Source organism: Zalophus californianus, chromosome 1 (genome assembly GCF_009762305.2).
Source record: "Zalophus californianus isolate mZalCal1 chromosome 1, mZalCal1.pri.v2, whole genome shotgun sequence".
In the NCBI taxonomy this organism is placed as follows: Eukaryota; Metazoa; Chordata; class Mammalia; order Carnivora; family Otariidae; genus Zalophus; species Zalophus californianus.
In genome coordinates this window covers 147,448,445-147,736,802 of record NC_045595.1, presented here as the reverse complement: position 1 = coordinate 147,736,802, position 288,358 = coordinate 147,448,445, and the positions used below count along the sequence as shown (strand labels likewise).

At 45.6% G+C, this 288,358-nt stretch overlaps 3 protein-coding genes across 25 annotated transcripts in view; 2 read left to right on the top strand and 1 right to left on the bottom strand.

Moving 5' to 3' along the window:
* Positions 1-129,245, top strand: part of KALRN (kalirin RhoGEF kinase) — a 646,977-nt gene extending 517,732 nt beyond the window's left edge. For 4 of the 22 annotated variants that reach the window (XM_035724481.1, XM_035724478.1, XM_035724466.1 and 1 more), the window contains exons 35-60: positions 51,718-52,001; positions 53,723-53,827; positions 57,165-57,260; positions 66,984-67,114; positions 71,141-71,207; positions 72,033-72,136; positions 72,320-72,389; positions 72,667-72,753; positions 73,499-73,591; positions 74,360-74,410; positions 75,281-75,358; positions 78,876-79,061; positions 79,430-79,601; positions 83,303-83,541; positions 85,220-85,476; positions 89,040-89,163; positions 90,322-90,381; positions 104,310-104,337; positions 104,806-104,977; positions 107,469-107,590; positions 108,245-108,376; positions 109,918-110,082; positions 112,009-112,087; positions 118,316-118,516; positions 121,407-121,545; positions 122,356-129,245. In XM_035724481.1, coding sequence (XP_035580374.1) covers positions 51,718-52,001; positions 53,723-53,827; positions 57,165-57,260; positions 66,984-67,114; positions 71,141-71,207; positions 72,033-72,136; positions 72,320-72,389; positions 72,667-72,753; positions 73,499-73,591; positions 74,360-74,410; positions 75,281-75,358; positions 78,876-79,061; positions 79,430-79,601; positions 83,303-83,541; positions 85,220-85,476; positions 89,040-89,163; positions 90,322-90,381; positions 104,310-104,337; positions 104,806-104,977; positions 107,469-107,590; positions 108,245-108,376; positions 109,918-110,082; positions 112,009-112,087; positions 118,316-118,516; positions 121,407-121,545; positions 122,356-122,901 — 3,788 coding nt within the window. In that variant the 3' untranslated portion in view covers positions 122,902-129,245. Of the gene's footprint in view, positions 1-11,107; positions 11,360-51,717; positions 52,002-53,722; positions 53,828-57,164; positions 57,261-66,983; positions 67,115-71,140; positions 71,208-72,032; positions 72,137-72,319; positions 72,390-72,666; positions 72,754-73,498; positions 73,592-74,359; positions 74,411-75,280; positions 75,359-78,875; positions 79,062-79,429; positions 79,602-83,302; positions 83,542-85,219; positions 85,481-85,783; positions 86,332-86,439; positions 86,946-89,039; positions 89,164-90,321; positions 90,382-104,309; positions 104,338-104,805; positions 104,978-107,468; positions 107,591-108,244; positions 108,377-109,917; positions 110,083-112,008; positions 112,088-118,315; positions 118,517-121,406; positions 121,546-122,355 lie in introns of those variants that run through there. The other 18 variants (XM_035724476.1, XM_035724470.1, XM_035724477.1 and 15 more) reach the window with 16 other exon arrangements.
* A 1,410-nt stretch (positions 129,246-130,655) lies between these two features.
* UMPS (uridine monophosphate synthetase) lies at positions 130,656-160,725 on the top strand. Of its 2 annotated transcripts, XR_003518563.2 has the most exons (7): positions 130,656-130,865; positions 140,651-140,804; positions 142,600-143,271; positions 144,686-144,861; positions 146,627-146,741; positions 147,831-148,023; positions 160,349-160,485. XR_003518563.2 is itself a non-coding variant. In XM_027586913.2 (6 exons), exons 1-6 carry the CDS (start codon positions 130,710-130,712, stop codon positions 160,516-160,518), a joined length of 1,443 nt encoding a protein of 480 aa, XP_027442714.1. In that variant the 5' UTR covers positions 130,657-130,709; the 3' UTR covers positions 160,519-160,725. The 2 variants fall into 2 exon arrangements, 1 of the variants encoding a protein (XP_027442714.1); XM_027586913.2 differs by lacking the exon at positions 147,831-148,023 and having other exon boundaries at positions 130,657-130,865; positions 160,349-160,725.
* Positions 160,726-172,514: 11,789 nt separating this feature from the next.
* ITGB5 (integrin subunit beta 5) lies at positions 172,515-285,040 on the bottom strand. Its single transcript, XM_027583424.2, is given in 17 exon segments — positions 172,515-172,790; positions 173,430-173,596; positions 174,879-174,998; positions 178,252-178,355; positions 182,652-182,874; positions 202,345-202,567; positions 202,570-202,710; positions 202,712-202,777; positions 211,289-211,423; positions 220,117-220,206; positions 222,014-222,109; positions 223,585-223,746; positions 244,537-244,705; positions 254,361-254,610; positions 263,587-263,791; positions 273,353-273,438; positions 284,973-285,040. Coding segments are annotated over 15 exon segments (2,079 nt in total). The 5' UTR covers positions 263,624-263,791; positions 273,353-273,438; positions 284,973-285,040; the 3' UTR covers positions 172,515-172,694.
* Between the last annotated feature and the right edge of the window lie 3,318 nt (positions 285,041-288,358).

Below are 288,358 nucleotides of genomic sequence, written 5' to 3'. Positions count from 1 at the left end.
TCTTCATTTTAAGGTCTAATTTGTTAGGTTGAACCACAGGAAATTGGCATTTTGTTAGTCAAAAATGGTTGAATATCAGTAATGTGAGATGGTTCAATTAATGTCTTACAATCATCCATCTTTTTCTTAGAAGTGTCCTTACACATCCTTGAGGAAACGAGTGAGGGTTTAATTCTCAGGGAGCCAGGTGGTCTAGGAAGAGGACTGGTGGGGAATGAGTGCAAAGCCACTCTTTATCTTAGTTTCCACACCTGTGCAAAGGGAAGCTGATAAAGACGCCTAGATCTCAGAGTTGCCGGAAGGGTCATGGGGGCAGTGTTAAATAAAAATGCTTTTGTTTTTTTAGATTTTTTTTTTAAGCAATCTCTGCACCCAACATGGGGCTCAAACCTACAACTCTGAGATCAAGAGTCACGTGCTCTACCGACTGAGCCAGCCAGGTGCCCCAGTGAAAATGCTTTTAAACTTAAAGTTAGTCATGTTGTCGTGTACACAGGCTGTTTAGAATGAAACAAGAGGCCTGGCTACCACAAGGCTTTGCCACGGATCCTAGCAGCAGGCCATGAGATGAACAATGACAGATGCGGAGGGACCGCAGGTCCTGACGTGAAGACCTGGGTCTGAATCCGGCTTGTATCCGTGGGCAAGATCCTCAAAGTCTATAAAAAGGGGCAACAGTATTTACTTCCCTTGTGTTAGACTTCCCAGCCTAGGACCAGAGGTCAGTTAATGTTAGTCTCCCTACCTGTCCTTTGTTCCAGTCCTGATAGCTCCATAGAGTTGAGTTTAGGGTGTTTCCAGCCTGAATCCTTTCCAGGGCTGTTCACAGAGTCAAGGTTCAGTTGCTAGTTTCATGCATAGGTTCTTTTTTTTTTTTTTTAAGATTGTATTTATTTTTTTGAGAGAAAAAGAGTGAGCGAGAGAGAGAGAGAGAAAGAGAGAACAAGTCGATGGGCCTGGGGCGGGGGGGAGAGGCAGAGGGAAAAGCAGACTCCTGGCTGAGCAGGGAGCCCTACATGGGGCTCGATTCCAAGACCCTGGGACCACAGCCTGAGCCGAAGGCAGACGCTTAACCAACTGAGCCACCCAGGCGCCCCCCATGCATAAGTTCTGCAAAGGCCCTAGTATTGTCTCTAGTCTGCAGCCCGCTTCCCTCAGTTTCTATTCCTGGCTTATCCTGGGCCCTTCCCCCAGGCTACTAACAGCAGGTCTGTCTGGATCTGTGATTTCACACCCCCCCCCCAAATAATGGTTTACTCCTCTCTTCTAACTTTCTTTTACCTTCTACCCAGAGGGTTGAGATCCTATCTGATATATTTGAACTGAAAATTCAAAGTTATTCCCTGGCTTGCCCCTCTCAGTGATCTGTTCCCTTTCAGTGATGAACTGTGGTCATTGAAGGAAGCGTTCAGGTCACACTCTTGAGATGGGCTGACCTGTGTGATGGAGGGTGGTTTGAGATGTCAAGGGTTGGGGTTGATGTGGGGATATCATGCCTCAATGGGCTGGGCCAGAAATGGTTCAGTGGTTATTGACCAACAGTCTGGGAGCCCTCACAGGATGGAGTTTCAGGAATATTCCAGGACAACCCCCCATCTCAGGGTCCTTAACCGAATCACATTTGCAGAGTGTCTGCTACCGTGTAAGGTAACATTTCCAGGTGCCCAGGATTAGGATGTGGACAGGTTTGGCGGGGCCATACTCTTCCTAGCACATCCTCCCACTCTCCCGACCAGCCTGCCTGACGGAGCTACTCCCGGGTCAAGCCACGCACATGTTCCCCAGCACCCACACCTTTGGTTCCTGCTGCCTGGGACCCTCCGGACCCTGCAGGTCCTCAGATACCTGGACGGCTGGCTGCCACACGTCCTGCGCATCTCCACTGAGATGTCACCTGGTTAATTCCCACCCTCTCCCATCGCACTGTGTACCCTTTCCCTCTTGTACTCTCCTCAGTGCATTTATCACCACACAGCAACATTTTTTAACATTTATTGTCTGTTCCTCCCACTGCCCCACCCCCTCGGTTCCCCCTACAAGTGCTGGGGTGTTGTTTATTTTGTTCACTACTCTATCCCCAGCATCTAGAACAGTGGCTGGAATATAAGAAGTTCTCAGTATTTATAGGAAGGGAGGAAGGAAGGAAGGAAAGGAAGGAAGGAAGGAAGGAAGGAAGGAAGGAAGGAAGGAAGGAAGGAAGGAAGGAAGGAAGGAAAGGAAGGAAGGAAGGAAGGAAGGAAGGAAAGAAGGAAAGGAAGGAAGGAAGGAAGGAAGGAAAGAAGGAAGGAAGGAAGGAAGGAAGGATGGAAGGAAAGGTGGGAGGGAGACCATGCATCAAGGACTTCTGAGGAGTTTGTGTGTGAAGCACCAGGTTCACTTTGTTCTCCATCTCCTAAAAACTGTAGTGGAAGCTGACTTAAGCTTTAGCAGGAGCTTGAGGTTGGGAACAGGGAATAGTGTTCTGATGTCAGGAGTTTTAACTGAGGAAATCTTTGCATTTCTGTTTCCCGGGAAGTCTTTTCTGGGGACACATGGACTAAGTACCTCACATTTATTTGGGATGGGCAGTGTCTTCCACATCCCTCTTGTTACTGAAATCTTCAATAAACTGACCTGAATTACGTCAAGGCAAAATCCACTTTGCACTTGATATATGGGAAACGTCTGCCTGGCCTGGGGCCCTGTGAGTCTACCAGCTGCTGCAGCTGCCCCTCCCACACGGGAGAGCAGGAGGGAAGGTGGCACTGAGGGTCGGACTCCAAGTGCCATCCCTTGTGGTGGCCGCTTAGTGACGGTAAGCCGCCCTGAATTGGAACTCAAAGCGATAGACTGGCACTTGCTACTGCCCTACTTCAGGAACACTTTGACCTACTTAGAAGTGAGCATTTCTGGAAGTAGATAAAACCTGGAAGGGTTTGTTTTTAGCAACTCCACAGCATCAGTCATCTTTACTTTGATAAAGAGCCTGTCTCTCCGCCCGAGCTCAGGCGGCTGCTCAGCACAAATCTCCAGGAACACGTCCTGGCTGCCCGCAGCTCTACCTCTGTCCCTAGGGGACAGGAATGTTGGCTGTTCTGGGTCCTCAGTGAAATCCCACTGATTTCCTCCGTATGACCTAGACCTCCCCCTCCCTACCTGGGCCTGGTTCAGACCAGAGTGATCAGTGAGACTTTCTTCCTGAAAACCAAGAGGAGGGTTGAGAGGATATGCTGGGGCTTCCTGTTCTTGAGTGTGAGTCAGAGGCAGGCAGACAGGTGTCAGGTGGGCAAGCACGGAGGAACCCTAAATTTACATATCCAGGATGAGCTTAGGGATGCTTTCGTCATTGGAGTCTGTGGCCCCCAGAGGGCCAGCAATGGTGCAGTGGTGAGACCACACTAAAAGAGAAGAGATTACTGTGCAAATGCTGGCAGTCATGCCTTTTTCTGTAGACATTACTATTAAAATGGCACACACTGCCTGGGAATATTTACCCATGCGGACATTATATAGTTCTGTAAGAGCTATTTGGAGTTCAAATCAAATAGAGAAGTAATGCACACTTTGCACCTCCAATCTCTAATCTGAAGAGTTTCCGGTTACTGGTGATGATTATCTCAATTCCTGTTTTTCACATAAAGACAAAACCTCGACCTGTGCCCAGTCATGGTCTGCCTCCAGTTCCCCGTTTCTGCCAACAACAACAAAAAAAAATTGAACCAACTGTTTCTCCCAGAACTCACCTATTTCTTCTTTGTCTTTGCTCAGGGTACATATATTATCCAATTTCTCTTTCCCATATAAATTTCCCAAATCCCCGTATACAGTTGAGCTAAGTGACTTGCAGATAGTAGTTGTTCAAAAACCAACCATTTGCTGAATAAACAATCGGTAACCATCTTAGAGTTTTAAGCCACAGTCATAAATGGAAATCAGGATGGGATAATTGGGGAAAAATTATGAACCACCCTGGCATCCACAATCAGGCAGTGCAGAGGTCAGAAGTCCACACCGGGAAGATGAGGATTAAGGGACCTGCAATTAGCCCCTGGAGAGAATAACAGGCAGCGGAAGAATGAATGAAGGGGCTAGTTGTCAGAGCTTGAGGAATTCAAAACATCCAAGTGCCGGTGTCTCTAAACTCTGCATCAACCATGCAGGAAGTAATCCCAGGGTGTAGGTGACCATGAGCCCCAAGGTCACTGGTTCTTAGCCCTGACTTGACGCTGAAATCTCCCGTAGATCTGAATCTGGATCAGAATCTGGAAGTGGGCGCTAGAAGTGAGAGTCCCTGCTAGAGTAGGAAAAGGCAGGCACAGGACTGGACTGGCCAGGGGGCAGGAGGAAAGCAGGGCCTGTCTCCACATTCACCGGGGGCCCATGTCTGCAGCCCAGACGGAGCCTAGACAGGCATGGTCTGTAGAAGGTGTGCGCTCTACTTGACCTGAGGTGGGACAACGTCTCTGGGCTGAGCTCACACTAAAGTGAGGTGATTTTGAAAAACTCTGTGCCTGTAAATCTGAAGAGAAGAAGCCTAAAGGACAAAATTGGACATCTGTCTGTCGGTGGAGAGGGCATATGCCTGAGGTCACCATCCAGTGTTACTGAAGCCTGTGGCTGATATGGAGGAGAGGGCAGTCCCTTTAGTTCCTGGTCCCAGGCCCCGCATTATGGTATACCAGGCCCAGGAGGTCTGCAGGCTGAGACCAGTGGGAATTCTTTGGGGTTCACTGTGGTGCGGAATGCAGATGAGACATAAAGTGGACACACAAGTGGATAGAAAGCCTAATTTGTGCAAAATGGACTTTGGAGGAGGCCTCACTAAGACAAAGTCTGCCAAATAAGAATGAGGCTCAGCCATCTGTTTGGAAACTAAGAACACTCTAAAGGTATATGCTATAGCTCAGGAGTTCTTAGCCTGAACTTTGGGAATGGATGGGTAGGTGTTTGAAACCCTGAAATTAGACATTCAGTTGCCTTATGCAAAAAGGAGTTTATCTGGGTGTGTGTAGTCCAGGGTGCAGTAAGCCTTTGGGGAAAAAAAGCGTATCTAGTTATTCAGATAATATCATCAGACCTCTCCCCCAACTTGTCTGTTTTTCTGTCTCTCTTTGTCTCTCATCTCTGTCTCTGGCTCTGGCTCTCTTATCTCTTTCCTCCAAGTTGACTTTATTCTCAGGCAGCTTCTTCCTATGTGCTTATGGCCAGATGGTCTCCAGCTGCTTCAGGCTGACTTAGAAATTCCACCAACATAGAAATCTTGTGGGAAGAGATTGCTGCCATCCCAGGACTTCTTGCTAAGCTCTCATGGTTTATGCTCCTTGGCTAAAATTGGGTCATGTGTGAAATTTGAATCAGTCCCTGTGACTGACTGACTGGCTGGCTGAGCCCAGGTCATGGACCCATCCTTGGAGTGGAGGGTGGACAGGGAAGGATGTCAGGAATACCCAAAAACATGGTCTGAGAATGGAGGAGAGCTGCTTCCTCAAAGAAAAACCAAGATACTATTACAGAAAGAAGGGGCATAGATTGCAAACACATGGGGAAAATTCTCTACATTAATGGTTGTCAAAGTGTGGCCCCTGTACCAACATCAGCATTCCCAGGTAACCGGTAACCTATAGGAATGCAAATCCTCAGGCCCCACCCCAGTCCTACTGAATCAGAAACTCTGGATGGAAATAGAGCCCAGTAATCTGTGCTTTAATTCACCCTCCAGGTAATTCTGATACACACTCAAGTCTGCAAACCATGACATTACACTACTGGTTCCCAAATTATGCTACATGGTACAAATACCTGGGGAATTTTTAAAACTACTGAAGTCGAGATGCACCCAGAGTGAATTAATCTGAATCTCCAGGGGATTGGAGGAGGAAGACCTAGGCATCAATTCTTAAACTTAGTTCCACTCTGGAATCACCTGTGGAGCCTTAGGAACAACAACAACAGCAACAAATCTAATGCCTAGAATTATTTTATCTTAATTCCAGTAAAATTAACATAGTGTTATATTAGTTTCAGGTGTACAGTATAGCCGTTCAACAATTCTGTGCATTCCTTAGTGTGCATCATGAGTGTGCTCTCTAATCCCCATCACCTATTTCACCCATGCCCCCATCTCCCCTCTGGTAGAATGAAATCATATGATACTTGTCTTTCTCTGAATGACTTATTTCACTTAACATTATACCATCTAGGTCAGTCCAGGTTGTTGCAAATGGCATAATATCGTTCTTTTTATGGCTGGGTAATATTCCGTTGTCTCTTTCTCTCTCTCTCTCTCTCTCTCTCTATATATATATATGTATATATATATATGCCACATCTTTATCCATTCATCTCTTGATGGACACTTGGGCTGCTTCCATAATTTGGCCATTGGAAATAATGCTGCAGTAAACTTCGGGATGCATATATCTTCTTGAATTAGTGTTTTTGTATTCTTTGGGTAGATACCCATTAGTGGAATTACTGGTTCATATCATAATTCTATTTCTAATTTTTTGAGGAAACTCCATATGGTTTTCCATAGTGGCTGCACCAGTTTGTATTTCCACCAACAGTACACAAGGGTTCCTTTTTCTCCACATCCTTGCCAACACCTGTTGTTTCTTGTGTTTTTTATTCTAGCCATTCTCACAAGTGTGAGGTGATATCTCATTGTAGTTTCGATTTGCATTTCCCTGATAATGAGTGATGTTGAGCATCTTTTCACATGTCTGTTGGCCATCTGTATGTCTTCTTTGGAGAAATGTCTGTTCATGTCTTCTGCCCATTTTTTAATTGGATTATTTGTGGGGTTTTTTGGTGTCCCCTTAATCCTCAAGAACATAAGTTCTTTATGTATTTTGGATACTGACCCCTTATCAGCTATATCATTTGCAAATATCTTCTCCCATTTAGTAGGTTGTCTTTGTTTTTTGACTATTTCCTTTGCTGTGCAGAAGCTTTTTATTTTGATGTATTCCCAATATATATTTGCTTTGATTTCCTTTGTCTTAGGAGACATATCTAGAAAAATATAGCTACAGCCAATGTCAAAGAAATTACTGCCTGTGTTCTCATCTAGGATTTGCTTGGTTTCAGGTCTTACATTTAGGTCTTTGAGTTTATTTTCATGTATGGTGTAAAACAAGTGGTTCAGTTTTATTCTTTTGCATGTAGCTGTCCAATTTTCCCAGCATCATTGTTGAAGAGACCTTTTCCCATTGCATATTCTTGCCTATTTTGTTGAAGATTTATTGACCATATAATCATGGGTTTATTTCTGGGCTTCTGTTCTGTTCCATTGATCTATGTGTCTATATTTGTGCCAGTACCATATTGTTTTGATCACTACAGCTGTGTAGTATATCTTGAAATCTGGGTTTATGATACCTCCAGCTTTGTTCTTCTTTTTCAAGGTTGCTTTGGCCATTCATGGTCTTTTGTAGTTCCATACAAATTTTAGGATTATTAGTTCTAGTTCTGTGGAAAATGCTGCTGGTATTTTGACAGGGGTTACATTAAATCTGTGGGTTGCTTTGGATAGTATGGACATTTTAAAAATATTTGTTCTCACAGCCTTCGGCTCAGGTCATGATCCTGGAGTCCCGGGATCGAGTCCCACATCGGGCTCCCTGCTCAGCAGGGAGTTTGCTTCTCCCTCTGACCCTCTTCCCTCTCGTGCTCTCTATCTCTCATTCTCTCTCAAATAAATAAATAAAATCTTTTAAAAAAAATATTTGTTCTCCCAATCCATGAGCATGGAATATCTTTCCATTTGTTTGTGTTATCTTCAGTTTCTTTTATCAGTGTTTTATAGTTTTCAGAGTACAGATCTTTTACCTCGTTGGCTAAGTTTATTCCTTGATATTTTATTATTTTTGGAACGATTGTTAATGGGACTATTTTCTTAATTCTCTTTCAGCTACTTCATTATTAGTAGAAATGCAACAGATTTCTGTATATTGGTTTTGTATGCTGAAACCTTACGAAATTTCATTTATCAGTTCTAATCGTTTCTTGGTGGGGTCTTTAGGGTTTTCTACATATAGTATCATGTCATCCACAAATAGTGAAAGTTTTCCTTCTTCTTTACCAATTTGGATGCCTTTTATTTCTTTTTGTTGTCTGATTGCTATGGCCAGGACTTTCCAGTACTATGTTGAATAAAAATGATGAGAGTGGACATCCGTGTCTTGTTCCTGATCTTAGGGGGAAAGCTCTCAGATTTTCTACCACTGAATATGATATTAGCTGTGAGTTTTTCATACATGAATGCCTAGATTTTTTTAAAGCTTCTCTTATGATTCTATAAGCACCAGTGTTCAATAACCATTGCCCTACCCTACCCTTTAGATTGTCCTGAGGATATTACCATAAAACACCTAGATACAGGTTAGAAGAATCAGGCATCTATTTTCTTAAATCCCTCAACTCAAAACCTGGTCACATATCTGATGTTGATTCCCTTTTCTTTCACATTCATGATGCGTCTGTCTTAGCAGCTAGCTCCCCAAGGGCTGGGGGATTGTTTTTTTTTTTTTTTTTTACCAATGTAGACCTAGTACCTAGAACAGAACCTGGCACATAGTAGGCATTCAATAAGTATTTGCTGAATATAGAATAAGTCTGCAACTGGTCAATGTCCCAGTGGTGTTCAAGACTTCCTTGTTGGATTGTAGACGTCACTGGTCTCATTCTGGAAGGCACATGAGGATGGCAATGGGACTCTGAGTTATTGGTGCCCAACCCTGAGTGCATCTCCAGGATGGCCAAAATGTGTTGACCCTCTCAACTTAAGATGGGTAGGTGGTCCTAATGGTTTTATGCCTTTGAGAGGAGGATGGATTCTCAAGTTATAAGGACCTGTGGACACATGCCTGATGGATTCTTTTCAGAGAGACTAAGACTACTTTAGGGTCTACTCATACCCTGATTTCTGAAGTAAGGGCTAGGTCTTCCACAAACATCTAACTCAAGCTAGTTTCTGCAAGCTGATGTCATCAGCCTCTTGCAAAGGATTATGACAGAAAAGTGATCAGTGTTACCTGAACACAAAGGCCCAGACGGAAGACTTAAGTGAAAAAGTAAGTGGTTACCAAGCAATTTTGAAACATCTTTCAACTTCTGTCAGAATGACCCAAAACTATCCAGAGTGGTGGACTAGGTGGCTAGACCAAATATAGACTCCTGTATCATAGCCCCCATGCAGGGGATCGCAAGCAAATAAAGCTCACTTTTAGAAGGGCTGAGGTCCTAGCCAATTTTCTGCTCTGGGCTGGCAAGGACAACAAAATGGCTTTTGTCTTTGGTGATATGGAAGAGAGAACTAGACAACAGTATGTATAGGTTGCCACAGGTCAGAACTGGAACCCAGGATAACTATAATCCTGAATTCATTCAGGCCTACAGGATGAGACTGACCATAGTCAGGATGATCAGTAAATCAGAAATCTGGAGTGCAGGCTGCATGAGCAATTTGAACTTTTATTTCTCTATTTTGTGTGTGGAGCACCAGGGGCACATTTCCTACTCAACAATGAGATTCTCATATAATCCTTGCCAGGAGAGGCTATCAGGGAAATGGCAGTGGCAGGACTAGAAGTGGGATTTTGATTCTGGGTTCTACTGTTCCTCTGGGGGGGAGGTTTTTAGAATTTCTCTTTAGACTTAAACCATCAAAGCCTCATCATGGTTCATTCATTCAGTTTCCTCAGTTACAAAAGAGGAGCCTACCTTTTAAGGGTTTTGTGTGCGTGTCTGTGTGTGTGTGTGTGTGTGTATGCATAAATGAGTCAATGTATAGAAAGCAATTAGGAAACTGCTTGGCACAAATAAATGCTCAATACATGTTAGCTAGTGTTATTCATTAAGTTGTGCTGCTGTTATCTCCTGAGTATCTACTGTGTTCCAACCATGTGGCAGATGCTGCAACACCTAGATCTAAACATGGTTCAAATTGAGAAAGGAAGCCCCAAAGCGTGGTAACTCCTAAAAGGCTTGGCCCCTAGCTGTCTTTATTGTAGGTGGGAATTGGTTATCTGAGTGATCAACTTCTGTTTTTTTTTTTTAATCCTCTCACAAACTTCCCTTTTTTCTGATCAATGGGCCTTCTCTACTTTATGTGTGTGGTATGGTTCCAGAAACCCTTTTTTTCCCAAATTGGAGCACAAAAAAATGGGAGAGATGACCTGTGAGTGATAAACACAGTGGTTCATAGGAAGGTCCAGTGGATGTGATGCAGGTGGGCTTCATGGTGCGAGTGAGGGATGTGAGTGTGTCCTTGAAATATGAAAAATATTTTTAAAAGAAAAGCTTAGGGATATAAGGAAAGGAATGATAGACCCACGGAGTGTGGTTGGGGAGATGGTAAATGAAGTCTTCCTCCACCATAAGTAAGATGTTTGGAGTTTCTCTGTAGGCATTCACCCAACTGGAACTACTAAATGTCTCTCTAACAGGTACTTACATGCATATGTCTTTAAACTTCTATTAGCAATCCTGTTTTAACAATCCAATTGTTAACATAACAATCCTTTCTCCTTCTTTTATTTATTTACTTTTTCAATGAGGAATTTGACGATCAAAAAAGTGAAGTGACTTGCCTGAGGTCAGTTAGTAGGCAGCAAAACAGCTTTGAATTTTGGTCTTATGATTTCAAATCCAGAGTGCTTTTGCACACCATCATTATAGGCCAGGAGCCTATAAAAAAACTCAGGCGCTATTATCATTATTAGCATTAAGTAGTAAAAGGAGGGAAAGAAAAGAGTTAAGTGAAGGTGTTTTCAATGCAGAGGAAGCGGTCCATGTTCCAAGACTGGGGGGTGGGGGGGGCATCTGTTACAGAGAAAAAGCATTATTGAGTCTTGAACCTTCTAAATCTGCTCCTCTCCCACCTCTTTGGCCTCCTCTGGTGGTGTGTTTGCTAAGCCAACGCTGAGGAGGGGAAGCTGCACACAAGGACAAGCACCTGTTGTGTGCCGGAGGCTGTGCGTACCCCAGACCCGGCCCCCGGCGCTCCCCCTGCGTCCACATCCCGGCCGCTGGCGGGGACTCCGGCCCACAGCTGGACTTTGGAACTCCGCCCCCTGAGGCCCTCCCTCCCCGCCGGCACCCCGCCCCTCTTCCCCAAAGTGGCTCGGGCTCCCAGAAAGAGCGGCGGCCGCGCGGCGGGGACTGGACGGCGGGCCGGCCGGGAGGAGGGAGGGGACTGGCTCGCGGCCGCGGCGCTGAAGTTTCCTGCCCGCCGCGCTCCCACCGGCTGCTGGCGGCCCGGGCCATGCCGGAGCTCCGGGGCCAGGCGGCAGCATGAAGGGCGGCGACCGGGCTTACACCCGAGGTCCCTCTTTGGGGTGGCTCTTCGCGAAGTGCTGCTGTTGCCTCCCGTGCAGAGGTGAGTGGCTGTGCGCGTTCGCGACTTCTTCTAGCAACGCCTGGGCCGGCGGGGTACGAGGGAGGGGTGGGGGCGGTTGGGGGATGGGGTGGGAGAGCGGCCGAGGGGGGTCGCTGGGCCCCGCGTTCGCGTCAGTGTCCCTAGCAGAAAGCGGGCTCGCTCGCGGGGAGCTTCTGACTTGGATGCTGAGCTGCAGTTTGGCATCTCAGTTACATACTTGTCAGCGACTTTGGATGTCAGGACGCCAGCCTGCGGAGGGGGATGGGGGGATGTGCAGGGGGGCCGCCGCCCCCCTCCCCGCAGCTTTGTGTCCCTGTAGTGGCCGACTCGCACTACCCTGCTCTCATTTACATATGGATCTCAGCTGAGGGATTAAGGAGTGACTCTTAGCTATAGGAATGTGTTTGACACATGTCTCTACACTAGGAACTATTTTTGCCAAGTGACAATTTTCTTCGGGGACTGGAGCGGGTTTTTCTCTGCCTGGGCTTTTTGCAGACTAGCTGGGTTTGCAGCTCTGGGCGGGAGCTTGGCTCATTAATTAACCAAGAACTCTTTATGTACCCAATTAGGGCTGTATTTAATTATTCTCCTAATTTTAATGTTATTGAGATTGCAGGAAGCAACTAATTTCCCCAAAATCAGCCTGCAAAACAAGATGGTGAGAACGGCCACAGAGAGAAGGTTATTAATTGTGGAGCCTCTCCTGAAAAAGAAATGGGGCCCTTCCTAGGCAGAGTGCCCATATGTTCCTAAAGCGTTCCTATGGCTTTAACATTTCAGCTTGGAGGGTGGGGGAGGAGAGGTTCTGTTTCTGTGTGGTTAGAAGTGAGAACGTAGCCTCTCACTTGACATTCACCCTTTTTAAATCTTACCTCTTGGACCACCCCCTTGACAATGCCCCAGTCTCCGTCCTCTTCCTCATCTACCAAGGTTCCGATGGAGCTTCCTCTCCGAGTTCCCGACAAATAACCTCACCCAAGTACCCCTCATCATCATCATCTACACCACACGCAGAGCAGAGCCCTGACGCATTCTTCATCCTGAGCTGATAGAAGGCTACAACAACTAATGAAACTTGAAGGACCTTTTCTCAAGTCATTGCAGTTCATAATGCCAGCGTTAGTCTTTCGATCTCTGTGTTTAATTAGAACAGCCTGCAACTTCGTGGTAGCCGGCTCCAAAAGCCAGAATTCAGATGGAGAAGGAATCGTAGAGGGCCAGGGACCCTCACCAGAATTCAGCCTAGTTCAGTAACATTGAAAACCAAAGGCTGGGAATTGGAAGGAAGGGGACATAAAAGGGAGAGGAAGCAGGAAATGGCCAAAGGGAATCTGAGTGGGTGGGATTACTCCGAGGGCTGAAGGGTTTCCGAGCACGATTTCTTGGGAGCCCATTTCCTGTCAAAAGGCAGAATTCGGGGACTTGGGCAGAGCTTTTTCTAAAGCCCCTGCAGCGGCCTGCTTGAATCCAGATGTGTGGCAGCCCCAATTTGCCTGCAGAGGAATTCTCCTGGGGTCTCTCAACCCTTGGCTTTGTGTATGGCCCCGGCTGCCCCTCCCGCTCCGGGGGCCCAGGAGGTGGGGGGTGAGGGGGAGCTGCCTCCAGCCTGCAGGACTAGGAAAGTGGTGGCTGCAGGCTCTGTGGCTTGCAGAGGGGTTGTGGGAGGAAAGGGGGTGTTGCAGAAGCTGGAGCCAGAGCAGGAGACCAATGACCCTCAGCTGAAGATTGAGGGAAGCAAAAGACCCAAGCAATGAAAGCTACTTTAAAGGGGAAGGAGAGGTGGGTGCCTAGTCACCTTCTCCTGCTTTCCTCCATACTCTTTCCCAGATGTGAGATGTGAAGATGGCAACCTGGGGCTCAAATCTGAGGAAGATGGTGGGCAGTGAGTTAGCCACCCTTTAAAGAACTCTTGGCCTCAGCTGGGCAGGGCGATCACGATCGTGTATGAGGTATGGGGCACCACCCCGAGGCTCTCTAGGTCTGCTCTAACAGAAAAGAGAGATCCAAGTCTCCACCCAGACTGGAGGCATCTATTCTTTTCGGAAGCAGATTGCAAAGATAAGGTCTTGCACTGAGTTTGAGCACCTTGCCCAGAGCCCCAGAAACGTGCCTCTTGCCACCCGGAGAAGGGCTCAGGAAGTCTGAGAGGCTGGCTGGCATGGAGGGCAGCACCGCCTGGGACTGCCGGCCTCTTTTCAGTTGAACCAGTTACTCTGGTTGTACAGACCTAATATAGTTGAGAGGCAGCTGGCTATTTGGCCCCTCTCTCTCTCTCCTCCTGAGAGAACGTGGCTCTCCTACTGCTCCAGGAGCTGCACTCTGAAGCTAGTGGGTCAGAACCCACCACTATGGTTCCCAAGTCAAGGGAACCTTTCCCAACTGGCTTCCGGTCACTCAGAATTCCAAGGACAGAGGAAAATCTAAGAAAAGTCCTTCTGGAGTCTGAGGAAAACAGGACGTGGAATGTTCTGGCTCTTTCTGACCAACCCAAAGCTAAGTGAGGCATCCTGGACTTTCTCTGGTGAATCCTAAGTGGTTGTGATTGTTAGCACGAGGTTAAGAGTCAAGGTTTTAGTGATGTACCTGCGTGGTCTTTAAATATCATATTTGAGGAAAACGTGGGTGAGATTAGCTGAGCCTGTCTTTTGATTTGGAGAAGTGAGGAAAGCAACTATCTTATCGTCTCTCGGTTTTTGGTTCTATTGAGTATGAGGACGTTCAAGGGGTTTGGTGCAAGGTGATCTTTCTTCCCTCCCCCGAAATTGGGGTTGAAGGGCAGGAAAAGTGAAAACCAGGGGTAGATGGAAATACAGACGAGGTGAAAAGGAAGAAAGACAGCAAATACATTTATAACTGCCTTTTTGGAAGTGAGAAAGGGCCAAACGTGAGCTAATAGCATGTGTGCGGCTGAAGGCTGATTAATCATTGATGTCACACTTTGTGGGAAGTTTCAGGATTGCTCTGGCTACTTAGACTTTCCTTTAAGGCTGAAGAAGTGGGTCAGCTCTGGATTCTTCAGTTATCTTAAATTTTTAAAAAGCACCTTGTTTCAGAGACCAAAAGGAATTGAAATCACCAGGAGGTTGCTAAGTTATGTATTACAGACTGGAATTCGTGACTTCTAAGATCATGGAGCCCAGACATTTTTCTGACCTTGCTAGGTAGAAGCCAGTGTTAGAGCTTTTAATTTTCTAGGACTCACTTGTAATTAACTCCGGGTATGTGGACCAAAATCCCTTCTTGGAAACCCTTCCTGATCACTGTCCTCCTCTGCTTCTCCACAGTGTGCACAGGGTTTACTTATATTTGTTTATTACTGTATCACTGTCCCTGCATCTCAAGCCTATATGCCCTGTGTGTCCCCATTTGCACTGCAAGTGCCCGATTCAGGCGTCTGAGTCTCTCAGAGGTAAAGAGAGGAAGGAGCGGTGACTTAACCGGACTGAATCAGCGGAGAGGGGAGGTGCTGGGATCACATTCCCATGGCTTTGTCACCACAAGGGCAGTTGGGTTCCAGCCTGACTCTGACTTCCTGGGGCCTGGGTAAGGGCCATGGGGCTTCATAGGGCATCCCAAGTCATCTTCATTCTGCAAGCTCTCTTTTCCCCCTACCTTATCCCAGAATCACTACGCAGGGACCTCATGACTTGATGTGAATGTCTCTTCTTTGGCCTATAAATGAATACAGCTTATTTTATAAACTGAATTTAATGTGTGAAAGCATGACATCAAGTTCCTTTAGAAAGGTGCTGGTAAGTAACCTCACAGAGAAGCCCTTGTGACATTTACGATTAGTGACTTAATTCACCACTCAAGGCACAAAATCCTTGGGACCTTAATGCACATACTCTTTTATTTCTTCATATTCCGGGACCTGCCTGTATCAGAAGGAAAATGGAATCACCCATTTAGCATGTATGTTTTTCCAGTGTATCTCTTGGTTTTTCTGCCTTCTGGGGAGATACCCTAACATGGGGAGAATTACCACATACACTTGACTGTCCCCAACCCAAATCCTGTTTCCTTTCCCCTATCTGATTCTCTGACTAGGGAGTAGCAAGAAGGATATCAGTTATTACCTGGATAACAGTACTGACTGCCAGTTGTATGTCCCTTGTAGAAGTAGGAGTGTATGGGTTTGGTGGGATGAGGTGGAAATTGGAAACGGAAGCCGAATATCCCTCCTCTGGTACGGCTGTCGGTCCCACAATCACCAATAATGCTGTAGGCATCATGCCCATGGTTCCACGTGCTACAGGTTCTTAAGTCCTAACGTGGGATGAAAAGGTAAAAATTCAGACTCCGTATTTTTATGCAAAATGATTTTAAGTTAAAAAATAAAAGTGAACATTGGGGATTCACTTCCAAGCCCCTTATTATAGTCATACCTTACACTGGAGAGGTGTTATTGATATTCTCCTTCTTCGTGACAGTTCCCCCTGAGAATCTTGATGCTGGTCTCTTCTGCCCTGAAGATATTCCTCATCCTTCGAAGTGCTGCTCCTCTTTAAGTGAGGGAGTGGCCGCATGGCCTGCCCTCTCGTTCAGACCAAACCCAGACTTTCCTGAAGGAGGGCCCTAGAAAAAGCATGCATCTGAAACCCAAGAGAGGGCTTCTTGAACAGAAGGGGCTAAATCATGGAAAGTTAGAGATCATTTAACAGATCTTCTTCTATAGAGGAGGAAACTGAGATAGAGCCACTTAGTAGCAGGTCAGAACTAGAGCCCTTTTCCTGTGCTCTTTTCTCAATGCCATTATTGTCTTCATGAACATGTGGTTTCTCCTACTATGGGCACAGACGAGGTCGATCCAACTGAGAAGGGTAGAGGCGATCCCCAGACTTGAATTTAGGTGTTTGACTGTCGATTATCTGTAGCTTGTGGGGAGGGGGGGCGGTTGGGGGGGGGAGACTGCATTGCCTGGAGCCATTTGGAACTGGACCTACCTGGTCTGCTTTGAAGTGCTCTTCTGTCCCAAGACCTTGGAAGGTGAAGACTATCACATCTCTGTCTGTCCCAGAGCAGCTTGTGCACGTGTTCTTAATAAATGTCTGTTCACATTTTCCCCTCGGGCTCAAGTGAACTCAGAAGGTCCCTCCCCCCCCCCCCCCCCCCCCGCACTTTTCTTTTTTTCTTATCCCTTTTCTTGAAATGTACCCTTTCAGGTGGAAATGAACCAATGAAATGCATTCCTATCATTTTATCTTTGAACGTGGTCACTGGCTTTTACATAACACACAGTGTTTTAATTCGTTTGACAAATGTTTATGTGCTGACTGCCTGCCAGCCCCGCATTAGGTCCTGGGGGATGGGAATTGTAATGGTGCTGCTCCCGCTTGGCTGTTGTGAAGATTAGTTAAGATGATATATGTAAAGGGCTTAGCAGAGCACCAGGCATATAAGGTCCTTTAAAAAAAAAAAAGGTAGCTACTAATGGTAATAGTAACTGTAATACTAGATACAGACTCTGTCCTCAGGGAACTCCCACCTAAATATCTGGGGGTCCTCTGGGTGGTAATACTGTAAATCTACATTCCTACACAATTTAATGGTCTTGGTTCAAACCATTGTCAACTGCGCCTCAATTCTGTGGCATCGTCACTGGGTGGGGGGGGGGAGAAAGTTTGTGATCTAGAAGTATGATAGGGATTTCCTTCTTTTTATTAAACCAATTTTAAAAAGAAACACATAACACTCCTAGTATTACAATCTGTGTGTGTTGCATGAAAGGGCGTTCCAAAAAAGATACTGGCAAGAATCCTAAGCATCCCTGAGTTATTCTTCTCTGGGGGAAAACACAAGGTACAAGAATTGAAGCATAACTGCACCAGTATTAAGGTTCAGATCCTGAGAACCTACCTTTTATAAAAACACACCAGTTCTTCTTGGCTGCCCTTTGATTTTGGCTAACGATCTAATGATACACATTTTTCTATTCACTTCAGCCAACATTTATTGCATATTCATCATATGCAAAGCTTTGCTGGTCTTCTTTAGGCTGTTTTTGTCTAGATAAAAATCACCACCTGCTGCCCACAGCAGCCTCCAAGGTTCTGAGGTTTGGCCAGTATCTTGGTATTCCTTGTAGATAGGGAACATGGGCAGCTTGGCTCCCCATCGGGTGTGTTCAGTGACTAATGGAGGATATCTTTCCTGATTGACCAGCAACCTTCTGTGTTAAAGCTCCTGGAAGGAGGGGAGCCCTGGTCACACCTGGGAGATAGCAAGAAGGCTGCCAGGTTGGCTTCAGCCAGGCAAAAGAGCAAAGATCAGAGTTAGAGAACAGGTTGTTCCACATTTTTTCTCCATTTCCTGGTGACCACAGTGAGGGAACTGTCATGTTGAAAGGAAGGGAAACCCCTTCTACTGCTAGATTGAAACAGTACCTCATAAAACATTTCTGTTGCCAGGTATCTGCTTTCCTTGGGGGCAGGATCGTGTGTGTGTGTGTTCCCTTACAGCACCTGGGTGTAACAGGCTCTTGGGACATTTCCAATTTCTGCCCTCCCACTGTTAGAACCTCCATATTGCTCCCATGGAGAAAGGGATAATTTTGCATCTTTTCAAAGGGGACCCAAGCCTCACTGTTAAAAAGAATTGCAGGGGCTCCTGGGTGCCTCAGTCAGTCAAGCATTCGACTTTTGATTTCGGCTCAGGTCATGATCTCAGGGTGGTAAGATTGAGCCCCATGTGGAGCCTAGTGTGGAGCATCCGTGCTCAGTGGGAGGTCTGCTTGAGATTCTCTCCCTCTGCCCCTCCGTGCCCCCACCTCCCCTTGCACGTGCTCGCGTTCTCTCTCTCTCTCTCTCTAAATAACTAAATCTTAAAAAAAATAAAAAAGAATTGCAAACACTCCCAATACCGCACAAATTCTGGATCTCAGTCTCACGCCTGTGCAGTGCCTCTTTCTCTTCTCTCTCTACTTAGAGCAGAAATTCTTGAAGGTTGGTCACTGGGGAACATGCTAGAAATGCAGATTCTTGGCCCCATTGACTCAGACCCAGCAGTCTGTTTTAACAAGCCCTCCAGGTGGCTTGGTTTCTTTGTTTGCTCTTTTTCTTTCCTCTCTTCAACTTTCCCTGACCTACCTACCCGCCCCTTCCCCCAGCTCCAGCAAAAGCTTTCTATAACAGAAGACATCCTGCTTCCCTGGGGATTCTTGCTTTGAGAAGTGGGAGATCCCTGCATGACTCACTTTCACTTGTCAGACGGGTAGGAGTTAGGAATCCCCTACATTTTCCATGAGCTTTACAGCCCCCCAGGGTCCAATAAGGGAAGTTGTGGCATCCTTCTTCCTGTTTAAGACTCCTTTGCTTTTATTTTGTTTTCCTCATTACTCTTAAAGGTAACTTGCTCACTACAGAAAAAAATCAAAAGTTAGGCAAACAAAAAGACTGTGAAAGTATAACTTTTATAGCATAACCCTAACCACCTCGAAACAACTACTTAACTACTTCATATGTCCTTTTCTATATGTTTACCCCCTTAATAAATGGGCTCATATTTTACATTTTGCTTTATAATCTGATTTCACTTATTCTTTTGAACATCTTCCCAGGTAGAGGCATTTCCAGAGTGTGTGTGTGTGTGTGTTTTAGATTTTTTATTTAATGGCTTATTTTAGCAGGGGGGGGGGGCAGCGGGGGAGGGAGAGGGGCAGTCAGACTCCATGCTCAGTGCATAACCTGACTCGGAACTCCATCTCAGGACCTTGAGATCATGACCTAAGTCAAAACCAAGAGTCGGAAGCTCAATCAACTGAGCCACCCAGGTGCCCCTCCAGTATATTTTTAATGGCTGCAAAGTGTTTCACTGGAGACAAGACTTGAACTCGACAAGTGTTAGTATTGATTTAATATAATGGTTTAGAATTTAGTGAAAAGGCATGAGGACGAGCCTTGGGTGAAGAAATAGATCTTTCTAGAACCAGATTCTACAGAGGACTGATCTTTGTCCTGGGGCTTACCTATGTCCACTCCCCACATCCCCCTTTCCTTCCCTCGGGATGTATGGTTTACCCCACCAGAGACGTGTGATTTATTCCTCAGGAGATCAGTATGCACTGTGGCGAGGGCATATTTTTTCCCACTCACCTTTCTCTTCTTATGTGGTGTTAGGAATCTTTTCATTCCTCGACTTCTGACGGATCATGCAGTTGCTTTCACTGAGCAGACCTAGGGATTTTTCTTTTATTTATTTATTTGAGACATACCTTTGAAAATAGTGTATTTAAAAATTATTGTAACTGGGAAAGAGAGCCTTGATTATTTTTTTCCCTAGAAAAATCATATATAAATGTTGGGAAAGCATTTAGAAATACAAATAAATGAAAATAAAATTTCATTACCTAGAGATAACCATAGTGACATTTTGAATAATCTTTTTAACCTTTTTTCCCATGTATGTATTTTTTTGTTCAGAAATATGACATAATAGTGTTATAAACTTTCTTCATATTACGTATTGAACAACTTCTATGACGTTTTTCTGTATGCCTTCAGTGAAATGCTGGAGCCAGCTCTGCTCAGGTTGGGATTATTAAATATTCAAGGTTTTGAGAGTGGATTGATAAACCATTGGTAGCTTGAGATCAGCCAGATACCACAAATCAAGGTTTTTTTGTTTTATTCAAAGAGCTGGTTTATCAAGCATACCACCAGATGCACAATTTTACCATGCATAAATAGGGGTTTTTTTTTTTCAATTTTCAATCTCTCTATTTTTGGTTGCTTCTAATTTTGGCTATTATAAGCAATACTTACAATATTGCTTATAGTCTTAGAGTTAAGTCTTGGCATGCCCATCGTTACTTCCTTAGGATAAATCCCTAGAAATGGAGTTCCTGAATCAAAGAATATCCAGAATTTCACAACTTACTTGTTGCCACTTAAACCCCCTGCTTCACACCCTTTGAAAGGAAGAGTGTACTGTTCTTTGTTTTAAGAGGATTTATGAGAAACATTCTCTGAGACCAAGGAATTTCATGTCTCTCCTGTTGTTTGCTTCTGTTTACATTTTCTGAATTAACTTAATTCTTTTTATATAAGGAAACACCCTGGCCGAGAGCCTTTGATTCATAGGCTACATACTGATATGCAAGTTGTAACAAATATATATTTGTGTTTATGCTGGATTGAGAGGCCATATATCATAATGATTAAGAGCTTGGACTCTGGAGCCAAAATGAGTTTGAATCCCAGCCCTGCTACTTTATCTGTGTGATCTTGTACAAGTTATGTAAACTCTGGTTCATTTTCCTCATCTGGAAAATGGAGATGATCAAGGAATCTAGTCTTGGGATTTCTACGAGGCTTAGATGGGTTGATACTAGATTGATTACTAGATCAGGTAAACCGCTTAGAACTGGCACATGGTAAGTTCTAGGTAACTGTTAGATTATTGTTAGCATTAGCAAGTATATAGTCTCCATGGAACTGTGCCAACTATCACAAATGATTTCATTAGCTCCTTCATCATATGGGAAACTGAGCTGAGCATTTCTTGTATCAACCTCCAAATACTTGAATACCATGTGTGGCAGGTATTGGACTAGCAACAGTAGAGAATTTAAAATATTTTCACCCCCTTGAAGATCTTGCCATCCAACTTGGGAGCTGCTCCATAAATATGAAACAGTAAATAATAACCAAAAAAAAAAAAAAAATGGGAGGGGGGAATAATTGCTGAAGACAATAAGAGGAAAGATACTCCAAGATCTTACCTGACTGCTGTCTAAAATAATTATGCAAAATCTGATGGGAGCACAGTGGCCTGGGGTGGTCTGGGAGGACTTCTCAGGAGATAGAAGGTTCTCTCTGGGCCCTAAAAGGTAAGAAGGGGTTTTCAAAGGACTGAGTATATAGTGAGAGCAAAGCAGCATGGATGGGCAGGGTACCACAGAGGAAAACAGGTCAGACCTGCCTTCTAGAACTGTGCTGTCCAATTCAGTAGCCATTAGCCATATGTGGCTATTAAGGACTTGACATGAGACTAGTCCAAGTTGAGATATACCATAGGTACGAATTACATACCACATTTTAAAGGTTTAGTACAAAGAAACATTGTATGGGAATCTCAATAATTTAGATATTAAAATTAATTGCACCTGTTTATTTTTACTTTTCAACATAACTAGAAAATTTTAAATTATATAAGTTATATAAAATTATTTTATATTATATAAAAAATAAAATTATATATGTGGCTCACATTTATGTTTTGAACTATATCTCTATTTGGATGGAGCTGTCTGAGAGCTTATATAGTCCATGATACAATGATGTGCCAGAGTCGAAAGTTTCCATCCCATCCCAGGGCCAATCCGAGGCTCTCCTCCCTGCCGTCTCCATAATTCCAGGAGGATGCAGTCCCTCTGATGCCAAAAGAAGCCCACGGGCCTTCCCAACTGAAATTTTCAAGGGAGGCAGTTACATATTTTCCATTTCTGAGCAACATAGTTTGTGAGGAAACAGACAGGGCTTAAATTGCAAGTTCTCCCCCAGAGCTCAGACACGCCAGCTTTTAGGGAAGATCCTGAATGTGGGAAGATCCTGAAAACAGTACTGAACAGGAAGAGTGACATTGTGCTCCCATCTCCCAACCCCCTAATCCCTCCACCAACTGACTTTCGGTCCATCGTGCTCCTTTATGTGACACAAAGAGCGTTGCTGGCCGGCAGGTCCCCAGAGTCTGAGGGGGAAGATGGGTCATGTGGCGGGCCAGGGCGGGACGGAGATGCAGAGATGTGACTAGGTGGGTGCGTGGAGCCCCAGGCTGAACTCATTTGTCCTTTAACTGGATGATGTGTGAGTGTTCGACTGTATCATTCTGAGCAGCATCTGTGATCCTAATTTTTGTCCTCATGGGGCATCACCAGGTCCCTGGCTGAGCACAGTGCTATCCATCATTTCCCTCTTTGTCTAGAGACAGCCGTATACATAGCTTGTCTTGATTATATATCATAGAACACTAGAATTTTACAGCATCTCAGATCATAAAGATCTCAGTTTTAGCCACAAGAAGAGCACTTTGGGAAAGAGAAGCGACTTACCTCAGGTGTCAACTGGTAATTCATTAAATGATACCATTCTGCCTAGAGCATACTGCTTGTATTTTTGTAGAAGAGATGGCGAAATGTAGAATAGTCCTGCCCTTTAGTTTGGGGTGGGGGATGCAGAGGGTAGAAGCACTAGATCAAGTCTGAGAGGAGACCCAGCTCTTTGGAAGGAATCTAAGGATGAGGAACCCAGTGAATCAGAAATCACTCTTAGGTTCCTGGAACTGTGTCCTAGACACCTGCTCTAGATTTGTTCCTGTAGAAATCTGCCCCACAGTGTCCGCTTACATCTGGTGTTTCTAAATGTCTGGAGGGATTCTGGGGGAACTTTACTGCTCTGAAATCGCAGCTGGATTCCCAGAACCTAGAACTGAGGGCTGGGTCCCGCTGGCTCTAATGAAATCAGGATCTGCGCCATTGGCTTGAAGTCTCGAACAAGACTAGCCAATGCAGGGGACCTTCTTGAGACATCTCAAGGGGCCTTCCTGTGACCTTCCAAGCAAAATGGAAGGTCAGGTTGATCTGAAGCCAGGCCTGGATAGCCAGTGTGCTAGAACCCCAGCTCCAGAAGCTCTGTAATTTGGTTCTTCTAATCAGGTTCCCATGAAGCCTTCCTGGAGAACCCAGGATGTCTGTGGCTGCCCCAGTATTCCAGGGGCATTAGCCAAGGTCTCCTGGACTGGTCATTTCTGACTTCTCCAGGACTAGGGAATAGTCAGAAATCATAGCCAGTGAACATAGTGGGCCTGGCCCTGCCCTCATGAACTACAGTGTAGAGGGGGCAAGAGATGGCACATACCTTGTTCCAAGTGTGCTCCGAGCATGTATGAGAATATCTCTTGGTGGGAGTGGAATTTAGATTGGGGCAATAGGAACCCTGTCTGAGAAACTAACAAAGGTGCCGAAAGTCTTGTTACTACCATGCTTCTGGTCCCCAAATGGGTATTATTTGCATTCTGGACTAAGTTTAAAGAGTCTTTTCCAAAAAGTTTTGCTAAATATTATGGGGGAACACAAGGGAAGCAGAATAAAAGAAGCATAAAGCCAGACAATTTTCTAGAGTTCATGTTTTTGGTACCTTGGGTGAAGCTGGCTTGCTTCAAGGGCTCATGTGCCATTCTTTGGTCCCCAAGCACCAGAGGAACCTGTACTGTGTCCATAGGGGATCTTTGCTGAGGCCCTCCCTTCCTAATTCATGACCTGGGGAGCTGTCATCTTGTGACTGGAACCTCCCTTCCTACGTATTTTGACCCTGGAATCCAGGGAAAGGGGCCAAATTCCCGTTCACCATTTAGCACCTCGGGCTTTCCCACCTGGCTTAGTTTCTGCTCAGAGGCATTGTCATCCCCCATGGCTGCCTCCTGCAGGGATACGCCACTGATCACGCATACTGGCAGGTCTCCACTGAGGCGGAGTGACCCTCTCTTGGCAATGTTGGAGACTCTACAACATGTAGGACACTGTACTCAGGGGACTCTGAGATCTTTTCCAATTCCCATTTCACAAAGGGATTTAAAAAATATCTGTTTATTTGGATTCTGTATGAAAGCAAGGGGAAGACCTCAATAACCTTTCAAGGGTTTTTTTTCAGCCTTTCTAATTTTTAGATCCCTTTCTTTGTGTGTGCTCTATGGTCAGGAAATTCTGCCCCCTTCCCAATTTACCTTACATCCTAACCACGAAGTCGTGCCTCCATTTTAGAGTGGCAACAGCCAACTCCACCAGAGTGTCTACGGATCTCTTCAAACAGCCAGTTTCCCAGCCCATTCCCAGTGAGGTGGTCAGATCTAAATTTAACCATGACCTTCTGCCAGCATACACAAGCTAGAGCTGCAAGAGCAAAATCAGAGCTGGACTGTTCTCTCTCTCTCTCTCTCTCTCTCTCTCTCTCTCTCTCTCTCTCTCTCTCTGTGTGTGTGTGTGTGTGTGTGTGTGTGTGTGTGTAGGAATTAAAATAGAAGGTGAACAGAGCTTCCCAAAAGGCCAGGTCAGCCCTGGGGGAAGAGAAGATGTTCAGGGCAGGGAGATGTATAGTCATCCCAGGTGACAGAGTTTATGCTAGCTTGGTCGGGTCCCTTGGAGAAGGTCAGCCAAATCCTCCACCCTCTCGGTTTCCTCCCACTATAAAGTATCTGTGACGTAACTCACCTGGATTTGTAATTATCGTGGCTTCCTGTCAAGCATTCTACCACAATTATGTGCTCACTCTTGTCTCTTCTTCCACAGTTACTGATCCCAGCTTCACGAGATATGATCTGCACATTGTTGTATAGATTTCAGTTCTTGTTTACTTGTCTGGCTTGCATCTTTTTCTGTATCAGTGGATACATACCTCAAACACAGGACAGGGGCAGTGTCTGTAATTCTGGTGGTGGAATGGCTTTGTACATTTTTTTATGCCAAAAATGTGTAAGTGCAAAGCAAAATTTAGCTCATTATAGTTTAGTCACACCTCTAATTTGTATTTATAGTCATGATTAGCATCCTGTACCATAAAACTCATACACATATATGTGATATCCTCTATATATATCTATCTATACATAGATAGATAGATAGATATCATTTTTAAAGATTTTATTTGAGAGAGAGCAAGGGTGAGAGAGCACAAGTGGTGGGGAGCAGCAGAGGGAGAGGGAGAAGCAGGTTTCCTGCTGAGCAGGGAGCCCAATGCCAGCGCCCATCCCAGGACCCTGAGATCATGACCTGAGCCAAAGGCAGTCGCTTAACTGACTGAGCCACCCAGGTGCCCCTAAATGGCATTTTAAAATGGCATCAGCTTAGGACTTAAATAGGACAATCTTTTCTTTTTTTAAGTAGTCTCCACACCCAATGTTGGGCTTGAACTCGTGACCCTGAGATCAAGAGTCACTTGCTCTACCGACTGAACCAGGCCAGGAACCCCTTAAATAGGATAATTTTTATTGTTCTATTTGATCTCTGACAACCTTTTGGAAGTAATGGAGAGGCAGGTTTGGAGAGGCTGCCGTGAATGTATGTCTTTCCATAATGCCTTGGCTTGTAGCTGCAAGAAGAACCAAATTACAGAGCTTCTGAACCTGGGGTTCTAGCAATCTTCGAATGTGCCCATCACAATAGGGACTTGCCTATGGAGGGATCATAGGCCAGTTGGTGCTCCTGTGCTCATCTGTCATTTTTTCTTTTTTTTTTAAGATTTTATTTATATATTTGAGAGAGAGAGAGAGAGAGAGAGAGAGAGAGAGAGAGAAACAGCATGAGAGGGGAGAGGGTCAGAGGGAGAAGCAGACTCCCCCCTGAGCCGGGAACCTGATGTGGGACTCGATCCCAGGACTCCGGGATCATGACCTGAGCCGAAGGCAGTCGCTTAACCAACTGAGCCACCCAGGCGCCCCTCATCTGTCATTTTCTGTGAGTAAACTAGAAGAGTTGTGCAGGCAATTCACTCTTTAGCTCTGGTCTCCAAGGGAAGGGCACACGGATTAGGGAGGGTGAGACCGGTTCCATCTCAGCATTAGCACTTACTAAGCGAGTTGCATTAGTCTAGTTACTGAACTTTTTTATGCCAGTTTGTTCATCTGCATCCTTGGGAAAGTACAGGTATCTGTCCCTAGGGTATTTGTGAGGATTCATGTACAAAAGTTGTGGATTGTGTGTGTGACACTTAGTATAGTTCCTGGCTTCCTGGCACATAGAATGTACTCCGTAAATGCTAGTTTATGGACAATAATATTCTTTCTCATTATCAGATATTTCTCTGACTTATAGGGCAGTATTTTCGGTGAGCCATTAAATGGGATTGGGGATTAGTGAGTATTTTTCAAAACTCTCTGGGAAAACAGACTTGTAACTTAGACTTGTAATTATTGGCCTTTTGCTCAATTTTTGATCACTAGGAGTGTCCCTGTTTCAAACAAGTTGCTGATCTGCTGGGTCCTAGGGCTGATTCAGGGTGAGAGTTTTTATTAAGAAAGAGATAAAAGGTCTCCTCCCTACACCTGGAGGCCAGTGTGTTGGGTTCTTAAGCAATTCTTCAGCAGGTCACTACCAAAGATCTTTATATTTAGTTAGTAGTTTAATGTATGCCATTATCCTGTATTCATGTCCAAAGTTGATCATCTTAGATGTGTTTCTTTAATTATTATAGTTATCAGCTGTATTTGGGTAAATATCTGGTCTGCCATTTATGGGTCAGAAATTTCTATTCTTTCTTCAGCAGCCAGTCAGAACTCCTTGTATTCAGTCACCTCATTTATCACTTTTAGACAAAAACAAAAAACAAAAAATAAAGAAACTTGACGTTTTGGTTAAATGTGTTACTAACTGGGTTTAGATTATTTTTTGCTACAGTGAAATTCACTTATAGATCTTCAGGTTTGCTGGGAAGAAGGAAGTCAAAAGTCCCCTAAATTGACTGCGTTTAGGCCTGTCTGTGCTGAGTGGGGTCATGTCCCCATCCTTAAATTGGTCCCCATGACCACTAAAATAAAAATACTAAAGTGATTTTTGGCCCTGCCTATGGGGTTGGGGCTGGAGGTGGAGATTGAGGGGGAACAGGATTTCTACTCACAAAGCTGGGCAATCTGGGGTGCTCCTCTGAAGGAGAAAGAGAAGTGGGTACTGGGGAGGCAGCCAGCATGTGACCTCTGTGTTGACCTGTGGGCCCCTTCGTCTAATGAGAAACCTCGGTGAGATGCAGCACAGCAGCAGCCCTCTGCCTCTCGTGTTGTATGTGCCCAGAGGACAGCATGACCCACCCCTCTGGAGGAGTGAGGAGGTTGTGTGCGGGCCTTGTGAAGAAATAACACAGGAACTGGGTCTTGAAGGGGCGGGGCATGGGGGATATTCTCCATCTAAGAAGTTAGGCAACGGAAACAGCACAAGGAAGGACATAACGTCCTGGGTACGAGTAGAGTGTTCTGGAAACAAGGAGCACCCAGCCATCTACTGTGTGTGCCTCTGGTATCTCCTTTGGCCTCCAGCTTCGGGGGGTCAGCCTGCACATCTCACAGATGAAAAGACTGAGGCTCAGAGAGATTCACCTGTTTTCCCAAGAGCATGTGGGTAACAAGTTGAATCCTGCTTTCCTCTCCATGTTCTGCTCTTTCTCCCACTTACCCCCTGCCCAACCCGATTCTGATCCTTGTATCAAGTTCCATTTTTTTTAATTACCAGATAGAATCTGGTACAGTTCCATATTCTGTCCCTGAAACTATGGGATGGGTTAGTGGTTCCAGAAGCAGCCTTTTCTTGCCAGGTATTACTTTTATTTGCATATATAAACCCTGTGCCGCCAAAGGTCTTAACCTAAGCACTGCCTGGCATACACACATACACGTTTATACCCTAAATAGCAGAGGCCTAGAAATGTTTGTCTACTTTTGCCAACATCTGACTGTGATTATCTTTAACCACAGTCACACTGTTTGTCTCTTAAAATAGCACTGACTCTCCCGAGGAGGCTGTTTGTGGTTATCACGGCCCTCCTGGAGCTCTGGTCCACCTGCCTTCTCCTGGTAGCCTTGGCAGCCCATGGTTTACTGGCATTAATTCCGCTCTTCCCTTATGTTGACCCTCCTGAGTTCTTCCTTAGGATTCACAGACCTCTCCTGGTGGTCCCAGAACCCACCTGTTGACTCGGGTAACTGACGGTTTAGCTCTCCCTGCAACGTCCCTCTGCCTTTTTTCCTCCTACTCCTGGTTTTGCGCTCAGGCCGTGTCCAAATGCAGGGGTTGACTTCCCCAGAGGAGAGCAGGCTAAAGGCCAAGCAGTGTCTGACCTGTGGGACCTGGCCAATTTTTGCAAAGGGAGTATCCCTTCCCCCTGCCCTGAAGCATGGGTATTAAACATGCATGTCCTTGCTTTGGGTTCTGCCTCACAGAAGCTCAGCATTCCCCTCCTCGTCCCAGGTTCCTTTGCTTTAAAAAGTTGTCTGATTTTGATTTTGACCATGATGAGAGTAGCGGGAGTGAAGAAGGTGTCTTTGCTTCACAGTTTCTGACGCTGCACCTCCCTGCCCCACCCTCTGCCACCTCTTAGGATAATACATCATACCGAGCTAGCTAGGGAGAACCACCACCAGATAGAGCCTAGTGGTCTTATTTGAGAAGGTCCTTCTCAGAACCATTACTAGGATCAAGGGAATGAACGTCAACTTATACACATGATCTGGGTTGTGTGCTCTGGACTTGGATCCTATCACTAAGAGATCTTTTTTCTGAAACAACTGGGGTGAGGTGGGGGGTAAACACAAAAGCCAACAGAGTAAGAACTCTGAAAAAAAATAGATCATCTGGACTGCTTTCCCATTTTTCAGGCTCTCTGTATGATTTGAACACTGTGTTCTCCAGCATGGGGGCATGGAGGTCATTCGTTGAGCTCTGGCAAGAGCTTCTCCCGGTGCCACCGTGGGGCTACATTGCTCTTCCTGAACCACAAAGGTTCTTTCTGCCTAACCTTGTAAAAGTAGAATTGAAAGTTGAGGTGCCTAATTATGAAAAATAGGTTTGGGAGATGAAGGTTACAGATGAGCTCATGAAAGCCCTATAAATATTTTTATGATCCTTAAATTATCCCACTAAATAGGGAGAATGAGTACCATGTAATTTCCATTCTGTTGGGGTAGAAATGTTTCAAATCTAACCTGAAATTTGGACTAGATATTTTCCAGTTCGTTTTTGTGTGTAGATAATGGGTACATGAAGACACGTTCACCCCCACCCGCACTGAGGTCTTTCATCCAGATGGGGCTCAAAACTTTGTAAGAGTATATAGACTTTGGAGTCCAGCAGACCTTCCTGAATACTGGCTCTGTCATTTACCAGCTCTGTAACCTGCCATAGGGACTGAACTTCTCTATGCCACATTCTCATTATCAGCAAAATGAGCATAATAGCACCTGTGTGCATGGAGTGTGCAAATGTTACTGACAATAGCATTGAGATGCTTAGCATTTCTGTCATGCTGTAAATTCTCATAAAGAATAGCATATAAAATGTAGGGGTGCCTGGGTGGCTCAGTCGGTTAAGCGTCTTCCTCCGGCTCAGGTCATGGTCTCGAGGTCCTGGGATCAAGCCCCGAATTGGACTCCCTGCTCAGCGGGGAGTCTGCTTCTCCCTCTGCCTCTCCCCTCCCCCCACCCCCACTTGTGTTCTCTCTCTCACACTGTCTCTAAATAAAATCTTTATGCCTGGGTGGCTCAGTCGTTAAGCGTCTGCCTCCGGCTCAGGTCATGATCCCGGCGTCCTGGGATCGAGCCCTGCATCAGGCTCCCTGTTCCACGGGAAGCCTGCTTCTCCCTCTCCACTCCCCCTGCTTGTGTTCTCTCTCTCGCTGTGTCTCTCTCTGTCAAATAAATGAATAAATCTTTTAAAAAAATAAAAGTAAAAAAAATAAAAAAATTTTTAAAAAAGAATAGCATATAAAATGTAAATATAGACAATGGTGATTGCAATTGTTGTACATGTACAAGTGGTTAAAATGGTCACTTTTGTGTTATATATGTTTTATCACAATAAAAAGAATTTTAAAATTATACCCCCCAAAAGGCTAAGTATACGTGTGAAAGAGAGCAATTTATTAATTTATTAGAAACTGGAAGGAAGTTTACCAAAGCATGTTCTATGGAAGGATTCTGAAACTTTCAACTTTGATTTTTCCAAATCCCTACAGTAACATGATTTCCTTCTGCAACTGGAAAATATTGAGTTACAATGAAAGTCTAAATGGACAAAAGCATCGCTCAGTACAACCATGCCAGGCCACCCACACTGTCAAGCAGGTCCCAGGACTCTCTGTTCTCCACCTGCCCCGTCGTCCTCAGGCTTGATGGGGGCAGGATCACAAGGGCAGCCTCTCCCTGTCCCGGGCCCCCACTGACCTCTGCCCCAGCCAGCTGTCTATCCCTGGCCACTGTCCCTGGAGGAATGGGGTGGGACAGTGCAGGTGGCTCCTTGGGGCCCACCGCTCTGAGCTGCACTTGACTGCAGGAGCCACAACCATCTGGACTCCCGATTACCGAGTTTCAGTACCTTAGGCTTTCTGGCATCTCGTATTTCATAAAGATGCATGTGCACCCAGAGGTGTCTCTCAGCCCCCGTGCTTCACCCGTGGCATCGTGATATGTCAGAACACCCAAGAGCAGAGCAGCAGTTTGCCCTGCCTCTGTTACCCCCCTCCATTACACGTGACTGACATTCCCTTCCTCCAAACACACATACTAGAATGGTATTCTTGACACAGCTTCTAATCTCTCCCAAACTTTGACTTAACATAACTATGCATTCATTCAGCAAATATTTAATGAGCCTGAATATACTGAAACTTAAAACACACAGAGCAATAAAATTACATTTATTGAAATTTTTGCAGGAGGGGAATTATGCTTTGGAGTAATTACCATGTTGTCCTCAGATGGGACATCTTAGGTCCTTAAACTTGGGTCTTCAGTGATGTTTTCTCTTGGATGGGGGCCTGCAATGGTGACGTGTGGCCCAGAGGACCACAGGAACTGCCCCAAGAACCAGAGCCTGAGATCTGCTTCTTACATGTCTGGCAAGCCTAGTGCTCCCACAGCACAGTGCATCATTCATACCTTGGCTGTGATATGTATGACAAGGCTGCTTCTTCATCCTTTCTCATGGTCGTGTCTCCTTAAAAATGCCGTAATTCTGATTTATAAAATATGGGAAGTTTATAAGGCCAATATAAGACAGTTTCTTTGAAGTTTCTACTTTTTAAAAAAAGATTTATATATTTATTTGAGAGAGAGAGAGAGAGAGAGAGAGAGTGGGGAGGGGCAGAGAAAGTCTTAAGCAGACTCTGCACTGGCGTGGAGCCTGACATGGGGCTTAATCTCACAATCCCGAGATTATGACCTGAGTCAAAACCAAGAGTGGGAGGCTTAACTGACTGCACCACCCAGGCGCCCCTGAAGTTTCTACTTTCAAGTAGACGTTAAAGTAAGGTAAATTGTGTTCCTGAATAAATTATACGTAAAAATAAATTACAGGTAGATTTCAGGCAAATGTAATAGACACTATATAGGCAGTTAAGACAAATAATGGACTGGAGGAAAATACTTGCAACCCACATAACAAGACAAAAGATTAGTACTCAGAATACATAAAGAGTTTTTTATAAATCAATAAGAGAAAAACCAACAACCCAATAGGAAAAGTTAGAGAAACAAGCAGGACTTTAAAAAGCAATAAACTTTTGAAAAGATAATATCAGTATTAATTGGAGAAATACAAATAAAAATAGGATTATTTTTACCCTTCAGATTAGCAAAATTATAGATAAGGGGGTAGAGAAATAAACAGTTGTATACTGGTGAGAATATAAATTGATACAGTCTTTCTGGAGGGCCATGTGACAGAATCTATACAATTGAAAATATATTGTATCTTTGACCTCCTTCTAAGAGTATACCCTTAAAGAAGTTCTCCGTTTGTCCCAGGATGTTCAGATGGTAATTTTTGTAATAGCTAGCAAGACGATGGACAGCATCATTATTTCCAATAGGGGAATGGTACAGTTTTACTGTGAAACACTATGCGGCCATCTAAAACAAACAAACAAAATACAGACAGGAAAGTCTTACACTTGTTAAATGAAAAAATGTATAGAAACTTTCAACTATAAGCATGAACTGCTTTGTGTAAGAACTCTGCACATGTGTGCATGTGTGCGTGAGTGTGTGTGTGTGTATGAATGCATGGAAAATGGTCTGGAAGTCGTACATCAGCCATGGTAACTTCTAGATAGCAGAGGGGGATTAAAGTATGGGGGAATGGCTGGGAAGAAATTGGAGAGAGATGGAGGGCTTTTTACCCTACAATTTTCTAAGGTATTGTTTGAAATTTCATGAACATATATTTATATATGGTGTACTTTTTAAAGTAATATGTATTTATAACAGCTTAATTTGGAAAGCATAGAGATAATATATCACCGGTAATTCTAGACAGCTTGGCTTTAGTTACTTATCTCTCAGTCTTTTCTATATGCATAAGGTGTGTGTGTGTGTGTGTGTGTGTTTGGTTCAGTTTTATACTCAACATTGTATCCTGCTTCTTTCACTTAATGTTGTCTAAGCATTTCCCCACAGTTTTACAAATTCCCTCTTTGCTGCTACCTTTGAATGTTTATTATAAATTCACACCCTTCAAGCTTCTAGAAAAATGGCCACGAGGAACAGGTACCTGGAGACTGAGTGCTCACCCTGTCTGCCCACGAGGGGTGGTCAGTGGAGGGCAGCTAGGTCAGGCATGAGGATGACCTGCTGGAAATCTGAGGAAACCATACAGCATCTCCTCACCCCTTTCACCTTCTCTGGTTATCAGTAGACCTTCTGTTTTTCTTTCTCCCCAGCTCAGGTTCTAACTCTGACTCCTGGGAGCTGCTTTCTCTGCTACAGGCCTACCTGAGAATTGGGGCCAACGTGCAGGATTTGAATGTCATCCCTCCCCTCAAGTAATGGCATCTGAAAATCAGCTTAGGATGTAGGCGTCTGTCTCTTTCTCTGAGTTTTAAAGGTGAAAGAAAAAGACTGGTGCAGATAATCTAGATTTGTTCCTCCATTTGGTTAATTGGTAAACTGAAACCCAGCAAGACCTGTGATTTGCCTAAAACTATGCAGCAAGTTAGCAGTAAGGCTAGAATCTTCCCCTGGGGTTCTTGGTGTGGCCCAGTGCTCTTTTTACTCTACAATGAAAGGCACCTGAGCAGCATGCAGGCTGCCTGGAGCCCTGAGACTTAGCCAGAGGTGCTGTGGGCTGAGAAGGGGTCACTTGGGCTTAAGTTTTAGTTCATTCATTCCACAAATATCCTGCTCTACACACTCACACGGAGATGAGGTACATGTTCCAAAGTGGTATAGATGTAGTTATCACATAGTGGTAGGATTACTGAACCTTTGTTTTCTTCTATTTTTTCCTATAATAGCTATGTATTACATTTGAAACACAGAGCCATTAAAAGCTTGAAAGTTTGACTTTTTTTAAAGTCCTCCTGTTCATTTAAGTATTTTTAATTTTCAAAGTCATAAAGTACTTCCTAACTTTAGAGTAAGAAATGGGTGGGAAATTTTGTGAACCAGATACATCCTCTCTTCTCATGTGAGTCCGATAGTTCTAGGGTCTTGGACCTGAGTTCATGAACGCCCTTGTGTGTTTGCCCTTGCTGGGATCTGCTTCTGCATCTGTGACTGATAAGGAGTAGCAGGTTGTGGAAGGGAGTCAGGAGGAAGTGCATTCTCCCTTTGCTGCTGTCTGGTGAAGGAGCATGAGAGACTCGGGAGGAGGGGACTTAAAGCACTGCAGTCTGATGGCTCGGGAAAGGGCTGGCCATCTCTCAGGCCCCACAGGCATGACTGCATTACAGCACAAGGTTGCTTATTGTCATTCAGCTGTCCTTACTGTCATCTCTGTTTACTGTCAGGTAGTGACCTTTCACTGTTACTCTAAGCACGCATCATTATCTGACAGGTGGGTTCATGGATGAGGAAACCCCGGTTCAGAAGGGCCAGGAGGCGGAGCTGGAACTCAAATCCCGGGGTGACCTCCCTCTGCCCCTTGCCTCCTGTAGTTATGCACTCACACACAAGCCGGCACCTTGGCTTCCTTTTTATTCATTTCATATTGAGAACATATTTATTGAGCATCTTCTATGACATCTTTTTCCAACAAATGTTTATTGAGTGTTTTAGTGCTCATGTCAGCCACTCTTGTAGGTGCTAGAAACACAATAGTGAACAAAAGCTGACAAAAACCCCCTGCCCTCAGGGAGCTGATATTCTAGCGAGGAAAATAGAGACAAAATGATAAAAGTAAATTCTATAGTAGGTATTTTTAAAAGTAGTGTGTTAACAGAAAAATGTGCAGTTCAACAATGCCAACAGGTGGGGAGATGCTTGCTGCTGAAAACACAGCCCGCTGTTCACTTTGCCACCACTCAGGGCTGCAGAGGAAACCGAGCTTGCTGGAAGGCAGGGAGAGGAAAGGAAAAGGAACCGTGGGCCAAGGCATTTATGAGGCTAGCCAGGCAAATCAGGCTCAGGATTGGCTAGTTTGAATCATTTCAATAGGTTCTGGAGTGCAGGGGCTCTCCCTAGCTGTCTGGTTCCTGGCCCTGGGGCTCTCAGGGTGGGTGGATAGTGCCCCAAAACACGGAGCCCAGTGAAGAAGATGGTTGGGGGTGTGGGCTCTGGATTGGTAGGTTTGCGTATGAAAGGCACCGTCCCAGTTGAGTTGTTTGCTGTCTCTAGGAATTAGGTAGCCCTAGGAAGAAGGGCTGTCCCTCCTAGGTTAGCAAGGCTCCAGATAGCAAAGCATCAGAATATAGAAAATAAAAAGACATGGTTGAGGGGCGCCTGGGTGGCTCAGTCAGTTAAGCATCTGCCTTCGGCTCAGGTCATGATCCCAGGGTCCTGGGATCAAGTCCTGCATCAGGTTTTCGTTGCTCACTAGGGAGCCTGCTTCTCCCCCTTTTTGTGCTCTCTCTCTCTGACAAATAAATAAAATCTTAAAAAAAAAAGACGTGGTTAATACAGCAGGCTAAATGACAGTAAATACTACAGGGAAAATGAAAGGGGAAGGGAATAGGGACTGCCAGCACAGTGGAGTGGGGTGTTGCCGTTTTTAAATAGAGTAGTTGGGGGAGACTGTACTGGGAAGGTAGCATTTCAATGAAGACCTGAAGGCAGAGAAGAAAAGAGCCATATAGAATCTGGGGGAAGAACTTTCTAGGCAGGGAGGTTAGTAAGATCAGAGGTGGGAGCATATCTCATTGATAATGCCACCTGAAGCTTGGCATGTTAGACCATAGCAGGAGGAATATAGTTGAGAGCTCAGGTGACACATAGGGATTGGAAACACAAGCTAATAGTAGGAAGGGATGAGGTGGCCTTATGTGTGTGTGAGCTGTATATGGAGTATTTTGTCCAGACACCAATCTGAATATCCTGATATTTCCCATTCATCCATATTTGGTAAGATGTTTCTCCCCAAATCCTTAAAGAAGAAGAGGTGATTTTTTTTTTAAGATTTTATTTATTTATTTGAGAGAGAGAGGTAGAGAGAGCACGAGCAGGGGGGAGGGGCAGAGAGAAAAGCAGACTCTCCACTGGGCAGGGAGCCCAACATGGGGCTCCATCCCAGGACCCTGAGATCATGACCTGAGCTGAAGGCAGACGCTTAACCGACTGAGCCACCCAGGTACCGCAAAGAAAAGGTGATTCTTGTTGGAAAGGTGAATCCAGTTCAGGACAAATTTATCTGTTTGCACAACATGGACCAATCAGGTCATGTTGACCAATTTGTCAATTAAAGTAAAATCATCCCTCACCCCAGCCTCTTTGAAAACCCTCCAATGGTTTCCCATTGCATTTAGGATGAGGTTCCAACTTGCTGTCATGGCCTGCAGGGCTCTGGGTCCAGCTGCCACCTGCCTTCCCCACCTTTGTTTCCTCTCCCACTACCCCTGACCTGTGCCCCAGCCACAAGAACTCTCCTCAGGTACCTTGGACATACCCAACTTTTCTTTCTGCCTTAGGATATCTGCCCAGACTGTACTCTTGGCAGAAGGCTTTAGCCCCATCTTTACATGGCTAGTTCCTTCTTATCATTCGGATCTCAACTTACTCTCAGAGAGACTGTCACCGGCTGCTCACTCTGAAGACAGAATCCAGGCCCTCTACAACTCATTAGCTAGTTTAATTCTCTAAATACTGTTCAGCAGAATTGGAAATTTTATAAAAACTCCTGTGTTAGTTTATTATCTGACCCCACTCCCACCCCAACTAGAACATCAACTTGGCTTTGTCTCCTTCACTGCTATAGCCCCGCATTGGGAGGGGTACTTGGCACAGAGAGAGCACTCAGGAAGCATCTGCTGAATAAATGACTAATAATACAATATCTTCAAGTATAAATGCTGTGTGAATTGAGCCAACAGGACCTAGCTGTTAAGTAATAAAAGAGTCATCATAATGGGGCCGGGTCTAGGCAGTCTTCTAGGAAAGAGGCACTCTTATGGAAATAGTCTAATTGTGTGTCTTTCCTGCAAAGGATGTCTCCATGGGTATCTGTGGTGCCAGGTGATACCCCATCACAAGCATCGCTGATCGGGAAGCTGGGGGTTCCAGCTCTAGAAAAGAGGAGATGGTCTTGTCACCCCTGAGCAGGCATGGCAAAGTAGCAGCCCTTGGGCCTTTGGTCCCAATGTGTAGTATTTGGCAGCAGAGTGTTTGGATTCTTTTTAAAAATATGAACATTAATGTCTTTAGCTGACTTACACTGTCCATTTTGCCATATGTGCCTCTTCTGACTATCCATGTCCACAGCCTTCTCATGTTGACCTTACCTTGAAGACATCAGAGCTTTGACCCCTGCCCTAGGTGAATAAGTACCCTGTTCCCTACAAGTCCATTGAGTACTCTGGATGTTTTTCTTGATTGAAGGGAAGTTAAAATACTGCTGGTAAATCTCAGGAACTAGCTCATGTCTAGAGGACAAGGTGTCAGCTTGTCTTACCTGCACCAAAGGCAGAGTGCTGGCTAAAGGGAATTTCCGGTCCCAATTATGCAAATGAGATACATGGTGTAATTAGGAAGTGACCTTTCTAGGGTCCCATAGTATCATCCGGACTCAACCTCTCTGTCCTGCTCATCATGCACCCAAGGTTTATTATTTGCTACAGCAGTTAAGTAGCCCAGTTCAGTGTCTTCTAGAGTAGAGGCCAGCATTGGAGCTTCTAAGGTTCTCCCTGATCTACTCTCTTAACACCTACTTCTCATTTCTCCCATCTTTAACACTCTCAAGCTTGACTCGAGGGATAGGAAATGCCTTGCCATCTACCAGGATCTTGGAATCATGCCTCCATTCTTCAACCTCTGGCTGTTTTAGCTGGTCATTCCCCAAATTCAAGATGCTGTAGCATCCTGCACTGTCATGATGATCTCTCTGTATTTATTGGCAAAATATTGTAGGAATTAACATAGCTGACCAGCATTTCATGGCTCCCCTAAACCCACAGCACCATTTTCAGTGACAATTTCAAGATCTGTAGAAGGGACTCATAGGTCGAGTACAAACCTGACCCCGGATTAGCTTTCAGAGTCCCCATTTAGGACTATGATTTTCATGTGGAAACTTAAGGTTTACTGATAATTGTATGCCCACAAGGCCAAAGTCAACTTTAAACAGCAAGCAAAGCACAACTTGTACAGTTTTTACAATCTAGTTCTAGCCTTTTGCGTGGCCACCATTTTCATTATACATTGTTAAATCTGTTTTCAGTGGAGTAGAAAATTATTGTCCTCTCATAGTCGTGACCAGGAGATTATTTCATGAATGGAATTGAGTATTGTATGTAGGGATGTGTTCAAATATCACATAGAGTTGGGTATTGTATGCAGGAATTGTGTTCAAACATCACTTGCAGTTGATTTGTATCAGAATTTTAAAAACATCAGCACTGAGCAAATATGCAATTTAACTTGATGGATTAGAAAATTGTGCAAGGGACAGACACCTCCTTAACCGAGGGATCAAACTTAACATCACTAGAATTGGATCAAATCAATAGTACGTGTCTCCTTACATGGTACATAATTTTCGGGGCATTCCTGCCAAAAACACACACTAAATATAATCATAAGGCAACATCCAGCAAACCCAGACTGAGGGATGTTTTACAAAATAACTACCTTATGCTCATAAAGATAGCCAAGTCATGAAAGACATGACCTTTTTCTATAAAGGACATCATTTGAACAATTGGCAATATTTGAAGAGAGTAGCAATGTTAAATTCCTGAATTTGCTCATTGTACTGTGGTTATGTAAGAGAACATCCATGTTTTTAGGAAACATACACTGAAGTATTTGGGAATCAAGAAGAATCTTCTTTGTAACTTATTCTCAGAAGGCTCAGAAAAGGGGAGAGCAAGTGAGAGAAAGAGAGAAGAAAAAGCAAGTGGTAAACTGTTAGCATTTGGGAAATCTGGGTGAAGGGTGTATAGAAATTCTTTGTACTACTCTTGCAACTTTCTTCTAAACGCAAAATTATGTTAAAGTAAAAAGTTTGAAAGAAATGAAGCCATGGGCTCATACCTGTGAATCTCATCCCCAGGTAGGCCAGGCAGTGGCTTTTCCTGGCCACCTGCACCCTGAGCATGGAGTCTGTGCTCTGGGTGTGAGAAGGCAGGCCCCAGGAAGCAGGGCGTAAGGGCTTTGCTACATGAAGCACAGGGCAGAGCAATGTAGAATGAGACGTTACTCTTGGTTGGGCAGCTTAGACCTAATTCAGCTTGTTTGTTGCTTTTTTGCAAGCCAAGTAGCAAGGACCCAGAGGAAGGCTCACTTGGCACAGGTGCTTGGGAGAAACAGGACCGTGTTAAGCCTGCAGGGTCTCAAACTATGTTAAGTCCAGGATCCTCTGTACCTTAATACTTTCTTTCCCCCACCCCTCCCCATCCCTGTCAAACACACACAATGTAGTTTTCCCCGAAAAGGACACTGAAAACACAGTCGCTGACCACCAGCCACTTGTTTCTTCCTCCAGGTATGCAGTTTCGTCTTCTTCCCTCAGGTTCCCTAGGAGAGTTTCCATTGCAACATTTTCAGTTAAGTAGCGCTTAATTACAGTCTTAACCTTTCCAGAGTCACCCCGCTTAACTCTTTCCCTCCGCCTCTATAATTAAGCCTGGCATGGGTTCCTTCAGTTTCGGTTACTATTGAAGGGCATTGTAAGTTGAATCCAGGACAGGTTTCCCCACCTGACTCCTGGGGAAACTCTGAGGTGATAGCACCTAACTTGAAAATACCTAGACTGTAACTTATCTCCTCCTTTGGTGTTCATAAGAGGTTTTGAGTTTGACTGGGATCCCATCCTCAAGAGTGTGATTCACCTTTTGTATTCTAGACTGAGGTAGAATAATCGCCAAGATCGATGCTGACCACGCTGCTTTCTACAACACATTAATAGACTTCTGTAAATGATCTGTGTCTCCCCTGGGAGAGTCATCCTTTGCATGATGGGTTAATTAGCATAATAAATCTTGCAGTAAAGAAACAGTTAACTTTGTTTAACCCATCTGAATTGCCTGAACAACACAGAACATCTTACAGAACAGGGAAGCACCAGCCTATGTTGGTAGTCTCCTTGCTAAGTTAAAGAGACCAGCACCTCACCAGCATTGGCTTTTTCTTAGAGGTCTCTGGGCCTAATGATACTCAGGCTCCAATGATTTATCTTTCTTTGTCCTTAGCTGTTCATCACTGGCCATTGAATGGCCTCCTCTTTACCCAAAGAGTTGGTGCTGGGGATGCAAAGGTGGAGGACATCTCTGTCCTCAAGGACTTTCCTTAGAGTTAGGGAGGTCAGGGCATGTAAACGAGCATTGTCAGTGCCAAATGAGTGGTACAAGAGGTACTCTCCCAAAAAAAAGGAGAACATGCTGGGCTTAGTCATCCAAGAAGTGCTAGGTAGGCTTTAGACAAGCAGAGAGGCTGCAGAGTGATATGAGCAATGAGGAATGCAACGTGGCTTGTGCAGCAAACTGACTAAGTGAACAATTAGACTGAAGCAGGGGCGGGGTAGTGGTTCATATAAAATAGTCATCTTCAAACATGAGCATACATCGAAATTACTTGGAGGGCTTGTTAAAACACAGAGTGCTGGGCCACCCCCATGGTTTCTGATTCAGTAGCTCCAGAATGGGACCCAGGAATTTGCATTTCTAAACAAGTTCCCAGATGATGCTTCCACTGTTGGTCTGAGGACCACAGTTTGGGAAACTCAGATTATCAAAGAATAGAAGCTCATAGAGCTGGAAAGGTGAGCAGGCCTGACCATGGAGTAGTTTAAATAGCAGGCTGAGAAGTTAGATTTTATTGATCAAGTGGCTTATACAGACCAATGTAATTGTTCTGATAGCAGAGAGACGTCAAACTGATACGACAAAGAGATTAGATGCAGAGAAATCAGTTGGAGGCTGTTACATAGTTAGAGCCAGTAGTTTTAAAAGATCTGATTTAAGGCATGACAATAGGAATAGAAAGAAAAATATCCATACAGAAGTCTTTGTGAATGAAGAATCTGCTTGCAGGAGATTAAATCTGAAAAGACAGCCTTAGTCATCCTCTGAGAGAATCTTCAATTACATTTGGTAATTTGTTATCATGTTAGTTTGAGCTTTGGGAGTATTACTAGGGTTGAACTTGTTTATGTTCTCACAATCTGAAAAGTGCAAAATGTTACTATTTTAACATTAGTAACATTTTAAGTGACTAGGTTATGGAGCTCATTTAATCTGTTTAGGAGGGCTGAAAAGGAGGCGGTAAAGAGATGGCTACCCCAGGCTTGGGACTGGGCAGGTGCCCTGGGTCATGATTTGATGACCTCCTTGTGCTCATGATATCTTTATAGATGAACACCGATCTTAGATGACCTCAGTTCCTGCTGATCTGCTGATTGTTGTTGCAGACATAACATAAGTAGAACATAAGCAGAAACCACTTCTCAAAAGTCTGTGTTTAGGTTTTATATTAACATGGCAATATCCTTTTTTCAGTCTGGATTTGTCCATTTTCACCATGCTCTCTTGTTGGTTATGTTTTGAGCAGTTCAGGAGCCCTTTAGGAGAATTTTCTACACTACACTGTAGAAGAAATGTGCATTCCCTCTCCAGAGCTGTGGACAAGTCTGGGAGAATGAAAAGGGTATATAAATGGAAATAATGTCTAGAATGTTTACTCTTGGAAGAGCAGCAGATATTCTTCCACTGACTTTTGGCGATCTGATATGTCAACTTTCAGAATCCACCCGTGAAATATAGAAAGAATTTTTAGCCCTTGGCTTCCAAAGGCCACCAAAAGGGTAGTGAATCGAGTGAGTCAATGTGGCAACATGTCACAGCAATGGCCTTGCGTGTTTAGAACATGCCTATCTGGGATGGGAGGAAGGCACTGACTCATTGCCCTTCCAGGGCTTTCCTCCCTCTGTCTCCAGCTCAGACAGAATATTACCCAGGGAAAAGTAAGGCCAAGGAGACTATGAAGACAAACAGTTGGAAACAGTCATTTTACCCTCTGTTTCCAAAGGTGTCCTGGTGGGACTGGAAGGCGAGGCACTGAAGGAGCCTGCAGTAGTTGAGTGAGATCTGAACTGAATTAGAATAGAATTCGAAAGAGTTTACCTAGATTGAAGCCTGAGGTACTGGCTTTCCCCGCCCCGCCCCGCCCCCCCGTGGAGATTGTTTAGTCTGTTGGAGAAGACCCTGATATTAAGAGCTGGTGTCCCCATGAGCTCTGAAGATGAAACGAATTCCTGCCCTATGTGGATGCCACTGGATTTGGAATCCCCGTGGCTCAGATTTCTGTACAGTCTACCAGGTAGGGTCAGCATTCTAGGGAAGAGAAGGGGACAAGGGAGTAGAAATGACCTGTCATCTGTCTACTGAGCTCAATACAATGTGCTGTTGAGGCTCAGGGTGATCCTTCATTTTGTACTCTTTGTTTCATGGGGAAAAGCAGACACAAAAGTTCCAAATCCGTAGGGATTTAGATGTAAAAAAAAATTACAAAGACCACATGAAAGTCTGAGTAAAGTGGTGAGATAAAGAACGGTGGGTTGGCAAAGGACTCATCGGAGAAGACGTTCCTGAACTAAGTATAAAAGCAGTATAGGGAGCAGGAGGCAGGGGTGTGGACTATGCATTTGAGACTTGAGTGTTGTCCAAGAGATGGGAGAAGGACTATCCTGAGCCAAGTGGTGTTTGCCAAGTTTAGTCTAAAGTTGTAGTAGGGGCAAATTGCAAGGGCAACAAGTTTTCTAGTGTTCAGAAACAATGTTTCTGGACCCCGCTGCTTCTCCCCCTTTCCCTTGTCCTATTGCTGTCACTGTAGCAGCTTTCTTCCTCCACTGGCACCAGGTGGTCTAGATACCAGAATGGCCAACCAAATGGTTTGGTGGGAAGCCAGCCATTCCAGGAACTGGTGATGCACAGCCTTAGGACCTCAGCTAAACATGCAACCAGGAGATTGGCTTTCATCAACATTCCACTAAAAGACCTGTCAGAGTCATTATCTTATGCCATGAGAGATATATTGATGCTTACTGTAGGTTTTGTGCTGTCCCTACTTACAAACAATTGGATTTATGTATTTATTACACAAAGAATTTGTATCCTTGACCTTCCCATCATCCCCTTCTCTAGATGTGAGAAAATGTGTATATGATACTTCTATAATGTTTATATTAAGTAAATTATTTATAGAAAGCTGAAGAAAACAGGAGTATTTGGCTTTCTAATCTCTGCAGACAGATGTATTGAAATGCATTTGCCTTATATAGCTCAAGCCATGGAAGGCAATAAGGATGAGTTTATGATTATTCCAGTGTCATTGAAACTAAAGCCAGACAAAAAAACAGGAGGTTAAAGGACTCTTCTGTAAATATCTAGTGGCTTTTAGGAGTCTTTGTGTGATTTCAGCCATTGGAGTCAAAGCTTCCAATAGAGTGTTATAAATACCGGGAGGACATTTATAGACCCATCTAGATAAAACAGGTATGCTTAATATAGAGCAACTAGACTCTGTATCTTTTAGCAATTACATAAATTACAATATGTAAAAGACAGCCTTTGGGATATGATTGAATACCACCATTGAACTCCAGAAGAATGGACTGAAAATGAGTTTTTTGTTCTTGAGTTTTGTCCCTCAAGCCAGTATAGAAAATGGTGGGCCAGCTTAGTGAGTTATGCATTGAGGGTACTCACAATCCACTGAAAGCTTGGATGACCTTACCCATGCATATGCTCTCTGTGGCCCCAGCCTCGCCCTTTCAAGGACACCGCTCCTAGTCTTTGGGGATGGTAACCCCTCAAAACTAATAGAACTCTCTTCTTGTTTTGTTTAAGAGGTATAATCCTTTATTTTCAGCTTACTTTGAGGTCAGTGTGAAGAAGGCTGATGAATCAGTATTTTGTGACTAGAGAAATAGTGGATGGCCATACAGTGGAAGCAGCCAAAGACATTTGATATTTCCTACATATGCATTCTGTGACGACTTGTGCAAAAATGCATTCTGCTTTCAGAATAGTTTTGCAAATTTTACACCAGACTGCAAAGGGTAAAAGCTTTTTTTTCTTTTTTAGGTGTAACATAAAAGTGGAATAAATATGAGTTGAAACTTTTTAAAAAGGAAATTGAATTTATAAATGGGCTATATTAGATATGGCAGATGTCTAGTATATTCAGTTACTACCCATTTGTATACAATTATCTTCTATTTTGGTAGCTAATGAAGGTCTGTCCAAGTAAAGAAGGACAGTTTGACCTAGACAATGGACTTGTTGGGACTGTGCAGTGAGCATACTCTCATGGGCTTTGTTCCACTTTGACTCTTCACATCAAGCAGACAGCTCTCATCTCCTGTACTACTTAGAAACATGCTACTGTGATGAAAATACCTGAAATTATGGAGCCCTTGCCCCAAGGCTGAAACTGATAACACTGACATGTTTATTCTAACCCCATGATGGTATTTGAGACCCTAATCTCAACAGTTGTTCAGTTGCCTGGTCATAAAATCCATCTGAAGCTCCCATTCTGAGAGACACCCTATAGATAAGGAGGCATGTGTCATTTCCAGGGAATAGCCTGTGCTGCTTAAACTTCCAAATAGCGGGAGAAGTAGACAACCATGGCCAAGTAACCCAAGGATATGGTCACCTTATTCTCGGACAAGATTTCAGGCACTGGTCATAAGAGTGGCTCCCTGAAATTAGAGGGGAAAATGACCCAGAATGGCAGCTGGTAGCATTAAGTGTTTCTTTGCTTTTAGGAGGGCATGAATCTTTGAAGCTAAAAATGGCCTTAAATCATTTAGTCTAGGCTTTAGAAGAACATAAGATAGAATGAAGGAACAGAGTTTATACAGAATAAACTCAAAGCCATGGAATTAAGGGAGCTTTTTCTGGATTTATTGATTTTTATTTAACTCACATCTTGTTTCTGTGGGTTTATAAGTGTTCTAAGTACTTTAAAAATATTAACTCCTTAATCCTAATAGCAATCCTATTGGGTAGACACTAATATTATCTTCAGTTACTGATGAGGAAACTGAGATACAGAGAGGTTAAGTAAATGGACCAGAGTCACACAGCTGGCCAGAGGTGGAGCCAGGCTTTGAGCGTATCCTGTCTCATCCATCTGAGCACTGCCCAGCTTGTTAGTGGCAAAGCAGGGCCAGAAGCCAGCTCACCTCTTTGTTGCAATCCACTGACTAGGCACCAGTGGGTTGTTCTGAGGTCATTTAAGCAAGGCAGGCAGATTAGGCCAGGAGGGTTTCTCTTCTAATCAACTGCAACAAAGTATCATGAAGAGATGAGTGTTGAGGTCAAGAATTCTCTAGTCATTGACTAAGCCTTGGAACGTGTTGTGTGACCAAGCAGCGTGTCTTTGCAGGTATTAAAAGGGAAATCAGGTGGGTTAGAGAGGTGGCTTGGGAACTGAAGAAAGTAGGGATAAAAAACAGTGTGTGAGTCTGCTGATGGATAAGTATTGGTTGTCTGTTGGTTTATTTATTTACATTTTCTTGATTTCATTAGTATCTTGTTTTTACTCCCGTGACCAATCAGGTAAGCTGTGCCACTCAGAGCCCGTGAAGTTGGACCTTCAACCTCAGAGATTCCCCTGACAAATTTCCTATTTTCCCAGTTTGTGGCTGAGATACCAATTATAGGATGCGTTTCCTACTGATCTAGAGGCACTGGTTTTTACCTTTTTGTTTCTTCTTCTTGAGACATTCTGCTTTAATCTCAATTTATTTCCTTAAAGTATGTGCTTTGGTTAGGAAGGAGATGTTTACTTTTTCCAGGGGAAAAGTATATGCTAATGTACATAATCAAGCATCAAGGAGAATGCAGGAAGATAGGAACTTTTTTCTTTTTTTTTTTTTAATCAAGATATAATTGACATAACATTATATTAGTTTCAGGTGTACAACATAATGATTCAGTATTTGTATGTATTGTGAAATGATCACCACATAAGTCGGCTTAGCATCCATCACCACACATAGTTAAAAGTTTTTCATTCCTGTGATAAGAACTTTTAAGATTTACTCTTAGCAACTTTCAGATATATAATACAGCATGATTCACAGTAGTCACCACACGGTACTTTACATCACCATGACTTATTTATTTTATAACTGGAAATTTGTATCTTTGGACTTCTTTCACCCATTTCGCCCACCCTTCTCCCCCAGCTCTAGCAACCACCAATCTGTTCCCTGTATCTGTGAGTTTGTTTTTTCTCCCTTAGATTCCACATATAAGTGAGATCATACAGTCTTTATCTTTCTCTGTCTGACTTATTTCATTTAGCATAATGCCCTCAAGGTCCATCCAGGTTGTCACAAATAGCAGGATTACCTTTTTTGTGGCTGAATAATATTCCAGTGTACACATGTACCACATTTCCATATCCATTTATCAAGTCACCTCTGTCTTGGTCATTATAAATAATGCTGCAATTAATACAGGGGTCCATATATCTTTTCAAGTGTTTTCATTTTTTTTTTAAGATTTTATTTATTTATTTGACAGAGAGAGAGAGAGAGAGCATGTGCATGCACACAAGCAGGGGGAACAGCAGAGAGAGAGGGAGAAGCAGGCTCCCCACTGCACAGGGAGCCCGATGCGGGACTTGATCCCAGGACACTGGGATCACGACCTGAGCCAAAGACAGATACTTAACTGACTGAGCCACCCAGGCACCCCGTCAAGTGTTTTCATTTCTTTCAGATGAATACCCAGAAGTGAAATTGCTAAATCATAGGATGGTTCTGTTTTTAATTTTTTGAGGAACTTCCATCCTGTTTTCCATAGTAGCTGCACCAGTTTGCATCCCCACCAACCCAGGTGCACAAGGGTTTCCTTTTCTCCACATCCTCACCAACACTTATTATCTCTTATCTTTTTGAGACTAGCCATTGTAACAGATGCGAGATGATATCTCATAGTGGTTTTAATTTGCATTTCCCTGATGATTCGTGATGTTGAGCATCTTTTCATGTACCTGTTGACCAATCTGTCTGGAAAAAGGTCTATTCAGATCCTCTGCCCATTTATTTAATCAGGTTGTTTGTCTGCTATTGAGTTGTATGAGTTCTTTATATATGTTGGATATTAATCCCCTATCCGATACATGATTTGCAAATTTTCTCCCATTTGGTAGATTGCTTTTTCATTTCATTGATCATTACACAAGATGAAAGAAGTTGTGTACACAGTTGCTGGGAGTAAATCAGAGTGCAATCTGGCAGTAACTAGTGAAGGTGGCAAGGTGTCTTCTGTAAAGCCCAGCAGGTCTACCTTGAGATATGTGCTCTGGATGCTTCTTTAAGAGTTTAGAGCAGTGTGTGTTCTCCTCGGTGTGTGATCTGCACGTTGTAAAGATTTGTCAGCCATTTATTTCCAGTTCACAGGGAGATATAAGTACAAAAAGTGAGAATAAGTATTTAGAAGCTTTTATAGCAATTTGATACTTCCACCACATCTAAGCGTGTGACTTTGTATTTTATAAAAGTATTGATCTGAAACAGATTGGAAATAAGAAAAACGGGTCTTTGACTCCCTGACCACAGATAGTTTGGGAAACACTGCCCTAGAGGAATTCTCACAAATAAACAGAGACCTGTACAGGACTGCTTCAAATAAGTGTGTGTGTGTGTGTGTGTGTGTGTGTGTGTGTGTGTGTGTGTGTGTGTAACAACCTAAATATCCATCCTTAGGAAAATGTGTTACAAACATTATGATATGTCCTATGAAAGAATATTATTCAACAATTAAAATGAACTAGATCTATATGACTGAACATGGATAAATCTCAGATAATTTTGAATTAATGAGCATGTTGCAAAATGATACCTATATTATGATAATTATGTAAAATTTTAAAAACACAAAATAATACTATATTTCCATACAAAGTAAATGGCTAACAACATGGATGGGAAAGATGCACACCAGCTTCAAAAGAGAATTTAACTCTGGGAAGGGAAAATGGTGGATAGGATTGTGAATGGGTGAAAAAAAATTTAAAGGGGCGCCTGGGTGGCTCAGTTGGTTAAGCGACTGCCTTCGGCTCAGGTCATGATCCTGGAGTCCCGGGATCGAGTCCCACATCGGGCTCCCTGCTCAGCAGGGAGTCTGCTTCTCCCTTTGACCCTCTTCTCTCTCGTGCTCTCTCTCTCTCTCATTCTCTCTCTCTCAAATAAATAAATAAAATCTTAAAAAAAAAGAAAAAAAATGTAAAGCTTCAACTGTATATATAATCTTTTATATTTTTTTAAAAGCTGAAGCAAATATTGGCAAAAAAAAGTTTACATTTATCATATCTAGAGTGGTGGGTACCTGGTTTGTTAGATTTTTTCTACATTTTTCTCTATCTTAAAAGTATCTCCTAGTAAAACCAGCCTCAGAATATAATTTTTTTCTGATCCAGAAAGCAAGTTGAACATACTGGAACATCTGGGGAGCTTGATTACCTACAATGCCCAGGGACACATTTGTCTTCCCAGTGACTTAAAACCAGATATTAGCTGTATGTGCAGCTTCTGTGCCTCAGGACTATAGAGGAAACGTTAGTTCAGAGCCCTGGGGCAGATGTAGAGATGCCTGGATTCTGGTCCTGGCTTTGTGACTAACTCATTTGTAACAATGGATTTCTCATATTTAAACCTTCATTGCCTTGTCCTTAAAATTAGACTGAGACTGTTTTCAACATTGAAATTTTATAACTGATATACATTATATATAAACATATATTTGAAATGTTAAATAGACTGGCAGTTTGATGCTCCTTTTACAATAATCATAGAGGCTAAAGCAATACATGGAATAAATGCAGATGTAGGAATAAGATTAATATATGTGCAGTGGATGGGGCACCTGAGTGGCTCAGTCAGTTAAGCATCTGCCTTCGGCCCAAGTAGTGATCTCAGGGTCCTGAGATCGATCCCTACGTCAGGCTCCCTGGTCAGCAGGGAGTCTGCTTCTCCCTCTCCCTTTGCCCCTGCCCTTCCCCCCACCCATTTATTCTCTCTCTCTCTAAAATAAATAAAAATTTTAAGAGTAAGGAGTAAGATCTGAGTTTAATTCTTGCCTCCCTGCCATTCACCAACTATGATCCTTGGTTTCCTGAAATACTGATCTTCTATTTCCTATGACAAGAATCATAATAAATAGCTTCTGCCTCAGCTTGGAAAGGTTTGAGAGCAGTCTTATTGTTGCAGTTGTTACAAATCAGTTACTTAACTTTTATGCCTGGAAAGGTACTATAATAAAATCTCAAACAGCTAATTGCAGTCATCCTCCAAAAATGGGATGAGCATAGCATGCCAAGTATTCTTTAAAGCAGTAATAAACTACAAATTTTCTAAACTAAATGGTGCCACATTCTCTAAAAGCATGCATTCAAAGTAATTTAGTAAATTTCTCATCTCAAGAATAAAGATTGTAACTATGTGAGGTAATGAATGTTAACTAAACTTATTGCAGTGATCATTTCACAATATATACAAATATCAAATCATTATGTTGTACACCTTGAACTAATACAATGTTATATGTCAATTATATCAAAACCGGAAAATAAAAACACAAATAAAAAACAACAAAGTGATTTAGAAATGGTTTTGTCTGAATTTGGGACCCTAATTAGATGAATTATAGATTGTTTCCAACACTTGAATTCTCTTTTATGTGGGCTGCGATTGAATGGCCCTAATTGTTTACACAGAATAAACTTGAAACAACAAAAGTGAGAACATGCTTGATTTTTAATTTGTACTTTGTAATTTGCACTCTTGGCATTCATTTATACAGAATGCCCCAAAGCAGAACCATATGACAACAGGGAAGGACAGTCAAGATTTGCATTTGTGAATCTCGAAATCAGGCTATGTTTTGTGATGGAACAGAGAATTTGGACCAGGGCACAGTTAATGTGGTTGGGCCTCTAGTTCTGCTGACACAGTGTGTGCTGATTAAGTTTTGAAGGCTTGGTTTTATAGAGCCATGTGGTATCCCAGGGGTCTGGTGAATGAAAAGCTTTTGCAGCTTATCAGCAGAAAGATAAGAGAAAAGCCCTGGTTCTACTACCAGTGTGGGGAGATGTTGATCACCCAGGCTTCTGAGAACAGGAGTTTGACCCACACCAAACACTTCAGAAATAATGTCAACATACCCAGGACCACAGCCAGCAAGGAATTCCCTGAGATAAGATTATAGTGTTGTCCTTAAAGGGATGCTAACCAAGTCAGTGGATCCCCAAATATTCCCTGAGCAGAGCAACCCTGTAAATTATCCTTTTTACCAGGGGACTTTAGGACCTCAGTGTTTGGGCTTCTAGATGCAAACATGGAGGTCTTGTTTTCCAAGGTACACACAAAACTCTAGCAGCGTCAAAGTCAGTCCCCACAGGGTCAAGAGCCTGAGCTTGGGGCCCTCAAGATCTGCCAGTTGTAGAAGCTGGAGACAGCTCTTTGTTGGCAAAAGTGTTCATTCACCTGCCTTTGGGATTTTGTTTTTTCTCTACTGGCTATGTCTAGGCCAGAGGGCCTCTAAATCCAGGTTTGTCCTCGAGGCCAGGCCTAGGATACAGTCATTATAGGAAAAGGTGATTCAGTCTTTGAGAGGAATAGTTATGAAAAACCACTTCAGTAATTTATTTCAATACCTAGTCATGTGTTTGGTTTAAATATCAGTATGCAAACTGGCACAGGGGCAGTGGACCCATGAGGGGTCAAGGAATTCTCCTAAGACCATTTTGGTAATGAGAAGTAGCAGATACAGAGAGGTAACTCACCTTTGATTTATCATCCAGACGCTTCTTGCTTTGGAATGCCTCACATTCGTTCCTCTGTACCCCAGTGTGCCACCCTAGTGTGGCCTTCTGGTTCTGACCCCTCCTTCCCAGGGCTATGCTGTATATAGTGACCAGATTAATTAACAACAACAACAACAACAAAAAACCCCCTTTTATTGTGTCATTTCCCAGGATAGTCTCACAATAAAGGTCAGACACTTATAGTTTATTATTAAATGTCCTCACTAATCTTTCTATCCAGTTTCTCTTTCTCCATCAAAACTTTACTTCATGCAGAGGATCTCCTTATGGGCTGTGTTAACTTATTTTTCAATATTCATGCTTTGGGTCCTGCTGTCTCTCCTTGTGTAGTTCCCTCTCCCCTTCTCTTCTACTCAGACACATCTCTTCCATTAAACTCTTTCAGACCAATCCCGCCTACACTGATCTGACCTTCCTCTGAACTCTGCTGGCTTATCACCTAGAGTCCATACCAGCCCTGTGGCAGTTAATCACATTCTCTGTGAATTTGGCATTGTTTTGCATGCTCTGTCTTGATCTTTCACTCTTCTCTTTCTTTGCGTCTGTGTGTGTTTGGATGTGTTTGTGTAGCTAGATAAGGGGTCTTTGAAAATAAAACCTAGGTCTTAAATGTCTTTAAAATATACAACCTGGGGTGGGAGGGATGGGGTGGCTGGGTGATAGACATTGGGGCGGGTATGTGCTATGGTGAGCGCTGTGAATTGTGCAAGACTGTTGAATCACAGATCTGTACTTCTGAAACAAATAATGCAACATATGTTAAGAAAAAAGAAAAAGAAGAAGATAGCAGGAGGGGAAGAATGAAAGGGAGTAAGTCGGAGGGGGAGACGAACCATGAGAGACGATGGACTCTGAGAAACAAACTGAGGGTTCTAGAGGGGAGGGGGGTGGGGGGATGGGTTAGCCTGATGATGGGTATTAAAGAGGGCACGTTCTGCGTGGAGCACTGGGTATTATGCACAAACAATGAATTATGGAACACTACATCAAAAACTAATGATGTAGTGTATGGTGATTAACATAACAATAAAAAAATAAAAATAAATAAAATAAAATATACAACCTAATAGATGCCCCATGACATTGTTACTGGTTGGTAATTCTTGCTTAGGATCTTGATTTTTTTCCATGAAGGTAGGAGTCTTTGTCTTCTGTTCACTCCGATATCCACGGCTCCCAGAGCAGTGCCTTGCACATTAAAAATTGAGTGAGGGTCAGCTGTTAACCTCTAGAGAGGGCTGCCTTGACCAGGGTCTGCAGCAGGCCTTGACATTCTGCCTTGTGTTCCAGCTTCCTGAGGATAGAACTGTCTTACTCCCAGCCGCACTCCCCGCCCCCCGCCGCCCCTTAACTGCCTCTGACATTGGCTGTGTCGGTCTGTTCTTTCTCCTCAGATGCATACTCTCATTCCTCAAGTGAAAACGGAGGCAAGTCTGAGTCAGTGGCCAACCTGCAGTCTCAGCCCTCCCTGAACTCCATCCACAGCTCCCCTGGGCCCAAGCGTTCCACCAACACCCTTAAGAAGTGGCTGACCAGTCCCGTGCGCCGGCTCAACAGTGGAAAAGCAGATGGAAACATCAAGAAGCAGAAGAAAGTACGAGATGGCCGGAAGAGCTTCGACCTGGGATCTCCCAAGCCTGGGGATGAGACGACCCCTCAGGGAGACAGTGCCGATGAGGTAATTACATGTGGCCCTGGAGCCTCCATCAGGAGGGGGCTTCTGACCTACATCCTTCCTGGAGTTTTGTGAGGCCTCTTTCCCTGGGTTCTGTAAACCTGCCAGTCTCTAGTCCCCAGTAGCTTGTGTTCTTGAGCCCAAGTGATCTGAGTTTTTGTACTAACAAGACCCTACCAGTCTGATGTGTGATCAATTCGGAGACTGACTAGCACCTAGAATTTCCAGCAGATAGACAACATTTTGCCAGATTTGGAGATAGGGGCCTGGGCCTGAGGGGAACCATTTGGTCACCTAATCCCCTGCTTCTACTAAGGATTACATCAAAACCTGCTAGTCGAGAATAAGAATAAAAGAAGGTAGACCGTTTCCCTTGGAAGGAGAAGCCCATGTTGGGAGACTAGCTGTTTTCAAGTATCTAGACCAGTGCCACATATAAATGGAGTAGACAACTCCAGGTTGCTCCAGAGGGGAGAATTATGACTAACAGGTGAAGGTTTACAGAAGGCAAGATTGCAGCTCAAAGAGGAGCTTTAATGGAGGTCAGCTAGTGATGAGTGAGCTGCCATGAAAGCGAATAGACACGCGTGCTAAAAGGGGCCGGGACGCCATATGAACTCACATAGCAGTCGGAGAGATCCCTGTATTAGCTGAGAGGTCAGACTGGGTGACCTCTGAAGTCCCTTTGAAAGCTGAGATTCTGTAATCAAAATACAGTGGGTGTGTTTTAGTTGGGGGAATGAGAGCTGTTTTTTTTCTGGCCAATTAACCTGCTCTATTTGCTGATGTGGCTAAGTGATTCTTCCTGCTATGTAACCAGACTCTGTAATTTTATGCTATCTGCCATTTCTCCCTCTGAGAATGACAGTAGAGCCTGGTGATACTCAGATTGTGGCTTAATAGTCCTTCAAAAGCTTAAAAAGTTAGGTTTTCTCAGGTGCCTGGGTGGCTCAGATGGTTAAGCGTCTGCTTTCGGTTCTGGTCATGATCCCCGGGTCCTGGGATCGAGTCCCGCATTGGGCTCCCTGCTCGGCGGGGAGCCTGCTTCTCTCTGCCTCTGCCTCTCTCTCTCTCTCTCTCCCTGTTGTCATGAATAAATAAATAAAATCTTTAAAAAAAAAGAATTTCATGGACACAGCAGCTTATCCATGGAAGTAAAACTGAAGGCATGTAATAAATAAAGAACCATTTTTTTTAAAGATTTTATTTATTTATTTGAGAGAGAGAGAATGAGAGATAGAGAGCACGAGAGGGAAGAGGGTCAGAGGGAGAAGCAGACTCCCTGCCGAGCAGGGAGCCCGATGCGGGACTCGATCCCGGGACTCCAGGACCATGACCTGAGCCGAAGGCAGTCGCTTAACCAACTGAGCCACCCAGGCGCCCAATAAAGAACCATTTTTAAAAAAAGTTAGGTTTTCTCTGACCACTCTCAGCTTTTTCTTTTCCTGACTGATTAACGAGGTAAATGTTTCTCGTGTGTGTGTGTGTGTGTGTGTGTGTGTGTGTGTGTGTGTGTTCCCCATTTGAACCTCACTGTCATTTGAGATAAAAAGGTGCACCCATTCCACAGAGGAGGACGGTGAGGCTGAAAAAATAAGGATATGGTGAGGAAGGAGGGTATCTAACATGTTGCTTTTTAAAAAAAATTCTAAGTCCTGACCCATTGGTATCTTTAACTGTATGAAATATAGGACTGAAGGACTAATGCTGCTCATTTGTTCTAGAAGAACAAGAAAGGTTGGGGCGAGGATGAGCCAGATGAAGAGTCACACACCCCCCTCCCTCCTCCTATGAAGATCTTTGACAATGACCCTACACAGGACGAGATGGTAGGACTTCTTTACTTTCTCACTTGAAAGAACAATGTATAACACATGTGATTTTGTCTTGTGTGTGTGATGAGGGTGGTAATACTGTCTCTCCCTTGTTATCTCCCCGAATCCGTAGTGATGCAGATTCCATCTAGATTTGGTAGGTGTCCCCTCCCCCCGCCCTGGAGGTCTGACTTCAATCTGGGCAGTGTAGGGACGCCTGCAGAAGTCCCAGAGTGGGAATCTGTCTGGTGTCTTGTCCTGTTGATGAAGGATAATGACTCTGTCTTTGGAAGCTGCAGATCCTAAAAGGAACTATTTGTCTCAAAAGGAGTCTGAGGCCGTTCCAGGCTGAGATCACTTTGTTGTACCTGACTTCTGAACTGTGTTTTAGCTGATTGTTTTCCCTATACTGAACTCTAAAATCCAAGTAACAGTAGCTTCCGGTCAAGCCCAAATTCTGCAATCACCACAGGAGGGATGGAGACACTGCTAAGGGGGAGTTGCTGACAAAGGTGGGAAGACCTAAGTGCAGGTTGCCGCGTGCTTGGTCTTGCAAAAATCCCTGCCTCGTGAGCACTCAGAGGCTCACCGGGGCCTAAAGCATAGATGTGTACGTGGCCTTGAATCGCCAAGCGATCACCCTGTTTGCTCTAGAGGTCAGCTTGGATGTGTGGCCTGGTACCGGCCGAGGCTCAGGGCTGCTTGAACTGCACGCTCTGTCGCTCATTTTCCTAGCAAACCCTGCTTTCACCTCTGTGTTTTTCCTGCCTTCTCTTCGTGTCGCTGTCCCCTTGGACTCTGCAGGTTTTAACTGTCCTTTACATTTTCTTTTCAGAGTGGTTTGTAGTGGTGGTGGTGGCTTAGCCGTCCCTCCGGGGTCTCCCTGTGTTCCATGCTGCACCGCCTTGCCGTGGCACGGCCCCCTCTGAGGCCGTGGGGCCAGCAGAGGCGGGGAACACATCTTCATACCACCCCCCGGGGATACAGTTCAGAAAGTCCTGCTTGCAGATGCTTCAGCATGTCTGGTGACATCCCCGTCCTTGTGTGCATTCCCTCTGCTTTGTATTTGGATCATGAGCCCACAGACATTAGTTGGGGTCTCCCAGGGTGCCACGCGAGAGGGAGAGACTCTAGAGACAGGATGATGATGAAGATGCCCCCTCTGTGACGGTGATGGTGGTGGCCCTGACTCTTAACTGTTGGAAGGGCAAGTAGCAGGAAGCACGGTACAATGTCCATCCTGGGTTCCCAGGAGCAGAAGTGCCCGCACTCCACACTGAGGTCAGCACCGGAGCCAGTCTGCGGGGTTCCCAGAGGCCTAGCCTTGTAAAATGTTCTACGAACAGTGACAGCATGTGTGGGGCGGAGGACGCTCCGGTCACAGTATCGGCCCTCCCACGCGGCCCTCCGCACGGAGGTGCCAGCCGGCATCCGAAAAGTAAAGGTCATGAACCTTCCCCCTCGAATTCCCTCAAACACAGCTTGTTTTGGGGAAGAGGATGTTATGCTGTTTCTGGATAATTTGTAACTGAAAAGGCGGACTCACCCCAGACATTTGTGTGGCTTTTTGTTAGCCAGAAAGGGGACAGATGGCAACGGTCCCTTTTTAGACACATTCACCCTCCTCAGCCCTGCCTGTTTGATTTCTGTGCATTTGTTTTTCTGAAATATTTGGGGAGCCTCAGAACTTCTAGCAATTGGAGTTGAACTTATTAAAATAAGTTTTTACAACAGTCTATAAGGAAGTTTTTAGTCTACCTACTGTAATGTTATACAACCTCCTTAATTCTTCATGTTCCCTTCTACTGTTTGTTCATATGCATGTATGTTTTATTTTTATAATTGTAATATGCACTTGATATGCTCAATGTTTTATTTAATTTTTTTTAAATCTTATTAATTTTATCTTCATAACTACAATTTTAATAGCTGGGGAGTATTTCCCTTATTTGATGTATCATAATTTGCTTGACCAGTCTGTTTTGGGATATCCTGGGTTGTTTCCAGTTTTTGCTACTCTAGATAACACGGCTGCAGATCGCTTTGTACATACAGCATTTGTTCTTTGGACTTCTGTCCTTGGGATAAGTTCCCAGGGGTGGGATTACTAAATCAAAAAGTTGATAGCTTGGATTTCCAAACAGACTTAAGCTCCTTTCCTACATTCCCCAGAAGAGAAAAAAGAGTGTTGTTATATCTCTCTTAATTATCATTTGACTTTGTTTTACCCCATCTCAGAAGCAAAGACCTAAAGTAACTCTTAAATTAGAAAAGTAGCTTCTTTTTGAAACTCTTCCCCCTAACATAAGGGACAAACTTGAAGACAGAGCATGGCCAGGACATTCAGCTTTTTATCCCTGCGGTGATTAGTGTCAAAGACCAAAAGAGCATGTGCCCTGGGCCCTGGGAGCACAGTTGCCCTCTGCTTGGCTATGCCAGGAGGGAAAGCTCATATGTGCATGCAGTGAACCATTTCTCTCCCAATTTCTTCTCAAGTAGGAGAAGGAAGATAAAAACCACCATCCCTCCATGAGTAGGATTCCCCAAACCATCGACCAAACAGCCACATGAACTAGTCAGTCCTTCTTGCTGATACAAGTGGATGGGGTCCTTGGCTTGAGCCTCCTTTCACTGTGAATAGGATAGTCTCTGGTGACTCCAACATGAAATACACAACTCCTTGCTAAAACCATTTATTACATCCAGGTGTTTCAGTTCAGGGGCTTTAGGACAAACAGCTATGTTTGTGGAGGTGTGTGTGTATGTGTGGTATGTGTGTGTGTGTGTGTGTGTGTGTGTGTGTACACACATGTGAGTGGGCAGGGGGTTTCTAGCTTCCTGGTCTTTAAGTGCTCTGCCCTAGAATTTTTGCTTGATACACATTGAAGACCTATATTTAAAATCTGTATTTAAGTAAAGCGAAGACAATTTCTCTCCTTTGGACACATTTGAGGCTAGGTTTATGGATTCCTTTCATACCCTGGAACAGCAATGAGCAGCCCTGTCGTGGCCAGAGTTCTGTCTGTCCCTCTCCCCTGTTGCTGACAGTGGGTGCAGCCCTTACCTATTGGCCTCCTGGGAACGCAGCAAACCCTGCCCTCAGCTCCTCCGGAGGCCTGCCTAAGGAGAGCCTAGTCCCATCCCTGCTTTGCAGCTGGCCAGAATTCCTGACAAGGGGTCAGGCAGGCCTGTCCCACACCCCGTCCTATCTCCCTCTGTGATCTCTTGCCTCTAAACATAAAGCTTTGCTTCCCTTGCCTGTCTTGAGCTGTGGACTTGCTGTTTTGCTTCCTAACTGCTATTCCTCATTCCTTGCTAATCTGCTTTTCCTTTGCTGCTCAATGTCTTGCAGTCCTCCTCTTTGCTAGCAGCCCGGCAGGCTTCCACTGAAGTACCTTCTGCTGCAGACCTTGTCAGTGCAATAGAACAATTGGTCAAAAGCAAGCTGGTAAGTGGGGGTCCTGGAGGCAGTTCTGTGTGTGTCTCACCTCCATGTGGCTCCCGGGGCCTGGCGTCTGTCTGCCATGGCCTCCTTTGCCTCTGTCCTCATTCCTCCTATAGGATTGTTTCTAGCTAAAGATGGTTTCCAAAACACCTTGTGCTCCAAAGTCTTTTTAGCTTTTTTTTTTTTTTTTTTGGAATGGGCATAGGCAATTAATAGGCCCTTTTGGGATTGTGGCATTGATGAAAGGAAAAAAGTATCCAAGACAAAATAGCCTCCCTGTGAGCCCGGTCCGCTGACGCACAGGAATGCGGCATTTGGACAGTGACTGGTGTGTGTCTGCTTAGCCCTGAAGCTAACTTGGCTTCTGAGACACAGAACATGGATTGGGTCTTTGAAAGCACCAGGTAATTTTATTCGGGGGCCCTCAACAATTTTCTAGCTTGCAGAGTCTTGTAAAAGTCGACTGCTGATTATAAAGGGGAATGGGCAAAAGTGTGTAGATACCTCACCACTAGAGATTAGGGGAGCTGAGACATATCCCCATCATGGGGGAAAAGTGAACTTACGCCCCTGAAAACTGGCCTAGCTTGTGACTGTGTCAGGGACCGATCAGATCACTGCAGAGAAGGGTTATGCTCTGGCTCCTTTAGGGTTGGGGCACCATGCTGCTGAAAGAGCTCATTTTTGGATAATGCTATTCCTCTGCCCCATGTTTTTACACTGATGCATATCTCTATAGGATGGCAATTTGAAGCATTCTCCTTGCCCTTCACCCTCATCCGTGTCACTTGTTTGGTTTTTCCTGCAACTGTCATTAGGATAACTGTCTATGCTTCTGCCAGACCTCTCTTGGGCAGTTCTGCTAATCAGCACCATTTAAACCCTCCTCCCCTTGGCCCAGGAATTAGAGGAAAATGCTGGATGCCGTGCAGGGAACACTGCCCGATCATAATTCTGATTACAGTAACTCCCATCTTCAAATCTCCCAGCTTAGAGAGTACTGATGAAATTTAACACATGATTTTATTCTTCTCCAAGTTTTCCTTCCTAAGTTAGAGAGAATATTTTGCCTGATGTTTTTAGTAACCACGTCTAAAGGTTGTCCGTTTTCCTGCCACCCTCCCTGTCTTGCTGGTGGGAGTCAAGTGCTCTCATGGGCACTCCACTGGCTTTTCAAAGCTTTCCTCTCCAACCACTCCTCACTTGCTCTCCTTTCCTCTCCACACTGACCCCCACACTCTCCTCATTCTCCAAATACTGTCTAACAGTGTTTTTCCTTAAAAATCATCCTTTTTTTTTTTCTTTACATTTTCCCTTTCACCACCTGAGCCTGAGCCCTGACCTCTTGCCTGGACTATTGCAGTAGTTCCTCTGCCCCAATCAGCCTCCCTCCCAGGCCTCGGTCTCCTGGCGGGTCTTCCACGAGCACTGCTATTGCCTCCCTCCTCAGTGAAGGCTCACTGCCTCCCTCCTGCCTCTGCGGTCATCTCTAGTGTGGGGGTGCCTTCAGGTACCCAAGACACTTTACTGAGGTGCAGGAAGACGATTTTAGAATCTCTTCATCTCATCATTTAAAAATGATTTGGGGCATATTTTGTTATGTACATACTGATAATATAGTAGCATGGAAATACAAGTTATAAATAAGTTACATGTTTTGGCAATGTATGACCAAAATTATGTTTACTGATCGAGGAATATGATCAAAGTTTGGAAATGACTGGATAAAATATTCCATGGATAAAATCCACACTTATCCAGTATTCTAGTGCTTTGTAGCCAGCCTACGACCACTTATTTATTCCGGCTGATGAACTCTGCTCCAACCAAATTGTTTTCCTCGTGCACTTGGATTTCCTCCCTCTGAGTTTCTGTTCCACCCTACTTCTCTCGAACATTCCCCCTCTTATTTTTGCTTATCTAAAGCATAGGTCCTCCAGGGCCCCACTGGAATCTCCTCTGCCCAGAAGAGCTGCCCTGACTCACCCAGGCCAGATTTCCTCTGCAGTCCCATGCCAGTTACTGTGTGAGCCACACACTGTGGGGGCAGCTCTTAGATAGTTCTGTTGGGTTATTTGATAAAGTATCTTAATCTTTTCATTATCTTAATCTGTGCAGCTTCCCTACCCAGCAAGACCATTGATCGTTTGGGACATGGTTTTCCCTCCTCCATTAGTACACAGGAGGCTTTTACACTCATACATCAGTAGACACTTGTTTCCAAAAGGCTGTATTTTTTTATATTTTGGATTACCTTTATCCTGCTATTACTGCTCACCTGAGCACTGCTGGGAGTCCCCACAGCCCTCTAGTTGTGTGATCAGCGGGTCTGGTGTTAAACAGGTAAGGGCAGATATTGAGAAGTCCCCTGAGAGCAAGTTTCCCAGAGGAGAGGAAGTGGAGGGTGTTGGTGGAGCAGATCAGCCCTGTAACAGGCCCTCAACAAACCTCTATCAGATGAGTGGTTGCTCTGTGGTACGTTCCCACAATAAGAACTTTTAACTTCTTCTTCCACCAATAACTACTTCTTGAGGACCTGCAGCGAACCCAGAATTATAGAGATTCCTTTGGCCAAACAAGTAAAACCAAGCCCATGTCACGGAGAGGAATGAGGGAGCAGCAGTTTGGTTTCTCAGAATCTTCTCACCAAAATTTGATCCTTTGTGCTTCCCTCTGCTTTCTCTTTCCTCCCATCCCAGTACATACCCACTGTGGGAGAGCAGTGAAGCAACAGTAGGTGGTTGTTTCCCCCAGGCATATTTGAGAACCCCGAGTTGCATTTGTACCTCTGAGGCTTGTATTCCTATTCCTCATTAGCTCTTTAGCTGAGAAGAGGGTAAAGCCTAGCACCTATGAAAGTTCCAGAGTTTTTATTTGACTGTAAGTACAACAGTGTGACAGCTGCCAAAATAGCCAGTGTGTGTTCATAGGCTAGGTTAGTGAAAGTACAGTGTACAATCAAGGAGAGTAACAGCCCCATTGTCCTCAAAGTTCTACAGCCCGTACGTGCCATGAGTAGCATGAGTCATGTATCAGGTTCCAAACACAGCATTCTCGAGTGTTCTTGAACTCAGTGGAAAGGGCCCAGAGGAGGTAAACCGTACCATGTGGCTCATATCATTTGAAGGAAAGTTGAAGGTACTGGGTTAAATAGGGGGAGAAGTTAGCAGAGAGAAGGCTCGTAAGAGCTGTCTTGAATTCATTGAGGACTGCTGTGGGAAAGAAGGGTTGGTCTCACTCTTTGTTGCTCTGGAGGGTGGAACGTCGACCTGTGGGTGGAAGTTATCTCAGTTCAGTATGAGATGAGGTAATAAGTTCCTTTCCAATTGACAGAGTCTGGAAATTTTACAGGAGCATCTAGCATACTTGGACTTTTATATCTAGGGCTTGGATTCTTTCTACTTTCTTTTTTGGTTGTTCCAGAGATAGCACCAAATTCTGCTCCACCCAAAAGCCTGGAGATCCCTGTGTCTCGGAGTCCCAGAGCAGCCCTTGGTGCATTATGGTCACGTGGTTGTGACGGCACCAAGGCTTCTGCCCCAGAGTTGCTGGTAGGAAATAAGGGTAGGTGTTCTCCAGCTCACCTACAATACAGACAAAAACCCCTGAAGCTCCCCTAGAACTCCTTTGACAAGTCCCTCTGGACATTAGTAGACACTTCTGAGTTCTCATCTGCCAGCCTTGGTCTTGAATCACTGCTTTTATTTACCAAGAGAAGATACCCACCCACCTCGCCCTGAATAGATCTCACACGTTTTTTCCACATTTCATATTAAGATACTGTCTCTAGGGCGCCTGGGTGGCTCAGTCGGTTAAGCGGCTGCCTTCAGCTCAGGTCATGATCCCAGGGTCCTGGGATCGAGCCCCGCATCGGGCTCCCTGCTCGGCAGGAAGCCTGCTTCTCCCTCTGCCCCTCCCCCTGCTTGTGTTCCCTCTCTCGCTATGTCTCTCTCTGTCAAATAAATAAATAAAAATCTTTAAAAAATAAAAAAAATAAAATAAAAAAAAGATACTGTCTCTAACTCCAAGCCAGGAATAAGGACTCTCCCTGCTTTCCCTGTGTGATTTTTCTTTTTATTTTTTTAAGTAAACTCTACCCGCAACGTGGGGCTCAAACTAACAACCCCAAGATCAAAAGTCACATGCTTTACCGACCGAGCCAGCCAGGTGCCCCTCCCTGTGCAATTTTTAATAAAGCTTTTCCTAGACATGAGGATGGGCGGTAGCAGTAGTGGATATGTAGGGAATCAGAGACCTGGGTTGTAGTCCTACCTTGGCTACTTATTGTGTAGCCGTGGGCACCTTACTTAGTCTACTTGTAGACTAAAAGAGAGCTTTTATCTCCTTTATCGGCAGTGACGATTCTGTCCACCTGAATCTTATCTCAAAAGAGATACCATGATGATTGAGTAGGTGTGAATGTGCTTTGTGAAATGATAAGCAAGCATCCTACAAATGTTAGCTCTTAGCCACTTCATCTGTGATCTGTGTTGTGAATGTCAGGGGAAGGGAACAGTGTCATCCCTTTCTTCCATAAACACGTCCTGGGCCATGGGGACACAGTATTTGTCACCAGTAGACTAGTGGTTGAGTGAACAGGGCAGGGTGATAGCTTAACAATCTATGTGATTTGGTTTTATTCCTCAAGTTTGAGGAACAAGAGCTTCCTGGCCATGTGAAAAATCTCGCATGTCTCTCAACAGCCACAGGATTTCACAGCCTGCCTGAGATGAAAGATCAAGCGTCTAGAAAGAATGCCTCCTGTCTGAGCCCTTGTCCTCAGGTGGCATGTCACAGTAGTTCACTGGGCTTGGGATGGTACCAATGGCCCCTTGACTGATAATCTTCTACCTTTGGGGTAGGGGCTGGCTGGGATTGAGCTCTTGTTCAGTCGACCTGGTGGCCTGGCATCCTAGAATGTGTCCACCTGCTTCAGCAAGACATCCTGCCCTCTGGTTCTCCTGCTTTGACAGCATTCACCTCTCTAGTCCAGCCCTGTGGGGCCACAAAACACGACTAGGCGAGGCTGCCTCTGTGTATATGTATGCTTTGCTCTCCTCTAGGTGAATTGGCCTGCTTCGTCAGTGGCAAGGTAGAGTTAGCCAAAGTTAAGAGCCCAGAGGAAACAAGGGTAGGAAATAATGGCCACATCACACCCATGGCGGAAATGTATGTTTTGAGGCACTGGGTGCCTCTGGCCTCCCTCTCTGGAAAAGGTTTCTGAGCTTGTTGAAATAGAAAAGTTTCGATTTCCACCAAAACATTTTTAACACAAAGTCACAAACCTGAAATGTCATTTGCCTAAACATGACATTTTCTACTATTCAGTTATCTTCTTCCCCATCTCCACCCTTAATGTGCCTGGAAATGATTCTTATCTAGTACTTTTTGTCCAGAGAATATTATATAAATTTTTAGAACAGGGTGGGGCAGCTAAGAGGTTGGTGTGGTGCCTGGTGCTGGACCAGCACCCTTATCTGTTGTTTTTTCAGATGACCTTTGACCTCTCCCCCAAGAGTCCCATTCAGTAAATTCTTATTTAGTACATTCAGTAAATTCTTAGAGTCCTACTATGTGCCAGCTCTGAGATCGAGCACAGAACCTTCCTTAATGGAGCTCACACCCTAGGGTTAGTGTTCAAAATGCTCTCCTGCCTGGACTGTTGCAACATTTCCTCCCTGACTGCAGTCTGACATCTCTCTACATGACTATCAGATGGATTTTCTTTTCTTTTCTTTCTTCTTTTTAAAAAACTTTTTAATAGTTCTTTTTTTTTTTAACCAATAAAAGCAGTATTTGCTCATTCAAGAAAAACTGGAATAAGGACAAGGGTATAAACACAAATTATATCACTGATAATATCATCATCTAGACATATTCCATGCTGAAATATTGATATATTTTCTCCTAGACCCTTTTAAAAATAATGTAGTTAATTAGAGTGTATAGAAAAGTCCTTTTTTCCTTTACTGTCATATCGGAGACATTTTCCCAAGTCATGAAAAGCCCTTAGGAACATTAAGACTGATCTTCCTAAAACTTAAATCCAGTCATGTTACTTCCCTGCTTCAAACCCTTTCATCAATGGTTTTAGAAAGTCAAGTCTCTACTTCTTAATGTGGCACACGAGGCTCCCTACGATGTGTCCCTGCATACTTCTCCAGGGTGGTCTGTCTCTCTCCTCCCCTCTTCCCTCCCAAGCGCTCACGCACCCCAAGTCACACAATACATAGTCACTGGCCGCCACCCCCCACCCCTCGCCCCTTTTACACCCTATATTCTACCTGTGTGGGCTACTTTCAGCTTCCCAGGCTGCCCTGGGTAGGTTCAAGGCTTGATCCTTTGCTCAGAGTGCTGCTCCTGCCTGGAATGCTCTCCCATCAGGGGACCCGGTGAAATCTCTATTTCTCAATACTCAGTTCAAGCATTGCCTCTTCCTTTCCCTCCCCTCTCCACCCCCTCCTCCCCCAGAGAGCAGCCTGCTCCTTTTTTCATCCTCCTTGGTGCCTCTTCCGTCTAGAACAGCACCCATGATAGCTTAGATTATGGTGGGAGTGGGGGGCAGGTAGGAAGCCAAATCATGTTCATCTTCATTTCTGCAGTGCTTGGCAAGTATTCAGCAGGTAGTAGATGCTCAATGAATGCTCGCTTGAGTACAAACAGATGGTCAGTCGCAGCACTGTAATGACTGGTGTGCAGGGGTGTGTAAAGGGTGCTTATAGGAGTCCCGAGGAGGGGCATTTTATGGGTGTGTGATCCACAATCCAGCAGATAGGAAATGTGTTCATTTTTAATGTGGGGACAGCCTTCCTCTATACTTAGTCTACTGCTTTGAATCCTATCTGCATTTCTGTTCCTTGGCCTTGGACCAACGCGAGGAACTTCTGTGGCCCTCTCCTCGTGCACCTTCTCCTTTGCCTGCTGAGACCATTGTGGCCTGAGCCCCGGGCAAGGCAGAAGTCCTCCCACTACCCATCTACCCAGCCGCCGCTGCCTGCCTCCCACCAGGAGCAGCACGGACAGTGGCAGGTCGCCCCTAGTTGCCCGTGGCTGGGACTCAGGATCGCCACTCCAGCTCCGGTAGCCAGGTCCTCAGAGGGAATGGCATTTGAGTTATAAGCATTGATAGCCAACGCCATTATGAGGCAGATTACCCAGACTATAGCTTAGCCAGACCCTTTATTTCTCTATTCTTCCTCTCTCACTGCCTCTGCCCTGCTCACCCCCTCCCTTGCAGAGAATCATTCCCCAAAGATAATTTGGGCTGCTTTGCTCATAGGCAGGAAGATATGGAACATATTTCCCTGTGTGGCACTTCGGACTCCTCAGATGTCCTTCATTCTAGAGGGTTGAAAGTGGACATGCCAAGCTGGATGTTCCACAGGAGAGCCTTGTAGGCAGAGATGTAAGCCTCTTTGCCTGGGCCTTGCAGTCAGCATCCTGCCAGCCAACAGGCTGCAGAACAAAGGCTGTAATAGGACAATGGGACAAGGAAGAGGGGAAGTAAAAGGCATGTAATCAGATCAGTCACCAGCTGGGTCCATCTGCCTGGGAGCCTGTCTCTGGGGATGGCACCAGGGAACAGGTCACATGTCTTGAAAAGCCTGCCTGTCCACTGGCTTGTCAGACCCCAGCACCAGACACTCTCATTTCCTTAATAACTGGTTACAGATCCTGAATCTATAAATTTAGCTAAACTCTCCTTGACCTTTCCGTATTTTTAGCCTATGCTGCTTCTCAGGATAACAACTTCCACGGTTACTTGTCCTGTAAAATAACTTCAGGACAAGTTAAAAGAAATTCTCTCTCTCGAACTTGAAAGCACTATCTTCTTAATTCTAGTTTCTGCTGTTGGTAACAAATTCATGCTTGGCCTTGGTACATTTTGTTGATTTGGGGTAGAGTAGGGGAAAGAAGGTTGACATCTCTTCTCAGTTTTACATTTTTCAGGTTTAAGTCTTTTTTTTTTAAGATTTATTCATTTATTTTATTTATTTATTTAAAGATATATTTATTTTTTTGAGAGAGAGAGAGAGAGCACAAGCAGGGGGAGTGGCAGAGGGAGAGGGAGAAGCAGGCTTCCCGCTAAACATGGAGCCCAATGTGGGACTTGATCCCAGGACCCTGGGATCATGACCTGAGCCAAAGGCAGATGCTTAACCAACTGAGCCACCCAGGCACCCCATATTCATTTATTTTAGAGAGAGAATGGGGGAGGGACAGAGAGAGAGAGAGAAATCTCAAGCAGACTCCCTGCTGAGCATGGACCACCCCCCCCCAACGTGGGGTGTGATCTCACAACCCCAAGATCATGACCTGAGCCAAAACCAAGAGTCAGACACTTAACTGACTGAGACACCCAGGTGTCCCTCAGGTTTAATTCTTAATATCCACCATCTGTTCTCATATAATGAATGACCCGACACCTCATTTACTTTTTGTTTCATTCCCCTGGACTTTTCCTTTTATTTGTCCTATCTGGAAGTACAGCAGCTACGAGAATTTAGACAGATACTCCAAGTGCAGGCTGTTTACCACCATGCTGAAGCCTTTTGTTTCTCCCACCCTTTTGGAGACTTTTTTGATCTTTGTGACTTTGGCTTTAAGGCTGATGTTTTCAAAGACTTCCAAAGTGAAGCCTTTCCTTTGAGCCACAGAGACTGTTGTAAATAGGCCTCTTGTGTGGGTAGTTTGGATTAGACTCCCATACTTGTTTTAGAGTCGCTCACCTTGACCTTGATCTCCAGGCTTACTGTTTATCCACATTGCTTCTGCCATGTTCCATAATGAAATGCTAAGTGTCGCTGTGTGATCTTTCTTTGAGGACATCTGTAAAAATGCTAAGATTTTTTAATATCCTTTTTTTAATATCCTTCTTGTTAACAGCTTCAAGGGGGGAGAGCTCATCATTGTAGAATATTTTTAATTTTTCAAGGGATTATACAACTATTGTCTCAGTATATTCCTTAGAAATCTGTAGAAAGGAGAGCTCTGATTTGAAAATTGAAAAAAACTGAAGCATGCATGAAATAATTGCAGCTGTCTCACTTAAGATCATCCAGTGATAACAGATTTGGGGTTAGAATCCTTTGCCTTTAACTCTTTCTAGAGTACTGTATTAATACCTTTACCTTGTTTCTCAATGCTGCAGCACCTTAACTAAAAGAAATTAAAGGGATTCATAAATGAAAGAAAACCCTTGGTAAATAACCTTAGCAAAGATATTTTTAGGAAAGGCTAAATCTATTGACCTCCTCCTGTCTGCATTTCATTGGCCTCTTGGGGAAAAAATGTGTAGCTGATTTAACAAACGAGTTTACCCAACTAGCTCTCCTGTCGCTGCCCTTCCCTTATCAATTGGCATTTGATGGTCCCACAACTGATTTTCTTTTCTAACTGCTTCATTAGCATAGAATTGCAATGATTAGCTTTACCTCTGTGGCTCTTACCCAGATACAAGTCACTTTGACAGTTTTCATGATGTCGGGAAATTGGCAGCACATGACGGCAAGTTCATCCTGATTGCCTGAGAAGGCAGCAGCTCTGGGCAGTCTGCTGCAGGGAGAGGGGAGTACCTGGCCTCCTGGCACTTCACTGACGTTCGGTGAGAACTGCCTTGGCTACTGGTCTACCAAGTTGGCTGCTGCTAGGCTGAAGGGGACACAAGGGCCTCCAGATGACTTTTCAATATACACTTCCCTAAGACTGTTTTTCTTCTCTTTTCAGAGTCTAGAAGGAGGCTCATACCGGGGAAGCTTGAAAGACCCTGTAGGCTGCCTGAATGAGGGGATGACCCCACCCACACCTCCTAGAAACCTGGAAGAAGAACAGAAAGCCAAGGCCCTGAGAGGCCGGATGTAAGTGATTTCTCCAGATTCTACCCTAGTGCACATGTGTACAATGGGTTATGGTCGGAGGAAGTTTGGGGAGGATTACAGAGGGGTTCCCCACACTGTGTTTCCATTGATATCATTCATTCTAAGTAAAGGTGACCTAGATCTGTACAGTGTACATTGATAAACAAGGCACTGCAATGGCACGGACTTTAAGAATTTTAGGCTGAAGTATTCTCTTGGGAGATAGCAGCTATTATTGACAAAGTCTGGTTATAACCAAAGTCTGCTAGAAATTTAAAACATGTTGGGGCGCCTGAGTGGCTCAGTTGGTTAAGCGTCTGCCTTCAGCTCAAGTCATGATCCCAGGGTCCTGAGATCGAGCCCCACATCGGGCTCCCTGCTTAGCAGGGAAGCCTGCTTCTCCATCTCCCACTCCCTCTGCATTCTCTCTCTCTCTCTCTCATTCTCTCTCAAATAAATAAATCTCTTAAAAAAGAAACAACACATGCTGATAAAAGGAAAACAACAAAGTGCAGGAACTATGGGACTACTATTATGGTCCCATATTAGAGAATCCATGATAGAAAGTCTGGTAGGGTTTCACCTGAGGAAACATTTCTCAAAATGTAGGGAAGTCATATGTAGGAAAGGCATCTGTTGTGTCAGTTGGCAGAGCCTAGCTCCACTCCTTTTCTAATTGTTTAATTGTGCATCCATTTGTGGACTTAGCTCCAAGAGTACTTCTTCAATTTTTTTTAATAGTTGGGGGTAAGTAAAATTCACATTGCAGCCCATTTCACAAAAACCCATATTTTATGCAAGTTTTGAGTTATCCACCCTGATGTCAAGTCTGTCTTCTGTTATTTGAGATGATCAAGAAGATATCAGATACCATTAATGCAAAACCACAATTCCTCCAAAACTTTAATTTTCCTGTTTTGGGTTTGACTCCATGTTGGAAGCAGAGCTTGATGAGTCTTGGACGTGGCCTGGTGTGTGAGAGATTGTAAAGCCCAGAGAACTGGTCCCTTTGCTAATTAGCCTATCATTCTCCCTCAGACTTGTCGTTCCTTTAGCCTGGTCACAGATATGAGGATTAGCAAAAATCAGTGAGGCCAGGCCCTTCTGTTGTCTGGAAACAGGCAAAGTGAACATTTATGACTTTCTTTCTCAGGAAACAAAAGTAGAAACCTCATAGCCAGGGCCTGGCCTCAGAGCAGGGCTCTCACCTCATAGTGGAGCTGGGCAAGTGTCTCTTCAGTTCCAAACTTACCCCTCAACTTTATGGGTACTCAGGGGAACCCCAAGAATGGAATAGAGGTAGAAAAATACCATCCCTAAATGGACATTTTCTAGGACTTGTACGAAGCTGCTTCTCTTCAGCTTCTCAGGGTTGTTTTTACATAGATGAGGCAGCATTGGAGCTGATGTTCCAGTCCTTTGTCAAGCCAAGCAAAACTCAGATCAGGGAGGAGACTTTTGGGGTAGCAGGTGGTCCTTGGCCAAGCCTGTCACTCCTCTTGTCACTTCGGTTTAACAGGTCCATAAGCAGTCATGTAAGCTATTGCCCTGCTTCCAGATGTGCTATTGTCTGATTTTGCTCCAACAGACAAAAGTTTGTTGCCTCTTTTGCTCTCTTTACCCATTTATTCTCCTCCTTCTTACTCTTTTGCCTGACTCCACAGCTCTCCACATCCTGAGCTATCCTGAAAATCCAGCTGTTACCAATGTCTCATTGCTCTTGCTGTAACTTATGGCCGTGATGAAAGAGAGGATATATATACATGTCTAATTGTGAACTCTGTGTGAGGCGAGAGGCCAGGGAGTTGGGGGGGGGGGAGGGACAGAGAATGGAGACTCAGTCCAGACATCAAAGGGTTAAATGAGAGCTCCCTGGAGAAAAGGTGAAAACAAAGTTATTTGTCCAGGACAAGAAAAAAGCTGAGAGTGGGCTTGATTGTCTTCAAGTTTTAGCGCCTCATTGATTGAACAATAGGTGTTGAACACCTATTCTGCACCAAGGTATGGGATATATCAGTGAGTAAAACAAACAATAACAACAAAAGAAAAGTCCTTGCTCTCATGGCAAGTGTACACTGTAAAGGGAGAAATTATACAGTAAACAAAATAAAAATAAATTAGTAAATATGTTAGAAGCTAGAAAAAGAAAAAATAGGAAGGGAGATTTGAAGTATAGTTGAGGCTGTGTTGCAGTTTTAAATGGTTCTGACATTTGCACAAAGACTAGAAGCAGGTAAGGAATAAGCGATTAGCCACAGCCATTAGCCATGGAGGAAAAGGGTTCTTGGTTGAGGGAACAGCCAATACAAAGCTTCTAAGAGATTTCCTGTGCAAGACCAGCCATTCCCCACCATCGTGAAACAGAAGTTAGAAATAGGTCTGACCTGTAGCCGGAAGAGGTTTAGTTGGACCAAAGAATAACATTTACCTTGTAAATAACCTTTACTAATAAGAACTGAACATTTGTTAAAATGCTTTATTATCAGTTCAATTTATTTGGCAATTAATCATGTACTGTCTTGTGCTGCCTGTAACTTAAATCTTTTATGGACGTTTTCAGAATGTCTATTAATGTGCCATGATCTCCCTAAGTATTTCATCGGGCCTTCAAGGGAAATGATGCCAGGCCCACTAGCAGCACCTTGTCTAATCAGTCCCCTTCCCTAGAGGCTGGAAAGCCCAGGACAGCCCTCAGTCTGTCAGCAGATAGCATAGGATAAAAATATCGCCTGGAGACAGGGAGCTGGACTTCATCTCCAGAGGGCCCTCCCAGCCCCAAATTCCCACTCCCACTTTCCTGTGGGTTTCTGCCACTTTCTTCCAAGTAGTAACGTGGGTCATGCTAAAGATATATTTAAATGCTTTTATTTGGCCTTGCCAGTTCCTTCCTGTGGCCTATAACACATGATTGTGGATTGTGTATATTGGAGAGAGGAAACTGGTTGGAAGTACTGGACATGCTGATAAAGAAGCGTGTGTTCCTTTTTGCTTTCTCCCCATCACCCTGAGGCCCAGGTCCGGGGATTTGTTGGCTTCTCGTGCCATATAGATCAAGAATTTCAGATGAATTGCTTCCTGGATTCAGAACAGTTACAACCCTTATGCTGGGGTCGCCTTTGGACATCCCAGAACTCTATCCCTTCTGCCACTTGGGCCAGAAATGCAATTGTGTGGCTCCAGGCAAAAAAGCTGGTAGGAGTCAGACTCCAGTAAGCCACACGGCACCTAGCCTGCTCCCGTGCACAGACCTGAGTGTTTTATGTCCAGCTCTTTACTCTCTGGACAGAAAGAAAGAGAAGTGCTTGGTTTTGAGGTCTCAGGGACCCCAGTGAACCAGTCTGAGTAGTTTGCCAGGCAGCGGGCAATAGTGAAAGAGCAGTCTTTGGACTCTGGTACAATAGGTTCAGATCCCAACTCTGCTATGGACTTTGTCATCATGGGCACACGACCTCAGTATCTTCCTCTATATAAAACAGGGCTTACACTACCTCCCTTGATATAAGCATGAGAAATTCCAGATGAAGCACTGGCACAAAGCAAATGCTCCGAGAGGAGGAAATCATTAACAAGAAAGAAACTTAAGAAAGCAAGGGTTCTTGTAGTGGTTACACCCCACGTCTGTGGGGGAGAGGGGAGGCTGCTGCATTGAAAGTTGTGACTATGGGGTATCTGCAGTCAACCTTTCTGGCCCTGACTGGGGCTTTTATAGGCCGGTTACCAGGGACACCTATCGGAATAATTGTAGCTTCTGTATCTCAAAAGCCTCACTTGATTTTGGTGTCTCTGAGGCCTCAAAGGTTGGTTATCAAGCAAATGTCTTTCTCCTCTTGGTAATCACAAAATGGAGTTAGAAATGGAGGAGGAAAAGTCTCATGGTGAGCCCTTGGCCTCAAAGCTTTCATAACTCAGTTTTGCCAAAGTGTCTTGTCATAAAAGTGCCAAAGTAACTTTCCTGTCAACTTAAGTGTGAAGATTTCTTGCTTTACATTGAAGAGGAACCCTCATTGTTCTTAATCTCCTGCTCAGGTTTGTCCTGAATGAGCTGGTACAGACAGAAAAAGACTATGTCAAGGATCTGGGGATTGTGGTGGAGGTGAGTATGTGTGGCTCAAGGTGGGTCTGCGATCACCTAACCAGAAGCATGTTGGACCCTATCTGGGCCGAGGTGTTTTTAACTTGTGAGTTATGTGCAAATACTTCTGTTTATTTGCAGAAATGAAACTAAAAATGACAATAGATCAAATGAAATATGTAGGGTTTTTTTTCTTTTCTCCCTGAAATATCATGAGAGATTCAGAGGGAGATGGGGTCCCAAATGTTGCAGCATCTGGGGGAGCCTCTCGGTTAAAGCTGAGTCCCTTCACCTTATTTTAGGTGACCAGTTACTCTCTCAAGAACTCTTCCTTGGCGTTTAACCATATGGACATATATTCTTCAGAGCTATGAGACACCATGGGCACAAGCAGGGCACTCCTAGTGAAACCTTGGGGCTTAGAGTCTCCTTAGATTTTAAGAAGAATGTTATGGCTACCAAGAGGACAGACAAAGAAAAATCCACCCATAAGACAAAACTGACAAGTCCACAGTTAAGAGTCAACTTGGTAGTAAATAAAACAGCGCTCTTCTTAGGGATTTACTTTAGGGGCATTTAGATACTTGGATGAAAAAGACTTTCTCTGAAGGGGGCTGGAGACAAAGAAAGGGACCTAGAACGTCATCAGAGTTGTGTCTGTCACTCTGCATGGGGTAGAGTCCTGGCTGGACACCAAGAAACCGCAGAAGAGCTTGCCCTCAGACTCCTGCAGAGAGTGGGCATTTACACGGGGGGGGGGGGGGGGGGGGGAGCTGCAGTACATGGGGCTTGGCAATAAAGCTTTCTCCTGAAAATGCCCCGCTGACCCCTGCCTCTGCTCTACAGGGCTTCATGAAGAGAATAGAAGAAAAGGGTGTCCCTGAGGACATGCGAGGGAAGGATAAAATCGTGTTTGGAAATATTCACCAGATTTACGACTGGCATAAGGAGTAAGTGCCACGTTGTCTTGAGGACAGGGCATCCTGGGAATCCAGGACCCTTCCGTCCTCCCCCTGCAGCTGACCTTAGGGGTAGGGTTGGGGGAAAGTCTGGTGTCATTTATCTCCTCACAGAGAAATAATACTGTTCTGAAGGAGGTGGCTTCCTTCCCTTATCCCCCTCCCTCCTTTTAGTTTTTTCCTGGCTGAACTGGAAAAATGTATCCAGGAGCAAGACAGACTGGCCCAGCTCTTTATTAAACACGTGAGTGCTTCCCTTGCAGCCTCGGCACCGCCCCCATGCCTTCCAAAATTCCTCCTCTCTCCCGCTCTTCACCACTTGCCTTCCTTCTCCCCCCTCTCTGAGGTCTTGCTTTTGTGTGTGTGTGGTAAGATGGGCTGTTGCCTACTGCGTGTACTCTTGTATCCGTGATATTTAACTGCCGGTGTCCCCAGAGCGCAGGGCGTGGGGCCATGGTGCTCTGAGGCGGAGCCCGGGGGTGGGGGGCGACCGCCTGAGCGCCCCTCGTCTGCCTCTGCAGGAGCGGAAGCTGCACATCTACGTGTGGTACTGCCAGAACAAGCCGCGCTCCGAGTACATCGTCGCCGAGTACGACGCGTACTTCGAAGTAAGCTGCTCGGGCTTCGCTGAGACGGGGTCGGGGAAGAAACTCGGGCCGAGGCAGCCGCAGTCGGAAAGGCCAGCCATCGTCCAGCCACAGCTCCCGCCACCCCCACCCCCACCCCCAGCGCTGGGACCCCTTCCGGGGAGCCACTGGCTTGGCTCAGTTCCCGTGGCGGGAGCTGAGGCGGCCCGGTGTCCCGTGTGTGGAAGGACGGTGACACGCTTCAGGAGCTCGGTGCCCCCGGTCCGGGACCCCAGCGCAGACCGTGCCCACGGCCGCCCCTCCTCCGTCACGTCAGGCTCTCCGCTCCCGTTCAGGAGGTTCTGGCAAGCACCTGCGGGTGTTTGTTGTGCCGCCGCCCGGAAGTGCTGCTGAGGGGGGAGGGGAGAGAGGCAAGGCTGCGCCTCGGGAAGAGCCCTCAGCTGACTGCTCGCAGATCCTAGGAGAAGCCCTCCTGACATGACCCTGGAGCAGCAGAGAGAACGGAATACCCGTTCCAGCGTGTCCCCCAGGGCCGGAGTGTGGAGGACACGGGGTGGGAAGGTGCCCGACCTGCAGAAGGTGGCCGTTGTGTGTTGTTCCTAACACGTTAGCAGCTGTGTGGGCAACTCTCCCTCTCCCCTGGTTTGAGGGTTCTAAAACTTCATTAGCAAACGGGAAGGCCTGTCCGTCTCACCTTGCCCCCTAATCCCCAGGACCCCAGCCCTTTGGCTCCTTTTTCTTCTAACATAACTCCCTTGTGTTCCAGGAGGTGAAACAGGAGATAAATCAAAGGCTGACGCTTAGCGACTTCCTTATCAAGCCCATTCAGAGAATCACAAAATATCAGTTGCTCCTCAAGGTAAAAGGGCTGTGAGTCTGAGTCAGGGCCGGAGAAGGGTCTTCTCGGGCTCTGAGTTGGGGAGCAGGTCAGCGTGAGGCTCTGTCTCCACCACACCTTTCCTGTGAACTAGGGGGGCGTCTATGGGCTGTCATCTTGCCTGTCTGTTACTTGTGTCAGCTCTGCCCCCAAATAAATTGCACGCATGTCATTCCTGCCTTTAAGGTTGGAGGTCCGTTCATTTTCTTTCAGTGCACTTTCTTCCTTTGTCACCACCACTGACTTGGGACCTTTACAAAATAAAAAATACTAACAAAATCGGAGTGACCACGAGGAGAAAGAAAAGCCAAGGCAAGGCCTTGGAAAGCTTAGATGAGTAATACCTAAAATTTGATATTTTACTTTTTAAAAATGGTTTAATTTGGTTTGTCTTACAGAATTTGAGGTAAATGGAAGAGAGAGATTGAGCTTTCCTTTCTCCCAGCCTTTCTGGACATAACCCCCCCTCTCTTCATGCTCACAGTCTCCTTCTCACTTCTTCCCTCCCTCCCCGCCTTGCTTTTCCCAGAGCTTTTAATCTTTGAGTATTGGGGGGTTTTTCTCCCATGTTGTTTCCAATATGACTCATAAGTTCCTATGTCAGCTTCTACAACACACTGCCGTGTCTGTTGGGGAGGAAAGTTGTCTGGGTGTCATCGTAGGTTTTATGATGCTGGATTTTTAATAGTGCTCTGTTTTCCTAACTGATGTCACCATCCTACACCCTTCTCTGCTCCCCCCACTTGCTAGGACTTCCTGAGATACAGTGAGAAGGCTGGTTTGGAGTGTTCCGATATCGAGGTGAGTTCTTCTGCTTGCAACACTGGCTGTTCTCGGCGACAGCATTAGATGTGTGTCTCTAAGGGAGAAGAACTGGCTCTTGAGGACCAAGGGTCCAGGCAGAGTCCTCTCAGTGAGAGCCCCTTGCAAGCAGCTGCTCGACAGGATGGGGAATGGCAAGTAGTAATGAACACTGAGTGTTTTTCTAGAACCCGAGAATTCTGTCCTGGGACAAGACCAGAGTTTCGCCCCACTCGTGTTCTCCATGTGGCTCCAGTGATGTGGTGGGAAGGGGGGGGGCGGGTATTTGAGTCCTCTAACATCCTTCAGAGATTCAGTGTTTCAGTGTGCAGTTTCATCCATGAATCCAGGTACTATTTGAGTTCAACACATAAAATGCCCTGTCTTCACTCCCTCCCTTACCCCCGAGGATTACTCCCTAAGTGAAGTCCTTTGGGACAATGTCACCATGGGGATTATTATAAGCCAGAGAGGTGACAGACCATTCTGGCAGGTTATTTTAGGTTAAAAGCTTTAGTGTTTCACAAGCCAGGCTAAGCTGTTGCTTAGGCAGCCAAGAAGCAACAGAGAGAAGAAAGAAAATATGAGAAGGAAAGAGAATTGCTAAATAAGAGTGGGAAGGAGGAAAAGGCTGGCTGGGTAGCCTCCCCACATGTGGTCACTGGTTCATATGGAGCCCTGCACTGATGACCAACACCCCAGCAGAAGATCCCATACTGCTCTAGGAGTGGGCTCCATACTGCTCTACCAGTGTCCTTTCCTAGAATCAGGGAGCCCCTAGGAGGTCCCTGTCTTCCAGCACAGAATTGCCCTAAGCTTCCTGCCCGAGTGCTCATCCCGCTCCTGAGCTGCTATTGTTCTCTCCCGCAGAAAGCCGTGGAGTTAATGTGCCTTGTTCCAAAACGCTGCAATGACATGATGAATCTGGGACGCCTGCAGGGCTTTGAGGTGAGCCCTTAAGGAATGTTTCCAAGCCCTCTGTCTCTTCTGGACAGCAGGAGCCGGGGCGGTGAGGCAGCTTCCCTTTGAAGCCCTGTGCCCACCTCCTCTGCCGTCTCCACTCACCGTCTGTGCCTTCATGCCAGGCCCCTCTGGCTCATGGGCCCAGAAGACATACCTATTTAGGATGTCCAGTAATAGCACAGTCAGAGGAAGCTACAGAGCAGTCCACCAAACTGGAGTCACAATCCCAAGGGGGTTGGAAAGACCCAAAATTCCTTATAACTGTGGACCTGGCAGTGACCTCATTGCTTTGCTTTCTCGCTTGAGACGTGAGTGCGGGGAATGTGAGGGAGAGTGGGACTAGGGGATGGAAGCAGCACCAGAGGGAAAATGGAACACTTTTTTTTGAGAGAGTGGTTCTAGGTCTACATAATGGCTAGCTTTTTAGTTAAATGAACGTTTAAAGCTTTTAAAATATGTGCATATTTCTGTTCTTTGAAAAAGAGAATCAAGTCTTAGGAGAAACAGCTAGATGTCCCCAGAATTTTGGCTTCAGTGAATAACTAGGTTGCTAGGGCTGCCATAACAAGTCCCACAGACTGGGTGGCTTAAACAACAGAATTTATCATCTCACTTTTCCAGAGGCTAGGAGTCCGAGATCAAGGTATAGGCAGTGATGGCTTCTCCTGAGGGCTGTGAGGGACAGATCTGTTCAGGCCTCTCCCCTTGGCCTGTAAATGGCCATCGTCATGTTCACATGGCATTCTTCCTGTGTCTTCACACTGTCTTCCCTCTGTACATTTTTCTGTGTCCAAATTTCCCCTTTTTATGAGGACACCGGTCATGTTCGAGTAGGGCTCACCCTAATGACCTCACTTTAACTTGATTCTTTCTGTAAAGATCCTATCTCCCAATATGGTCACATTCTGAGACACCCGGGGTCAGGACTTCCACATATGAAGGGGGTGGAGGTGGAGCAATTCAACTCATAACAGTGAACCTTTGAAGAAAAAATGGACTTTCCTCCCATAACCTTGATAAGTGGCTGCCCTTAGTTTATATCCAGACATCATATGCTAAGTACATATAATCTGCTTTGGATATTAATGTGATAAAATTGGAACTGACACAATTATTGACTGGCATTTAATAATTGTTGAACCCCTTAGAGAAAGATGTGGATCTTCTCATCCTGTTTCCTGGTAATTCTGCAACCTAAGATTTTATTATTTCTTTCTAGAGAAAAGGGGTTCCTGGAAGTTGAGCTAATAAAGAAATAATAGCATTCCCCTCCCCCTGGCTAAATTAGGATAGAACAGAAAGAATAGAATAGAAATAAGGCAGAGTGGTCTATAAGTAAATTTAGGGGATGCTACATTCAGGTTTGGGTTACTGAGTTGGATTCGTGATGTTCTTGAGCCCAATTCTCTTGTCCTCCTTGCTCTCCCAGCCCTTCCTGGTGTCCCTGTCTGCCACTGCTTTGTTCCTCTGACCAGGAACTATGTGGAGGTTTTTCTTTACTGTTTATTTTTCATAGATTCCCAGTTCTCTGTGGTAGACTGAGGCATTAGAGAAAGCAGGGGTTTGCAGCAGAAATATACCCTGAGTTCTTTTTTCTTTTAAAGATTTTATTTATTTATTTGCCAGAGAGACAGCGAGAGAGGGAACACAAGCAGGGGGAGTGGGAGAGGGAGAAACAGGCTTCCCGCGGAGCAGGGAGCCCGACGCGGGGCTGGATCCCAGGACCCTGGGATCATGACCTGAGCTGAAGGCAGACGCTTAACGACTGAGCCATCCAGGTGCCCCTATACTCAGAGTTCTTACAGCTTTTCACTAGTCATACTAGATGAAGTTTTATACTTTTTCCCTTGGGGCTATGCTAGGTCTGAAGCTATTCTGAACAAACCAAGTAATTCCTTTTGCTCTTAAGCCTTGATGTCCACAAGTTTCTGAGGAGGAGTCTGGCTTTACTTTCTCTGGGTCTTTGGAGGCACTGACCAGTGACAGGAAATCAGCATCTGACTGTGCTAACTCATGTTAGACTCCACAGGAACTGTGTTGTGCATGCACACGTGTGTACACAGAAGGCCAGACACAGACTGCAAAATTATCTTCTCTTTTCAATCAAGCACCACCGTCTCCTTTTTCCATCAAGTCTCAGAGAATCTGCTTTGCATTCCTTCAGCTAGTTAAGAAGGACCGTGAACATCCTCTGTCCCTTCTGAAGTCCAGGGTTTTGGGCCTGGAAGAAGTTTGCCTCCTCACTTAGATTCTCTCTCTTTTAAATCCTTTAGCTTTCCCTTCAGTATTGGCAGGGCTATAATTCATGGGTCAGGCTCTTATGTAATGTTAATAGAGCTTTTAGAGTTTTCCTGGCTAGCTGGTCACTGGCTTAATATTAACTTTGGACCAGGGTAGAGATAAGCCTGTTTGGCTGCTGACCTTGACAGTAAGGAGCCATGATCCAAGCAGGTGTTTCTCAGGAATAGAAAAGAAAAATGACCCCTGTGCTGGGTACTGTTTGGAATAAGGCATCATGTGCAGAGAATGGCCCACATTTTTACTAAAGGGCAAAAGTTGTCACCTGAGAGAGTATGGTTCAGAGGAGGCCCTCTAGCTGCTATCAGATATCAGGTGTCAGCGTGTTCTTGCTGCAGAACAGTAGGGAAAGCAAGGCTCTCTGATCGCGTCTGTGAAGACCTGCTGGATTGGACCTAATTCCCTTTGAAGATGTGAAGATGTCTCTGAAAATCAAACCAAATAGGCTCCCCCTATGTAGGCTGGCAAGTGGCCTGCTAGCTCAAAGCATTTTAAGAAGGATCACAAGACCCAGAAAAATATCTACCAGCTTGTAAAACATGAACACCTGTATATGTTACTCCAGCTGTACCTGTTGATCGGTAGCAGGAGACTAAGACTTCAGAATTAGACTAATTCTAACTAAGACTCCATCGTCAAATAATAGAAGGAGATGAGAGGAGCCCAACTCATTAGATTACTTGTGGTCCTGCCTACTTCACTTCCCTTGGCTACAGGTTGGTTCTAGGTTCATGACCATAAGAGTACCCGAGGTCCTTGGCCCGTGCTGCAAGGGAGCCAAGCAGACATTTCTCAGAGCTTTGAGGACAGAAAGGCTACAGGTGTCACCCATTTTCTGTTTTCCTTTTAATAAAAAGTAAGAAGAGCCAGGATAATTCCTGAACATCTTTCTAGCTAATGATTTTATCTTCCTCCCTTCTGGCATTTTCTTAGGGCTGCTGCTTTCCTAGTGGTTTCCTAGCCTTCTTTCCCTCCCCCCACCACCAGGGCTCGGTCTGCCCCCCCCCCCCCGCCGCCACCCCAGGGCTCTGTGTCTGCCCCACCTGAATGGATGGGTCCTAATTCAGTCTCTTACTAGTGTCCTTAGGCTTTTAGTGTCAGGTGTGCTGTCTGTGTCCTCAGGGGGGCCAGTCTTGTAGGCCCAGAGGGCTGTGGCCCCCTCCCCGTTTTTCACTTCCTTCACCCCAGCACTTGCTTCCATCAGGGCACCCTGACTGCTCAGGGGAAGCTGCTGCAACAGGACACGTTCTATGTGATTGAGCTGGACGCCGGCATGCAGTCCCGGACCAAGGAGAGGCGTGTGTTCCTCTTTGAGCAAATCGTCATCTTCAGTGAACTGCTAAGGAAGGGATCACTCACCCCGGGCTACATGTTCAAAAGAAGCATCAAGGTAAGGCTCCCAGTGGGGATGACAGAGGGCAGGGAAGAGCCAGTCCTGGGAGCTGCTTCCCAAAGACAGAGACTTGGCATGAGTATGGATTCAGAACGTGGACAGTCTTTCAGCCAAAGAAGCTGTGGGTGTAAAAGTTAAATATTTTGAGAGAAAGAGACAGGCTGAGAGCAGGTCCTGCAGATCCTGCAGGTTCTCCAGGATCATGTCATTCACTCAGAGTCAGAAACCAAAGTATTTAGCTATTAGACCCAGGACAAAATTTTGGGAATATCTCCTGAAATAAAAACTTGGAGGAATTGTAATATGTTGTTGATTTTTTTTTTAAGCCACTTAAATATGAAAAGATTCAACTTGGTTTCTTCCAGATGAATTACTTGGTCCTGGAGGAGAATGTGGACAATGACCCCTGTAAGTTTGCGCTCATGAATAGAGAGACTTCTGAGAGGGTCATTCTGCAAGCCGCCAATGCGGACATCCAGCAGGCCTGGGTGCAGGACATCAATCAAGTCTTAGAAACACAGCGAGACTTCTTAAATGGTAGGTACTGGGCCTGGCTTCTAACAGGGCCATTTTCAGGGAACCCCACACCTCTGAGTTTCCTTGGGTCTGGGCTTAACGGTGACTTCATGAGCCCGGATGACATTTTATAAGGATGATAAATTTGTCGTTTTCAGAAACACTTTGTTTAGAATTTTCCTGAACCTGGGTATGTCAGTGGAACAGATGGAACATGATAAAGAAGCCCCATCTTTCCAAAAGAAGAGCTATTCTCTTAGAGCCTAGCCATGGGGTCTATGCCTTGTGGTCCACCCAGGCTAAGCTGGTAATGATTGTGGCAGAAGTCTGAGTTGGGCACATCCTCCTTGTCTCAGGGGCTATCAGTGTCCTATGTTTAACCATTTGATGGCTAATGGCTGGTGCTTTCACACGTTCTCTGGTGTTACCTAGTGATCACTGGGAGTTTGAAAGATCAGTGGGAGAGCCTACAGAGGTCCTCTTGCTAGCCAGCTTGAACCCTTTCAAAGGAGAGGTGATCCCTAAACTCTAAATTTCAGTAATATCTTGAAACTTCCCACAACTCATGATTACAGAGAGTGTAGCTCTCTATGGACCCTGCAGGAGTCCCCTAACTGGTGGTGGGAACCGAAGTGAAATGGCGCTGCTACCTTGTTTAAGTTTCTTTATTTCTTTTCGCTGCTGGGGTTGTCTCCACGTTGAGCTTAGCTTATGACAGGAAGTGTACAGTTTTAAACCGGTGCTCATCTTTCAAGGTGATGCACTCAGAAGTCTCTCTGAGCAGAAACAGAGCTGGAAGTTGAAGGCACAATGTCACCAGAAATGAAGTTACCCCAGAGACTCAGCAAGCACATATGCCTGTATGTACACACACATACATGCACACACAGATTCAGAAAGCACATATACCCATACGTACACATACACAGACTCACCAAGCACATATGCTTGTATGTACACACACGTGCATGAATGCACACAGGTCCACTGTCGAATGTGTCACCTCTTGCCAGTACTGGAATCTGGACTCTTTCAAATGGCGCAAACAGCCCTTGTTGGGTGTCCAGCGTTGACCTGAATGCTGTGGGGAAAGATTAAAGGTAGCATACGAGTTGAGGACCGTGGGCAAGTCATGATGTTTCTCTGGGCCTCTCTTGGCTCATTTTGTGAAAAGGAGGGACAGTCTGCTCTGCCCACATCAGCACGTGCTCTGGTGTGCCAGCCAGCAGTACGGGAAGCAGGAAAACATGGCACAGCTCCCTACAATCTCAGTCTAACTGCATGTAAGGGATTTAACACATTGTATTTATTTTAAAACATATAAAAAGAAATTATACAGCAAGATAAACATGAAACTTCAAAACAATTTCACACTGTAAGTGTGAGAGTATTCTGGGGTCATGCCCCTAGGCCCCCCAACTGTAGAACAGTTTGATTAAAAAAATTTTGTGATCTCTAGGGCTCTAAACAGTCTAAAATTAAACACCAGCCCAGCCCTGGGGGATAGCAGCAGAGGTTGTATATAGTTTACAGTTTCTGAATGTAGAACTTTGAATTAACACCTATGTTGATAAAATAATTTTATGTAAAAGGTACATATATATAAAATACATGTATAAATTGCATTCTAGTAGTTAAGAATTTCTGATAGATTCTAAGCTGAAATGAGGTTTTTAAGTTTATCAATTCAGTACAAAAGACAAATAAGAAAAAAATGAAACCAGCAATAATTGAAGTAACAACAATGGCTCGTACCATTGAGTCCTTTCTCTGAGACAGGCACAATGCTAAGCATGTATTCACATGTATTATCACATTTCATTCTCATGTCAACATGGAAAGGTGAGTCTTATCACCCTGTATTTTTTTCAGGTGAGGGAAAGGAGTCAGGGAGGTTAATAAGCTTGTCCAAGGTCACAAAAACAGTAGGTAATAGAACAAGGACTTGTTCTATTACAGTAGGTAATAGAACAAGGACAATAGAACAAGAACCCAGAACTCTATAACTTAAAATTAGGCTTTTAACCACAAATTACAGTACAGGGCACATGTTTATCTATGGGCTCCCTAGCAAACAAAGCAAAGAAAGAAACAGGATCAGGCATAAGATGCTATATAGCAGGCAGAAACAAACCGTCCCAGGAGATGCATAGCTTCCCTGATCCTAAGACCTGAGTAATGCAGACTGAGACTGGTGGAAGAACAAAGGCTGTCTGTGTAGCTCATTTAAAAAGCCATATTATTTTGAAACACTTCAGCACAGTTATTACATATATAATCAGGTAATACCCCAATTCCATGTGATGGATACTGATTCATATAGTCATGTTGATAAAGGCCTGCTTCAAAACTCTCTGCCATCTACTTAAAACTTGGAACTGCATTTCTTTGGGTGTAGTCCATGATCCAGATTTTTACATGGTTCCAAGAGACCTTTCTCTTAATTATAGTGAGTTATGGAGCTATTACTGAACTAGATTATCAATACTTAAATATTTAATGCCTACAGAATACCATCCAGGGAGAAAGGCTGAGCTCTGGCAGGAGCCTGATACTTTGACACACTCAAGGGATAAGGTTGTGATGATAGAGCAGGGCCAGCCTTTTGCTTACAGAGATAGGTGCAGGCATCGCAGGGCCTCCTGAGACCTCAAAGATGAAGAATGGTGGCCCTGCGTTGAGTCCTACCAAAGTACATGCTTATCACTATAGAAATATCCCTATAATTGAAAGACCCCGGCTGTTAACCCACTTAAATATTTGTTACAGAGAATCCTGATAAAAATGACAAAAATGGGCCAGCCCTTGAAGTCATTATGACAGAGTTTGACCTGTATGGCTTTTGCCTGGCTATCCCTCTTTAGTAGTCAGGCCTTGGAACTTTCTTATCTGAAACTCTGTAAAATAAAGCTCATATGTTTCCTCTGTCTCCTGAGTTCCACTGACTACCATTCTGCCAGTCTCCAAATTGGAGTGACCCTCAGCCCTGTCTCCTCCTTGCATCAAGGCTGTGACAGAGTCTAATCTCCCTCCAGAACACATGTCACCTCATAGCCATTCTACATTCTCACCGGCTCTACTCTGCATGGATCTCTTGCTGGTCACTGTCTCATGGTTTCTGAATCAGCCTCTCCAATCCCTACTCCCAACTGCCACAAAGTTAATGTTCTTCAGGTGTGGCTCTGGTGAGAGAATTTAAAATGTTCAAGTTCATTTAATCCAATCACTTTTCATGATCTTCAGAATGACACCCAGACTCATTAGCCTGGCTTTGTAGATCTTTCAGCCATGCACCCATAACCTCCCTTACCTGTCTCATCTCCTCTTCCTCCATGGAGATGCCTGGCCTTCTGCTGCAGGTCATCTGACTCCATCCTGTTCCCCAGACACACCTCACACTTGCCTACATCCTGCAGAGTCTGAAGCATATCACCACCCAGTCCCCATAGGCCCATACACCCATGTGCACACACACAAAGCCTTCTCTCCCTGCTTTTGCACAACACTGTGCACTCACATAGGGCATCACTTTGTGTTTGCATTTTCCTCATTAAGGTAGCTTTCTTAGTTCTCACAGGAGACTATAAATTCCTTAAAAACAAGGGTAATGTCTTCCTCATGTAACACCTCAATGCCTGGCACAAAGCCTGTGTGTAATAAGCTTCCAAATCCTTATGGGATTCCCGGAGCTCAGAGAGTAACCATCCACTCTTACCCTACAGCCCTACAGTCGCCCATTGAGTATCAGCGGAAAGAACGGAGCACGGCCGTGATGAGGTCCCAGCCATCCAGGGTTCCCCAAGCCAGCCCCAGACCCTACTCCTCTGCCCCGACGGGCTCTGAGAAGCCCCCAAAGGGCTCCAGCTATAACCCACCTCTGCCACCCCTGAAGATATCTACCTCCAATGGCAGTCCAGGGTTTGACTACCACCAACCTGGGGAAAAGTTTGAGGCCAGCAAGGTGAGTGACAGCACCTTACCCCCACCCTCAACACCCTGAGGGTGCAGCCTCTGGGCTCACTTGAGGAAGTAGCTTCTTTTTATGCCTCTCATTTGACCAGAAGCAACCCACTAAATACAGCCGAGTCTCAATTATTTCTCTTTCTTCCCCTGCAAATTGAGTGAGTTAGACCAGGTCCCTCTGCTCAGACACTATGTGTCAAAGGACTGTTGTCATCTGCAGAAACTCTGCAAATACAAGGAAATATTGTAGTGGCAACTATGACCTATACCAAATAGAGTAGTTGTAGTTTGAATTACTAAAAGTCCCAACTCTAGTGTTTGACATCTTAAAGAGGTCACCCTTTCTAATGACGAGCTGCTGAAGTGAGCTCATAGTCCTTCGCCATCCACTGGCTGCTGATACAGCAAGGGGAAATTGCTCATTGTGAGTGTGAATGGGAGTAGCAATCTTGGATGAGAAATTTATCACAGATAATCCACAATTCAAACAGCACCATGAGAGCAGCATAGAATTAACTGTAGACCCAGTCTACACAGCTGTTTTGACCCTACCAAGCGGTTGGTGTGAGAATAAATGGGAAAAGTGCTAGATTAGGAATTCAGGCAATCTGGTTCCCATTCCAAATTCTGCAACCCACTTGTTCTAGAACCTTAGCAAGTTCATTAATCTCATTAGGCCCAGGTTGCCTCTAGAACTTAATGGGTCTGTGAATAGATTTTTTTTTTTACTTACATTTTTACTTACATGTTCTGATTTTGTAGTTTTATTTGTTTTATCCAAATTATTAGATGATATTGATTTTTAATGAACTATTAATAAAAACTAAAATAAGTTTTTTAAAAATCAACTGTTAATGTCTAAGTTCAATTCTGTATTAGAGTAACTGTACTGACCTATTTCATCACATTACCTAAAAATGATTTTCTACATTAAAAACCCCTTGTGAGTTAGTTGAAATCATATTGGCCTTTTGTCAAACTTATTGAAGAATTTCTGGCTCTGATCATGGTGTATGAGGTAGCCAGGCCTCACTAGGAGATACAGGTCTAGAAGCAGCTTTCCTGGTGTAGTCATATGAAAAGGCCCCAGAGGCAGGACCTCTTGTATTAATGAATACAGGCAGGACCAGAGAAGTTTTGTTCCCACTGGAGTTGGGTCAGGGTAGGTCATGGTCTTGCCATTGAATTGGGCAAATGTCTCATTGTTACTCCTGCTTCAAAGACGATCAGAATGTAGCATAAGACCAACGCTTTTACAAAAGGAAGAAAAAATGTTTCGAAGTGTCTGTCTGCTTTCCCTAGGGGGTTGTGACCCTGACCTGACCTTTGCCCCAACGTCACTCTGCCCAGGTGCTGATGTATCTCTGTGCCTGTGCCACCTTCTATACGTTAGAGTATGCTGGTGGGAAGGTTGCATGCTAGGGAGGCTTCCAGGTGGAAGGTATTTATGTTCCCTAGGCTAGACAGTTCTCTACCTGTTCACCCTTGATTATAATATTATATGCAACATCATTATAAAAAACAGATTTTCAAAGCATGTTTATAGATATCATTTTATTGCTCAAGATGATGTTCTGCCTGCTCTTTACCCTGCTAGTAGAGGGTTGGCCTTTAACCACGCAGAGGGATGTGAACGGCCTCCTTGTGTCCGTGTCCCTTTTGCCCTTGTCTCCTAGCAGGGCGACCTGGGAGGCTGCAATGGGACCTCATCCATGGCCGTGATCAAAGATTACTATGCACTGAAGGAGAACGAAATCTGTGTGAGCCAAGGTGAGGTGGTCCAGGTCCTCGCCGTCAACCAGCAGAACATGTGCCTGGTGTACCAGCCTGCCAGCGACCGCTCCCCGGCGGCCGAGGGCTGGGTCCCGGGCAGTGTCCTGGCGCCCCTGCCCAAAGCCACGGCGGCCGCAGAAAATAGTGACGGAAGCATCAAGTAAGTGCCTCGTTGGCTTCCCCGGGAGAGGAGTGTGTGGATTAAAAAATCAAAACCAAACAAAGAACACAAAAAATGCAAACACACGCTAGGGAATTCCTGCTGCTTATTCTCGACAGTGCCACCGGAACCAATGTTCGAGCGCTGGAGCCACACGCAGCATGGGGCAGCCAGGCTGGATTGTTCCAGGCTTTTGTTGTTGTTGACAGTAGTGGCTGTGGGTTTTTGTTTTTTGTTTTTTGTTTTTTTTCCCCTTTTCGTTTATAATTTTCTGTTCGTTTTTTTTTTCCTCCCCTCCCCCATTAAGAAAAGAACCCTACTGAAACCCTAGATGACAAAGGCATGCCTTCCGTTGCTCCATTTGACCCACCACAGGATTCACTGGACTGGACTTTATTTATATTGTATTAAGTTACTGATATATATATATATTTTTTTTTTTTTGATTGACACCAAAAAATTACCTTAGCACGAATGCCAGACCTATAGAGGTCAGAGGCCTGCTGCTTCTCCCAGGAGAGAGGGAACTTTTTGGTTGTCTGTGGCAATTCCTCTGTACAGATTGTAACTTTTTTTTTTTTTAATTTCTCCCCTCCCCTGTCACTTTAATATATGTTCATGGTAATTTGTAAGATATTTCTTTTCCTTATTTTGGTTGCGAAGACCCTTCCGAACACATTCCTGTATAAAGTATTTTGCACTATTTAAAGAACCCCATATGGATGAAGTCAGGTTGTGCAATATAAATGGAGAGTCACAATGTTCATCATTGTACCTGTAATGTAACTAATAATTTTAAATGTACTATTTTAAATATGTAAAATAAATTTTCACCATGAGCATGTTTTAATGAGGCTAAAGACTAGTTGACCCTTTTTCCCCTATTTCACTATTCTGGGAGTTTTAAATGTGCAAACTATTCTTCTTCTTCTTTTTTTTTTTTTTTCCTTTTCTGTATTTTAGGAATCGGTTGAATGCACTGGGGCAGTGTTTTCCTACACAAAAAGTGCTTTAGTCACTAAAGCTCCAGTACTAGCCTTCCCTTCAGCAGCCCCTATAATATGTCTGTCTCTAACCCCTGAGATGTGGAACGGTGCAGACTGGATGCTGTCCAGCTGGGCGCCCTTGGGGTGCTGACGTAAAGTAACGACTGATGTACGAGGCAATGTTTGGCTTGCACCCCCCGTTTTCCATGCTGTGTGACCATCCATGGCAGAGGTGGAAGAAACTCCCCATGAGATAGCTGAACAGGGGCACCAACAGAACAGCGCTTCTTTGGCCCTTTCTCTAGCTCAGGGGATTGAGGGGACTGACCTCACCCTGGCCTTTCTAGGTAACCACAGGCCCAGCTGGAAATCAGTGGTGGCCTCTAAGGCACAATAGGTCCAAGTCATTTTATTCTAAAGACATTTGTTTTTGGTACCTTTTACAAAGCTTTGGAAATAAAGGCCCTCAAAGCATTGAAGTTCTTATTAGTCAGTTAACTTACAGAGCGAACTTGTCATGATTTGTGACCTAATTATCCAGGCACTCAGGACTTCTTCCTCACTTTTGCGTCTTTTGATCACTTTTTCATACCTTCCGTGGAGGGAAGGTAGGAGGGATGTCAGGCTGGGCAAAAGAGAAGAGATCCAAATATGAATGGATCATTCTGGTTCCTTGTCAACCCCTCTTGCACAAGGGTTGGTAGGTGTGGAGCAGAGGCATGGACTTGAAGTGCTTGTCAGTATTTATCAGTGAAGGACACTTACCACATCCTCCTCAGGGCCTACTATGACTACAAGAGTCAAAGTTGGTTGTGATGCCTCCAGCATAAATGTCACTGAAGCCCTGTCTCCACATCAGTTCCCGGGCCTGGGGCCAAGAGATGGAAGCTCCCCAAACCATGATGACAACTTCTTCTGGGAAGAAGAATATGAAATTGAGCCTGTCCTGCCACTGATACTACTCTGAGTCTTCCTTCTGAACATTATTTGTAACATTTCTAGTTTCTCACCAAGCATACTGAATGACCCCCAGAGGGTTGTAATAAACGTAGGAACACAGCCCACACTCACACACACGCTCACTATGCTATCCACCCTAGGAGTCTTTGTAGCATGGACTTCCCCGACTCAAGGTGTTCTCAGACTGAGTCAGGGATATGGATTCTGGGGGTAAAGATAGGAGGTGAATGTCTGAAGTTAACAGTGATACTATCTAAAGTTAGTTTCCACAACTGGTTCTCACACAGGTACAACTGAAGGAAGTTGCTGGTATGCTAGGGAGCCTACCTGTTCAGGAGGTACAAGAGAAGGTCTGGCCAAGAGATTCTGGCTTTCTGATGGAGCCCACTTCCCCCCGAAATCTGAGAACATGACTATTATTGCTCTTTCCTACTCAGAAGGGTGACCAATGAACATGTGTATTAGTGATAAATATTTTGGAAACACCTTCAAGACATCCTAAAACCCCTGACATATTAGAACATTCTCCTTCCTCCTAAATCTTATGTCTCTCTTTCTCTCTCTCTCTCCCTCTCCTCTTTCCCTTAATGAAGGCTCTTTTCATCAAGCTCTGTCTGCAAAGGCCTAAATTTGACAAGGAGACACTGAAGGGAGGCCAACCTCACCTATTCCAGACAATGATAGAACTTCATCCAAATTCTGTGACCACACCTGAAACTGATGATGCCTGCCCAGGGTCACTAATGCTGTTTGTGACTTGGCTTTTGGTGTCTTTGTTTTTGAGTCCTGACATGTGGAACTCAAGAGTTCTGCTCTGAGCTTGTCTTTACAGGTCTGTGAAGTAGCTTCCAACCCCCTTGTGGAAAGGAAGGAGTAAGGATATTGCTGCCCCCACCACCCTGAGAGCATGTAATGGGTCTTCTCCCAACAGGAAAACTCTAGGACCTCTTAGTGCTCGACAGAGCTCTTTATTCACAAACACTGAGTGACATGGAGGACATAGACCGAGAAACCCTTCATCCTAAAATAAGCAGATAAATGAGTGGTGTTCAACTGTGCATGAAGTCAAATGCCCTAGAAAAAAGTCCTATCTGTACTACAGTGTTTGGGAGTAGCCACAGCCCGAATGTAAATAATGAGATGAAAACCTCAAAATCATCCTTTTGGGTCTTTCTATCTGGTCCTGGGAAAATACCGGTAGCTTATGCATTATAAAATCTACTTATCTTTTTTGTTTTACCCACCCCCTCCCCACCTCATTCTTCCACCATCCACCATACTGCTCAGGAAGGGAATTCCTCAGTCCTCTAAGGCTTCATCAGTATGATATAAAAACTTGGTAGAGTTTAATAACCCAGTACTCATTATTTTCCTCAAGTGCTACAGCCAACTTGCACATCTCTCAGGAGGGGTCAAAGCACATCCTCACTCACTCCCTATTGGAGGCGAGATCGGCCACCAGCCACCACAGGAGCTGGCGTGCAGGTTTGGGGCCTCTGAAGCTGGGGCTTGACTGGAGCACCTCACCTACTGACTCACCCAAGGGTGGCGGGCCCACCCACCGCCTCACTCTGCCCTGATCTGCCATTTTGATTGGTGCATTTTTTGGTACAACAGGAAGTCATGTTCATGGCATACTCTACGAATGAGAAAGCGGGCGGAAGTGGAGAACACGGGTAAAAATGAAGCCACAGGGCCTCGTAAACCCAAGGATATTCTGGGCAACAAAGTCTCTGTTAAAGTGAGTAAGGTCTTCCAGAGCTGTGTCCCACCTCTCATCTACTCCCACCCTGCAGCATCTCACGAGTCAATTTGGGTGGATGGGGATTTTTTTTTTCCCAGTGTGGGGACCAGAGGGGAAGTAGTCTAGCAGGATTTTGCATGCAAGATCAATTTATTTTTTATTTTTTATTTCTCCTGGCAACTTCGATTCAAATAAGTAAGTATCTTTTTTTCTTTTATACCTTTCTCTTTATACTGTGCACATGTTTTATAACAAAATTATCTGTAGCATTATTCTCATAAAAATGCAAGATGCTTGATTCATACTGAAGTTCTCAAAGCTGCCCATTCAGTATCCTAGGTTTGAAAATACATGCAGGGTAAGGAGGTTAAAGGTGCTTGCCAAACCTCCAACCCTGTGAAGTCCGAGGTTTGGAATTTAAGGGCCACTATGGCCTTACTAAAGTTTCATTTCTTTTCCCCAGAATTCGGACGACATCATTTTCAGGCCTACACATGGGCAGGGAAGGGGAGGCACATTGGCAAGGCCAAGTTACTGTTTTGTAATAATCCAGCTCTTATTATGAATCCACTGATTCTAAGCTTTGGCAGACCCATGTTGCCCCCCCCCCCCCACCCCGCATCTTGAAACGATGTGATCTGTTTTGTTTACATTGGGCCCTCTGAAAAGATCTGACTCTGGACAATGGGAATTAGACTTCTGATGCTGAACATCGTTATAATGTCTAATTATCCACCTGGCACTTTTCCCCCTTCCTGAGCAAAATAAGAACAACCGAAACCCATGCTAACATCCTTCTTGGGGAAAAGAAATTGTATTCCCTTCTTCACTTTCCTCGGGGAAGTCCCAGCCTCACAGAAGACAAGAGTTTAAATTCTACAGCACTCATGCTTCATGTGGTTGCTTCTTCCACTGCTGTTTCCAATGAGATGTGTGGCAGCACGCAATCCCAGCTACTCGCCCCCGCCCCATCCCGAAAAGAGCATGCTGCCACCCTGGGTGATCAGCACCCCCACCTTAGAAGCACTTGGTTTTTTTTCTCTGCCCAATTTCCCATTGCTCATGCCTTTCTGAAGTTCTCCTCCCTCTCCAGCAAAAGCTGCCTGTGTTCTAACTGTGTTCTCTTTCTTCCCCCTCCTCATGCTGCCCTTCAAGGAGACGAACAGTTCCGAGGAGTCAGAGTGTGATGATCTTGACCCTAATACTAGCATGGAGGTAGAAGCAGCTATTGTTGTCCTATTTGCTATAATGATTGTCTTTTTAAATGTGTTCTATAACAGTGACCTTGCTAAAGTGACTGGTCAGTCAAGGATAAATGGTGATGTGAGAGCATCTCTGGGTGTCCCCTCCCAACTTAAAGACAAAAAGAACATTGATTCAGCTCAATTTTTATAGAAAACTTGACCTAGATATTTTAAAAAAAAAACAACTTTTTTTTTCCCCATGGAAAATGGCGTTACGAAGAGTGGCCGATTACTAGCTGAAAAGACAAGAACCCTTTTAGTTTTAGTTTCTCCCTCTTTTGTTTCTCCTTCCTCCCTCTTCCCTCTTTTTCTTTCCCCTTTATTCTCTTCATCTGGTTCTTCTACTAGAACCTATTCCTCCCTTGAGGCTTCGGCAAAGTCATGGACTTGGTGTGGGCTGGTGGGTGACCTGTTCCCCAGTCACTGTGTATGGCTGGCTTAGAGCAAATGAGTGATGGTAACAACTCCAGGACCCACCTCTGCCTGGCCCCAGGGTTCCTGGGCAGTGGCTGTCCCGTCCGGGAGTAAAAGCAGCCCTGGGAATGGCCTCCCTCTGTAACCTTAGCAGCAATCTCTCTAGAGATGGGGAGACTAAAACATTGTCAGTGGCCTTTCTTCCACTGTAAGGCTCCAGGGGTATGGGAGTAGAACCAACACCTCCACCAAGAACACTGAATCAACTTCCAACCCCCTCTTGGCTAGAAACTATCTTGGGTTAGAGAAATAGGACTCCAGCATGGCTTGCCATGGAATGACAACGCTCATAAATTTATAAGCCCTAGACAATTAGAGCACATGTAGGCCTGGCTTTCCCTGCCATTTTGTCTTTCAGAGTAAATGGAAATGTTTTTCTCCAAATCTGTGTTCCCATTACCAGTAATGGATAAAAGTTTAGAGATTTCCCCTAAGTACAAAATAAAGAGTATTTTTAAAAAATCTTTTCCTTTTTATAGACCTAAGCTCTCCACTTAACTAGATGGACTTTTATTATTCTTATTCTAATTTGACCTAATCCCAAAGAAATCCACCACCATATAAAGTCAACGACCAGAAAACCCAAGACCATTCTGCCCAAGAAGGAGTAAGTCAGCTGTGGAAGATGCCAGTTGTGTTGAATCAGGTCAGAGACAGTGGTTCAAAGTAGGCGTTCTGCCAGGATACCATGGTTGCCTGTGAGTGTGGGTATTGCCCCAGAGCTAAATCCAGCAGGTGTGGGTCAATGCAGTGCTCCAGCGTGGGAGGAAGTGGGTATGGCACTCGTAGCCTAAATGTATCTTAGAGAATGAGGAAGCCAGGGGAAATTTCTGGCTCTGCTTTCCCTGTGTTTCATAGGATAGGCACTAGCTCCCAGGGAGCCCACACCTATCAGCTTGTAGACCCACGCTGACCCCTGTATTTCCAGGTCTAAGTTTTGCTGGCCCGTAACAGAGATGTCATCTGCAAGTAGAGGAAGTCCAGGCAGAGGGAGGGACAAGCCAGGTATTTGTGATCTAGAAAGCAACTTGGGATCTTTTTCAGCTCAGGTGGAATGGGAAGAGAAAAGTGGCTTTCCCACCCTGCTCTTTAATGCAAGAAGTGGGCACAGAGCCATGTGGGGCCAAATGAGCAACGCAAACAGAGAAAGTTAACTGATGTAATCAGATGCTCCATTCTATGTTTAGATAAGCAAAAGGACATAAACACACCACACACACACGCACGCGCGCGCACGTGTTAGCCCTGCTTTGTGAATTGAACACATTTCTAAGGTTCTTATTCATCCAAGGCTTGCAGCCCTTCACATAGACTGAATGAGATGGGTCCCAGGGAGGCGCTTTGGGATATATAAGCAAAAGCATTAGGATGTTAATGCTGAATGGAGGAAAGCCATGAATTATGTTGATGCATGTCTGGAAAGTTTTCAAACACAATACTTGAGGCAGTCATTTCAGTTAACTGGCACTGTTGAGGGGGCATGTGGTTAGAAGCCAGCCAAATATTCTGGTAAGTCCAAGGTTTCTGTAGGAGGTGTGCATGCAGCCCTGGAATATTCCATATGGCTCCTTTTAGGTGCCAGTGAGCTCTTGGGCAGTGGCTGTGTTAAAGTTAACTCAGCACATAAGCAGGTGCTGAGGGAACACAGGCATCTTGGCACTGCTAGCTTAGAATTTTCAGACACAAATAACAAATGAGACATAGAAAGTCAACCTGTTCAACATGAGTTGAGAATTTTCCCACAGGATAGGTAAACAGAACTTCATTGCGATGTTCATTGCAGAGGAGGAAAATGGCCCGGGGTGCATGGTAAAGAGAGAGATTCCTTAAAGACCCAGCTTGAGAAGCAGGTGGCCTCCTGAAGGCCTCTGGCTGCTCATTGGTCATTTGGGGCATCATTACCAGGTCCAGCCTGGCCCCCAACCTCACTCTTATCTTCTGAACCTGAGCACTGTGATGTGTGTTGTCTGGTTGTTGACAGTGTGTCCCTGTGCCCTGGTGAGCTGTGCTGCCGCCCTCGTGGCTTGTGCCATGAACCCCTGTGCTCGGCCCCAGCCACCTTGCCGGCCCCCACACCCAGTGCACTCACTGTTCCAGGCCAGGTCTCTGGGTGTGAAGTCCGGCCCTCTCCACTGTCGACCCTTGACCTGCTGCCCGCGTGTTGATTCCCATCCCAGCTGTATTTAGGCTCTTTCTCCTGCCTCCACACGTCCATCACTGCCAAATTCGCTACTTTTCTTTTTCTCAATTGGTGGATTGAAGGGTCCCTTTAAGGAGCAGCTTCCTTGCATCTTTGCTTACAGACCAGCTGCTTGCTACCATCAGGGGTGGTGTACGTCCCACCATACCGTTTCATGGAGGTTTATAGACACCTCCTTGAAAGCTAATTAAGAGGAAAATGAAGCACCCTGAATCCTAGGAATCTGATTTCCAAAGCTTTCCAAGGACGCCCAGCTATGTAGAAGGAGGCAATTCTGCTCTAATGTGTCCACCCTTTGCCTTCCCCTATGGAGAAACGCTTGTGAAGAGTCGCAGGCACAGCCCCCACGCCCCACTCCCGGCACACAAGCCCTACCACCAGCCGCTGCAAGGTTGGCTCCCAGTCTACAGATCCTCTCCTGGTCTGGCTCCCCCTTGCTTCCTACTGATCTGTGACCACACCTCAGAGAGAACTATTCTAGAAATGGCAAAGGTCTGTCCATAGTTCACCTTACTTTATCTTGCACTGATCACACGTTGGAGGCGGGTGGAGAAGAGGATATTGTATATAAGAGAAACATTTCTACATGGAAGAAGAATCCAATCAGGCTGAAAATCAAACTCTAGGCCTTTTGGGGAACCAGTTAATGCATTTTTTCCAGGACAGCTTAGACTGCTGAGTGCCTTTCCTTGATGAGGACTGCAGGTGAGATGGGCGGCTGAGCACCACACACCCACCTGCTAGCTTCCCAGGTCAGCCCCTGCTCCTGTGTCTGTGCGGACACCCAGGCGGGAGCCAGGGCTCAAGGGTTCAGGCTTGCCATCCACCCTCTGAGCCAGTGCCCACCTCTAAGAAGTCCGGATCCTCCCTGAGCTATCCTGGATTTCTCACAGGACCCAGCTAGGCAGGTTCCCACACCCCTACCATCTTGGAAAGTTGTCTGAGGACTGTGTTGAGACTCGGGGTTTTGCACCTGCCCTCCAGCCCCAGAACTGCCGCATGCCAACATCATGTGCTGGAGGAGGAAGGCCTCAACCAGCCTCCCAGACTTGGGCCTTCATCTTCTGGGATAAGGTTTCTCAGTCCAGCTTTTATGTCAAGCCCAATTAAATAAATGCATCTTAATTTTAAAACAAAGCCCAATGCCACTTTTAGCAGAGAACATCAATCCATCAAAGCAAGAAGTTGTCACAATTCCAAAAAGGCTCCATCTCTACCCCATTTAACAAAGAGCCGGCCTCATCCACGACGCAGACTAAATGCAGACCTTACCCTCGGTCATTATGTCAGCTGGGAGTCAGTTAGCTCAGGTGGTTCCTTTCTGCCTAAGAACAGGGTTGGGGTCTTGTGGGAGAGCGTTCTGAGAGATGAGGGAGAGAAAGCACTTCACTTGGAAAGGCAAAGCTACATCAGAAGGAAATTTCCAGTCAGGATAAGAATCCTAGACTTTCAGAGTTGACAGAAACTTAGAAACCTTCAGTTAACTCCATCCCCTTCATTTATTTACTTTTTATTGTGGTAAAACATACATAACATAAAATTTACTATTTTAACCATCTTTAAGTGGCATTAAATACCTTCCGCCCCCGTGGCTTGTGCCATGAACCCCTGTGCTTGGGGTTCCCAATTTGTGCAGCTGTGACTGCTATTCATTTCCAGAACTTTCTCTTCATCCCGAATTGAAACTGTACCCATTGAACAATAACTCCCCATTCGTCTCCATCACCCCAGCCCCTTCAAAGACTTAGAGGAGGAAACTGAGGCAGAGAAGTTGCATCTTTCAGTTTGAAAATGAGAAGATGCCCTGAAGGCAGATTGTGTCTTTCCCTGGCCATCGCTCCCCCACCTCCACCAACCTGCTCCCCTCGTGGGCGGGGAGGCAGGGTGCTGCTCCCTCACCTCCAGGTTGTTTTTAATCTAAAACACATCCTGGAAGATAAGAAGACCTGCCTTCCAGTGCCAATTTTTCTGTGTAGATTTATTGTTCAACTTTCCAGCTCAACAAAGAGGAATATCATATCTGCCCATCCCAGCTTTCCAGGGCTAAAGTATGACTTAAATAAAAATGACATAAAGATAGGGCACCTGGCTGACTCAGTCGGTAGAGCATCTGACTCTTGATGTTGGGGTCGTGAGTTCAAGCCCCACATTGGGGGTAGAGATTACTTTTCTAAAAATCACACAAAGGCACATGGAAAGTACCCCATGGAAAGAACACTGGAACGGGAGTCAGAACACCTGAGTTACAGTCTAGGTACTGTCAACTGTGGGCCTCAGGCCACTTAGCCTTGCCGAGGCTTGGGTTTCTCTGAGAGGTCACACAGCTCAAGGGTACGGGTGTTTATGTATGCGGTGTGGAATCCTTTGAGCACCACATGGATCCAAGGTGTGATATCAGTGGGCTTTGAGACCCTTTGCTCTCCTGAACTTCTAACTGAAAACACTGAGACCCTCCAACAGAAGAAGTCGGAGATTCTATGCCTTGACCCAGAAATTTGCTTCGAAGGAGATGTGCCAGGAATGGCCTGGGTACATTTACTCCTGAGATCGGACTGGAATGTCCACTCCCGGCGCTGGAAGGGTTTGAGTGGCCAGAGCTGACCCTTCTTTCCTTCCCCATACCCACAGTTGTCCAGCCCCAGCTTCTGCATCTTGAAAGAGCTAGCCTGCTGCTCCCACCTCAGCTGCTTTGGCTCCCTGTCCCAGATTCAGAGCTTCAAAATAACCTGGTCAGACAGACTGAAGGAAACTTCTTACACCCCTAGTCAGGTGACTGACCTCCTGGCATCGCCAGTGTGTTTCCACTGATGCCTGTTCCTGCATTATATAAAAAGAAATTTTTTTATGAAAAGAGCTCTTTGGAGAAAAGAAAGTGAAGCATCATATTCCTGTCTTTTTATTTTTACAAAATATTTTCTTTGTAATATATCTGATGGGTTTGGCCTGGAGACTCACTCTTGTTGCCTGGCTTTGTTCTGACTCAACATGCAGATTGATTTATATTCTGCCACTAAGGGAAGGGCACTTAGCTCGCCAGAGCTGGCATCTCTCTCTCCTGGGAGAATTACAAGAAAATCTTCCACTGCATATTCACATCTGTTATGTTTTCTATTCCTTCCAGCAAACCTGTGAAGATGGGGTTTTCTTACTCTCCTAGAGGAAACAGGATCAGAGAGGTCACAGTCACACAACCAACAAAAAGAGCAGGTCTGGGGCACCTGGGTGGCTCAGTCCGTAGAGCATGCAACTCTTGATCTCAGGCTCATGAGTTCAAGCCCCGCGTTGGATGTAGAGATTACTTTAAAAAGGGAGAGAGCCGGTCTTGATTGTGGTGCTTTGAGAGGCCAAACTTGGCATGTGATGTGGAGGAGGTCTGCTCAGTGAGGCTCAGGTACTTTTTTAAGAAGTTTCAGGCCCTCCCTTGTTGCACATCTGCTTATCGGAGGAGAATTACTTCCTCAACAACTTTTTAAATCCCTTAACAGTGGGAGTGATGACTTGGCCTCACCCACACCCTTCCCCAGTGACTCAGGAGTCCAGCCACAGAAACCAAGAAAGGAGATCCGATCATATGGGAGAAATGTCTGAATCGATTTCTCAGGCCAATACAGTCACTTAACACCCCTCCTCCCCAGTCATGTGTGTCCTGTGGCACTCTCACCCTAGTCTGGAGGCCTTGCCCATCTCATTTATGTTGTCCATGAATGAGATTATGAGGTGCCATTGACCCAGGAGAAGTTGCTCTAAGAGCAGCTGTTAGAGAAGCAAAGACCACCACCTCCCTCCCCAACCCTGTGCTGTCAAGATTCACCTGCAAGCTTACTCAACATGATATCCTAGTCAATTCATCAAAAGTGAATAACACAAAGCATTGCAGTGAGTACAATGGAGGGCCAACATATTACATTAGATCAGGTCCCATGCTTAAGAAGCATGCAGTCACATAGGGATAGGCAGGTTTGATTAAATGTTCATATCACACAGCAAACTTTACAATGTGCTCTATTAACAGGCACGGGGCCATGCATTTATTCATTCAGTATTTACACACCCACTCAGGCACTGGGCTAATAATAATAGCAGCTACTACTTATCAGTCTTCTCTATGTACCTGGCTCTACTGAGTCCTTTCCTCCCAACAGTGTCAATACATAGGTATTCTTATCATTATTCCTGTTTTACAGATGAGAAAACTGGAGCTCAGAGAGAGAGGTTAAGTAACTTTCCCAAGGTTGTGTATTCTCTCTCACAGCCTGTGTCTCGTAGGAAGTATGATCATTGGCTTCATGTGATGGCAGTGTATGGGTTGGGTGGACTACTAAACAGTCTTGCAGAGGGTAAAGGGGAAGAGAGCAAGAGCAAGGTGCCTGAGGTATGAAAGTGCCTGGCACATTTTGAGAAGAGTATATGGTCTGGGTAGCTGGGGTTTAGGTATGTGAGAGGAGTCAGAGACAAAGCCTAGCAGATGACTTGGGACCAAATGATGAGGGCCTCGAAAAACTTACTAGGAAGTCTGGACTTGACCCAGTGGACAACGAGAGCAAAAGTAGGTTTTTAAGCAGAGTCCATGTGTTTCATTAGGGAGAAAGAGAATCTTAAGCAGGGTCCATGCCCAGCGGGGAGCCCGATGCGGGTCTCTATCTCACAACCCTGAGATCATGACCTGAGCCTAAACCAAGACACGGATGCTTAACCGACTGAGCCACCCAGGTGCCCCTCATTCTGCATTTTAGGAAGATAGCTGGCACCTGAGCAACAGTGGGTCAGGCGGGTCAATTGGAGGGCTGCTGCAGTAGACCTAGAGGTAGGTGAACAAGAGTAAAAAAGTAAAAAAGTTTTGGGGGTAGGAATATGAGGAGGGTCGAATCATTAAGGGATGAGACCTCAAAGCATTCATCCATAAAGCCTTTATCCAAGGTCAAGATCTTGACTTCCACGTTGGACATGTGATGTATAAAAAGGAAGTCGTAACAGCACCCCTCACCCCAGTCCCTTCTGAACAGAACTCCAGGCTGCTGGGAGCGCAGGAGACCCATGCATGCACAGTAATAAACCACCTTCTGCTTTGACTATTTTGTGGGATGAGTGGTGGATTTTTTTTCATTATTATGTTAAAAGTAATATTTTTATCCTTTTTATTTTCAAGGATACACTAAATGGTCTCTAACCAAAATACTGAGGAGGGGTGGGAAGAGGAGTCAGACTAGAAATCCCCATAGAACAGCTAATGTGTTTGACACATGAACATTCAGAGACCTGTACCCAACAGCCAGCGCTTAAACATTCTTCTCAAGAACACACACAACTTTTTACAAAACTGGACCATGTGCTAATAACACAAGTCTCATCAAAAATCAAGGAATGAGTATCCTATAGATCAAGGTCTCCAACCACCATGCAATTGAGTTAGAAACCAGAAACAAAAATAATTTTTAAAATGTATACATTAGGAAATTTTAAAATATTTCTATCACAACCAGGTCAAAGGGGGAAAAAAAGGCAAAGTTGAAGAAAAAAGACTTAGAACTAGACAGTCATGAAAATACTCTGGAAAGTAAGGAGCTACTTCAAAGACAATCCCATTGTTGTTTGGGATTGTGTTGCATTCACCTACTTTGTGTCTTGCAGCTTGCTTTATGTCCATTTAGAGATAAGCAGAGGTAGGGATATTTTCTAAAGATTTAGAAAATCGTGTCTTGTTTGGCCAGATTAAAAACAGGAAGGCTTAAACCTCCAAACCAGAAACCATACCTAAATTTTAGAAATTGGTTTTCTTATATCTGTTCATTTTATTGCCAAATTTCCTCACCTAAAATCATCTAAAATCCCTTCCCTTCCTCTTCTGAACAGAGATTCCCATTAAAAAAACACAAAGGCAATAAAAAAACAAGGCCAATTATACAAATTCTGGGTTTGTTCAGGCTAGTTCTGAGATGAGTTTAGAACATTTGGTTTGAGTTTCTTTTGGCCATTTTGATTCAGCATTCTAGACCTGTAGTTTTGAACTGTGTTTTGTGACTGGTAATGAGGGATTGGGAAAAAAATGGGATGGGGTATTTCTTTCTGGAGTCAGTTGACACCTGGTTTTCTAGACAAGGATTTTGCCATCACTCTCAGGACATGGGGCCAGAATTTTGGACATTGGCAAGAAAAAGAGACTCAAGATTTCTTCAAAGCTCAGCTTGTTATTAAATGCTGGTTGATTTTACCTCTAACTTTTTCCCATTACCTCATTGCCCTCCCATTTTGAAGAAAACAATTGGAATTCTCTCCAAAAGGAAGAAACTAAGTAGCTGGTGGACCACGTTGTGGTGGTTCTCTCTCTCTCAAGGAGGAAGCGTGACCACCTGCCGCCCTCTGCTGTTCAAATAAAAGCAGAGTCCCAAGCCCTGTCTCTACCAGCCTCTCCCGCTTGGGTTTGCGTCTCCCAGAGAGAGAACATGAGCATTTTATACAACAGTGTCATTTTGCCTCCATTACCACATCCATTTCGATTCCAGTTCCCTCCTCTTTCCCATCTACCACTCTCCATGGACTCTCAAACTGTTTCTAAGGAAGGAAAACATTAGGTTTCAAGAAATATGTGTAGCTTATGATTACCCCTTCCAGCCCCGGGCTGATATCTCAGGTCTCGGCACACACCAACAATGATCATTAATTAGACAAGATGGTCAGGAGGCCTAGATTCTAGTCTACCAATTGGGTGAGTTAATTTAATTCAACAAATACTTGGACTCTGCTCTGCGCAAGATGCTATGGTAGGCAGCATGACTTAATGGTGCATAAAACATGTAAAAGGGTTCCTATCTTCAAAGGATTCGTGAGTCTGGTAGGGCAATAGCATGTAGGGAAGATGACATAATAGAAGCACGAGCAGAACCATAGGTACCAACCTCCGGAAGAGCAGGGAGGAGGAAGAGATCACTGTCAGCTAACTCTTAGGCATGGACTGACTGATGAGATTCCAGAGCAAGTCACAATCCAATTGATGGAAATAGGAAAACACTGCAAGTTCATGGCAAGACATTTTCTCAACTCCCACCAAATTAGGATCCCACCCCTTGACTGACTGAATGATTGATGGATGGATGGATTTGACAAATACCTGTGGAGCCCTTATGTGCCAGGTATTGTGTTAGGCTCCAAGGCAATAACAGTGAACAAGGTTCTTGCCCGCGTGGACCTTGTAGTCCACAGGGAGCCATGGACAAATACCTAGGCTGTCCCACTGCAGTGTGAGGAGGCTGTCGTGACCCTCCTCCAGTCCATATTCCAACTTGCTTCGAAGTAGAAAGAGGAAAAATGAGGGAGGACTCTTCCAAGGGTGTAATCCAGAGTCAAAGTTAGAAGAGCATTAGAATGAATTTCAGCCAGGCTCTTGGTCCTTGCTAGAGGAGTTTAAAGGGGAGGACTAGGTAGAAATGGGATGGAGAGCAAGGTTAGGGAGCAAAAGTAGACAGGTAGGCTTTCCACAGGAAGGACAAAGTGTCACAACAATTTTTCCAAGACCTTGCCTGTGCACGGAATGCTATGGTGGAAGGAGCACGTGTGACCTCACAGGGACTTCCCTGTCTCATCTGGAAATACGAACAATAGCACCTGCCTGGCACACCCTCCCAGAGTTTGGGATGAGCAAATGAAGGAGTTTGTGAGTGGTCTATGCCAACTACATGATGTGACACAAACCACTGATGTTATTATCATTATCGGCAATGCTTGGGTAGGCCAGGAGGCAGAGGAATGAAGACTGATGCCTTCCACCAGCCCCTTCCAGATAGAGAACCTGCAAGTAAGCCTTGTTGGCAACCTTTCTCTCCAACTTCCTGCTAAGTCTACCTCCAAATTAGGAAGGTTTGCTTTTTAAACAATGTATGTATTTAATAAGAACAGTGGAAATTAAGGAGCTACTTTCTTGCCTTATTCCTCTTTTCCAACTACGTTTGGAGTGATGGGAAAGAGGAATAAGGCAAAAAATTCCCTACACAGCCATTTGGGGTGCTGTTTTATAGAAGTACTATTGCAGTGCAGAGTTATGAAACCCCACTTAAAATGTTATAATGGAAAAAGGGCCATTTCTCTCCTCCCTGTCACTCCTGGCATGTGATCACTGTCTTACTCCCTTGTGGATTCCTATCAGGATGGGAAATACAGGCTACTGGACATAGCTGGCAGGATTCCCAAATCATTTCTACCCTAAAGTCCTGATGGGGGAGGTAGGGCAAGAGAAAAGGCAGTGCTCCGTGTCTGTTTCAGGCTGGTAGTTAACACCAGCCAGGCACCATCCTGGCCGCTGTGCAGAGATCCCTGAATTCTGTCTTCCCCACCAGACTTTTGGCCGAAGAGCATGTCTGCCTTGCTCGCTGCAGGTTACAACCAAGGAGCAGCTCAGTACATCTTTATCGGAACAAATGAGCCCTTGCATCAAACAAGCTTTCCGGTGCACACCGTTATCCCCAATTTACAGCTACAAATGAGGCCTAAGCTGTTTAAGAATGTCCAAGGCAAGAGAGTGTGTCTGCTTGGGGTCTGGACACTATATGCTTTGTCTGCTCCTGAAGTTTATATTCCCTCGTGAGTGGAACGCCGCTGAGAACCTCCTCTCTCAGAGGCAATGGATTTTATTTTTTTTTCATCGTTTTCCCAAAAGTTTGCTTTCCATCTGTGTTTGAAAACTTGGCTCTGATAAATATTATTAGTAATACACCCTGAAATAATTATTTTATAGATCGTACGGACCTAGTTCCAGATTCTATTTATGAGCCATCCCCAATTCTTAGAAGAACTGGAATGAGGACAAAGGTCAAATATTCATTCAACCAACATGTATTAAATGCCCATTTCACAGCAGAAGCCAGGCTAGGGGCCTAAGATACAAGAAAAATAACATGCTCCAGTCCTTGAGGAACCTACAGTCTAGTAGCTCTAACTGTGCCCTCTTTTCCTTTGAAAAAGATTATAAAAGTGAAACATAAGGACTGCAGAATATTTGGAAAGCCCAGGTAAGAAGAGAAAGAAAAAAATCACCGGAAATTTAGGCATTTTATAAATCCTGAGGGTAGAGCCTCCATCCTAGCGTCTCTAAATCCGTAAAAGCTTGCACCAGCCTGGAGGAGGAGACCATGTTTTTTGAATGGGGGAAAAGCCACCCTTGATCTTGCCACTCTGTGATAAGCCCTGATAACATTTAGAAAATATTCTTCATCTCCTTTTCTTAGACTGTGAAATGACTGGTGCCAATGTCATTCTCTCTGCCTTGGCTAAGCCGGGGGGGGGGGGGAACTTTGTGGCCTCCTCAACATCACAAGTGATGGGGTGCTGCCCACCATGTTCCCGGGCTGTCCCCCTGCCATAGCCCCATGTCTCCTCACGAAGAGGGGGTCTCTTAGGTGTGGGAAAGGCAGCTTCTACCAAATGCCCCCACATCTCCCTGCCCCACCCCAGAAAAACCTCAGGGGCAGGGAGTTGGTTTACCTGAGACCAGTTCCCTTGGATAGAGGGGGCTTTCAGCGGCTTTCCTCAAACCAGGGTGCATGTTGATTCCCCTGAGGCAGCTTTCAAAAATCCTGATATCTGGCCCCACTTCACACCAACTAAAAGAATCTCTAGGCCTGAGGTCCAGGCATTGGTCTTTTCGTGTTTTTAAAGTTGCCCGGGTTAAGGATTGAGAACCACTGATTTAAAGGAAGGCCGGGCAGCGGTGTATGTGGCCTTTGAGATTAGCAGAGGACACTGCCAAGGTCAGTCTCAAGACTTGACAGCCCCAGGACTTGTCATTGCAAGGGTTTTCCACAGCTCACTTTATGAAAAAGCTGGGTGCTATATGTGGGCAATTGGTTTGCAAAGGAGAATCCAAAGGGAGAAAATAGCATCTTTGTTCCAAAGGGCTCACATGGATCCTGATTAAGGGAAGAACAGACAGAAACCGTGTTCACATACAACAGAAGTAAGTACAGGAAGATGAGTATGAAGGCACCAATGGGCCATTTGTGAGGCACGTGAGCTGTCTGGCTTCATTTACGAAGGAGAGAAGAATTTTACAACATAAACTCTTAGAGAAAAGGCACTGTAACAATAGGCTGCTTAGCAGAAGGCAGATGACAAGAATTAGATCATCTTTCTTTACTTAAGTAGTCATTGAATACTTTTCAAGCATTGTGTCAAGCACTTGACATATATTACTCATTTGATCTTTGCGATAACATTTCGCAATAGGTATTAGTTATCCCCATTTTATAGGGAAGGAAACTGATGTAATAAATCTTAAGTTGTTATCACACGAAACAAAGGAGGTGAGCCCCAGCCTTTCTGACTCTGAAACCCATGTTTTGTTCACCCCACCAAGCTTTATAACCTGCACTCCCGTGATGAGAGGTAAAACAAAAGATGAGAGAAAAATCGAGAAGGGGTGACTTTTCAGCATGGCTGGTCGGCCAGAAGTCCATCATCTGTGAAGATCCATGGGGTCACGAGGCAGCCTTTACAATGTGTGTCAAGAGCCCCCACAGTGTCTCTGCCAGCCAGCCATGCAAACCTCAGGTCACTTTGTTGGCCTAAGTCCGTGTTTTCACCTAGGCAGCACGAAGGGCTAGAACCCCTAGGTCAGTGCTTTTCAAGTAGCCCTATGCTGGGGACAGGATGGATGTGTATGACCTTCCCTTTCCCCTGCAACCACACAAGCTCTGCATGTAGCTGCTTGAAGAGAACGTTCCCCTGTTTGGTGGGGGAGGGCTACATCTGGAAGGAAACCACTGGGTTAATGGTTAGTGGTGAATGTCAATGACCATTGCAGTTTGATCCAGGTCAGGTGCTCTGCTTTTGAAAATCCGTGACACCGGGAAGACCCGGTGCCAACACATTGCTCGAGCGCAGATTGAAGCGGGACGGGGAGCAGGGCTTTTATGCATTTGACAGGGAGGAAGAGCCACCGAGGAAGTGAAACGCGGGAGAGAAAGGCCAGCCGCAGCCAGCAGAGCTCACAGTCATGATACACCTGCCTGGGACCCTGGGCCGCCCAGAGGAGCGTGAAGAACCAGAGTAGAGAGGGAAGCACAGCAGGTGCTCGGAGTTGTTACTGAGATGCTGACACGGTCGCAAGCAAGAGAGCCTGGCCTCCAGGCTTCGTCTCCTGAAACCGTACTTCCTTTTTACTCAAGAGGGTAGAAGTCTCCTGTTGTTTTTCAGTAGTTTAGGATTTAAGCAGTTTTCTGTTTCTTTGTGTTTTTCAGATCTTAAATCCAAATTTCATCCAAGAAGGTGAGTTAAAAAGTAGAATTGAGAACGTGGGGTTTGGCTAAATAAATTGTGGCAAACCCAGCAATGAGGAAGAGGCTGTAAATAATGGTAGTGTGGTTCTGTGACAAGGAAAGGTGTTCACGATAAACTGCTGGGGTGGGAAAGACCACAACTTGCAATATGTGTAATTTGTGTAAGAAAAAGGGTGTTGATGAAAGCCCAAAGGACATAGACCAAAATGTTCTCAGTAGTTACCTCTGTATCAGGACATCATGGAGCCTTTTCTTCTTCTTACTTATCTGTGTTTCCTGATTTTCTGAAACAAACATTTATTATTTTTAAAATACTTCTTGGGACACGGATGACTCAACAGTATTAAGCTGAAGGTTATTTGAATCATTACCCATGGGGGGCAGGAGAAGGTGGTGTTGGGAAATGGCTATTTATTCTGTTTGTTCTAAATGATGATTTATGTCAATCTGACCACAGTGGCCCCAGAATTCCTTGTGCCCTTAGTGGATGTGACCTGCTTGCTTGGGGACACAGTGACACTGCAGTGCAAAGTCTGTGGGCGGCCCAAGCCCACCATCACCTGGAAGGGGCCAGACCAGAACGTCCTTGACACGGACAACAGCTCGGCCACATCCACCGTCTCCTCCTGGTAAGCTGAGCACCCCACATGGACACCGCCGGCACCTTAGTGCAGCCTCCGTGCTGGGCCTTAGGTTCTATGGGGGGTCAGCTGCCCTGGGGCCTATTCTAACACAAATACTTGGCCTTGATGAGGAGAGAAATAGAGTCAACCACCGCGGGCAGCTCAGGAAAGCGTGTTCTTGTGCCAGTGCTCTCACACAGCCCCGCCGCTCGCTGCTACCTGCCACCAAGCCTGCCAGACGGCGCAAGGGCCCCCGCATGCTCACATGCTGCTCGGCATCACAGAGACGTACCTGAACCTACAAGGACAGTTGGCAAGACTGCATTCTGCATCCACACTCGACAAATAAAAATATAAACCTCTAGGGGCGCCTGGGTGGCTAAGCTGGTTAAGTGTCTGCCTTCAGCTCGGGTCGTGATTCCAGGGTCTTGGGTTTGAGCCCCTCATTGGGCTCCCTGCTCAGTGGGAAGCCTGCTTCTCCCTCTCCCACTCCCCCTGCTTGTGTTCCCTCTCCCGTGGTCTCTCTCTCTGTCAAACAAATAAAATCTTTGGGGGGAAAAAAAAAACGTAAACCTCTATATCTTAGGTCAAGCATGAACCATGCTTTCAAAGAGCTTTGACAGTCACTGATGTACATCCACCCAATAGGCTGATCTTTCCCGAAGGCTCCCCAAGGGAATCTCTATGTCAATAGTAGTGGCAAAGGCTCCAGACCTGTGGGAGGAATGTGGGTCTCACATCCCAACATCCTGGGGTTTCTTTGTGCCCGTCAGGATCCTGTGAAACAGTGATCTATTGAATTCCTCCATTAACCTAAGAACAATTTTCTTAGAAGAAAAGGAAAAGACTCACTCCAAAATATGCAAATGTTAAATAGAAAATCCAGCCATACACATGCTTCCATAAAGAAAGGGTGTTTAAAAAAAAAATACCCTTGGTTGCCAGCCTCCCAATCATTCTGTTAGTATTTATTGTGTACTAACTACTGTTTATTTTTTTTAAAGATTTTATTTATTTATTTGACAGAGACACAGTGAGAGAGGGAACACAAGCAGGGGGAGTGGGAGAGGGAGAAGCAGGCTCCCCACGGAGCAGGGAGCCTGATGCAGGGCTCGATGCGGGGCTCGATGCGGGGCTCGATGCGGGGCTCGATCCCAGGACCCTGAGATCATGACCCGAGCTGAAGGCAGATGCTTAACGACTGAGCCACCCAGGCGCCCCCTAACTACTGTTTATAGCGGACAAGCAGTAAGGAGCCCTAAGTACTTAAGCATTTATCAAAGAATCATCTAGAATCAAACTCCCATCCATTAACTTAATTTTTGTGCATATGAAATGATATTCCCAGCAAAGATGGCCAGGAGTGGCCAGGTCCTAAGATCAGTGGGCCCATGAAACTTAGTGTGAGAGCCAGTGCTTGGTGAGGGTCCCAAAGAGCCACAGGCTGTATATGTCTCCACAGCGGGGAGGAGTGGGGTTGATGGTGACTGCTGCATTTCACCCTTTCTGAGCAGCGCTTCCCTTGTGACATCCTGGCCCCCAGACAGGGCCTACTAGGGAAGTTAGCATTTAGTGGTGGAATTTGCCTTTTACTTAATTCACTTACTTGTTCTGAGGGTCCCCTAGTAGAATTTGAAATACTTAAACATTTTCATTCTCAGTTGTTCCATTTTCTTGTTTTTTATTAAATCTTTTTAAAAAATATTTATTTCCTTGAGAGAGAGAGAGAGAGAGAGAGAGAGAGAGCAGGAGTGGGGGGGGAGGGGCAGAGGGAGAGGGAGAAGCAGGCTCCCTGAGGAGCAGCGAGGCTCGATCTCAGGGCCCTGGGATCACAACCTGAGCCAAAGAGAAGGCAGACATTTAACTGACTGAGTCACCCAGGTGCCCCTTCTTCTTCTTTTTTTTTTTTTTAAGATTTATTCACCTATTAGAGAGAAAGAGTGAGCGTGGAGGGGAGAGCAGAGGGAAAGAGAGAGAGCATCCCAAGGAGACTCCATGCGGAGCATGAAGTCCCACATGGGGCTCAATCCCAGGATCCCAAGATCACTACCTGAGCTGAAACCAAGAGTCAGACGCTTAACTGACTGTGCCACCCAGTTGCCCCTCCAATTTCTTGTACCATTTGTTATTGTTCTATGAGACTGAGAATATTTTAGGACAAAGTTGCTAGTGGTAATAATACCAGTAATATTGCATAGGGCTTTATATATTTCAAACCATGTTCTAATTCTTATCTTGTTTTACTCCTTTTCTATCCCTATACCCTATATACAACAAACATGAGACATAGGAGAGGCAAGAATTTCCCCCATAAAGAAATGGGACTATAGAAAGACAAGGTGATCACCCAAGGTGTACAGGAAAGTCCCAGAGCTAGGACGAGACCGTGGGCCTGAGGATTCAGCTCAGCACACCATGTGCCCATCCTATGGGATTTTACCCATCAGTCAATTGTGTCATTACTAGAGTCTGAGGAGCATCCTTTTGGTGTTTCTAGTGATTCGGGGGAAATCACCCTGAAGATTTGCAATCTGATGCCCCAAGACAGTGGGATTTATACCTGCATAGCAACAAATGACCACGGCACTGCATCTACATCTGCTACAGTTAAAGTGCAAGGTACAGGCTCTTTGTTCATCAAACACCTTTTATAGTTTAAAAATATTTTTTATTACGGTAAAATATATGTAACATAAAATTGAACATCTTAACCAATGTTAATGTACATTCTGTAGTGTTGAGTACATTCATACCGCTGTGCAAGCAATCTCCAGAACTCTTTTCATCTTTCAAAACTAAATCCTATATCCATTAAACAACAGCTCCCCATCCCCCCTCCCCACTGCCCCTGGCAGCCACCGTTCTACTTCCTATCTCTATGAATTTATGTTCATCAAATATTTTAAGTAGACATTACAAGGATTCCCTGAGACCTGGGGAAGAAAATGTCCATTGTGAAATCCCAAAGTCCAGCAAAGGGGAGAGGAGTCCTCGCTAAGAGCACTCTGTGGCCCACCATAACTTATCTGCATAGTTTCCGGGTCTAGCTTTATCTCCGGCGTGCAGTCTTTAGCCCAAAGAAGAACTTCTAACCCCAAAGAGTATCTGTCAGGCCTCTCCAGGGCCTGGAGAAAGGTGTACCACTTGGTGGAAAGGGCCGTAGGAAAAATGTGAGACATGGGGAAGGTCATGTTTCCTAGGAAACATTCAACGTTGGTACAAAATGCCAAATTCTGCAGAAATAGCGCTTGACCATAACTTCTGTCTGCGAAGGTGTTCCAGCGGCCCCTAACCGCCCCATCGCCCAGGAGAGAAGCTGCACCTCCGTGATCCTCCGCTGGCTGCCTCCCTCCAGCACGGGAAACTGCACAATTTCCGGTTACACCGTGGAGTACAGAGAAGAAGGTGCGCTGGCTCCCCCTACTACCCCCTCCTATGTGGTTTCTTTCTTCCCTTCCTCAAAAGGGGAGGTCCTTCAGAGTCATAAACTACCTGCATGCCTTTCATCAGCTGTTCCTTCTTGTGTCTTCCAACTCAGCATAAAGACCTCAGTGCTGGACTACAGCCGCCTTCTGATCTCAACTTCTAGCAGTGGTTTTCGCCAAACTGATAATGACTCCTGGCAGATTTCAAAGTGCCTTCGTGTGCACTTCTGCCCTTAATAAGCCCTATTCCCCAGACAGGGGCAATCAGGCCCATTTTACAGATGAGGAGGCTAAGGCCTAAAGAAAGTTAAGGAACACGAGGCAGGCATTAGTAAGAAGCATGGCTGGCATTAAACCCAGGTGTCAAGTTTGCGAATTGGTGATCTTTCTCCCAGAGTGATAACTAGGGTAGCAGAAGCAGAGCTTTACCCCCACCCCCAGATAAAAGTTAGAGATCACATATATAAATAGAGATTGCATACACATTTTGTGTGACCTCTCAATTTTACATACATACATGTGTATAATGATTTTAAAAAGCTGTTCATTGTTTAAATTTGTTACGTTTACATGCTGAGGGTGCATACATAGTTCAGCAGTCAGAAACACCTGGACCTGTCACCTATTATCAAGACGAATTAGTTACATAAGAAGCTGTCAGCTAGCTCTAGTTGTTAATAACACATCTCTGAACCGCATTATGAATTACACAGCTGAATTTCCAGCCACTGTTCGTGCCCAGAACCAAAATCATTTGTTGCACTCTCCATTGCTCATAGTATCTCAAGTCTTCTTTCTTCTGCCGAGGAGGCCCTGTGCAGTTACAAAGCTGTTTACTTCTGCGTCTTTGTGAAGCTGTTCGCTCTTGCGCGTCCCCGCTCAGCACACAGGTGTCCGAGCTGAGCCGGGGGACGCGTCTCTCAAAGCTAGTGGTTTCCTCCGCACTGTGCAGTTCTTAGCTCATCATGTTCAGGCAGTTCTCATGAGAAAAATCGTTTCATCTTTCTGAGCTTCGGTTCCTCCCATTCCCAACCTCGCAGGGTTTCTGGGGATTTCAGTGTGGAAGTGAAATGGGAGAATCACGTGGACGCCTGGCACAGCACTTCACGTGCATGGAGTGCTCAGTGCTTGTTCACTTCTAGTTTGTTTCCACTTCCCAATGCATATATTCTCGCATCTTGTGATTTATGATATATTTTTGTGCCTTGTTAACGAGTTGCCACACGTTCCTCTGTAAATTCTGTATGAGCTCTGCCTTCTCACCCTCACACATGCCCGTCTGGAAATGAGCGGCATCCCTAGGCCAGCTGCTTTCCCGCCCCTCATGATCCATTCAGTCATTTAGGAAATGGAGCCCAAACCTGCTGCAGTTGGCCCACAGGCTTGCTGAGCCCAATCAGCAACCACAAAGGTTCCTAGAATGGAAATGTGTCAACTTCCCTTTCTTTGTTTGCTGAAGGTCTTTGAAACAATGTCCCTCTGGCTTTTTCTCTTTCCCTCTCCTCGGAAATCTTGCGCTAGGTTCCCAGGCCTGGCAGCAGTCGGTGGCTTCGACCTTGGACACTTACCTCGTTGTCGAGGACCTCAGTCCTGGGAGTCCTTATCAGTTCCGAGTCAGCGCCAGTAACCCCTGGGGGATCAGCCTTCCCAGCGAGCCCTCGGAGTTTGTGCGACTCCCCGAGTACGGTGAGTCCCGGCCATGCCCAGCACCCCAGGCGGGGGCGGCAAGGCGCCCGGGCAGCTCACACACTCATCGGTGCTGGCTGGCCCTTGGCATGGCAGGCCACCACGCAGGAGGTGTAACCTGCATTTGCCAGTGGCTTCCGTCAAGCAACGTATCAGAGACCTGATGAAAAGTGTGATTTCAGTTGTCCTGGAGCAAAAGTGAGGTCTGCCACCCATGTCTACCCTGAGCCTGCCAGGGTCCCTGGGCACCTGCGTAGGTCCCCGGGAACAGAGAGGGGCGGGCAGGAGTTGTGAGTCACCTGGATGCTGTCTGCCCCTTTTCCTAGATGGGGACACCAAACCTCCTCTCCCCTGGGACCCCCTGCAAGGCATAAGTGTGCCTCACAGCATTAGAGACAGCCCCGCTTACCAGTTTAAGCTGGGGAGAGGGAAGCAAGCTGCTTGAAGGATTTAAATCAAAATGAGTATTTGATAGTTTCGCCACCCCCAGCCTTCCCAGAATGTCTTTTTTCAAGGTAGATACATGTTTTTTTTTAAGATTTTTATTTATTTACTCGTGAGAGAGAGCGTGCACATGAGTGGGAAGAGGGGCAGAGGGGTAAGGAGAAGCAGACTCCCAGCTGAGCAGGGAGCCCGATCCCAGGACCCTGAGATCATGACCTGAGCCAAAGGCAGACCCTTAACCGACTGAGCCACCCAGGCGCCCCTCACGATGGATACATTTTTATGTGGTTGTGTTGGATAATTAAGATACACCTATAACTGGCTACACATGAGTATTTTACAAATACCACCTATTCACTGTCTCACCCCCTTGGTCCCAAGAACATTTTGGAAGAGGACACTTGTTAGTCTGAAGAAATCTCCAAGTCCTGAGGTGTTCCGTGGTACAAGGAACGTGTCTGTGTTGGGGTAGAGGAGGAGGTCACTGCCCTGGAAAGACAACAGACCTGTATGTCTCTGGGTTAAGGGGATCCCGGAGTCTCCAGAGGGGCTTCAGAAACCTTCTAGGGCCTTCGGCTACAGCCCAGCCCCCCCAACCCCCACTGACTCTGGAAGTGCTCCCCAGCCCGTCCCCAGGGTTTCAGCTCCCTCCCAGTGGGCTTGCTCCCGTGGACCCATGACTCACTGGGAAACCTTGGCCCTGGGTCTCTGTTTCATCAGAATTCCATATAGATAAGGCACCTGAGCCTCAGCCCAGCTGTGCTCTGGGTGGCCTGAGGTGGCCCGGGTCATAAGAGCCTCACTGTCAGCTCAGTCCTCTCCTCCCAAGCCACTAACTAAATTCTGCTTCATGTGTTCCTTCTCGTGAGCCTTGGTCCCAAGAGACGCACATATATGTATTGGTGTGCATGCTTGCGCACGTGTGTCTGTGTATAAATCATTGCCAGGGAATTAACACATCATATAAGATAATGCTGCCAAAGAGTATACCAGCTAAGCTCATCACTGAGGCAGCTGGCTGACAGAGCAGTGGTTAGGATGTTTTGAGCACAGTCTCTCCTTTCCTCCTCTGGGCCCTTGTAACTCTTCCCCTAACCTCCACTGCATCCCCCTGCAGCTCTGATTCTCACTGGCTTTTCTACGCCTTCCGTGTGTTTTTCTCCTTCTGATTTTTTTTCTACCAAATTTCTATTTTAAAATATCCAGAGATTACATCTCTGATTGTCCCAAGTTTTCTCTTGTTTATGTAGATGGCATGGGTGGCAGGGGTGGGGGGGGTCTGATTCTGTCATGTCGGCTTCCCCTTGGATGATATTCTTAAAAATAACATTTCAGAGAATCCTGGCATTTTCCCCACTAAGTTAGACTCCCTATTTGGTCACAAGAGTTGCGTTGGGGCAATGCAGGAGATTTTCTGCTAATCTTTTCTTTATTCTTGTATGGCTTCCTCAGTATCATAAATGGATTCTCTCTCTTCCAAAGATGCTGCTGCTGATGGCGCCACCATTTCCTGGAAGGAAAATTTTGATTCTGCTTATACTGAGCTAAATGAAATTGGAAGGTAATGACCCCGTTTTTCTATTCCTTCATTCATGGGCACTTTACATCATCACATCAGAATAACGACTTGCTTTTAGTGTTGTTTGTTTCTCCTTACTAAGTGTATTCTCTCTATAGTAAGAAAAAAACTAGAATATTTATGTGTATTTTTATCGCTCTTTTTTTGAACTTTTTAAGTTGGAGGGGAGGCTTCACTTGTCAACTGTCAGCCTTTCTTTTGTTCTAATATAAGAATTTAAGGCTCAGCCTTTTCTTCAAAATACAATTTTAGCTATATCTCCTGAGTTCTGATATGTGGCACTTTCATTATCATTGAGTTCAACTATGATTTTTTTCTTTGACCTAAGTGTAATAGAAATGCTTTAAAATTTCCAGCTGTATGAGATTTTTACAAATTATCTTCTTGTTACTGATGTCTAACTTAATTACACTGTAGTTGAAGAACTTGATCTATGTGATACTGACTCTGACTTTTGTTGGGACTTGCTTTATTTGCAGTGCATGGTCAATTTTTGTTAGAAGTTCCATGTGTTCCTGAGAAGAAGGTATAATCACTAATTTTTGGTTCAGGTTTCTATATATGTCCATATGTCAAGCCCAATCACATTGTTTTATGGATATTTCCAGTCCAATCCCCCCTACACACACACACACACACACACACACACACACACACACACAATCTCTCTGTCTCTCTGTCTCTATTTTGGTTAGAAAAGCGTGTCCTCAAAAATGAAAAGATAAAAATATGACTTTTAACAAAACAATGAAAAAAAATGTATCACCTGTCCCAGAAAATAGTTGATGGAAAGAAACAAAATGGAGGATCATCTCTATGTGGGCATTGGTTTGCATGGGGTCTAGGTGAGAGGGTGGGGAGCTTTTACAAGTCCTCCACCCCCACCTGGATGTGTAAATAAAAGAGCATCCACTAACAGTGGGCCATTACCATCATCTCTATCTCTGACTGATGTCTCTCAATGAAGCATAACGTTTCCTGAGTGGGGTGGTTGTGACAGAGGTTGTGGAAAGAGCCCAGATGTTTGCTATTCCCACTTCTTAGGCAGGAGTCACAATGTAATTCACAACCTTTCATCATAATACCTTTCATCAAAAACCAACTTTTGCTCTCCTTTCACTCTTTGTGTGGCCGGAGGGGAAAAAAAAGGCCAATGGAAATTTACATGGTGTTGATGATGATGCTTCTTGAGCATCTATAGGGTTGCAGATACTATGCAGATATTAAATGAGAGATATTTAACGTAATCCTTACCACATCATGAGGTAGTGTTTGAGTAGATTTCCAGGAAAGGAACCCAGGCTTGGGGAATTAAGTAACTTTTTCAAGGTCTTGAAACTAGCAAATGTAGAGCCAGGATTCTAACCCTGACCTACCCAATTCTTAAGCCTGTGTTTGTTTTTAGTAAAACAAACATGTGGTTTCTCACTGTAGCAATTTTTGTCAAAAATAAGCTCTAGCCATTGAAATCTAGTTTGCCCCATTATAGTGAAGTTTTGTGAAGCTAGGTACAACTCCTGTAATGAATCGAATCCCCACCTGGTTCTAAATGAAACTGGTTGTATCGCCTAGATGCACCCGTGATTTCTTTCCCAAGACAAGCATTTGCTGTTGAGAGCCATAGGTGAAGGCATGTTTTACCTAGAAGAGATGATGTTTTAGTATTTCCCAAAGGGGAGATCAAGTTTCTGATCTGTTCAAGGCAATTGATGTTTTTTAAAAAAAAATCTTATCCCCAACCATCTGAAGCTTTTCCTCTCCTCCAAGTACAGTCCTCCTATTTTCAGGAGATCCTTTAAAAATGCTGTATGTGAACAGAAGGGAAATAAAACATGTAGATACTGATGTGAGACACACAAAAGGTATCTGTGGGCCATAGACGTGGGTCAACTTCCTCCATTGCACTTAAACCTAGAATTCTAGGCCTATATGACCATCTTGTTAAAGATAGCTCTCTGGTAATTAAATAGTATAAAAACCATGATGCCAAAAGAAATATCTTTGCTCCTAAAGTCCATCTACCAAAGGAAAGAGCACTGGAGCATGGCATGGTTAGCCGGAAATAAACTAGACAGGCACCACGGCAATGTAAAGAAGCCAGAGAGTTGTCCCCTGGAAATGCTGACTGGTGACCTATACGGGATCCAAAAAGGTAGCAGGGCCAGGCCTCTAGGCAAGGATGGCAGGTTGAACCCAGCCATCTGTTTTCACTCCTTCCTGAGACTTCACTGAACCTCCACTAAAGGAATTTTTCTAATCAGGCACATAAGGATGAGGGCACTGGAAGAAGAGATAGCTAGTAACATATTTGAAGCAGGAAACAAGTGAAAGAGTGACAAATGACCTAGGAGACCTGAAGAACTCAGTCCAAGTCAGTCGTGGGATCAAGTGAGAGCTTGTGCAACTTTTGCAGCAGAATTCCCCAAAGGCCGGGGTAATGGCCACATCAAGTACCTCTGCAAACCAGAAGTAGGAAGGAGGGGTTGAAACTCTGTGTGAGAGGGTGTGGCTCTGGGCCTCCTGCCGGCCACTGGCAGGGTACAATGATCCTTCCCCCATGCAGGAACCGGGGGCAGGTCCATTCTCTAGACAGGGTAAAACAAAGTGCCTCTGTTTTCAGAGACACTGGCACAGTTGGGGGCAGCAGAACCTTCCAGCAAACAGGCCCCTTAGGAGACTATATCCCTGCTGGATACTCAGGACCCCAGCTTTCTCAACCACCCGGCCTCCAAAAGTGGACAACCGCAGCTTCATGATCTAGGCAGGAAGTAGGAGGATCTTTCTTTGGGAAATCTGACCAGCCCAAGAAGAAAGTCTTAAAGATACTGACTTTGGAGCTTTCCCCACTAAACCATCCACTCAGATCACCCTACAGTGAAGGTCGAATTGACAGGCTGTCTGCACCCCCTCCACTCAGAGATTCCAAACACCGTTTAGTCCCCTTTTAGAATGAGCCAACTTCCAGTGCCCCCCAAGACAGAGTAAGCCCATTGTGGCCTATCTCTCCCACTGATGAGAACCAGAATCCCTGGACAAAATACAAAAAAAGCAACTACCTCAGGAATCTGAGAAGTAAAGAACTGGAGAATGGGGAGCCCAGTTAAAACTTGAAAGTCAAGGACAGCGGCAGTGAGGTCTCTGGTTTGTTTGTTGGGCTTTAACCCAAGGGCCAGCCAAACCAGGGAACTGGGCAGCATGCACAGGGGGCAACTCCAAAGGAAACCCATCTTTCTGGCCAAAAGACAGGAAAGGGGGTCCCTTTGAGCTGAAGAGAGCAGGAAAATGCCTTTCCCTCTCTCCCTTCTTTCTCTCACTCATTGCTTTAACCCAAGCAAGAAGCTAAAACTCTGAGGGATTCCCATCTATAAAAACGGACCCATGGGAGCCAAAGAATGTGTGGGAAATCTCAGTGAGAAGAGAGCTAAAGAAGGAGATCCCCTAATTCTGTGCCTGGAACAACACAAATCCTGGGCTGCTTTCAAGGTGTGCACAGATAGAACACACCCACAGAAGCAGAGCAAGACTTCGAGAACGGAACTATGTTATAAACCACTTGGTCCCCCTGCCGTGACTTATTAGTCCCAGACTAATCCTTGAGTGGTTCTCATAAGGGGCAGTCTTTGTCAGAAATGGGGCCAAATTCTATCACAAAAAGAAAAATATTCACAATTTACTGGAGCTGCAACTGTGAGTAGCTCTGACCTAGTTGCAATAATTGAAACACTGAATATTGATTAAAATATCATTTTGTTGGGAGGACAGGGGATGGGGAAAATGGTCATGTGGTGGCGACAGGGAGGGGAGAGAGGCTAACATCTCCCTTCCTGGAGTGGGTGTCAACAGATTATAATGAAAACTGAAACATCAAGAAGTAGCCACACAAACATAGACTACCCCAATACTAAGCTAAAATATAATTACCTGATACGTTAAACTTCCTCTCAGGTAAGGAAAATGGGGTTGGGTGTGGGAGGATGGATACTATTAGTTTTAATAAGAAACCTTGAAGATAGTTGACTTTTTAAATCATGGGGATGTGTCACTTGGATACGCACGATTAAAAAAAAAAACTAAGGTATTGAGGTGCCTGGGTAGCTCAGTGGGTAAAGTGTCTGTCTTGGGCTCAGGTCATGATCCCAGGGTCCCGGGATAGAGCCCTGCATTGGCCTCCCTGCTCAGCGGGGAGTCTGCTTCTCCCTCTGCCCCTCCCCACCCCCACCTCATGGCCTCTCTGTCTCTCTCTCTCAAATAAATAAATAAAATTTTTAAAACAAAAAGTAAGGTATAGCAGCACCTCAACATGGCCACTTAGTTCAGGTGAGCTCTCCCTAGGATTCAATTGTTTTCATGCATCCAAAGTCCCCTGGAAGGGGTGATCTCTAATAACGAAACAAGAGTGCTGTTAAAAACCAGAATGGGGGCACCTGGGTAGCTCAGGTGGTTGAGCCCCAGACTCCTGTCTTCAGCTCAGGTCATGATCTCAGGGTAGTGAGATGGAGCCCTGCCTCAGGCTCTATGCTCAGCATGGAGTCTGTTTGTCCCTCTCCCTCTGTTCCTCCCCCGACTTGTGCTCTCTCCTACTCCCTTTCAAATAAAGAAAGAAAAACATAATGAAGGGATGTCTGGCTAGCTCGGTCGGTGGAGCACGTAACTCTTTTTTTTTTTTAATTTTTTATTGTTATGTTAATCACCATACATTACATCATTAGTTCTTCATGTAGTGTTCCATGATTCCTTGTTTGTGCATAACACCCAGTGCTCCACGCGGAATGGAGCACGTAACTCTTGATCCCGGGATTGTGAGCTTGAGCCCCCACATTAGGCATAGAGATTACTTTAAAAAAAAAAAAAGATGGTAATTTATTAATTTATGATATAGAATAGAACTACCAGTTCTACCAAATATTTGCTTACTATGCAAAAAGAATGGCTGCTACATAATAGGCATTCAATTAGTATTTGTCAAATAGTTGTTTTATTGATCAGCATATTCTCTTCTTAAAGATTTATTATTATTATTTATTTATTTGGCACACAGAGAGAGAGCATGAGTGGGGGGAGGAGCAGAAGGAGAGGGAGAAGCAGACTCCCCGCTGAGCAGGGCTCCCTCCCAGGTCCTCCAGGATCATGACCTGAGCCAAAGGCAGACGCTTAACTGACTGAGCCACCCAGGCGTCCCATGATATTCTCTTCTTTTGTCAGAAATCTACAGTGGAGAAACACTATCTGACTATTATTGTCTGAAAGTGCTTGGTGAGCACAGAGCCAGGTCAAGGAGTCAGTTGGACAATGTTTGTGGTGGCCATGGTGTTGGATGCCTCCATTTCCGCTGGAGGAATGGACTGCTCTTTGGATGGTTGAGTCCTCTACTCATAGGTTAGGGCGCCTCAGGGATGGGCCTGGGATGGCACTGGTTGTCACCTCTCTGACTCCCTTTCTCTGCTCCCGTTGCTGACCAGTTCCCCCTTCTACTTCACTTTCTTTCTACCTCCTACTGGGCTACAGCGGAGTCTGGGAACCATTCTATTTTAGGTGTGGCTAATATTGTCAGATGTGAAGATGGCATGGTGGTTATACATTTTTAAATGTCCTTGTCAATTAGAAATGACTGAAGTATTTATGAGTGAAAAAACATGATATCTGGATTTTGCTAAAAATACTACAGAAAAAAAGGCAAGAGGGTAGGAAAGTAATAGATGGCATAAGGTTGGCAAAATGCTGATAATTATTGAAGCTGGCTGCTGGGTGCACAGATCTATTATACTATTCTCTCTACTTTTGTGTATATTAGAGAGTTTCTGTAATACCAAGATAATAAATATAAAATAAAGGACAAAATTGCCTCTTAGAAAAATGTTTTTGAAATTACCATAGAGTACAACTCTTCCTTCATGAACATTATTATTATTGTTGTATTTTACAGAAAGATACTCCGCTTAGAAAACTGAACCTGTGCTGTTCAAAGTGACAGAGAAATCTGTTGACTCAAAATGATACTCGTTTTTCGCATCTCAGAGAACCCTGAAATGCTAAGGAAGGAAACATGGCTTTTCTGAATGATAAGATTATAATTTAAAAATAGGAAAGTAGGATTCCTAATAAGTGTTACTGTCTAACCACTTCAGATAAAACTTTACACATCCTTGAATAAAATAATACCTCGTTGATGGAGGAAGCTTAGCAAAATGCTTTCTCGCTTTCCCTTTCCAGAGGCCGTTTCTCCATAGTGAAGAAGTGCATTCACAAAGCCACACGCAAGGATGTCGCCGTGAAATTTGTTAGCAAAAAAATGAAGAAAAAAGAGCAGGCTGCCCATGAGGCTGCCCTGCTTCAGCACCTGCAACACCCCCAGTACATCACTCTCCACGACACCTATGAGTCCCCCACGTCCTACATCCTGATTCTGGAACTGTAAGTACAGACGTCTCAGAGGGTCTCCAGCTGTTTGGGCTATTTATTGTCCCCCAGCAATGGCAGTTACATTTTATACAACGTCTTAGGGTGTTCGAAGTGTTGTATGTCACGTGCGTTCTCCCGTCCTTTTTATACAAATGTGGTTCCCATTTATAGATTAGAAAAATCAAGGATAAGGAAGGCCCTTACCACTAAGAAATGGAGAAGCTGGGACTTGAACCCATATTTCTCTCCCTTGGATTCTCATGTTCTTTCTCTTATGGCCTCTTGGGCTGGACAGGGGTGTAGGAAGAGCTTATTGACCATAGGCTTGTTGACAGGGGTGGACCTGACATGAAAGAGGGGTTTGAGCATCAATACACTGCCATGGCATCCATGGTCTCCCACCCAGGAAATTCCTTTTAAAGTGGAAACTTGACCTTCAAAATATTCCACTAATTCCAGATTTTCTAGGAACTCAGGCAACCATATACTTGGCCCCAGAACACATCAAGTAAAGCACATTCTCCCCCCTCCTCCCCCAAGCGAAGAACAGAGATCGTGTCCTGTGGTTCACAGACATCTAGCAGAGGCTAAAGAGAACAAAGTCCTCTCAGGAGTATTGAGCCCTCATAGAGATGTCATCCGATGCGTGCTGATGACCCTGCGCCCAAGACCGGTGCTGTGTCCGTCTCCACAGGAGCCTCTGTTGACAAGAGAAGCGCCTCCACGTACAGCTTTTCAGCTGTCATTTTACTGTGGCTCTTGGGTGCTTGTTTGTCTAGGTGTTTGTGGATGAAGGCCTTTGAGGCAGTCACCTATACATTTATTTATGTTGGAAAAAAGACAGCCAAAGGGCAAACATCTTCGGCTACATTTTTTTAATTGGTTGAAAAGAAACAAGAGAAAACAGAACCAACTCTATTAATATTTGTAATTCTTTTGTGATCTCTTATATAGCTGTGTAGTAGTAGGTCGATTGTCACTTGGGATTTAACAAATACACTTACAAACAGCCTTCTAGAACCTAATACCAGGTGATGATACAAGTATTATCACTTGTATATCAAGGTAATATGGTGGACCCAGAACCTTGGCCCCTTCGGATTTGCCAGCTTGCCTCATTCCAGGGGGAGGTGCTGATTACCAGGCTGCCACAGTGCAAGGAAAGGAAACCATTCTTGGAATGAAGAGCCTGGGCTCTTATCCCAGCTCTGGGATTTGGGGCAGGGTCTTTAGATTCTTGGGCCTCAGGTCCTCATCTGTGAAGTCTGAAGAATTATTTCCACTTCTCAGAGATGTTACAGGGATTAAATGAGATGAACAGTGGATTGAGCTAGTTCAGCAAACGTTTACTGAGCACTCCCTGTGTGCCAGCCACTGTGTGGACCTGGGCCAGGCTGGAAGGAACAAAGATGAGAAGGGGTGCTTCTTGCCCTTGAGGAGCTCAAAGTCTGATGAGGAGGACCGATCGCTAAGTGAATGGTTTCAGTTGAGCATGGTAAATGCTGAGAAGGAAACACGTGTTTTGGAGAGGGTTGCTGTGAGAACATAGGAAGGTGTTTGTTGGACTCGAGATTCAGGAAAGGTGAGTGGATAGGCAGTGCCCGAGGTAAACCCTGTGCTAAATCTTGGTTGTGCTGTGACCAGAGGTCCCCCTTTTGGTGGCCACCCAAGTCACTGGTAGAGCTTTTCTCTGCCAGGCAACTGAGGTTCTGATTGCCTCGGCTAGGATGGGGCCTAGGCATCTGCATTCCCCAAAAGCTCTGAGGGTGAACTTGGCGCGAAGGCTTGCAGGTCTTGGAGCAGCGCTGCAAGAAGTGCAGGGGGGTGCATCTCATAAACCCAGTCCCCCTCCACTCCACGCTCATCACTCCCATCCCACCCCTGGCCGGGTCCTAGGCTTCGGAGAAGAGACCAGGGGGAAGGAACACGCTAGAGAAGAGAATGGAAACTTGGCTGGGGTGGCGGGAGATCAGCTGTGCTCAAAGATGGTTTCTGCCTCTGGTTCAAGCTGTTCTGCCTGAGCATTTCCCGGGGATGTGCCTTTGACAGCTCAGTGTACATTGGAATAGCAGTCTAACATCTGGTCACTCCAGATGCTAGAGAGGGCACAGGGGGCCTGAAAATCCCTACTACTTACTGAGCACTTATGACTGCTATACTAATTATGCTTAAATGCCTCATTGTCTCACTTGATTCTTGCACAGCCCTCATAATGAAGTAGGTGGTATTGCTGTTACTGTTACTCCCGGTTTAAAGATGAAGATCCCAACACAGGGCTTAAATCACTTGTCCCAAACCCCCAGCCTGTAGGTTGCAGAATCAGGATTCAAATCTGGATCTGGCTGGCTCCCCCTACCATGTTCTCAGTCACGGTGTTTAAGATTGGAAAATTGCTCAAAAGGCAATTTTGAGGGTCAAGACTGCCAAGGACAAACTTTGTCCACTTTCCATTTTCCCCAACTAAAAACTGACAAATAAAAGCAATTTGCAAAACATATTTGCAGGGCCTTGCAGCCACCGGGTTCCAGTTCATCAGAATATTGAGAAAGAGTGCTCTCTCTCTCTTTCCAAAGACTTTCTCTCTTTTGCAATCTAGCCTCTTAAAGGGGGGTCAGACCTTTTTCCTCGTGAGTTTTTAACTTTAACAACATAGAATGTGTCTTAAGGTTATGCAGGTTTCTTCCGTGGAGCACATCACATGTGTAACTTTTAAATTAGTTAATTAATTTTAGTTCTGAACATTAATTTTGGGCTCTAACTAAAATACGCATGTGTGGCAACATCGATCTTCCTTTATAAGGGGGAGCAGGAGAGATTTTAGAGCTCTGACCAATGTGTCTGTGTTTTATTTTTCCATTTCTTTACAAATGTATTTCCTCGGCCGTCTCCTCCCTGCTTTCAGGATGGATGATGGTCGGCTCTTAGACTACCTTATGAATCATGATGAGCTGATGGAGGAGAAAGTTGCTTTCTACATCCGAGACATCATGGAAGCGCTGCAGTACCTCCACAACTGTAGGGTGGCCCATTTGGACATAAAGGTAATAAGAAAGACCTGCCCTTGCAGGGAAATGGCCGAGTCCAACCTGTCAGTCATCACCCTTGAGGGAGGTCCATTCTGATTCATTTTATTGACTTAGGTTAGAATCCTGACAAATATTAAACGGGAACTAGGTCGTCACACAATTCGAGTGTGTTATTCGGGAATTAATGAGAACACACCAAGAGCCACCATCACATCTGGGGTGAGGGAAGGTTGGGAAGCTTTTCCCGCCTCGTCTAACATTTTAGAAGGAAGCCAATAAATATCAATTTTTTATGGTGTTCCCAAAGAAGCCCCTGTTTTCCAAAATGAGTAATCCAATCTTTTTTTGAGTCCATGCAGAAGCAAGGTGTAGTTGAGAAGACATGATTTTCAATGTCAAACAGCTTCTCTGAAACGCTACCCCAACTCAGAATCTAGTCTAGTTTGAAGGCCCCTGGGGCCACTTTGCATAGGCAATTTCTCATGCTCCATAGGCTTTTTCAAAATTTTTTTTTAAGTATTTATTTATTTGACAGAGAGAGACAGTGAGAGAGGGAACACAAGCAGGGGGAGTGGGAGGGGGGGAAGCAGGCCTCCCGTGGAGCAGGGAGCCTGATGCGGGGCTCCATGCGGGGCTCGATCCCAGGACCGTGGGACCACGACCCGGGCCCAAGGCAGACGCTCAACGACTGAGCCACCCAGGCGCCCCTCCATAGGCTTTTTCAAAGGCTAACAGAACCATGTCTGAACCACCAGAGTCCTACTGGTAGTTAAGACAGAGAGCTGAACTTGCCTTCTCTTCTCCCTCCCGCCCGGGTCTCCTCAGCCCGAAAACCTGCTCATTGACCTACGCATCCCAGTGCCTCGGGTGAAGCTCATCGACCTGGAGGATGCCGTCCAGATCTCGGGGCACTTCCACATCCACCACCTGCTGGGCAACCCCGAGTTTGCTGCCCCAGAAGTGATCCAAGGAATCCCCGTCTCCCTGGGCACAGACATCTGGAGCATCGGGGTTCTGACATACGTCATGCTGAGTGGGGTGTCCCCCTTCTTGGACGAGAGTAAGGAGGAGACCTGTATCAATGTGTGCAGGGTGGACTTCAGCTTCCCACACGAATACTTCTGTGGCGTGAGCAACGCTGCCAGAGACTTCATCAATGTGATCCTACAGGAAGACTTCCGCAGGAGGCCCACGGCAGCCACGTGCCTGCAGCATCCCTGGCTGCAGCCCCATAACGGCAGCTACTCCAAGATCCCCCTGGACACCTCCCGCCTGGCATGCTTCATAGAACGCCGCAAGCACCAGAACGACGTGCGGCCTGTCCCCAATGTCAAGAGCTACATTGTCAACCGGGTAAACCAAGGGACGTAGCCGTCTCCTCGCCCTTGGGGTTCCACATGGAAGTGCAGTGTGAACCAAAGCAAGACTGAATGTCTGTAAATAATTCTGTTCATTCGCTCCACGCAGTTCTCTGGCTTGAGAGACGGACCTCTTAAACCGCGTCCATGGCTATTCAGGGTCTGGGCAGCAGTGAAATTACCCTCAACCCAGGGGCTTTCCAGAAGGTCATAGAAGAAAGAAAGATGCAAAGAGTCACCCAGAACATTAAAGAGAGGGGGCAAGGATACCAAGAATATGAGCCGTTATAAAATTTTAACAGTGTGTTCCAAAACGAGTGGTGAAATGGGCAAAGCTAAAGCTCACGGTAGTGAGTGTAAAAGGTTTCTAACCCTGCTGAAATTTTAAGCAAAAAAGTTCTATTTAACAGAGATGTCACATATGTCAACTATTCTGGTTTAGATTACTTAGATATAGTTTCTTAATAGCATACATATACACATACAGTAAAGTATATCCCATTCAGGTTTCAGAGTTTTATAATATAGAGGTATATATGAAATCAATCATAAGTAATTTTGAGTGCTCCAGTTAAGACGGTAATTTATTTACCGAAGCATTACATTGTTTTGACTAAGCACAATTAGATGACAAGTTTTTTAGAGCATTTTATAAATCTTGTATAGAAATCTTTTACCAGAACCCATGCATTAAGAGAAAGCAATGTTACCCTTTTGCAATCTGTGAATGAGAAGGTTTTTCTCTCAGTCACGAGTATTTGATTAGCATAGGTTCTGTATATGAAACACTACCCCCAAATTCACTGGCAGCTCAGAGTTAATCCGGCAGGAAAGCCTGCCAGGAAATAAGTCCAAATATGGTTAAGAGTTGTGGGGCTATTTTTATGTCTACACTCGGTTTGAACTAGGTAACGAATATAACAGGTTCACACAAAAGGGCAAATAGAAACCTTTCCTACGGTTCCTATGAACAACGTTAACAACACTTTCTGACTTCTACAGACGTAGAATGTAGTCCTCAGAAAGTTGGCTTGCTTTATTTCTAACCCCTTCTGGAAGCTAAGGGGTGCTTACCAAAAGGAGGCAGCCATATAGGCCTTTAAAGGCCTGGTCCCAAGTCCTTTTTGAAGCCATGGAATAAAATCTGATACATCACTCTGACAGAGCATTGAATTTTAACTGTGATTGCCATACCTATCTCCACTTAGCCGCTGATATTTCCCTGGACCAAAAGGACCAATTGCACTTTGAGGCCAACACTGCTTTTTGGCGCGTATTCTCCACACAAGGTGATTATGAACTGCCCTTTTCCCCCCCGCTAGTGGAAAAAAAAATTCAGTCTGGACATTTCATGGTTGTTTTTCTTTCTTTGTTTTTGGGGAAGATTTTTTGTTTTGTGTGTGTGTGTGTGTGTGTGTGTGTGTGTGTGTGTGTTGGTACATGATCCACCCTTTGTTTTCTAGGATGGGTTTTGAAAATTGCTATTATGCAAATATTATTTTAAAATTATAACTCAAGTGTTTGTCCTCAAATTAGGTTTAATGGCATTGCTTCTCTCCTATAATAGGACTGAGAAAATTAAAAGCGTGTGGCACAGAAGTGCAAGCAGAGGGTTTATGAGGAATAAATAGAATTACAAATCGATCTAAATGAAAAAGGATGGTGGACACTAAGCCTGAACTTTAATATATAAAAACACTTATTCCCACAGTGGAAATGTAAAATTAAAAATACTCATCTTTCATTTCCATTGCTTTCAGAGTCACCTTCTTCATCCACTAATTAATCAATTAGTAGGAAGTACAAGCAATAAGACTAGATAGCACTTCGTATTTTTAGGATTAACCAAATACATGGAAACTGATTCCACCTATATTTGGTTCCTAGCTTCAGATGGCCCTGGGTCACCAAGGCGCCCTCCCTCAGAGCCCACCCCTGACTAACCCCCCTAGTCTCCATTTAAATCTACATGTATATACAAATACTATCTGATATGATATTTTAAAATTTAAAACATATTTACTAAAAAAAAACCTTTTAAGGAAACATGTCTTCATTGTGAGATTGAGCCTAAAAGAAGGCCTGGTCCCTAGGGCTCGTCACAGGACGGAGGGCGGGTGCTGAGGATTCCAAATACCCATCAAGTGTGGCTTGGCAAGGTCTGTTTCATCCACTGTGTGCAATGACTAAAGAACTCCCTGCTGAGTCCTTTTGAGTTTTTATGACCATGGAAGAGATGGGCTGAGTTTCTGCTGGAGAAGATTAGGGCCTTGGACGGTGGTGCACAGAGGGCACAGGAGAGCGTTCACGAAATCGTGTTGTGGGAAGGCAGCTGACAGAATGTTAGAGCCAAAGCTTTTATATCAGCCTTGCCATCAGAGTAGCGACGGCCCAGGTGTGGGGTTGTGCATGTGCGGAATCTCCCCTCCCCACCAAGTACACATGTTGGGGAAGTGAGGAGACAGGAGAGGCGGGACATAGAAATGCAAAGTGGTGTGATTGTTAACTAGAGCCAAAGTACAATCATTAGAGTAGAATTAATTTAATAGAGGCTCCAGGAGAAAGGGTGTGTATTTTATATAGCTTGGTCACTGAAGAGAACTAACAGAGAGGTGTCCTGTCTGCAAAGCCCCTGCTCCCTCCCAACAGGAGTAAGATAGCAGTCCTGCTTCGAGATTCTCTTTAGCCAGCTGGAAGTAACAAGGAATCCCCGAAGGTGGGGCTGGGCAATATACATGAGGTTGCTCTGTGGGCAACCGTGGTGAGGGAAGAAGGATTAGAAACCAGTTTCTTGTACCTGTTTTGGCAGATATTTATTACTTTGTGGTAGAGAGGGGGAGAAGAGAAAATGTTCCACTTCCACCATAACCGTCATAGTTTTTGAAATCAAAACCTAACTAGGAATTAGTGAGAGTGAACTTCCAGTTGAAGTGGGAAAAATTAATGTTGGTTAAACTCGTAAGTTTCTTGCTTGGCTTATATTCATTGCGTAGAGTTTTGGGGTTTGTTTTGTTTTGTAAGGGTGGGATGCAGAAAGAAGGAAAAGATCAGGGACAACTCATACTAATTTTTTAAAGATATAATGATTTACTGCACATTTTACATTTGTTTCAAATTAAATAGATTTATATGCACTTACAGCTGAATGTTGGGAAAATTTTTAGGAAAAAAATTGTAATGTTGGAGGTGTCCTTCAGGACTCTCACAGCCATAAACACCCTTGGGGGAGTAGAGGAAGCAGAGGAAAAGCTGGCTTCACCGCTTTGTCGTTCACAAAGCCTTTATAAATAGTAGTGCCTTTCAGAGGGGAGGATGGGAGATAAAGAAGTTCATTGTATTTAGATTGACTGATACTGCAGCATTTTTTCTCTTTCTGTTAAAATATCTTTTAAATGAAAACATCTGAATATAGGGTGAGGCCAGGAATTCTTGAGTTTCAACCTCAGCTATTCCTGATTCGTCCTTTCTTACAGAAAGTCTTTGTTTTTTTCTGTCCCAAATGTCCCCATTGTTAAAATGGGAATGGGGGGGGAGGAGGGACTTTAATCTCATAGGAATGTTGCAAAAATAGCATAGCTGGGATGTCTAAAGGATATTTTGATTTTCTTAAAGTACTACACACTGCCAGTGCTAAGAATTTTACTGAGAGTAACTTTGAACATTCCGCGTTTTCAATATCCATATTTTAGGATACCATTTGCAAACTCATGAGATTAAGTTCTGTAAATTGATTTTAATTGGAAGTACCAGGTGCTCTTTGTCTAAATGTTATTTGGTCTTAGCCTGTAATTTCAATCATTTAAAAGCTTGTCTACAGAAAAAGGTTAGGAGAGCTAATGGTCTTATGTGAATACACTGTTTTCTCTGGTATTTCTGATGGCAGAGCCAGAGTAGGACACCCTCCAGGGTGATGCTGCTCTCTCCTCTCAAGTTTTATGCTCTGGAAAAATTGACAGAGAAGAACTCAAAACAGCCACTTTCCTCACTGGAAGGGCAGAAGTGAGAATAAAGTATTGTTTGATATCGCAACTCACTTCTTCAGAATCTCACCAGCATCCATTATAAGAGGCAAATTGCATGCACAGGTGTAGAAATGAATTGAACTGTTGGATTTTGGAGGGAAAACCTTGGATTTTTTTTTTTTTTTTAAGATAATTAGGTGCTTCAGGAGTAACATATTTGCTTTCCCATAGTCTCCATGATTTAATGAATTTAGTCATTCCTTGTTTCCTTGCCTATGTGAAAGAGCATGGGAATTTAGATTTGTGAGAACATGAGGGAACAAAGGTATTATAAACTAGATGGTGGTTATATCTGTGTATTAACTAAAACGTTGTCCCACAAATTTGATAGAGGAGGAAATATTACAAACATTAGGGGTCTCTGTAGTAAGGCAAAGTGCAAACTCACCACTCCCTTCTTCAGTTTTGAGGAATGTGGGCTTTATTCCTTTTTCTCCTGTGTAGCATCTCTGTGGAGTCTGGGTTAGGCTAACATAGTATGTGGGCTTCCAATGGATTTATTTACATTATGGCTTTTCTATTTACTATTTAAAGTCTAGGGATCATTTGGAAATTAATAATTAAATCTGGGGTGGGTTTAGAAGAGACAAGGTTTATATATACTCCACTAAGAAAAGGGAAGCTACTGTGTTAATATTTATTTTCTAAAAAGTATAAGGATTTCAGTTGTTTCATTAATTCTAAAGGGTTAAAAAGAGCTGAAATTTGTCCATAGCACTAGACATTTTTAATAGGTAATATTATTCATGTGAGAAATCTATACAGAAATAGAACACAGAAATAACATAGGCCATATTTTCAATGAAAGGCATTTCTGCATTTTTCCATATGTGTAGAAGTTAGAGGAGAAGAAAAAGCAATTACTCTAAGACAAATTTTCATCTTTAAGGGACATTTATGGAAAGCCTGAAATTAATACTTGTGAAAGCCTGAAATACTCATAGGCTATTGTGTTTTCTTGTCAGCCTGTTTGCTGGGAGATTCTAAAATGTGGTCAGATTTAGTTTTATTCAAACGATCAGGATCAACTGTTTCTTCAGATTGCTGAGGATAGTTGAAAAAAGGGAGAGTGGTGGGGAAAAAGTGCAAATAAAATTCCTGGCGTCCCAACTTAAGCAAGCCAATTTGCTAGCCCAGGGAGAGCTAGCATTAAGAGTTGCATCAATGCCTGACTTCTATCAAGAAATGAATCCACATCCTGGAGTATTATGGGGACAGTTACCATGATCTCAGAGACTGTGGTTATGAATTTGAAGTTAACAAAACATACATCTTCTCTTACTAACTTAAGCCATATCTGTCATCTGTGTCTGATTTTTTTGACCCTGGTGCTTTTACTTCTGTTTCTGCCAAACTCCAGCCTGCTCTATGGGGAAGGTGAGTAACACCAGTAGTTAGGACAAATGTGAAGACTGTGAAAAACTAAACATAACTGTCAGAATGAGATCCTAGTCAGAGAACAGTAGTGATCAAAGTGCAAACTATTGGGGAATATGGATATATGTACACCTGTACATGTATATAGTGTATAATATGTATGTATATGTTATTGCTCATATGCAGAAATCTATCCAGTTGAAGACAGCCCAGGTCGGTCAATTTTTCTACTGGAAAACCTTTTAGGGCCATTCAAAACCATTAGGGCTGATGGGTGGAGTTCCAGCCTACTCATTTGGGAATTGTTTGCTGTCCTTTGAAGTCCACAAAGCCAAATGAACAAAGCCTGAAACATAATGAGGCCATAGCTGAGGCTGTTTACCTAGGGTCAGGAGTATCTTTATGTTTGAATTATTAATAGTTGGTTTGCAAACTGCACTGGCACCTCTTGGTTTTGAGTGACCCCCTCCCCACCAAGTTGGAGTGGGCTTCTCTGGCCATTCAGATAAAGGGCCTTATCCGTAAGTGGATAGGTTTCCCCATAGGGACCATTACACATATACATATAAGTACATACTTCCATTGGGCTTGTAACAATTGATTTAAAATCACTTCACAGTATCGATAAATAGCTCTATATTTTCAAGGTGCAGAAGAATTCCACAGCCTTAATTATTTCAGTGTCTTGCTGGTCTGCCTTAAGTGTATCTTCTGGGTTTTTGGTTGTCTTATTATTTTTAAATTTTTCTGCAGTTCATTTTTGTATGCATACAATGTCGTTTTGTAAAGGTAGGTTGTAAATATTTTATTTGTAAGTCAAAATCACTCATGTGTAATGTTGTAAAGTGATGACCTGCTGTCTTGTTATTATTACTACAGTAAATGTTATAAGTTATGGATGAAACTTCCCAAAATGTACATCTCACAAGTTATGCATTCCTATAAATATACAATACTAAAGATATTCTTTCTGGTTGTCTTTTTCTTTTCTTTCTAATTAAAACCATTGTTCAAAGGAAAGAGTAATTTTTTCCTCTTCCCTAAATATACGAAGGCCTTTGACAAGTTGAAAATTGACAAGTTGAAAATAGCACGTTATAATCACAACACTTTTTGGCCCGCATTTTGGAAAGAAAGCAACAATTTTGTAGCCTGGAGAAGTAGCCTAAGGCCTTTCTCTCTCCAAAAAGAAAAAAAAAAGTCAAGTAAGTCTCAGGTGTGTGTTGTTAACTTCATTCTGGTGTTCCAGAATGAAGTCTGGATTCTTCGGCCTGGATTAGCCTATGCACACATGATAAGGTCTGCGGGTGCCCCTCAAGTGTAAATGAGACTAATTCAGAGTAAAATGTCGATTAGCTAGAGTGTTAGAGATTGAAGTGTTTTGACTAGCTTACTTTGCCAGTAGGAACAAAAATGTTTTAACATTTGGCTTCTATTTCATCAAAATTTCACTGCATTTATTTGAAATAAGAAACAAGTCTCAAAAAGATGGGTTCTTCACACTGGCTGGTCAGCACAATCTCATCGAAGAAAATACAGACATTAAAAATATAGAAATATAGAAATCAGAATCGGTTTAATGAGTAACCATCACGAGCCCTAAGGTTTTAAGGGTTAGTTCCCTTCAAGTATTGCCTTCTACACATAATGGGAATTTCCCCCACTTTAAGGGATTTATTTGTAAAGACCAAATACGCTTGGATTTTCAGATTGGCTGGCAAAATTAACCTCCTGGGTAACCTTGATACGGAGCAATTCATCCTCCTCTACTCTCCTCCCTCCCTTCCTCACCTGCTGTACACTTCCTACTACCTGCCAAGCAGCTGAGCTAACGGGAATAAACACACGTCCTCCTCCAGGCCAGACAGTTCCGACAGAAAAGGTAATGAACAATTACCTGCTAAGCGCTTTAGGGTCCCCTGTGCAAGTTGCTCCGACATTGTCATGTGCTAGATGCCATGAAGGTAGTTAAGAATTGAATAAAGATCCCCGTCTGCGAGACCTTACTATTTGGTGAAACCAGGTTTGGGGGAGGAAGGGGTATGAGAGAGGAGTCGTGGCTAATCCTGGCAAATAACTACAGGCGATAACTAAGGGGACACGGAGCGATAAAACGGGCAGGATTTAAACAATCTCTCTAGAGAGGCTCGGCTTTATGACTCGGAGGTCAATCTAGGTATTTGGAGCTTTGAACTCCCGCGACCCGATCTACCGGCAGCAGGCTGAAACATAAAACGCTGCGCCCGGAGCGCTTCCGCCACCAGACACTCACCGCTACTTGAAGCACCAGAGTGGTGCCCTGCGAGCCCCTAGGCCGCCGGAAGAGACGGCGGAAGAGGCGGGGCTTCCTCGGGTGACGACATCCGGGCGCCGCTCGCCTGGCGCTCTTTGGAGTTTAGAACAGGACCGGGGGAGCGTGGAAATGGCAGCCGCAGAAGCAGCTTTGGGGTCATTGGTAACGGGTCTGTACGACGTGCAGGCGTTCAAGTTTGGGAACTTCGTACTGAAGAGCGGGCTCTCTTCCCCTGTTTACATCGATCTGCGTGGCATCGTGTCTCGACCGCGTCTGCTAAGTCAGGTGCCAGCCCGGGAAAGGGAAGGACGAGGCTGGGTGGCCGGAATGGGGACCAGGAGGTTGAGAAGGTGAAGGAGTTGGGGTGTGGGTGAGAGCAAAAGAGCCAAGCAGGCAGCCGTACTAACAAGCTGTAGTCCTAGGGAGTCGATTTAAGAAGCCCAGAGGCCAGGAACTGTTAGGCTCTTGACCGTTGATGTAAAATGAACAGACCTTTCTTAAAATTAAAAAAAAAAAAAGGAAAAGAGTTTTACTCGGGCCCGAGTTAGGACAGCTGCTCGGTACACATAATCTTCACAGAGAGCGCCCTAGGGAAGGAACATTTGGTGCAGGGTTATATACGGTATTTTTACGTAGAGTTTAGAAATCACCGTGATGGAAGGCATTTTAGAAAGTTACACATTTTATCTTACGTTTTTAGTATGTAGAAGGCTGTATGACTTTAATCTTATGGGAACCAGGGAGGTTTTTAAATTTTTCTTTATGTTTGGAATGTACTTTTTTTTTTTAATCAGATGTACAGTGTGTGCTTTGGGCAGAAACCAAGCTTTGAGGGTTTGCTTCCCTGGGAGATCAGGAGCAGGGCCCACAAACATGAAAAGTTGAGTTTCCTTTATTTTACCAGGACCTAGAGAGCAACCTGCTCATTGCCTCGAGACTTTGACATGTGCTTTGCAAGAGTTAGGAAGCCCAGTTTGGAGTACAGTTGACAGCACAGAAATAGTCCAGTGAGTTCTGTGTATTTAACTCTGAGAAAATAAGATGTGGGGGACAAAGGAAAAGGTGGATGGGGGAAGAATTTAGTAGCTGCTTAAATGTTTGGGAGGGCTATTGCTTAGAAAGGGGGATTTGATTTTGCACTTTGTGGCCAGGAGCAAGAATGAAGGCCAGAGGACAAACATTTCATGGAGGCACTTTTTTGGTCAAAATAAGGAAAAAACTTTGGACAAATTAGAGGTTTCTAGCACGGTGTGTTTCAATCTGAGTAAAAATGAATCACCGGCTAATTTTGTTAAACTGCCTAATCTGATTCAGTAGATCCAAGGCAGGGCCTGAGGTAATGTCTTTCTAACAAGCTGCCGGTCGGAGCTGCTGACCATACTGAATAGAAGGGTCTGAATATGCTGTCCAATAGAGTTGCTACTGGCCGCATATGAATACTGAGCATTACGAATTTTAAAATTGAAATAATCTGGGCACCTGGGTGGCTTGGTTGGTTAGGCCTCTACCTTCGGCCTTTGGGGTCCTGGGATCGAGCCCTGTCATGCTCCCTGTTCAGCCGGGAGTCTGCTTCTCCCTCTCCCTCTGCCCCCCCACCCCATCGCTGATGCTCTCTCTCAAATAAATAAAATCTTTTTAAAAAGTAAATAAACTGAAATAATCACATGTGGCTAGTGGGACATTGGATGGTGCAGATGGAGAACATTTCCGTCCTCAGAGGAAGATTTATCAAGAAGACATGAATTCCCTCCACCACCTAAGAGTTTATTCTCACCCTTTGGGAACCTTACTTTGTGAGGTTATTATAAAAAGGATTGAAGCACTAGTTGAAGTGGGTTGGACTATTCTCACCATCCAGAATCATGCTATGGTGTATCTCTTCAGTAGTGAGGCGGCAACTGACTACGGATCTTCTAATGAAAAATAGGCCTTTTTTTTTTGACAGGTCAGTTGATAGATGACTAAAAATTGCTTTTTGATGCTAGATCTTGGTGTGTGTATGATTTTTGGTAGTTAAGAGTTGAAAACATTGAGAGACCTAGCTGAACGGAACTCCTTTTGTATCTGCTTATTTATTCAAACAGGATTTCTCAGTATTTGCACCCCAAAAAAACCCAGTAGAATTTACACTAAACTCTAACTTCCTAGTTGTAAGAATACTCAGTTTAAGTAGACACATAAACAAATGAGGGGAACTGTTCATCTCACTAAGAAAAGTATTTTCCAAAATAATCCATTCTTACACTTCTATCAAACTTTGCAAATTGTTTTAATTTCATGCTTGTAACAGTTGTAATGATAACACAAAAGTTTTTAGTACTTAGAGATTTATGGTCATGGGAATTAATAGAAATAGAAAATTTAGAGTTTTAAATTTGAATTTATATATTATTGTGGAGAAGTATTATAGAGTGATCACTGAAAGTTTTCTAAGTATAAACTTAATTGCATTAGAATATAATTCTGTGCAGACAGTGGGATGAAATATGAGTTCCAAAAACGTAAAATTTTTCCAACTTTCACAGTCCAGCATGTTCATATTTTCTTAAATGGAGATGGTTGGGGCACCTGGGTGGCTCAGTTGGTTAGGCATCTGCCTTGGGCTCAGGTGGTGATGAAGGGGTCCTGTGGTTGAGCTCCCTGCTGAGCAGGGAGCCTGCTTCTCCCTCTCCCTCTGATGGTCCCCCAACTTGTGCTCTCTTGCGCGCACACTCTCCCCCTCTCTGTCTCTGAAATAAATAAAATCTTAAAAAAAATAAATAAAATGGAGGTGGTCAGTATCAAATCACTATAGCACTTGAATCCCATCGTATTCACTCAAAACAGTGACAGCAGTTCTAGGATAATATAATTTTTTAGTACTCTAGAAATTACATCTTTTGCAACTTAAAAATATTCACAGAATTTTCAAGTCTTTAGACGTATAGGTGCAAAAAATTTTGAAGATCTGATCTGGTTCACTAAGAAATTTTTTTTTAAGATTTTTAAAATTATTTGAGAGAGAGCAAGTGCACGCAAGTGGAGGTGGGGGTGAGAGGGGGGCCAGAGGGAGAGGGAGAGGCAAATTCCCCACTGAGCAGAGAGCCCACTGCAGGGCTTGATCCCAGGGCCCTGTGATCATCACCTGAGCCGAAGGCAGACACTCAACCGACTGAGCCACCCAAGCACCCCTTCACTAAGCAATTCTTAAGTAAGTTTGCTTTTTTTTTTTTTAAGTAAGGTGGTGTTGGATAAAGAGTATGCATTCTAGCATTAAAATGTGATGGTTTATATGGAAAAGGATATTATAAAATAGTTCTTCACACAATAGGCTCTGTACTTATGAAACTTTTTTTTAACATTTTGGTATGTTTCCATTGATTTTTTTTAATTAATATTATTGACTATAATCCCTATGCTGTATATTACATCTCCATGACTTCTTTATAACTGGAAGTTTGTATCACTTAATCCCCTTCATATATTTCACCCATCCCCCACAACCCCTCCCTGCTCCTAACCAGTAATTTGTTTCCCGTGTCAGTGAGTGTTTCTGTTTTGTTTGTTCATTTTGTTTTTTACATTCCACATGTAGGTGAAATCATATGGTAATTTTCTTTCTCTGGCTGACATATCAGCATAATAAATACCCTCTAGGTCCTTCCATGTTGTCGCAATAGGCAAGATTTCATTCCTTTTTTATGGCTGAGTAATATTCGATTGTGTATATGTACCACATCTTTATGAATCTGTCCATGGACATTTAGGTTGCTTCCATATCTTGTCTATTGTAAATAATGTTGGGGTACATTTTCTTTTCAAATTGGTGTTTTCATTTTCTTCAGGTAAATACCCAGAAGTGGAGTTACTGAATTGTATAGCATTTCTATTTTTAAATTTTTGAGGAACTTCCATACTGTTTTCCAAAGTGGCTGCCCCAATTAACGTTCCTACCAACATGGCACAGAGGCTCCCTTTTTTAAACTCCACATCTGTCTCTTTCTTTTTTTTCTTTTTTTCAGAGTTTTATTTATTTGACAGAGAGAGAGAGAGAGAGAGAGAGAACACAAGCAGGGGGAGCTGCAGGCAGAGAGAGAGGGAGAAGCAGACTCCCCACCGAGCAGGGAGTCCAACTGAAGGCAGACACTTAACCGACTGAGCCACCCAGACGCCCCTCCAACATTATTTCTTTTTTTTTTTAATTTTTTTATTGCTATGTTAATCACCATATATTACATAATTTGTTTTGGTGTAGTGTTCCATGATTCATTGTTTGTTCATAACACCCAGTGCTCCATGCAGAATGTGCCCTCTTTAATACCCATCACCAGGCTAACCCATCCCCCTACCCTCCTCCCCTCTAGAAACCTCAGTTTGTTTTTCAGAGTCCATCGTCTCTCCTGGTTCGTCTCCCCCTCTGACTTACTCCCCTTCATTCTTCCTCTCCTGCTATCTTCTTCTTCTTTTTTTTTTTTTTCTCAAAATATGTTGCGTTATTTGTTTCAGAAGTACAGATCTGTGATTCAACAGTCTTAACAATTCACAGCGCTCACCGTAGCATATATCTTCCCCAATGTCTATCACCCAGCCACCCCATCCCTCCCACCCCCGACCACTCCAGCAACCCTCAGTTTGTTCCTGAGATTAAGAATTCCTCATATCAGTGAGGTCATATGATACATGTCTTTCTCTGATTGACTTATTTCACTCAGCATAACACCCTCCAGTTCCATCCACGTTGTTGCAAATGGCAAGATCTCATTTCTTTTGATGGCTGCATAATATTCCATTGTGTATATATACCACATCTTCTTTATCCATTCATCTGTCGATGGACATCTTGGCTCTTTCCACAGTTTGGCTATTGTGGACATTGCTGCTATAAACATTGGGGTGCACGTACCCCTTCGGGTCCCTACATTTGTATCTTTGGGGTAAATACCCAGTAGTGCGATTGCTGGATCGAATGGTAGCTCTAATGTCAACTGTTTGAGGAACCTCCGTACTGTTTTCCAGAGTGGCTGCACCAGCTTGCATTCCCACCAACAGTGTAGGAGGGTTCCCCTTTCTCCGCATCCTCGCCAACATCTGTCGTTCCCTGACTTGTTAATTTTAGCTATTCTGACGGGTGTGAGGTGGTATCTCATTGAGGTTTTGATTTGGATTTCCCTGATGCCGAGTGATGTTGAGCACTTTTTCATGTGCCTGTTGGCCATTTGGATGTCTTCTTTGGAAAAATGTCTGTTCATGTCTTCTGCCCATTTCTTGATTGGATTATTTGTTCTTTGGGTGTTGAGTTTGGTAAGTTCTTTATAGATTTTGGATACTAACCCTTTATCTGATATGTCATTTGCAAATATTTTCTCCCAATCTGTCGGTTGTCTTTTGGTTTTGTGGACTGTTTCTTTTGCTGTGCAAAAGCTTTTTATCTTGATGAAATCCCAATAGTTCATTTTTGCCCTGGCTTCCTGTGCCTTTGGTGATGTTTCTAGGAAGAAGTTGCTGCGGCTGAGGTCGAAGAGGTTGCTACCTGTGTTCTCCTTTAGGATTTGGATGGACTCCTGTCTCACGTTTAGGTCTTTCAACCATTCCTCCAACATTATTTCTTACCTTTTTGATCGTAGCCATTCTGACAGGTGTGAGGTGGTAACTCATTGTGATTTGATTTGCATTTCCCTGATGATTAGTGATGTTGAGTGTCTTTGTGTGCCTCTTGGCTGTATGATCAGTATGTCTTCCTTTGGAAAATGTGTATTTGGGTCCTTTGCCTATTTTTTAATTGGATTGTTTGTTTTGTCAGTATTGTGTTGTACAAGTTCTTTATATTTTTCCGATTTAACCTTTTATTGGATATATCATTTGCAGATATCTTCTTCCATCCATTCTTCTGTTGATTGTTTTATTCCCTAAGCAAAAGTTTTTTATTTTGATGTATTGTTTATTTTTTTCTTCTATTGCTCTCACCAGAAGAGAGAGATCAAAGAAACACTGCTAAGACCCCTGTCCAAGAGTTTGCTGCCAGTGTTTTCTTTTAGGAGTTTTATGGTTTCAGTTCTTAGGTTGAGGTCTTTAGTCCATTTTGAGTTTATGGTGTAAAAAAGCGGCCTAGTTTAGTTCTTTTGCCTGTAGCTGTCCAATTTTCCCAGCACCATATATTGAAGAGACTGTCTTTCACCATTGTATATTCTTGCCTTTGTTGTAGATTACTTGATCATATACGAGTGGGTTTATTTCCAGGCTCTCAGTTCTGTTGATCTGTGTGTCTGTTTCTGTGCCAGTACTATACTGTTTTGGTTACTTTAGCTCTGTATGAGAGTTTGAAGTCTGGAATTGTGATTACTTCTAGCTTTGTTTTTCTTTCTCAAGATTTCTCTGGCTATTTGGGGTCTTTTGTGGTTCCATACAAATTTTAGATTATTTGGTCTAGTGCTGTGAAAAATGCTGTTGGGATTTTCATAAGGATTGTATTGGATCTGTAGTTCCCTTTGAGGAGTATGGACATTTTAGCAAGAATTAATATTGCTAATCCATGAGCATAATTTATCTTTTCATTTATTTGGGTCATCTTCAGTGTCTTTCATCAGTTACGGTTTCCAGTACACAGATGTTTTACCTTCTTGGTTAAATTTATTCCTAGCTATTTAATTCCTTTTGATGCTATTGAAAATGGGATTTTTTTTTTTATTTCTCTTTCTGCTGCTTTATCTGTGTATAGAAACACCACAGGGGCACCTGGATGGCTCAGGCAGTTAAGCATCTGCCTTTGGTGGCTCAGATCATGATCCCAGGACCCTCATCAGGCTTCCTATTCAGCAGGGGAATCTGCTTCTCCCTCTCCCTCTGCTCGTGCATTCTCACTCTCTCAAATAAATAAAATCTTAAAAAAAAAAACAAAAAAAAAACACCATAGATACCTGTATACTGATTTGGTATCCTTCAGCTTTACTGAATTCACTTATTAGTTCTGATAGTTTTTTGGAGTACTTAGGGTTTTTTCCTTTTTAAAAAATGTTTAATTGACATATTAGTTTCACGTGTACAACATAGTGATTTGACAATTACATGCATTTTGAAAGGCTCACCACAGTAAGTGTAGTCACCGTACAAAGTTATTACAATATTACTGACTATATTCTCTGTGCTGTACTTTTCTTCCCAGTAACAAACCCTCAATCCCCTTCAGCTATTTCTCCTGTTCCCCCACCCTACTCTGCTCTGGTAACCGCCAGTTCTCTAGATTTATGAGTCTGTTTTCTTTTTTCTTTCTTTCTTTTTTTTTTTTTTTGGTGGTTTGTTTTTAAATTGAAGTATAGTTGGCACATAGTGTTATATTAGTTTCAGGTTCAGGTGTCTAACATAGTGATTGGACAGCTCTCCTTCCTGCTATGCTCATCACAAGTGTAGCTACCACCTGTCACTGTTCCCTCTCAGTACCTTTAATTCCCATGACTTACTCATTCCATAGCTGGAAACTGTACCTCCCACCCCCCTTCATCCATTTTGCCCATCTCCTTGCCTCATCCCCTCTGGCAACCACCAGGTCATTCTCTGTATTTGTGGGTCTATTTCTGCTTTTTTTGTCCGTTTTTTTTAGATTCCACATATAAGTGAAATCATGTAGTATTTGCCTTTCTCTCTCTTATTTCACTTGGTACCCTCAGGGTCCATCCGTGTTGTCATAAACGGTAAGATCTCATTTTTTATGGCTGCGTAATAGTCCATTGTGTATATAGACTACATCCCCTTTATCCACTCTTCTGTTGATGGGCACATGGCTTGCTTCCATGTCTTGGCTATTGTAAATAATACTGTTGTAAACATAGGGGTGCACATATCTTTTCAAATTAGTGTTTTTGGTTTTTTGGATAAATACCCAGAAATGAAACTGCCAGATTATATGGTAGTTCTGTTTTTAATTTTTTGAGGAACATCCATACCGTTTTTCATAGTGGCTACACCAATTAACATTCTTACCACCAGGACACAAGGGTTCCCTTTTCTCCACATTCTTGTTGACACTTGTTATACTTGTCTTTTTTTTTTTTTAAGATTTTATTACGTATTTATTAGAGAGAGTGAGAGGGACAGCACAAGTTGGGGGAGAGGCAGAGGGAGAAGCAGACTCCCCACTGAGCAGGGAATCCACCGCAGGCCTCCATCCCAGGATCCTGGGATCATGACCTGAGCCGAAGGCAGACTGTTAGCTGACTGAACCACCCATGTGCCCCTATTCTTTTTTTGATGATAGCCATTCTAACAAGGGTGAAGTGATACCTCATTGTGGTTTCGATTTCCATTTCCCTGATGATTAGTGATGCTGAGCGCCTTTTCATATAGGTGTTGGCAGTTTCTCTTCTCTGGGAAAATGTCTATTTGGGTCCTCTGCCCATGTTTTAATTGGGTTGATTGTTTTTTGTTATTGAGGTATATGAGTTCTTTATATATTAGCCCCATATCAGGTATATGATCTGCAAATATTTTGTTTATTCATTTTGTTGATGGTTTCTTTTACTGTGCAGAAGCTTTTTAGTTTGATGTAGTCCAACTTACTTTTTTTGTTGTTGCCTTTGGGTTTGGTGTCAAATCCAAAACATTATTTCCAAGACGTATGTCAAGGAGCTTACCACTTGTGTTTTCTTCTAGGAGTTTTATGGTTTCAGGTCTTACATTCAAGTCTAATCTATTCTGTGTTAATTTTTGTGTGTGGTAAAGATAGCGGTCCAGTTTCATTCTTTTGCATGAGACTGTCCCATTTCCCCAGCACCGTTTATTGAAGAGATTGTCCTTTTCCCATTCATTGTATGTTCTTGGCTCCTTTGCCATAAATTAATTGACCACATAGGTTTATTTCTGGGCTCTACTCTCTTCCCTTGATCTGTATGTCTGTTTTTATGCCAATTCCATACTCTTCTGATTACTCTAGCTTTGTAGTAGTCTGAAATCAGGGAGTATGATGCCTTCAGCCTTATCTTTAAGGTTGCTTTGGCTGTTCGGGGTCTTTTGGGGTTCCATACAAATTTTAGGATTGTTCTATTTCTGTAAAAAAAAAATGCCATTGGAATTTTAATAGGGATTGCATTGTATCTGCTTTGGGTAGTATGGACATTTACAATTCGTAAGCAAGGAATACCACTGCATTTATTTCTGTCGTCACTTTCTTTCACTAGTGTCTTTTTTTTTTTTTTTTTAAAGATAATGGATGATCTTTTTTTTTTAAAAGATTTTATTTATTTATTTGAGAGAGAGAGAGCACGAGAGGGAAGAGGGTCAGAGGGAGAAGCAGACTCCCTGCTGAGCAGGGAGCCCGATGTGGGACTTGATCCCGGGACTCCAGGATCATGACCTGAGCCGAAGGCAGTCGCTTAACCAACTGAGTCACCCAGGTGCCCCTCTTTCACTAGTCTTAAAGTTACAGTGTACAGGCCTTTCACTTTGGTAAAATTTATTCCTAGGTATTTTATTCTTTTTGATGCAGATTAAGTAGTATTGTTCTCTTAATTTCTCTTATGAAACTTTTTAAAAAATGCTTTTATTTATTTGAGAGAGAGACAGAGCATGAGCAGGGGGAGGAAGGAGAAGCAGACTCCCCGCTGAGCAGGGAGCCCGACCCAGGGCTCCATCCCAGGACCCTGAGATCATGACCTGAGCCCAAGGCAGACTCTTAGCTGACTGAGCTACCCAGGTGCCCCGAAACTTTCAATAAAGACTTCTTTCAGTCAGAAAATGTAGCTAGCAGGTATATAGAAAGGTTTAAGATAGTCAAATCATAATGGATTACTAAGGGAAGTTGGGAGGACTGGGAGCCATTCTTAGTCTTTGGAGTCAACATCAGAGCCTTCCCCGACACATCCTGTGTTGCCCTCAGAGCAGACCCTGAGTCATCTAGACAAGTGGGGTCATTCTTACCTTTTTATATTTGTAAACTGGGATTTATAGAGAGGATCATTTAACAAAAAAAGGCATACATATTTTCTGATCAAGTTTGAGGCTACCTCCTGTTCAGTTATTACTGTCTTTAATGTTATGTTAACATGATTTATACACACCATTTAAGAGAATAATATATAGTTTATGTGTTCATTTTCTTACAGGTTGCAGATATTTTATTCCAAACTGCCCAAAATGCAGGAATCAATTTTGACACTGTGTGTGGAGTACCTTACACAGCTTTACCGTTGGCTACAGTTATCTGTTTAACCAACCAAATTCCAATGCTTATTAGAAGGAAAGAAACAAAGGATTATGGTAAAATAAAAGTATTATAAGCTTTAAGTTGATACGTAACCTGATAATGTTAGAATTTTTTCTTCTAGGCACTGATGTTTGCCAAAGTCACCTTGGATATTCTTCTTAGGTCCTTTAGAATTGGTTAACTGTTACTGTAAATCACCTTCCTTTCCTTTAGATTCTAGGGGTACAATGTTTTCTATTGACTAAACAATGTAAAAAAAGTGCACTTTTTTTTAAACCGAACATTTTTAACCAGTCCTTCTCTCGGCAGCAGAATGTTCTAAGAGCACATACTTGCCTGGTATGTTTATAATTTAAACTGCATAAAGAGAAATGTCACATAAAATTCTCTAAATGAAGATACATTTTCATGGGTCCTTGGCAGTAAGTTATAAGGGTGTGTTTTATACATGTGAGCTTGCTTTAAAAACAAATCAGTCTCGGGGTGCCTGGCTGGCTCAGAGGAGCATGGGACTCTCGACCTTGGGGTCATGAGTTCGAGCCCCATCTTAGGTGTAGAGATTACAAAAAAAAAATAATAAACTTAAAAAAATAAAAAATCAATCTAAAAATATTGGAACTGACTTCATATTTGATGACATTAAGGAATTAATGGGGTTTTTTGTTTTATGTTGATGTGACAGTATTTCTGTTAAATTTTTTAATGGAGTCCTTTTACAAGATGCGTTCTAAAAATGTTTTGTGATGAAAATCATGACATCTGGGCTTTGCTTCTAAAACTTATGGAGGGAGGGAAGAGGTGGGGATACAGCTGAAACAAGATTGACCATGAGTTAAGTGGCGAGGTATTTAGGGGGTTTGTTAGACTTCTTTGCCTAGTTTTGTTTGAAATTCTCCATTTAAAACAAAATGTTTTTGCTGCTTGATGGCACAGTGTTTATCAGTATGGACCCTGCCCATAAGGAAACTATTGTTTCTATTTATTAGGTTTTTAAAAATATTTCTTAGAATAAGAACAGTAATTGTAAATATATATATAAGTGTCATAGTCTTGTGTTCTAGTCAATTTACCAGTTCAAGGGGAGGAAAAGAATGGGGAAGGGCAGGAATGGTACCTGTGGTAAAGCTCAAACAGTGGGCAAATTGCTTACCAATTCTTAGGTTTCAACGTAAGACAAATTTGATAGTGGAAACTAGAAAACGAATCTCTAGAAAATGAGTCTGTAAAGTCTATAGCCTTATTTACATTTTGTAGATTATCTGCAAGTAGTCTATGGTGGGGGTTGGAGTGGGGAAGTACATTTACTCATTGCATTATATAATTCATAAAGTTGTAGTGATAGATCTAAATGGTTGCTGAATATTTTTTCTCCTGAATTTATTTCCTCAAAGGCCAGTTGTTCGGCTGATCTTGAGTAATGAACTTGTTTGTTATGGAAAAAAGAATGATTTCATTGATGGTACTGGGTTATTGTTTCATAACTTTCCTTGATCTAGGTTATCTTGCTTTAAGAAACTCCATATTTGAAATTTTGATCATGAACATGTTAAGTGGTGCTTACTTACACTATGAAGTAATTTGCTAGTTTTGATGTAAATATTCTATATATGTAACTTTGACAATTTTCTATTGAAAATTGGGGAACACTGAACAAAATGGTAATCATGGCTCATTGAAGATTTATCGGGAATAAAGATAAAGTAGCTCTAAAAGTAGATTATCAGAAAATAAGATTTAATCATCTACGTCTTCATAAATACATACCAAATTTATAATGCTAGATACATCTTGAGTTGGCTGAAATAATATACTTTTAAATTGAAATCAACGTAACGTTTTCTTTCCTAGGTACTAAGCGTCTTGTAGAAGGAGCTATTAATCCGGGAGCAACCTGTTTGATCATTGAAGATGTCGTTACCAGTGGGTCTAGTGTTTTGGAAACTGTTGAGGTTCTTCGGAAGGAGGGATTGAAGGTCACTGATGCCATAGTGCTGCTGGACAGAGAGCAAGGAGGCAAAGACAGGTTGCAGGCCCATGGGATCCATCTTCACTCAGTGTGTACATTGTCCAAAATGCTGGAGATTCTTGAGCAGCAGAAAAAAATTGATGCTGAGATGGTTGAGAGAGTGAAGAGATTTGTTCAGGAGAATGTTTTTGTGGCAGCTAATCGTAACGATTCACTCCTTCCTATAAACAAAGCTCCCGGAGAACTCAGCTTTGGTGCACGTGCAGAGCTGCCCAGGATCCACCCAGTTGCATCGAAGCTTCTCAGGCTTATGCAGAAGAAAGAGACCAATCTTTGTCTGTCTGCTGATATTTCAGAGTCCAGAGAGCTGTTGCAGCTAGCAGATGCTTTAGGACCCCGCATCTGCATCCTTAAGACTCATGTAGATATTTTGAATGATTTTACTCTGGATGTGATGAAGGAGTTAACAGCTCTGGCAAAACGCCACGAGTTCTTAATATTTGAAGACCGGAAATTTGCAGATATAGGAAACACAGTAAAAAAACAGTATGAAGGTAAGCATTATTTAGGAATCTGCAAAAACAGAAATTTAGCTTAAACTGCCTGAAGAACAAAAGGAAATGTTTTGACTCCCATCACTGAAAGTCCAGCCATAGAAGAGTCTGTCAAGCATGGTTGGATCTAGGAGCTCAAGCACAGGTCTTTTGGACTTGCCTTCTTGTCATCTCTCAGCTCTGCTTTCTTCTCTCTTGAATTCTTTCTCAGGCACACTCCTCATGACTACCCCAAACTAGTCACTCAGGCCTGGGTTATGGAATAGCTTTATTAGCTTAGTAATATATGCCCTGCTTCTGGTGATGTGAGGTTGTTAACTGTAAATTTTTTGAACTGACCTGTGGTCGAAGGTAGTTTCCCCAAAGAAAATGGGTGTGCTGCCAGAAGAAAGGGATGCACATCCTAGGCAGACAAAAATGACAGGCGATGGCCTTGGCAGAACACAGTGAGTTCTGAATATTTGAAAAACAAAAGTTGCAGATATAGGAAACAATGAGATAGAAGTGTAAAGTTGTAACATTTGTTTTTGGCAAAAAAAGATCTATTGGTATACTTTTTTTGTTGTTAAATAGGAACTTAAAATAGAGCATATATTGGTTTAAAAAAAAACTACTTAATTTTCTACCCATTCTATGGAAGTTTCTGTCATATTGTATAGGACAGCTTTTTTTGCTTAAATTACAGGATAAAACATTTATTGAAAGGTTAATGCTTAAAGACATCTTATAGACAGCAATTTTTCTTAAATACCTGCTTATGCTTAAGCTATTTCTTTAGGATAGATTTGCCTGTGACTTTCTTTCTGTGCTTAAGATGTTCTGCCATCATCATATTGCTTACTTTAGTTTATCAGCTGATGTAAGAGTTACACAAACTCTACAGGTTTGCATATAGTTTTCTCAGAAATTGATTAAGGGTATTGCTGTCAGCATTTAAAGTGAATATAGTTGCCTGTTGAAATTAAGAGGCCTAAGGAGCAAGTAGAACCTTTGAGAGATGGTAAAGTTGCTGAGAGATTCCTGCAGAATGAACATTGGTCATCTTTAGAGGAATTTCAGAATGCTGGTATCTTCGGCCTCAAATGCCCTTCTTCACTGGAATCCCATTTCTCTTTGCATGTTTTATTGGTGGTCAGAACCTTCAGCCTGCAAGGAAAACCAGTCTTCTCAGTGTTGCTGATAACTAAGTGCAGAAATTGTAAGACTTTTTGCTCCTTGTGCTCTTTCAGCTAGCCACCAGGTGAACAGATAGTTTTTCGCAGATGGACCCATAGGTCCCCTGGTAATCACTGCAGTTCTCAGAGCGCTTCACTGTTTCATTAGCATGTTACTGTGAGATTACTTCAGACTGTAGTTGGTTGGGCAAAAAGTTAGTGGTTTTTGTTTGAAAACTGTCTTCTTTTCAACTTCCTAGGTGGTGTCTTCAAAATAGCTTCTTGGGCAGATCTGGTCAATGCTCACGTGGTGCCAGGCTCGGGGGTTGTGCGGGGCCTGAGCGAAGTCGGCCTGCCTTTGCAGCGCGGGTGCCTGCTCATTGCGGAGATGAGTTCTGCTGGCTCCTTGGCTACAGGCAGCTACACTAACGCAGCGGTAAGTGACAGAGGGGCTGGCGTGACAGAAGGCCAGGACTGTTGTGCTAGAAGTTACTGGGAAAGAAAACCGTCTTAAATTTGAGATTTATGGAACCCCTCCCCCCAAAAAATCAGCCATTAGGGTGACAGTAATGCTAGGGGGCTAGAGGTTCTGGATAATAGCATTTTTCTATCTTGTAGTGGGCACTTAAGAGATACGAACATTGAGATACAGGTATTTGGTCAAATATCTGCCTATCCTTACCTGGTCTTTAGATAGCTGGGGTTTTTTTGGGGTTTGTTTTGTTTTCATTTTGCCATGTGTTGAAATTGAAGAGCTTCTTCCCAGATGTGCAGTTTCTCAGAATCTCCCAAGTCCCCCAGAGATGCACATTCTTACCACAGCAGCCCAGATGAAGTTTTATCTTCTTCAGTCTCTGCGATTGATTGTAATTGTGTGGGAAAGCTCTAGAGTTCTGACTTAGGGTTTTCTTCATTAACCCCCCGTCATTAAAAGTTCTTATAACACCATATTGTTAGTACCCAACACCCACCCCTGCACACCAGAATAAAATGAATTGGATAATTATCTAGTTAAAAAGTTCCTTTACAGATATTTTAAAGACTGTTACTTTTAAAAGTAATAGAAAAATTTTTTAACTTTTTTATTGTTATGTTAATCACCATATATTACATCATTAGTTTTTGATGTAGTGTTCCATGATTCATTGTTTGTGCATAACACCCAGTGCTCCACGCAGAATGTGCCCTCTTTAATACCCATCACCAGGCTAACCGATCCCCCCACCCCCCTCCCCTCTAGAACCCTCAGTTTGTTTTTCAGAGTCCATTGTCTCTCATGGTTCATCTCCCCCTCCGACTTACTCCCCTTCATTCTTCCCCTCCTGCTATCTTCTTCTTTTTAAAAGTAATAGAAATTGTAATAAAATGTTATTTTTTACATGGGAATTCATTTTTATATTACTTCAAATACTATCTGTGGAGCTGTGAAGAAATCATATGGCCCTGGGGCCAGGTTTTAACCCCACCTCTAAATTGACCATAAATGTGATTTCCCAGATCTCCTAGCAGAGAGTCCATGAGTCAGTGCTAATATTTGGCATTCTGGGAGTCTGGGTCTGGCTCGGCTCAAGGACAAGACATGGCTTGTTGGTAGGTGGTAATACTTGGTGACACAAATAGAACAGTAGGAGCCTCGTGGAAGAGCCAGATTAGAAAGACCATCTAGAGAAACTTCTATAAATGTGAGGAAATGAGGAAATGGTGGAGATCAGTTATTGGCAGATGTTAAAGGAATGCAGTAAAAGGTTAGATTTCTTTAGCCCTTGACAACATAGCTGTTTTTATATGGTGGGTGTCTGGATATAGAGCAGTACCCCGTGTAGGTAGGCAGTAAGTAGTCAGTTTGGTTTCCTACCATTATTAATGTATTCTAGGGTACTCTCCACATATTCTCTTTCGAAGTAGGTAGGTTCCCAAACATTATTATTTAGCATCTCAATTTTAGATGCACATAGTATAGGATTCTTTCATGTTTTTAAGATATGATTAATTGGGAGAAGGGGTTATCTCAGGGTCTTCATGGATCAAGTATGTAGATTCATATCTAAGATTACCTGTTTTAGATGCATTTCATATCAAATAAGAGAAGACATTTATAAAATAGCAAAAGTTTTTAATTAATAGAGTTGATTTTTTTACTTGTAGAACTGTTATTCTGTGTAATTACTTCCTTGTAATCTGTCCTTTTACATTCCTCTTAGGTTAGAATGGCGGAGGAGCATCCTGAATTTGTGCTTGGTTTTATTTCTGGCTCCCGAGTAAGCATGAAACCAGAACTTCTTCACTTGACTCCAGGAGTTCAGTTAGAAGCAGGAGGTAAATCTATTTATTGGTGATGGTTTTTCCAAAATGCTGCTTTACCCACAATAAAATTTTGTGTTATTACGAAGTTGCTAAAGAGAAAAACTGTAATGAATGAGCCCTTTGGCCTGCTGATACTGACCTAGATATGCAAAATAGCTTGCAGTCTAATTTTGGGTGAAAATTTTAAAAGCTGCTTTGTGTTGAAATATGCCTAGAAACTGATTATTTTAGTCTTTCCCAACTAATATTCCAAATATGCTGCCATACAAGGTATTCTGTGAGTAAGGAAGAATGCTCTAGGCTAAACAAAATCCAATATTTGTGTCTTTGTTAGAGGACTCTGCAGAACTATTGATGTGCTAATGTTTGTTGTAACTCTCGAGTGTGGGGATATATGGTTTCTCATGTCTCTCAAACTTAACACTTTCACCAGTCTGATAAAAGTAGTTAGAATGGCTAAAAAACAGGGCAAATACAGTCTGTAGTAAAAGGAGTAAACTGGGTTATAAAAATAAGCATTTTTATATGTCCTATGGGACTCAGTAAAGTGGCTTTGGTCTTGAATGGGGAAGAAATCATGACTTAGAAACATTTTTCCTGGATTGGTTGCTTATCACACTTATGGCGGTTTATTCTATCCCATTTTCCATATCTTCCTAAGAAGTTGGAAATTGGAACTTTGGAACAGTAGGGTTCTCAGCTAGCTTGTCACCCCTCAGTGGAATTTGTCAGGTGTTCAGAAGTTACCTGTAAAAATATTGAGAAAAGTAGATTTTATACTAGTCATTCTTGTATAAGTCATACCCATCTCTCCATTGCACCATTCATTCCCCAGTCTAGCTTTCCCCTCCAGAGATAATCACATAATTGGTGTGTTATGTATCCTTCCACACCTTTGGCTTTGCATATACTCACAAATGCACATAGAGTGGGAGCCACATCCAGAGTTACCTTTTAACAACTACATAGTGTTTCCTAGTTATAATTGGGCTATAATATGTTTAACCATTTCCCATTGATGCATTTGGATGGTTTTATAAGCAGTGAACATCCTTGTATACATTTTTGCACATGTAGAGTATTTCTGGAATATTCTTCTAGGCTAAAAACTCGTTGAGGATGAGAGCTCTTTCTGAAGAATGCATATCCTCCAGTACAGTGCTCCTGTGCTTCATAAATGGCCTATAAACACTCATACAGATGTTGGAGGAATGAAAAATAGGCTGTATAAGAACAGTTGAAAGGGTTGGTGTTTCTGACTGGGACAATAATACTGAGAACATAATGACTGAAGGTATGAGTTTGGTAAACTTGGTTTTCTTTTTATACCCTGGAATACTAGAATTAGCAGATTCCCATTAGCTCCTTCAAAGTTAATTATTGTATATAAACAATAGGTACCGCCTTTTTGGGATTTGGTGGTTTAACTGTGTAGTTTAAGCAGAAAACATTACAGAAAGTTAATCAGGAAAGGGGTCCCCGGGTGGCTCAGTCGGTTAAGCATCTGACTCTTGATTTCCGCTTGGGCTGTGATCTTGAGGTCATGGGATCAAGCCCTGTGTTGCGCTCAGTGGGAGTCTGCTTGGAATTCTCTCTCTGCCCCTCCCCCTGCTCGCTCTCTAAAAATATTTTTAATTTATTTATTTTAGAGAGAGCAATGGGCAGAGGGAGAGGGACAAGCAGACTTTGTGCTGAGCACAGAGCCTGACCCAGGGCTTGATCCCATGACCCCAAGATCATGACCTGAGCTGGAATCAAGAGTCGAATGCTTAACTGACTGAGTCACACAGGCGTCCCAATAAATCTTCAAAAAAACAAAGTTAATCAGGAAGAAAAATAATAGGATAATGAAAACTCAGATAAGTTAATGAATGGTGGCTGAACCCCCGCCCAGGTTAAAGAGTATTGGGGGTTTTGACATTTTAATTTGCACTAAACGTTTTGAGTCAAGTTTGGATCCCTGGCCCTTCCTTCCATTTAGTAACCATGTATCTTTGGACAGGTCATTTATTTTGGTGTCATTTTCAAGTATAAAACGGGGATGTTAACAGTGTTGGCCTCATAGGGTTGTTGAGAACCTTAATGAGGTGTGTAATACACTTCACCCAGGGTCTTGACACAGAGTAAGCACTCTGCTTATCAACTGCTAATGTTCATTATAAGACCCCATAACTCTTTGACTAGATAGGATCTAGGCTTTTAGGAATATTTAAAGCATCATAAGCCATTTAGCAGAAGGAGTCAAGAGCAACAGAATTTTAAAAAGGGATATGTGGGGCTCTGGTTTAAGAAGGAAGATCCTGAACTCTCCTGAGTCTGCAGTTACGTATGGGATATTTTCTCTGGAAAAACCTAAAGTCTGGCTGAACAAGGACTATACGTTCGGCGAATGAGAAGAAAACCACATCAGAGTGGGTAGGAGAGGCTGGGACACAGTCTCACCATAAAGCTGACTTAGAAGGGAAGTCAAAACTTGGAGCATCTCCCTAAGGAGTGAAGGGATTGAGCTGCACATCAGGTACTCTCAACTTCTGAAAACCAACAGGGCTTGTATCCACAAGACTAGTGATCTGAGAAATGGCTCCTAAGGGCTCTCACACATGGACTCACCCACCCTAAGTCCCAGCTCAGAGGTAGCTGATATTGCCCAGACTTTTTAAGTAAAAAGGCTCATTTATTAATAATAAAGTGCTGGCCTGGGGGGCAGGCACCTAATTTCATACACACATTTAAGAGCCTACTGCAGCATTCTTCAGGGACAGAGACTGGTGGGTGCCATCTTTGTGCTCTCCCTCTGCCACAGCACAGTACCAGTATCTCCAAAAGGGAGTTTTTACACATAGCTGGTGTCCCAATTTTTGCAGCTGCTACGCAGGAGACATCCCTTATTCACTTAGCTTTGGAGGCCAGAGGAGCTTTGTTAACAGTTCCATGGGACCTGGAACATATCAGAGAGATCTTGGCAGGCTACCACCACCACTCTTTCTATGAAAGAGGCATATTTGCTTGCTTTGGAGCTTCAGACTGAAGGGCAGGCTTCAGGTTTGGCACATACCTGTGACCTGCAGAGCCGTTTTCAGGGAATAAGGCTGGTAGACACCATCTTTACACTCTCCCTCATTACGGCTTGCCAGTATCTCCCAGGGAAGAGGGTAGATGCTCATCTGGAGCCCTGATTTTTTTGCTATTGCCACCGGGGAGACACCTCCAAATAACCTGGCTCTGGTGGCCAGTGGGGCTTATAATTGAGGTCTCACAGAATTATCTATATTTGATGTTAAAAGCTGTTGCCTGAGGGCCTGGTTTCCAATGAGCCTGAATCTAGGTGCTAAGATCCTTCCCTTTGGGATGCTGACAAGTCTTGGCATACTTCCAACTGCTGGGAGCCATTGAAAAAATAGACTTCTTGAACAATCACAATGGTTGACTGAGAGGGGGTTGTTTCATCTAATGCATAGAACCCAACAGAGTTGGCAAGCAAAATGAAGAAACAAAGGGTTTTATGTTCCAAATTTAAGAATAAGAGATACACCTCAGAAAAACTAATGAAATACCTGATAAAGAGTTCATAGTAATAGTCATAAAGATGCTCACCACACTCAGAAGGAAAATGGATGAATACAGTGAGAATTTCAACAAAAAGAAAATACTAAATAGAAGTCCCAGAGCTAAGGAATACAATATACAATAACTAAACTGGAAAATACAGAGGCAGGGTTCAGTAGCAAACTAGATGAAACAGAAGGATCAATGAACTTGATGACAAGGTAGGAGAACTCACGCAATCAGAGCAGCAAAATGAAAATAAAAGTGAAGATAGCTTATGGGACGTATGGCACAACATTAAGTGGACTGACATTCGCATTATAGGGGTCCCAAAATGAGGAAAGAGAAAGGGACAGGTAAATTATTGGAAGAAGTAGTGACTAAAAACTTCCGTAACCTGGAGAAGGAAACACATCCAGATCCAGGCAGCCCAGAAAGTTCCAAATAAGAATCCAAAGAGTCCACAGCAAGATACAAAATGTCAATTGTACTGTATGTTAGCTAGGTGAAATTTAAAAATTTGGAGGAAAAAAATTAAAATGTCAGAAGTTAAGGAGAGATTCTTAAAAGCAGCAAGAACAAAACAACTCCCTTGTATGTATACAAGGGAACTCCCATAAGACTATCAGATTTTTTCAGGAGAAACTGCATGCCAGAAGGGAGTGGTGAGATACATTCAAAGTGCTCAAAGAAAAGTCTTCCAACAAAGAACTCTACTCAGCGGAGTTTAGAATTGAAAGATAAAAGAGTTTTCTGCAACAGCAACAGCTAAAGGAGGAGTTCATCATCACTAAACCAGCCTTACAAGAAATATTAAAGGGACTTCTTTAAGCTGAAACAAAAGGATGCTAATTAGTGACAAGAAAACAGAAAAGAATAAATCTCACTGGAAAAGGAAATATATAGTAAAGGTAGTAGATTAGTCGTAAGTTAAAAGACAAAAGTAATAATAATTGTAACTACAATAATTAAAGGATATGTAGGAGAGAAAGGTATAAAGTGTGATACCGGAAATGTAAAAGATGGAAAGGGAGAAGAAATGTAGAGCTTTAGAATGTTGTCAAACATAATTTGTTATGAACTTAAAATAGACGTAAGTTGTTAAATATAAGCCTTACATAAACAATAAAGCAAAATCCTTTAGTAGATGCACAAGATAAAGAAATCCAAGCATACCACTTAAAGTCATCAAATCACAAAGAGAGTGAGAGAAGAACAGAGCAACCAGAAAACAGCCAGAAAACAATTTAACAAAATGGCAGTAAGTATATACCAAAAATAATTACTTTAAATGGACTAAATTCTCCAGTCAAAAGAGTGGCTGAATGGATTTTAAAAACCAGACCTATCCATATGCCGCCTATAAGAGACTCACTCGCTTCAGATGTAAGCAAAGTATACTTCATAGACTAAAAGTGAAGAGATGGGAAAGATATTCCATGAAAATGGAAATCAGAAGAAACAGACTTACCAGACCATATAGACTTTCAAACAAAGACTTTAATCAGAGACAGACAAGGGCATCATTACATAATGATGAAGGAGTCAGTCCAACAAGAGAATGTAACATTTGTAAATCTTTTGGCACCCAACATAAGAGCACCTAAATGTATGAGGCAAATACCAACAGTCCTAAAGGGAGAAATACACAGCAATGCAAGAATAGTGAAGGGGATTGTAGTATCTCACATCAGTAAATGAACATCAGCCTTAACCCATTAGACCAGATGGACTTAACGGATATATACAGAACATTCCATCCAAAAGCAATAGAATACTCTTTCTTCTCAAGTGCACATGGAACATTCTTCAGGGTAGATAGTATGTTAGGCCCCAAAATAAATCTGATACTAAAACCAGACAAGAATGCCACAGGAATACAAAATTGTAAGCCAAATATTCTTGATGAACATAGATGTAAAAATCTTCAACAAAATAGCAAACTGAATTCAATGATATCTTAAAAGGATCACGCACCAGGGCACCTGGGTGGCTCAGTCACAGTTGGGCGTCCAACTCTTGGTTTCAGCTCAGGTTGTGATCTCATGGTTCTTGGATCGAGCCCTGCGTGAGCCTCTGTGCTCAGCAGGAAGTCTGCTTGAGGATTCTCTCCCTCTGCCCTGCAAGTGCATGCTCTCTTTCTCTCTAAAATAAATAAAATCTTAAAAACAAGGAGATTGAACACCATGATCAGCTGGGATTAATTCCAGGGATGCAGGGGTGGTTCAGTGTGATATACCACATTAACAAAATGAAGGATAAAAATCAGATGATCATCTCAACACATGCAGAAAGAGCATTTAACAAAATTCAGTATCCATTTATGATAAAGACTTAAAGTGGATATAGAGATAACATACCTCAATATAATAAAGTCCATGTATGAAAAGCCCACAGTTAACCTAATACTCAGCTGTGAAAAGATAAAAGCTTTTCCTCTGAGATCAGGAACAAGACCAGGATGCCCACTCTTACTGCTTTTATTTCATAGTACTGGAAATCCTAGCCACAGAAGTTAGTCAAAAAAAAAGAAAAGTCATCCAGATTGGAAATGAAGACATAAAACTGTCACTATTTGCAGATTATATATTATATAGCAAACCCTAAAGACTCCACCAAAAAACTGTTAGAATACACGAATTCAGTAAAGTTGCAGGATATAAAAATCTGTTGCATTTCTATACACTTAATATCATAGTATCTAAAAGAAAAATTTAGACAATCACATTTACAATGGCATTAAAAAGAATAAATGACGTAGGAATAAATAAAACCAAAGAGGTTAAAGACCTCTATACTGAAAACTGGAAGACACTGATGAAAGAATTGAAGATGACACAAATAAATGGGAATATACTCATGCTCACGGATTGAAAGACTTAATATTGTTAAAACGCCCATACTACTCAAAATAATCAATAGATTTGATGCATTCCCTATAGAAATTCCAGTGGGATTTTTCACTGAAACAGAACAAACTATACTAATATTTGTATGAAACCAAAAAAGACCCCAAATAGCCAAAGCAGTTTTGAGAAAGAACAACCAAATTAGAGGCATCACACTCCTCGATTTCAAACTAATTACAAAGCTATAGTAGGTAAAACAATTTTGATATAAGAACAGACACGTAGATCCATGGAATATAGTAGAGAGCCCAGAAATAAACCCATGCATATATGGTCAATTTATGACAAAGGAGCTAAGAATATACAATGGGGAGAGGACATTCTCTTCAATAAAATGGTGTAAAGACTTGAAGTAAGGCTTGAAATCATAAAACTTCTAGAAGAAAACATAGGTGGTAAGCTCCTTGACATCAGTTTTGGCAGTGATTTTTTTTGAATCTGACCAAAACTAAAACAAAAGAAAAATAAATAAGTGGAATTATATTAAACTAAAAAGATTCTGCACAGCAAAGGAAACCATCAACAAAATTAAAAGGCAACCATCTAAATGGGAGGAAATATTTGCTAATCATGTATTTGATAAGGGGTTAATACTCAGAGTATATACTAAACTCGTATTCCTCTGTAGCCAGAAAAAAAGAATAACAATCCAATTAAATAGGCAGAAGATCTGAAAAGACATTTTACAAAGAAGACATACAGATGGCCAACAGGCACATGAAGATGCTAACCATTACTAGTCATCAGGGAAATGCAAATCAAAACCATAGTGAGATAACACCTCACACCTGTCAGATTGGCTAGTATCCAAAAGTCAAGAAGTGTTGGCAAGACTGTGGAGAAAAGGGAACCCTTGTGCTCTGTTACTGGGAATGTAAATTGGTACACGGAAAACAGTGTGGAGGTTCCTCAAAAAAGTAAAGTTGTATGACCCAATAATTTCACTTCTGAGTATTAATCCAAGGAAAACAAAAACACTCAAAATGATACATGCACCCCCGTATTCATTGCAGAAGTATTTATAATAGCCAAGATGTGGAAACAACCTCAGTGTCCATCAGTGGATGTTTGCAATAGAATATATACACACACAATGGAATATAATGACCCAAAAATAATGGAATCTTGCCATTTGCGACAATATAGATGGACCTTGAGGGCATTATGCTGAGTGAAATAAACCAGAGAATGACGAATACCATATAACCTCACTTGTATGTGGACTCTAAAACAAAACAAGTTCATAGATCTAGCGAACAGATTAGTGTTTGCTAGAGGCTGAAGGTGGGGAGTGGGCCAAAGGGGTAAAGGGTGTCAAAAAGTACATACTTCATTATAAAATAAGAGGGATGTAATGTACAGCATGGTGACCGTAATTAATAATACTGTATTGCATTTTGGAAAGTTGCTAAGAGGGTAAGTCCTAAAAGTTCTCACACAAAGATTTTTTTGTAATTACTCAAGGTCCTAATTGTTAACTAGGCTTACTGTGATGAGTTGGCAATGTATACAAATTTCAAATCATTATGTTGTACACCTGAAACTAATGTTATATCTCAGTTATACCTCAATAAAGAAATATTCATCATAGCGTTGGAAGTCCAACCGACAGCATTCAGGCAAGAAAAATAAAAAGCATCCAAATTAAAAAGGAAAAAGTAAAACTCAGTAGTTGCAGATGACATAATACTACACACAGGAATACCTCAGAGATACTGCAGCTTCAGTATCAGACCACTGTAGTAAATATTGCAATAAAGCAAGTCAAGTAAACCTCTTGCTTTCACAGTGCATATAAAAGTTGTGTTTCTACCGTAGAGTATTAAGTGTTGCATAGCTTTATGTCTAAAATAACAAAGTACATACCTTAATTAAAAAATACTTCATTGCTAAAAAATGCTAACCATCATCTGAGCCTTCAGCAAATTGTAATCTTTTTGCTGGTGCAAGGTCTTGCCTTGATTTTGGTGGCTGCTGACTGATCGTGGTGGTGATTGCTGAAGGTTGGGGCAACTCTGGCAATTTTTAAAAATAAGACAACGAAGTGTGTAGTATCGATGGACTCTTTCATAAAGGGTTTCTCTATAGCATGCAGTGCTGTTTGAAAGCTTTTTTTTTTTTTTAAGTAGGCCCCGCCTCCATTTTGGAGCCCAATGGAGGGCTTGACCTCACGACCCTGAGATCAAGACCTGAGCTGAGATTAAGATTCAACCGACTGAGCCACCCAGGCACCCCTGTTCGACAGCATTTTTAACCATAGAATGTCTTTCAGAAGTGGAGTCAGTCCTCTCAAATCCTGCCACTGCTTTATCAACTTAGTTTAGGTAGTATTCTGAATCCTTTGTTGTTCTTTCAACAGTCTTAACAGCATTTTGACCAGGAGAAGATTCCATCTCAAGAAACCATTTTCTTGATTCTTTGCTCATCTGTAAGAAGCAACTCCTCATCTGTTCAAGTTTTTTCATGAGATGGCAGCAGTTCAGTCACATCTTCAGGCCTCATTTCTAATTCTAGTTCTCTTGCGGTTTCCCCCACATCTGCAGTTATTTCTTCCACTGAAGTCTTGAACCCCGCAAAGTCATCCGTGAGGGCTAGAAGCAACTTCCAAACTCTTCCTGTTAATGCTGTTATTTTGACCTCTTCCCATGAATCACAAATGTTCTTAATGGCAGCTAGAACGGTGAATCCTTTCCAGAAGGTTTTCACTTTACTGTGCCCAGATCCATCAGAGGAATCACGGTCTATGGCAGCTATAGCTTTACGAGATGTATTTTTTTTTAAGATGTGTGTATTGGGGCACCTGGGTGGCTCAGTCGTTAAGCATCTGCCTTCGGCTCAGGTCATGATCCCAGGGTCCTGGGATCAAGCCCTGCATCGGGCTCCCTGCTCAGTGGGAAGCCTGCTTCTCCCTCTCCCACTCCCCCTGCTTGTGTTCCCTCTCTTGCTGTGTCTCTCTCTGTCAAATAAATAAAATCTTAAAAAAAAAAAAAAGATTTATGTATTTTAGAGAGAGAGAGCACGTGCATACCTGAGCAACAGAGGGAGAGAATCTTCAAGCAGACTCCCTTCTGAGCGTGGAACCTGGTGTGGGGCCCAATCTTAGGACCCATGACCTGAGCTGACACCAAGAGTTGATGCTTGACTGACTGAGCCACCCAGGTGCCCCATGAGATGTATTTCTTAATAAGGCTTGGAACTCAAAATTACCCCTTGATCTATGGGCTGCAGAATGGCTGTTGTATTAGCAGGCATGACAACATTAATCTCATTGTACATCTCCCAACAAAACTCTTGGTAAGCAAGTACACTCTCAGGAAGCAGTAATATTTGGAAAGGAATCTTTCTTTCTGAGCAGTAGGTCTCCACAGTGGACTTAAAATATTCAGTGAGCCATGTTGTAAACAAATATGCTGTCATCCAGGCTTTGTTGTTCCATTTATAGAGCATGGGCAGAGTAGATTTAGCATAATTCTTAAGGACCCTAGAATTTTTGGAATGGTAAGTATTGGCTTCAGCTTAAAGTCACAAACTGCATCAGCACCCAACAAAAGAGGGTCAGTCTGTCCTTTGAAACTTTGAAGCCAGGTATTGACTTCTCTCTAGCTATACAAGTCCTAGATAGCATCTTCTTTTAATAGAAGTCTGTTTAACCTACATGAAAATACCTGTTTAGCGTAGCCACTTCCATTAATTATCTGAGCTAAATCTTCCAGACCGGGGGGTGGGGGCGGTGGAGCACGAGAGAGCAAGCTTGGGGGAGGGCCTGAGGGAGAGGGAAAGAGAAACTCCAGCAGACTCCTCACTGAGCTCAGAGGCCAGAGTGGGGCTTGATCTCAAGACCCTGAGATCATGACCTGAGCTGAAACCAAGAGTTGGGACATTCAACCAACTGTGCCACCCAGGTGCCCCCACCTTACACTTTTATGTTATAGAGACGGTTTCTTTCCTTAAACCTCATGAGCCAACCTCTGCTGGCTTCCAGCGTTTCTTGTGCAGCTTCCTCACCTCTATCAGCCTTCCTAGAGTTAAAGGGAGTTAGGGCCTCGCTCTGGATTAGGCTTTGGGTTAAGGGAGTGTTGTGCCTAATTTACTCTTCTATCCAGACCACTGAAACTTTCTCCATATGTATCGCTTATCATTCATGTGTTCAGTAGAGTAGCACTTTTAATTTCCTTCAAGAACTTTTTCTTTGCATTCACAGCTTTGCTGTTTGGTGCAAGAAGACTAGTTTTCAGCCCATCTTGGCTTTCAACATGCCTTTCTCACTAAGCTTAATCATTTCTAGCTTTCGATTCAAAGTGAGAGACATGTGACTCTTCCTTTCCCTCGAACACTTAGAGAATTGTACGGTTAAGTGGCCTAATTTCAATATTGCTGTGTCTCAGGGAATAGGGAAGGACAAGAAGAGGGAGAGAGATGGCTGGTGGTGGAGCAGTAAGAACACATACATTTATCAAGTTCACCATCTTATATGGGCACAGTTTGTTGTGCCCCAAAACAGTTACATTAGTAATATCAAAGATCTATGATCGCAGATGACTGTAAAAAATATAACAGTAATGAAAAAGTTTGAAATATCGTGAAAAGTACCAACATGTGATAGAGATACAAGGTAAGCAAAGGCTGTTGGAGAAATGGGGCCAAGAGCCTTACTGAATGCAAGGTTGCCACAAACCTTCATGTTGTAAAAAAAATGCAGTATCTGCAAAGTAAAGTGCAGTGCAGTAAAATGAGGTATGTCTACAGAAAACCCTAGAGAGTCCACCAAAAAACTTAAATGAATTCAGTAGAGTTCTCAGGTTACAAAATTAACATACAGAAATTGGTTGTTTCTATGCACTAATAATAAGCTATCACAGAGAGAAGAAAACCCATTTACGATTGCATCCAGAGGAATAACATAGCTAGGAATAAATATAACCAAGTGAAAGACCTGTACTCTGAAGACTGTTAAGACCTTGATGAAAGAAATTGAAGATTATACAAATATATAGACAAGTATTCTGTGCTCATGGATTGAAAGAATTACAAAATGTCCATACTGCCCAAAGCAGTCTACAGATTCAGTGCAATCTCCATTAAAGTAACATTGACATTTTTTACAGAACTAGAACAAAGAATCCCAAAATTTGTATAGAACCACAAAAGACCTCAAATAGTCAAAGCATTCTTGAGAAAGAGGAACAAAGCTGGACGTATCGTGCTCCCTGATTTCAGACTAAATTACAAAGCTATAGTAACTGAAATAATATGGTATTGGCATGGAAACAGACACATAGATCAATGGAATGGAGAGACCAAAGATAAACACTCTTATATGGTCAGTTAATCTATGACAAAGGAGATAAGAATGTACAATGGGGAGAAGACCGTCTCTTTAATAAATGATGTTGGGCAAACTGGACAGCTACACACAGAAGAATTAAACTGGACCACTTCTTACATCATATGCAAAAATAAATTCAAAATGTATTCAAACTTGAATGGGAGACCTGAAGTTGTAAACCCCCAGAAGAAAACATAGGCAGCAAGCTCTTTTGTATGAGTTTTAGCAATATTTTTTTGGATCAGTCTTCATAGGCAAGGGCAATAAAAACTAAAATACTGGGATTACATCCAACTAAAAAGTTTTTGCACAGCTAAGGAAACCAAATAAAGGAAAAGGCTCCCATCGAATGGGAGAAGGAATTTGCAAATAATACATCAAATAAAGATAAAAGGGTAATATCCAAAATATATAAAGAACTTACACATTAAAAAAAAAAAAAAACCCTTGATTTAAAAATGAGCAGGGGACTTGAATAGACATATTTTCAAAGGAGACATGCAGATGGTCGACAGGTACATGAGAAGACACTCAACATCACTAATCATCAGAGAACAGGGATGTGAAGAAGAGGGAACCCTAGTCTACTAGTGTTGGGTAGGAAAGTAAATTGGTACAGCCACTGTGGAAAACAGTACTGGTCTCTCAAAAAAAAACTGTCATACCGTCAGCAATTCCAGTTCTGGGTATTTTATCAGAAGAAAACAAAACCATCAATTTGAAGAGGATATGCACCCGTATGTTCATTGCAGCATTATTTACAATATCCAGGATATGGAAGCAGCCCAAGTGTCCATTAACAGAGGAATGGAGAGAGATGTGGTATAGGTTACACAATGGCATGTTACTCAGCCATGAAAAAAAAAAGGTGACATCTTGTCATTCATTTGTGACAACATGGATGAACCTAGAGGGTATTATGCCAAGTAAAATAAGTCAAAGACCTTATGATTTCACTTATCCTGGGATCTAAAAAAACCATAACCAACAAAGCAGAAACAGACTGATAGGTACAGGAAACAAAGTGTTGGTTACTAGTTGGGGGAGCAGCTGAGGAATGGGTGAAACAGGTGAAGGGGATTAAGAGATACAGACTTCTAATTATAGAATAAATAAGCCATGGGGGATGTAATGTACAGCACAGGGAATATAGTCAATATGGTAATAACTTTCTGTGCTGACAGCAATGAATTCTCTTGGAGATCAGTTCCTAATGTATAAAAATATCATTATGACATACACCTGAATAATAGGATATTGTATGTCAGTTATACTTGGGTTAAAAAACACAAATTATTTAAGTTAAAACAAATGTTGATAGAGTAAAGAAGTAAAAGGTCAAAATTAAGGATTAGGGTTTGTATATAGTCTGAGCACTGGATAGGGTTATGACAGAAGACTCATTTTGGTGTGGTCAGGTTAGAGGTTTGTGAGGAATTTTCCAACAGTGTCACAGTGATCCTGAGATGTATAGTATAATTGTCTTTGATTGTGAGGCCAATTTTTACTGTTTTTTTTTTTGTTTGTTTTTTGGTAATGAATCTTTCTTGGCAATAGGAGATTTACTGGTTTTTGATACTGTTAATGATAAATGCTCTAAAATTCAACATTGAAGAGCTGGTTAGCATCTTTTTCTGCCATGGGATCTCTGGCCTAAGGAGTCCCTTCATCTGCTTTTAATCACTTGCTGTCCAGGAGGGGCATGGAGAACACATATGGCACATATTTGTTTAAAGCTGGTTAGATTCTTATTCAGAAAACTCATTTGATTGGTTTCTTGATTTTTTTTTATTTTATTTTTTGTATTGTGTTAAACAGTGACTTTTCTGTTTTTGCAGGGGATAATCTTGGCCAACAGTACAGTAGCCCACAAGAAGTTATTGGCAAACGAGGTTCTGATATCATCATTGTAGGCCGGGGCATAACATCATCATTTAATCGTCTGGAAGCAGCTGAGTTGTACCGAAAAGCTGCTTGGGAAGCTTATTTGCGTAGACTTGGTATTTGAGTGTCTCGATACATTTTTGTGAAGACCTTGAAGATACATGGTCTCCTGAGATGCACTGGCTTGAAATAACAAGCAACACTTAATGGGTTGGATTCTTTCGTGGGTTCTGTGTTGCAATGACTTCTGGGTTTCTCACAGTCTTTAGGAAATACTGAATGCTGAATAATCACTGCATTGTTACTATAATAAATTCATGTTCAAGCTCTTTTTTTTTTTTTGGAGACTGATATTGATTAGGCAATCACAGTTCTGCGTGTGTTGGGGTCTTTCATATTTAAGCATTTCCCCCATCCCTAGATCAGACTTTTTTGATTTTGATTAATTGCTGTCACACAAAAATTTTAAGACCTCAAAAGGCTCAAACGAGGACAGTATTTCATGTGTCCTTTATTCTGTGTCTTATGTGATGCCCAATAATATTTAAATATTAGCTATTCTCCTTTCCTACTTAAAAGTGATAGTACAGGTGTCCAGAGGGAGGAAGAGGGGAAGATGACAGTAGCTAGTGTCTGGTGAAGCCAGTACCTGGTGTTTATCTCACCCAAGGGGGAGGTGCCCTGACTCATTTCCTCACCGAGGCAGCACCTGTGGACCTGTGCTGCACCTGTCACGGCTTCCTCTTGCCCAACTTGGATTACAAGTAGACAGGCTGCTCTTTCATTTCCTTAAAAAGACAGCAGTTTCAAGACATCTGAGGTTCCATTTGAAGGTGTGCCGAGGATCCTGCCTAATTATCCCAATGGTCATGGACAGGGAAGTCTGCCTTTACTAGAAAGACAGCGAAAGCCCAGCCACAGAGTTGACATTGTTATCAGCAGGTCTGGGTTTCTGCTGAGGTGAGGGCAGGGACATCCACCTTCCCAGGCCCCACCTTCATGCACGTACCCTAACAAGCGGAACGGCCCTTCTCCTCTGCTCCCAAATACCTGATTTCTCCCACCAGTTCTTCTGAGTTTCTGGATGATCCCTCTTCTCCACTACTGATTGATAAGAGATTTTCCCCAATTCTATATATTTGTCTTTTCAGGAAGCATCTTGGAGGGAGGGGAATGGGGTGTGAGCTTAGGTGAGCATTTTGAAATGGCCCCTCCTCTGCCTGTTCAAGATCTTGTTTGAGCTGGGCCATGTGGCAGTTGCAGTTGGAGGCTCTCCCATCACTGCAGCCTGTGGCTAACAGGAGTCTCGGTCCTGGGATTAGCCTGTGGCTAACTAACTGGAGTCTCGGTCCCAATTCAACTATCATGTTGATGGGAGTCATCCCTAGGAAAAGCCTCCAGGGACTGTCTGAATGTCTGAAAAAGGCACTGGAGTGTGAAGGTGGCAGCCTGAAGTCACCATTAATGTTATTTCCTCTCAACTCCCATTCCCTCATCTCTCTCTACTGGACAAAATGGCTGGTGGGTTTGTTCAGGTAAAACTGTAACACGACCACAGGCTCTGCCAGGATCTCTGGGGAAGAGGACAGGTGCCAGGTACTGTCTCCATTAAGTAGGCAGACGGAACAGTAGTGAGGCTCAGGACTTGTGGAGAAGTCGCACGTGTGTCTACATGCGTGCGTGCGCATACACCGGAGGGTCAGCTGGATTTTCCTTGCTTGGGAGGAACTGAGGTTTCTGACAGACTGTCCTGGTTACTGTAATGCTGGCCCTTAGAAGTGTTAGGCCTCCTACCAGGCATAGGTTTGCTGCTCTAGGAGGGTCTGCTCCACCTCTCGAGGTGTACAGAGCCAAGGGTAGACAAAAGAAAGTGCCTGAGGAAATCCAGCAACCAGGGGAGGAAAGCAAAGCAAAGCACCCATAACAGGTGCGAGCTCCAAGAGAGCAGGGATTCACTCTTCTGTTCATTGCAGTTTTTTCTGTACCTGGAATGGGGCCCAGCAAAATGTTTGAGTCTTCGTGAGCACAGGGCTTCTGGTGAGAATGAGTTGCCACAGGAAACATCACACTTCAGAGACCAAAATAACAAAAACAAGACCCAAGTTTTGGGAGAACTTAAATAATTTTAGTTTTGAATTTGAAAGTGCGATGGAAAATTTAAAGATGGTATGATAATATTGAGAACTACATTCATGGGCTGGAAGATCAAGTGGAAGAAATCATAAAAATTCAGGACACAAAGAAATGGAAATAGTAAGGGAGTAGATGAGAGCCATAGAGGACAGATGCACGAATAAAAGAAGACATTCAGGGAGGAGAGGAAATCATTTTAGGAATAACTGACAATTTCTAGTTTGAAAAAAATAACTTGAGTTTGCAGATTAAAAGAGCCCACTAAATTCTAGGCAGGAGCTAGGGACAAAGGCATAGGCTTAGGCATATCCTATAAAAATTATTGAACTTCAAGGATAAAGAGTTAACCAAAAAAATAAATCAGACTAGTAGCAGACTGTTCTAACACCAGAAGCCCCTGAGAAGAGAGGGCAGTCATAACCATTAATCCTGAGAATTAGACAAGATAATGGGAATATGTCCCAAATGAAAGAACAAGACAAAAATCACAGTAGAAGAGCTAAATGAAATGGAAATAAACATGCCTGATAAAGTAATGGTCATACTCACTGGACTGGAGAAGAGTATATGAACTCAGTATTTCAACAGAGAAATAGAACATATAAAAAAACAGAGCTGAAGAATTCATTTTTTCTTTTAAGGTTTTACTTATTTGAGAGAGAGAGAGCATGAGAGGGGGGAGGGTCAGAGGGAGAAGCAGACTCCCTGCCGAGCAGGGAGCCCGATGTGGGACTCGATCCTGGCACTCCTGGATCATGACCTGAGCCGAAGGCAGTCGTTTAACCAACTGAGCCACCCAGGCACCCCAGAGCTGAAGAATTCAATAACAAATTAAAAATACACAAGTGAATCAACAGCAGATTAGATGATGCAGAAAAATAGGTCAGGGATCTGGAAAACACAGTAAGGAAAGCAACTAAGCTGAATAGCAAAATAAAAAGGTAATAAAAAAATGAGAATAGGTTAAGGGAACTCAGTGACACCATCAAGTGTAATAACATTCACATTATAGGGATCCTAGAAGGAGAAGAGAGAGACAAGAGGGCAGAAAATTTATTTGAAGAAATAACTGAAAACTTGTCTAATCTGGGAAAGGAAATACATCTAGATCAAGGAAGCACAGAAATTAAGCCAAGGAGGTCCACCCCAAGACACATAATCAAAATGGCAAAAAATAGTGATAGAGATTTTTTAAAGCAACAAGAGAAAACAGTTACATACAAGGGAAACCCCATAAGGCTATCAGTTGATTTTTTAACAAACTTTGCAGGCCAGAAGGAAGTGGGATGATATATTCAAGGTATTGAAAGGAAAAAACCCAATAACCAATACTCTACACCCAGGAGAGGTAAAGATTTTCCCAAACTAACAAAAGCTAAAGGCATTCATCACCACTAAGCCAGCCTTAAAAGAAACATTAAAGGAGATTCTTTAAGTGGAAAGAAAAGGCCATAACTAGAGGAAAATCATGAAAAAAAATTTCACAGGTAAAAGCAAACTTATAGTAAAAGTAGATTAATCACTTATAAAGCCAGTATGGAGGTTAAAACATCAAAGTAGTAAAATCATTTATACCCACAAAAACTAGTCAAGAGATACACAAAATAAAATGTAAAAGGTGACATACATAGAACATGGAGGGGGGAGTAGAAGTTTGGTGCTTTTCGAATGTGTTAGAACTTAAGTGACCATCAACTTAACACAGACTGCTGTTTGCATAAGATGTTGTATGTGAACCCAATGGAAACCACAAATCAAAAACCTGTAATTGGGGTGCATGGGTGGCTCAGCTGGTTAAGCGTCCAACTCTTGGTCTTAGCCCAGGTCTTGATTTTGGGGTCGTGAGTTCAAGCCCCACATTGGGCTCCACACTGAGCGTGGAGCGTACTTAAACAAAACGCCCTTTAAGAGACACACGAAAAATAAAGAGGAATACAAGCAGAACACTAACATACGCCATCAACCTCAAGGGAAGAGAGCAGAGATAAAGAAAGGAACAGAGAAGAGCTACAAAAACAACCTGAAGAGAACACAATTAACAAAACAGCAAGAAGTACATATCTACCGATAATTACTTTAAATGTAAATGGGCTAAATGCTCCAGTCAAAAGACAAAGGATGACTGAATGGATTAAAAAAAATAAGACAATAAGACCCATCTACATGCTGCCTACAAAAGACTTCAGACCTAAAGACACATACAGACCGAAAGTGAAGAGATGGAAAAAACATAAACAAATGGGAGGTGGAGGGGGAGCAGAGCCAGGGTAGCAATACTTACATCAGACAAAATAGACTTTAAAACAGACTGTAACAAGAGACAGAGAAGGACATTATATAATGATAAAGGGATCAATCTAACAAGAGAACATAACAATTGTAAATATCTATGCATCCAACCTAGAAGCACCTAAATACGTGAAGCAAACATTAATGAACAAACATAAAGGCAGAAATTGATAATAGTATAATAATAATAGGGGACTTTAACACCCCACTTACATCATGGATACATCATCCAGACAGAAAAGCAGCAAGGTAATGTCTTTGAACAACACATTAGACTAGATGGACCTAAATATATAAAGAACATTCTATCCAAAACAAAGCAGAATATGCATTCTTTTCAAGTGCACATGGGACATTCTCCAGGATAGATCACATGTTAGGCTATAAAACAAGTCTCAATAAATTTAAGGTTTAGGTCATGTCAAGCATCTTCTCTAACCACAACAGTATGAAACTAGAAATCAATTACAAGAAAAATCTAGAAAAAACACATGGAGGGTAAACAACATGCTACTAAACAGCGCATATGTCAAAGAAGAAATCAAAAAGGAAATAAAAAATACATGGAGACAAAACACGGTAGTCCAAAATCTTTGGGACACAGCAAAAGCAGTTCTAAGAGAGGAGTTTATAGTGATATAGGCCTATATCAAGAAACAAGAAAAATCTCAAACAACCTAACCTTATACGTAAAAGAACAAGAAAAATAATAACAAAGCCCACAGCTAGTAGAAAAGGAAGGAAACAATAAAGATTAGAGCAGAAATAAATTAAATAGGGACCAAACAAAACAATGAAATTAAGGGCTGATTCTTCGAAAAGATAAGCAAAAATCAATAAACCTTCATCCAGACTCATCAAGGAAAAATGAGAAGACTCAATATCAGAAATGGAGAAGAAATAACTGTGACACCACAGAAATACAAAGGACTGTAAGAGACTACAACAAAAAAATTATATGCCACAAATTGGACCACCTAGAAGAAATGGATAAAGTTCCTAGAAACATACAGCCTTCCAAAACTGAATCAGGAAGAAATAAATTTATTTTTTTAAAAGACTTTATTTATTTATTTGAGAGAGAGCATGCGAGCAAGCAGAGGCAGAGGGAGAAGCAGGCTCCCCGCTGAGCAGGGAACCCTGAGAGGGGCTTGATCCAAGGACCTTGAGATCATGACCTGAGCCACCCAGGTGCTCCTACAAAATTTAAATAGACTTATTACTAGTAATGAAATTGAATCCGTAATCAAAAAAGTTCCAACAAACAAAAGCTCAGGACCAGATGGCTTCACAGATGAATTCTACCAAACACTTAAAGAAGAGTTAATACCTATTCTTCTCAATGTATTTCAAAAAACAGGAGAAGGAAAAATTCCATATTCATTCTGTGAGGTCAGCATTACCCAGATACCAAGTCAAAGACACTGCCAAAAACAACAACAACCAAAAACCAATGAAAAAAGATACAAAATTCTCAACAAAATATCAGCAAAATGAATTCAACAACATTTTAAAATATCATTCACCCTGATCAAGTGGGATTTGCCCAATGCAGGAGTGGTTCAATATTCACAAATCAATCACATTAGCAAGAGGAAGGAATAAAAAACATGATCATCTCAGTAGATGCAGGAAAAGCATTTGACAAAATACATTCATGATAAAATTCTCAACAAAATGGGTTTAGTGGAAACATACTTCAACAAAACAAAGGCTATATATGAAAAACATCAGCTAACATCATACTCAATGTTGAAAAATGGAAAGCTTTTCCTCTAAGATCAGGAACAAGACAAGGATGTCCACTCTCATCACTTTTATTCAACATAGTACTAGAAGTCCTAGCTGCAGCAATCAGACAAGAAATAAAAGGCATCCAAAATGGTAAGGAAGAAATAAAACTGTCACTCTCTGCAGATGATGATACCGTATGTGTAGAAAACCTAAAAACTCCACCAAAAAACTATTAGAATCTATAAATGAATTCAGTAACATTGAAGGATACAAAATTAATATACAGAAATCTGTTGCATTTCTCTACACTAATAATGAAGAAGTACAATGAGAAATTAAGAAAACAATCCCAATTGCACCCCCCCCAAAATTAAATACCTAAGAATAAATTTAACCAAAGAAGTGAAAGACCTATACTCTGAAAACTAGGCCGCTGATGAAAGAAGTTAAAGATGACACAAACAAATGAAAAGATATTACATGCTCGTGGTTTGGAAGAATTAGTATCATTATAAAGTTCCTACCACCCAAAGCAATCTACAGATTCAAAGCAATCCCTATCAAAATATCAAAATTTTATCAAAATCCTAAAATTTGTGTGAAACCACAGAAGACCCTGAATCGCCAAAGCAATCCTGAGAAAGAACAAAGCTGGAGGTATCACAGCCCCAGATTTCAAGGTATACTACAAAGCTGCAGTGATCAAAACGGTATGGTTCTGCCACAAAAACAGACACACAGATCAATGCAACAGGATAGAGAGCCCAGAAATAAACTCACGCCTGTATTATCAGTTAATCTACAACAAAGGAGGCAAGAATATATGATGGAAAGAAGAGTCTTTTCAATAGGTGGTGTTGGGAAAACTGGACCACGTTCTTCTACCATATACAAAAATAAACTCAAAATGGATTAAAAACCCAAATGTGAGGCCTGAAACCATAAAACTCCTAAAAGAAAACATAGGCAGTAATCTCTTGGACATTGTCCTTAGCAACCTATTTATGGATGTCTCCTTGGGCAAGGGAAACAAAAGCAAATGTGAACTATGGAGACTACACCAAAATAAAAAGCCTTTGCATGGCAAAGGAAACCATCAACAAAATGAAAAGGCAACCTATAGAATGGGAGAAGATATTTGCAAATGATATATCCGATAAGGGGTTAATATCCAAAACTCATGCAGCTCAAAACCAAGAAAAACAAACCATCTGATTAAAAAGTGCACAGAAGCCCTGAATAGACATTTTTCCGAAGAAGACATAGAGATGGCCAACAGACACATAAGATGTTCAACATCAGGGAAATGCAAATCAAAACCACAGTGAGATACTACCTCACACCTGTCAGACTGACTAGTATCAAAAAGACAAGGAATAACAAGTGTTGGTGATTACCCTACCTACAGTGGTAGGAATATAAACTGGTGCAGCCACTGTGAAAAATAGTATGGAGTTTCCTCAAAACAAAAACACAAACAAAAACCCAAAAGTAGAAATATATGATCCAGTCATTCCACTTCTGGGTATCTATCTGAAGAAATGACAACACTAATTTAAAAACTAATTTAAAAAGATCCATGCACCCCTATGTTTACTGCAGCATTATTTACAATAGCCAAGTTATGGAAGCAGCCCAAGGGCCCATTGATAGATGAATGGAGAAAGATGACAAGGCGTGCGTGCGCACACGCACATACATATACAATATTACGCAGCCATAAGAAAGAATGAGCTCTTGCCATTTATGACAACATGGATGGACCTAGAGGGTCTTGTGCTAAGTGAAGTAAGTCAGACAGAGAAAGACAAGTACCACATGATTTCACTTATACGTGAGCTCTAGGATAAGAAGCCAGTCACACGTTTTCCAGAAAGTGCCCTGTGAAGGAAAGAGTGTCAAAATAGAGAAGGGGTCCCTGAGCTGGGGTCTCCCTTGCCAACCCTCTCACCCTGGGGGTGACTGACCTCAATTTCATCCTTTGTAAAACGTGGAACTGCCTTCCCTGAACATCCTGTGGGCCTATTGTGAGGACCAAGTGAGGAGGAGAGGCTGCTTTTAGTCTCAGGGGTTTGCTATTCTAAGCAGGTTAAGACCAACAAAGCTTTAATTGGTGAGCCTTGTAGGGTGTTTCTGGAGTAAAACTAAGATGGTAAATGGTAACCAGTTGCTCTGATAAGTAGGTCAGGCTTTTTGGTATGTTACCTATTTACACATTCACATGCATTATTCTGACAAGGAGTCGGTAGCATTTGCCAGAACGCTGAAAGGGTCCACAACGCAAAAAGTTTAAGTATCTTCCTACCCTAGAAGGTTGGGGCTTATGGTTACTTACAGTTTAGATCTTGCCTTTATGCAACAAGAACTGGAGGCCCTTAAGATGAAGGAATGATACAGCAGGACACGGTCAGAAGGATCTAAAAGCATGTGTGGAGAGGGGGACAGGGGTGAGGGCTGAGCGGGGGCAGTGGAGGGGACAGTTCAGGGGAGAGATCAAGATCTCAATAAGAATTAAAGGTAAGTTATATTTTGTTGCATTTACTTCCCAGCTTCCTGACAATCAAGACACCAAACAGGCCCGACCCTGCAGGTCCCATCATACGACAAAAGGAAGCATTAGAACTTCCTGGCATTGAACTCTTAAGAGAAAGAAACCGGATACGAGGAGTACATATACGAGCTGATGTCTGGACCATCCAAGAGTTCCCTCCAAAGCTGCGAGCTCGGCTGTAGGGGTGCTGGGAGCTAAGAAGGAGGGTTCCTTTTTTTTTTTTTGACAGAGACCCAGCGAGAGAGGGAACACAAGCAGGGGGAGTGGGAGAGGGAGAAGCAGGCTTCCCTCCGAGCAGGGAGCCTGATGCAGGGTTCGATCCCAGGACCCTGAGATCTTGACCCGGGCCGAAGGCAGCCGCTTAACGACTGAGCCACCCAGGCGCCCCTAGAAGGAGGCTCTCTCCAGGGCTCTCTCCACCAGCGCCACCACTTCTCACCCTCTGGCCTCCCTACACTTCGCATCCTCCCCCCAGGGTCTGAGGCCTGAACATCGGGAGCCCCGAGCTGGGGGAGGACCAGAAGCCAGGTGAGACAAACCGAAGGAGCCCTCCTTGGCCACTGGCCCCAGTGAGAGGGACCAGAGGGCCCCCTTCACAGCCACGCTGAAAGCCATAGCCGAGCGCCTGCTACTCGGCCAGCCTCAAGTGCGCCATGTCCCTGTCCACATCTCCGGCGCTGGCCCAGCACACCCCTCCCAGGGGCCCTCAGCGCCTCAGACACACGAGTCCGACCCTTATCTCCTCCTGAGTGTCAGCCGAGCACTGTCAGCTTCCTCCTCTCCTCACTGCATCCTCGCAGCCAGTCACCGAGCAAGTCCCAGCACCCCAGCTGCCCTTCTCAGAAGCAAGCGGGAGCTTACACGCGGGGAGACCCTCGGAGCTAGCCAGTTAACAGGTGATCCTTGAACAGAGAGAAAGGCCCCTCTTCCCCTCCCATTTCCCCATCTGTTTGCTGTCACCTGAAATCCATCCTGAGTTTCATGACACTCAACCTCAAGCTATGATCCCAATTAAACAAAGTTAAGAAACACATCTCTTCCCCCACAAAGAGGTAGCTGTTACTTTAGTTTGACTAAAAACTAGTCAACCAAGTGGAATGAGGGTCCCTGGTCCTTTTAAAGAGAGCGATAGTTGCATCCTAATTTGGTTAAAATTATATATATATGTATATGCATAGAAAAAACAGACTGAAGTCATACACAAAAACCTGGAGTAGTTACCCTACTTGGTATGATTATAAAAGATTCTCTCTTTATGATATCTTTATTTTTCACCTTTCCCATATATTACTTTTGCAATTTGAAAAAGGTGTTCAAAATCAGTTAATCAAAACAAGTACCATTTGGAAACCGGTGCATTAAATCACTATAGATGAATTACAAGGCAAACAGCCCCACCCCTCCCTCTTTCCAACAAGTGCATCCCTGACCATCCCTCCAGATACGAGGAAAGGCTTTTCCAGAGACTGCCAGGTGCCCCTTGCAAGTCCCTTTGCCATCATTAGAACTCGCATCGCGTGCTTCCAAGCAGCGGCAGGAAGGGCAGTGTCAGTCTGCCCACGGTTTGAGAGCGCTTGCAGCCCACCTCCAGCCCCCGCTCCATTATTTGTGCCCATGGAGGAGTGCTGGTGGTGACGGGGCGGTGGTGCTAGTACGGACAAATGACGAGGGAAAGGAGTAAGAGAATCACACATGGGGTCAGAATCTCAGGGGGCCAGTCTCCCAACTGCTAGTCCCGGGAGCCCCCAGCAGAGGGCAGCAGGGCACTGTGAGCAGTTGGAGCGGGGTGGGAGGGTGGGGGTCACAGATGAAATCCTCCTTACTTCTGTCAGGTGGACGCCAGAAGCAAAGAAGCCTTTAGAGTCTGTGGCTCAGGAACTGCGTGCCCTTACAGAGCTGCCTGATGGAAAACAAGCCTTTGAACAAGTTAACAATTTGTCTCCAGGTAAACCCACAATTAAACAAGAGAAACCCAGTTTCTTCCCAAACTGTATTTTTCTCAATTTAGTCTCAAAGCCACCATTTTATTTATATATTTAAAAGGACCAGGGACTCTTTTTATATATTACTTACATTTGGCTTTAGTACAATAAAGGTTTTAAGGCAGCTTCACCAAGTCATGAGGTCTGTTTCACCCTAATTACGCAGAACAAAGGAAACTCAGAATCCCTTTGTATTTGCCCCAGGTAAGAGGCCTTATTTACCAACAGGCACTTGCCTCCCTCCGTGTTTGCCAAAATGAAGGAAGGGAAATCGGTCCAAGGCTGAGGACAGATAAATTTGGAATGAAAGCCTAATAGCCTTGACGTGATGCCAAGAGCAGAAAAACTGATAAGTGAAGGAGATTTTACAAGAGCGAGCAGGTATTGGGAGGCCATTAGCTAACGTCCTGACCCCTGGACAGGTGACTGCCCGTCTCACCCTTTCCTCTCACGTGGACAGGGGACAGGAGCAGAGAATTTGTCGGGTCCCTTCCATCTCAGGGGAACCTAAGGGCACTTCAGGGACCTACGTGCAGGAAAACACGCTGAAATGGGTTTTATGCTCTGGGCCTGGTTGGGAGATGGGAGTTGACTGGGGAAGGCACTGGAAGCGAACTATTCTCCATGTGGAAAGAGACTGGGTGGAAGTCACATCTGGACCTTTCTTCATGTGCACAATCCATTTCCAGCCTTGGAACAGGGCAGGCAGGCCAGTGGGGTGGTTTTCAGTTTCTAGCATGAAGCTCTTTACACCAAAACTGGGAGGGTCCAAAGGCACAGGCTTAGCTCTCCCTCGAGCATCCCAACAGAGCCCTGTTTGAAGAGCCCTGGCCTGGAATAGTGGATTGGCTTGTGCTGGGTCCCCCGAGGAAGGACACAGCCTTTTCAGCCCCCACCAGGGCACCACTTAAGACTACTTCGGATAGGAATACACGTGTCACAGAGAATGTCAGGCAAACACAAGATTTTTTGGTTTAGTTTTTACTTTCATCCCAAACTTTTCCCCTTTCGTTACAAAAGTACTAAACAAACACGGACAGAATTGGAAAACTGACATTTGCAACTATGCGCCTTCAGCAGGCATCTCAACAATCCCACCACCGACACACCCCTGTGCAAGGATAGATATCAAGCAGACAGTTCGCAGTAATCAGAACTATACCATAAATGCACGATCTTTTTATTTCATATAAAAATGATCAACACGACAGAAGCCAGAGTGCGTGTTGGTTCTGCACACTCTGATGCTCCCAAGAGCCTTCTCCTCTGGCCAGGCTGGAGGCTCAGCCCTCCTGGAAGGGAGAGGCGGCCTAGGCCCCCAGCCGTGCCTGGAGATGTCGAGCTGGATGTGGTGCAGAAAGCTGAGAGCGCCAAGGTCCCAGGCCTTTTCCTGGGCTTGGAGGGGTGGCTGTCTGGCGTGGATGTGGCCGGGCAGCCAGGTGACACACTGGCCGCCTTCTGGTGCAGGGAGTGGGCTCCTGGCCCAGGCTCACGGGAAGCTGTCTGTGCTTGTCCCTCTAGGGGGCCATGATCCAGTTGAGCAGCTGTCCAAGGCATATCAGTCTCTGGCTTCTCGTCAGCCCCCTCTGGTCCTCCAAGGAAAAGGAGCTGTCAGTCCACTGTGCCATTGTAGGATTTGTTGAATTTGTTGAAGGTGAAATCCACAGTGTGTGTGGAAATGGGCTTTCTGTACAGAGGGTTGGAAGCCTACAGAACACAAAAGGCAAGAGAACATGTGTGTCTGTTCACTTGAACACACATACTCAGGGTTCGAGGCCCTTCCTCCTCGGTCCGTCAGTCCAGAAGGCAGCCGCCTGAGCACGCAGCCGCTGACTGTCACGCCTGGGAAAGACCCTCCCGGTCACGGAGCTTCTACTCTTTATCTCTGAAACGAGGAGCTGGACCAGACAATCTCTGAAGTCCCTTCCAACTTTAACAGAAACTAACTGGGGATTTAGGGGTGTTCACTGCGCTCAGTCCTTTGGGAAAGTGCAGTTTGCCGAGGGAGACAAGACTCTCACAGATGGATGCTGTAATGGACACTAACAACTTGAGGTCCTTTGCTGAGTCTGCGGTCTCTAGGACCGTCTTCCTAGACGAGGCTGTGCCACGTGCCTCTGCCCTATGAGGGTCCTGAGCTGGGCCTGCTGTGGGGCTCTGCACGGGGCCCCCCGTGCTCCTGGGCCGTGCATTCTCACCATCCAGAACTGGCCACACACACCGCCTTTCAGGTTTTGTTTGCCTGATTTGAATGCCAAAGATGTTAGCGGGCCTTAAACCTTGTGGGACCTCAACCAGACCTCTCAGCTTGACTTTTTCTCTACTTCCAGCATCCCCTTGGCTTACCATCTCATAGCGGGCCCTGGACCGCTCGCTCTGGAACTTTGCGAACTCTCTCCGGTCGTGGATGGTGACAAGCAGCTTCCAGATGGCCAGGAGCGCAATCCCAATCAGGAGGATACTGCCCACCACAGCCAGGAGGATGGTTGTGGCGTCCGGGGCAGTTCCACACTCTGGAGGAGACCAGGAGGCAGGGTGAGCAGAACCACCAGAGCATGGCCGTGCACAGCACCCCATCCCCACCCCCACCTCAGGCCTATCTGGAGCGACAGGTGTGCCTCTCTAAGAATGTCTTCCCTCTCTTCTCTCTTAGGTCCCACAGTGCTTCTGGGTGACCTGGGGGGGGGGGGGGGCGGTGGGGGAGGGGTAGAATTTTCTCCAATGCACATAAAGGGGAAGAGTCCAAGAGGGATGGCTCCTGTTCCAAACCACAGCAAATCTACCTGTGGCAACATGCAGACGAGAGCCCTGGTGGCTGCCCCCCTCACTCCCACACGCCGTGTGCATTGTGTGCTCAGCAGCCTCTCCCCTCACGTGACTGCCCAGGCCCCAGCCTGGCCCAGTCTCCATTCTCCAGACTGAACCTGCCTCGGCCTTCATGTAAATGGTTTCAGGAGCAGACCGGGCAGGGAGGAGGTTTCATAAAGCCCACAAGGGCTGGGCTGGGGGCCAGCCAACATTTGTAAGCCCTTAGTGTGGCCCTTTGCAGCGGATGTGCTTATTTTCAAAGAACCGCAAAGACAGCACCTAGAAACAAAGCCTCATTCTTGCAGGCCTGTCTCCTGGGCTGGTACCACAGCATTTCCTCTTCCGCTGGCCCCAAGAAGGCATATTATGTGGTCTGGCTCAATTTGGAAAAACAGTTTGCAAAGCTGTAAATTGAAGGGAGCAACCCTTTTTCTCCTCACCCCTGCCCCGCTTCCAGGGAAGAAGAAAAGGGGTCATGCTGGAAACCGTGAATGCTCCAAAGCAAAAGGCCATTGGGTCCTGGGTCCAAAGCAGGAGCCAGAATTATGGATACCTGCGTGAAGGCCTGACCTCCTCAGGGGCCCAGGAGCTGAGCGCGGCGGGGGCAGTGCAGCGGCTGCTCGTGGAGGCAAGTGCTGACCCGCCCGACCGCCCTCTGCGGAAGCTGCAGCTGCTCACCGCCGTCAGCGATGCAGGTGAAGTGTGTGCTGTGGCCTCTCATCCCCCCAAGCTCCGGCTGCTCCGAGACGAGACCCTCTAGCTCCCAAGCCTCCAGGCTGTGACCTCCAGAGCCCCACCTGCAGCAGGTCCTCAGGCGTACGCCCACCTTTCTGCCAAACTCCAGGAGCTGGGCAGGGGTGGCCTTAGACCCCTCCTCACTCTGCGGTTTGGAAAGGCAGTGAGGACAGAGGGCCACAAGCCCAGAGCAGGGGAAGGTGTCAGAAGCCGAGCTCCCCGGGGCAGCGGACAGAGCCCGCCCCGACCCACCTGGCTCCCTGAGGACTGTCAGGTTGGACTTCCCGCTGGGGAGCTCCGCGTAGGTGAACATCATAACACAGTCCTTGGCGGTTTTGTAGAAACAAAGCACAGCCTCTTGGTCATCTTTCACTGGAAGAAAACCAAGCAGAAATGTCTGCTCCGAGCAACCCAGTGCGCTGACGGATGGCGGGGAGCCGAGCACCTCAGTTAAGAAAGGGGGTACAGAGAGGCATAAGGGGGAGGCTGGGCCCTTACAAGTGAGCTCGGGTTTCTCACATCAAGGATGCAGCCCCAGCAACATGAGTCCCTTGAGGTGCGAGCAATCTCTGGGGAATCCAAGAGAGAGGCTCTTCACACCTCCCAAGTGTTGGCGGGGGGTGATGGGAAGTGGAAGGAGGCACCAGCATTATGCTTGGGGCTAAGCCTGTATGTGGAATTGCCCTGGACGTCAAAGAAACACAGAAAGGAAAGAGCCATCCCGATGCCCTGGGGGGCCCGGGCAAGAGCTCACAGTTGAGTCCACTTGGCTGAGAGCCTGCCACGGTGGCCAAGCATCAGCAGCTATGTGCTAGGATGTAAAACCACAACGACCAAGGGTGACAAGGACGTTCAGACAAGGGTGCCGAGGGCCAGCACTGGAGGTCAGGGCGGGGCCTGGACACCACGTGCCGCAGCCCCGCTCCTCCGCAGCCAGCAGCCTCCACCTGGCCCCACACTGCTGTTCCCCCAGCCCCCGTCCAGGCATCACCTGCACTCCAAGGCTTCTTTGGGAAAGGGTTAGACTGATTTCTAGGAGGAAAAGGGAGTAAGGAAGGGGAAGGGGACATTCGGCAGCAATGGCCAGTCAGTCCCGAGCAACTGCAGCGGGCTGAGGTTACGGCGTGAAACGCCTTTCAGCTCTCGCCTTTGCAACCCTACTGCTCAAAGGAGTCTTAACCTGGAACCAGGCCAATTAGTGTGGTCATCAAATGTGAAGCCCTGGACTGTCTCTCTCAGCCCCCACCCGTAAGCCTGGTCTGGGTGAGTGTAAGTGTATGTGTGCATGAAAAAAGCCAGGAGAGGGAAAAGGAAAAACAGTGAATCTGAGCAGACACCTTCTCATGAAGGATTTTACTGAGAAGCAGCTACACATGATGGCTAGAACTGCTCCAGAGCAGGTGCCTCAGTTGGGGGCCCCAGGAAGGCATCATCTTGTCCTTTCTGTGTGTTGCCTTGGTGGGGGCCACTGCCGCAGGTCAGCGGGCAGACCTTACTGTGAGCCGGGCCTCACGTAGCAAGCAGAAGCAGCGGCAGGAAAATGGTGTGAGCCTAGACTCTGTGGGCTTCCCGCTGGGCCCCCGGGTCTAGCACATGCCCCAGCATACAGTAAGTGCTCAATGAGCAAGGACTGGCTGAGTGCATGACTCAGCAGTCAGTCAAAACCAGGGGGGGCAGGAGAAAGGAAGGCTACAGAGGAGGCGAGTCAGGGCCAAGACGGGAGGCTGGGGCCAAGAGCCTGCCGCAGCTGAGGTCAAGGCTGAGGGCAAGGCTACCAGCAAGGGAGCCTCAGAGGCAGAACCCCTTTCATGGCACACAGTTTTGTGCCCTTGCCCCACCATTTTAGATACAATGCAGTTGTTTTATATGTTTACAGGGTTGTGTAACTATTCTCACCATCTAATTCCAGAACATTTCTATCACCCCCAAAAGAAACCCTTCCTGTTAGCAGTCAGTCTCGATCCCCTTCTCTCCCCAGCCCCTGGCAACCACCAATCTACTTTCTGTCTCTGTGTTTTTGCCTGTTTTGGACATTTCATGTAAATGGAATCATACGATATATGTCCTTTTCTGTCTGGCTTCTCACACACAGCATAATACTTGGAAGATTTGTCCCTTTTGTAGCACGTATCAGGACACCACGTCTTGTACCACATTTTAGTTTTCCATCATTTCATGGACATTTGGGTTGTTTCAAATTTTTGACTATTATGAATAATGCTGCTATGAACATTCACGCGTAAGTTTTGGTTAACATGTCTTCAGTTCTCTTGTGTATATACTCAGGAGTGATATTACTGAACTATGTGGTAACTCTGTTTAATCTGGGGGAGCTGCCAGACCATTCTCCAAAGTCGTGCACCATTTTGCATTGCTGCCAGAATGTGTGAGGGTTCCAACACAGGGCCACTTTGATTTGGTGTAGTTACAGTGCTCCAGACCAGTTCCAAAGCCAGCCATGTGCACACAGGGCTAAGGTATGTGATCTGCATCTCTTACCCTTAGAAACTCCTCAGCCGGGACAGCAACGGCTGTGCTAGAAAAGGGACAGAGGCAGCCCAGAGACAGTGGAAAGCAGAGGTCTGTGCACCTCCGCCTGAGCCTCCTTGTGGGCTCCCACCCAGAAATGGACTCATAGCCATTTGTCCAGAGGCAAAGGCACAGGATGGATGGATGGAGTCAAACTGGAGTGGTTCGAATGAGAAGAAGCCTCAGATGCGAGCTGCTGCGCCAGAGAACAGAACAAGGCACGGGTGAGAGCTGCAGGGACAGATGTCTGCCGTGGGGACAAGAGCCAGGGCGGCACGCGAGCCCAGGTGCGATCCAGGCCACACGAGAGCTTGGACCCTTCTGCTGCCTTGGAGCATCGTGAGAGCTGCACCAGGCCGAGGCAAAACATGGCAGAGACCCAGCAGTCGTTCATCAAACATGGTTTCCCTGCCTCCTGGGCACAGAGCTTGACTACATCTCCCAGTGACCCTTGCAGCTCAGTGAGGCCAGACAGCTGAGTTCTGGCCAGTGAAATGCAGGTGGAACTCACAGGCACCACTTCCAGGCCTGGCCCACTGAAGCGTCTCACGCGATCCCTCACTCTGTCTTCCCCCACGTGCTGATGAGTGGAGAGGATTCTAAGGACCCTGAGGAGAGTGCAACTTTCATATAGAGACGGTCTACATTCCAGAACGACCTCATGGAAGGTCCTGCTAACCAGGAATGTCTTCAGTGGACTTGCAGTGAATGACTTATATTCTGTTAAGTCACTGAGGTCTGGGGTTTGTTTGTTACAGCAGCCAAACGACTTGTCCTAATATACCTGCGTTCAGAGAGCCTGAGAGATGTGGCTAAGAAGGGGCTGGACTCCAGGGATGGCACAGAAAGTTATGAACAAGGCTGTACATGCAGAGGGCCTGGAACTTATGCCCTAGCACAGGCATGCCAAGTCCTCTCGGGGAGCCCCCCATAATGCCCAGGACCCTGACGCTGTGGTTCCTAACCCAAGGCTAGAACTGCCCCACTCCCTGCCAGGCGGCCCTGCCAATGAATCGTCCCCATGGGGAGGAAGCCTTGAGGTGCGTGCCAAGATACAGAAGGGGGCGGCCGCCCAGGGCCGCTGGGGCACACTCACCGATGGTGTCCGCCCATGTGACCACCTCATCCTTGCACAGGTTGTGGCAGGTCTGGTTCTCTGCCGGGCCCCCCGAGTGAAGCAGCAAGCACTCAACGCAGTCTCTTTGGAGAAGAGGTGATAAATGCGGGTGTTAGAGGTTGTGCAGTAGCTCCCCACCAGCAGCTGAGCTCCCAGGGGCGCGTGGCCCACCCTCCCACCAGGCCTGGGCCCCTGAAGGCTCTAACTTCGTCCTATCTTCACATTTTCGGCCTCAGTCAGTGTTTCTGCTGGCCTCTGACTGCTGTTATACGGGAAGCTGGAGGGTCCTCGGAGGAACATATGTGAGTTTAGAGGCATGTCTGGTCTCCATGTCAAGTTGTAGGTTGGAGACCTTTTAATTTCAGATACCAGGAGCCAAACCCGCCTGCACTCTGCTGCATCCGATGCCAGCGAGGAGTCTGCCCCAAGCAGGAAGTTCAGAGTGATTAAGAAATGGTGTTTTGGGCCTTGCAGAGAGGTCCTTACACCCCCTCAGCCAGTGCCTGATGCCCCCATGTTACCCCAATTCCCTGGATGCCACTGGGAGATTCCTACCAGGGCAGGGCCCTCAACCCTCCTACATATTAGACTCTCCGGGGGCCTTTCCAGAAAACACTGCTTCTAGGGCTTGACTACCCCCAGGAGATCCACATCGCCAGGGCACAGCCTGGGCTCTGGGTTCAGCTTCACAGTGAGCGCGGTGAACCGCTGTCCAGGAGACCCTCAGGCACTACTAGCCTCTTCTCCCACCCAGAGGAGCCTGCCTGCGAGTTGGGCTACCCCCTGTGAGTTGGTCTGGTAGAGGCTATAGGGTGATAGCCTCCTCCCAGGAAACCTACATTTCAACAGGTGCCTTCTGGAGAAATCGGGTTAGGGGCCAAAGAGAGACACTTTGAGCCCCGCTCCTCCCACCTCAGGTGCACAGTTTAAGTCAGATATTGTCATTGTGTGAAAATGCTTAACAAAGATGCTCAATTAAGGATCAGTAGTTATACTTTCCAGAGTCAAACCCAGCTCCAGATATTCCCCATCTATCTTCGGTTTACATCAGGGAGAAGATGACTCCTGATGAGTGGGGCCAGAGTAGCGAAGCTTTGACGAAGGGTCTGTAAAGCTTGCTGTGGTGAAGAAGGGCCCCAACCCCTCTGGGGGATGGTGGGATGGGGAGAGCACAAACAGAACCCCAGGGAGGAGTGGGTTGGGGCAAAACAACCAGCTGTCAGTGAATTCTCAGGGGCTTAGTGGGGAACCCATGGTTCCCGGTGGCCTGCAAGGGAGGTGAGCACCCCAGAAACAGGGGCTTCCTCAGGAGCCTGGGTGAGGGCCTAAGAGCCTAGCATGTACAGAGCGCAGGCGGTGACCCCACAGAGCCACAGCGACCTGGGGGACACGCTGCCTTGCTCACCCCACAGGCCCGTGGGGACCAAAAAGGCTGTGTGTCTGGAAAGCTCTCTGGCAAAAATATAGAGAGATGTACAACCACAATGCACAGCCTGCATTGTCATCATCCATTTTTTTAATTCCTTGAGACTGAGGCCGGTTACTACATTTCCAGGAGAGAAACTGTAGAGGGAGCACGGGAAGGGAGTCAGAGAGTACTTCACGAGGACCCCCTTTGTGTATGGGGAGGCGATGGGGCCCGGGAGAAGTGGTGGCAGAGGGTCCAGCACCCAGGTGCCCAGTCTCTCAGGAAGCCCCTCCCAAGTCCTCACGCCCCCTTCCGAACGCTAGGGAGGAAAGCGGGTAAGACTTAAGAATTCACCTACTCCAGAACTGACCATAAAAATCCCACTTTCCTGGGAAGGACTTCATGGAAACAGTGTGGAGTTACAAACAAGTTGGTAATATTTGCCTTTCCCCTGAGGCTGGAGTCCCAGAGGGCAGGCCACTGAGACTGGGCTGGGGGCCAGGAAGGGGCGGTTTAGCTCAGGCCCTTCCTCGGGCCTCCTGGATGAACACACTGCAAATGGCCCCCCAGCCGACCTTCCGTCTCAGCGAGGGTTCCCCGAGCCTTCCAGCTGCAACCCCGCTTGTCATTAAACCACATTAAACCACAGGACCATGTCCAGGAAACATTCCCTAATTATCCATGTGGACATATCACTCTAACTTGTATGCTCCACGCACTGGGTTGAAACTTGTGATATACTGTAGTCATGTGTTAAAATAAGTCTGGCCTTTTAAACAAACAAGTTGCTGAGAGAGACTTTACTCAGAGAGCCTGTTAACTGAAATTAGCTGAGGCTGAGTGTGACCTCACCCAAGGCGAAGGGTATGTTTGGTTAGTGCTAGAAAGTAGAGATTGGCTGTTCTGAAACTCCAGGAAAAAAAAAAAAGACATAAGGCATTCAAAACCTGGTGGTTCTTGGCAAAACAGTGTAGAAAAACAGCCTGCTATAAGTCACTATCAAAGGGAATTTGTTTAAAACAACAATTGCAACTTGGCAGAGAAAGAGACAGAGGGCCATTGTGGCCCAGAGATAAAGAAGAAGGAAGAGTGGTTTCCTTATGGCATCTCCTTGCTCTCCTTGTTTCTTTGGTATTGCTTAATGGATAAGAAGCGCTATGTTTTCTATGTCTTAAACATTTGCAGCTCGGGTTGTGCCATTTTGACTAAAGCAAAGGTTGTTGGGTCTTTTAATTGACCTATGCCAAACCTACATTGCCTTGTGGCTCCAGAGGAAAGGAAGAAACGGGCTTTATCTACTTTTATTGATACCATGTGTGTTGTCCTCATTTGCCCCCTCCCCCCCTTCACCTCATGTGCCCCAAGGACAAGGAGCACATACCTGAAAGAGTTCTGCATCAGGGAGCTGGGGAGGGCCCTTGCCGCCACCATCAAATGTGGGTAATGCTGTGACTCCATGCTCAAATGGCCACAGCTATTTGGGCTTCAGATCCAGGATCCTACCCTCCTTCCCCGGGATGTTTCTATTTGGATTTCTGTTATTTCTCCACTCTTAGCAGGTCTAAAGTGGATCTGTTTTTCTTCTCCCTTACTCTCCCCTGCTCTTCTCCAATTACACAAAATAAAATCTGGCCCTGTCTATCTTGTCTCTCGATCTGCAGCCAGCTTTCAATTACCCACGCCTGGATTATTTGAGGCAAACGTCCAAGCAGGGGTTCTGCCACCCAGAACATTTCTGAGCAAGGACTGACCAGCAGCCACGGCGGGCTCACAGAGCATGAACTCCTTCCATTATCAGCCTGAGCCAGACATTTAGAGAGGAAATCTGCCAAAAGAAAATTGCACAGTTGCGTTCCCCAGCCAAAGAGAGACGATGTCTGTGTTATTATTTGTTTCTGATTATGTGTGCCCGTTTCCCTCATTCAGGCCCCTTAGCGTGGATGATGCTGACACAGCAGTTTCTCTAGCAAAATTCCAGAGAAACGGTCACTCTTGCCTTCCTGCTGGCATAGCTCCTTGATCCCTTTTATTCCCACGCATGTGCACTCTGACAGAGGGTGAAGGGCAGGGCCGTGGGGAGGCCAGCCTGGGGAACCATGACCCTGTGGCTGAGCAGCAGAGGCCCGGTGCCCGCTGTCCAGTATCTGCATTCAGCCGCAGCACACAGCCAGGGCTCCATGATCTAAGTGGAGCAGAAAATTCACAAGCCTCTGTGGTTTGTGTCTGGCAGGCCTTATCTAGGTCGGATGCCCTCCTATCCAATCAACCTTCTGATTATGTGTTGTTCAAAGCCGCATGTGCCCTGTGGGCATCCTGTAAACCGTTATTTGGGAAATGTTAATGTTGGGGAGGAGCTCCAACTCACTGGAAAAACAGATGCATGCTAAATCCCCTTTTGAAAAACTCAATAGCACTCGAAAGGCTCTGAAAAGCCACTATTTTGGTACCAAAACCAGTTTAATTTAACTCAGTAATCTGGTAACTTCTAAATTTGGGAATAGAATAGCAGTCTTGTTTTATTGGTTCTGTTTTTATTTTCTTACAAAATCCCCACAGAACCAGCGTTTCAAAAACACTATTTTAGGGCACCTGGGTGGCTCGGTTGGTTCGGCAACTGCCTTCGGCTCAGGTCATGATTCTGGAGTCCTGGGATCGAGTCCCGCGTCGGGCTCCCTGCTCAGCGGGGGTCTGCTTCTCCCTCTGACCCTCCCCCCCTCATGTGCTCTCTCTCTCTCTCTCATTCTTGCTTTCTCAAATAAATAAATACTCTTTAAAAAAAAATTTAAAAAACACTTTTAATATACCGTATAGTTAACACTGAGTTACTGTTAGGAAGAGTCTCGCTCCCCAGCAAGACCAGGGCAGCGGAAGATGTGGGCGATGGGAGGAAGAGGCCGGCCAGCCCCAGGGCCCAACGGGCTGGAGGACAGGCCTGGTCCGGGGTGAGAAGCGGGAGTGAGGGTGCCATTACCTCTTGGTGCTGCAAGCGTCTGGGCAGGTCGGGCACTTCTCACACGTCTCTCCAAAGGCTCCTGGCTCCGTGCACTGGCACTGCCCACACACACAGTGCCCACGGTCACTGCAGATCTGGCCGTCTTTGGCCAAGCATGTGCTGATATCCGTAGAGCAGTTACAGTTGTCCCCAACGTAACCTGCATGGCATTTGCATTCTCCACAGTGGCACTCGCCATGGCCTAAAAGGACATGCGTAGCACATCAGCGCCTGCCTGAACAAACACATAACCCACGCCCCAGGCCCTGCCATGGGCCAGGCACCGCAGAGCCCACAGAACAGGACACAGACAGTGCCCTCCGGCGCTGTGTGGGCGGACAGGGCCGAGCCCACGGGCTTGTGCGGCCCGGCTAGATCTGGGCCAGTGCTCCACGTTGGCTCAGAATTTGCCCAAGGAACACCACAGGACCAGGACCCCAGAGAGCTTCTTCCTGTCTCAGCTGTCATGTGAAGAATGGCCACCAAATATGTCCACATCCTAATCCCCAGAACCTGTGAATGTCACCTCCTACGGCAAAAGAGACTGCAGCTGTGACTCCGTGTAGGATTCTGGGATGAGAGCATCTCCTGGACTCCCCAGGTGGCCCCGCTGCCATCACAAGGGTCCACAGAAGACAAAGACAAAGGGAGATCTGACCACAGCAGCCAGTGGTAGTGGACAACAGAAACAAGATGCCAGCTGCTGCCTTTGAAGATGGAGGAAGCGGCCAGAGAGCCAAGGAATGTGAGGAATGCAGCTCTAGAAGATGGAGAAGGCAAGGAAATGGATCCCTCCCCAGAGCCCCGGAGGGAGTACGGCCCTGTCAACACTGTGACCTTAGCCCTGTGGAAGCTATTTCAGACTCTGACCTCCAGAATTCAAGAGACTAAATCTGTGTTGTTAAAGGCCACTCACTCCGTGGTAATTTGTTACAGCCACAGTGTGCAGTGATGCTAAATTCTCGCTCTGGCCCCAGACCTGTAGCCCAGAGCGGGAGGATTCAGGAGCCAGTGCTGAGGGCAGTGGAGGCTAACTGAACAGCACTTGCTATATATCCATCAGGCTTCACAGCACAAACGTGAGCGGTTCCGATGACTGTGCCACACGCAGGGACCTTTAGCATCCTTGCTCCACAGCTGATGTAGCCGAGACACACAGATGAAGTCCTGCTGAAGGTCATGAGGCAGCGGCCGTGGAGCCAGGACTCCCACCAGGGAGTCTGACCTCCCGCACCCACTGCCTCTCGGGAGGAAAGAGAGCAGAGCAGGCCCGAGCCGAGAGAACAACCAGCTGAGGGGCGCCCTGCTCTCCTTTCCAGGAGGGACCCTTTCCCTAGCCGGCAAGAGGGGAGGGGCTGTGCCTCCCCTGAGGTTCTGCAGGAGCCAAGGGCAGAGGCTCACTCCGCTCAGAGGACAAGCGTGTTTGAGTGTGAGCTAGTGAACGTGTGTCTTGGTGAAAAGCACGGAGCGCGCCAACTTTCAAGGGGACCAAGGGCCTGACCACAGGTTCTCGATCCTCTGCACCAACAGAGGCAGAAAGCCAGCGCTATACGTGACACTTCACTTTACAAAATCTCCCTTATGCTATTATTGCAGCGTTTTCCTTCCTGATGCTGTTTTGCTGAGGCTAAGATTAAAAGGAGCACGAATTGCATGACTGAGCCCCCACTTACATACCAGCAGGAGACTGGAGCGGCAGGCGATGGGTGTCACACAGGTGGAGGCCTTGCATTTTACTCCCACACCTGAACCAGTTATCCCAGTAGCTGGATCCCAGCACCTTCTGTAAGACCACCAATGAGGGTGACCCACAATTTAGGTCAGGGCCTAATTCTAAAGAGCTTCTTCACCTGCCACTTGCTTCCCACCCCTTCTGCTCTGTCAGCTCCGTAGAGCCTAAAATCTGCAGGTGGGAGGGAAGCCATCTGGAGAGACCGAGTCTCCCAACCCTCCCGCGCCAGACAGCCTCTCTGCTTGCACCGGGACTCAGAGCCACAGCCGATACTGAGCCCTCCCATTTCCCAGGCAGGGCCGAGGCATACGGCAGCCCTGTAGGAAAGGTGAGAAAAGCCAGGCCCAGGTCAGCAGGAGGCTGTGAGTGCAGCTGAACCCCTAGAAGCTGGCACGCAGAGGTGAGGCCCAAGGGGGTTACACCAGGCAGGGGTGGGGGGCCAGAGGGGGCTGGCTGCGGGGCACACAGCTTATGCATGAGGGAGGCTGCACACCTCTCCTGTCACCCAGTTGATGAACAGCACGGGTTCCAGGCCTTGGCAGGCAGGAAACCACCCCCCACGGGAAGACTTCCCAAATGAAATGGATCCAATCTGCACAACCCCTTCACTCTCCAGCCTCACGGGTCACACTGGTCAAGGGTCTGTTTTCAATTAAAAATGGGTCACTGTTGCGGGTAATTCCCCCCTACACACAATTTTATCACGAAAATTTCCAAACCTGCAGCCGAGTTGAGAGGATTGTACAGTGAACGTCCATATACTTGCCACCTACATTCCACCGTTAGCAAGTTACCTGCTGCTTTATCACATATCCACCCCTCTCTCTGTCTACCCATCAGTAGAGTTTCCAAAATGCATTTCAAAGTGAGCTGCAGAGATGAGCGTGCTTCTGGGGTAAGTTTCTATTATTGCTCTGGCACTCTCCAGCAGCTTGTACATCATACCTTCCCATAAAGCAAACACACAAAAAGTGAAAGGCACGGTCAGTGCTGTATTTACAAGCAGCAAAATGGTACCCAGGCCTGAGGGGCTGCTTTGCTTCAGAAAGGAAGGGCTGTTTCCCTCCCTGCTCTAATGGTGTGTGGCAGCAATACAACATTAGCCAAACACAACCTGACATCGTCTTCCAAAGTGCCAACATTTTAGAGAAGATGGAAGCTATTATTCTGTTGAAGAGCTGGGTTTCAGGTGAAGTGTGTGTGTGTGCGCACACTGAAGGGGGAACTTGCTCCCCAAGGCGGCTAGGCACGGAAGTGATAGGATCTGCTTGCTGAGAAGGTCAGCAACAGTGCCTGCTGCGCTGTATTCTCCACCAGATCAGCCATAAGCCTGTCTGCGTTGGGCACGTCTGATACCATGCAGGCCCAAGAGCTCCCAAGCCTAGCCAGAGGTCAGTGATTTTAGGGCTAGGGTCAGACCTAGGGCACAAGCAGGGCGAGTCAGGGGTCAAGGGCAAGAGAGGAACAGGACTCACCACCAGAGACATGAGCCACTCCCGAAAGCCTCCCACAACACCTGAGCAGCAAGGACATGACAAGAAACAGTGTGCAAGACTGGTATTAAAGTGGACAGAGCACAAATATCCCCAGCCCCCTCCAGTGTGGTGAGCAAGCAACTGGGGAGCTACCGAGGGCTGTGGGACAACAGAAACTCCTCATCTATGTGGCTCTTGGCCTCAAATGTTTGACAACTCCAAAGCCAAGTCCAACAAGCCAAAATAGGGAAGCAGCTGCCGCCTCCTGGCCTGGTGTCATGGCTGAAATCTCGTGAATGCTTGTTGTCATAGCTCGCTGGCTCCCCTGATCGCCCCAGTTCAGTTTGTGAAGCAGTTCTTCGATTCTTGAAGATAGCTTGAAGCAGCTACAACAAAGATGTGGCACATGCTGCCATGTCCTCCTTCCCACCTATGGCAGACCACTCCGTCTGACCACGGGAACCTCGGCTTGGCCTCAAAATCCTCAACACAGTACTCCAAGCAGGTTCTACCAACTGTGGGGAGCCAGCACACAAGATACAACCACTGGCCATCATGGTTTTAAAGCTTCCAAGTCTCCTTTAAAAAGTGTGACCCATATAGGTCTTCAAAAACTAGGTCAGTCTGGTTACACTTTATCCTAATCCAAATGTCTTAGATCCTGTAGTTGGGCCTCAACCCACCTTTCCCTCAACCTGCATGCATGGAGATTCTCCACATCATCTGGTCAGCCCTTAGCCTCTCCTAATGCCCTAGTAGGAAAGGAACACGTTATTAAAATAACAAGGGTCATTTGGCCCCATCCCAAGGATCAATAACCTACCAATCACCAGTAAAACTAAATGGGGGACTGGGAACTTGATCTTGGCTAACAACACCCAGAGGGCCTAAGAAAGGACTCTTCAGCAAAACACAGCTCATTTATAATGCTAACCCCCAACGCCTTGGCAGAGTGAGCTGAATTTAATGATGCCCGTTTAATATTGTGCAGACATAAAAATATTTCCACTGCACATAGGTAGGGATATTGAAGGGCATGTGAAAGCACTTTGTAAGCTGTGGCTCGCTCAACGTGCGAGTTATTATTAGTACTACCTTTGTTAGAATGATTGATAGCTAAATGGACAGAAAGTTGTAAATGTGTCTATTTATACAGAATTTCAGCTCTACAGAATTCAACAGCTTTCCATCAGCACAATGGTGCTTGTGTGGGCTGTGGGCCAAGACGTGGCCCCTTCCCTCCCTTTACAAAATAGAATCCCGACTATTTAGAGGAAGGGGCACCCTTGAAGCAGGCTGGGGAGGAGCTGCTAGAGAGGAGAGAGGAGCACCAGTGGCCTGGAAGCCAAAAGGGACATGAGGGGAAGGCCTGGCAAGGGCAAGAAGAGACCAAGAAGGGCAAATCCTAGGTGGCTGCCAGGTTTCGGCACAGTCCAGAGGGCTGAGGGCAGAACCCAGCCGGTAGAGAGGTGACTGTAAGAAGGCAGCTCCCACACGTGATCTGGTTGTGTAGGGTAAGGAAGAGACGGGGAGGAAGGCAGACAGGATATTCTGAAGATGGGATCTATTTGCGCACTCTTCTGACTGAAGACAAAGATTCAGAAGAGAGAAGGTTTTGGGGGGAAACAGAGGGATCGAGGTAATGGCAAGCTCTAAAAAGAAGAGGTCACAGCAGAGAAAGATGCAGGGAGAAAGGGAGGCAAGCTGAGGGGGGAAGCTGTGGCCAGAGTGGGATGCTCAAGCTTCCAGCTGTGTTGAGAGAGGCTGAGGGGCTGCATGGAGCCAAGTTCAAGTCTGTCCTCCACCATTCACTGCGTCACCTTGGGCAAGTCCCTAAACCCATCTGAAGATCCATTTCCTCTTCTGTCAATGAGGACAATGCCTTCCTCATGGAAATGTTGCCAAGAAATATGGTGCTATTGCAGGTAAAGCCCTAACGCAGTATATGGTGCATGGGGGTGCCCAGGAAATGGGCTAGAATTGCTGTGAACTGCCACTGGAGCTGAGCAAGGCACATGGACATCAATGTGTTGGACAATGTCACGGGGAGATGCAGGGATGGTGGGGCTTGAGGAGAGGGGCAAGCGTGAGGCAGTGCCCAGGGTCCTCGGGGAATCTAGGAATGGCCAGGATGTCAGTAAGTGACAGGGAAGGGGAAAAGTCGAGACTGGTGTAATTGGGATGGCACAACTTCAAAGGAGGGGAGGGAGTTGGAGGTGGAAAGCAAGTATCTAAAGGGGGACCTGAGGGGGTGGGAGAATGCCGACCAGGAGGGGCCAGCTCCTCAGTCCCCACCAACTGTTCTCAAGGCCCATCAGTCTCAGGAAAGAGGGGGGAGTAGGGATTTCTGCAGAGGCTCAGGATGAAGAGGAGCCTGTTTCCCATGGAACATGGGTGGTGGAGAATGGAGGCACAAGGAAACGTTGGGAAAATGGGGCAGGGGAGTGTGGTGAACACGTGGCTTCCAGAATCAGAACGCCTGAGCTGGCCTCCTGAATCTGCCATTTACCAGCAGTTACTGATGTTTAACCCCTCCGTATCTTGGTTTCGTCATTTTTAAAGTGGGGCTGATAAAAATGCCTCCCTCGCTGGGTTGTTGTATGCGTTAAATCGCTTAACCTGTATAAAGCAGTGTTTGGCATATAGTAAGTGCTCACTAAACACCAGCTAGCTTCCTCATCATTGATGCTATGATGGGAGTGCAGGGGGAGGGGAAGCTCAGAGTAGATCTCAGAGGACAGTGGGGGAAGTACTTTCTGGGAGGCTGGGTCCAAAACCACCCAGGGTTAAAAGCTCCCCTGAGGCTACCTATCCACATCCAACCCAAAGCGAGAATACCCTGGACCTGGTGCAGCTGCTCTGCAGCCTCCAGAGCCTTGGTGGGGGGCCCGATACCATAAAGGGGCCTGAGGCCCTGCTGGGGGAGCTCCCTGAGGTATGTCTGAGGCAGCACAGAAGTGGCCGGGGGGGGGGGGGGGGGGGGGGGGAAGCCGCCACTCCCCCTCACCCCCAAGCTGGACTTGGACTCCGCCTGCAGAGGACCCAGGTGGCCCTGGGGTGACCTCAGAGGAGATGCCTGAGGGCCGGGGGGCCTGAGGAAGGAGGGAGCCAGCCTGAGACAGGCAGAACCAAGAAGTGATTCTCTTCTCCCCATTCTCACCCAGCACAGGAGCAAGGGGTCACAACCAGGCAGACATCAGACCCTCAGGGCACAAACCGTCTCTCTCCACAGCTGGTCCCAAAATAGTTTCCATCCGGCTCTGGAACACACTGTGGCTTCCCTCCGCAGCAGCTCCAGTCCCTCCGGGAGTCCATTCTGGCTCTCAGAAGGCTGGGGAGGGGAGGGAGGACTAAGCCCAGTTCCCTTTCTCTTTCTCCTGGTCCTGCCTCCCTCTCCCTCCCTCCCTCCCTCCCTCCCTCTCACCAGTCAGTGCCCCCCCCGCCCCAAGCAGACTGCTCGCTCACTTCCTCTCTTTCCTTGCTTCCTCTCCTCACAGACCCAATACCCCCTCTCTCAGAGCTCTGTTTGCCCCCAGTCTCCCGTCCTCTCAGAAGAGGCAGCCTGTAAACAGGAAGTGGTGAAAGGAAAGAAAAAGGGGTGTGTTCTGAAAAATTTCTGCGCATTTGGGTGGTTTCTGTCACCAAAGTCAGGTCTTAAAATCTCCAACAATTGGCTTAAAAAGAGCAGGAAACCAACTGTGAGCCTTATGTGCTTCCAGTGTCTGTGAGGCGCAGGGCCCTGAGAGCTGCCAAGCCAGGGTGCCACGGCAACGAGGAGTAGAGCCCACCGTCCTGCCTCCTGTAACCTCAGGGGGGTGTCTGGAGTCCCCGCTCTGAAACTGTAGACACACAGCAGAGAGGGCCCTCGTTGTAAACAGACATCCTGGCACAGACACAAATCGTGGAGAACCAATGCCAAACATGGGCTGACCTCTCTGTGGCCAAACACACCTACAGGCTTCCAAAGGGTATGGCCTCTCTGTCCGGGGCTTTTTCAAACAGGAAGGGGAAATCCCTCCTAGGAAGTACGCTTCCTGGTTCCCTGTTGACAAGCAGGTTAGTGTTACATAACAGGCCCTCTCATGTCCCTGCTCCGCCAGTGCTGCCCGCTAGTCTCAGGGTGTCTCTGAGTCTGGTCCCAAGTGAATGTGCCTCTCCCACTACTTTAACTTTCCTTTCCGTACACTGACTTTGGTTCCAGAAAAAGTAAAGAATGGAGAGTTTTGAAATGCACAGGGCATGTTCTCCGTTCCCTCCGAAGGGATCTTAACCAGGCTGGCGCACCTCAGCAACAAGTGAATAAACCTCTAGGGGCCAGGGAGATGTTGCTCTCGACAAGTGTACACTTCGCGCCACGGGCTTTCTGAGTCTGTCAACAGGGCACTCTCCTGCCAAGGGCAGTCACCGACTGGAGAATATGCCCTGGAAGGGCTGCTCCCCGACAAAGACAGCACAGCGCCTCCTCCCTCCTCACCAAGCCTGGAGCTCAGCTCTCTCCGTCCAGTCTCCTCTGACCAGCTCGGTCCTATCCTTGTCACTCTACTCGAAATGCCTTGGAGCTGCTCGGTTTGGGGACGTCTTTTCTCATCGATGCTGCTGTGCAGTCTCAGCTACCCACCTGCTGTCTCTGGGCCACGGTCCAGTTTCCTCATCAATGAAAGAGGGATCGCACCTCATCTACGGTATGGGATTGGGGAGATTCTTTGTAATGTGCAACATAGAATGTATGGTTTACTGCCTTCAAGAGATTTTTAATTTCACTGAGACATCAAGCCGTGTTTAAAATCTCCTAACCTAGAGAAACTTCATGGAATATTCACAAGGGGCCAGGCACTGTTTGAAGCACTTTACGTGGATTATCTCATTAGCCCTTGTAATAACCCTGTGCCACAGTACCGGTACCACCCTAATTTTCAGAGATGGGAAATGAGGCACAGAGAGGCCACATGAGGCCAAGTAACTTATCCAAAGCTACATGGCAAGTAGGTGTCAGGGCAGGGATCTAAACCACATTTGTTTGACTCTGGAGCCCATATTCCTAACCACTACATATGCTGCTTCTGTAGCATAATCCAGTCATGAGTAAGTGAGAAAAGTTAAATCAGTACATAGAATAAATGTTCAAGGGGCCCAGGATGTAGTATAGTTAAAAATGTGCAACAGATCCATCCACAGGACTGGCTTTTTTATTATTTTTTTTTAAGATTTATTTATTTATTTTAGAAAGAGAGAGAAAGCACATGCAGGAGGTGCAGAGGGAAGGGAGAGAGAATCTTGAGCAGACTGCGCTGAGCACGGAGCCTGGCACGGGGCCCAATCTCATGACCCTGAGATCATGACCTGAGCTGAAACCAAGAGTCGGACTTTCAACAGACTGTGCCACCCAGGCGCCCCAAGCATGGCTATTTTAATCACTGATCATTAAATCACTTGGCCACTTGTGTAAAGTAAAGGCAGTAGACTAGGCAGGCTCTACAGTTTCTCCACCACCGTCATAATACTGCTTAAGGTCAGAGCAGGGAGAAATCCGGAGAGACTGTCATAGGCTCCAGGTTGAGCTATAGGTTCTGGAATAGTAGAAGAGAGAAGGCATTCTGGGTGTAAAAAAACCAAAGTTGCATGAGTTCATTTGTGAAGATGAATATAGGGGGCAGCCAGGAAGGGAAGTATCTGAAAAGGAGAATTATACTAGAATGGGAAGCAAGGGTGGAGAAATAGATACAGGCCTACTGAATGTATGTATATACGGACAGATGGACAAATAGACAGATAGGAGGGAGGGGAGGGTGTCTGAGGATGGAGGAAGGAGGCCTGAGTGTTAGACTAAGGAATTTAAGTTTATCCTTTAGCCCCCAAATGGCCTGACAATAAACTCCTATGGCTTGAGGTAAGCAGAGAACCTCGCCTGGAGGCAGCTCCCACCTGGCTGCCTTCTCACCATGCATCCGCCCCTCCCCCAAGTCAGGTTCCAGGTGGCCGCCACAGCGCTTTTCTAAAATGTAAACTGTGATGACACTCTTGCTTAGAGCCCTTCCTCATCACCTACAGCACAGCTTCTGCATTTCTATTTTGTGGTCCAACATCTAGGCTACCCCTTGAGTCACCCTAGCTTCTGGCCATTGCAAAACACATACGAGGTGCTGAACACTGGCATGTTTTGGTTTTGCAGCAAACACCTTGCACACGGACCACAGCGGTGGTCAAGGAGATGGAAAGAAGATGAATTACGAAGAAATATAAGCAGTCAGTGGCCAACTTGGTGGCAGATGGAATGTGGGAGGTAGGAGAAGGCAGGGAGCAGGAGGATTTCTGGGTTTCTGGCTTACACAGACCAATCAAAGGGGAGATAAGGAGAATCGGAAGAGAACTATGTGCTGGTTCTCTTCAGAACCAGCCAGATGAGGGCTGAAAAAGTCTATGAGCTGTAGCAGCACAAGGCCATTAGGGATCTGGGAAGATTGAGGTGAGGGCTGACTGGGCAGAGACAAATGTTTTCAGAAATACAGCTATGAATATGGAGGAAAGAAGGGCAAGTGAGGAGTGGGAGGTTGAGGGTTTCTCTCTCTCTCTCTCTCTTTTTTTTTTTTTAGAATGAAGAGACCTGAGCATGTTCAAGAGCTGAGGGGAGACTTCATTAAGAGGAAAGTGCAGATATAAAATCACTTATTACATGGATATATTTGTTTATTTACTCATTTGCCTCAACCCGTTAGCCTGCAAACCCATACTAATCAAAGATGGTGTTTTATTTTTGTTTGCCCAATGCCTAGAATTGCCAGGCATACAGGAGATGCTCAGAACATGTTGCTAGAGGCTGGGAACATCATTAGGATGAGCCTGAAGCCCTGAGGGAAGACATCCAAAGCTGTAAATTAGAAAGGGAACAGAGAAGTATTATTGAGGCTTATGAACTTAAATGTGATTTCTTAACACATGTCCAAAGAAATACAAAGATTTAGAATACCATGAGGAAAAAATGGTTAAGAATTCTCTTTCCTTTGGCGGGTCATGGTCAAGCAGAAGTCACAAGCTTTACACCCCACTCTTGCTCTTGCATATTGTTCAGATTTCTCCAGCAAGAGGCTCTTCAGACATGTGAGCAATGATGCATCCTCAGTTTCAGGGCCAGCTGCTCCTCCGTCCTTGGCTTAGTGTCAACTAACGGGCCCTTGTACAAGGTCAATTGATGGCATTTCCCAAGGGGCAATGTCCCAACAAGTCCCTCACCCTTTGCCTTCATCTGCTGGACCGTATGTTGCATTCATGTTGTATCTGAGCAGCAAAATATGACCACCACTAAACAAATAAGGTGATGTTGCTTTTAAGCGAAGCTTCTCCAAACCTCAACATTACTTTCTAAGATGACAGCATTGGCTGGAAAGCTAAGACTCCATTGTCAAAGGCAACAGCCCTCCCAAAGGGTACCTTTGCCCTTCCTGTCTTAGCACCTGATTTCTCAATGCTGACGACTGGCTGCCAAGTCCCTCGAATTACTACTGCATTTCGCATGAGGGTGGCAAGGAAAGGACTTGGTCTCTGGCCCAACTCTATCAATCACAGGAGATTAAAGCAATGGATGGAAGATGGAAAAATCTGTGTTCTTTAATGAACTCATCTTTCCAGTTTCAAAGAAGTCTGTAAACAGCTGAGTGAGATGAACCATAGTCCTCATAGGACCCTAAGGAATGCTGACTCAGAAAGAAAAACAGAGGGCCCGTGGCCAAAAGAAACAGAGGTTTCTCAGATCAACATCTTGAATTTGGCTTAACTTGCCCAATCCACCTGGCAGGCACTTCTGGGGGAATGCCAACCACATCTGGAGAGACATGAATTTGCTACCTTCTTGATCACTGAAACAGGATGAGAGGGTTACTATTTTCAATCTGGAAATCTGTCGTGTTGTGGTTGGTTAACAGTTGCCATGTTCCACCCTCAGCTGGCCACTGTTCAGAGCCGGGTGCAGCACTCCTAATGGTCAGAGCTAGTTTGGAATGTCACATGAGTGGGCCACGCTGAAGCTTGGCTGCTAGGAGCCCAGCCAAGCCACAAGATGGCAGGAAACAGCGGCCCAAGAATACCCCCTGAGAGTTAGGGGAGGTGGGCTTTTATTGGGTCAAGGCTTTGGACCAACCACTGGTGGGGAGTGTGGCCAACAGGCCAATCTTCTCAGCCACAGCCTCCTCCACTTGGGTTGGATCAGTAACAGCCACATCAATCGCCTGGTAGAGTAACAACAACCAAGTGACATCATTCATGTCAAAAGTGGTTTATAAATTAGAACAGGCTAACAAAGGTTCATTTCAGGAAAGTGGGTTCAGCATAATCAATAACAACAGATAGACACCCACTGAACACAAAGAGGAACACTCTGCCTTCCATCAAATAGTAGTCATAAAAGGACAGGTACCTCAGCCAGTCCCTTGGTTCACATGTGACCTTCAGTCTGGTCCGCTGTGTCTGATACATCCTTATGTAACCCAGACAAACACTCACTTGGGAAAACAGGCACTAAATGTTTCCTAAAATTTTGACTGAAATAAAGAGCACTCATTAGGTAAGACTTGGAAAATGTGGGCTCAATGCTTGGGTGGTGACAGCGGAGAAGGCTGGACTGGTAATTCAGAGATTTGAGAAGGGCCTCAAGCTAATCAAAATAAGTAAAATTAGGTAGAAATGAGGTAACTATTGATTTGCAAGGTTCTCCTGGTTTGATCTATAATCCAGAATCATGTGGGGCACCTGAGTGGCACAGCTGGTCAAGCGTCCAACTCTTGATCTCAGCTCAGGTCTTGATCTCAGGGTCGTGAGTTCAAGCCCCACGATGGACTCCACGCTGGGCATGGAGCCTACTTAGAAGAATCACAGTGAGCTTTAGTCCAAGTTCTGGGTCTCAGTTTCCCTAAGTGTAAAACCGTTAAACAGGTAAAACAATGTTGGCCCACTGTGTGTGACTAGGGGTGCTATTAGGAAAGGCACAAGACACAAATAATCCCACTATTTCGTGCTTGCTCATGATGAGAGCAAAATGCTGAAATAACATACTAACTTGGGAAGTATATTCCTTTAGCTTAGGGACGGTGGGGTCACCTGATCAAAACTTTTAGGAGTGGTGGTTGTGAGCAGGGGTAATTGGAGTGACCCCATTCTCTGGGTCAGAGGGCAACTGGGTTGCCTCTCTGGGTTTAGGAAGGTCCCAGAGAGAGGAAGCCAAAATTGCAGCAGGTCAAACTCACTCAGAGCAACTTCCAGACACCAGGGAGAATTTGCATCTGGGTGGGTTCTTAGGTCAGTGTTCTTAGAGTCATGAACACTCCCCCTAAGGAAAACAGGGTTCCTCCATCCAATTCCGCCCCACCCCACCAGATGCAGTGAGCAACACAGGCCTATAACCAATTATGTCACAGTTTCCAAATCAAGACCAAAGGCAAAGTTATGGCTCAACGACCAAGAAATGAAATGAGTACTTTAAGTGCTCAATTTAACTAAAGAATGGAAAATTGTCTGATGTGTCATTCTATAACATCAAAAAACTAATACCACCCAAACCTATACATGACCAAGATCTTATTTTTGGCATTCTCATGGTCTTCCTAGGGTTTTCCTTTGCTTTTGAAGTTTCATTATTTCTTTCACAAGCCAAGTGTCATGCCCTTAAGGATCAGTTCTGACGTTCAAAGGCACGCACAGGGTCCTCAAAACAGGGGCTGCTCTTGCACACTTCCCTTTCTAAGTAGAGAGAGAAAGGCAGTGAGGTGAGATCCAGTGCTTAGAATAGTCCATTTTTCAGAATCACTGGTGAATTGTTGCTGAAGACCTTTGCAGAAACAAGATTTGGGCAGTGAGCAAGGGCAGTAAGAAAAACTCCATTCCCAGAGCTAAGCTCAGAGCATGGAACAAGGCAGGTTCTCAACATGGTTTCCCAATATTCTCTCCCTTGTATTACAAGATCTCATAAAAGTCTGGATGGTAAAGGTAGAAACATGAGTGATTCATATCCTCATTCCTCAATCCCAGCAAGTTTCTGGGAAGTGGAAAATTCTAGGGGTACAAACATTTAGAAATTAATTCAAGCAACTCTGGCTCTGTAATCCTGGCACCCAGCACAACACTTGGCATGTGAACAATGCTCAGTGAGCTCTTATTGAATGAGAGGAAATCAGCAACCTACCTAAAACAAAATGACCTGCAATCAGAGATCATGGTTTCCGTATCTTTAGCCGCACTAACATCGGATACTTGCTACACTCTGGTTTTCCCAAAGAACTTTCTCTAATCGCAAGCTGCAAGAAGCTGGCTGACCCCAGACATAAGCAGTCCAGCGTACCTGGTTCATGTGGCTAGTCTGAAAGATGCATTGTTTCATTGTAGGGCTAGGCCCTAAATGTTGGTACCTTTTTGTCTCTCAAGTGAACTGGAGCAATGTCTGGATACAGATGGAATTCTAGGGAATTCTTGATCATGGGGTGCCTGTTGAGAACTTCTGAAACCAACCTGTTTTGATGCCATGAATGTCTCTGATACTTATCTCTGTGGAAGAAAATGTTTCTCCAAGAAGGGGTGGGATGGGGAGACCAGGTCATGACACTTACTCAACATCCCTGATGGAGAGCCAGCTTTTTGGACATTGTTCTTTTTCTTTCTTTCTCAAATATCTTATTTATTATTTGAGAGAGAGAGTGAAGGGGAAGGGCAGAGGGAGAGAGAGAAAAAATCTCAAGTAGACTGCGCCAAGCACGGAGCCCAACACAGGGCTTGATCCCACGTCCCCGAGACCATGACCTGAGCCAAAACCAAGAGTCGAACGCTCAACCGACTGAGCCACCCAGGCGCCGCCAGACATTGTTCTATTTGATGCTCACAACAACTCTCCGGTGTAGGTGACAGATAAAAAAAGATCTGCCAGAAATTGAGGGTTACCAGAAAGGAGGTGGGTGGGGGATGGGTGAAATAGGTGATGGGTATTAAGGAGGGCACTTGTGATGAGCACTGGGTGTTGTATGGAACTGTACATTTACTGTAATTGTACAACTGTACAATTACTACACTGTACACCCGAAACAAATATTATACTCTATGTTAACTAACTGGAATTTAAGTCAAAACTTAAAAGAATATATCTGTCAGGGAGGTAGTAAGTCGAGTCCAAGGTCACAGAGGTAGAAAGGGGCAGTGCCAGGTTTAGAATCCAGATTTGAACATGCACTGGGTAAACGGTCTCTGTGGAAGTGTTTTTACTAATTAGGGGAACAGCATGCCTTACAATCATAATTACTGAAGAATCCTGTAATAAATTCTGTTCTTAGAGCCTCCATATCCTGAGCACTCTACAATGGAACATGACTCTCTCAACTTTTGCTGTCATGTGCATAATTCAGATTTATATAATAGCAGATAAGGGGAACTGCAATGTGGATGTTCCTTTGGGGAAAAGAGGCCCTTTCTCTAGAAAATACATATATTTTGTATTTTTATATTTACCATTAGCACCTGGGTAACCATCAATAAACTGAGCAAAGACTGATATACATGCAAAAACTTGAAGAATTTTCTAGGCTCTCCCACCTGAGGCACACAGTAGTAGCAATCCTGCCAAGAGGCCCCTTTCTTAGAACATTCAATATGTCAAATCTTGGTTCATTCAAAAGGTACTTTTCGAGGCCTTTGTTGTGGAGTTGCATTCAAGATGGTCCTCTAACAACCCATTTATGAAATATACAAATTTTGATGCAGTGGCAGAAGGTACAACTGTGACCACAGACCCGGGAATGGCCATTGGGAGACTTACCCTGAGTGAAAATTATATTTCTGAAGAAAAACAGGATAAATACGGTGAGAACTTTTATAAACATAGCTGGATAACTACTGCCAAAGGAGGTGTTTCATTTGGCAAGAATCAAGAAGTCTAAAACCAGGCCTGAATGTCAGAGGCGCTTGTAACTGGAGAGATGTCACAGAGCCTCGTGAAGCCCTTCTGGAAGCCATCAGCCCAGACCCAGAGCCTGTGCTTGGAGGCTGGCTCTGGCCTCTGCCGATGATGCCATTACTGTTGCTCCCCATTTTTTTATGTTTGGAGGGAACTCCAGATGCCCCTTAACCTCTGCCTGCCTGCCACATATTAAAGGACTTATGTATCTATACAAAAATCTATATTAAAAAGAAAAAAGTATATATAAAGTAGAAACTGGCCAAAGAGCCTATTAGAGGAAGTAAAATATTTGACACCTTACTTAGATGTACTTTTGGGATCTTGCAGTCACAAGACTCTGTTCAAAAGGGCTGTTCGGAAGTCAAAAGGGCTCTGTTCAAAATCCCATATCCTATTTAAGTTTTCCCAATATATGAAACCCAAGAAGTAGGCCGACCATTAGCAAGTTATTCACTGTACCCCAGTGCAGTCATTCGAAGTACAGGGAGGGCTGAAAACTTCAGGGCTGGGACAGAGTTCAACAGTTTACCACAGTGGAGTAACTCAAATCCCAGGAAATGCACTGTCTGGATATGGTAACCAACAAAGAACAAAGTTTGAGCAATAATCTTTTATTATATGAAGGAAACCAAACAGGCCATGTCCTACTTCTCATGTTCTGGTGACAGAGGGGCTCGGAAGGGTCAACACTTCACGAGACTCAGAAGAACAGAAGCCCTCGCAACGGCTCCTCAAAGCGCCCTGTGCACAAACAGGGACAGCCTGTGGACAGAACCATCGTCCAGGTTCTGTTGCCTCTAGAAACCAGAGGGAAACACAACAGCCCGGAAACACTCCCGTGACAACGTGTCCCAAAAGTAGTAACAGAAACGGTTCCGCTGCTTCTGGACCTTCGTCTGATTGCTCCACTACGAACTTTTATGCCACATGACACGTTACAAACCTGGACTCTCTCGCATTCCCCCTCAGCGCTCTCTGCGGGAGGGGGAGGGCAATGGGACAAGAGACTAGAAGCGTCTGATAGACAAAGAGACCAGAGAGAAGTGGAAGGAGCTTTTCCAGGACGTCCCCACCACTAAACCAGAGCCCCCGCCTGAAGTCAAACCACAAGCACATGGCCCTTGGTGGGCCAGGTTGCAGGGAGAGGGGCAGGAAGGACTGTGAGAGAGTGCTGAGGTCAGCTGCTCCTGAGGCTCTGAGTCAGCACCTTCCAGACCAGAGTGGCTGTCGGGCAACAGACTTCTCCCCCACAAAACCCCCAAATATAACAGCAATCCAAGAGCTTGAAACCCGTGGGCACGGTTCCAGAGCGGGAGCCCCAAGCTGACCATGCGTGCCAAGGAAACTGGGCGCTGGAACCCATCACCCACCCAGTCACCGCTGCCCCCTGAGCGGCTGTGGCGGGAAGACCAGGAAGGAGGAGCGGGATGCTGCAATGATACACAGGAACAAGTCCTCCCTGGAGCCGGGCTCAGTTCAAAGTCCTTACTAAATAAGCAAACACAACAATGACATCATTCCAGAAACTGTTTTCCCCACGAAGACTTGGATAGCTTCACGTTTCAACTAGCTGTTGCTTTTCAAGTGCAGGGGTGGGGAGGGTAATCGGGGATGCAATGGAAAGAGTAAAAATGTTCCAGTCAACGAGGTATTAAAGTCATTCAACTTTAAGGGCTGCTTAGGATATAATATTACCTGATAAAACCAAGACACAAAATTGTACACAGACACACACACACTTAGAAAAAATGTTTGAAAGGAAAGATACGGACCTCTTAATGTATGACTGATGGAATTATAAACAATTAAACAATTTATTTCATTTTGTTCTACTCTTCTAAAACTAAGAATAATTCTCCAGCTATCTGACCGAGCACAGTTTTGGAAGGGATACATGTGAACCAGTGTGGGAGGAAGGAGTTCCTCCAGATGGACCAGATGGTCCAAATTAATCCTGGTCACCAAGAAGGAGGCAGACAGCAAGGACTGACCACGTATCTATCAAAAGAGTAATTTTTCAAATTTTCTTTAATGAATGTGTATGGCTTTTCAAATGGGGAAAAAAAAGACATCCCACCCCAGCCATCCTGAGATGTTAGTGACCTGAAGTACCGTGTATGTGGGAGCCTCCAGGGCTTCTAGGATCTCCCTTCTCTCTACCCAGGGACATGTGAGAGTCTCTCAATATTGCAGGATTGTATGGAGTGAAGGGAGAGAAACAGCACCCGGGCAGAATTCTGAAATGCAAGATTAACTCAAAACTGTGAGTTCTGGTGGCCTGAACAAAAAGCTACGTATTCTCTCAATTACAAAATATTCCTGCCTCCAAAACGACAAGTTTTCTCTACTGAGGTCACTCACACCTCATCTACCACCTGCCCTGCACCCCCAGGCTCTGTGCTGTATTCAGAGAAACCTAACATCTGAGGGAGGGAGAGGAGGCATCTACCACACGCTGGGCCCTGTCTCCTACCAAGCACGACGCCAGGTCCTTTGTCTATGTCTTCTTCGATTTTCAGAATAATGCAGAAACGAAGGGTGGCGAGCCATTTTGAGACAGGAAAAACCAAATGTACGAGAAAGAACCCAGGCAGCAGGCTGATGAATTATGGGGATGGAATCTGCACACGTCAGCGGACTTAGAAGCCCTGCCCCCAGGCAATATGGACACAACATGTCACAAGCAGCCTTCTGGATAAAGACGTATCAGAGGATTGTTTCTGGCTCCTGAGGGGAAGGGAGGACAGTTTCATGACACTATTTGCTAATATGTTTGGAAGAAGAAAAAAACACTGCTAAAAGCCAGTTACAGACACTGCCAGGATCCCTTGGAGCTTCTACGGTGCTGGTGAAGGGATTGGAAAGTCCACCCCCCACCCCCCACCCCCCTCCTGGAACTCTGAGGCACAGCCTGGTGGTTTATGGTGGCAGCCCCTCCTGCACTGACCAGAGGTGGTGGCATTGACTCAGAAAGGATCCAGTGCTCGGCGAGTCCTCCTTCTGTGCCAGGCTGTGCCCTAGGTGCTGTATACACATGCTCTATTTTTCACAAGAGCTCTAAGCCCAACGTGACATAAGCATCAGGTGATGTTACTGATTTAGACCCAGGACTGCCTGACCCTAAGTACTTTTTCTGCTAACTCAGATAGAACCATCCAGTGAATCCCAGTCTAGCATCTCTTTGCCAGAGGACGAGCAGATCCCCTGTTGCATGGTCAGCATATCAAATCCTAATTCTTCAATCCGTGACATTCCTCTATGACCTTCACATGCCCTGTACTTTCTGGAGCAGTTCCAGTTATGAACATGCTGGCCCCACTGCTCCCGTGGGTGCACTCATACTTGTCTCACTGTGCGGTCTGCCCAGGAAGCCTCACCCACATTGGGGCCACCCTCAGCACTTGCTCCTTCCAAAGAGGACGGTCATTCCTCCCACAGTGACAGGTCATTTATATGCTCTGATTTGCCTCCCATGTTTCTGCTTTATCTTCCCTATGATACTCAAAAGTTCCTTTCAAATCACTACTTCCCAACTGGAAGACCACTCTCAAGGGAGGAATTCCAGCAACAGCAGAAGAAACTACAATCCTGCCTAAAATGGTTCCACTTACTGTATTTGAAAGCAGCATGGCGTCGGAGGAAAACCCCTCTGAGATAGGATTTTACAGTGTCTCATTGGAATGCAACTCCCAGAATGGGAAGTGCCAAACTGTAATTTAACTGGAATCCATGGAAAGTCTTACGCATAGATTAGAAAACTTAAGTGTTCAAACAGGACACAACAAAAGCTTGGCTTGACTAGAGTTAACTTGGAAAAATTAAGACACTTCAGCTTTTGGTAATGAAGTTCAAGAACAACTCAAGAGTATCATGTGATCATTTAACAGAAAAGAAAAGGGAAAGCGGGTATCTTGTTAGGATATGTGAATGGAAGCAGAACGTCCAGATCACAGAAATGTTCAGCTGAACTCTGGGCTGGGCCCTCTCTCTCCAGAATGACAAATAACAAGCTTAGCGCTCAGAAGCACACTTAACAAACTGATGGAGCCCTCAGAGCAGGAGGAGACGTGGTGGCTAGTGTAGAAGAAAAGAGAACAGAGAAACAAAGAAATTTTCAGATGTTTGACAGGCTGTCACATGGAAGAGGGTGTCTAGAATATGAATTAGTGGGTGGCAATTACTGAGAAACAATTTTCTGTTCAATCAAAAGAAACTTCCAAACCATGTCTGTAGGAGGCAGAATGACGGCCCCCAAAGATGACCAAGGAGGCAATCAAGAAGAATGGAATGCTGTGCGAGTAAGTCCTGGACGACCCCCACACACCCCTGTGACTCTGGGAGTCCACAGGCCCACGGCAGGTCCTTCTGCCCTTGTATTCCATACGCTGGTCCCCACCCCCAGGCCCGGTGGCCCGCAAGGCTTGCCTGGCCTTCTCCCCGGAGGACAGCGGTTAGTCAGCACAAGGCACCCTTCGGGTGGCGGATGCCCTAGTGGTGCCCGGGCCGGGCTCAGCGCTAACGTGCTTGCGGGGCGCCTACCTGAGCAGAGGACCCCTTTGTTCCTGGCACAGGAGAAGTTGTCACACTGGCAGAAAGCGCCGTAGATCTTCCCGAACTCGCTCTCGAAGCAGGAGCACTGGTTGCAGCTGCACTCCCCGCGCCCGCTGCACAGGGGCTTGCCCTCGGCTTCCCGGCACAGGTTCTGGTACCCGCTCTGGCTCTCCCCTTCCTGGCACTCACACCTGGTGCCCAGGTGGCCGGGGTGTTGCACTCGCACAGGCCGCACACGTAAGTCCCGTTGCCGCTGCACCTGGTGCTGTCGGGCTCCAGCCCGGCGCTGCAGCCGCACTGGCAGCTGTAGGTGACCCCCACCTCCAGGCTGTCCCGGAAGCCCACGGGCCGCAGCTGTGAACGTGTGCTCCGCGGGCCTGCCCGGGCAGCTCCGGGCCTCCGCCGACACTTCGAAGGACGCCTGGGCGGGAAGAAGAAAGGGGCCGTTGCGGCGTGGCAGTCCAGGGCCTCCCCGACCACCCCGGGGGCCCGGCCCGGGGGAACGGCCCCCCACCGCACGCCCCACCCCCCAGGCCCTGGGGCCCTGGGCGAGAGCTGCGGCTGAAGGCCCGAGGAGCAAGGGGCCCCAGACACGCGAGCGCGCTCTCGGCGGAGGCCCACAGCACTCAGGCGCGCCGACATTCCACAGGCACGTGACCCTTTCCTCCTCGCCGCCCAGCCGCCCAAAGGTAGCCGGACACGCTCAAGGGCACGTGGGTCTAGCTCCCCTGCGGTTCACTTTTATCCGACCCGCTCCCCTCTCCATTTTCAAAGTCATTCATTCCGCGAATACTTCCTGGGCACCTCCTCTGTGCCGGGCGCTGAGCTAGATGTGCCCCCGACGTCACGGGGCACGGGGGTCCACACACCCTGGCAACTGCCTGCCCCTCTGAAGGCGTTCCTCTCCTGCTGGACAGGGGACGAGAAGGCCCGGGTCCCTTCCGGAGTGTCTGTCTCCGCATAGACACGCCTGAAGCCTCGCTCTGCCCTCATGTCTCCCTGGACTGGTCCTCACAGCCGCATCCATCGTCCTCAATCACGGCCCCGTGGTCGTAATCAAGCGTTATCACAGACCAAACGCGCCCCGCACACGGACAGACTTTTTCAACAAAGCCCGTGGAGAAGTGTCCGCTAACTCCTGAGCTTCTCACGGGCCGCCCTGGAAACAGGCAGCAAGGTGGGCCCGCTGGCAGATGGCAGTGCGGGGAGAGATGGCCGTCAGCCGCCCGCAGGGCTGCGAGGTGAGCGGGGCCCGGCGCGGCTCGGCTGCGTTCTCCCCGGAAGCTGAGCGCCGCTCCGCCACCTCCCGGCCTCCCACGGGACAGGAGCCGAGTGCGGCTCGTCCGCCAGGCTGCGCCCGGGGCCCGGCGCGTGGAGGTCCACAGCCAGGTAGCCGCCCGCCCTGACCAAAGGCCACCCTGAGACGCGTCTCCTCCGAACGGGGGTGGGGGGGGGCCGCTCCCGACGCGGACCCGGGCCTGGGCCCGTTCCTCCAACTGACTCGCTGCGGCTGGCCGAATGGCTTTATTTTTCAAAAGGCTCCTCAGGTCCTTCTGGGGCTCAGAATGGGTTAGAAACCACTTTTAGCTACTGTTATTCTTAATTTCATTGTTTGGGTTGGATTAAACCTGATTTTTAAAAAGTCATCTATAACTGGCTTTACTGGCCACTCTTAGGTAACAATTAGGTATATTTTTGGAGAACACTGAAAACATGTTTTTTTCTAAATGTTCTACAGATCCCTATCACTTTGGGGTCTTTACTAATTCTAAAAGGCCTCCCCTCAGATTCTGTGGCATCTAGGGACACCCCAGGGTGGGAGCGGGTGAGACTGAGCAGGAGGACAGGCCCTGGAGAGAAATACCCACTTGGCAGCCGGCATGGCTCCAGGGGACCCAACAACAGAGATCCAAGAATCAGTGTTAGCCAAGGGGAGTCACGGGAGATGCTGTTGGACAGGTGAGCTGACGATGATGACCAACAGCCAGAGTCAGAGGACGCTGGGAGAGCCAAACCAGCTGCAGACAGTTGGGACTAGCCCACCCCCACCCTCCAGGTCTACACAGATGGTTAGGAGGAAACAAAGGGAGAACCAGGCCAAGTTTCAAGGACCTCAGGTATAGGTGGGCTCTTGAGGTAAGGAAACAAGATGAAGAAGACCCACCCGGGAACTGAACTCTGCCTGATGACAACAAACATGAATGGTTACCGGGGGTCAAATGCCTACATGTGCCAGGCACTGTGCTGGGCATTTCCATGAGTGTCTCATTTATATGCCCTAAAAAGAGGCATTCTCATTTTACTGGAGAGAAAACGGGGTTGGTGGGTAGGGGAGCTTAGTGCTGGTCACACAGCTGGTGGGGGTGGGACTGGGCTCTCCTTGGCACGTCATCTCCTGGAAGTGGGAATGTGGCAGATGTTTAGTGTCCATATCTGGGTTCAGTGGGAGAGGTAGCCCGGCTAACTGCAGGGACCACAAGATGGCAATTCTCCAAGGTGGTGACCAGAGGCATCTCCAAAATCTACCTGCCTTGGGCTGGGGATGACTCAAGCCTACAGACAGGAAGGGGGTGGGGTGCCTGACTGAAGCTATCCATGGGGTTGTCAAGAATGCAGAGTGTGAACATCCCTTCCTTTGGAGAGAAGCCATGACTTGCTCAAGGCTACCACTTCCCGGGGTTACAATGACGTAGGATTTGTTAAATGAAAAGTTCTTGCCTCCCAAAGGCATCTGGGGCTCAGATATGGAATAAGTGGCAAAGATATAAGCTAGACCAAGAGCCAAAGGGATTTAATTACTGAAAGACTGTGAGGAGTGTCCATCTGGGAGCATAACCTGCCCCCAGGGAAACTTGCCTGCATCCAGGGACAAAGTAACAAGAGAATTCAATCTCCCCAGTCTTCCCAATGTGTCTGTGTTTGCTGGGGAGTAAGTGGAGAAGCCAGGAGAGTAGCCAGCGGCCCAGGATTTAGAAAGGCTCATACACTGGCGGGCTGGCCAGGGGAATGAGGAAGACTGGCCTTTAGGCAGTCCTGGTGGCTTTCTTCAGCCAAAGCTTTGGTCTAACCCAGGTCCTAGCTGTCAGGCCCATGCAGCCTGGCGTGTGGCCAGCCATCTGATAAGCAGAGAGCAGCTCTAACTCAGCCACTGGTCTCGCAGGTCCTGCTGGGCACAGGAATGCTATAAAAAGCACTTCAGGAACAACAAGTAAATCTGTTCTGCTACCCTCCTTTCAGAGTCCATTTCCCTGGGGGATTGGGAAAGAATCCAGAGTCTGTCAGGCCCCTGGAATGAGACTTCTTCCTGATTACTGTGGACTTCAACTGATACTCAAGGCTCCCCAGTTCCTGGAGACTTTCCATCTCCCACTCCAAGATTCCAGAGGAAGGTCATGGACATAGCAGCCCTCCCTCCCATCCAGTCTTGTTATTTGAGTCTCATTGGGATGCTCCTGGTTTCCCTGCAGGGCTGTTGGCCTGATCCATGCTTTCAAAAGGGCTGCCCAGCCCCACCCCAAAACCCACCAAACCCGGGTCTGTACAGATGCCAAGTCTACCAGGAGCTCATTGAAACAAAGTGCTGGGCATGGGCACGGGCTACAGGGCCCCAAAGCAGGGGACAGGAGAGGGGGGATGCTGTGGGAAGCCTGTGATGGGACTCACTAGGTCCTTTGTACTGGGTGTTAGTGCTTGCTGCACGGCTGGCCACTTGCATACTAATTTGTCAAAGTCAGTTCATGAGAAAACCAACTCCCAGTGGCCAGGCCACTCAGTCAGCACTGGCTGGTGTTGGGACCAGAGGAGGAAAATTAGGGAAAATTGAAATCACTGGAGAAGAGAACCTCATTGGATTTGACACTTAGGTTTTATTCAAGGAGTATTTCTTTCGCCCTTCACCCCCCTGCAACCTCTCCTGCTTCCTGCCTGGAAAGATCTCTTAACCAGAGAACACAGAAGAGTCACAAAACTATGGCCTCTGGTTGGGAAGTGACCATAAAGCCTCTGCCTGCCCCCCCCCTCCCCCCACTGCTCCTGCAGGAAGCTTTAGTTACAAGGTGGTGAGACTCACCTGGCTGCCACCTGAACCCAGTTGTCCCAAGGCTGCACCCATCCACCCCCATCCCCGCCATGGGCCATGTCCTCATCTACAGGCCAGACCCAGAGATACCCGATGACAGTTATACCCTGACTGCTTTTCCTAATCCCTCTTCTCTGGGTAAGTCCCTGAGCCCTTCTGCCTACTCCTGCCATTCCCTGACTTGTCCACGGACCTCCCAAGTCATGGCACTGAAGAATAACACCCACCTGCCAAATAACGGCCAGATACCTTATGTTCCTCAGCTGAAACAGCACCTCTCTGTGATGTGGGTCCTTTGTCCTTGGGGCTGCTGGGACACCATGCCTAACTTTTATAGCTGCACCCTCACCCTCTATGGGGCTGACTCATCGCATGTGTTATTTCCTCTGCCAGATTTGTCCTTGAGACCAATGTTAGGGGGGAAGAGCCCACATACTCAGGAGCAGGCCTGGCTGCTGAAGCCCAACTGTGAGCCCTCTAGAGAAAGCTCAGTCTGGGAGGAGGGACAGAAGTTTGCCTTCCTGGCCCAGGGTTAAGAGAATCAGACTGGCCCCAGCTGGGAAAGCAGAAGTGCGTCTCTCCTTCAGCAAAAGGGGGGCTGAGGGAGAGCCCTCCTCATTCCCCTGCCAGGGCTGGCTCCATGGGCCTGGCCTTTGTAGTCCCAGGGCCCCACACTCAGAAGGGCCCTGTGCTCAGTTTAATCCTCTGCTGTTGTCATCTTCAAACTCTGTATTTTTGAACAAGGACCCTGGGGATATTTTGATTTTCTACTGGGCCCTGCAAATTATGCAGCTGATTCTGCCCCTGTGCTTCCAGAGCCCTCCAAGAGCTTGCCTCTCATGGGCTGGTGTGGCCCTGGCGGGTAGCAGCTTGTCCACTGTGACGGGTGAGTGGTTGCTGCCCCGTGCCAGTCTATTTCCATCCAAGAAAACGAGGACTCCACCCCCGCCGTGCAGTAGAGCCAGGGGCCGTGGGACTGTGGCCTCCTGGAGAGCGAGACAACAGTGGGAGCCGCCACGGGAGTCTTCCCTCTGAGCTGAAGGGAGGCTGCTGGCCCACCCGTACAGAAAAGCTGTCCAGGGCGATCAGCGTGGACGAAGCACCTTTCTTCTGTCTCTATTTCAGCTTCTCTAATAAATCATCCCAATACATCAGAGATTTTTGTTTTTGTGAAAAAATGCCATTTAAAATCTTTTGGGGGGGTGCACCTGGGTGGCTCAGTCAGTTAAGCATCTGCCTTCACCTCAGGTCATGATCTCAGGGTCCTGGGATCGAGCCCCATGTCAGGCTCCCTGCTCCGTGGCGAGACTGCTTCTCCTTCTCCTTCTGTGATCTCTCTCACTCCCTCTCAAATAAATAAAATCTTAAAAAAAAATTTTTTTTAAATAATAAAATCTTTTTTTTGTCTTCTGGACAATGTCCCTACTTTCCTGCGCTATCCTAGCAAAAACAAAAATCTGTACACAGGGGTGTCCGTACATAAGTCATAGTGATGCCACCTGGCTTCCTAGAAAGCTTTACTTCCCAAGTGCATGAGGTAGAACACAGACTCTGGCATCAGTAGTTTCAGATTTGAACTCCAGGTTCTTGTGGCTCAGCAGCAGAGGACTTCCAGCAAGTTTCTCAGGTCCCCCTGGGAGCCCCAGTCTTTCTCACATCAAGTGGGGAAGTAACATATACCTTACAGGTGCTGCAGGAAGCAGAGAAGTCTCTACTGCATGCAGTACAGCCCATCATAAATCCCCATGAAATGGTACATGGGTTATTCCCTCCATGGTAAGGACGACTAGTCAAGTGACCGAGGTCTGAGTTGCAAGTCCACCACTTAGTTGGGGATCTTGGGCAGGTTGTGACACTCCCAAATCTCAGGATGCCCAGCAGCAATGAGTGCAGCGCCCCGTTCCCCACCAGAGCCACGGGGTGTATACACTGAATGAAGTAAGGCGCATAAAGGCACTCAATAAACTATGTTCCCTGTGGGGGGGGGGGGGCCTTCTTTGTTATCATACTTGCTCCGAAATGAACCCTCTGAAATGAACCCTCTGAAACAGACATGAGAGAACAGAATCATAGGCAGTAAGAGGCCAGGGAAAGGTGGTCTAGGGTACCAGCAACACAGCCAGAAAGCCCTGGCTCCACTTTTCTCACCTGTCAACATGAATAACACTACCTTGCTCATAGGGAAGTGGTGAGGAACACAGAGCTAACTCACTATCTTTCCCAAGGCTAACTGCACCTACCTCTTGGGTCTATGAGGAACCCCAATACTCTTAAAAGAACTTTCTTGCTTTTGCTTAGGTAGCATCAATTGCCTGAGTTTCTTGCATCTAAAAAGAAATCCAACTTTATGTCATTATTATCAACAAACACCAGTTCCTCTGACCTTTCTGGTTTCCAGACAATTCATCGTGACACTTGCTTGTCACTTGTGCTTTGAAAAAAAAAAAAAAAGGAGAGCGAACTGAACGCAGAACTCCAGATGCAGTGTGACCCACACAAAGAAGAGTGGGACCATTCTCTCTGGGGTTTCAAAATACTTCTGTTAATGCGGCCTCAGTTGGCTTCTTTTCTTTTTTTAAGCAACACTGTTTATTCACATTAAGCCTTTGAGAATCAGAATCTGCCAGATCCTTTTCTTAAAAACCACTGTCAAACCAAATTTCCTCCACCCTGTTAATATTCTGAGCTGAATGCAGGATATCAGTCCTGTGATTTCAACCCAGCTGAATTTTGAAAGTTATTTTAAATCTTGGTTTTCCTGTATTTTGAGATAAACTGTGTTCTCCAGTTCTGTGACCTTCTCACATTTGATAAGCAGGTCTTCTGTGAGTTCAACTGCAGCCAGTAGCGAACATGGACAGATGAGAGACATTTGGAACCCCACTCAAGTCTTCCTCCAGCTGACATTATTAACACTTTTAAGAAGCAAGTTTACTTAGCTACGAATCTGCCTAACCGTGCTATCATCAACTCCCACTATTTATCTTACTCATGAGGATGCCATTAGACATTGTCTAGAACTTTCCTGAAACCCAGGCATCTCGTGTACGCTGGAGCCTCTTTCTCACCTCTGTCCACTGCACCTATTTCTTCAGGTAAAGGGCTCCTCTTTTGGGTGCTTTTCATGCTTTTTGCTTTCCTGACACACTGCACCAGACATTCCACCCACAGATCCATGGAATTCACTTGTGTGTCCCTTTCTCTCGTGATCTCTGCCTCCTTCCATTTTTTTCATAACTGTCTCTTTCAACCCTGTGACCACTGGCTTTTGTGGTTTTCAAAAAATCATCTGGACTGATTAATCATTTCAACAGATCAAGATAACATAAACATATTGCAAAATCTGACAAATATTAAATGTAAAATTTTATCAGAAGTGCCTCTTTAAGGAGATGAAAGCTTTCCCCACGCAAAGAGTTCACGTATACATAAAATATTACTTATTGCTAAATAAGACAGGGATTGATTCTATTCCTATTTTGTATTTGTCTAGATTAAAGCACACCCTCCAAAAAAACCTGATTCATATAATTAGGAAGATGGGAATAGAAGGATTTTTGTTACAGCAATGTCACCTGACCCTAGGAGCGCCTTCTGAGTTAAATGCCACAAATAATCATTTTTCACTTTTAATGATGTATCATCTGACAACTTGATTAGGCCATCTTTCCCTTTTTTTAAACAAAAGCAACTTGGGAGAAACAGGTCTTAGATAAAGATTTATTACTTAGTCATTAGAGTCCCTCACCTTCTCAACATTGATACCATATTTTGAATTGTCCTTCTGTCAGGGCAAGGCATCACTATAAGATTTAGAACGGGGCGGGGGGGGGGATGTACGCCTGTGTGTTGCAAATGGGTGAAGGGCAGCCATGACAGGAAGGAGGGAGAGGATCGAGCATGGCATGTGGGAAAGCCCCAAAAGGCCATGCTGAGGTACAACCGGCCATGCAGCTCTACCTACGTCTCTCTGAGCTGTTTCCCTGGCGTCCAGGGTGTAAGTCTGCTGATACCCACCTTGGCCATCATTAGTGCCTAATACCCCAAAGATACGGTCATCTACTTCAAGGTCCCTATAAATTTTTTGGCTTCAGTCAGATTCTTTCATGTGTGGAAGGGAACTTTCTCTCACTGCCTTTCTATATTCTGAGCAATGGAACTGTCAACGCAACAGGGAAAGGATCCGTGGCCTCCGTCTAGCAGCAGGAAGCTCTGGAAGACGTGTGGACAGCTCTCCATCACCACTCTGCCTGCCTCTGTGCCCGTGTGTGTTTTCTGTTTCCATCACCCATATTAGTCCCTGGTTTGGCGCATGAGTACGCACACCTTTACATACAATGGTTCTTCCCCATCGTTACTTATAGCCACTTAATCCACACAAAGCTTCAGTGCCCTCCATTGCTGTGGAGTTATCCACCCCATCAGATCAAATCAGAAGAAGTGGATGGCTTTCTTCATATTTTGCAGAAGAGAAAAGCGAGGGTCAGATTATCCAAGGCACAGAGCAAGCTGTCGAAGACTAGGAATGAAGGCCAGTTTTCTTAGATTCCTACCATACTCTCCCACCTAATTTCATGCCTGTCAAATGAAGAAAATAATGTTTTAAAATGCCAAGAGCACAATGTCAACTTGAGGAAGCCTCATGCGCAACACACTGAGTGCTGTCTCCTGACAAGCTTTCTAACGAGTCCACTGGCACCCCGAAGACACGGCACAGAGCAGGCATCCCCCCCATGATGCGGAGTTGGAAGACAGAATAGAAACCCCTAAAGGACTCTAGTAAGTGATAAAAGTTACCAGAAGCCAAAGAATGATGACCAACGCTAACAGGTATAATTGGGGGTGAGAACTTACCGTGTCCCCAATCTTCAGGCCTTCACACTTCCTCTGGCCAGGGTAGGACACACCATCCTGGCAGGTAGCAGTGAAGAAGAGATTAAGATCCTCAGGCTGATCCCAGACGGCCACCTCCACTTTAGACCGGATGCTCTGAACAGAGAGAGAAGACGAAGCCAGAACCATTTAGTACGGGTTGCAGCAGAGATGTTCGCCGTACTGGTCCTCTGAGGCCCACATGACTGTCTCTAACTCAGGAGTCTCAGGCCAAGGCAAGAGCCAGTGGGCTTGGTTCACTGCCCGTCCCTCATCCTTTCCCTTCTCTCCACACCCACACACCACCTAGCCAGACATGGCCCGAGGTCTCCCTCCATGGGCTCAGTGAGGTTGACAAGGGTCACCTGCCATATGGTAACTATCTGCTTCCAGGGGGTGATGCTCTGTCCCTGCTCGCCATTCCAGAGTCACCTCTCATCCCACTCAGCTTTGGACATGCAGCTCCTCAAATCTTGCCACGTGCCCCCTTACATGGGCCCAGGACAGTGTTCCCTTAGTCAATGGCTCTTCTCTGTTCTCTTCCCCTGGCTAGCATCTTGTCAACCTTCAAAACCAGTTCAGCAAAACCATTTCTCCTGAATGCATCCTGCCAATGCTCACACTCACACCCACCCTCCACCAGATGAGGACCACATTCGCTGAGTTTTGAACCACATTCTGAAAGATAGCATCTTACATGGGGATTATGTTCTCAAGATGGTGAATGAAATAAAAATCAAGCCAAAGTTACCCATCAGAAGAGAAAAAATAAAAAGACCAAAAATATCAAGTGTTGGAAAGGATGGGTGGAGCAACTGGGGCCCGCACCCTGCTGTGTGAATTGGTACAAGCTTTGAGAAAACCATTAGGCAACATCTACTAATGCTTGGACCAACCTTGGACCAACCTTGGACCTAGTAATTCACTGTAGGATTATACCCAACAGAGATGCATACTGACCAGAGACATGTATGAGAATGTTTAGAGCAACACTGTCCATAGTAGCTAGAAACCAAAACCACCCAAATGCCTGTCAATGGTAGAACAGACTTTTAACAATGGTGTGTTCACATAGAATACCATACAGTAACAATTAATGAAATATGACATTCCATGACATAGATGAATCTTACAACACTGCCTGAAAGAAGCCAGACACAAATAGCATACATACTGTATGATTCTATTCATATGAAATTTAAAAAGAGGCAAATTAATGGTTACCCTTGGAGGGATAAACAATGGAAGAGGGCTTAATAGGTGGTTCTGGGTGTTAGTAATATCGTTTTTGGATCTGGGTGCTGGATACTGTTTAGTTTGTGAGGAGTTTGCGCAAATTTTGCAGAAGCACGCCTGTAAGTTGAAAAACTTGCCACTGAAAATCTCTGAGGAGGACATACTTTGGTGACTCAGGCCCAGTGAACTGGCTTGTATCTAGGGGCTACATCTTACAAAAAATAAATGTTTATACGCTAAGTACATTCAGTATGGCAGGATGCACACACTCTGAGAGACACACAGATACATGGACCCCAAGATCAACGGATGACCCTTGAGGCCTGCACCCTCCTTTCTCAGGTGTACTTCCGGGAACATGAACAGATGGCTGGCAGGACTGCCTCTGCTCTTCTGGGGTTCTTTCTTTTTTTTTCTTTTTTTTCCCCCCTTTTTTCCTGAGCCTATAGTGCTAAACTTGAAGTAAGTTAAATATGCAGTTTTCCTAACAAATTAATAGCTTATTGAAAATACGCCCTGCAAAAAATAGTCTCCCCCTTTGCAACAAATTGTCCAAGTGCTTTTACAACTCTAAAAATACTCTCTCTCTTAAATCCACTTCCTCTTGTGTCAGCCTCGACTGGCAGAGAGTTGCGTGAGCACCTTTCAACATACACAGCACTCTCCTGCTGAACACAGTTCTTTACCGAGCTCCTTTCCCCAGTGAGCTGTGAGTTCCCACAGCCCTATCATATTTCTCCCTAGGATTGAACCAAGCTTCTGTTGAATGAATGGATGGATGTTTTAATGGCAGCTATGCTCAGGGTTCAGACCTAGTGGAAGAAACTGAAAATTATTTTTGAAAGACAGATCATTTTTTTTTATTCCTTATACTGTGCCTTTTATCCTGTGACTTATTCATTCCATAACTAGAAGCTGTATTTCTCTCTCTCTCTCTCCCTTTCACCCATTTTGCCCAATCTCCCCTTCTCCTCCTCTCCGGCAACCATCAGTTTGTTCTCTTTATTTATAGGTCTGATCCTGCTTTTGTTGTTTTTTTTTTTAAGATACCACTTATGAGTAGAATCATATGGTATTTGTGTTTCTCAGTCTAACTTATTTGACTTAGCTCAATACCCTCTAGGTCCATCCATGTTCTCACAAATGGCACAATATCTTTTTTATGACTGTGTAATATTCCATCGTGTATACACACCACATCTACCTTATCCACTATTTAGGCTGTTTCCATATCTTGGCTTTTGTAAATAATGCTGCAATAAACATAGGGGTGCCTGTATCTTTTTGAATTAGTGTTTTCATTTTCTTTGAGTAATACCCAATAGTGGAATACGTGGATCATATGGTATTTCTATTTTTAATTTTTCTGAGGAACTTCCGTACTGTTTTTTCAGAGTGGCTGCACCAGCTTGCATTCCCATCAACAGTGCATGAGGGTTCCCCTTTCTCCACAACCTCACCAACACTTGCTATTCCTTGTCACTTTGATTTTAACCATTCTGATGGGTGTGAGGTAATATCTCATTGTGGCTTTGATTTGCATTTCCCTGAAGATTAGTTATGTAGGGCATCTTTTCATATGTCTATTGGCTATTTGTATGTCTTCTTCAGAAAAATGTCTATTGGGGCACCTGGGTGGCTCAGATGGTTAAGCGTCTGCCTTCGGCTTGGGTCATGATCCCAGGGTCCTGGGATCGAGCTCCCTGCTCATCAGGGAGCCTGCTTCTCCCTCTCCCTCTGCCTGCCACTCCCCCTGCCTGTACTCTCTCTCTGTCAAAATAAATAAAATCTTTAAAAAAAAATGTCTGTTTAAGTCCTCTGCCCATTTTTAATCAGATTGTTTTTTGGTATTGAGTTATATAAATTCTTTTTTTTTTTTAAGATTTTCTTTTTAAGTAATCTCTACACCTAATGTGGGGCTCAAACTCATGACCCTAAGATCAAGAGTCACATGCTCCACTGACTGAACCAGCCAGGCACCCTGAGTTATATAAATTCTTTCTATAAAGGAAAAAAAAAATAAATTCTTTCTATATTTTGAATATTAACCCTGTATTTGGATACATACATTTGCAAATATCTTCTCCCATTCAGTGGGTTGTCTTTTTGTTTTGTTGATGGTTTCCTTTGCTGTGCAGAAGCTTTTTATTTTGATGTAGTCCCAATAGTTTATGTTTGCTTTTCTTTCCCTTGCTTTAGGAGACACATCTAGAAAAATGTTGCTCTGGCTGATGTCAGAGAATTTACCGCCTGTGCTCTCTTCTAGAATTTGTATGGTTTCAGGTCTCACATTCAGGTCTTTAATCCATTTTGAGTTTATTTATTTTTGTGCATATGTTAGAAAGTGTTCCAACTCATTTTTGTGCATGTGGCAGTCCAGTCTCCCCAGCAGCATTTATTGAAGAGACTTTATTTTCTCCATTGTATGTTCTTGCCTACTTTATCATAGATTAATTGACCATATAATTGTGGCTTTATTTCTGGAGTCTCTTTTCTGTTCACTGATCTATGTGTCTATTTTTGTGCCAGTACCATACTATTTTGATTACTACCAATTTATATTCTAAGACAAGGTCAATTTAAAATATACATATTTTCTAATTGTGAACAACTATGAGAATGAGGTAAATCAGTATATCAAAAAAGGGCTAGGTAGATTGGAGCTATGTAAAAAATTACTTAGGATCAGTCACATAAAACATGAGGGTCCTGTGGCTTGCCAGCAAGACATTGGGAGGAAACACTAGTGCTCCCTCCCCATGAAGATCTGCGGGAGCTGCCACCTGGAAGCATTAATAGCGGAGAAAGAGCACTGGGGACTGGACTCCTATTGAATGAACTGGTAACTGTAATGGGTGGAAATCAAATCTGTGCTTCATTCTGGCCATAAGACCCCAAAGCCTTGTGTTGTGATCTGAAGTTTGTGTTATTCCTACTCCCCATAGGAATCAGAAACTCTTAAGATGTTTGGGGGCAGGGGATAGGAATTGTGGAGATTATTCAGTTCAAACCTGTCAGTTTATGGAAGTGGGAACTGAGGCCAAAGAAAAGGTATCATCCAAGTCATTCAGCTGCTGAAAGCAGGCAGGACAGAACCAGGCCTTCTCCCTGCCAGTGTTCGACCTTAGAACGTGCCGATGGTCAGGTTGCATTCTGGTCATAAGGGTCTATCTGCTGTAAAAGACTAGGGGATCCCAGAGGGCAGGACAGTGTTGTGTTTACTGCCCCCCCCCAAGATATAGATGATGTCTGCCACACATCAGGCCACCGGTATATATTTGCTGAACAAATGAATGAATACATGGGATGGAACATAAAATACAGTAGAGGATCAAAGCTACAGCAATGCAGTTCTTATGCCTGAAGACTTATATATGACTCCTGAAATTCACTTAACTCCTACCACATCTGCCCCTGAAGATGTTTCCTTACTCCTCATCCTAGGACAAGGAGACAATGTCAAGGATGTCACAAGTTTAAAGGCTATTAACATCCTCAGGCAGGCCAGGTCACCTCTGCAGTTGCTTTACGTCAGGCCAGCTGTGTTGTGGGTGGGCGCACAATGGATGACAACGACGAAAACAGGAACACGCGCTCCGCTAGGAGGCACATCTACCACAGTCTCTCCTACTACCCTCCTCCACATGCCAGGCTAGCGGTTTCCAGCCCTTCTGTTCTTCCCATTTGAAAAGAGCCCCCCCCTCCCATGATTCTGAGCCCTATTCCCCTTCTCAGTGTAACATAATGCTGGTGTTGTGTGTGTGCGCACCCAGAGCCTCCCTCTGGGCTCTGGAAGGGAACCTCTCCCCAGCACTGACAGCACAGCCAAACTCCACATTGCTAACCTCTCTTGAGAGGACTCGGTGATCTCTCACAATGAAGAATTTGGCACAGCAAGCAAAAATACATAAATCAAAGCCCAGAGTTGAAGATTTCACACTATGAAAGCTGTCTACAACAGACTCGAGTCTGCAAGACATGGATTTAAACATACCCTTCCCATCTGGCTCCCTCCTCAGCCTGGCTAAATCCCACAGCTGTTTCATCTGTTACATGTGCTTCAACAAAATCTCTTCAGAACGTCCCCACAGATGGTTGGCCAGCTCTCTAGGGGAGGTCAGAGTCAACACCCAAACTTAGTCATCTGCTGCATGACTCATATGGAATCCACCACAAAACACTGAGACGGTAAGGTAACACAGAGAAAAGCAAACAGTCCGGTCACAGCTGGGCTCACACTCAGGCCAAGGAGAGGAGCAGGTGAAAGGAAAACCAGAGCTAAGTGCACACTAAGTGCATGGGCACACACACACACACATACGCCCTCGAGGCCCAGCCCCGGCCTTCGAGTCTGTCAGAAATGACCACGACCTGTGAAATAGGTACTACTCAATGCTGAGCACCAAGAGGCCCAACACGGCTTCCACCAACTAGACTTGGCTCCAGATACCTAGCTGTCTCATATTAGTGTAGTTAGTATCTTTAAAATACCCACTGAAGGGAGGGGGCGGAAGTAGGGAATTCCCAATGATCCCAACTCTTTGAGCTGATACACATGTTCAATATCTTGGTGGTGGTGATGGTTTCAAAAATGTGTACCTGTGTCAAAACTTGTCAAATTTTACACTTTAAATCTGTACAGTTAATTTTGTTCATGATCTCAATAATACTCCTTTAAAATATTTCCACTAAATTTGAATTGTCACTGTGGATAGCATTCCAGAATCAGCCATGTTAAGAGTTGAGTTTCAAATGTTCATTCACAAGTTGTGTGTCTCATTTCCTAACACGTTCTTTCATAGGAGCCAGCTGAGCTCAGAGTTAAGCTATGGTCCTGGACGCTCAGAGTTCATCACAGGTGAAATGTAGCTCCTGCCTGGAAAAGATCATTTTCTCTATTCATCCAGACCCCGACTCTTCAGCAGCAGACAGGGCTCTTCATTCCTCTCCTAACCTCCACCAACCGCACAGAGCATGTTCCCCAGGTCCCTGGATTTTCATTAAGAAAATGAATTTAGATGTAATAAACCTGCTAAGGGCCATTGCAACATATCTCAGAGAAAGGCATTTACAAGCTCCCACAGAGGGAACCGACAATAATGCCTTGTGCTCCCTGGTTTTCAGCGGTCCCACACACAAATGTTGGAGTGTAGAACCACTCAGCCACACAAAGCACCATTTTCCCACCCAGCCGATCATTATGCCCTCCTTAATTAAAGCCATGGGAGCAGAGAGCCTAGGCCTTCAGCAGGAAGTTCTCTCGGGGGAGCCCCCAAGGTAGGTCAGCCAGCCTCCCAACAGGATCTAAACTCAGGAACTATCTAAGGATGGAAATGCTGGGGAAGGGGCTCCTCCCCAGAAACCTAGGAGAGATCCTCACCCCACCCTAGAGCCCAAGATGGGCTTACTCTTCAGCCATTTCTTTTCCAAAGGCCCTGGCTTGGCAAAAGGCAAACTATGGTCACACACACACACACACACACACACACACACACACACACACACACACGCACGCACCCATGCATGCACACACCCCCCACAGTGACAAAAGGTCCAACAGCAGCCCCTCTCCTTTCCTTACCCAGGGGTCTCTCAGCCCCTGCACCCCCAGAGGGACGGGGAGAGCAGCACCAGGGGGTTCTCTCACTCTGACCCCTCTAGTCCAGTGTCCAGAGCTTGAGGCCAAAGGGGTTCACAGTAAGGAGTGGCCCTCAGAAAGGGGGTGACATTAGCAGGCCTGGACCCCCTCCTCACACACACACTCTTCTAAGACACTCTGTCAGTAAGTTATGTTTCCACCCAACGTGAAATGTGAAAACCACCAAAGATAAGGTGAACCCGGAAACCCTGGCCTGCTGGGTCTGGTGAAGACTTAAAAATCAGAGAACAGAAAAGAGGATGTCAGTATGTGGGGAATGGGGTAAGAGATGGGGAAGGAAGTCTTTGGTTTTCTCTCAATAGGAAGTTCCAGGAGTGAGGAGGGATTGGAGCATTTGTGAGAAGAGGACCTTTAACTGCAATAGAAGGTGGGGGCGGTTAGAGGACAGAAAGCTATCCACAAATCCTCATTGCCTGGACGCTCAAGCTCCCGGAGACCACTTGAGGGCTCTGGGGTCCCCCAGTGGCAAGGACATTACCTCTGGTTCCTGGTCAGCTGAGCAGTATTTTGTAACTCAAAACAGGACTGCATCAGTAGGTTGACAAAGTCAACACTGGAGAGGCAGAGCTTCAAATACTCATGTGTGTATCAGTCACGGCTGGGAAAGTAAGATGGTTTTTCTACCACACGTGTGGTGCCATAGTGGATAATGAGGTTCCCAGAGGTTAGCCCACCAATGTCTATTCTACATAAGTTTAGGACTAATAGTGCTACTTAAAGTATATTTACTTTATGCATAACTTTGTTTTAACAGGAAGACGCACTCTGAATTCCAATTTGGGAATTACCTGGCCCCACGAGGGCCTGGGTGGACGCTGAAAGCTGCAACCCTAGTGGGGCTTAGCAGGGAGGGGAGGGCTGAGGGTATGAACTTGCCAGCACAAGAAACTGGGCTTGCCATTGTCCTGAGAAAAGTAGGTCCGAATCAAGTACTTCACGGGTCCACAGAACTGAGGGAAAGGAGGACAGGAAGGAGAGAAGTTTGGGAATCATGGAGCTGGGCTCGGCCTGAGGAAGGGACAGCTAAAGCATGTCTGGGAGTGCCCCACTTACCACTCACAGAGAGCCCAGTCAGTGTGACAAGTTACAGAGCAGAGAACTCACCAGGGCCCTCACAGCCTCTCTCTGAAAGGCCCTGATTACAATCAGACGTAAGGGGGCAGGCAAAAGACCTTTTGCTTCTTCTCGGATCCTTATAAATCCATTTTAGTCTGCAGCTCGATGCGGAGCTCTAAGAGCATGGGGAATGTTGACTGTCCTGCCCACTGGGATGTGAGGTCAGTGTGCATGCTTCTCACTTCCTGCCGACCCACAGGAAGGATCACCTCGGCAACAGGACGGGTGCAGAGAGCCCACGCCCACCCAAGCATGGTGCTCCAATGGGCCCGGGCTATCACGAAGTCAGAACCCAAGCATGTCCAGGGGCCACGGGCCTGAGTCTGACTGAGCCATTTGCTGATCACTGGGTTCAACTTTTGATGAGAGTCAAGAGGGCAGAGGCAAGGGGAGAGGTGGCATCAAGTAGGGTGGCCTTCTCCATCCCAAACCTGAGTGAAGGAGGGAGGCATCAAACTGAAGAGACAGGCAGCAAAAGGGGCGCCTGGGGGGCTCAGCTGATTAAGCGTCTGCCTTCGGCTCAGGTCATGACCCCAGGGTCCTGGGATCCAGCCCCGCATCGGCTCCCTGCTCAGCAGGGAGTCTGCTTCTCCCTCTGCCCTATCCCTGCTCCTGCTCTCTCTCTCTCAAATAAATAAATAAGATCTTTAAAAAAAAGAGAGAGAGAGAGACAGGCAAAGGAAGCAGAGCCACACACACCAGCATAACTCACTGCCCACCTGCATGCACATCAGCTCCTGGGGCCTTGGCGGGAGAGGGTGGGGTGGAGGTGGCAGTGGGGAAGAAACTGCTGACTTACATTGTATGCATTGATAATCAGCTGAATGATATTTTTGGAGTCTCCATGTAAAATCTCCACTGTTGTTCCAGGTATCAAGGCTGTGAAATTCTTGAAAAGAAAAAGAAAGGAAGAAGAAATGTAAGCCAATTTTGCCCTTCTACACTGACTGCTCTTCTGAGCTTAGACCAGTAAGGACCCTGCAGCACCACACTCTCTCACACCATAAACTGGAGAAGACACCACAACGCGAGGCAAGAAGAACCGGCTCTGCGGAATGGAGCTGCCACAGCAGGCTGTGGGATATCGACCTTTGAAGGTCTGAGTGCAAAGGGCCTGGCAAGATCTGCTCCTGAAGTAGAATGTCCTGCTCCTTCCAGGAGACCTCTCCCCTCTGACATGCAACAGACAACTCTCCGAAATTCCAGTCTCCTCTATGGGTAACATAGTCTCAATATTCTTGCCATCTTTTCTCAAGTCTACATAGATCTGTATTCCCAAGTTCAGCTCAAGGACGCCCTCAATATCTTCAGCAGGAGCAAAAGGGGAAGCTCTTCCAAGAGTCTCAACTATGGCCTCTTCCCTCAGTAGGGAACTGAGATGTGAATGGTGGTTTCCCAGGAACAGCTGGGTATCTCAGGGTGAAATCCCGTGGCACAGCAGGCAACCTTGAAGTGGTTGCCTTTCCTCTTTCATTTGTCCCAACGCCTGAGCAGGTCACATATTAAAGTGCCAGAGACCTCTAGAAACTCCCACTGCCCTCAGCCTGTCCTGGACCACATGGGCTGCCTCCCTGAGCAAGGTGTCCTTGGTTCTGAGCAAGAATGGCTTAGGCCACAGTGGATCGCTTCTGTCTTGAAGTGTCTGGAAGCATACCCAGTCTAGTGTGTGCAATCGATCCTTCTAGAAATGTTCCTTGTAAACGGACAGGTTTTGTCCTATCTTCCACTGCACAAAACAAGAAAAACAATCCTCTTCCCTTGTTTTCATCTTCTAAAACTGATTCGGACTAGAAGAAGAGAAAGAACTCAAGTAGATGTAAGTGGCATTTTATCAGTGATAATCTCAGGCAGAAGCAAGAGAAAAACCACAGTCAGACAGAGGTTCTTCTGTGGATATTTAGGAGCAGTCTGGAGAGGGGACGGGGACTGGCAGTCTGAGGGGCGGGCAGGGCTGGGGAGGGATTGCCGATTCAGTTCTCATAACTTCTCAAGGCAAAGGAAGTCGGAGGGGAGCTGGGTTTTACATTTAACTTACATGAACACTCCCTGAGCAACTAGGAGACTTCTGGTTCAAAATGTGACTTGCCTATGGTTGTGAGAAAGAACACATTCACGAGGGGAGCTTATAATGACGGTCCAGAGGCTGACCCAGGAAAAGTCTCTTAGAATAGATTCATACACAGACTGCTCTATTCACTCAAGACATCTGTTGCTTTCTTTGGGAATTCCTGTCTCAGACTAAGCCCCTGGTCTGCTCCACTCTTTGAGGAAGGCATAAAACTCCAAATACTGGAGTGAGTAATGTAGCCTGCTTCGATGCCTGAGCTTTCTTCCTGTATACTTTTATTTTATATTGTTCTTCCCTATTACATTGGATATCCATTTCATCACCTGAAAAATGGGACCTCATACTGTTTCCAAAGTTTTTCTCAGGATCAGACTAGATACCATATGTTTACATTGCTTATAAAGGCATGTACTGCTAGAAGAATGCTAATAGCTTCTTCAATACTACTATTTTCCACTAGATCAAGACAGGGCTATATTCCGCCCCTCCTTTGGATCCCCTCCCACATAGAGCAAGGCTGTTAACATTCCTCACCCCACCTCCCCACATTCTAATCTCCTATTCACCTTGGGGTCATCATGGGCCCCAGAATCAGGCCACCAGCCTCCCTCATTCCCTCCAGGCATACCTTGTAGAGCATATAATGGCTTTTTGTCACTGCAAAGATGAGGTTGATGTTGTTCTCTGCCAACTTCTCTCCAAGCAAGGCAAGGGATGGATAGTCCTAGGGCCAAGGCAAAAAAAGGTCAAAGCTGTAACATTTCTAACAGGCTGAGATAGCAGCCCCCAGCTCCAACATGCACTCAGGCACTCATCATTTGCTGGGAAAAGCATCTTCCCCTGGCCACCCTTAATAACCAAGCCCCATCTGCAGCTTCAAACTGGGGAAATACGCCGAGATCTCCAGGAAAGGACCCTTTGGCACCTCCCAAACTAGATGCGTTCCCCCCCGGCCCCTCCCAAGCCAGAATGGAGATATGATGAGTAGGAGATCCCCACACCTGATCCGTGCCTCCTCTATCCTTCCAGCGGGAATGGGGCAGAGGGAGAGGCCCCCCGAGTCCACCCACCACACCCTACCATCCACCACCGGCACCTGGTCATTATCTTTCCTGTCTTCCCTAAGACCTCTCCTCCCTATCTCCGTGCCCTATTTACCTTCTCCTAAGCCCAACAACTGGGCCTGTCGATGTCCCCCACAGGTCTTGCTCACAACTCAGAATGGGCAGAAGAGGCTGCTGACCTCTGGATTAAAAGTTGGGATGTGGTGGGGGCGGGGGGCCAGGCAGGAGGGGAGGGTGGAGGCTGAGAGGCAGTCTAATAATGCCCTGAAGGACTTTAAGGGCTAACGATGGGTACAGAGGTCCTCATCAGCTCTTACAGTTATCAAGTTTCATAGTTATGAGTCCATTTTCCAGACTCCATTATTCTTGGATAATATGTAAGGCTTGAAACTGGAGAAAATGGGCTTGTCCAGCAAAACAAACAAACAAACAAAATATATAAGATATTTCTCTCTAGCCAGACACCAGAATGGATTTGGGAAGGAAAAGGGTATAGTTTTTTGTTTTGTTTTTTTTTATTGCACAGTTAAGTGTGACAAGATCTTGATAATTGTTGCATCTAGGCAATAGGTATATAGGAGTTCATTTCACTGGTCTATCTATTATTATACATGTTTGAAATTTTACATAAACTGTTTTAAATGACATGGTCATGGTCACAGACTATTGAGAATGGAAGGTCCTTGGGGCCTCCCATTCTGGGCAGGACACCTGCAGCCATACTCCTGACACCGACAGAACTCAGTGCCTACGGGAGCTCATTTCTAGAAGTCACAAAGTGTTATCGTCACTTGTTTTTCCCTGTAACTTCTGTCCCAGTTTTGATCTCCGCAGGAGCACAGTCCCTGCCCTCCTGTAAGATCACCTCCACCCTCTGAGACGTATCCTGTCTGCCCTGGTCACCTCTTCCTCAATTGGCTTGCATTTAAGTGCACAATGGCAGGAAGATGAACCAGCTACAGAAATTGGTGAGAAATGTTCTAAGTTAATGAGGAGTTCTGGAAGCCTAGCTGGGCGAGATGGAATAGAAACCTGATTCCCAGAACAGACTGGAAAGTCCATGAGTGGGGGGCCAGGTGAACACTTGGACCACAGGCAGGATCATGGGAGCTGGGCTGGGGTCCTAGGCTCTCACCATCTGATTGGACACAGTGTACTCGTTGGCCTCGTTCAGGTGGCATTGGCCATCATGTGGCTGTACCAGGCCCCCCAGTTTTCCATCCAGCGCGATGTGGGGCACGTCATCCGTAGTGAACACTAGCAAATGCAGTGCATCCTTTCGCCAGCCGATCTTCTCCTGAGGACAGAAGTTTGATGGGTGCCAAGCATTTCTGACTGCTGCCCAAGCGTGCCCCAGGACATTGGACAGGGCACTGGTCCATCTCCCCGGGTCACGGTCTGAATCAGAGGCATTCCCCTACATGCATAGCTGGGGAGCGCTCACAGAAACCACTCAGGAAGGATTCCACAGAGCTCAGAAGAGACACAGCCTGGACTCAGGAAGCCTAAGTACACAGAGACAAATCTGCACAGCTAGGCCTATACTGGCCCAAGTGCCTGGAACCTCCCTCCTGACCATCATATGCTTCCCTGCTCCTTTCAGTTATACCTGAGGGCTACCCCTTCTAGCTGCATGTGTTATTCCTTCACCACAAAAGCCTTTAACCCACCTCAACCCAACCCCCGACAACGTACTCAGGCTGGCTGGCCTTATCTAAGATGACCAGTAAGGGAATACTTCAGTCACCCAGTGAGACACAAATCGCTCAGAATGGAGTGTCCCAATGATTAATGGATCTGTCTTTGGAGGATCTGGTAAAAATCTGCCATCTAGTCTGGTAGGTGTAAACAACTTCAGTCATTAACTGAGCTACTTTAGTGTTTAAGGTCGATCAGATTGTTCTGTTCTCCCTTCCCAGCTTCATACATTCACTCCAGTCAGAGGCACAGCTAAACATGGTCTGTATGGCGAAGGGAAGACTGTTTCTCATATTGAGCCACTGTGGCCCCAATGCTACACAAAAACACTCCCAGTTGTTATTATTAGCAGCTGGACCCTGATCCAGAGCAACAGAAACTGAGACATGGCTACTTTCTTACACACAGTGAAAGGGCATCCCCAAATATGTTGGTAGCACAGTGAATACATGAAGTATTAAACACGTCGAGAGTTATCTACACATGCATACTTGATGTGAAAGCCGAAGACTGGATTCACAGATTTTACAAGTTAAGAGTTGTCGTTCTTCAGACATGAGGGGTTGAAGGCATCAGTGTCTTTCTTATCACCATACTGATGAATTTAACAGCCTTAAAGAACTATAATATTTTCTCACTTGCTCCAAAAGCAGCATGGAAATAAAAAAATAAATCACAAAAAGTCAGACTAATGAGAGGGAGAAAAAAGGTTTGAAGAGAAGCCAATGAGGACTGAGAGCAAGCAGGATGCCTCCTGTGAGAAGGAACTTAACCTTTTGGGGAATCAGTCTCCTTGATACTCAACATTCATCCAACATATATTTGCTGATCTCTACTGTGTGCCAGGCCCTATGGAAGGCACTGGGTCCACAAAACAGCTTATTCCAGATCCCAAAGAGCTTACAGGCAAATGGAAACACAACTCCAACACCTCATGATGAGGGCATACAATGTCAAGGGAAACAGGAGGGGAAACGGAGGGAAAGCCCTCCCAGGGTATGTGAAACTTAAGCTGAGCTGGAAAGACAGGGAGGACTCTTCAAGGAAGCTGGAAGAAGAAATGAAGGAGAAGGCAAAAGAGCGGGGTGGGTGTTCTTGGCACTAGCGAAGGCACAAAGAGGAGGCCAAGCACATTTTGCGGACCTAAAATAAGAAACCTAGCAAGTCTCTGACAGCAATGAAAGCTAAGCCATGACAAAACTAATCTGTGGTGTTAGAAGTCAAGACAATAGTTCCCCTTGGAGGCACAACTAGGGGGAGTTAATAACTGACAAAGGTCACAAGGAGGCTTCTGGTTTGCTGGTGATGTTCTGTTTATTGATCTGGTATTTCTACCTTGTGAAAATTTACGGAGATGCACTCTTCTGTTGTTTTCTGCACATACTCTAGACTTTGATAAAGAGTTTAAAACTGTGAGGGGCGTATGGGTGGTTCAGTCGGTTAAGCATCTGCTTTCGGCTCAGGTCATGGTCCCAGGGTCCTGGGATAGAGCCCCATGTCGGGCTCCCTGCTCAGCGGGGAGCCTGTTTCTCCCTCTGTCCCTCCCCCCTGCTCATGCTTTCTCTCTCAAATAAATAAATAAAATCTTAAAAAAAAAAAAAGAGTTTAAAACTGTGAAATAAATAAAGCAGTATATTATAAACCATGGAGTGTGGGAGGGCAGGATGCTTAGGAGACAGAGCATAATCAAGAGAGTGTAGGGGGCCTGGTGGCTCAGTCGGTTAAACAGCTGACTCTTGGTTTGAGCTCAGGTCATGATCTCAGGGTTGTGAGATAGAGCCCTGGGTTGGTCTCTGTGCTGGGCGTGGAGCCTGCTTAAGACTCTCGCTCTCCCTCTGCCCCCCTCCTCCCTCTCTAAAAAAAAAAAACAACAAAGTGGGGGGGGGAGGAATGTAAATCAACAGCACTTTTTGCAGGAAAAATGTGGATCTGCTATCCACGAGGACACAACAATGTGCTAAACACCCTGACAAGAAAGTAGAAGAACAACCTTTAATTTGGCAATGTGTGTTAAGAACCTTAAAGAAAATCAGAGACCTAAAAAAATGTACAGAGAGTTAGTTTCCATGGGTCAGAAGTATTAATGTTACTGAGATGTCATTTCTTCCCAGACAGATCTATAAACTTGACACAATCCCAATCAAAAGCCAAGAAGGGCTTTTTGAAAAAATAGTAAGTTTAATCTAAAATTCATATGGAAAGGCAAATAATGGAGACTAGTCAAATAATTTTCTAAAAACAACAAAGTTGAGGGACTCATTATCTAAGGTCAAGGCTCATTATAAAGCAACAGTAATGGAGACAACCAATAAACATAGACGGTGGAGCATGAAAGAGATAAATAGACCCACACATATATGGTCAATTCAATAGAAGGTACTGGAACAATTAGCCATCCATATGGAAAAAAATGAAGCTCAATCCATACCTCTTACTAAAGAGATTAAAAAATTAACTAGACCTAAGACTAATAAAGCTTCTGAAGGAACAGGAGAAAACCTTTGTGACCTTCATCTAGGCAGAGATTTCTTAGATGATTCACAGGAGATGAATTGGACTTCATCAAAATTAAAAACATCTGCTCTTTGAAAGACACCATTAAGAAAATGAAATGACAAGGCATGGACTGGGAGAAAACATTTGCAAAGAAATAAAAACTGATAAAGAACTTGTAAGCAGAACACATAAAGCACTCCATAGGTCAGTAAGAAAACAGACAAATGAATTTAAAAAGATAGAGACTTGGACAGACATTTCACCAAAGAAGAGATAGGGATGAAGATAAGCGCAAGAAAGGGTCCTCAACATCATTAGAACTGCACATTGAAACCACAATAAGAATGCCATTAGATAGCTATTCCAATGACAAACACACTACCCCTGATAATACCAAATGCTGGCAAAGATGTGGTGTAATTGGAGCTCTCACAATTGTTAGTGAGAATACAAACGTTCCAGCAACTTTGGAAACAGCTTGGCAGATTCTAATAAAGTTACACATACACTTACCGTCAACCCAGCAATCCCCCTCTTTGGTATTTACCCAAAGGATATGAAAACTTATGCTCACATGAGGATTTCTATGTAAATATATATTTTTTGAGATTTTATTTTTAAGGAATTTCTACATCCAACATGGGGCTTGAACTCACAACCCCAAGATCGAGAGTTGGAAAGAGCCAGCCAGGTGCCCATCTACGTAAATATTTATAGCAGCTATTCATAATCATCAAAAAGTAGAAACAATGTGCATCAAGTGGTGAACAGAGACACAATGTTGTACATCTATACAATGGAATACTGTTCTGCACAAAGAGGAACCAACTAGTAACACACACATAACTTGGACCAATCTCCAAAGCATTACGTTAAGTGAAAAACGCCTGACTCCAAAGGCAACGTACTGTTCATATGATACTTGGGAAAAGACAAAAACAGGGACAGAAACAAATTGGTAGTTGCCAAAGGCTGGGAGTAAAGGGAGGGGCCAGCAACAAAGGGAGGCTCAGAAAATTTCTGGGGGAGGGAAATAATCTCTATCTTCACTGTGGGCGTGGCTGGAAGACCTTAGCCTAAAAGGGTGAGTTTTGCTCTGTGTAACTTATCCCCCAATAATGGGACTTAAAACAAAACAAAACAAAAAACCCTTCAAGAAGTGTACATCTTTTCACTCAATGATTTGACTTCAAGGGACTCTATCTGCAAGTTTTCTGAAGTATGCACACAGCATTTTCACCAGCAGTGACACACAGGGAAAGACGTGAATACCCTGATTCAGGAATGGTTAAGTAAACGGAGATAGCTTCTCTCTGGCCATTAGAAATGATGTTCATTAAAAGTATGAAATTATGTGTAAACATGTGTAATATTAAGTGGAAAACAAAGTATACAATACTATAATGGCGGTGTGATTACAAACCAGGTGAGAAACGAGCATGACTTTTGAGGAAAAAGAGAGTAAGAGCAATTCAAACAACGTACACCATAATGTGGTTGGGGGCGAGACGACAGGCAATATCTTTTTCTTTTTTCCATTGTGCCCCCAACTGTCTTTTAGAAGCAAGTACTACTTTCACAAGACTGGGTTTTGAACGCGGGTCTGTTGTTCAACTGTTTCCGTCTTCTCTTCCACACCAGCTCCCCAGGGGGCTTGTAGGAACCTAAAGGAGGCTGGCAACAAGGACACAGAACAATGTGGAACCTGGGTGCCCCCAAATAGGCATTCCCATTTTGTTGCTGCCCCTACTTACCCATGCAGCTTTGACCAAATTATTTGATGCCTCAAAAGCTTTTTTCTTGTTAGTAAAAACAGGAATACTACTACTTAACATTTACTGATCACCTCTACTATTCCACTTAATCTTTACCACAACCCTTGTAATGTGGGGAATATACCGCCATCATGTAGATGGGGACACTGGTGTTCAGAGACATTAAGTAGCTCAAGGTCACTGAAAGAGTAAGGACCAGGAAAGCCAGAGTCAGGTGATCCATTTCTTACTTACAAAGCTGAACTAGCCAATCATACAGAGAAAGAGGATGACATAGGGGTGTGTGTGGGGTTGTGTGTGTGTGTGTGAGAGAGAGAGAGAGAGAAATGAAAGAATTCATTAAAATACTTAGTAATCTCTCAACTAATGACTGCTGGGTCCAAGATAAATGTTTGTTAAATTGAAAGATTGCATCTGAAACAGAAATAGCTCTACAAAAGAAGAATGGCGCAGCATAATAATAATATTTGTTTTCTCTGAACTGGACTCTTGTTATGTAAGTGACGTTAACAAACTTGGCCCAGAGGTTGGGCTGCAGAGAATGAGTCAGGACATGCTTATTCATTCACCCAGGCTTTTGGGCTCTGATTTCATAAGCAGTGACTCCACAGAGGATTTACATTAGAAATAATTTTCCTACTGTCCGCCTGGATTATTTTGAAGGCTTAAGTTCTGTATGCCATGTTTGGGGCAGAGAGCAATAGTGGGAAAGCGGACTGCTTTTTTTAAAGAAAGAAGAGCTACAAGATGGAGTATGGTGTGGTAGCCAGAGTACATGAGCTTTTGAACAGACGAGGCTGAGTTCAAATCTGCTTTGCTCTGCGACACCTCTCTCAGCCTTGGTTTCTTCATCAGTAAAATGGAGGAAATCCTATTTTGCAGGGTTGATACTAGGTGTAGATGTAATGTATTAAAAAGCCCTTAGCGGGGAGCCTGGGTGGCTCAGTCGTTAAGCATCTGTCTTCAGCTCAGGTCATGAGCCCAGGGTCCTGGGATCAAGACCCGCATCAGGCTCCCTGCTCAGCGGGAAGCCTGCTTCTCCCTCTCCCACTCCCCCTTGTGTTCCCTCTCTTGCTGTGTCTCTTTCTGTCAAATAAATAAATAAAATCTTTAGGGAAAAAAAAAAAGCCCTTAGCACATAAAAGAGGGGCTACAATAAGGGTCTATCATTATTACTCTGAGACTGGTACTAATTTCTCCATTTCTTCCCTTGGCCTTCACTGCTTGATGTGGGAGTCTCTGCCATCGTCACAGGGCCTATGAAGTACTGCATACTGAAAAGTTTAAAAAGCCTTGAATTAAAACCACAATGAAATTCTACCACACACCTAACCAAATAGCTGAAACGAAAAAGACTGACCACATCAAATGCTGATGGAGATGCGGAGTCACACGCTGCCGCGAGCAATGTAAAATGATACGTGTACTTTGGAAAACAGTCTGGCAGTTTCTTAAAAAGTTAAACACCCACCAGATGACCCAGCAAATCCACTCCCAGCTACAGAAGGAAAAGAAACAAAGGCAAACATCCATACAAACACTTGAACACAAACATTTATAGCAGCTCTATTTGTAATAGGCCAAAACAACCAGGTATCCAAAACAACCCAAATATCCATCCACAAGTAGATGGATAAACAAGTTGTGGTCCAGCCATGCAATGGAATTCTACTCAGTAACAAAAGGAAAGGATGGAGACACTCGACAGCACAGATAAGTCTCAAAATCATTGTGCTCAGTGAAATAAACCAGGCCAAAAAAGTATATATACTGAATATATACAATTTTAGCAAATGCAAACTCATGTATAGTGACAGAAAGCTAATTAGGGGCTACCTGGGGTGAGAAGCAGGAGACACAGGAGGGAGAAATGACAAAGGAGCATAAGTACTCCCTGGGGAGAGAAGGGTATGTTCATTATCTTGATCGTGGGTGCGTGGGTGTGTGTGTGTGTGTATCTCCCAGGTGGTGTGTAAACATGTCAAAATTTCTTAAATTGTACACTTTCAATATGTATAGTTTATTATACATCAGTTATACCTCAATAAAGCTGTTTCATTTAAGGAAGACTTGGTTTGCTCATAAAGTCTCTTAATTACAAGAAATGACACGAATAGACAAACATCAGTAATGTGCAGAGGAATACCGCTGGCACACATCTTCTTGTTCCACGGCAGCGTCGCACAGCAGTAAGGGGCTCGTCTGGCCGGTCCCAGGTCAGCCCCACACCTGCCTCAACCTGTCTTTCTGACCTCGGGCAAGTTACTCAGTCCTCTCCCGCTGCTTCTCTTCTATAAAAAGGAGATAACAGAATACTGATAAAATGGGGCTGTTGAGAAAATGACACAGAGGAGGGACACCCAGCTCTGTAGGTTTATGTAGTAAACAGTTAAAATCTGACAATGACTGTCATCGGTATTTCCACCGAGTTGCACATCTGCGACCTAAGTATGTAATTCAGAAGCACACAATCTTATCTTCGCACTATAGGGTCACGGGTGATGTTTATTCTCCTTCCTGCTTATCTGCATTTTCTATACTTTTAGATTGAATATATTCTCTTTTTAGAAAAAAAAAATTTAAGAGAAAAAAAACCTAGACCTATTTATTTAGCTACATTTTTCTCCACGTCTCAGAGTAAAACCAAAATATTTAAAAGCCAGTTTCATTAAATGCCATAGAGGTCAGCCGCGAGATGAAAATGTCAGGGGCTAGGCAGGACGGAAATGTACCCGACTCAGAAGCAAGAAATGTGGCATCCGGCCAAGGTCGCAATTCACTTAACTTCTCTTGGTTCGCGGCTCAGATCTGCGTCAAGTTCACCACGAGGTCTGTTTTAGCCTTCAAACCCCCATTCCCGCACTCGCTCAGGAGAGGACCTCAGCTTTTTCATCACCAAAAGAGACAGATACCGGGGACTGCCACCCCGTCGACTCCCGGCGGCTCACAGTGCCTTTCAGTCCCAGGGGCATCCTCCTGGCCTCTCTGATCCCTCTGTCCCCAAAGAAGGAGTATTCCTCCTGCCCCGAGGAAGCGCAGCCCCTGCATCCTGCCCTCTTTGGAGAGTTTATTCCATCGGTCATTCTCTTTTCTGGTTCCTTTCCATGTGCCTAAAAACATGCTCATGACCCACTTTGCATAACTCTTCTTGTGACCCAGCTATGCTGCCAATCTCACTTGTTTCTGCCTCTAAGACTGGCAGATTTATGGCCTCTATTTCCTCTCAATTCCTTATCATCAGACATCTCCACATGACCATGACCCCCAGACAGCAATTTTCACATCCTGTCTCCCTCCCTCATGCGCACGTGGTTCTCTGCCCTGGCTGCACTTTAGGGTCCTCGAGGGAGCTTCACCAATACGAATGCCCAGGGCTCCTGATCTAACTGGGCTGATCTGCCGCCCAGCCATCAGGGTTTCTAAAGCTCCCAGGTGGAGCCTTATGTGCAGCCAAGGATAAGAACCAATCCCATGGCCACCACAGGCCTTGCTCTTGGGGCCTCTGTGCCAACCCGGAGCTCCTTTGAGCCCCCCTGCACGTCCGGCACACTGCACCGTCCCACCCCTGCCCCTCTTGCTGCTCTCCCAGCAGTTGGATGAGGTCAAAGACAACACTGTGGAGATTTACTTGGCTGACTGGCAATCACACCCTGCACTTGCCCTCTCTCCTGAGCTTTCCTCCCAGGTCTGAGCCAAAACCCAAAAGTGTCTGCCATCACCTGGAATTCAGCTCATCTGAAGATGCAGCACCACCTTTGGCCCAGATGAACCGCTCCTCCAGGCTTCCTCATTTCTGACAATGGGACTATCACATGCCCTCTCCCGAAACCTTGGAATTACCTTTTTCATCTTCTCTGTTCCCCCAACAGCACCGGCCAGTCCCAAACTCCCAATTTTCTCATTCCTGTGTGGAGCCAGAGCCCTTGGGCAATGCTAAACACAATTTCCCAAGCTTTCCCTTCACTTCCTAAACACTGCAGGCGAGCAGGCACAGCCCGAGGCTCACCTTCCTCCTGGCCACCTACCTGCACTCTGCCGGGGAGGTGTGACCATGACCCAGTGTATTCCAGCTCTTCCAGGTTGGCAACCCACAAGGGCAGGCGGCCACACTATGTGGAAAGCAGCCCTCCATGGACTACGGATGTGAGCCAGGAGTAATGAACGGCTGGGGGGACCGTCACCAAGCCCGAATCTCCGATCCCATCCAGGTCCCTGGAGGCAAACCCTCTATCTATCTGTCTAGTTCTGTGGGGGACCAACCCGCTGAACCAGGGCTGGGGCCAGAGAGGACTTTCCCAGGGTGGAAAACTCAGTAGGGAATTTGCCCTCAGCAGCGAGGATGGATCTGGAGCTGCGGAAAGAGAGAAAGGGGTGCAGGGCCCACACTCCAGAATAGCAAGAGCACTGGAGGCGGCATATGCTCAGCACTCAATGAAGGACAAGCAGGTGAACACACACACACACAATCAGAGCTGGGCACCACAACCCGACCCAGCGGGGTTAGAAGTCTCCCATCACAACACTCGCAATTCCAACAGCTATCTAGTATGCTTTCCATCCTCACAAACATCTCAGTTGAAACACCTAAATACGGGAAGCACTAAGGGCTGCGGACTGGCTTGCTGACTGCATCAGGCTGTGGGAGCGGGAACGGGCAGAGGCCAGGCACACAGCAGGGATGGTTACTGGGAGGACCCGCACAGCCAGGCCTGCGAGTCCGTCTGGGGGACCTGGGGCTCTGTGAGACGGTGAAGAGGAGGCAGCAGTCCACGAAAGGGGGAAGTGGGAACCGAGATGATAGACCAGGCCTCCCTGACTTTGAGAAAATAAACAAAAACTGGCTCCTCTCAAGAGTGAAGACAAACTTGCTGCTTTGTTTACGTCTAACATCTGGCCCAGGACAGCATGGGGACCAGGCAGCAGAGGATGCGGTTTCTCTGTCACAATCAGGGACTGCAAAGGGTGACAAAGGAGGAACATCACTGAAGAGATCAAGAATAGGCTGCCAGGGGCACCTGGGTGGCACAGTCGGTTAGGCCTCTGACTCTAGTCTTGGCTCAGGTTGTGATCTCAGGGTTTTGAGATCAAGCCCTGTGTCGGGCTCTGAACTCTGCTCTCTCTCTCTCTCAAATAAGTAAATAAATCTTTAAAAAAAGAAAAAGAATAGGCTTCCATCTCTCCTGCCAACCTCCAGTTTGTCCCTCCCCCCCCCGCCACCGGGAACAGCTCCCGCACTGTACCCAGACTTTTACCCCACGGTAAGGTGGCTCCACGGAAAAGCCACTGGGAGCAGGGAAAGCTTTTCTAGGCACCAGGTCAAAGGAAGCTGTGCTTGGCACACAAATGAGTATGCACGGTGGTGTTCACGGTCATGGTAGCCAGATACAAATGCAGCCTAGAGGGTGTTCTGCTGCGAACGAGAGAGGACAGGCTAGAACGGGCTACTCCAAGAACAAACGCACTAGTGCTTACTGGGCCCAGAAACTGACTCAGAGGAAAACTGTAGCGCCTGAGATTTGGAAGGAATCCCAGAGGTGGCCTTGTCCTCGCTCCTGCCCAGCACAGGGAGCGTTCCTCTGGTGTCCACACCACGTGTGCAGGGAGCCCCCACTCACATTCACTGTCCCATCCGGCAGCCTATCCCAGGGCTGAGCAGAGATCTTTGTTAGAAAATTCTTCCTTACCTTGAACTCAAACCTGCTTCCTAGCACACCCCCACCCCGCCGGGACAGCCAGAGGAGTCTACTACCACCTCTGTGATGATGTCTGACCTCAGGTATGCTTTTTCCCTGGTGTCTCTCCTCCTGGTTGACCTTAACCTACTCCTCCTAAGATGTGGTTTCCAAGCCCAGCACCATCCACTTACTCACTGTCCTCTATTCTCTCACTGTGTGTCTTAAACACAGCCCCCCGGGCATATGCAATTCTGGGGATGTGGTTTGACCTCACAGAGGAAAGCAGGGCTGGGACTGGCCTCTTACATGCCTGCCAGTCCCCAGATCCATTCCATAGTGACTTGCTTTACACAGGGACCACGGCTAGGCATGACCAGTGAGAAGGGTAGCCTCAAGAATGCCCCAACAGGGGGTGCCTGGTGGCTCAGTCGGTTAAGTGTCTGCCTTTGGCTCAGGTCATGATCCTGGGGTCCTGGGATCGAGTCCTGCTTGGCAGAGAGCCTGCTTCTCCCTCCCCCACCCCCCCACACCCCTGCTCATGCTCGCTCTCTCTCTCTCTCTCTCTCAAGTAAATAAAATCTTAAAAAAAAAAAAAAAAATGTCCCAATGGGACAGTGCTGTGAGGGCCTGAAATGCTGGTTTCTGGGAACCTGAGAAAAGCTGATGTCCCACTCGGCTGCCTAGGGAAACAGGGATGGAAGCCTGCCCGAATGTGGGCTGGCCTGCTTGTCGGAGACGACCCACAACACCCTCCAATACGCGATGTTCACACACAAGGGCAGGCTGGAATCAATATGCCATCCCAGGGGCATTTTCCGTGAGGATGGAAACACTAGCTTTAAATGACTGGGTTTTTGGACCTCAAGGTCAATCTAATCAAAGTGAATGCTCATGCAACACGAAGGTATTGATACAGCCCATGGGCCTCCATCTCCAGCCACCCACTCCCTTGTTGTTGGAAAAGACCCACCATCTGAAAATGTGTCTCACCACAGCACTGTCTGTGAGCAGAACCGCTGGATTATGAATGAGAAGGCAGATAGCAGAGTTCCCATTTTACAGATAGTGAAGCCAAGGACAAAGATTAGCATGCTCGCTCAAAGGGCTGGGCTCCATCGGCACTCTGACTGTGGGACGGCACTAGAGGTCTCCCTGGGAAGTCCTGAGGGCTGACAGAGCCATGTTATAACTGCTTCCTGATAAACAAGAAACTCTTAGTTCCAGAGAAACAGCAGACCGTTTCAGTCCTCCTCGTGTGAGAAATTGCAATGGTTCCTTAGATGAAGCCTTGCTGTCTTTGGAAGCACACGCCTCCCACCCCTGTGCTCTTGTGGGACACAACAGTCAGCAGGCACTCTAACGTCAAGATGAAGAACTCCAGCCTTGGAGCCAGGTGAGTGGGTACAGTCCCATCTCTGGCTCTGTCATCTCCAGCTGGCAGAACCTTGTGAATCTGCTCAACCTTTCTAGGCTTGTTTCTTCGTCAAAAGGGGACAGTAAAACCACATTCAAAGGATGAAGTAAAATAAGCCCTTTGAAGTACTTGGCATGAAGCCTGGCTCTCACAGAGCATGGAACCAATGGTAATCAATAACATCACCAGCAGGGGGACCAAGAGGCAGAGAGAACAAGGGGACACCCTGAAGGAGAAGAATGCTGTGACTCAGTCAGTAGGTCCTACGGGGCCAGCTCTGGGCACACTGCTGTGTGCTCTGCTGGTCCCGCAGGTTGTCAGACAAGCGCCTGTCTTCCAGCGCTGTGAGTGATGCTCATAGGGACAGGTGCTGTGGCTCATGCATCTGGGCATCCTTGGAGCACCTAACACGGTGTCCTGCAGTAAGTAATTACTTACTTACTGTAAGTAAGTATGTAGTATGGAGTAAGTACTCCAGAAGTTTTCAGAAGCAATAATAAAACACTGTACACTACCCTTTCGGGTACCCCACCCTAGGAGAGAGAACAAGTTTGAGGAAGGAAATAAGGATGGAAAGGGGGCTGACCGGCCCAGCCAGCAGGCAGACCCCACAGCGGATCTGAGCTTGGAGACCACAGAGTCCGAATACAAACACAACACATCAGGAAAACGGAGGTTAGTTCTGTGATTGTCTTCCCTAACCACACTGACATTCAAGTCTATTTCTGTCACTTTATGACAATAATCATGTTCCCATTAGTTGTTTTTCCTGCTTCCATCCATACTTTGCAATGAACATTTTTTTTTTTAATCTGTTCTATGGCTAAACCTAAGGAGGGCAAAAGTGTATTTCTTTCCTTGGGGAAAAGAAATCTTGGCCTGTGAGTCAGAATTCAGACATTCCCTTCAGGCCCAAGCCCAACAACATGCAACAGATTTTGTCTGATGTGGACTCTATGGGCGAGTCCAATCCAAATGGAAGAAGAGAAACATTTGGAATGTATGAGGCTGAACCAGATGAAGTTCCTATTTTTATTTATTTATTTTTTTTAAGATTTTATTTATTTATTTGAGAGAGAGAGAATGAGAGATAGAGAACACGAGAGGGGGGAGGGTCAGAGGGAGAAGCAGACTCCCCGCCGAGCAGGGAGCCCGATGTGGGACTCGATCCCGGGACTCCAGGATCATGACCTGAGCCGAAGGCAGTCGCTTAGCCAACTGAGCCACCCAGGCGCCCCGAAGTTCCTATTTTTTTAGCAGAAACTATTAGTAGTCAAGTATTAGATATCACTGATCGTCAAATGTCAGTAACTTCATATGGTTCCTGCTAATGTTTACAAACAGGTTATTTTTTACCTTCTGGTGGATCTGCAAGTTCAGATCAAACCCCCGAGGACAGGGACTTTTTCCCCATCTTTCTTTAGTTTTTCCCACCACACCTGCCACTGAACTCACTTGCTGAGTTGGAAAGTACTGCCAGCTAATGATACTTCGGGTTCTCTTTAATGACGCATATGAAGCACTGTAAATGACACAGGCAGCCTGGTCCGACAGGAGGGCGGAGGGGCTTGGAGCCAGGTGGACCTGCAGGTTCCTGAACTTAGAAGCATAAAGGAATCTGTGAGAACAAAGCATCTGTTTGCTCACCAAATGTTTAAGGAGGGCCTGTTATGCGCCAGGCAATGCGCAAGGTGCTAGGGAAATGCGGTAGTGAGAAAAGAGATGGGGTCCCTGCCTTCAGGAGGCTTCCTGGCTCACAAGGGAGGCAGACATCATTCAGGGAGTGGCCCAAATACAAATAAAATGGTAACTAAAGTAGATGTGACCAAGGGCCTGGTGCTCTGACCTCATCAGGACACTCCATCAGGCTTCCCGGATACACAGACAAGTGGAGGTCCGAAACATCAGTAGGCAGAGATTAGACATTCAAAGAAAAGCAGGTTTGGGGAGAAAAAGAGAGGGATGAAGAAGAGGTGAAGCGAAGACTTTTCAGGGCAGTGAAGTAGTTCTGTGTGATAAACAATGGTAGATACATGTCACTGTACATTTGTCCAAACCCACAGAACGTACAATACCAAGAGTGAACCCAGAAGTCAACTATGGACTTCGGTTGATAACGACGTGTCAATGTTGGTTCATGGATTGTAACAAATATACCACTCTGGTGAGGGATGTTGATGGGGGGGGGGGGGGGGAGTGGGGCGAGAACGGGGAGGGGGCAGGAGAAACAGGAAGTATATGGAAACTCTGCCTTTTCTGCTCTATTTTACTATGAACCTAAATCTGCTCTTAAAGAAAATAAAGTTCATTAATAAAAAAGTTAAAGAAAGAAAGAAAAGCAGGAATACAGGGGAGGAGTATTGCAAACAGAGGAAACAGCGTGTGCAAAGGGCCCTATGTAAGTCAGAGTAACAGAGTCCTGGTCACTGTCAAGGTCACTGTGGCTGGAAAGCAGAGGGCAGGGATGCAGGTTTAGGGAGAAAGCGGGGCCAGAAGAGCCCAAGAATCAATCCTTGTCTCTTTTCCTCTTTGCCAATGGACATTTATAGCACAGAGGAGCCCATAACTTAAAAAGAAAGTGACATCCTAACCAGGTATGGAAATACAGGCTCAGTCGTGGAGTGGGCCTCCTACCCTCTCCCCAGGATGATTCTTCCCTGTCGTCATTAGCCGAGCGAGCTCAGGGGTGCAAACAAGCTCAAAACAGGCACTACAGGCTTCTGCTGGAGGACCGAAAGAGACAAAAGCTCTCATCCCCGCCCTGGTGACAGTTCTGAGTTGTAACTCAGTGCATTCCCACCCCCTGCGTCAACAAGTGGCTGTTGGCAGGGCAGCCGATACCCAAAGCACAGTTCACAGGCACCGGGCAGAACAAGGAAACATCACCTCAGGGACTAAAACAGTCCTATGATACAAAAATGCACACGAGACCACAAGGATCTGCAAAATAGAAAGCCAAGGAGAATCTTCACCACTTCAGGCAAAAAACCTGCATGGGCTCGGGCAGAGGGCCTACACACCTGCACATGTGGTCCCTAACACTTCCCTGGGCCATGGCAAGGTTCCAACTTTCGTGGCGTTTCACTGAGACACTGACCCAGAGAAAGAGCACGCACGCTGGGGTTGGAACAAGCCCCCCGGACAGTGGTACAACCTGCTAGCAGAAACAGCTTGCGTGTGCTGATGGATAACCCAGACCGTGAGAAAATGGAACAGGGCAGGGAGTTCCTTCAGGTGACAGTTAAGTGTCGGGGATGACTACCTTCAGTGCGTCCCTGGCCGGAGGCTCAAGACTGAACAGGGAGCAACAGAAAAGCAAAACTGAAGGCTCTGAGCAAAGGGGGAGGGGCCACGACGAGTCCCTCCTGAAAAGTAGCACCAACCAGCACAACTGGAGGACATCCTAGAGATCCTCCCTCCAATCCCAACTCCCTGCATTTTCTAGAGATTCTCCCTCCAATCCCACCTCCCTGCATTTTCTGAAAAAAACGCTCTGAGGCCCAGAGAGGTCAGCTGGCCTCCACGGAACCAGTTTGCAGCGAAAGAGGCTTAGCTTGAATAGGACAACAACTCAAAGTTGAGTCCTCCCTGCTCTGCACGGCACTGTCACTATTTCCCAAAGCACCAGGCACCAGCTAACAGTTAGGGCATGGGCTTTGGAATCAACCAAATCTGGTTCAAAGTCTGGCTCTACCCCTTACTAACAGTAAGTTTCACGAATCCTTGTGTTACTCAGTTTCCTCCTCCGTAAGCTGGGGACAGCCACCACCACAAATAACCTGCCAGACTGCTGTGAGCATCAGAGAGAACATATGTAAAACGCCTGGAGTGTGGATGAGGGCCGAGCAAGGGCAGCAATGATTCTGTTTCTAGAGGTCCCCAGAATTTGCATTCCTGCAGAAAGTCTTGCCAGAGTGAAGCTGTCCCCCGCCCCCAGCAATCCTAGGGCTGTGGTCTCCATTTTAGATTAGAATGTTCTCACCAGCAAAGGCATAAAGGGACCCAACCCATGCCACAGACTTTTTACTCGGCGTGTAAACTTACTTTGTTTGCTTTGAGACTGACTCATCCACCTATTTCTGGGAGGACATACAATGCTTTAAAAATTTAACACACAGCGTGGAATTAGAGAACCAATATTCAAACAAAGTCTGCCTGAAGGTTGTGAATAAATGCTGAGGTGGGGGGTGGCCAGAAGCTGAAGACAAAAGGAGAATGTGCTGGGTCACACACATCTTACTTTCTGTCTGACTGGAGAAAGCAGCCCCTAGGAACCCGTGCGGCCAGGACGCACCTGGCCAAGCTGAAATTCTCAGGTCACTTCTTTAACCATGAACAACCACAAAGTGGTGACTGGCAACTTGGAAGGCAGAGCCCCTGGGCCACCCCTCCCCTGTCTCCCCAGGCCAAGGGCGGGCCCAGCTCAGGGAGAACAGGAAAGCAGCCTTAGTTCCAGTATGAACCACTCCTCACACTTCCATCTACACAGTTTCAGAATAAACAACCTAGAGTCAACTTCTAGAAAATCCTGGGCGAGCAATAAAAGTGGTAATGGGGAAATTATTATTCTGATCAAGAAAGGTTCGAGCATAGATTACTAGGTAAAGATAAGAAATCAAGGGCAGTAGCATTATTTCCTTATCCAACCTAGCCAGACAGAAGGCACTGGAAAAAATGCCTGCATTAATGACAGAGGCGTCCCTTGGCTGTGGACGCCTTTTAAAGGGCCTCTCACAGCAATGTGACCTGCTGGGGGAAAAGACTTGTAGAATCAGTGTCCTTATCCTAAATGGAATCCTAAACAGAAACAGTTTCCTTCTTTTTGCAAAGAACAGTTGTCCAAGAAATATAAAGTGGGCCACAGAGGTGGGATTTAAGGTCAGGCATGTGAACATTCCATAGCCCTAAATCCCACAAGTTGATAACAGTCTATCTCAGGAAAACCAGAGCAAGAATGAAACCAGAACAAAGAGCCCCCTGTGAGCTGCTTAAGCCTGCTATCAGCTCATCTCCAAGGGCTCAGGGTCACTCTCTGCTGGGGGGTGGGGTAGGGGCATGGCCGGCTGCCCAGTCAGCTCCAGACTCCATGACCCTGCTCTCCAGGCACAGCTCAAGGGCCTGCAGCTTCTCTCACGCTCAGTTTGCAGGATTAAGTGGAAGGGCCTTTAATCTGCGCCAATCAGGAGGCAGCAGAAAACTCTGCAAACAAAGTCAGAAATGCTTAGCTCTTAAAAAAAAAAACTCTCAAGAGACACCTGGGTGGCTCAGTCGTTAAGTGTCTGCCTTCGGTTCAGGTCATGATCTCAGGGTCCTGGGATCGAGCCCTGTGTCGGGCTTCCTGATCGGTGGAGGGTTTGCTTCTCCCTCTCACGCACCCCCTGCTTGTGTTCCTTCTCTAGCTTTGTTTCTCTCTGTCAAATAAATAAATAAAATCTTAAAAAAAAAAAACTCTCAAACTCTAATTATCTTTAAAAATCTAAATATCAATGAAACAAATGATAACTGGGATTCTCTTCAAATAATGGGAGAGAGAATGGTGAGGAACACGAAACAAGATTGGCTAGCAGTTGGTCACTGTCAAAGATGGACAACAGGTACATGGGTTTCATTTCACTGTTCTCTACTTTTGTATGTTTGAGATGTTTCATTCTAAGTAAAAAAAAAAAAATCATACAAAAGCAATGTGAAAACGTAGGTAAATATAAAATTTAAAAACAGCGAAGAAAACAAAACTACACATAGTCCTATAACCAGAGACAACTACTGTTAACTCTTCTTTCTATTTGCTTCCAATCTCTTTCATATTCTTCTTTTGTTTGCAAAATAACATCATACGTCTATACTGTTTTGTCACTTGCTCTCCATTCCTCTCTTACTTTATCTTCAGAATTATTCAAGTCTTTAAATGTCCTTTAAGGGTATGATTGTTACATAGTCTTTCATCAAAAGGTAAGTCAAAATCTATTTCCAATATTTGGCTTCTGTAAGTAAGGGTGTGGTGAACGAGGAAGGATGACATTTCTTATGTACATGATTCCAAGTAAGAAAGAAATTTCTGACTATGTCCCCAAACATAAACGAACAACACACACAAAAAAAGGAGGAAGAGTAAGGGAGAAGCTGCTGGCTCCCGGACTAGATCATTCCAAGCACTTACTAACTTTCCAGGCACTTGCTATTGCAAAGGCCATGGTGGGAGGAAATGTCAACAGACATAAAACTGAAACATACTCAGAAAGTGCCTCTTAGGCAACAATAATTCACACACCAAATCCACGCAATGAGTTCAAGAAATCCGCTAGCAACTCTGAAATGCTCGAGTCCTGAAATACTAAGTTTCCAAAGGCAAGAAGAGTTGCATGGGCCTGGGGTGTTATAGGAAGGCTCTATAGGCACAAGAGTGGACCCAACGGCTTCTCAGAGACCCCTGTGCCTCCAGCATTCAATCACGCCATGCCAATTACGTGCAGAATTAATAGAACTGGACATTGCTTGGGGCGCCTGGGTGGCTCAGATGGTTAAGCGTCTGCCTTCGGCTCAGGTCATGATCCCAGGGTCCTGGGACCGAGTCCTGCATCCGGCTCCCTGCTAGGCAGGGAGCCTGCTTCTCCCTCTGCCTCTACCTCTCTCTCTCTCTCTGACGCTCATGAATAAATAAATAAATAAAAACATTAATAAAAAAAAAAAGAACTGGACATTGCTTATCTTATCACTGAGTTCTTTCCCCCAAGCCTTAAAGATGATTTCCTCCCCCAAAAAAGAAAATCCACAAAATTCTCAAGATAGGGAGATGAGAGGGATCTTGTTTTCCCTGCACTACTTAACCCTGTCAAGAAGTAGATTTGGCAGAATATCTGGAAGACAACGTCTCATACGATCAATGTCTGAATGCCAACCAACAATGTAATTTTTCTTTCCGAAGCAAATCCGTAAGTGGCCCACTTTGTGACACACTGTAATGACTGAGAACTGAACACATTCTAGCTATGTTCCATCTGGCCTTCCTGGACTCCTACAAAGCCCAGGGAACGTCTGAATCAGACTATGTGGCTCTGGCCAGCAGCTGGGAAGGGTCACGCTGCAGCCATCCTGGATAGGGAGCCACTGTGAGACCTTCCTTAGGGGTGGCCCCAAGGACAGAGCGAATGACAACAGAGCTGCAGTAGGACCAAGAAGAGGACCGCAGGAGACTGCGCTTTCTTCCCATGCTCCTTCCCTTTATCCCTCCCTGTCTACCATTTCAGTTTTTTATTTCAGAAAGAACAACTGTGGCTCTCTTATCACTCACTCAAGGATTGAGTAGAGAAAAAGTCAGTCTGTCGCACACTGAACACATGCTCTCTGAGGTCAGAAACTATGTAAGTGGACAACTAAGTGCTTACCACTTAGTACATGAATAGCAGCCTCTCCAAACTGAGTTCCAGTCCCCTTTCCCAGGCCTCCCCCAAACATGGGAGTCCCAACGATTGCCCTATTGCTGAGCCACCAAAATTCTCGAGAGAGCATTATCATTTACACATGCTCTGTGATGACCACTATGGAAAAATTATAAAAGTATGTGTTGGGATAAGCAAATTCACGAGTGATTTTTAAAAAAATCTTTGGTTATTGTTATTGAGTTATTTTGACAGTAGAAAATTAGTTTAAGAATAAGTTACTACCTAACAAGCCTTGGGAAGGATATGGAGAAAAAGGAACTCTCACGCACTGTTGGTGGGAAGAGAAATTGGTGAAGTCACTGGAAAATCATAGGGAGGTTCCTCAAAAAATTAAAAACATAAATACCATACGATCCAGTAATTCCACTACTGGGTATTTACCCAAAGAAAATGAAAACACTTGAAAATACCTATGTACCCCTATGTTTACTGCAGCACTATTGACAACAGCCAAGAAAACACCAACTCAAGGGTCCATCCACAGATGAATGGGTATAGGTACACACACACACAATGGAGTATTACTCAGCTATTAGAATGAGCTCTTGCCATGTGTGACATGGATGGACCTAGAGGGTATTACGCCAAGTGAAATATGTCAGAGAAAGACAGATACCATATGATTTCACTTACATAGAACCTAAAAAAGCAAAACAAATGAACACACAAACAAACAAAAAGCAGAAACAGACCCACAAATACAGAGAACAAACTGATGATTGCCAGGAGGGAGGGTAGTGGGGGGGAGGGAAGGTAGTTGGGGTGGGGGCAAAATGGGTGCAGGGGAGAGGGAGATACAGGCTTCCAGTTCTGGAAAGAATAACTTCTGGGGATAAAAGGTCTGGCATAGGGAATACAGTCAATGGTATTATAAAAGTGTCGTGTGGTGGTGGAGGGTAGCTGCGTTTGTGATGGGCACAGCATAATACATACACTTAACGAATCACTATGTTATACACCTGAAACTAATGTAACATCATGTGTGAACTCTACTTCAATTAAAAAAAAAAAAAAGAAGTCATTACCAACATTCCATTTACATATTTCACTGAGACTGGAACCTCTCAAAGCATGAGTTCATGTCTGACCTAAGTCTACATCCTCCCTCTGGATTCATATATCACAGAAAAAGCTGGAGAAAAACAAACAAATAGAAATGCAACCTAAGATGACATGTAATTCTCTTCTTCAGCTGGATTCCCTGATACAGCAATCTTTAAGATTTACCAAAACTGGGCCAGAAAGCTCAACAAGTTTCTATGCACAGGGCTTGAACTTTACCTTTTTCCCCTGAAAAGAAGCAAAACAGCCTAAAGTATAAACACAGAACAGCTGTCTTCTGGCAAAGACAGTGTCCCGTTGCACACAGCCGCGCCCTGACACAGAGACATGCAGACATGCACCAACCCCAACCCATCACTGAGCCCCAGCTGATTGGACTGCTGTAGGTCTCCCCACGCGTCCCTGAGCTCAGCCTCTGAGGTAAGAATGGACAGGAACCACAGGCTGGATGGCTCAAAATCTGCCATCTCCTACAGGCAGTGCCAACGCCCGCCCACATGCAGAGGTGAAAACAGAAAGAAAAGTTACCTTGCAGACGGCCGCCTGGAGAACTGCGTCAAAGCCCCCCTCAGGTGCATCACGGTTCCGGGACACCCTCTGTTTGCGGACCTCCTCATTGAAGCTGTCAACTCTGTCTGTAAGAGGCAGAAGATGGCGGAACCCAAAGGATGGAACGCAGTTTGGGAATAACTTGTAACTGGAAAGAAAGAAGAGAAGAGTCACTTTCCAGCACTGTACGTAAATCTTAAACAACCAAGTACTCAGTGTGTTCACAGAGGGTGTTCACAGAGTGCCTCGAGCAGCACTAATCAACATTTACCCAGCGCCGACTGTGTGCCCGGGGGACAGGCAGAGTGGAGTGCACACAGAGAAACAACACGGTTCTTACTCTACAAACACCGAGGCCTGAGCTACAGGCAAGTCGGCATATCCAGGTTGTTCAGTGAACGGAATGGACAAATGGTTCGAAAAAGTAGAGATAAGAGTGGGCTACTGTGGTCAGAGGAAGACGTCACGGAGGAGTCCTGCCGTGGGCCTTGAGAGATGCGGGGGACCAGTGACACGGGCACCGCGGCCTAGGCAGCCCAGCAGGGAAGGCTCTTTTGGGCTGAGGAAGGTGGGAATGTCGAGTGAGAGCAGCCTGAACAGAGGTGCTCATTGAAACCAGCTTCCCACATCACCTCTGCTGCCGCCATGTGCCAAAAGATCACATAACCCCTTTGTGCCAACCCCCTCGGAGACACCCGCGACATCCTGGCGCATGAGCAAATGTTAATGGAAAAGGAATGAAAACATTCTTTCTGCTACTTCGTTCACTTGTAAATACTGCACTGATAAACGATCAGCTCTCCTAAATGCAACAGAAATCATTCAGAAACTAACCATCTTCAAATGGAAAATTAGATCTGGCAATCTGGGAAGAGGCAAGAACGGCATCTCATTAGCAGGTGAATGCTGCATCTTTCTCCTACGATACTGGACCATCTCATCTGCAGTCTGTAGTAGAGATCCCAATGTTAGGAGTTGGATAGTTAGGTGGCCAGGGCCAGGGTCCCCAACAAGAAAATATGGAGTTAGGACAGCTACAGCACTGACATCCTGTTTTGCAGCTTAGACAGGACTGCACTGACATTCTGCTTTGCAGCCTTTGCAGAAATGACTTCTGCAAAACGTCCTAAAATAAGACAATTAACCACAAAAGCATCTGTCAGTATCACAGGCAAGGGGCAGTTAAGACATAAGCCCCCAGATGTCAGCAAAAAAAAGACCATCAGCACATGGACATTAACCTAATGGGTAGACAAAAACGTGACCAAAGCCCTGATTGGCATGACTCAGCACACTCTGATTGCTTAAGAAAGTTCCGCAAAAGACCTCATAAAAACCCTCAAACTTAGAAACTCCAAGGGCAACCCACTCGGGTCCCCCCTCCCTCTCTGGGAGCTTTGTACTTTTGCTCAATAAACTCTGCTTTGCTGCCCACCATTCTTCATCCAGTCTACCTCGCCATTCTTCGAAGTGGCGTGACCAAGAACCGCGGGCACTAAGGGGACACAAAATCCTGTAACACCAAGTGGCTCCATACCTGGAGGAAGTTATACCCCAATTATGGATCTAGGAGTCTCAACTTGACATATAGCCACTGACATAGGAAGAGAGGCCTTATGCTGTTTCACAAGTGAATTCTCTAGGGGAGAGGGGAGCGGGTCCTGGCCACAGAGCAGCACCCATGCAAGAGCCCTGTGGCAGGAGAGAACACGGGGAGCCCGAGCACAGGAAGGCCAGTGAAGCTGCAGGGCGGGGAGTGAGGGTGAGGCTGGGCCAAGCGGAGGCTGGGAAGGCAGACAGAAAGAGACCACGCAGGTTTGTGGCCATGTTAAGGAAGCCTCTCTTTCAGAATAAAAGATGAAAAAAAAAACCAAAACACCCCAGTCATGGAGAGGCATGGGGGGAAGGCTTTATAATCCAATTTAAGCCATGTGCATGGGAAGGGAAACAGGAACTACTAGGGGATCCTGCCTAACTTGCCATGCAGCAGCCAGGGCAGGTGTGGACAGGATCCTTTCCTCCGCTACACGCTCCCCTCCATCTGCCTTCCCTTGTTTCACTCCCTCCTTCTTCCCCAAATCTTCCCCTGCACCTCGCGCTTTCTAGAACCCAGGCCACTCAAACGTTTTATTCCCAACTCATTCTGCCATGAAGAAAAGGCCATGGAAACTGTTCCTGGCTGGAAGAAGGAGCTGAAGTCCCATCAGTAGTTATTATAACTGGACAAATGGACAGATGCAGGAGGGAGTTAATATACACCAACTCCCTTCCTCCAAGCCGCTACCCCTTTCTGTGTGGCTCTGGTCCACAGTTTAGGACTTCAGGCATTGATCATGTGGGTCGAGGATAGGGAGGAGAGGAACAGAACAGTACTGTCGTTCAACGAGAAAGCCAGAGAAGCTGTGAAAAGCTCACCAACATGAGCGCAGCATTTTTTCCCCTTTTCCCTTTCATTCCTGCTAGCAACATTAAGTAGATGTTTTTACCTGGAGAATGACTATTAAATCATCGGGAACTAGATAATGTGTTTGCCAGACAGAAGTCTTCATGACAAGGAAATTACTATAATCAAACCAGTCACCTCTTAGAGGAGAACGGCTTTGTCACACAGAACCCGGTGACTGTCTCACAGTCACTAAAATACAATGCCCTCTGCAAATAGTTATTTAATTTAACCCCTGGAAGACCTGAGTGAACTTAAGGTCTGGGTGTTTGGGGGTCTAATGCCGGGAGACACTCCAACCCCCACCCTGCGTCTGCCCAGAGAGCCCTGTTTAGGGCCATGTATAGGGAGTTACTAAGTTATGAATTATGAACTAAGAAGTATATAGGCTTACGTTGCCTGGGGGGAGCATGTACATATGAAAAGTGATTGCAATTTGAAGACACTAGAGCCAGGCAAATCCAGGAACAATCCAAGGCTTCAGGACAATATTATGGGGATGAGCTGACATGGAAAGAGCTCCCTTCTAAGTATTTAGAACTGCTGGATAACATAAAATGTTTCAAAATGTTAATATGGAAGTTTAGCAGGGAAATCTCAGGTGCCAGAAATGAAGGACAAAAATCGTTCAGCAAATGAGTCTTAGGAGTCTTAGGAGACAAGGTAGGCCTGGAGCGAGAGTTCAGACCGAAGAGCCCCCGGATGTGCCACGACCGGGCGGACGTCCCAAAGGCTGGGAGCGGGGGCCGAACAGGGACGGATGAAGCCCTGGAACGGGGCTTTCTGCAAAAAGCTGAACGCTACAAAGAGCTGCCCTGTCACCAAAATCAAAGATAAAAACTCCAACCAATAGCCTGGGAAAGAAGCAAGGAAGATCCACTCCGGGCCAAGGGCAAGATGAATCACCCATAAAAATTGTTTACTCCAGGCCCGAGCAAGTCAGAATTCACTATATTTTTTATGCTGAAGGAAGCCCCAACTGAGAGATGAACAAGAAAACTAGTCCCATCGAGACCCAGAGGATCCTGGCGGCAGCAAGCATACACCCGCCCTGCAAGGATGCAGACACACCAGCACACCTGGGGCCGAGATGCTCGCACAGAAAACCACTGTGGGAGCAGAAGAGCTAATGACAAAGTTCTGGACCCTACAAGAAACGAGCCACCGTGAAGGAATGTCCACAAATGCAACAAACAGGATGATCTGCAGTTCAAGAAATAGAGGTAACAAAATGATCCGAAGTACTATAAGACCAGGATATTTAAAACATTAAAGAAGAGGAAAGAATAGATACCAAAAGCCAGAACAGAATATTATTAGAAGGAAAAGGAAAAAAAGTCAGAAGGCTCTGGGGGGAAAAAAAAAAAACAGTATCGAAAACAGAAGTTTGGAAAAGAACCAAATAAAAAATATAGTCAGCGAAATTCAAAATGAAACATCAGTGTATGGATGAAGCAACTGAAGAACAAAATGGTAAACTAGAAGAAATTTCCTATTATGGAAATTAGCGTTAGAAAAGAAAGAGGAGAGGGATCAAAGAGAAAATGTCTGAGAACATTCAAGAATAAAAAGATGTATTCTCAGGCTAAACAAGCAGACCAGATTCTAAGCAATGTAAATAAAAGTAAATTCAATCTAGACACATTGAAATGCCTATCATTAGAGAATATGGAAAGCACAGGAAAGTATTAAAAGCCACCAGAGAGAGGGCAAACCATTAGACGGACAGCAGACTTCTCGTCCGCCGCAAGATATGCCAGAAGACAACGAAATCATACCATCAAGGTGGAGAAGAAATACTATGACCCCTTGGAAGAAATACAGGAAGGGTAAGAAAAAAACACAAATGATGAAGGATGATGTGTTATCTCACTTGTGCAGATTTTTGCATGTATATTTCCATTTGTGTGTGTGTGGCAAGAACACTCAAGATCTACGCTCTCAACCACTTCCAAGTATACAAGTGTATGCTCCAAGTAGTAACGATCATCACCGTGCTGCACATTACACCCCCAGAACATCTTCCTCTTGTAGCTGGAAGTCTGCACCTTTTGACCAATGTCTCCCTGTTTCCCCCCATCTCCCAGCCCCCAGCAGCCACCAGTCTACTCTGTTTCCATGAATTTGACTTTTCTAGATCCCACATATAAATGTGACATGACGTGTATTTCTTTTCTTTTTTTTTAGATTTATTTTTAGAGAAAGAGAGAGAGAGAGCGAGCATGCAAACAAGTGCAGGGTGGCGGGGAGAGGGAAGGAGGGAGAGAGTCTTAAGCAGACTATGCACTGAGCCCGACACAGGACTCGATCCCACAACCCCAAAATCACTACCTGAGCCAAAAGCAAGAATCAGACGCTCAACGCACTGCACCACCCAGGTGCCCCAAGACATGACATGTATTTCAGTAACAGCCTGATACCTCTAGCAAAAGAAAATGCATTCAAGGCCAGAGATGACACGCTGCATTCGCCCTTCAAATCCTGTATGTGAGCACCACATGACTTTTCCCAGTGACACTCTTCCTGTTAATGAGAATAGCAATTCAACAGTTCTTCAATGTGATGATTAAATTATACTATGTCTTTTTTCTTATTACGGCAGACCCGGGACTACTTACTTCAGTTCTGGCATTTCTAGCACATTCTAAGATAGGAAGGGATGAGTCTAGGACTTTGATCCTTCGGCAGGAATGTCTGGAGCAAGAGGAGGGACAAACCTCAGGGAAGCCCCAGGAAAAACTGGCTCTCTTTTCTCTGAGGTGTCCTGCATAGGTGGCTAAGTCCCTCCCTCCTGACTCTATCTTCCCTGAACTTCCTGGGGGCTTCTGCTGTTTCCACTCCCACAGGGGAGAAAAACCCAACTGAAGATGCCACTGGAGCTCGAGAAGAACCCTGTGACCTTCCCCTGCACACCAGCTGAAGGAAAAGAATAGGCAAGGATCACAGACAACGTGCACCGCACCAGGGGTGAAAGGCAAACAAGTGAGGCAGATCAGCTGTGACACGAGAGAGCAGTAGGGACAGCAGTGGCCAAGCATGTGGTTCAAGCCCAGTGCTACCAGACCATGAAAACTTAGAAAGGCAAACAAAGCACACACAGGCTGGACCAGACACAAGAACAGCCACCTCGCGCTTCTCCCCACGAGCAGTGATCTCTGGGACACTGCACACGTTCCAGTGCCTGACCGTGGGGAGCTCAATCTCTGCCTCACCGACCCACAGAGCGACTCCCTGACGTGGTGCCCAGCTTGGAGAAGAGAGATTGGCCTAACTTATCCCTGATATTTCCTTCAAAACTCCCATTCTTCACTAGATTTCCTATCTTGTGAGTCTTCCGGTGTGCCTGTGCTCACTGTGAAGACTTTCACTGTCTACAGTTGGTTCTGCCTTCTAGGGCATAGAGAAGGACCCTGGAAAAGCAGTGTGTAATAACCTTGACTACTCGAATGCTGAGTTCCCAGAGCTGGTCCTTCATCCTCTCTGGGCTTCCAATCTAGCATATCTCACAGTGAATGGAGGGTCCTTGGAAAATGACTGTGGAGACACACCCTGTCCATCAGCAGACAGGGCCCAATCAGAGGGCAGAAGTGAAAAAGAAGCAGACACAATCACTACTCTTGATGAACTGAAAAAAGATTTTGGTTTTTGTTTGTTTGTTTTTTAAAGATTTTATTTATTTATTTGTCAGAGAGAGAGCACAAGCAGGGGGAGTGGCAGGCAGAGAGAGAAGGAGAAACAGGCTCCCCCCTGAGCAAAAGGCCCCATGCGGGGCTCGATCCCAGGACTCTGGGATCATGACCTGAGCCGAAGGCAGACGCCTAAGCAACTCAGCCATCCAGGCGCCCCCAGAAAAGTTTTGGTTAAGATGCTGCTGCACCTGCTCAGAAGTAAAACTCCAGCAAGAGGACATCTGGTGCTGAGCCTCGGCTGAAGGTGCCTTGGAGACGGGACCAGACTGATAAAGCCAGCAGCCACCTGTGACCAGGAGGAAGCTAAATCCAGCCAATGATGACACCTAGGCCTCTTCGGAGTTAAGAAACCTAGACTTGGGTGCCTGGGTGGCTCAGATGGTTAAGCGTCTGCCTTCGGCTCAGGTCATGATCCCGGGGTCCTGGGATCGAGTCCCGCATCAGGCTCCCTGCTCCTTGGGAGCCTGCTTCTCCCTCTGCCTCTCTCTCTCTCTGTCTCTGTCTCTCATGAATAAATAAAAAGTTAAAAAAAAAAGAAAAGAAAAGAAACTTAGACTTGCTTTTGTATTTAAACCTTTTTCTTATTTATTGATTTTTCCCACCACTGTGTCAGTTCCTAAGCCCTAAGGGAAGATCTAAGGGAGCTTCAAGGAAAGTGCACAGAGGGTCCAGAAAGATTAAAGAGAACATGTATTATCAGCATAAACACAACCGCATCCCGACCACCGAGCCCCATGCAGGGCTGGGAGCTGCTGAAGCTGCTGAAGATGAGCTGGGGAGTTGGGCAGGGTCGGGGCTTAGGAACAGCTCTCCTCCTCCGTACGGCAGCCAAGTAACCCAAGGATCGAAAATGCCAGCATAAGGTAGAAGAGCCTGGATCCAAGTCACCACTTGAAGGAGAGCTGCCACGGAAAACAGCTCAACCCTCATCAGATTTTATACGAGCAAGAAATAAACTGGATGGTGCTGAGCCACTGAGATTTGGGGACTGTTACAGTAGCATCACCTAACACTGCCCTCAGGCAAGCACCTTGAGGGTCGGGTATTAATTAGCCTTCTGACTGGACTCAGGTAAAGCATCTGTGTTGTGTGACTTGGATGGGGAAAAGCAAGCACTGTTATTACTGGGAATGCAGACTCTGAAAGCAGTTTGTCTTCACTTTTGCCCCGAGTTCATCCCTTACTAGTTGTGTAATCTCGGCTTAGCTGTTGATTCCAAGTGTCAGTCTCCTCATCTGCGGAGTATGGCTCACATCTACTGTAGAGACCTCAAAACACTGTCATGAGATTTAAATAAGATAATCCATATGGTACAAGGCATTTCGTGCGGTGCCTGACACTTGGTAAGAAGCTAAGTCTTGGCTGTTTCTTGTCTAATAACTACTCTGGGGCCTTACATCCCAAAGCCTGACTAAAGTTGGATGTGGGGATGAGAAAAAAAGAGTTGGAAGTTACCACTCACTGTCAGACCACATCATCCTGACATTTATGGGAACATTTGCAAGATGAGAAACAAACCAACCTTACAAAGGTTGCCTTAGGGAGTTGGCAGCCGTGACCCTCCACCCCCCCCACACACAAGTACACGATGGCAGAGTCCTGTTCACCAATCCTGCTTCCTCTTCTTCCTGGGCACAGCTAACCTAGTTTCCAGCCTCCTTGTTAGAACTCCGTTCTATCTGATAAAATACAGGAGCAGAAGTGGCAAAAGCCACTCAGCCCTAGCCCATAAGCTCCACCTAGGAGCAATCGTCCAGACACAATGACTAAAAATCACGTGGGGAAGATCAAGAAGTACAGGTGGACAGAGCCTGGGTCCCTGAGTCCCTGCTTGGAAGAGAGGTGTCCACTGATCAGGAGACCCATCCGGATTTAGGTGAGCAGGAAATAAAAAAATTTTTTTAAGATTTTATTTATTTGACAGAGAGAGAGAGAGAGAGTGCACGCGTGCACAGAAGCAGGAGGAGCTGCAGAGGGAGAAGGAGAAGCAGACTCCCCACTGAGCAGGGAGCCCGATGTGGGGCTCAACCTGAGATCTTGACCTGAGCTAAAGGCAAGACACTTAACCGACTGAGCCACCCAGGCACCCCAGAATATAAACTTCTATCATGACATATTTTTGGATTTGTTTGTTGTGGTAGTTAGAAATTCCTGCTGATAATCTGTCAAATATTTTCTAGTTCAAGTACTTGACTTACGATGGGAAAAAAGTCATACCTTTAAAACACAGAATTTCCATTTCATTTTGTCAAGGTTAAGTTATATTTACATAAACAACAAATAATTCCCTTATCCTCAAGCACCTCAGTCACCCCAAGCAAGAGGAAAGTCTCCATTGTTCTGCCCACTCCTTCCCTGAATGCCTTGGGTATTCACTTCCTGAGAGCATTGTCTTAATCTAGAAAACAGTGCTATGCTACTGGGTATTTACCCCAAAGATACAAATGTGGGGATCCGAAGGGGTACATGCACCCCGATGTTTATAGCAGCAATGTCCACAATAGCCAAACTACAGAAAGAGCCAAGTTGTCCATCAACAGATGAATGGATAAAGAAGATGTGGTATGTATATACAATGGAATATTATGCAGCCATCAAAAGTAAAGAAATCTTGGGTGCCTGGGTGGCTCAGTTGGTTAAGCGACTGCCTTCGGCTCAGGTCATGATCCCGGAGTCCTGGGATCGAGTCCCACATCGGGCTCCCGGCTCAGCGGGGAGCCTGCTTCTCCCTCTGACCTTCTCCCCTCTCATACTGTTTCTCTCTCTCTCTCTCTCAAATAAATAAACAAAATCTTTAAAAAAAAAAAAAAAGTAAAGAAATCTTGCCATTTGCAACAAGGTGGATGGAACTGGAGGGTATCATGCTGAGCGATATAAGTCAATCAGAGAAAGACATGTATCATATGATCTCACTGATATGAGGAATTCTTAATCTCAGGAAACAAACTGAGGGTTGCTGGAGTGGTGGGGGGTGGGAGGGATGGGGTGGCTGGGTGATAGACATTGGGGAGGGTATGTGCTATGGTGAGTGCTGTGAATTGTGTAAGACTGTTGAATCACAGACCTGTACCTCTGAAACAAATAATACATTATATGTTAAAAAAAAAAAAAAAAGAAGAAGAAGAAGATAGCAGGAAGGAAAAAATGAAGCGGGGGGAATCGGAGGGAGAGACGAACCATGAGAGACTATGGACTCTGAGAAACAAACTGAGGGTTCTAGAGGGGAGGGGGTGGGGGGATGGGTTAGCCTGGTGATGGGTATTAAACAGAGCATGTACTGCATGGAGCACTGGGTGTTTATATGGAAACAATGAATCATGGAACACTACATCAAAAACTAACAGTGTAATGTATGGTGATTAACACAACATAATAATAAAAAAAAAAGAATGGGTTAAGATAAAGAAAAAAAAAAAACAGTGCTATGTCAGACAGGCAGGAAAACAAATGAGCTATGATCATTACACCTTCCTACAGCCTTGTAACAGTTCATGTCTCCACACATAGTGGGAGGGACAGTACTGGGTCATCGTTGATCAGTTTAAACACTTAAGTCTGCTCTCCCACCGCCTCCAAATAGGCCTTCCCTAGTCTTTTCTTTGGGCTAAGTGTTCCTGCTACTCCCTTCTCCCACCCTTAAATACCCAACAGAAGGATGACCGGTCACTCACCCAATGCATGGATTGGTCTGGTACCTCGGCGCTGTGTAGGAGAAAGGGGAGATGTTCTTGTCTACGAAAGACCCGAACCCCAACCGGAAGTTGCTGGTGAGCTTCCTCATCTCCTCGGCGAGCTTGGTGCCCAGGTTCCGGATGTTGTCCAAGTCATCCTTCATGGACAGGGAGAGGTCCATCAGGTAGTACAGGTCCACAGGATAATCCTCCACCTGTCGAACCTGCAGCTGGAAAGTAGTCTTGTCACCTGTGCCAACAGAGAGGCCGTGCACAATAGAGGTCATCCAACTTGCTGGGGGCTGAAGGGATGGATTTCGTTTTCAGAGCTGGTCCCAGCAGCAAGCAGAAGCCTTCTAGAACTTGCAGGATAAGGACCCCAATCCCGTGTGCCCCCTCTCCTCCTCCCACCCCAGACAAGGCCATGTTGCATTAACTAGACCATGGAGATTCAAATGACCAAAAGATTTCGGTCCGAGTTCCAGCTCTGTCCCTTGGCCAGGGGTGCAACCTGAGCGGCAGTGCCCTTGGCGATACAATGGAAAAACTGATTAAGGCTATGAAGCACTCCTGTGGAGAGCCGTGTTTTGCCAGCAGCAAAGGCCTACATAAATGAAGTATAATTATTATAATTACTATTTGTTGCCTGAGTGACAGCACCGAGCCTGCTTCCCTGGACTTGTCTTTGCGTGTACTGCTCTAGCTTCCTCAAGACTGACGTAGTTTGGGTTGCCTGTTGATAGGAGCCTATTTTTAAAAACCATCAGACTTGACTCAAGCAGAGGAATGCTGGAGATTTCTTCCAGAATGAATTCTGGACGGCTGCAAAGTCGGCCTCTGGTTCCCATCAGGCAGACAGAGCAGGTCCCAGCACTGAGCCCCTCCCAGCCCTGGATGACACATCACGGTGGGGAAGGGGCAGGAGGGAGGAGAACGTGGGGTAGGGGAGTGCCTCCTTGGTCTTTGTGTGGACAGACCACAGACCCCCAATAGGCAGAACCTGCGATCATGTCTGCTCTGTCCGACCCCCATCACCTCTTCAAAGAGGCTTCTGCATTTTCTCTCGCCTGTGCCCTTCCCCCAAAGTTCCCAACTACATCTTCTTTTATCCAGAATCCACTTTTGTGGACTATGAGTAATGCACTAATGAGCACTTTAGGACCAGGAAGTCGGGAACGCCTTGGACTTGGCGAGGCACCTGTGGGAGGGAAGAGGGTACTGGGCTTGGAGAACAAGAGCTGGGTTGGAATTCAAACCCTGTCAACAAGAACTGGGGAGACTTCAGGCTCCTCTAAATTTGCTGCTCAATTTCTAGATCTGTAAAATGGGAGGATGTTAATTACTGTGGGGATCAAAGGAAACAACGTATCCTAACATCACACAAATGCCTCTATAGTAGGAAAACTTCCACCTGGGGTGCCCCCAGAAGTCAGTTATTAAAGCAATTTCCTGTAGGGATCAAAAGGGAGACAGAAAATTCTGCCAGAAACTTGTGCCTATAGCCTTGGGCGTTACGTTTAACTCCACATTTTCCAGAAAGGGAAACAAGGTGTGACACACAAGTCTGTCTGTGCTAAGCAGGTATCTACTCTGAAGTGAGAAAGCTCTTAGCATCAAATTCTAAGAGAAATTGATTACTGAGTAAGTACCCATACCCCTCCCCATTTGGGGGTTGCAAATGTTAAGCAGAAGTATTTCTCCCAGTTTTCCAAAAAGGGAAGGGTGTAAGAAAGAGGGTAATAGCATCAGCGTTCAGAATGAGGGTTTACTGCTGCCTCAGCTATACCTGAATTTAAATGCTACAAACTCCTCAGGGGGCCCTGGCAATAACGGGATGTTGTGTCAGCAGATTTTGGAAGGACCAACATTCCTGGAGCAATTCTCAGTGTGAGTGCTAAGTGTGGGAGTTAAGCACCAGTGCACCAGCCCCTCTATGAGCAAGGTCAGCAGACTCAAGAAGAGGCCATCGCTGCATGCAGGGACAAAGTCTGGGGCCCACTTTCCACCTTTGGACACACTGCCAGAACCACGCACACTTAGACACACTCCAGCAGTACGTCCAGCTATGCAGTTCTGTGCCCGCCACTTGAGTCATGTTACGTCCACGTGTCCAGCAAAGAACAGAGCCCTTCTCACCTTCACCGTCAGGGCTCGGTCAGCACCTGCTTCCGGTGATGCCACCCCAGCTCACAGTCCTCCCTCCTCCCTCTCCATCTCAGACCACAATGGGCTCGTCCTCCCCTGCAGCTGTGCCCTCTTCTCTGCGGCCATTCCACATATCCCCGCCCCCCCCCGCCACTTGGGGCCAATGGCAGGATCAAACACAGGAGACGAAGCACACACCCCAAAAAAGCTGACCACCTCGCAGCTGTGAGGATGCGGCAAGCAGTCCCTCCTGTGTCCTGGTTTTTCCCACTTCCAAAGCCCCCAGCTCCAACAGTGCTTTGTGCAGAATTCCTACCGCTTGCTCAGTTCCTAAGTGTAGGTTCTCCTACTGTAATCAAGTATCAACCAACCACTTGAAATGTACTTTCAAAGTTTGTTTTCTCTCTGCCCTCCCTTCAATCAAAAGTGGAGAGAGAGAGAGTCAGGGTGCCTGGATAGCTCAGTGGGTTGGGTGGCCAACTCTTGATTTCGGCTAGGGTCGTGATCTCAGGGTCATGGTATCAAGCCCTACGTGGAGCTCCGCACTCAGTGGAAGAGTCTGCTTGAGGATTCTCTCCTTCTCCCTCTGCCCCTCCCCCCTCAAATAAACAAATAAATACATCTTAAAAAAAAAAAAAGTGAAGAGGGAGTGAAGGAGCGAATTCCACCATGAACTTCTGGTATTTTTAAGACTGAATTTTGTTCAAATGTTCAGACAAAGTAGTGTTCCAACCAATAAAGACTCTTGCCATCCCCAAATAAATGTAAGTAGTTTTTGATTCCTCAGAATTACCCTTCTGTGCCAAAAATTGAAAGAAAGAAGGGACACATTAAAATCAGCTATATTACAAACAGGACCTCAGCTGAACACGGAATTAGGGCCCAGGTGCACACCTTAGGACAATCGTCTAGCTCTTCTGTTTATTGGAGCAGAAGGTAATTAGTATCCCAGAATTAAATCCACACCTAGAACCAAAGAATTGTCTCCCTGGTCTAGGACAAGGCCGGTGTGCCATACTGCACCCCACTCCTCACTGCAGAATTCTGACTCTTGACGGATGGAACCAAGGAAGGAACCATGTGAAGACATGATTGGCCTCTACCAGTGTCTGCCCCGAATATTAGGGCCTGGCATTCCTAGTTTCCTTGAAAATAACCCAGTCTTGGTCCATCTGGTCTACTCTAACAAGTACCCATAGACTGGGGGCTTATAAGCAACAGAAATTTCTCTCTCGTGGTCCTGAAGCCTCTAATTAAGTCCAAGATCAGGGTGCAAGCATGGTTGGGTTCTGGTAAGAACCTTCTTCTGGGTTGTAAGACTGCTGACTTATTGCTGTGACCTCACATGGCAGAAGGGAGGAGAGAGCCCTCTGGGGGTCTTTTTAAATTCATAGCACTAATCCCATTCATGAGGGCTCCAGCCTCATGACCTAAGCACCTCCCAAAGACCCTACACCTCCTGATACCATCACACTGGGGGTTAGGATTTCAATTGATGAATGTTGGGGGGAAGGCACAAACATTCTATATTAGCCAACCTCTTATCCATCTACCATCAAGTCTTTCTTAGACTTTTTAATAAAGTATATACTATGTCAGTCTGGGTGACAGAAGCAATACCGAAGTCAGGTAACTGGCACCTCCAAAGTAGAACCCGGGAGGAGAGGGGGAAAAAGCAGCACATGTAAGGGCTGGCAGGAAACCCATCTCAAAAGCAACCAATCCTCTAGGTTAGTTACTAGTGCTGTACCAATGTCAATTTCCTGGTTTCAGTAATGCACTTGGGTTTTGTAACATTATCAGGGAAAGCTGGGAAGGGTATGTAAGAGCACTATTACTTTTGCAACTTCTTGTGAGCCTATAGTTATTTCAAAATAAAACACTTAATATGAAAAAACAAAATTACTAGTCAATGAGCTAAAAGAGGAAAATTAATGACTTAAGTAAACCCTTTCTAACTGCCCCAGTGCTTCAAAATCACCACTAGCCTTTTATTTATCATTTCAATAAGCTTTATTCTAAAGTTTATATCCTTCGTTAAGAATTTTTTAAGATTGTTTTCCTGACATACGGTTTCCAGGACTGGAAACAAAATGGAAAACATGATCCTGTGTTTATACAAAATCCTGCTTAAAGTTTGGCAGTTCCTCAGAAAGTTAAACATAGAATTACCATATGACCCAGCAATTCTACTCCTAGTTATATACTCAAGATTATTGAAAACACATGTCCACACAAAAACTTGTGCATGAATGTTCACAGTAGCATTAGTCATGACTGCCCCAAAGTGAAAACAGTTGCAATATTCATCAGCAAAAATGTGGCATATCTGTGCATACACAAAGGAATATTATTTGGCCATAAAAAGGAAGGAAGTCTTGATAAATGCTACAACATCAATGAATCCTGAAGACATTGTGCATAGTGAAAGAAGCCAGACATAAAAAGCCATCCATCATGATTTATATAAAATGTTGAGAATAAGCTCAACCATAGAAATAGGAAGTAGAGTGGTTGCCTAGGGCTGACCGCCGCCCGGGGAGGAGAAAGATAAGGCGTGACTGTTAATGCATACAGGGTTTCTTTTTGAGGTGAGGAAAATGTCCTGGAATAAGACAATGGTGATGGTGGTACAATGTTGCAAATATACTACAAACCACTGAATTATAACTTTAGAATGGCGACTTGGGAGTCTGGCTGGCTCAGTCAAAAGAGCATGTAGGGGCACCTGGGTGGCTCAGTTGTTAGGCATCTGCCTTCAGCTCGGGTCGTGGTCCCGAGGTCCTGGGATCGAGCCCCGCGTCAGGATCCCTGCTCGGCGGGAAGCCTGCTTCTCCCTCTCCCGCTCCCCCTGCTTGTGTCCCCTCTCTCACTGTCTCTCTCTCTCTGTCAAATAAATAAATAAAATCTTAAAAAAAAAAAAAAAAAGCATGCAACTCTTGAATTTGGGGTCATGAGTTTGAGCCCCACATTGGGAGCAGAGATCACTAAATAAACTTTAAAAAAATTAAAAAATAATTTTTTAAAATAAAAATAAAATGGTGACTTTTATGGTATGTGACTCACATCTTAATTTGAAAGAAAGAAAAGAAAGAAAACCAAAACAAAAAGTTCCACACAGAGGAAAATTTTTCTTCTTTTCCCCCTAGGCTTATCCTAGAACAATAACTGCTTTCCTGAAGCATCACTCATATTATGCGGAGGCTTATCTTTGACTAGTCTAGTCTAAGGTTGGCAAAGTGTTACATTTCACTCAACAAATATCTATTATGAGGTATGGGGGAGCAGGGCAAGGGAGGAGACAAAAAAGGATTTCTAAAAATAAATAATGGAAAAACCAACCACTAGATCTGAAAGCTTTCAGCAGAGTCAGGGGATGACTAACTTGAGGTTAACTATGCACTTGGTAAACTGAATGTTGCTAACTGCAACATAACATTCTCTTCTTCCTCCAAATAAATACCTGGGACTTGTCTCTTTAAAAATATTAAAATTTTCAAGATTTTAAGAGGCTTCATTGGCTTCAGGTGTTTCTATATTTGACAAACAAATTCACACGATTCTAGACCTTTAGGAATTCCTATTTTCATCAGATCTCCTCCAAGTGTTCAGCTCTACAAACAACCTCACAATTTGGGTGTATTTTAACTGGGCAGCCAACCCCTCCATTACCTTGACCTCCACACAACCAGAGAGCTCACACACAGCACCCATGTCATGATTTTGTATAAAAACAGGATCATGCTTTCTATTTTATTTCCAATACCAGAAACTGTATCATAATGCTTAGCAGGAGATGTGACTATACCATGACTTATAAAATTAGCAACTTCAGCTAATCCCAGCACTAATCCCTGGCAATCCAGTAGTTTGTGCTTCTCTGTCCAGCAGAGCCACTTACACCCTTTTTTTGTTTCTTATTTCCAAGACAATTCAATAGGCAAAAGAAAACATTTCTTATATATATATGATGACTCGGAGCTCTTTCTAACAACCACCACAAGCATATCAAAACTGATTTCCTTCTCCCTTAAGTGAACATACACTGAGCTTTATGCATAAGTCAGTATTGTGCATACATGTGATGCCAAGAGGACTCTGCCCAAGAAGGCTGCCTTCACTCCAGTCACTTCTTTAACTGCTCGTTGGGGGCTGTTTAAAAAGCTGGTTGGTAAATCAAACAACAGTCTCTCCGCCTCAGAGTCACACCTTCATTCTGATTTTAAGTAGGATTGAAACTGTGGCATCTCTGACTTTGTGTCCCTCCAGCTTCTTCCTAAACTAAATCTACCCTAAAGAATACGGATTTGCCACCATGAAGGAATATATTTCTTAGAAAACCAGAGGCTCTGAGAGCAATTCTAAATGAGGAGTTCCAAAAATATAAGTTAAGAACCTCCCCTGATGATGACCTGAAGCTATAAACTTGGTTGGCGATGTGAATTTTGGTCTTTGTTAATTATTAAGTGAAGACAGTGCATGATTATAAATACATTTTAAGTATTATGAAAATTATGAACATGTGAATAGAGACAGGGTCCAGTAAAAATGAAAAACAACATCGCATGAAAGTGGATGATTTCTCAAGAATTTCCTTTCAGTTACTGTTATACTGTAAATACAAAAGAAGATACATCATTCACCTTAATTGACAGCTACTTTTATTCCACACGATGTTCCAGGATCTTAATCATCTGCCACAATTCCCACATCCCCTCTAGGTCACAGCCCCTGACCCTGAGCCTGTCTTCATGTATGGAGATGAGTTATCTTAACCCAGAGGACATTGCCAAATAGCTGCCCACATAAAGACTCAGCTGACTCTTCTCTCTTCTCTACCCAGTCACACAGCTTTGCAAGGGCTCCCTTCCTTCTCTCTCAGCGTGGTAGTTCACCAAACAAAAAGGCTAAGTGTCCCTTACAGTGGATGACTTGTAAAAATAGCAGCCTCAACTAATCCCTGCACTAATCCCTGGCAATCTAGTAGCTTGTGCCTCTCTATCTAGCAGGGCCACGTACACCTCCTTTTGTTTCTTATTTCCAAGACAATTCAATAGGCAGAATAAAACATTTTTAAATATATGATGACAGCAACAACAAGCATGTCTAAGCACTTAGGATGGCAGCGCTGGGCTAAATCCATCTCTGAGACACTGAGAATCACTATTCAAACCTAGACCTCGCTGACTCCAGAATCTGCATCTTTGGCCATTACTCTCTGAAAATAATGGTAATTTTAACTTTTTAAAGTGTATGTATACAAAAAGTCTCATTTAAGCCTCTGAACGTAGCTGTGAGGAATGAAGGTGACCAAGACCTTGAGATGTGAAGGGGTGGGGTAACCTGCCCAGGACCTCCAAGCTAGGCACAGAGCCAGCGCTAGAACCCAGGATGGCCAATCACATCCATGATCTTGCCACCAGCTCCAAGCGGCCCTGAAGTCTCAATCAATCATCTGGAAGTAGTTATTGCCAATGGTTTCTTAGGCAGTGAGATAGAAGAAAAGGCTAAAAATCAAAGGAATTTGGAAATAAGCTACCTTCTCTCAAAATGTGACACTTTTAATTTAAACACATGCATATCCACTTTTTGACATCATAATTCTAATATGTAGAATATTATATTTAGGGCGCCTGGGTGGCTCAGTTGGTTAAGCGACTGCCTTCGGCTCAGGTCATGATCCCAGAGTCCTGGAATCGAGTCCCACATCGGGCTCCCAGCTCAGTGGGGAGCCTGCTTCTCCCTCTGACTCTCTCCCCTCTCATGCTGTTTCTCTCTCGCTCACTCTCTAATATATAAATAAGTAAAATCTTAAAAAAAAAAAGAATATTATATTTAAAAAGTGGTAAACTAAAAAAAGCCAAGTTTTGTAATCGCAAAGACCTGGAGTGGAATCAGAGTCACTATTTCTAACTGGCAGACCTTCAGCAGGTCGCTCTTCATGTGTAAAATGGTCTTAGCTGCCTTAGAATAGGCCAGGTATTTAGCACACAGTAGGTACATAAAATCCGTTAGTTTCCTCATATCACAGTCAGTTCTAGGGCTTGCAGGAGCTCTAGGGTTATAAGATAACACTACTCTAAAAGTTTGTCCCTTCAGAATGCCATGGACTCAAATGGAATTTGCTGACAAGAAAAAATACATTTTCCTGGAAGCAGCACTCTCCTGAGAAACTTGCATTAACTAGGGAGTAAACCTAGCAGTATCCTCCCATAAAATGCAATAACATTATTCATAATAGCCAAAAGTGGCAGCAACTCAAGCGTCCACTGATGGATGAATGGACCAACAAAATGCAGCATACACATACAATGGAGTTTTATTCAGCCTTAAAAAGGAAGCAAATTCGGACACACGCTACAACACGGATGAACTTTGAAAACATGTTCTGAGTAAAATAAGCCTGACACAAAAGTAAAAGTATTGTATGAGTCCACTTATATGGGGCACCTCAAGCAGTCAAATTCATCAAAACAGAAAGTAAAATGGTGGCTGCCAAGAGTGAAGGTGGGGGTAGAATCAAGAACTAGTGTTAAGGGACACCTGGCTGGCTCGGTCCGTTAAGCCTACACCTCTTGATTTCCTTGACTTCAGCCCAGGTCATGATCTCAGGGTCAAGGGGCTCCTGCTCAGCAGGGAGTCTGCTTCTCTCCCTCTCCCTCTCCCCCTCCCCGTGCTCTGAAGAACACACGTGCACGCTCTCTCATGCGCGCGCTCTCTCTCTCTCTCTAAAATAAATAAATAAATCTTAAAAAAAAAAAAAAGAATGAGCGTTTAATAGGCAGAGTTTCAGGTTGGGATAATGAAAAAGTTTTGGAGATGGACGGTGGTGATAGTTAGACATGGTGAATGTATTTAATGCCATTGAACTATATACCTTAAAATGGTTAAAATGCTCAATTTTATGTTACATATATTTTACCTCAATAAACAAATAGCAAAGATGCCGATCTGTCCACAGGGGCCTTATACTCTGCTTCCTGGGGCCTGGGAACCAAGCCTTTCCGTCTGCCGGCCCTGGTCTCAGCCTGCCCCAGCTCACCTTCCCATTATTAACCCATTCCCTCCCCAGGGCACTCACCTGGCCGCAGGTTCAGGGCAATCTTCTGCGGTGTCATCTGAATGACATCTGAGCTGGCGGGACTGGAGCCCTTGCTGCTGAGAGGCAGGCTCCGCAGGACCTGAGTGCTGCTGGCTGGGCTCTCAAACTCACCCCCACAGCCGTTTCTGGCCAGGTTTGCCTTCAAGTCACACCGGGAGGTGACGGAGCGCAGGCTGCCGAAGTCCTAAGTGCGGCAACAAAGGAAGAGGGCAGAGAGTGGTCAGGCTGTCTTTCCAGAGCACCTCGGGGTGTGGACCCATCAGCATCTGGTGCATGCACCTGAAACGCTCCGCACTCCATTTTCATTGCCCGAAAGGGGTAAAAATGATAACACGTACCCCAAATGCCTCACTGAGGATTACGAGGGTTAATGAAGGTGCTGGATACAAAAGCACTTTGTAAACTGTAAATGCGTAATAAAAATGTTTGGTTTCGTTGTTACTTTAATGATCAAAATTCTCCTTAAAAAAAAAAAAGGGGTCTGTCTGCACGATTAGCTGGAGGAAAGTAACTGAAATGGTCTGTTGCACAACTTAATATGTTTTAAAGATACTATATAAGTAGACAAGTAGTTATCATTCAGCAATCAAGAGTTAACTTGCAGGCACTGCACATTACACAACCATTCTGCAAGACAACATGGCAATAAACATTGTACCCTTTGACCCAGTGGTCCAGTCCCAGGAATTTATCACAAGAAGTCAGTCAAAAGAAAGGGGAAACTCTGTAAGATACATACTGCAGTGTCATGGAGAATAGCATGATCTTAGAAACCTAAATCCCTCAATCATAAGAAAAACATGGTATACCACCTCCATAGATGACACAGTCATTCAAAATGATGAAGACTGAAAGTTCAAAACATACCAAGAAAAAAAATCAGAAAAAAAAATTGTATCTGCATTAGGATTCAAAACAAAAACTTTAAAAATAAAGATAACTGAGGCATTAGTGTAGAGGGACTAAAATTACATTTTTTCTTTTATCATCTTTACTGTTCTTTGAACAATAAAGCCACATTGATAAGACAAAAATCTTTCTTTTCTTAAGCTGGATTTAGGAGAAGGCTAGATATCAGGATGACCCAACTTTATCTGGGGCACCAGGAGTTTAGGCCATTCACTTTAAAATGAAATAACACACTGTATTATAAAATATGGTACTTTGGAAGTATTGATCGTTTTCCAGTAAGGGAATTTTTAACAGCAAAGCAAACCCAGGATGCTCTCTGCACACCCTCTCACTGATGCATGTAGAAAATAAGATCGCCTCCACCAGCTGGCTGGATGCCGGCGCTGGCCCAGATCCTCCTCCTGATTGCTGGAGGAGTTATGATGCTCACCGCTTCCTCTCCCCTCTGTAACATTTTGCCAGAAAGCCTCAGCTGAGTCAAGTGTCCTCCCTGCTGTTTTAGGAGCCAGACTGCTGGCAGAAGCAGAGACTCGGAGAACTCGCCCTTCGCCATGGTCTAGGATGCCCCAGGGCTAGCCAATGCCCGTTTGAGCCTTCACAACATTCAACACTAAGAAGTCAAGAAGAATTTGCAGTGTTTTTATATAAGTGAAACCAGATGTGTTGTTCTGGGCCTCTGTGATTGTTGTTGTTGTTTATTTTATAATTGAATTTTTTTGTTTCACCCCTGGAGATCTTGGTGCTATAAGTCTAAGTGGCTCCAGACACTCGTGGACCAGGTGAGAAAATAAATATCATAGCTTAACATAGGTATCCCTGAAATGATACAAGATTTCAAAGCTAGGCTTTCCAAACTGGGTTCCAAGTAGCTGAGCTTGGCTCTGATGTAGAAATTCTAATAAAGCAGTGACAAAGCCCAGGGATCAGGGAAAGGAGAGGTAACCTCGTGAGGGCCCTGCAGTAGTGGTCTGCTGTCTGGAGCTGTCTGCAGCGGAAGTCTAACTGGCTGTCCAGAGCTGGAAGGGCTCAGGGGCTCGCCTGCTCAGAGCCTCCTCGGTGAAAATTTCCGAGCTTCCTGCTGGCACCTGGTGTCCTGAGCCTTGCTTGCTGCCAGCTACTCTAGTTCTGACGAGCTGCTTGTGCTCGGCCCAGTTCTGACTCTCAAGGTACACTGTCTTGAGCAGTCCAGGGCAAAACTCTGCCACCAGGTTGGCAATGAAAGCATCTTTGGTCACCCCGGAGTGATGGCAACCCCCGACACCCCTCCCATTGGTCTGAAGCAGCTTGCATTCTGGAATAGACTAGGTCACAGAGCCAACCTGCTTCACTCTAAGCAGGAGGTAGTTGAAGGATTCCCAATCTACAGCCTTGGCAATTCATTTCAGCTTGGCCGTCGAGATCATGCCCTACTGCCCGGACACCTGCACTAGCAGTGAACACCCAAGCTTCCCAGTCATCCTGCTCAAAGGGGTTTTTAACAGATGCTACCAGTCCTTGATGGAGAACTTGTACAGGGCCACCTGCTGGCCAGGGAAGATGTACCTGCTAAGATCATCGGGAGACTTAAGGTCCAGGTCATCCTTCCCTGACCTGAAGAACTCAAGAGACAGCCACACCCATGCCAATTACAAGTGGATCTGTGTGTCCGGCTTTCCTAACTCTATTCTAGAGGCTCTGAGGCTTCTTTAATCTCTAGGATATTAGGAATAAGGCTCTCTTCATTCCCCTCATTGGTAATAGCTTATTTCTCCTTAATATTCTTCGAGGTTGTGGCACACCTCCACTCCAGCGCGCATGGCTTCCCGGAAGTTTGCTGCACAGGCACGGCAGGGCCATCAACCTTCGTATTGTCACTGGTTGCCAGTATGAGAACTACCAACGACCACATTAAAACTGCAACTTGCGGGGTGGCTGGCTGGCTGAGTCGGTAGAGCAAGAGACTCTTGATCTAGGGGTGGCGAGTTCAAGCCCCATGTTGGGCATAGAGACTACTATTAAACAAACAAACAAACTGCAACTCATAAGGTGCCTTCAGAAGTGCCAGTCAAGTCAGCAATGGGACAACACAGGGAGCCCTTCTCAGCAGCTACAGCAGGACACACAGCAAGGGACACCCTACTGTGGCACCTGTACCAAATTCAGATTTAGTCTCAGTGCCACCCATCTCTATCATCAGTTTGTCAACCTTCTCCTATTTCACAAAGTTGAGTGTCCTGTTACTTGGGGCAGGCCCAATGACTTCAGTGATGTGTTCAACAGCCTTTGAGACACCTTTACCTATATATTGAATCTTGTCATTGTCGCAGGGCTCTGAGGCCTCAAAGACACCCCCTGAGGCGCCTCTGGGCATGGCAGGTGTGAAGCACCTTTTGAGAGTAAGGCAGCAACCTCAGCAGTGGGATTCCCACATAGCTGAGGGTCCATCTGGCACAGAATCTGAAAAGAGCCACAACTAATTGCTTGCTGCCCAAGAAAAGGACAGAGAGTGCTGCAGGCCCAGCTGGGAATGCTGACCCCACAAGCCCAAGTGTTTCTCCTCCTCCTCTACTCCTGAGCTCTTCTCTAGATCGTCCTTCAGATGCCAGAGACCTGACACTTGGGCCCTCGTCCAGGTGCCAGAAGACAGCAAGTTCCAAGAGGAAGGGACTTTGAATCCATCGCCTGGTGCCAGTCCTGCTCTCTATGGGTGAGGAATCAGAGGCCCACATGCCAAAGCTCATGCCTCAGTTCATCCAAGAAACTCAAGTTCATTGGGCTTCAGCTGCCTGGACCCCAGGGCTCTTGGCATCGCCTCCCTTCCATCTCAACGAAGGCCACGGCTGAATGCTGCAGTAGGAAACTCTGGCTCCACAGATCCCATCCCTCTGATTTTAGTATTTCCTTGCTGCCCCCAAGGCAGAGATCTTCCTGCCATCTATCAGACTTGGAGGATAAACATTCTCTCTTATGCAGAAAAACAGGTATGGAAGGAGAGGGGGGGACCTCATCTCAACATGGAAAAATGGAAACTAGTTTCAGGAAGGGCTTCTACTGGGGCAGAGCGCAACTGTGTGCAGATGCTCCTGATGCTCTGAGCTGGATGGAGTTTCAGCTCATGGAGGAAGCATCTGTCCGTGGTCTCCAGAAATGCATCCATCAACCCTCCAAGGACTCATAAAAGGAAACGGCATTACAGGCAAACTTCCAAGAGAAGCAACAGAATGGGAACAGGAACTTGAAACATCTTTTATGGCTTTTAGTCACTCTGTGGTAACATAAAGACAAGGGAAGTGTTCCAAATGTCGGATCCCTTTTTATTTTAACTTGCTCCCCTTTCCTTGCTCCAGGGCCTATGAAGTGGAGGACAGGATGAGATCCACTGTTGGCTGTAACACTGTAACACCTAACTCCCTGGACATTTGGTTCACCAAAACCTCTCTCCCTGCAGTGAAAGCCAGAGCCCGCATCCTAGCCAGTGTGGTGGGGTTCATTCAGGTTTGTCTGAGTGGGCCACACTATCGTGACGGTATCCGCACACCACCCTGCCTTTTGCTGAAGGCCGAAACTCTAAAAAGATGTGGGTGTTGGTTTGGGGGAGGGGGGGAGGACGGATTCATGTTTGATTCTGAAACAGCAGGGGTGGGAGAAGAGGAACCCCAGCAGGAAAGGAGGCAGACAGGCCCAATTTCTGGGATGAAGATGGAAGAAATAAACTGGTGAACAGGCAGGGAGCCTGGCAGAGAGATGGGCGCAGGCGGGGGAGCTGACTGCCCTCTGAGGCGGGGCTTTCCCCTGGGATAGGGCAGGGTCACACCTGCTCCACAGAGCCCTCATGGATGGGGGGCGGAGGAGGACAGAAGGTAAGCGTTGCAAACCGAAATCTGCGCATGAGCAACACACCACCCTCTGCCTGGGGGATGGAGAAATCCCTCTGTCAGCTTTCAGTCGGCTCATTTAATTCACTGAGCAAATATTTATGAAGCATCTACAATAGGCCACGATTATTCCTTTCAGGACCACAAAGAGATTTTCTCTCAAAGAATCTGTATTTTATTGTGAGCTGGAGTGAATGCTCTTTTCTTCATTTCCTCCCAGCTCAAAGGAGCATACAGGCAATGTCTCCTCGATACCGTGGACACCATAATTTCCCCCAAAAGTCCACTCAGCCCATTACAGGATGCTATTGTGGTCCTGTCTAAGCTGTAAAATAGGATGCTAGTGTGGTTTCGTCTTAGCTGCCCCGGCTTTTTTGTGTTCTTGTCGGGGACCCTGGTCCTGACTACCTAAGTGTCCAATTAACTTCTAACACTGTCTTGCTTCCCTGCCTCCAGCCCTACTGACCCCTTCGTTTCTGCTTCTCCATGTCTACTTCCAAGGCAAAGACCCTTCACCCCAGCCTACATTTCCCCGGTCTTCTTCCATCCCAACCCCATTTCCATCTAAACGCCACAGGCCAGTAGCCTTGCCTCCCTGGCCCTTCTCCCTCTGGTTTCTCAGCAGCATGTGCTGGTCGTGGCCACATCACCTCAAAGTGTCTCGCTGTCATGCCCAGCAGCCTCCCCACTTCCCCAGCCCTGCGTGCAATCTCCTAGCCTGTCTTTGTCTCCTCTCCCACTCCCAACAACTCTGCTTTCTATCCTCACAGGGAGTCTGGGTCCTTCAGCCCTGCCCACTTCTCCTAAACCACCGTCCTCTTGCAAGCCACACTGGCCTCCCTGCTTCCAGCACGAACCCTATGCTCCCTCTGTCTTCCTGGGCACACAGCTACATCCGCTCTCCTGGTTCTCCTTGCAAGTAGCAATAGTGATGTGACTGGGTGGTTGGCAAGAAAGTGTGAGTGGAAACAAGGTGGGCTGCCCTGGGCCTTGCCGGGAAAGCATACACACACTCTGCCCTGCAAATTCCTCTCATAGCTAGCTGGGCCATGAGGCTTACAATCTCAGATCAGGGGCAGATTTCCACTTGAAAAAAAATGACAGACAAAATGGATAATACGCTGCCGGATCTGTTGTGTGTTTTATCCAGTGCAGTACAAACAGCACCCACAATGCTCACACTGGCTGAGAAGCAGGGGACAAAGGAGTGTCATGCAGAATGAATTAGGGACAGGGGCTGAGGTGTGCAGTGGGAGCAGGCGAGGAAAGGCAAGGACAGGCGGCCTCCCCCCACTCCTGGTCTCAGAGTACCAGAGAGTCTGGCAACTCTAAAATCTTTTTATTTTTAAAAATTTTTTTTAAAGATTTATTTTTTTATGAGAGAGAGAGATGGTAAGCAAGCACAGGGCGAGAGGCGGAGGGAGAGGGAGAGAGAAACCAAGCAGGCTCTGTGCTGGGTGTGCAGCCCAACGCAGGGCTCGATCCCACGACCCTGAGGTCACGACCCAAAGTGAAATAAAGAGTAGGATGCGAGGGGCGCCTGCGTGGCTCAGTCGGTTAAGCAGCTGCCTTCGGCTCAGGTCCTAATCCCAGGGTCCTGAGATCAATCCCCGCATCGGGCTCCTTGCCCAGCAAGGAGTCTGCTTCTCCCTCTTCCTCTGCTGCTCCCCCTACTTGTGCTCTCACTTGTGCTCTCTCTCTCAAATAAATAAATAAAAATCTTAAAAAAAGAAAAAGAGTTGGATGCTCAACCGACTGTGCCACCCAGGTGCCCCCCAAATAAAATCTTTAAACAAACAAACAAACAAAGGCCATGCAGCAGAACGGAGTAGAAAACCAGCAAGAAGTGCTAAGTGGGAGCTGGGTATGGGCAGACTCAAATTCAGTACCAGTGGGAGAACACAGGAATGGGAGGGCGGACTGGGTAGAGAGGTGGAATTAGGTTACAAGGAATGTTAAATGCAGAGTAAGGATCCCCACCCCACCTCAAGTAAAGTAAGAAGGCTCTGTGAGATCAGGAGCAGGGGAGTCCCAGGGGAACAGGTTCTGCGATTACGCCGCGCTGGTGTTCGGCAACGACAGGTGCGCGGGTCCGAATCCACATGAACACACTGGCTAGGAGCCTGGCCCTCCTTGACCGTCCACGAGGCACCAGCCCTCAGTGTAAACACACATCATACACCCTCGGCAGATACCATGGTTGGGAAGGCCCTCAGCCACACTTACTCTGTCTCGCTGAAGGGCAGAGGTTGATCAAAAACCACTCCCGAACTGTCCAAACCCAGCTCCCTGAAACACACTTGGGCCCCAGGGTAGTTCACCCCCAAAGAAAATGGGAAGCTGCCTTTCCGTGCAGGCGTCCCAGGAAGTTCTGCAGCCAAGACTGAGGCTCCGTGTAAGCCCAGGGAAACCGCTGGGTGAGAGAGGAAACCCACGTGTGGGCTGGGGCAATGCAAGGCTCCTCGAGATAATGTCATTGACTATCAACATTAGCACATCAGACTCTTGGAAGCACTAGCACCAAGAGAGGAAGAAACGTAAAGTAGACAATCAACCCTGGCTTCCAGATCCCACTGTTTCCATTTACTAGAAGGTACCATGGATGACAGCAGCAGTGTGCTGGACAACACTCACTCTGTTCACTAGCAGTCCCATCCCAAAGCCCCCTCACGCACTCATCTCGTTTTATACTCCCAGGAACACCGGAGGGTGGCAACTGTCACCATCATTTGACACATCAGGAAACTGGGAGTAAAGCATGGCAAAACTGAGATTTAAACTTTGGTTTTCCAGGGGCGCCTGGATGGCTCAGTCAGTTAAGCATCTGACTTCAGCTCAGGTTGTGATCTCAGGGTCCTGGGATCGAGTCCCATGTGGGGCTCCAAGCTCAGTGGGGAGTCTGCTTGTCCCTCTCCCTCTGCCTCTCACCCCCTGCTCATGCTCACTCTCTCTCAAATAAATAAAGTATTTTTTTAAAAATTAAAATTAAAAATAAACTTTGGTTTTGTTTTCTTTCTTTTTTCTTTTTTTAAAGATTTTGCTTATTTATTTGAGAGATAGAGAGCACAAGAGGGAAGCGGGTCAGAAGGAGAGCTGAGCAGGGAGCCTGATGCGGGACTCGATCCCAGGACTCCAGGATCATGACCTGAGCTGAAGGCAGTCGCTTAACCAACTGAGCCACCCAGGCGCCCTAAACTTTGGTTTTCTAACTACATGTTGTTTAAGCCCATCTCTTTTATCAACTATGAATTTCTGCCAGATTCTTGGCTGGATCTGAGGAGTCCAAGATGAATAAAACACAGTTCAGGTTTCCAAGAAGATGATGATTGAGTCAGTCAAAGGCATGAAAACAAATCAACACAACACGAGGCTATAAGTGCTATCAAAAAAGAGATGAGGAGGGGATCGTGGCCTGCACATGCAGACACGCAATAAATAGCAATCCAGTGAAATCCTTCAGTCAATATTTATTGAGCAACTACTGTGTGCCAGACAACACTCTGGGTACTGGGGATACAGCAATGAAGGAAACAGATAAAACCGCTGCCCTCACATTCTGGGAGAGAGAGAGAACATTCTCCTATCAAAGGGCCTGGGCAGACTGATGCATGAAGAGGTGGATGGACGTGTCTGGGAAAAACCATGGAAGTCTTCAGAGAGTAGATGAGTCCCGAGCTGATTCTCGAAAACGCAACGACAAAACGTTGGTCAGGGAAAGGAGGGGAAGCCAGGAAGGCCTTCTAGAGAAGGAGCAGCATAGGGAAAACCATGAGGGCGTCCATCAGGCAGGGCTCTCTGGGGATCTTCGGGTAGTTCCCTCTGACTAAAGTGCTGTGGGCAGGCAAGGGACAATGGCGGGGAAGCAGGAAGGGGCCATGGAGCTTGGGCACAGGATACCAGTGAAAGGTTTTAAAGAAAGTTCACAACAAACACACCACAATTAAGCACAAATACAATGAAGTTCCTATTTTGGGACGATTTATTGGAATAAACTTATGGGGTCGAACCCATCCCCAGACCTCTGAGGCCGCATCGTGGCAAAGACGCTCAGCTTCCCAGGAGCCATCTCTTATCCTGATAGGTACCGTGCACTGAACTGCAGAGACTGAGCCAGTCCAAGATGACAAGTCTTAGCTTCTCTAAAAAATAACCTTAACCGGGGCACCTGGGTGGCTCGGTGGGTTAAGTGTCCAACTCTTAATTTCAGCTCAGGTTGGGCTCTGCCCTCAGCACGGAGTCCGCTTGTCCTTCTCCCTCTGCTCTTCCCCCCACTTGTATGCTCTATCTCTAAAATAAATACATAAAACTTAAAAAGAAAAAATAACAACCTTAACAGTACATTTGTGCAAGGCAGGTTTGTGCCCTGTGGTTCTAACAACAATTTCAAAAAGTGACCCAGAACTTCCTTCGAGACAGGAATTTTAGAAGTTGATCATTTGCCGATGAGCCCACCAAGTTCTGGTATTTGTCCTGCTTTATGACAGCAACATGCCTAACATCTCCCTGAACTTGTAACCCTTCTTACAGGGCCTGAATAAACAGCAACCATTATTTTTAATTATACCATAAAGGCCGATTCATAATACTCATATCCTCAGATAAGCCACATGAAGACGCCTGGCCTCCATCCACATGCCACCCACTTACACGTGTTTTGAACTATTATACAACAAACTCACTTCACATGCTCAGATCTTTTACCAAATAGCAGGAAACTATACAAGAGTCATACTGGCTCCCCCACAAAAGGGAAGGAAGGTCTTGCTTTCCTAAAATAGGATTAAAACACTCAACACTATCTAAAGCCCCGACTGAATTTAGCATGTTATAAAAATGTAGCTTTGTCATCACCCTGGGAAAAAGAAGAGGCAGCCTGCAGAATCCGTGCCCCCCTTCTCTGTGCAGTCAACTTGGGTGCCGGGTGTAGGCCGCCCCCTCCCCGCCACTCCCCCCCTCCCAACACACACACCACCACATACCTCTTTGAAGCACCAGGCACATTTTGGATGAATTAGTAGACATTCTTCACATGAGGTGGCACTTCCACTAGTACATATGTTGAGACCTTCAAAGAAAGATAAAGATGCACCAATTAGTTCCTGGCCATAAACCTTATTGACGAGGCCTTTGAATGGGGTGGGAGGATGAGCCACTTCCTTTTTTAGCAGGGAGTCTGGGTAAGGCTGAAGGGTACAGGGCCCTGGGCTGACTGCAAGGTAAGGCACATGGGCTGAGGCTAAGCACTGGCAGCATTTGAAGCACCCACCGAGCATGCACACTTCGGTTAGCAACTCCCATTTCTTCTCCTGGACCACCTGGATTTCCACCCCCATAACACAGTAGGTCCTCCCTCACTGAAGGCCTCATTACACTTAGTCCACCCAAAATGACAAAAAGAAATAGTACCAAAAAAAAAAAAAAGAAAGAAAAGAAAGAGGGATGCCTCGGTGGCTCAGTCAGTTAAGGGTCTGCCTTCCGCGCAGGTCATGATCTCAGGGTTCTGGGATCAAGCCCCGTGTCAGGCTCTCTGCTCCTCATGGAGTCTGCTTCTCCCTCTCACTCTACCTCTGTGCACTCTCTCTCAAATAAATAAAATTAAAAAAAAAAAAAAGGAAGGGAGGGAGGGAGAGAGAGAGAAAGAAAGAAAGAGAGAGAGAGAGAAATGAAGAACAGATTGATCTTCTTCTGGCGTAAGAAAAGAAAATCCTAAATCAAGTACTATCACACCAAATCCAAGTGCACCAAAGGAAGCCAGCAGAACCCTTAAGGAAGAATGTGCCCAGGGAATACAATGTTGGGTTAAAATAAAGAAAATTCCTTAATTCAGTATACCTACTAGTAGGTCAAATAAGAAAAACCATATCATCACCTCACTGGGTAATGAAAAGGCACTTGATCAAATTCAAAACCCATCCCTAATAAAACATCAGAAACTTAAGATTAGAAGGAAATTCTTTATCATTGTAAAAGCTACTTATTTCAACCAAGGCCAATCCCCTCTGGTGGTGAAGTTAAACCCACTGCCCCCTCAACTCCCCACCCCACACACAGTCCCCACCCTTTCTCAACCTTGCCAGCAGCACAGGTATCCTTGGTGAAACTTAACCATTTTTCCCCTTCCTCTCAGAAACATCAAGGATACATTTCTTTTGACAAAGAGCAGAACATGTTGGTTTTTCTCTGAATAAAAATGGCTCTATTCAGCCCTCATAGCGCTAATGGACCCGCTGGTCTCTCCTAGTCATTGCCTTAAATGTCAAAAGGAGAGAGGCCCACTGAACTGGAAAAAAGAAATCCAGGGCCACCAGCCCTACAAAGAAGGGCCCAAAGTATAACAGGAAAAACAGAGCCAAAAAGGGAGAGTGGAGGAGAAAATACAGTGAATGCCGCAAAGCACCATAAAAGCAATTATTGTACCCAAAAAAACAAATAATCCAGTCAAGAAATGGGCAGAAGACATGAACAGTCACTTCTCCAAAGAAGATATAGAAACGGCCAACAGAAACATGAAAAAATGCTCCACATCACTTGTCATCAGGGAAATACAAATCAAAACCACAATGAGATAACCACCTCACACCAGTCAGAATGGCTAAAATTAACAAGTCAGGAAATGACAGATGTTGGCAAGGATGTGGCGAAAGGGGAACCCTCCTACACTGTTGGTGGGAATGCAAGCTGGTGCAGCCACTCTGGAAAACAGTATGGAGGTTCCTCAAGAAGTTAAAAATAGAGCTCCCCTATGACCCAGCAATTGCACTACTGGGTATTTACCCCAAAGATACAGACATAGTGAAAAGATAGGGCACCTGCACCCTAATGTTCATAGCAGCAATGTCCACAATAGCCAAACTATGGAAGGTGCCGAGATGCCCTTCAACAGATGAATACATAAAGAAGATGTGGTTCATACAGACAATGGAATATTACTCAGCCATCAGAAAGTATGAATACCCACCGTTTGCATCGACACGGATGGAACTGGAGGGTATTATGCTAAGTGAAATAAGTCAAGCAGAGAAAGACAATTATCATATGGTTTCACTCATATGTGGAATATAAGAAACAGTGCAGAGGATCATAAGGGAAGGGAGGGAAAACTGAATGGGAAGAAACAAGGGAGGGAGACAAACCATAAGAGACTCTTAACCATAGGAAACAAAAACTGAGGGTGTGGAAGGGAGGGGAGGTGGAGGGATGGGGTAACTGGGTGATAGGCGGGCATTAAGGAGGGCACGTGATGTCATGAGCACTGGGTGTTATACACAACTGATGAATCACTGACCTCTACATCTGAAACTAATGATGTACTATATGCTGGCTAATGGAATTTAAATAAAAAAATAAAATTAATTTTTAAATAAACATAAAAAATTTTAAAAGATCCCAGGGTGGGGGGGGGGAAACAGTTATTGTAAGACATCTTGAAACTGCAGCATTTCCCCAACTTGCTAATTTTAACTCCCTGCTTCTTCCCTGCCACTAGCAGTAAAAAACAGAAACCGAGTGACAGGGAGTGTCATTCCCGAGGAACACTAGAGGGAACATACACCATTTGGGGTAAGAATGGCCACCGGGATAGAAAGAAGGAGAAACTGGCAGGACCAAAGATGCTGGGAAGAAAGGAGGCTTTGGAGGCTCAGAGACGGTAAAGTCAGATGCTTTCCTCCAGGCAGAGACCCCAACCCTGAACTCTGGGCCCCTGGTCCCCATCAGCTACCACACCCCCAGAGCTGGGGGACCCCAATCTCACCGCCAGGACCCACTAGGTGCAAGCCCTGGCCTTGGAACACATTTCTTCGGAGAAACAAGCTGGGACCAACCACCACGCATAACCTCATTTCAGCAAGAAGAGCCCTTCCCAGGTCCAAACACTAACCAAGCAGGTCTCTGAATCCAGCCCACTGGGAATTTGGGCCGGCCTGCCTCCTGCATTGACAAATTCCTTTATTTTATTTTTTTAAGATTTTATTTTTTTGACAGAGAGAGAGCACGAGTAGGCAGAGAGGCAGGCAGAGGGAGAGGGAGAAGCAGGCTCCCCGCTGAGCAGGGAGCCCAACGTGGGGCTCAGTCCCAGGACCCCGGGATCATGACCTGAGCCAAAGGCAGCCGCTTAATTGACTGAGCCACCCAGGTGTCCCTCCTTTCTCATTTTAAAGTGAATCCACTCACTTGATGACTTTTAAATAGGCACTTATGCTTAAAAAAAAAAAGTGTGCAGAAAGAGTTTCAAAATGCCAGTTCTACTTTGTGGCCAAATCCCCTTATGTGTCAGAAACCTAAATGTGGGGTGAGGAGGGATCAAACTGGAAATGAAAGTGACTTTCCCCCTGCTCTCCTTACCGAATACAAACTCGGGCCCTTGGGGCATATCATTTCCCTTGATGTATAAAATCATTTCCATAAAATCATGGAATTGCAGACCCTCAGAGCTAGAAATGTCTTAAAATGAGCTAGTCAAGTCAGCTCATCCTAGAGATGAAAACATGCGAAAACAAGAATAAGTGACTTGAAACAAGGAGCTCAGTCTCCAAAAAGGGGTCGGAAGGGGTGCTGCCTAGCAAGAGCCCATATGGGGGATGCCTGGCAATCCCTAAGCCATCCCAGACTCAGGGACACATGACCAGTGAGCTCTGGGGTCCTCTCAAGGAGATCTTTAACAAGCCCTCAATCAGAGAGGAATTTGAGGTCAGATGTCTCATTTATGTCTCTGCTTCAACCCACATAAATTCACAAAGACCACTTTCTAATGACCAGGGCCTCATCAGTGAGCTTTAGGAATTTGGATCATGGGTCTTGAGCTCAGGGCAGTAAGGGCTCCTCAGTTCTGACCCAGACAGACTGGGCTCCGGTCTTCTGCTTTGGCAGCCTAAAAGATCTTTGACGTAATACTGATGTGGCTCAAAGGATATGACAGACATCTGGTATGAAAACATACTGAACAATCGTAAAATATTTATTGTTCTGCTTTACTAATTGTTTCTATTACTACCGCATATTCACATGCAATAGTAAAGTCGTTTTATTGCACTTAAAAGGATTCCTCTAAAATGAGGTTGCTATTGGGACACATTCAAATTCAAGAAAGCCTGCACTAAGCATGTACTAAATGCTAAGCTCTGGACTAGGGGATGCTAGAAATACAGAGATGAATGAGCCAGGCCTTGCTCCCGGGGAGCTCCGGGTGCCAGGCAGCAGGTAGCAGATGGGCACTCCTGGAACCCACAGCCTAGGCTGGGTGCTGACACATGCCACAGTGCCAGGGCTCCTCCCTTTGGCATCTCTCCTCTCTCCACCTATTAATATTTCAGAATTTGGATTTAGCTGGATGAGTCACTCACTCGGCACCAACAGCATTTTGAAAGGACGGAAGCAATGAACAAAAAGTCAAACAGCTAGAGTTCACAAATGTCAAAGTGTTGTGTCTAGGTCATGGAAATAGGCACTAGTGGCCCAGACAATGGCCACAGCTTTTCTTGGTTTGCACTGTGACTATTTCCAGCTCAACTGCAACTCCCTGCAGCCCTTAATATCTCTGCAGCCAGGGTTTACTGCAAACCATAATCTAAAAATATGCTTTCCTTCCACAACTCATTGACTCACCTCTCTCTTTCATCAATCATATCCAGGCAGCCACCATGTCCGGTCGATCATTCCTTCAAGATGTATGAAATGTTTCTCCTAATCCAACCCTTCCTGCCTGCCCCCTCCTGCCCCACAGTGCCCGAGCCAGCCCTCTGCACTCAGTCTAGATTTCTGCAAGGGCCTCCTGCCAGCACCCCTCCCTGCAGCTTCTCCCCATTTCTGTCCACCCCACATGTCCAAGGTCACACAACACCTACTAAAGCACACATCCAGCAGGTGGAATTTCCTGATCTGAGACATTCAGCGGGATAACAGAAACCAGTACCAAGCTGGAACGACCCAATACTGGCAGGGGGAGAGGGGACATGATGCTATTCAGCCCGGACAGTGGGAAAAGCATCATGAGGATATAGGGTGTATACTCACCCTAGAAAACACACGAACAATAACAGACCATGATATTCAGAACAGTTTGTGTGTGTGTGTCACCTTCATGATTCAATTGAGAAGTGGGCTTCTCATGGTCCTAAATTACATTTTAGTCACTGTTGTCAAGACAACAGAAAATAAAAACATTCCATTATTGTTTTTTTTTTTTAAAGTGACAAGCCACTGGAGAGCCTCTCCCCAGACCCTGAACCACGTCCCCCACACTTCTTACACAGTAAACAAAATGTTTCTGCTTCAGAATCTAGCAACTAAGTAGTCATTGATCCAAAGATATTACCATAAATTGTAAATATGCCCTGGGAAGTCTTGATCTTGGTCAGTTTCCATCTTAGACTGCCTTTCTGAACATCACACACACATCTGCAGAACATCCAGCTTGACAGATTAGCACTTGTATTTTTAAAACACCAATTTAGGGACACCTGGGTGGCTCAGTCGTTAAGCATCTGCCTTTGGCTCGGGTCATGATCCCAGGGTCCTGGGATCAAGGCCCACGTCCGGCTCCCTGCTCAGTGGGAAGCCTGCTTCTCCCTCTCCCACCCCCCTGCTTGTGTTCCTGCTCTTGCTATTTCTCTCTGTGTCAAATAAATAGATAAAATCTTAAAAATATATATATAAAACACCAATTTATATGATTGCTTATAATATGCAGCTTTAAAAAAAGAATGTGCAGGGACGCCTGGGTGGCTCGGTTAAGCGTCTGCCTTCAGCTCAGGTCATGATCCTGGGGTCTTAGGATCAAGTACCGCAACAGGCTCTTTGCTCAGCAGGGAGCCTGCTTCTCCCTCTCCCTCTGCTTGTGCTCTATGAAAAATAAATAAAGTCTAAAAAAAATCACTTAAAAAAAAGAATGTGCATGCTCCCTATATACTGATAGGAAGCTTACTTTGATATATCACTAAGCTAAAAATAAAAGGCAAGACATACAACAGTGTGGATAGTGCTGTCTTTCAATAAACATAAGGGGAGGGATATTTGTAACATACGCATAGAAAGCACTCTGGATACGTTAAGAAACCTAACAGGGATAGTCTGTGCAGCAAGGGGTTAGGGCAATATGCTAGACTGATGGGCAAGAAGAATGGAAAACAGATTTCTCACTGTACAACTGTTACACCATAAAAATATCATGTGACTATATTACCTATTCAAAAAATAATTTTTAAAATGGCAATCAATTACCTCTATGGCCTCCTCCAAAAACCCATAATTCCAGTCTAATCATGAGGAAAAACATCAGACAAATCCCAATAGAGGGACAATCTACAAAATATGTCCTCAAAACTATCAAGGTCTTCAAAAACAAGGAAACACTAAGAAACAGTTAGAGCCAAGATAAGCCTAAGGAGACATGGCAACTCAATTTAGGTAGCATCCTGAATGGATCCTAGAACAGAAAAGGGACATTGGGTAACAACTAAAGAAATCTGACTAAAGTATGACCTTTAGGGGCACCCGACTGGCTCAGTCAGTAGAGTATGGGACTCTTGATCTCAGGGTCATGAGTTTAAGCCCCATGTTGGGCATGGAACCTAATTAAAAAAAATATATTTTTTTAATAAAATAAAGTATGAACTTTAGTTAATAATAATGTATCAATGTGGTTCATTAATTGTAAAAAATGTACCACACTAAGGTAAGATGTTACTAATGGGCAAAACTGGGTGTAGGGTATATAGGAACTCTCTGTACTATCCTCTCAATTTCTCTGTAAATCTAAAACTGCTTTACATTTTTAGAAAGTTGAGGGGTTTTCTAAAGACACTGAAACCATGAGGTAGTGGGATGGGGGCAGGGGGATCCACTGTGGTTGTTATCAGGAACCTAAAGGTAAATGAGACCTGGGCAATTTGCCATGTAGCACGTGAAGGAGACCCCCCCCACCCCCGGCCAGCCTCTAGCCCCTCTAACAGAATGTCCTATGGGAGCAAGGGAAGGAGAGGCCAATTCCACCTACCCAAAGGATGCAGAGAAGACTTCACAGAGGAGGGGACATTTGGGCTGCATTTAGGGGACGAGGAGAGGCCATCCTAGGCAGGAGAGATCCAAGCACTGGATCTGCCACTTCCTGGCTCCATGACCTTTGGCAAGTCACTACCTTTTCCAGGCCTCAGTATCCTCATGCAAGCAATTCAGGGGGTGCAATACATGGCCTCTATCATCTATTCCTGCTCAAAAAACCTTGACACATTCAAATGGGGTCTCTCTCTCTCCCAAAATGTTTCCCACTAGTAAGCTACGTGCACAGTCCCTGACCTCAAAACCGGTTACAGAAGGCAGCAAGGAGCATAGGATTGAACAAGCCCCACCCGCCCTGCGTGCACACACCTCCCCAAGACTTAAGCTCATCCATCCGTTGAACCAGTATGCTTTGGGCTCTATCCTAGGCACAGAGGACACAGTGATAAAGAAAACTGACGGAACTCCCTGTCCTCACAGTGCTTACGTTCTGGTTGGAGGAGCATCCTCTTGGGGGGTACTCACAGTAAACAAGATCAGAGAGCACATGAGAGGATAAGGGCTGCGGAGAAAAATCAAGGAAAGAAAAGTGACAGGAGGAATATGGGGCAGGAGGTTTAGTTGACAGCAGCCAGGGACAACTTGGCTGAGCAGGAGACCACCAAGAAAAGGCTGCAGGATGGAGGCAGCTAGCTCTGCGGCTATCTGGGGGAGCGTATCCGAGGCCCCGCGGAGGGCCCTGCTGCGCTGCAAGAACAGAGAGAGTGAAGGGCACTAGCGGCAGTGGCCAGAAACAGAAAGTCAGGGAAGACTTTGGAGAGGCCGGGTGGGACACTGTCAGGACTCCTGGAAGCCACTGGAGGGTTTTAAGCAGAGTGGCATGATCTGACTTGAGTTTTAACAGAATCACTCTGAGTGAGAGCTACAAACAGGTAAAAGGGACAAGGGCAGGAGCAGTCCCCGTCTGCGGGGGAGGGGAGAAAATCTTGGGTGGTGTTAAAGGAGGAGGGCAGGAGGGCCGGCAGCGGGGGCGGGGGGGGGGGGGAAGGGGGGGTCGGGGGGGGTCGGGAGGGAATCTAGTAAGGAGAGCAGGCCACACCACCTCCCCTTCCAAGCATCCACCATAGGGGACGTGTCAAGGCCTGCCTTGGAGCACACTTTTCACCAGGTGGCCCAGGAATCAAACCCTGCCTTCAATAGAAGCAAGAAGAAGCCTCACAAACAAGTGGGTGCCTATACATAAAGTGTTCCTTTATATTTATGAAGCCCATTAATCCCATGCAACTGGAAAGAAAGCAAACAAACTATAGCAGTGGGCTTTCTGAAGCCTTCCCCCCACCCCAGCCAACAGGAAATACCTGTGAAAAGAGACTCCCCCCACTCCAACCCAGCTGCACACTGCCCCATGAAAAGGACGCTATTATTTAAGCAGCACGTAACTGTTCCACATTACGGATACCGTCGAAACTTCTCAGAATAGTTTCAGGAGCCAGCTAAAGAAGCGAAGCTAGTAACCAGGGCAGGCAGGCACAAAAAGCCTTTTGCCAACTACTTAGATATTTTAATTCTCCGTTGCCTCAGTAGCTAAATAAGCACGGAGAACAAGCAGAAGAATACTAATTAGAGCTAATTAGGCCCTGCCCTCTTCTGCCTCAATCCCCTTTATAAAAAGCCCCCCTCATTCAAGGATGGTGGGGCTAAAATGTAAATACCTGGGGTAAAGAGCAGTCTCCAAACCAAGCCCACTGTTTGCATCCTGCTGCCCTGTTATTTCTAAACCTAGGCCCGGTTACCTGAGGAGAGCTGCCAAGCCAAGGCCGAAATCCAGAGGCCCCCTCACAGGCCATGGAACCTGTGGTGCAGGGCAGAGTGCTGCCAACAGGAGCCCACAAAACAGAATAAAGGGCTCTCTCAGGATTCAGAGCATTCTAATTTGCAGGGCATTTCCTGAAAGAACATTTGATTTTTTTTTTTTTTTTTTTTAATGAACGATGATAGCAAACACGACTCCAGTCCTGCAGCAAGATCAATACCACGCTCCTCCCCTTCCTTGTGGGGGAGCAAAGGCCTCACTCCAGAGAAACCCTTCGCTGGTTCTGTGAGAAGACCATGTCCAAAAGTCCTGTCTGGAGGCTCTCGGCCCCGGGATGAGGAGAGCAGGAGATAACACCGGGACGAGAAGGGGATGTCAGTCTGCCGGAGACTTGTTTGAAAGGAGCCCTCTTAAATTAAAAGTCTGTTTCCTGCTGGCTTAGGCACAGGGATGGAAGTGTAGAGAAAGTAACAGATGGGCAACCGGGCCCCTGGGCCCGGAACACCCAGGCAGGCATGGCCCTGCAGGTCACCTCTTTCTTTCACTAGGCAATGAAGGTTCCTCTTTCCACTCACGTTCCTAGCCGCAAGACAGGAAACATGCTCTGGGAAAAGTACCTGCGCTGCTTCAAGAGAGAAGAAAAGAGAAGGAAGAGAAAAGAAAAACTGTTTCGAACTGTTTGAGGCTGGCTCAGCAACACTGGGGCACCGGGAGAAATCACAGATATGAGTCAGCCCCTTCGAACCTTGAGAAGCTCCAGGGCTAAGAGCGAGATGACAGGTCTGGAAGCCAGCGATGGGCTTGCTGTACCTTGGCTCTGCTGACCCACAGCGGGCTGGCGGAGCTCTCATAGGGCAACAGCGCAAGAAAAGGGAGCTCTGAGGAGCTGGAGAGAAACCACCATGGCCCGCTACTTTTCTCCCTACCTAAGCTGCATCATGGGGAACAAAGGGCCCTGGACTGAGACGCTTTGAGATCAGCAGACAAGGAGAGCGGGCAAGTCACTTCGCCCTTTTGGGCCCATCTGAGTAGATGGAGATCATTGTGAAGAGACACGTGAACTGTGAAAAACAGAAATCACAACGCAAATGGAAAACAATATATGAAAAGAATTCTTCACAACTAGAAACATTTTAGTTTTTATTAGAATCGGAGGATGTCAAGCTGTAGGGGTACTTACAAATCCTCTCCTTTAGCAGTTCCAAACTTTGGGATTTCACAGAACTTGACAGAGTTGAACTTTCACAGAACAAAACAAAGAGAAAGAGGAGGGGAAGTTTATACAGGATTGCCAGATTTTTTATTTTGCGTCTATCATCACTATAAATTATGAAAAGAAGTTTTCCCACCAAAAATAAAAAAGACGTAATGTCAAATTAAAGGACAGTCCTTGTGAGGCAGGGGACCACTGGCAAAGACAAACTCCTGTGTGTGACACAACCTTCATCTCTCTCTTTGCATTTCCCCGAGGACGCAGGAAAACATTAATGGGTGCTGGCTGCCAGATGGGTGTTTGCAAACCACGGATCTGCTCCAAGCTCTAGAGTGATTATTTTCTCATTAGAGGAACCTTGCTACAGTATTAAGTCTGAATTCGGGCCTAAAGGAAGTTTTCGTTTGCCTAGAACCCTCCTCCTCTCAGGTAAACCTTCATCTGCCTTCCTAAATGAGGCACCACAGGGGAATAGTGCCCTCTCGCTTGGCAGCCAGACACAAAAGCAATCGACTATCATGGGCTTGCAAGCCAATGGAGCAACGAAGCACCCCAGCACACAATTATTTCCTCCGGGAAAGGAGAAAGACTGGAGCTTCCTGCTTTTCTTGGAGGGCTTGGGGGTGGCTTATCGGCCTGGCAGCCAGGCGCAAAACAGAGCATCCTCCCTCTAGGGCCTCCTAATTGCCACATCCAGCCGTCTCCCAACCCCGAAAACTTACAGCAGGTAACCGAGGGCTCCTCACACAGTCGCCAGCCCTTGGCAGGGTCGCGCCAAAGCAATCGCACACCCCCTGCCCTCCGCCCCAGAACCCTCCAGAGTTAGGGGAATGTTCGGGGGCGAGTGTTTGTAAACCTCGGGATAAAGCCACGCCTAAGGAATCAGATCGGGAAGTCCAGGTGGGGCTGTGGCTTGGGACGCCGGTCTCCCTCGGGTTTTGCGGTGGTTTGGGGGAGGAAGCGAGGGGATTACAACTTTAAAGGGAGGCGGTTGGCCTGGGTGCAGTGAAACCCTAGGATACGCTAAGGGGCCCCGAGCACCCGCAGTTCCAAGAGACGAGCCCTCTGCCGAGAAGCCGTGGCTCCAGCAAGGACTCCCGGTCTCTCCCCCGCCCCCCTTGCTGCCCTTCGCCTGAGGACCGGGGCACCGGTGGCATCCGTCGGCGCCTCCCCGCAGCCCGCCCGCCCCCGGCCGGCCACAAGGGCCGCTTTGTGCCGGGGAGTGCGGCGCCCCAGCCCCCTCGCAGGGCGGGCGGCGGCCCTTCCCGGGCACTGGGCGCGGGCGCACGCGGGCCGTCAGCAGCCCCGCAAGGCTGTTTACACAGGAAGGGAAGGCTCCTCCTCGGCCCGGGACTGACGGACGGCCGACGACAGCGCGCCGGGGCGACTGCGGGCTGCGAGCGGAGTGGCGCACGCACCTCGCGAGCCGCCCACCCGGCCGTACCCCGCGACTCGCCCACCTGGGGGCCCAGAAGACGCTCTCCCCTTCAGACGGCGCCCCCCGCCCGGCCCTCCACGCCGCCTGCGGGCGGCTCCTCGCCCGACAAAGTTTCTGGGCGCCGCGGGCGGCCCGGCTTACCTGGGAGGCTGGGCACGAGCGCGCAGAGCCCGAGCAGGCAGGCGTACAGGGGCGCCGGGGCCCGCGGCATGGTGGGGGCGCCCGGCCTCAGCGGCGGCGGGCTGAGCGCGGGGGCCGAGGGTCGGGGGCCGCAGCCGCATGCCCGGCTCACAGCGCCCGCGGCCGGGCGGGAGACGCTGGCGGCTGCGCTGGCCCGCGCCCCGCCGCCACCATCCCTCCCGCAGCGCTCGCAGCCGAATCCCGGGGCTGCCCGGGGGGCGGGGAGGCGGGGGGGTAGTCGCGGCTCGGGACGGCCCCGGCGGGCGACTCTGGGCTCGGGAGGGGCGGACTCCGCGCTGGGGCCGCGACTTGGGCTCCGGGACGCGCCGCCACACTCTGCCCTCCGCCTCCGCCCCTTCCCTTCCTCCCTCCGGCCCGCTAGGCTCCACTTTCCTCCCTCCCTCTCTCTCCTCCCCTTCTCCCCCTTTCCAAGCCCCCGCCCGGCTGCCACACGGTCAGTTTACGGCGGGGCGGGGCGGGGCGGGGCGAGCTCCGGGCCGGGCCAGCTCCGCCCCGCGCGGGGACCCGCCCGGGACGCGGAGCCCCTGACTCCCAAGTGGAAGTCCCTTCTGGAGCCCTTGCGGGGGGAGGGGGGGGGAGTCGCGAGGGAGGGTCTCGCCGTGCTTTCTTAGCAGCCGGGCGGCACAGGGAGGGGGCGGGCCACGCCCCCATTACTTTGGGTTGACATCGGGAGGGAGAGCAGGTCCGTGAGATCCCGCGGTGGCCGTCTGGTTGTCCCAAAGTCGCACGGCCCGCCGTGCGCTCGCCCGAGGAGCGACGCAAGCGCCTGCCGGTGTAATACGGAGAGAGGCGCTTGATCGGGAAGGGAGGGCATGTGGGGCGCGGAGGCACAGGTTAGGTCCACTTTTCCCTCATTAACGCTTTGCCCTTTCCGAGGATTCGACACTGGACGATATGCCGCTCTCCTTCCTTTTCCTTATCTCGACACACTGGCGATTTTCGTGGAGCTAAACTCATAAACAGATGTTCGGGCTTTCAGCTTATCCTGTACATCTGAGCTGGTTCTGAAATGGCCACCAAGAGCTGAGAGTGAGGAGTTTCCCCTGACAGCGCGCGCGCAGGGACAGGTGGGCTTGGGCTGGGCCATGATGAGTGGATTAAGACTGGAATGGTTCATAGGAGGGGAAGAGGTGGCCTTCGTGTGGAAGGCAATAGTAAGGGGATGCCTAGCACGGACAGAGAACACTCTGCTAGCCAGGCACTGCACTAAATTACCACCTTAACTCACTTAATCCTCCCCACAACCCTGCTGTTTTCCAGATGAGAAAAGTGAGACACAGAGGTGCTAGTTTTCTGGACGAAGTGACAGAGCTGGGATACCTGTCCAGAGGTTCAGAATGCCTTTACTAAAAACAGAAGCAGTTAAGGAGTAAAGTGCAAAGTGATAGCTCCCAAGGGCCAGGCGGGAGATAGTTCTGACTGCCCTGATTAAGGAGTTTGGAATTTAATCTTCATTTGTGCCCCTTTCCACTCCCCAACTCTGCCAAGGTGGTGCCCTGATGCCTAACGAAGTAAACTTATTCTTGTAGTATACTGTGCCGAAGGGCAAAGCTCCAAATTTCACTGAGGGCCAGCATTTCGTCGGTAAACTGCATGCAAACATTGCACTCTGTAACATCCCCATGTTTGTTCTGATGTAACAGTCACACTCATCCCCAAATACTTTCCAGTAGAATTGGTGCTGCAGAGGCTGCCCTGGGTCTATCTTAGGTCTTTCGGCCTCTCGGGAGAGTGGCCTTGGGAGCGACTCTTATCCAGCGTTGGGAGGCAATGATCATAAATAATGGGAAGCTAGAAAGAGAGTTTGAACTGGGAGCTGACATGTGCCAAGTGGTGATTTTAGAAGATTTGTCTGGCAGAGATGGAAGGAAAGTTAAGTCTCAAAAACTGAGTAAATGTTGCATTGATAAGCATACTAATTTGCATTTATCTAGCATCCTCTAAATTTAAGCCTTTGATGTCTGATCTGTGCTTCCCCTTCCCACCCACAACACCGTGTTTCACAGTTCAGACCCTTATTTGCTTAAGTGCAATAAACAAGACACAAAAGGACAAATAGTGTATGATTCTACCTATATGACATACCTAAAATAGGCAAATTCATAGAGTCAGAAAATATAATAGAGGTTACCAGGGGCTGGAGAGACAGGGGAATGGGGAGTTACAGACCCATATTTACCTAGACTGCACCTGGAAAGGGCTGCAATCAAATCTGCCCCCATTCTGTGCCACCTGGTGGTTCCCAACCTGCCCAGACCTGCCCTAAGCCACTGAATTCCAAATGATGACAACATTCTTCCATGCTGCATTATCTTAGAACTACTTTGAAAATGCCTCTTCTAATCTCTCTGAAGTTTTTGGCTTCTGGCTTGTGGCTTTTATCTTGTTCTAGAACTCCTCATTCTTTTTATTAAGCTGGAGGGTAGAAATGCCCTTCAAATACTTTGCCTTCCTCTAATCAGGAAAGACAGGGTGCACTGAGGCACCCCCTCAGGAAGGGGAGACAGTCAGCATTTCTCACAGTTCCTGGGACAGCTTCCCTTGTAGCTGCCCTGGGCACATCCCACTGCTGATCATTGCTGAGTTTCTGGGCTTGAAGGACACTACTGGTTGCATTGGGTTTGACTCTCAAAGTTTGAGCAAGGATAACCCAGAGAAATTTTATGTTTCTTATTAGTTTTATTTTATTTATTTCTTTTAAAGATTTATTTATTTGAGAGAGAGTATGTGTGCACGCACGAGCATGAGGGGTTGTGGGGAGCAAGGGGCAGAGGGAGAAGGAGAGAGAGAATCCTCAAGCAGACTCCCCGCTAAGTGAGGAGCCAGGAGCCCAGAACCTAAGGAGGGGTGTGACCCCAGGACCCTGAGATCATGACCTGAACCAAAAGCAAGAAAGAGTCAGCCCCTTAACAGACTGAGCCACCCATGCCCCACTGTTTCTTATTAGTTTTAAAAATGGGGGCGGGGGGGACTTCTGAATGGCTCAGTAGGTAAAGCCTCCAACTAGTGATCTCTGACCAAGTCATGATCTCATGGGTTGGGGGATGGGCTCCACGCTCAGCAGGGAGCTGGCTTGAGGATTCTCTCTCCCTCTCCCCCTCCCCCATTCATGTTTGTGTGTGCACACTCTCCCTCTCTAAAATAAACAACAATGTTTAAAAAATATAAAAATTGAACAAGGTTAGTTCCCCAAAAAGTTAAACATAGAATTACCATAGAATGATCCAGCAACTCCTGTCCTGGGGATATACCCCAAATAATTTTAAAAAAGGACTCAAACAGCTGTAGCTATATGCCCTTGTTCACTGCAGCATCATTTACAACAG

Excerpts from the sequence above, each read along its gene's own strand:
- UMPS (XM_027586913.2), top strand. The coding sequence starts at position 130,710 with ATGGCAGCCGCAGAAGCAGCTTTGGGGTCATTGGTAACGGGTCTGTAC. Across the intron at positions 140,805-142,599 it reads GAAAGAAACAAAGGATTATG|GTACTAAGCGTCTTGTAGAA; the intron begins GTAAAATAAAAG and ends TTTCTTTCCTAG. Across the intron at positions 143,272-144,685 it reads AGTAAAAAAACAGTATGAAG|GTGGTGTCTTCAAAATAGCT; the intron begins GTAAGCATTATT and ends TCAACTTCCTAG.